This window comes from Pithys albifrons, chromosome 7 (genome assembly GCF_047495875.1).
Source record: "Pithys albifrons albifrons isolate INPA30051 chromosome 7, PitAlb_v1, whole genome shotgun sequence".
Taxonomy (NCBI): domain Eukaryota; kingdom Metazoa; phylum Chordata; class Aves; order Passeriformes; family Thamnophilidae; genus Pithys; species Pithys albifrons.
Window position 1 is genome coordinate 530094 of NC_092464.1, and position 211213 is coordinate 741306.

Here is a 211213-nt window from a genome sequence, read left to right on the forward strand (position 1 = left end):
TCCACCCTTCTCCAGGTGATGTTGGTAAGGGTGGGAGGAGGAGGATGAAGACAAGCAGGCGGACAACAGAGAGGAAGGAGTAGAGATCTCTGGGAGGTTTCTAAATGCCTCCCAGCTCTGGAATTCTCTGGGATGTGGCAGTGGGTGCTGGCGTGTGTGGGTGGGAGAAGCACCTCCCTGCACTCCCTGTCTCCCTTCTGTGCCCTGCCAGAATTCCTCGAGTGCATCCTGGCTGCCTTGAGAAGGGGTTTATTATAAAACAGCTTTTACAAGGGTTTTGTTGAAAGCTTTTGGAAAATCCGTCTGTTACAGCACCCAGCTCCACTCACCTCACACCCACTCACCTGCACACTCACTCACCTGCACTTTCCCTTGACCTGCACACTCACTGAGGCTTGCAAGGGTCTCTAATGGCTCTGTGAGTCACAGCTCTGCTCAGCAGGAGCCAGGCTGGCCCTTCCCTGATGGGTTCATGCCTATGTGGGCTCCGCAGAACCGTCCTGGCACAGCAGTGCCCAGCCATGCCCTGGCCTTTCTGCAGCCTGATTTTCATTTGGGTCTTTCTGTCCTTGCTCACAGCCTTTTTCTTGCTCTTCTGCCATTATCATCATCATCATCATCATCCCAGAATAGTTTTTGTGGGAAGCTCATCCCATTCCAAGCCCCTGCCATGGGCAGGGACACCTCCCACCAGCCCAGGCTGCTCCAAGTCCCGTCCAACCTGGCCTGGAACACTTCCAGGGAGGAGACAGCCACAGCTTCTCTGGGTGACCTGTGCCAGGGCCTTATCACGTCACATGGAAGAATTTCTCCCCAGTACCCCATCTAACCCTACCCTCTGTCAGTTTAACACATAAACATTTATAAATCACCTCCATCTCAACCCTTATGAATGTCTGGACACTCCACATGCTTGCAGCCCCCTCTGCACATCCTCCTCACAGAGAGATTCTGAGATTTCTTCCTGGGGAGAGATGGGACATTGTCCAGCAGAGACATGGAATGTCCCCCTGCAGTCCTGGCCTCTTGCCCCCTGTGTGGGTGTTCACAGACCACCCTGAGACTACACCTTGTGTCCCTTTGGGCCACCAGTGTCCCCCAGCACTGGGGGCCCTGCAGGATACAGGGCACAGGGATGGGATCAGGCAGAGCAGACACTAAGATAGAGCATCCCCTGGCCAAAGCCTGTGCAGGGGCTGAGGGGATCTTGTGGAACAGCATCCCCCAGTCAGCGCTGGGGCTGGCACTGAAGAATGAACTCAGAGAGGTCACAGAGGAGCAGAGCAAACAGGTGGAGCTGGGACTTAGCACAGGGATCAGAAAAAAGCAGGAAGGAACTTCAATGGAAAACCAGGAGAAAAGTTCAAAGGCGGGAGCAGGTGAGGACCAGCAGGGGCTATTGGGAGCAAACATTCCTTCAAGGATGGCCAGTCGGCCTCTCCCTGTGCACAGGGAACACGTGGAGTTGGAAACTGCTTTTTAGGGTGGATTTCATGTTCAGATCCTCAACTTTCTCAGTTCCATCTGCAGCACTTCCATCTGATGCTGCCATTCGTGAGTGCCTCAAACGGTGCCGCTGCCAAGAGGAGCGATGCCACCTCCTCCTCCTCCTCCTCCTCCTCCTCCTCCTCCTTCTCCCATTCCTCCTCCTCCTCCTCCTTCTCCCATTCCTCCTCCTCCTCCTCCTGCCGCGGCTCCCACCCCCAGACCAGCCGCTCCAGCACCTCTGGTGTCCCTGCCTGTGGCAGTGGGGTGGAATGGGATGGGCTTGAAGGTCCCTTCCCACCCAAACCATTCCGTGACCTCAGCCAGTGCCAGAGCCTGGGCGGGGCAACAGGAGGGTCCCACTGCAGACCCCCAGTGCCCACCCAGGGTGCAGGGCTGGGCAGCAGCACCCTCAGAACAGAGCCAAGGGGAGGCCAAGGCCCAGAACTGAGCTGCAGTGGGTGTCAGAGCCCCATGGGCAGAAAAGAAGTCCTGGAGGGCTCTCCAGGGTTTTAGAGCTGCTCGGTGCACTGGAGGCCTTGAGGTCTGTGATTACACTCACAGTAAGAACTGGGGCTTCATCTCTGTGAGTACATCTTTGTCAGGAGAGCTGAGACCTCCTCTGGGGGACTGCCCTGATGGACACTGCTGGGGGACATTCCTGGGGGACTGTCCTGATGGACATTGCTGATGGACACTGCTGGGGGACTGCCCTGATGGACACTGCTGGGGAACTGGTCTGATGGACACTGCTGGGGGACACTGTTTGGGGACACTGCTGGGGGACATTGCTGGGGGACTGTCCTGATGGACACTGCTGGGGGACACTGCTGGGGGACACTGTTTGGGGACACTGCTGGGGTACACTGCTCGTCTTCCTTCAATCAAGGGCAGTAGGAGTCCCATCCCTCCCGGGGGTGCCGGGGCTGCCCCTCGAGGCTCCCACACACCCCACGCAGCAGCAGCTCCTGTTCCCAAACCCGTTGGCCTCTGGCTGCATGGCAGCAGCAGCTCAGTGGGAAGGAGCTGTTTAATGTCACTCTCTGGTGACAGGGACCGTTCTCTCCAGCCAGAGAACAGCCAGGAACTTTCCCCAGAATAGCTGCAGCTCTTTAATCTCGCTGTGGAGTGTGGAGGTACCAGCTCCACTGTTAATCCCACCTGGATCCGCACCATACAGCTGTCAAGCGGCAAATCCAAAATCCATCCCCGGTCACATCATTCCTCTGTGTCCCTCCCCATGAGACTCTGGGCACTCTGCTGTGGAGCAGAGAGGAGCACACCCAGAGCTGCCCAGAGCTTCCCAGGCAGCCCCGGGTGCATCCCCTTGCTGTGCCAAGGGCACAAGGTGGCCACTGGACTGGTGAGGTGACCTCAGTTTGCAGGACTACAATTGTCTGTGTCCTTTGCTGTGACCCACTGCGACACCATCAGCTACCCCAGGCCACCCTGAGGCTCAGTGACAGCTGAGACATGTCCTGCCCCCATAGGTGTCCAGGTGCAGCACCCCTGGATCCTCTGCTGGGCTGGGCTGGGCTGGGCTGGGCTGGTTTCAGGAGCTGAGGGCAGGATCTCTCTGCAGCCCCTCTCTGGTCACAGGTCTCAGCTCACAGGACCCACACCATGCAGGCACACGGGCTGTGGGGAAAAGAAACTGAAAATGGAGCAAGGTGGATTAAACTTCCCTGGGCACCGTGGGGGGCCCAGCCAGGGCATAGGGCCAGTGAGCCTGGCAAGGCCAGCAGGGCAGGAAGGGGCTCAGTCTCCGTGTCTGCCTGCAGGGAGAAACACTGAGGAGAGGAGAACTGGGGAGTAAGAGGAAATGGAGGGAGGGGACCATGAGCTCTGACAGATTAAAGACAGAAACACAATGGGGCAGCCCTTCCACAATGAGGCAGCTTTTCTCATGAAAATGTTCTCCCAATATCCAACCTGAACGTCCCCTGCCACAACTAGAGGCTGTTTCCTCTCCTCCTGTCCCTTGTTCCATGGGAGTGGGGCCCAACCCCCCCCATCCTGGCAGGGATTGCAGAGCCAGAAGGTCCCCCCTGAGCCTCCTTTTCTCCAGCTGAGCCCCCCCAGCTCCCTCAGCCCCTCCTGCTGCTCCAGCCCCTTCCCAGCTCCGTTCCCTGCTCTGCACACACTCCAGCCCCTCAATGTCTTGTTGAGGGACCCCAAACCACCCCAGGACTCAAGGTGGGGCCTAAGCAGTGCCAGCACTAGGGACAGGCACTGCCCTGTGTCTGTGCCCACATTGTTTTCTGCTGTGTTGGAGAGGCCAGAGCCCCCTGGCTGATCTTCCCACAGCCCCAGTGAGAGCAGACCTGCAGGAAGGGGCTGGGGCACCTTTGGGTGCTGCTGTCCAGGGGTACCCAGGACCACCTCACTGCCACTCAGGGAGCCCGGGCAGGGCAGGGGGATTCCACCTGACAGAGAGCCTGGGCAGGGCAGGGCAGGGCAGGGCAGGGCAGGGCAGGGGGATTCCACCTGACAGAGAGCCTGGGCAGGGCAGGGCAGGGCAGGGCAGGGGGATTCCACCTGACGGAGAGCCTGGGCAGGGCAGGGCAGGGGGATTCCACCTGACAGAGAGCCTGGGCAGGGCAGGGCAGGGCAGGGCAGGGCAGGGCAGGGCAGGGCAGGGGGATTCCACCTGACAGAGAGCCTGGGCAGGGCAGGGCAGGGCAGGGGGATTCCACCTGACAGAGAGCCTGGGCAGGGCAGGGCAGGGCAGGGCAGGGCAGGGGGATTCCACCTGATGGAGAGCCTGGGCAGGGCAGGGCAGGGCAGGGCAGGGCAGGGCAGGGCAGGGCAGGGCAGGGCAGGGGGATTCCACTTCTGAAGCAGCAGCTCCAGAACTCGTCACTGCTTTATATCATCAATATTTTAGGAGAACATAAAAAAATCCAAGGGATCCAGAGCAGCCCCAGGCAGGACAAGTTGAGGGCTCCATGGTCCCTCAGCAGAGGATTTAAGGTGCAGGATTTGCTCAGCTTTCCTGGGAAATTGAGGGGTGACTGGATGTACTTGCATGGGAATATTAAATGGCTCCTTAATAAAGGCTGGGAGGATGGAAAAGTCTCAACCTTTGGGAGCTGAAGCCAGACAAATCCACAGTGACAACCAGACACTGGATTTATCAGGGAGGGAATGAACTGCTGGATAAACCCTCAAATCTGAGCAGCCACAACCCCTCTGATGGCATGTTTGGGCTCATTCTGACATCGGGAAGGGATAAATCCCAGCTCTCTGCCACACAGATCAGTCGTGGTTTAAATCTCCTGCTGCTGCTGCTGCTGCTGCTGCTGCTGTCACATCCATCACTCCGACAGCCCCAGGGCCCGCCAGCACCAGGAGAGGTGGGCTGTGCCTCACCTGGAGTGGGAACCCTCACCTGGAGTGGGGACCCTCACCTGGAGTGGGGACCCTCACCTGGAGTGGGGACCCTCACCTGGAGTGGGGATCCTCACCTGGAGTGGGGACCCTCACCTGGAGTGGGGACCCTCACCTGGAGTGGGGATCCTCACCTAGAATGGGAACCCTCACCTGGAGTGGGGACCCTCACCTGGAATGGGGACCCTCACCTGGAATGGGGACCCTCACCTGGAGCAGGGAATCCTTATCTGGAATGGGGACCCTCACCTGGAATGGGGATCCTCACCTGGAATGGGAATCCCCATCTGAAATGGGGACCCTCACCTGGAATGGGGACCCTCACCTGGAGTGGGAACCCTCATCTGGAATGGGGACCCTCACCTGGAATGGGGACCCTCACCTGGAGTGGGAACCCTCACCTGGAGCAGGGAATCCTTATCTGGAATGGGGATCCTCAGCCAGAGGCAGCTCCCACACAGGATCCCAGAAGGGAAATCATGAATTCCCTGTGGGAACCCCCTGAATTCCCCCTCAGGAAGGGGCTGCCCTTGCAGCTGCTGCCTCCTGGTTTTATCCTAGTTTGTGACTGGTTTCATCCTGGGAGTTACTGGAATAATACTGGGAGTATTTAGAATGGACTGAGATCATACTGGCAGTGACTGGTATAATACTGGGAGTGACAGGAGCCATATTGGGGGCAACTGGGAGCAACTGGGACCATGCTGGGGGCAACTGGAACCAGACTGGGGACAACTCGGATCATACTGAGAGCAGCTAGGCCCATGCTGGGGTAATACTGAGATCATACTGGGAGCAACCAGGATCATACTGGGAATTACCGAAGCAATACTGGGAATATCTAGGACAGACTGGGATCATACTTGGAGTGACTGGAAGTGATTGGGTTCATACTGGGAGTGACTGAAGCCCTACCGAGGGTGACCAGGAGTAACTGGGACCACGCTGGGAGCAGCAAACCTCTGACTGGAAGGGACCAGGATGAAGCCCTGGGAGGGCCGGAGCGCAGCGAAGGGGTTGAACTACAATTCCCGGCGTTCCTCGCGGGAGGGATCCACAACTCCCGGCGTGCCCCGCGCGGTGCCCCCGCCATGTCGCCCGCCGATAGGACTACAATTCCCGGCGTGCCCCGCGCCCGCACACCCCACATGGCGCGGGACTACAGGTCCCATCGGCCCCCGCGCCCGGCCGGAAGCGGCGCGATGGCGGCGCCAGCCCGGCCCGGTGCGGGCCCGGCCCCGGTTTCCCGCGGCCCCGCGGGCTGAGGCCGCGCCCGCCGGTCCCGCCGCCGCCATGGCGCTCATCGAGGGCGTCGGCGACGAGGTGACGGTGCTGTTCGCGCTGCTGCTGGCGGCTGCTGTGCTGGGGCTCGCTTGGGCCTCCACGCGCGCCCCCGAGCCCGCGGCGCCGCCTCCCGAGGCGGGTCCGAGCGCGGCCCCCGCCGAGCGCAAGGCCCCGGGCCCGGCCCCGGCCGAGGGAGCGGCGGCCCCCGAGGAGGCGGCGGGGCTGCGGCACCGGGACACGCCCGCGGCCGCCCCCGAGGGCCCCGCCGAGCCCACGCTGATGCTGCGGCTCAAGTTCCTGAACGACACGGAGCGCCTGGCGCGGGTGCGCCCCGGGGACACCGTCGGGGCGCTCAAGAGGTGAGGGGACAGGCGGCAGAGACTTGTCCCGGCCCGGGGGCGCCCGGGAGGGGACAGCGGTGCCCAGTGCAGGTGGCCTTTGCCCGGGTGCACAGCCCGTGCTGGTGGTGACTCCTGTCCTGGGCTGGGTGAGCGGGATGTGCGGGCACCGGTGTGCGGGGGTGAGCCCGCGGGCAGGGGGGCACGACGGGGACAGGGGGGAGTGCCCTGGCAGGTGGCGGCTGGGGGACACACAAGAGTGCAGGGCGGGGCGGAGGGTCATGGTGGGCACGTCCGTAGGAGCGGGACGGAGGGGACTGTCCTGGCAGGTGACACCTGGGGGGGTTTGGGGACACACGGGCTCGGGTGTGCGGGTGGGGCGGCAGGTCGGGGTGGGCACCTGTGCACGGGGGGCGGAGGGGCCTGTCCTGTCAGCGGTGTCACCCCTGTCCTCCCCAGGACCTACTTCCCCGGGCAGGAGCAGCAGGTGCGGCTCATCTACCAGGGGCAGCTGCTGCGCGACGATGCCCAGAGCCTGGCGGGGCTACACCTGGGCCACCTGAGCGTCCTGCACTGCCACCTGTCCCCGCCCAGCGCCGCCCCGGCCGCCGCCGGGCCCCCCGGCCCCCGCAGCCCCGGGCCCGCCGCGCTGGGCGTGGGCAGCCTGGCGCTGCCGCTCTTCGTGCTGCTGCTGGCCCTGCTCTGGTACCTGCAGCTGCAGCACCGACACGTCTTCACCGCCACCGCCACCACCTGCCTGGCCGGGCTCACCCTGCTCGTCACCTTCGTGGCCTTTGCCATGTACCGCAGATAGCGCGGCCCGGGCCGCTCCGGGCACGGCCCCGCCCCGCCCCGCAGGGACAGCGGGAGCTCCGGGTCAGCTCACCCGACACTGCTGAGCCAGCGGGGCCGTGTCCCCCGGGGTGCAGGCCCGGGGCTCCCGGTGGGTGCCGGCCCTGCCCTGCCCGCGTGCTGGGGCACCGCGGCCGGGGCTGTTACCGGAGCAGAGGCTCAGCTACCTCGGGGGGGTCTCGGTGCCTCGCGGCCCTGCATGGGGCGTCCCCCGGCCACTCCACGGGTGGCCATGCCCCCGGCGCTCCTCCCCGCGGGGGTACGGGCCGCCCCCTCCCCGGGGCTGCTCTTGCCGTCCCGGTGCCGGGAGGGACACGGTCCCTGCGGTGCTGGGGGTCCTGTGCCCGGTGGGGTGCGCTCCGGAGATCCCCAGGGTGCTGGTCCCAGCGGGAATGCGCTCCCGGCGTGCCAGGGTCCCTCTGCTTGGGCGAGGAACGCGCCCCCGGGGGGTCTCGGTGCCGGGCAGGATGCGCGCCTCGCTGTCCCGGTGCTCTGCGGGGGCATCCCGCCCCTCGCCGCCGTTATGATTAAAGCAAAGGACTGTGACCGGCCGCGGCGTCCCGGGTCTGCTGCGCCGCCGCGGAGCGGGGAGGGAACGAGCGGGAAGAGGGTGGCGGAGGGAACGGGGGCACCGGGAATGGGGGGAATGGGGGGAATGGGAGGACCGGGAACCGGGACCGGGGGGCGGAGCCTGCGCCCCAGCCGCGCGCCCCGCAATGCGCCTGCGCCGGCGCCCCCGCTCCGCCCCTTCCGTGAGGCGCTCCCTCATTGGCGGAGGCGCAGGGGCGATTTGCATACGGAGCGCGCCGGCCCCGCCCCGGAAGTGCCGCGCGCGGGGCGGGGCCGGGGAAGATGGCGGCGGGGCCGAGCTCCCGGTCCCTGCCCGCGTCCCGGCGGCGCTGAGCGGCGGCGGCGGGACCGAGCGGCCGTCAGCGCCATGTACGCCCGCGACGGGCCTGCAAGGGAACGGGGCATTCCGCCGGAGGGCCCAGGAGGGGCCGTTACCGGCCGGGGGTGTGCCCGGGAGAGGGGAGGGGACTGTGGGTTAGGGGACACCGGACGGGTCGGGGATTCCGGGACCACGGAGCTGGACGGGATGGGGACCCGGGCAGGGCGGCGGCCCCGGTGGCGGGGGGTCGTGCGGGCAGGGGGACCTGGAAGCGGGGCTGAGAGGGGCGGGGATCCCTGAGGGTGGGGGGGGTCTGTGTAGATGGGGGTCCGTGTAGATGGGGGTCCCTGGGGTTGGGGGGGTCCCTATGGATGGGGAGGTCCCTGTAGATTGAGGGCCCTGTGGATGGGGGTCCCCGTGGATGGGGGTCCCCGTGGATGGGGAAGTCCCCGTGGATGCGGGTCCCTGTGGACGGGGAGGTCCCTGGGGTTGGGGGGGTCCCTGTGGATGGGGGGGTCCCTGTAGATTGAGGGCCCTGTGGATGGGGGTCCCCGTGGATGGGGGTCCCTGTAGATGGGAGGGTCCCCGTGGATGGGGAGGTCCCTGGGGATGGGGGTCCCTGTGGATGGGGGTCCCTGTGGATGGGGAGGTCCCTGGGGATGGGGGGGTCCCTGTGGATGGGGGTCCCTGTAGATGGGAGGGTCCCCGTGGATGGGGGTCCCTGGGAATGGGGAGGTCCCCGGGGATGGGGGTCCCTGTAGATGGGAGGGTCCCCGTAGATGGGGGGTCCCTGTGGATTGGGATCGCCACGAGCTGGGGGGGCCTGACAGGTCGGGGGATCCCCTGGCCGGTCGGGCAGCCCCGAGTGCCCCCGGCCGTCCCGCAGCCCCGGTGTGTCCCGCAGGGTCCCCCGGAGCCGCGCAGCCCCCCGCGCCGCGCCGCCCCCGCCATGCTGTGCCCGCTGCTGTGCCCATGGCTGCGCGCTCTGACCCGGGCAGGCCCGCGGGGCCCGGCCGCCCGTGAGCGCCGCGGCGCCGCGATGTTCCCCGCCTGCTGCTGCGCCGGCAAGGCCAGGCCGCGGCTGCTGCTGCCGCTGGACCCGTACGGCCATGGGCTGCTGCCCCCCGTGCCCCCGGACGGCGGCCGGGGCCGGGCCCACGGCAAGAGGAAGAGCTGGAACTTCATCCACGAGAAGATGAGCTACGACACGTTCTTCACCATGAAGCGGCTGATCGAGCGCTCCCGCAGCGTGGGCGAGGTGCTGCGCTGGGTCACGCAGAACCCGGGCAAGGTGTCGGCCAGCCATTACCCCATCGCGCTGCACAAGCTGGGGCAGCTCCTGCAGCAGCAGCCGGGGCCGCCCGCGGGGGCCGGGGACGGGCGCGGGCCCGCGGGGCAGGTGCTGGAGCAGCCCGAGTTCCACGCGCTCTGCCAGGCCATCGTCAGCGGCTGCGCCAAGTTCGACAACTTCAGCATCGTCAACTGCCTGTACGCGGCGGCCGCGCTGGGTGAGCCGCCCCGGGGGCGGGACGGGGGAGGCTCCGCAGCGGGAACCGGGCCGGGCCGTGTGCGCTTGGGGCACATGGAGCTCTGCCCTTCGAGGGGCACAGGCTGCTCTGACAAACTCTGCTCTGAGAGTTCTGCTTGTGGGGCAGGAGGGCTGGGTCCCCACAGCTGCCCCAGGGGCTGGAGCCAATGGGAGCTGTGGCACTGGGCAGTGCTGTCACTGCTGCCTGCCCGGTGCAGATCAGCTGCCCCAGGAGCTGAGTCCAGGCCCTGAAAAGCAGGGAACACCTGAGCACTGACAGGGGGGACCGAGGCCTTGGCTGAGCCCTTGCAGGGCCCAAGCCCCACGTAACCACAGGGCAGAATCTCTGAGGTGTTTGGGTTCCTGTGGGCTGCCTCTGGACATCACAGAGCAGGGCCATGTCCCAGGGGCTCCCCCTTCACTGCACCCAGGAGACCCTGCAGAGTCTCCTGACACAAGGAGGGGACTGGGGTCTGCGTAAAAGAGGAGTGGGCAGCAGGGCAGGAGGTAGTTCTGCCCCACTGAGGTGAGGCCCTACCTGCAGAGCAGCTTCCAGCTCTGGGGGACAACAGCACAAGGACGTGGAGCTGCTGGAGAGCCCAGAGGAGGCCCCGATGATGCCCCAGGGCTGGAGCCCCTCTGGGCTGGAGCCAGGCTGGGAGAGCTGGGGGGGTCACCTGGAGAAGAGAAGGCTCCAGGGACACCTGAGAGCCCCTGGCAGGGCCTGAAGGGACTCCAGGAGAGCTGGAGAGGGACTGGGGACAAGGGAGGGAGGGACAGGATGCAGACACAGAGGGCAGGGATAGATGGATACTGGTAAGAAATTATTAACTGTGAGGGTGGGCAGGCCCTGGCACAGGTTGGGCAGAGCAGCTGTGGCTGCCCCATCCCTGGGAATGTCCAAGGCCAGGTTGGACGGGGCTTGGAGGAACCTGGGCTGGTGGGAGGTGTCCCTGCCCATGACGGAGGACGGAATAGGTTGAGCTTTAAGGGCCCTTCCAACCCACACGATTCCAGGATTCCATGCTCTGCCGGGTGCCTGCCCTCCCATCCGGGTTCCCGCAGCCCCTTCTCGTTCCGGCCCCGCCGCGGTTGCCGCAGTAACTCGAGCCCCTGCCGGGGGGCGGCGCCGGCTGTTTGTTGACGCTGAGCCGGGGCTGCCCTCGCCAGAGCCCCAGTGCTGGGCCCCGAGGGCTGCTGTGCCCCCCACTTCGTTCTGCCCCCTCGCCACTCATTAACACAAACCTCAACTGCCTTCTGAGGCCTTTCTACAGAACAAAGCGGCTGCTCTGACCAATTCTGCACGTCCCCCTCCTGCGCTGTGATTAACCAGAACCCACAGTGCCTGCCCTGTGCCAGCCCAGCCCCGGGGCCTCCAGGGCCCCCCAGCACTCCGTGCCTCTGCTGAGGAGATCCCTTCTGACAGCCGAGGGCTGGATAACACCTCCTGAGCTGCAGGGAAGTGTTTCCCTGGCAGCCAGGTTGGACAGGCTAAAGCTGAGCTGGGAAATGGGAGAAGGTCAGAAAAGCCAAAGGATTAGTCCCTGCCGGAACAAACAGGGTTTAATTTAGTCACGTGGGAAGTGTTTTTTTTCAACCACAACTTTTTCTAAAAACTTTCTGAGGTGAGTTTTTTGGTTGCCCAGAGCAGCTGTGGCTGCATCATCCCTGGAATTGTTCAAGGCTGTGTTGGACAGGGCTTGAAGCAACCTGGCCTTGTGGAAGGTGTCCTTGCCCATGGCAGGGGGTGGAACTGGATGGGATTTAAGTTCCAACCCAAACCAGTCTGAGATTCTATGACTTACTTGTCTTGAAGATGTTTGAGAGTTAGGAAATGAACCTTGCTTCTGCTTATGAGCTGCAGGGCTCCTGTTCTGGTGGAGTGGGTGGGAATGACCCCACAGCTCCACATGGCATTTCCCATGATGCAGATGGCACTGATATTCCGGCCAGGCTTTGCCTTCCTTCCCCTGCTCCTCGTCTGTTTGGGCACTGCCCCTGCAGTGGCCTCGTGCCTGAGCCCTGGAGACAGTTGTGCCGTGGGGCTGGGTGTGGACTGAGCCGTGTCTGTGGCGCTGAGCTGTGCCCGGGATCTGATCCGTGCCCGTGTCCCTGCAGGGCTGCCCGGGGAGTCTCCGCTCGTGCGGGTGCTGGAGGACGAGTCGCGCAGCCGCCTGGGCCGCTTCAACCAGAAGGACGTGTCGATGGTGTTCAGCAGCGTGATGCGGCTGCACCCCTCCAGCCCGCACCCCCTGGTGGAGTCCTGCCTCAGCAGCCTGGAGCGGCACCTGGAGAAGGAGCGGCACCCCCAGACCCTGTTTCTGCTCCTCTCCTACTACCGGCTGCGTGCGCAGGCGCTGCAGGGCCACGCGGCCTCCGACCAGCAGCTCATCAATAACCGCAAGATCCTGCGGCTGGTGCGGCACACGCTGGGCCAGGTGAGCGCCATGCGGGAGCACGAGCTGGCGCTGCTGGATGAGATGCTGGCCCTGTGTGCCCAGGAGGCCAACAACAAGGCCCTGGAGGCCATCTTCAGCTCCCAGCTCTTCTATGAGAACCGGCAGGAGCGCTTCATCCGCAGCATGGCAGGTGAGGGGTGCCCAGGTGGGCTCCCAGCATTGCTGTGTGCGCAGGGGGCGCGGGGCTCTGGCTGGGTGGGAGCATGGAGGGCTCTGGCTGGGCTTTGCAGCCACCTTCCCAGGCCCCCAGGATGTTGGAGTGGTGACAGCCCCAGTTGGGGCCCTGCTGAGCCCCAGAACAGAACTGTGTGTCATGGCCACCCTTTCAGCTGCTGCCCAACCAAGCCCTTCCAGGCACTGGGACCCCCAGTTCCTCCAGGGGCTGGTTTCCCACCATGCCTCCAGGCTGGGAACAGTGCAATTTCAGTGGGGTTTTACAGAAGGATCCCACCCTGTGCATTTTTCGGCCGTGCTCCAGCTGTGCTCTGGCTGTGTGTGACACGAGTCTGCCAGAGCCTGTCACCCAGCCCATACCTGAGGGGTTTGGGGAGCTGCCTGGGTTTTGGAAGGGCTGGTGCTGCTGTCAGGTCTTGTTCCCCTTGCCCGCCCTGAACCTGTGGTGGGGACAGAGCCAGCCCCGTGATGGTGCCCGCGCTGTGTTGCCTCTGCAGAGTGGCTGCCCCGGAAGGCAGAGAACCTCACCCCCTACACCATGGCCCTCATCGCCAAGTACGTGGCGCGGCACCGGCTGCGTGAGCCGCGTCTGCTCGACACCATCGCCAACTTCCTCCTGAAGCGTGGAGAGCAGCTGGACAGCAAGGTGAGCTCTGCACTGGGGGCACTCCTGGGCTGGGGGAGCCATGGCCCTGCTCTCCCAGCACAGTCAGGCGTTCCAGGGGATTGGGGGCTGTGCTCTGATCCTGTTGGGCTCTGAGCTCCTGTCTCAGCCCAGTGCTGGGTAGGTGGCCCTGACCTGTGCCCTGTCCCTGCTCTCTGTCCTGCTGCCACAGGTGATCCAGAAGCTGGTGTTCCCCTTCAGCCGGATGAACTACCGACCCTCCAACCATGGGGAGCTCTTCCCCAAGCTGGAGGCCATCCTGGAGCAGAAAGCTGGCAGCTCACCACTGGCCACCGTCAACATCCTCATGTCCATGTTCCAGCTCAGTCACTTCCCCCAGACCGTCCTGCACCAGGTCTTCTCCCCAGCCTTCATCACCAACGTCATGAGTATGTGGGGCCTTCTCTGGCGGCTCCCAGCCCGCAGAACCTGGGCTGGGCTGGGCTGGGGGGTGAGTGAGGCCTCCCATCCCGGTGGGCTCCATCCTGCTCCCCCCCAGGCAGCCCCTACGCGCTGATCGTGCGCCGGTACCTGTCGCTGCTGGACGCGGCGGTGGAGCTGGAGTTCCGCGAGTACAGTGGGCCCCGGCTCGACCCGCGCTACCGGGTCCTCATGTTCGAGCACGCCCTGACTGCTGATGAGGCCAACAGGAAGTACAGGTGACCAGGGAGGGGGGGAGGAGTGCCCTCCGCTGTCCCTCACGGGGGGCCTGGGCTCTGTCACCTGTCCTGGCAGGATCACGGGTGGTGCTGGGGTAAAGGACCCTGCAGCTGCTCTGCAGCCTGGGGGGAGCAGTGTAGAATCACAGTCATTTGGAATTGCAGAGTTGTTTGGGTTGGAAAAGGCATCTCAGAACCCTGAGCCCACCCATATGCCAGCACTGACCACGTCCCCAAGTGCAACATTCACACCGCTGTTACATTCCTCCAGAACTGGGACTCTCCCCTGCCCTGGGTAGTGGTGCCAGGGCTGGGCAGCTGTTTTGAGGGGCTGTTGGTGTCCTGATATCAGGAGGAGCTTTTTTGCTGAAACTGCCAGAGCCTGTCCCCTCTTGCCCTGCAAGAGCAGAGCCCAAAGCTCCTGCTCTTCTCTTCCCGCTCCTGGGGGTTCCCATCTCCACGTGGGTGTGCTCAGCAGGAAGATGTGCCGGCTGTGCTGGGGGACATGCCGGCCCCCACAGTGCCCCCTGACTGTCCCCTCTCCCCACAGCTACAAGGGGCTGGTGGCTGAGGCGCTGCGCCAGCTGGTGGGGGAGGAGTGCTACCGACAGGACGAGGTGCTGCCCCCGGGGTACTGCACAGGTAACCTGGGCCCTGGGGAGGGGGCTGCCAGCTCGGGGCTGGGGCTGTGGGAGGCGGGCCCGATCTGGGAGGTTATTCAGTGCAGAACATGTTCTGGCTTTTTTTATCACCCCCTTCCCTATATTGTTGCCTTCCCTGGTGCTTTGGGACAGAACTTCCTGAGCCCCTCTGGTGCAGGAAGGAGGGTTCTCCTGTGCCTGTCTGCTGGAACAGAGTCCCAGCTGGGCCACAGGAGCCCTGAGCCCGTGTCCCATTAGTCAGGAGGTCCTGAGGCCTTGCTGATCCCTGTTCCCTCTGCACAGATTTCCTGCTGTGGATCAACCGCTCCGGCACGGTGCTGCCCCTCTCCCGTGTTCCAGCAGCTTCCAAGGCTCCCCTGGCCACATCCCCAGCCCCCCTGTCCCTGCGCTCCAGCGTCCTGGCCCTCACGGCAGACTTGCAGGACTTTGCCCCGTTTGCTGCAGAGACGCCCAGCAGCCCCCCGGGCCCGCGGGAGAGCGGCCGGGCCGGGCGGTTCCTGCCCGCGCTGTGCCCAGCCCCAGGGGGGCCCTGCTTCCAGCCCCCCTCGGACTACTACTGCGGGCTGAGCAAGGAGCCGTCCCTGGGCAGCCCGGGCAGCTCCACGCTCAGCAGCCCCTCCGAGTGCCTCTCGGCGGTGCAGCCGGGCACCCCGGACTGCTCCCCCCGCGCCTCTGCTGCCTCCCTCTTCCAGTTCCCCATCGGCAAGATCCTGGAGGAGGAGGAGGAGGCTGCCGGCTGCCCTGGCCACGAGCACGGCTGCTTCCAGGGGGAGCAGGCCCCGGAGGAGCCCGAGGAGCGGAGCCCCCCCGGCAGCGACGACGCTGGCCCCCCGCCCTCCCCGTGCCGGCCCAGCCCCAAGCGGGGGCCAGGCGAGGGGCCACAGGGCACCGAGGACATCCAGAGGTACAGAGCAGGGCCCTGTCCCCGGTCCCTTCTGGCACTGCCCTTTGGCTCCTGCCTCTGCACCACTCGGGCTCAGCTCCCTCCTGCTCAGCGCTGTGGGGCACGCACAGCCTCCTGTCCGCACTGCCCCAGGGTGCTGGAAACAGCTGCCCCTGCCACCAGCGGGGTCTGGGTGTCTTGGAGTGCTGCCCTTCATCTGTCATGGTTCTGGGAAGACGGTCTGTGGGGTGGGGTGGCACTGGGGCATGGGGTGACACTGTGGTGTGGAGTGATGCTGTGGGGTGACAGTGCCATTCCTGCTGTCCCCCGTGCAGGGTGGTGCTGTCAGTCAATGACAAGTGGCACTACTGCCAGAACTCTGACATCCTGGTGGGCTCCCGGGCCATGAGGGACCGGCACCTGCGGCTGCTGGGGTACTGTCTGGTGCAGGTAAGTGCTGGGGCCAGGGGCTGAGAGCTCAGAGCTGGCATCTGATGGTCCCGGACCTGAGCGCTGGCGCCTTATGGAAGGAGGGGCCTGGAGCTGCCATCCCCATGGATGGCCTGGGTCAGAGCTGGCATCCCTACTGTAAACGCTCAGGTCCCTGTGAGGGGAAGCAGGGATGACTCATCCTCACGGCTCCTCGCCCTCCCCCACCCCACCCAGGACTTTTTCCATGGCTGGCTGGTGACACCAACCTGATGGAAAGCAGGGACACAGGACGGTCCGTCCTGGGAGGCGAGATCAGACCCAAGGGAGGAGAATGGGAAGGGGAAGGGAAGGGGGTTCTACCTGAGCCAGCAGATGCAGTGGCAGCTTTGGCTGCAGGGCCTCAAGGTGAAATCAGGTGGGAACATGGGTGTCTGTGCTGTGACCTGCGATCCATGTGCTGGGGAAGAGAAGGAGGTTGGGTGCTGCCCACCCTGGTGCCCTCCCTGGTTCCAGCCCCGGCTGCTCTGTGCAGAGCACTGGGTCTAGAGAAGCCCTCGGGCTCCAGTGCAGCCCTCACAGGTGTCTGCAGGTCCCTCAGGAAACTCCAGGTGTTGGTTTAGGGTCTACAGCTTCACACACACTTGTTTGTGGGTGGTTTTAGCCTGAGGATGGATCTTCCTGAGGAAAATGGCTCAGAAGTGAGCCCTCAGTCCTGTTCACTCCTGCACTGTAGAGGTGACTGGAATTACAGCTATTCCCAAAAGCTGTCCCACAGCCATTCCCAAAGCCCTTCACCCCGCACCGCTGCCAGGCCATGCCAACACCAGCTCCTCCTCATTCCACAGCCCAGAGCCCCTTGTTTGTGCAGAGCTCGAGTGCTGTGATTCCACTGAAGCATGGCCTGAGAGGGGAGCAGGGCCAGCTCTCCCCTGGTCCAGCATTTGGGCCTGGCTGGCCAGGGCTGGCCATGGCCCTGGAGCAGCAGTGGGGCCAAGCCCCTCTCACACCAAGAAGGATTCCCAGTGCCCGCTGTCGCCTCCAGCCAGTGCCACAGGCTCTCCAGGACACCCTTGGCTGTGGAAAGCACAGCAGGGACCCACTTTAAGGAACCTTAAAGCTCATCTCATTCAACCCCCTGCCATGGGCAGGGACACCTTCCACTAGCCCAGGTTCCTCCAAGCCCTGTCCAACTCGGCCTTGGACACTTCCAGGGATGAGGCACTCACAGCTGATCTGGGCAACCTGTGCCAGGGCCTGCCCACACCCTCACAGTGGAGAATTTCTTCCCAATACCCTATCTATCCCTCCCTTCTGGCAGTGGAAAGCCATTCCCCTTTGGCCTGTCTCTCCATCTCATGTCCCAAGTCCCTCTCCAGCTCTCCTGGAGCCCCTTTAGGCACTGGAAAGGGCTCTCAGGTCTCCCTGGAGCCTTCTCTTCTCCAGGTGAATACCCCTAGCTCTCATCTGTGGTTTGAAGGACTCCAGCCCTCCAAGCCTTCCTGATGCTGTGTCCCTATCCCTCCTCTGTGTTGCTGGTTGCTGGAGTGCAAGTCCCAGCACCCCTCATTCCTTCTCCATGAGCACTGGTGGTGCCCTCAGGGCTGTTGGGCCAGCAGAGCTTCCAATCCTCCCAATACACCATCACCCCTCATGGAGGCTGGAGACCGGATCTCAAGGGGGTGAGGCACCTCCCTGTGTGTGCCAGGCTTGTCCTGGCTGTGGAACTGAGGCTATGGGTACTCCCTGGGCCTCCCCCACCCTGCACCCTGTCCAGGGCTGAGCTGAGGCTGGACAAACTTGGAGCTGGGGCTTGTCCGTGCTTCCTGTGCCCTCCATGCCCTCGGCAGGAACAGCACTGGCCTCCTCCAGGGGGAGGGTCCTGCATCCTGGTTCTTTTCCTACCACCCCTGACAGCTGAAGTGGGCTGGGGGCTGGTGGTACTGCGGGTTCAGGTGGTGCTGGAGGTGGTGTCGCTGCTCTGACATTGTCCCTGTCCCCTCACAGCTGCCCTACACGGAGCTGGAGAAGGTGAGTGGCATCGAGGAGGCCAAGCACTACCTGCGGCAGAAGCTGAGGGAGCTGCGCTTCTGAGGGATGGACTGGGGGTGGGCTGTGGGGGGCCAGGTGGGTGCTGCCAGCCCTTTCCCTGGGGCAGGGGGATATGGAGCTGCCCCCCCTGTCCTGGGGGGCCAGGGGGATATGAAGCTGCCTCCCATCCTGGGGGGCCGGGCTGTGGGCCCAGGCCGTGGGCACCTGTTCCCACTGCGGGGCTGGGGGAGTGTGAGATTATTTATTGCTGTTATGGGGGGCCAGGGTGTGACTTGAGGGGTATGGGGATGGGGTTTGGTCTGGGGGTGGGGGGAAGGACCCATGTGACTCCCCTGCCCTGGCTCTGTACCCCAACCCTGCTTGCCACTTCGGGGCCAAGCTGGGGCTCCTCTTGATGCTGGGGGTGCCCTTGTGCCCCCACCAGGGCTGCTGGGAGGGGCTTTGGGCCTGACCCCTCGCTGGGGCGCTGAGGGGCTGCAGCAGAGTCCACGCAGGGCCAGGAGCGGGTGTGCACGGGGGGCTGTTCCCAGGGCCAGGGCCAGGAGGAGGGGGGTGCTTTGGGAATGGGGAACTTTCCAATAAAACTGGTGAAAAAATGTGCAAATTCCGGTCTCTTTATTAGTGGAAGGCAGCAGGGGGTCCCGGGCCCCCCAGGCTGGGGCCAACGCGGGGCAGCCACCTGGGCACCACCCAGAGCAGGACCCCGGTGGGGGGCACAGGGTCACCCCCCTCCAGCTCCGGCCTCAGCCCTGTGCTGGGGATAAAGCTGTTTATTGCCTTTGAATTTCTGTTCTGTAAGCCCTGAGGGGGCTCAGGAGTCACCTGGGTGTTGGGTGGGAGCTGGGGGGCTGTAGGGGAACCTGCAACACTGCTGGGGGGCCGGGGGCCTCTGCCCCATGGTGTGGGCAGGGGATGCCCAAGAGGGCTGTACCGCAAGAGGGGTCAGGGGCCCTGGCAGGGCAGGCCTGGGGCTGGTGTCTGGCAGGTGCCCCCCGAGTGCCCAGGGAGCGTGGGGGTTTGTCCCCCAGGGGCACAGCCGCTGGCCCCAGTCCCATGGCACGGGGGTCTGGCCAGGCCTGGTCCCCATCCTGGGCCGCTCACCGCTGGCAGCATCACACTGGCATCGGCATCTCGTTGTACTCATCCACACCTTCCCGCTCGTCCAGGATGGGCTCGGCCTCCGCCGCGTCCAGCTGTGGGACACAGCGGTTGAGGAGCAGCAGGGCCCCCCTGGCCCTACAATCCCAGGGGTCCAGCTCCCACTGCCCCCTGAGGAGCAGCAGGGCCCCCCTGGCCCTACAATCCCAGGGGTCCAGCTCCCACTGCCCCCTGAGGAGCAGCAGGGCCCCCCTGGCCCTACAATCCCAGGGGTCCAGCCCCCACTGCCCCCAGGGATGTGGCCACTTACACACTTCATCTCCCGGTCAGTGAAGATGCGGCTCAGCAGGCACATGCGGAGTGGCACGGTGAGGATGAGGATGAAGGGGAAGGCCAGGGAGGCCACGGTGGACATGACAGCCCAGAGCACGGCCAGGCAGGCCAGCTGCAGCCCGGTGAACAGGTGCATGCGCAGCGTACGCACCTGGGCACAGGCACAGACAGGTGTCAGTGCTGGCGGCACCAGCTGGGCCCCGCATCCCCCTCCCACTGCAGGAACAGCCTGCCCAGGGGTACCCACACCCCCCAACATGGCCCCCAAGCCCTGCTGGGGTCCGGCTGCCCCCCCAAGGAACTGCCCTGCCCCCCCCGCCCCCTAAGCAAGGCTCTGCCAGAGCCTGCCTTGCAGATGTCCAGTGCCCCCACCCAAGGGTGCCCCAGCCAAGGGTCTTGCCCCCAACAAGTCTCCTGAGGCCCTCTCCCCACCTTTTTGACATAGGTGACGTCAGGGTGGTGCTTGGGGGGCATCAGCAGCAGCTGCAGGCGCTCATAGAACTGGATGCCGTTGAGGGAGGTGACGCCCATGTAGAGGAAGATGCCGAAGAGCACGGCCAGAGGGATCTGCCGCAGCAGGTCCCCGATGACGATGGACAGCCCTGGGCCGGAGCAGGGTCAGCCTGGGGAGGGGGCTCAACACAGCCCCCCAGCCCCACTCCCCACTCCCTGCTCACCCCAATCACATGGAGAGGGTCCCACATTCCTGTGCCCACAGGGAACAGGATGGCCATGACCATTTTGCCGGGGCTCAGGGTGTCTTAGTTCCACTGCCCACACTGCCCTCACACCACCACAGCGCCCCAGCCCCCTGCCAGGGCCAGACCTACCAACGAGCACAGCCACCAGCAGCCCAGTGACCCGCTGCTCCTTCACCTCCTGGATCTTGGGCTTGTCCCCGGGTGCCACAGCCTTGCTCATGACGGTGAGGGCATTGGCGTGGGTCACTGAGCGCACGGTGGCTGCGGCGAGCCAGGGCAGCCCAAAGAGTGCAAAGAAGCCACCCATGGCCACGATGAGCAGGAGGTCGAGGTGGAACCCAGAGCCCTTCTGCAGCATCCGCTCCTTCTTGCTGATGATCAGCCTGGGCACAAGGGCAGACAGTTGGCACAGCCTCCCTGACCACACTGATGCCCTGCCTGGCCCCACTGCACTCACGTGGTGATCTGAGTCTCCATGAAGATGAGGATGAAGACAAGGACGGCAGGGAGGCCGCTCGCCACCATCATCCACACAGGGAAGTTACCGTTCTCCCCTAGGGGGTTGATCACCCAGCCCCGCTTGTCTGGGGCCGTGACTGAGAACCCGCTGGGCACACTCAGCTTCTGTGGGGTAGGGAGAGAGACGCTGGGTGGAGGTGCTGGCTGTGTCCCCCAAAGTGAGGGGGCCACAGGGTCACCACCCACAGCAGTTGTACTTGAAAAGAGAGGGCAGGCGAGACGCCGGGAGGTGGAGGCAACTCGAGTGGGTGCAGCCATGGTGACAGATAAAGCGACTGACGCACACTCAGGACAGTGGGAGAGAATACAGGGACCCTGAAGGAGGGTGGGAGGGAAGGGGTGGTCCTGTCTGAGGGGTGTGGGGGGGGTGCTGACCTGTGTGTAGGTGTCCTGGATGCTGTAGTCCACTAGCACCATCACCAGGATGGCGATGGGCACCCCGAAGTCCCCAATGAGTCGCCGGATCTAGGGAAGCAGCCCAGTCTCAGCCTCCTGCCTGGCTCCCCCCGGTTCTCCCCAATCCCCATGGCCACCTCACCAGCCCCACAGACACCCCAGCACCCCCACAGACACCCCAGCAGACCCATGGCCACCCCTCCAGCCCCACAGACACCCTCCCAGCTCCCCAGCCACCCCACCAGCCCCACAGACACCCCACCAGCCCCACAGACACCCCACCAGCTCCCCGGCCACACCCCACCAGCCCCACAGACACCCCACCAGCCCCACAGACACCCCACCAGCTCCCCGGCCACACCCCACCAGCCCCACAGACACCCCACCAGCCCCACAGACACCCCACCAGCTCCCCGGCCACACCCCCAGCCCCACAGACACCCCACCAGTCTCACACACCCGTCCCGGGAAGAAGCGGCTGTTCTTGAACTTGCGCAGGAAGAAGGCAATGAAGAAGGTGCCAGCCATGAGCACCAGAGAGAGCAGCGCCGTGTTGGGCTGCCCTGTGACCTTGGCAGCGCCGTAGGTGGCTGGGCCAGTGGCCGGGGCCGTGTGGGTGGCCAGAGCGGTGCCATTGGTGGTGGTTACGCTGCCATTGCCCCAGGCCTCGGCCGAGCCGTTGGTGGGCAGGCAGCCATGAAGTGGGTGCTCCTGGAAGATCTGCAGCAGAAAGATGGGATGGGACACTCAGCACCACATCCTGCCCAGCCCCCCGGACCCCCCCCAGCTCACCTTGGCCAGCTTGGAGAAGGTCTCATAGATGAAGATGAGGGAAATGAGGAAGGCAAAGATCTCCTGGGTGAAGCGGGAGACAAAGCGCACCAGGAAGCTGCCCTCGAAGGCCACCATGACCAGCACGATGAGGATGAGCCAGAATCCAATCCAGACACGCCCCACCAGGTACTCCAGCTCATTGGACGTGCAGAACTGCCCAGTCGTGGGGACAGACAGACGAACAGACAGGTGTCAGGATGGCCACGGGGCTGGGCAGAGCCCCAGCAGTGGGACTGGGTGGGATGTCTGCCACAGACAGTGGGGCCAGGGGCGATGCTCCCCCCTGGGCCCCGGGCAGCCCCTACAGCCCCTCACCGTGAAGAAAGCCTCCTCGAAGACAAGCAGCGGCCCCGAGAAGCCGATGACAAGAAGGGGCTGAGCACCCAGCAGGCAAAAGAGGACGCCCTGCAGCGATGTGGAGATGATCAGCTCTGACACACCGATCAGGTCCTTTGTCTTCTCCCCTGTGGCAGGACAGGCTCAGGCACACCGGCAGGACTGGCCCCTTGGCCCCGCCCCAGGGCCCCAACTGCTCCCTCCTGCAGCACACGCTGGGCAGCACTCAGCACCTCTGCAGCCCCCTGTGACTCCACCACCCCTCCCAGCCCGCCACAGACCCACCTCCACCAGCACCCCGCTGCACTCACCCAGCAGCCCCCCGAAGGTGATGGCTGGTGACAGTGCAGCGAAGTAGATGAAGATGACGGCGGCGATGCACTGGGGGTCCAGCGCGTCACGGAAGTCGCTCAGATAGTGGGGGTATCTCCGACGCACGTCCCGGATCAGCCCCCCGAAGGGACGCCCCGTGCGCCTGAGGGGGTCGTCGTCCTCTTCAGCCTCGTCCTCCACCACCTTCAGCTTCAGCAGCGCTGGGGGAGGACACACAGATGGGTGGACAGTGAGACCCCAAAAGCTGAGTCCCGCCACGCAAACCCTGCCCCAACCCTGCTCCCGGTACCTTTCTCCTCAGGGGACTTGGGCTCCAGCAGCAGCCTCCGCTCCTGCTCCATCCTCTTCTTCAGCATCTCTCGCTGGAAGTGGGCGACGCTGCGCAGCAGCTCCTCGCCCTGCACCTCGCTCGGCGGCAGCACCACGCTGCAGTCCAGGAACTCGTTGATGGCATTCAGCAGGTCGTGCCGGTCGTCGGCCAGGTACGCGGCCTCGTGGAATTGCTGGGGGACGATGGCTGCGTCAGGGCCCACCCCACAGCACTGCAGTGTCCCAAGACCCCTGGCCCAAGCCCACAGCCCCAGCATGGCCCTGATCACCCAACCCCAGAATAGCCTTGAGAATCCCAGCTGGCAGAGTCCCAAGCCCCCAGCCCTGGTCCAGCCCTGAATCCCCATTCTGGCACAGCCAGCACAGTCCCAAGCCCCTGGCCCTGGCATGGCCCTGAGTGCCCCCCACCAGCATATCCCTGAGACCCCCACTCTGACACAGCCCCAAGCTCTCATCCCAACAGGACACCCAGCCCCGAACCTGGAATGGTTCTGAAACCCTGGCCCTGGCACAATCTGAGCCCCCCAACCCATCCCATCCCTGTCCCGAGCCCCCACCCCAGTACAGTCATGAACCCCCGACCCCAACACTCCACGGACCTTGTCGGACATGAGGGTGGAGATGGAGCGTCCTATCTCGTGATAGTCCATGTGGGTGCTGCTGGGGCCCAGCAGCACGAAGAGGAACCGCACGGGCACGGGCACCTCCAGCACCGCGTCCAGCTCCACAGCCTCCTGTAGCCGCACAAAGGCCATGGTGGGCTGGTCCAGGAACTCCACACAGCCTGGGGGGGCACAGGGGGCATGGGGGTCAGCAGAAGGCCCTGCACACCGTCCCCACCCCCCTGCCCTGCCCACCCCTCCATACCCACAAGCACCACCGTGGCCTCTGCATTGTCTGGGATCTTCTCCAGGAGCTTCAGCTCATGCTTGGACTTGGAGCGAGTGATGCCAGCCGGGGGTGTGGGGGTGAGGACCTCCCTCTGCAGGGACAGAGCGAGGGGCTGGGGTCAGGCTCCTCTCGAGGGCACAGGCAGGCCTGGGGGGCCATGGCACCCACCTCTCGCTCCACATCGACACGTGTGTCTTGCTCGGCAGCATGGCCGGCAATGAGGGGCTCAGTGACAGCTGGCTCGGTGCCCTCAGCCACGTGGTTGGTGCTGTGGTGATGCACGAGCAGGGAGCCCAGGCTGCCCGCCGAGATGTTCCGTGGGAAGGAGAACTCCTTCTCATCGCTGGGGTGGCTGTGGGACAGAGCCAGGTGTGTCCGTGGTGGCCCGATGGTACAGCCATCACCAGGATCCTGGGGGCAGCGCTGGCCCTGGGGCCCGGGGGGCAGAGCCCAGGGGAGAGGGGCTGCGTTCCTGTGCCCTGTGCCCACCTGTGCTTGAGCAGCAGCGCCCGCAACACGTTGGCACGGTCCTCAGCCCGGATCTGGTCCGTGATGACCATCTGCTCCACCACCTGGTGAGCCACACCCGGCAGCGTCTTCTGGTCCAGATCCAGGAGCACGGCCCCTGGCAAGGGACGGGGAGCTGAGGCCAGCGGGGACGGGACCCCCCTGACTGCGGGCCCCACGGGGTGGTCTCTGCCTCCCTACCGTGGGCCAGGGTTTTGCGGAGCTCCAGGAGGCTGCGGAACGAGAGGGAGGCCACGTGCGGTTTGCCCCAGCGATCCGTCTCCTCCTCCACATCCTCCTCGAACTTGATCCAGCGTGCCGTCTCCTTCCACTGCAGCTCCTGGTTCTTGTCCACCACCAGCTCGTTCAGCTCCACGAACACCTGTGGCACAGCCGGGTCAGAACTAGGGCCCCCAGGCCCCCGTCCCTGCCTGCCCTTACCCCTGGGCCCCTCACCTCGTGGGGCTGCCGGTCCTGCTTGCGCTGCCGCGTGCTGGGCTCCTTGTGGTCCTTGCTGACATGGACCACCTGTGCCTTGGCGCTTTTCCGCACCAGGTGCCGGCGCACCCCCGGCACATCCTCAAAGCGGTGACCTGATGGGCGGGTCAGTGATGGTGGGGCATGGGCAACCTTTGGGGCTCACAGTCCTGCACCCCGAGCCCCAGAATGGGGCCATAGCTCCAGTATGCAGAGCACTGAGCCCTGGCATGCAGGGCACAGGGGGCCATGGAGCTGTTACATCCTGCCCACGACATCTCAGGGGAGAAGGACCATCCCAGTGGTGGAGGCAAGCGTTGCAGCACCGAGGGTGTCACCACTGCCAAGGCCTGTATGTGCCTGCTGGCACAGAGCTCTGCCATGGCCACACTACGCTGGGAGCTCCAAGGAAAAAGTGTCACCCGCCACCCTGGGAGCCCCTGAGCTCCAGATCCTGGGGGCTGGCAAGCACCCAAGGGAGCCACTGTCACTGCCACCACTGTCACTGGCTCCAGCCACCCTGGGCACAGCTCCTAGAAGTGCTCCACAGGAACCTGACCCAGCCCTGGTACCTGGGATGGGTCCCCTGTTGCTGTGCCCAGTGCTGGGAGTGGGGTCAGCACCTGTGCCCAGCCCAGCTTGGCTGCAGCCATGGGGCAACCTGACACTGCCAGACCCTGTGGCCCAGACCCACCATCTCAGAGGGCCTCATCCTGCACTGCAAGACCCACCATCCCAGATCCACCACCTCCAGCTGTGCTCCCACAGCACAGCCCGACCCACTGTCCCAGCCCCACTCACATAGCCCATGGTCACCCCCAGTGCAACCCTGGGCACAGGGAGTCCCCCACTCACTCTTCATGTAGTCCAGGTCAGCTGAGGCCAGTGTCTGTGCCTCCGACTCGTCTGTGGGCATCTTCTGGTACCGGTCCTGCTCGGCAGCTGTCATGCTGCCGATGCACCGCCGCTCATGCAGGTTGTAGCTCCGGTGCCCCGGCTGTGACTTGGCTGTGGGGCGACCCGGGGACCCGGCCTCGGTGGCCACAGCCTCTCCTGTAGCCCCCTGCTCCACATCAGGGCTGCAAGGCAGGAGCCCAGCTCAGCACTGAGCCCTGCTCTGCACCCCAGCCCTGCTGTGGGGGACTGGAGGGGGATGCTGCCCACCAGCTCTGCCATGAGTGGCCAGACGAGGTTGCCCACCCCCAGAGAGCCTCAGAGTCTCCCAACCCTGGCTCACCTGCCCGCCCGGGCATCCTTAGGGGTCGTGGCACCCCGAGGCTCCACTGGGGAGCTGGGCAGTGCTGAGGGGACCCCGGGTTCCTCTGCCTGGCGATCAGCCACCTCATCCTCCTGCAGGAAGAACTGGAGGGCAAAGGGTGAGCCAGCTGCTGGGGAGCCATGTCCCCTGGCTGTGGGCACCACTGACTCCAGCCCCGCTGTGCCCTGGCCATGTCCAGACATCCCGAGACACGGGGGCACAGCCCCACCCCAGCCCCACCCTCACCTGCACCGCCTCAGCCGGCCCAGGCTGCGGCAGCTCCTCCGCCAGCCGCTCTGCCTCAGTGTCACACACGTCATCCTCATCCTCTTCAGCCTCCTCAATGGTGGGGGTCTCTCCAGGGACAGAGGCACGCCGGGCCTTCTTCTTGCCCTTTTTTGGGACTGCCTTCTTCCGGCGGGCATCGGGGGGCAGGTGCGTGGAGAGCGGGTGGTGGATGTGGAGGGACGACTGGCGGTGATCTGGAGGAATGGGGAGGTTGGTGCCCTGTTCTCTGCCCGTTCCCCACTCCCTACTTGTCCCCTGCCCATTCCCTTCCCATTCCCTGCTCCGTGCCCGCTCTCGGCCCAGCTCACACTCGAAATCCTCCTCGCCGTAGCTGCGTCCGGCCTCCTCAGCATTTCGGGGGTGTGTGTCGCTCAGGATCTCCTCGAAGCGCTCCACACCCAGGGCCTTGTTCAGGTCCTTCTCCTCCTCCTCCTCCCCGAAGACAGGTGAGCCGGCGCCCAGCACCTCCTGCTCAGGCTGCAGGCCAGCACTGGGGCTGAGCAGGCACCGGCACTGCTGGCACTGCCACCGCCACACCACCAGCCCACAGCGCGCCCCAGGCACACAGCCCCATGCAGGATGGGCACCCAAAGGCACCCAGGGGCTGTCGGGGGTCCCCAAAGGCACCCAGGGGCTGTGCACCTCCTGGGCCCCTGGGCTGAGCACCCACTGCAGCATTCGCACCCCACACACCCCACACACTCTCATTAACACCCCCCACACCCCACACATCCCCTGCACATCCTCATTAACACTCCTCATTAACACCCCCCACACCCCACACATCCCCTGCACACCCCACACATCTCCTGCACACCCCATGCACCCTCATTAACACCCCACACACCCCACACATCCCCTGCACACCCCACACATCCCCTGCACACCCCACACACCCTCATTAACACCCCCCACACCCCACACATCCCCTGCACACCCCACACATCTCCTGCACACCCCATGCACCCTCATTAACACCCCACACACCCCACACATCCCCTGCACACCCCACACATCCCCTGCACACCCCACACACCCTCATTAACACTCCATACACCCCACACATCCCCTGCACGCCTCACACCCCCAGCCTCAGCACTACACTCCAGTGCTGCCTCCACCCCATGTGCCTCGGCACCGCCAGTGCCATGTCCCGGTGCCACGCACACCCCTGTGCGACCCCAGCACCTGCTTGCCTGTCAGCCAGAACTGGGCATCCCCAGGCTGTGCCTGCCCGTGCACTCCCTGCACCATGGCACAGTACTGTACCCCCGGGGTACCCCCGAAGGTGCACTCCCCCCACACACCCCAGCACCTCAGTGCCACGCCCCCCACTCACCTGGGACCCAGCAGCCCGTGTCGTGACCCCCCGCACCTCCAGTGCTGTGCCCTGGTGCTGTGCCCCTGTACTACCCCCTCAGCAGCCGGTGCTGTGCCCTGGTGCTGTGCCCCTGTACTACCCCCTCAGCAGCCGGTGCTGTGCCCTGGTGCTGTGCCCCTGTACTACCCCCTCAGCAGCCGGTGCTGTGCCCTGGTGCTGTACTCCCACAAACGCTACCAGTGCCGTACCACACCTGTCCCCCAGTCCCTGCACCTGCAGAGCCCCGGCCCTGTGTCCCCCCCAAGCCGTGGGTGCTGGGGGGCAAGGGGTGGGCTCGGGGGGGAGGGGCTGCGGGTGCAGGGGGGCGGGGCTGGGGGACAGGGCTGGGGGGATGCAGGGAGAAATGTGGGGGGGAATGCGGGGCTGGGGGGGATGTGGGGAAGTGCAGGACTGGGGGATGCGGGGGGGGCGGGTCACGGGGGTGCGAGGAGTGCGGGACTGGGGGGGGAAGGCATGCGGAGAGGTGCAGAGCTGGGGGGCGGGTACGGGGGCTGCGGGGCTGGGGGGGCTGCGGGGGGCGCGTCCCCGGCCGGTCCTACCTGAGTCATGGCGGAGACGCTCTCGCCGCAGCTCCCGCAGCGCTTTATCGGAGCGGCGGGACCGGCCGGGGATGGGGCCGGGCGGGGGGGAGCCGGGGAGGGAACCGGGGGGGCGGCGGCTCCGTCCCGGCCTCGCCAAATATTGACGGAGCCGCCCCGCGCCCGCCTCAAGGTGACGGCGAACGCAGAGGGCACCGGCGGCACCGCGGCACCGGCGGCGGCCCCGGAGCGACCGGCCCCCCCCGGTACACCGGCTCTCCCGGGATGCACCGACCCTCCGGGATGCTCCGGAACCCTCCGGGATACACTGGAACCCTCCGGGACGCACCGGGACCCCCGGGATGCATCGATCCCCCCGGGACGCACCAGCCCCCCCGCGAACTCCGACCCCTCGGGACGCGCCGACACTCCGGAACGCAGCAGCCCCCGCGTCGAGCCCCGGACCCCCGGAACAACCGGCCCCCCTTGCCCAGTTCAGATGCCCCCCCGAACGCAGCGACCCCCCCCGGCGGAGCTCCGACCCCCACTGATGCACGCCCGCCCCGCCCCGGTAAATCACCCCTCGCCCCGGTAAGGCGCCCCCCGCCACGGCCCCCCGGTGGCCCCGGGACGAGGCTTGTGTCGGATCCGGGGTGGGGGACGTGGGGATGGAGCGCTGGGATGGGGGAGGCAGCGGGTGGGGCCGGGAACGGGGATCTGCCCGCAGGGACACCCCCAGCAGCGGAGGGGGGGCCCCGGGGGCAACTGGTGTGGGCACATAAAGCACTTCCCCATCCGGGGCTGTGCCCCGAACCCCCCGCCCGACCCTCAGCACAGACGTCACGTTTGGACACAGCCATGGTGTCCCATCCGTGTCCCCCCAGAGCCCCCCGAGGGGGGTGACCCGGGGGTGACCCAGGCCGCCCCATCACACCCCCCACCCTGGCACACCGAGGCTGCCACGTGACAGCCGCGGTGGCGTCAAGACACACCCTGCACCTGTATCCCCCCCTGCTCCTCCCACGCCCCTTCCACCTTTCCCGTGACCCTTTTGATGCCCCACGGCCCCTCTGGCCATGACCCCGCGCCCCCGATCCCGCGGGGCTCCATCCCGCGCCCCGGCAGTGCCTGACACGCTCCCACGCCCGGCGACACCCTGGCCCAGATGGGGACGGTGCCCCGGGTGGGCACCGCGCAGGGGGGCCCTGCGGCCTCCTGAGGCCGCGGCTTACCGGGGAGCCCCGGAGGAACTCCATGAGGCCGGGGCCGGTCCCATCCCCGGTCACGTGCACGCGACAGGACTTGCCAACGGCACGGGCAGCCCCGACTCGACGCGGGGATCAATCATTAACTCAGCCTGGGACCCACGGCCGGGGCCGCGCTGGCACCACGGGCACCGAGGGCATTGCCACAGCGGCGGCACCGGTGGCACCGGCACTGTGCCCAGCCCAAGGGCACCCACCGCACCGGCACGGCTGGCCTGGACTGCCCTGGGAGGCTGCTGTCAGGCACAGCTCTGCCCTGTGGCCAAGCCAGACTCGGCTGAGCAATGGGGCAGGTGGCACAGGGCACAGCTGGCACCCGAAAACTGAGCAGCGGGACAGGTGCCACACAGCCCTGCCAGCACCCCACAGCCCTGTGCACACCTGAGCAATGGGGCAGGTGCCACGGGTCACTTCCAGCATCCAACAGCCCAGGGATGGGGCCGTGCCATGCCATTCCTCATCCCTCCAGGCAGCATTAGAGGGTGCAGCCCCCCCCCGACCCCCCCAGCCAAGGGGCTGTGCCCGCTGTTGTGGTGGCACTTACACTCTGGAAGGCCGTGGAGACGATGTGGTGGAGCTCGGAGGACACCTGGGAGTGGGTCATGGCGCCAGTGCGGCCCCCGGCACAGCCGGCTTAGCCCTTCTCCTTCTCGCGGGGGCTCAGGGGTCGCTGTCGGGGCAGCATAACCTGGAGGCACAGAGGGAGCTCAGGGGTGCCCTCAGGGCAGCGCCGCAGGCAGGGGCCGGGGCTGCCCCTCCTCGGGCTGTGCTGGCTCCAGCCTGGTTTGTCTTGGCCACTGGCTGGAATGGGAGAGCCGCGGCCAAGACAAACGCCGGGAGGGGAGAGGAGCCGGGGCAGCGGGACCCCGGGCAAGCACCCAACCCCGCGGGGTGCGGGCAGGGTGCCAGACCCAGGGGGGCCACAGCAGTGCCTGACCCCCCCAAAACCCCACAATTGCCCTGCCAAACCCAACTTCACCCTACACTTGCCTCCCGGCAGCTTCCTGGGCCCCGTGCTGACCCCTCCAGCACCGGCGTGCCCGGTTTATTGCCGCGGGAGGTGGCCCCACGTGACAGTGGGGACTGGGGAGGGTGGTGATGGATGACTGCGTCTCACATGGGTGGCATCACCGCCCTCGTCACCGTCACTGCTGGGATGCCAGCACGGTGGCCACGGTGAGGCTTGAGGAGTCGAGGCCTCAGCGTTTGCCACAGCTGCAGCTTCTCAAGCTTCACCATGCCCTTGGATCCCACCTTTTCCCAAAATACGGTGCTACCCTGCCCCGGCTGCTCCCTAATCCCTGCTCCCGTCCGGGGCCAGAGCCAGCACATCCACATTCCAGCGAGCAGATTATCCGCCCTGCCACGCCGCTCTCCCGGGGCGCCCGCCAAGCCGCCGCCAGCATTCAAAACCCCCTCCAAATTCAGGATGAGACCCTCCCACGGGGGGGACACGGTGCTGGGCCACAACTGCAGTGGGTGCCAGGGTGCTGGCACAGGATGGCATCACTGCTCCCAGTGCTAAGCAGCTTTTTGGGTTTAATCCTATGGGCAGCTCAGGATTAGTTTGGGAACACACTGGGATTGTTCTCAGGAACACCGTGCTCTCACCAAAATGCCCAAAAAGGGGGTCCTGCCCCCTGACTCCCAGGTGCCACCACAGACACCCAGCAGCACAGTGGCACAGGGGACATGCAGTGCCTGGGAGCCAGGGGCATGACCCCAAGTGGAAAGGGTGACAGCAGCCGGGGGGGCAGGGGGACACTTCTGCTTTCCGCAGGGGTGGCTGAGTCACAGGGAGGCAGCGGCCACGAACAGCTCAGCGCTCGCGCCACCCCTGCAGAGCGGGGCTGGGGCCAGCCCGGATCGAAACCCTGGCTGACCCTGTTCCCAGGGTGCTCCAACACCCTGGGATGGGGGCCAGGTCCAGTGGGGACACCCCAGGACGGTGGCGCTGTCACCACACGGCTGTTGTGCCATCCCCTTGCCCTGCTCTTGAGCAGGAGGGGCGGGGAGCGCGCCTGTGGCAGTGGCGGCGGCGAGACCGTGATGTTGGCAGGGCTGGCATCGCCACCAGCCCCGCCCCGCGCGCGGCCCCACAGCACAATGGCCCCTTGTGCGAGGACGGGCCGCCCCGATAAGCGGGGCAGGGCCGCGATCCCGGGAGCTGCCAGCGCCAGCCACGCCGGGAATGACCGGCCGCTGCCATGGGCGCCCAGGGCCGCTGCCACGGCCACTCCCGCGCCGCCGGAGTCGCATTCCTGGGACCAGTCCCAGCCTGCCTGAGCCGCTGAGGCGATTAGAGGGCTCGGCCCCAGCCCCATGCTGCCGTGGGGCTGCCCCACGGGGCACACGAGCTCCTGGACCCCTCCTGAGGCAGGACCCACCGCTGGCACCACCAGCACTGGGACGGCACGCTGAGAGTGGCGGGAAGTGGGACAACAGTGCCAAGCACCCACATTCCAGACAGCATATCCACAGTGGGACACCAAGTCCTGGGCAGCCTGTCCACACCAGGATGCCCATGTCCAGCCTAGGACAATCACATCCTGGGCAGCCCCTCCATATCAGGACAACCATGTCCACACCGGGACAGCCATTTACACAGCATGGACCCAAAATCCCATGAGGAGGGATGGGACTGGGAGTGGGGGAGCCCCAGGACTGCCAGTGCCCCCCTGCCCACTCCCCTGTGCCGGTGCCACAGGAACATCTCCACACTGTGACTCCTGCCACTGTGTGTCCTGCCACCACCAGGTCACCCAGCAGATCCCTGGCACGGGCTCAGGGCACACACACACACCACCCACGCTTGTGCCCACACTGGTGGCAAGGCTGACAGTGACCTCTGTGCCATGTTCCCCAGTGCTGGAGATGACACTGGGCTGCCTCTGTGGTGACAAGGAACATGACGTATCTCTTGCAGCCCCTCCACTGGCAGCCCCCCAGGCATGGCATGTCCCCACTTTCCAGGTGGGAGGGATGGCTGGGGCAAGCCCAGCATGGCCCAGGCCATGCCCAGGACCCAGGAGGACATGCCCAAGGAAGGGGGGAGCCAGGAGACCCCCAGTTCCCTGCACCCTGAAACAGAGGAGGCCTGGTGGGTGCCCCAGCACTCTGCCCACCCCTAAGAGCAGGAGTCCCCTGCAGCCTCTCACTTCCCAGCCCAGCTCACCTGGCTGCTCCAAGAGACACCTGGGAGATCTTGGCACCTCAAGTGCCCCCTAGATCCCACCTGGCAGAGGGGGTTTGGGTCCTGTACCCCTTCATCACTGTAGGGGACACTGTGGGATGGAGCTGGGCCGGACACCACCAGTTCCTGACCAGCAGAGCTTCACCCAATCAAACTTTGGAAACCAACACCAAAAACATCCAGCCCCATTTCCTGCACCCCCTGCACCCCTCAGCCCACAACCTTGAAACCACCAGATCTGGAGATGAATCACAGCTCTGCACCCACATGATGTCACTGCCACCATCACTGTCACCACCACTGTTACCAACACACCAGGACCCCCCGCCACCTCACTGCCACTTTGGAGAGACACCGGACCCTCGTGACTCTTGCCATCACCATCGGTGGTCCCCACCACTGTCCCCATCCAAGCCCCGGGAGGGGACAGGCAGAGCCATCCCCCACAATCCGGTGTACTGGCACTCACTCCTCGGTCCCTGGGAAGATGGAACCCCCATGGGGAGCTGGAGGGTCTGGCCTCAAGGACAGCCACAGCGTCACCCGCGGCAGCGCTGGGGGCCATCCGCCCTCCAACCCTCCCACCGGGGGAGGTGTCACCCCGGCTATGGCACCGCCCGGGCCCAGCACGGGCTCGGCCACGCTCACCCCATCGCCCGCCGACCCGGTGAGCCCACGGCTCCAGCGGCTCCCGGGGACCGGGTCCTGCCCCAGCGAGGACGACGTGGGACGGCGGGGCCCGTCTGGAGCGTGGCCGGAGCAGCCGCGCTGTGTCGGGAGTTGCCGAGCTCTGCCAGGAGTTTTATACCGGCTCAGGAGGAAAACAAACCGCGGGAGCAGCGGCAGGAGTGCGAGGTTTTGTTCGTGGAGCAGCCCCGGATTCAAACAGCGCGACCGTGCCAAGTCCCGACGGCTCCTCGGGCAGCCCCACCTCGCCGCGGCTCCCGTGGCGATCCCGCTCCTGCCCTGCACGTCTCTGGGGACACAGGGGACACAGCCCCCTCCATGAGCTCAGGGTCCCACCTCGGGCAAGGGCTGTGCCCACCCCCGTGGCCTCGCGCCCCTGGGATGCCCCAGTGCGCCGTCCTCGGGCAGCCAGCCCGGCCCCTGAGGCCACCACATCCCCTCTAATGACAGGCTGTGAATGTGGGGGCTGCGATGGGGACACCGCAGGGACACGGCTCCCACGGTCCCTCCCTTCCGCCGGCGGGGATGGCATCCGCGGGCAGGGGGGCACCTGGGTCACCCCCAGCCCTTCGCAGGGGGCGGGAGGTGGCAGGAGGGTTCCCCTAACCTGTCCTTTGGACCCTCCTGCCACCTTCTGTCTCCTGCAGCGTCGCTGCCCGCCCAGGACAGGTGACAAACAAGGTACAGCCCTACCTGGGCACGGGGCCAGCCCCGCTCCCGGCCCCCGAGCCCACGGGAGTGCGGGCGGAAGGGCTGTCGGCGGGGAGGTGCAGGCGCCCATGCCAGCGGATCGTTAGGACGATCAAATCCCGGGATTTTTGGCAGCCGCTTGAAGCGGTGCAGCGACCCCGAAAGGCTCGACAGCGGGGTCTCCACCGGAGGCCCCCTCGTGGAGGTACAGGAGGGGCACAGAGGCCTCCTCGCAGCACCGAGAGCTGCCAACATAATTCCACCGTGGAGCAATCCCAACTCCTGACACCGGATCGGAGGCCACGGGAGTCTTTACCGTCGCGGAAAGGGGGGCAGTCACAGGCGGCACGTCCCCCAAAACCTGCTCCTACCCCCATAAGCAACTGCCCCTCCCGGGGACACGCTCTGCAGCCGTGGGAGCCCACGCTCCGTGGGAGAGCCCCGGGCTGGAGCCGTGCCCGGCGTTGCTCAACCCCGGGTGGTTTCGCAAGGGGCAGAGCCACCCGGCACCCGGCACCGGCACATGGCGGCTCCCGGTGGGCGCCGTGCGGGCACCGACCCCCCGGGACCCTCGGGCCCCACTGGGGAGCAGGACGGTGGCAGCGGGCTGGGTGATCACAGTGCCCTCCAGAGTCCTGCGGACCTCTCAGACCCCTCTGCTCGGGGGAAGCTGCTGACTGGGGCGTGGCTCCGGCCAGGTGACCCCAGTCCCTTCCCTGACCCCCCCCCAGACCCTCTGCTTGGGGTGACCCCAGTCTCCTCCCTGGTCCCGTGGACCCCTCGGACCCTCCACTCTGAGGGAGCCAGTGGGTGCGGGACACCACTGTCACTGGCTTCAGCCCAATGACAGGGACACGCCCCTGGGCCCCTCACCAGCCCACGGACCCCTCGGCCCCCCGTGCTCAGGGGCACGCGGCTGCGGTTTGGTGACAGGGACACACACGGATCCCTCCCCGGCCCCGCGCCCCTCACCTGCCGAGGGCCGCCGGGCTCAGGCGCCGGGGGACAAGCGCATGGAGCGGCCTCGCTGCAAGAGAGAGGGTGATGAGGGGTGAAGGGTCCCGGTTCCCGCACTCCTGCGGGGTCCGGGGCCCACCGGCATCCCCAGAGCGGGGTCTGGGGTCATCTGAGACCACCCTGCACGTGGCTCCGGTGGTGGCGGGGGGGACCGAGATTCGGTGCCCCGGGTGGCATCGCCACTGGCTGGGAGGATGGGGGTCCCGGGGAGTCCTGGGGGAGCCGGGGGCTCCTGGGGTGTCCGGGAGCGGTCCGGAGGCGTCTCTCGGAATGGCCGGGACCGGGTGCTGCTCTCCCCCGGCCAAAGGAGACACAGAGCATGTCCTGGAGAATGTGGGGCGCCGGTGCCCCGGGACACGGCACAGCTCCGCCGACCCACCCACCACGGCTGGGGGTCCCAGGGGGGCAGCGGGGGAAGCGGAGCCGCGGCCGCGTCGGACTTGGGGCTGCCATGGCGGGGGCGCCGGGACCGGGAGCGGGGCTGCCACGGGCGGGCGGAGAGGGACGGGAAGGGAGGGGAGGGGAGCGCAGAGAGCGGAACGGCGGGGCCCGGGGAAAGCAGCGTGCGGGACGCACGGGGCAGGAGCGGGGACAACACCGGCGGGACGGGCGGCACTGGGCGGGTGGGGGCACCGGGACCGGACCGGGATCGGGACGGGACGGGACCGGACTGGCCGTGCCACGGCCCTCCAGCCCCGCCGCCTCCCTCGCGGTGCAGGTCCCGGTGCCGCCGCTTACCGGACAGTCCGGCCGCGCCGGGCGGGTCTGCGCGTCCCCGCGGGACGGAGGAGCGGGAGCGCGCCGGGGCGGGGCGGCACCCGGCGGGTCCGCACAGCTCCCGGGCCCGTCCCCGGCGGGCGCGGACACCGTGCCCGCAGGGGATCCTCGCAGGGAGCGCTCCGCAGCCGGTGTCACGGGAGGGCGGGCGGGGGACGCGGCAGCACCGGGCGGGCGGCGCCGGGGCTCGAACCCGGAACGCGTGGGCGGGACCGGGCGGGGCGGGGCGGGGCGGGGCGGGGCGCGGCGGGACCGGGGGCTGCCGGGAGGGGCGGGGCCGGGAGGGGCGGGGCCGGACCGGGACGCTGCCGGGAGGGGCGGGGCCACCGGGAGGGGCGGGGCCGGGGCGGCGCGCGGGGGCTGCCGGGACGGCGGCGGGGCCGGGACCGGGACCGGGGTCGGGGCCGGGCCGCGATCGCGGCGCGATGCAGAAATATGAGAAGCTGGAGAAGATCGGGGAAGGTGCGGCTGGGCCTGGCCGTGCCGTGCCGTGCCAGGGGGCTGTGGGGGCCGGTACCGGAGCCCACGCCGTGACGCCCTCCCCGCGCCCCGCAGGCACCTACGGGACCGTGTTCAAGGCCAAGAACCGGGAGACGCACGAGATCGTGGCGCTGAAGCGGGTGCGGCTGGACGACGACGATGAGGTGAGGCGGGGCCGGGCCCCCCCGGGCCCCCCGGGCGCCCCCGGCCCGCCCAACCCGCCGTGTCCCGCAGGGGGTGCCGAGCTCGGCGCTGCGCGAGATCTGCCTGCTCAAGGAGCTCAAGCACAAGAACATCGTCAGGTACCGGCGCGGCCGCTCCAGGACGGGCGGCGGGGCCGGGCTGCTCCCGGGCCGGGGGGGGCTGTGGCACCGGAGGGGGGGCTCAGGGACCCCTACCCGGGGGGTGGGGGGGGGCTCAGGAACTCCTGCTGGGGGGGGGGGGGGGCTCAGGGACTCCTGCCCGGGGGGGCTCAGGGACCCCTGCCCGGGGGGGCTCAGGGACTCCTGCCCGGGGGGGCTCAGGAACTCCTGCTAGGGGGGGGGGCTCAGGGACCCCTGCCCGGGGGGGCTCAGGAACTCCTGCTGGGGGGGGGGGGGGGGGCTCAGGGACCCCTGCCCGGGGGGGCTCAGGGACCCCTGCCCGGGGGGGCTCAGGGACCCCTGCCCGGCGCCACGGGCTGGGCAGGGCCCGGGGGGCTCAGGGACCACCCCCCACAGGCTCCACGACGTCCTGCACAGCGACAAGAAGCTGACCCTTGTCTTTGAGTTCTGTGACCAGGTGAGCGCCGGGGGCACGGGGGGTCCCTGGGGGTCCCCACTCCCAGCCCCCCTCAGTGCAGCCCCCTCTTGCTCCCCCCCCAGGACCTGAAGAAATACTTTGACAGCTGCAATGGGGACCTAGACCCTGAGATTGTCAAGGTGGGTCTGGGGGTCCCCAGGAGCTTGGCCCCACAGGGAGCTCTGGTGTCGAGCTGACAGACCTCCATGTGTCCCCCACAGTCCTTCATGTACCAGCTCCTGAAGGGCCTCGCGTTCTGCCACAGCCGCAACGTCCTGCACCGGGACCTGAAACCCCAGAACCTGCTCATCAACAGGGTGGGTACAGGGGGCACACCGAGGGGCACGGGGGGACCTGAAACCCCAGAACCTGCTCACCAACAGGGTGGGTACAGGGGGCACACCGAGGGGCACGGGGGGACCTGAAACCCCAGAACCTGCTCACCAACAGGGTGGGTACAGGGGGCACACCGAGGGGCACGGGGGGACCTGAAACCCCAGAACCTGCTCATCAACAGGGTGGGTACAGGGGGCACACCGAGGGGCACGGGGGGACCTGAAACCCCAGAACCTGCTCATCAACAGGGTGGGTACAGGGGGCACACCGAGGGGCACGGGGGGACCTGAAAGCCCAGAACCTGCTCATCACCGGGGAGGGCACAGAGGGGGCAGACCCGGGAGTGGGGTGCTGTGTTGGGTGAGTCACACCTGGGAGGTGGGGGCTGTCTGTCTGTCTGTCAGTTGTCACACCTGGGGGCTGTCAGTCTCTCTGGGGGGGGGGACCACATCTGGGAGCTGGGGGCTGTCTGTCTGTCGGTTGGTTGTCACACCTGGGGGCTGTCCATCTGACTGTCAGTTGTCACACCTGGGGGCTGTCTGTCTGTCTGTCTGTCTGTCTGTCAGTTGTCACACCTGGGGGCTGTCTGTCTGTCTGTCAGTTGTCACACCTGGGGGCTGGCTGTCTGTCTGTCTGTCAGTTGTCACACCTGGGGGCTGTCTGTCTGTCTGTCTGTTGGTTATCACACCTGGGGGCTGTCTGTCTGTCTGTCGGTTGGTTGTCACACCTGGGGGCTGTCCATCTGACTGTCAGTTGTCACACCTGGGGGCTGTCTGTCTGTCTGTCTGTCTGTCAGTTGTCACACCTGGGGGCTGTCTGTCTGTCTGTCTGTCGGTTGTCACACCTGGGGGCTGTCTGTCTGACTGTCAGTTGTCACACCTGGGGGCTGTCTGTCTGTCTGTCTGTCTGTCAGTTGTCACACCTGGGGGCTGTCTGTCTGTCTGTCTGTCGGTTGTCACACCTGGGGGCTGTCTGTCTGTCTGTCAGTTGTCACACCTGGGGGCTGTCTGTCTGTCTGTCTGTCAGTTGTCACACCTGGGGGCTGTCTGTCTGTCTGTCAGTTGTCACACCTGGGGGCTGTCTGTCTGTCTGTCTGTCGGTTGTCACACCTGGGGGCTGTCTGTCTGTCTGTCAGTTGTCACACCTGGGGGCTGTCTGTCTGTCTGTCTGTCAGTTGTCACACCTGGGGGCTGTCTGTCTGTCTGTCAGTTGTCACACCTGGGGGCTGTCTGTCTGTCTGTCTGTCAGTTGTCACACCTGGGGGCTGTCAGTCTCTCTGGGGGGGGACCACATCTGGGAGCTGGGGGCTGTCTGTCTGTTGGTTGTCACACCTGGGGGCTGTCTGTCTGTTTGTCATGTGGGGAGAACCACAGCTGGGAGCTGTCCATCTGTCCCTCTGGGGGTTCACATCTGGGGTCAGTCCAACTGTGACTGCAGCTCCATCTCTCCTGTGTTTCTGGTGATGGGAAAGACTGATGGGGCCGGAGCAGCGGCCACCGCCAGCCCCGGGGTGGGTGGGGTACCAGAACAACCCCCCCGGGGTATGGGGGCACAGGTGGGGCCCCCCACACTGACTGCACCTGTCCCCCCAGAATGGGGAGCTCAAACTGGCAGATTTTGGGCTGGCCCGGGCCTTCGGCATCCCCGTGCGCTGCTACTCGGCTGAGGTGAGGGGCTCGGGGTCCTGCCTGCCCTGTGCTCTGAGTGTCCCTGTCCCTGTCTGAGGGTCCTGTCCCTCCCAGGTGGTCACTCTCTGGTACCGGCCCCCCGACGTTCTCTTTGGTGCCAAACTCTACTCCACCTCCATCGACATGTGGTCAGCCGGGTGCATCTTTGCAGGTGCGCTGGGGGGCCGGGGCCGGGGGGGCCGGGGGGCTCCGGCACTCACCCCCTGTCTCCCCAGAGCTGGCCAATGCGGGGCGGCCCCTCTTCCCAGGGAATGACGTGGATGACCAGCTGAAGAGGATCTTCCGATATCCTTGGGAAAGGGAGAACAAGGAGGTCCAGCACAGGGGATCCCCTTGGAATAGGGAATCCTGCTTTGGAATGGGCGTCCCAATGGGGAATGGGGAACCTCCTGGGAATGTGGAGCCCTGCAGAACGGGGACTCATGGGAATAAGAAACCCAAGGAATGGGGACCCCTGGGAATGAGGAACCCCCAGGAACAGGGAGCCCCCCGGAATGTGGACCCCTGGGAATGGAGAACCTGGTGAATGGGAAGCCCTGTGGTAATGGAGACCCCTGGGCATGGGGACCCCCCTCGGCTGGGCAGGGGACTGGGGGAGTCGGGTGCCAGGTGCCCCCGTGGTGGCCCTTGACCATCCCCACGCTGCTGGGGACCCCCACGGAGGAGCAGTGGCCAGCTATGGCCAAGCTGCCGGACTACAAGGTGAGTGGGGGGCCGGGGGGGCTGGAGGAAGTGCTGGGGGGCCGTGGGTCACCTGTGTGTCCCCAGCCCTACCCCATGTACCCGGCTACCACCTCCCTGGTCAACGTGGTGCCCAAGCTGAACGCAACTGGCCGGGACCTGCTGCAGGTAAGACCCCACCCATGCCCCCCTCCAACCTGTGCACCCCCTGACCTGTGTCTCTCTCCTACCTGTCCACCTGCCCACGCCACAGGGGCTCTGGCTCCCAGGGATTGTTGCCCTCTTGCCTTGCAGCCCCCTGCCCGTTTGAGACAGGCAGTGGGATGGGAGGGCTGTGGGATGGGGAGGGGTCTGTGTTCTCCCCCCTCAACCCTCCTGTGCTCCCTCCAGAACCTGCTCAAGTGCAACCCGGTGCAGCGGATCTCGGCAGAGGAGGCCCTGCAGCACCCCTACTTCACCGACTTCTGTCCCCCCTAGGGCCCCCAACCTCCTGTGGGCCACCCCTAAGGGGGGGTAGCCCCCAGGCCCTCTCAGCCAGGTGCCAGCCTGTGCCAGCCCCCCAAACCACAGCCCTCCCCCCCGGTATTTATTAGGTCCTGCCCCAGCTGCGGGAGGCTGGCACAGTCCCCCTGGAACCCCTAGGCCTGGAGGGGGCTGAGGGGACTCAGACTCCCCTGCGTGTACAGGACCCGCCCTGGGGGCAAGGGACCCTTCCAGGGCATGAGACCCCCCAGGACATGGGGCCACAGTGCTGGTGGAGGGACAGAACCCTCTGGGACCAGGCATGGGGACCCTGGGGGGGTGGGACCCCCCACCCCCCTCTGTCCCTGCTCCACGCCAGCCCCTTCCCTGCCGAGGGGGAGTTCTGGGTGCAGCCCCCCTGTGGGGGGCAGGGGAGGACCCCATTTCTTTTCTAGGGCGCCGCTGTACATGAACGATGTGCATTTGGTACCCCATAAAGAGCTTCCCCCCCCGCCCTGTGCCGCCTTCTCCTTCCTGGGGTGTCAGGGACTCGCCCCCCACCACATGATAGACAAGCCCCACAGCACCCCCAGCCCACCCCCGTGAGCCCCCAGCGCTGCCCTGTCCTTGCTGGAGCAGCCGTGTCCCCCCAGCAGCCCGGAGCCGGGTCTGGGGCACCTCTTTATTCAGGGGTGCTGCGGGGTCGCATGTCCAGCGCGGGGGAGGCACAGGCAGTGCATGCAGGGTCAGGGGAGTGGGGCTGGGGGGGCCCCTCGCCCCCAGCCCCCCGATACCCCCTCAGGGGGCGGGGGGGGCCCGGAGGCTGCCCCGTGGGCCGGGGGTGCCCCCCACGCCCCCGGCCAGCGGGGGGGGTGGGCTGGGCCCCGCGGACGGGTGCGGGGGGCCCTAGAGCCGGGTGACGAGGTAGCAGGTTCGGGGCGACGCCGAGACGGGGCGTGGGGCCACGCAGGGGGGGCCGGGCGCTCTGCGAGAGGGTTGGGGTGTCAGGCAGAGTCGGGGGGTCGGCTCTCCCCACTGTCCCTCTCCCCCTGCGCCCCGCCGTGCTGGGGGACTCAGCCCAAGTGCCCCCCGGGAGTCCCCCAGCTTTGAGGGACCGCCGTGCAGCCGTTGTGGAGCCAGGCTGGCCCTCCGTCCCCAAGCAGTCCCCTTTTCTGCCCCACCCTGTCCCAGGAGGGAGGCTGGGGGATCCCAGCCTGGATGGGGGTGGTCCCGGGGCATGGGCGACTCCGGGACAGGGTGCTGGAGATCGTGAGGACGGGGCGGGATGCGGGGGCAGGGGGACTTCTGCAGGGAATGGGGGTTCTGCAGGGAATGGGGGTTCTGCAGGGAATGGGGGTTCTGCAGGGAATGGTCCCTCCCGACCAGTGCCAGCCCCGGGGGGCTCCGGCTGCCTCCCCGCGTGTACCTGGGTGGGCGCGGGGCCGCGGGGCTGCCCGGGACCGCCGGGTGCTCCTGGACGGGCACATGGAGGGACCAGAGAGCGGTGAGCGGGGTGGGCGGGGATGAGGTGGGACACCCCCGGGCGGGGTCTGGGGGCGAGGGGCGCGGGAGGGTTACCAGGGTGCCGCTGTCGCTCCGGGGGTTCCGCTTCTTCTCCTTGTACAGGCTCAGGAGTTTGTCCCGGAACACCTGGGGGGTGCAGGTCAGAGCCCCCCCTACCCCCGAGACCCCCGGGCGGGGGTGGGCGTTGGAGGGGCCAGCGGGGCCTCACCTCGTACAGGTAATCGAAGATCTCCAGAATGGTGAGGAGGCTGGCGCCGATGAAAAGCCCCATCTGCCCCCCGATGTCACCTGGATGGGGGGCGGTGTCAAAGAGGGCACACCCCTCAGAACTCACTGGCCCACTACGACCCCCCGGCACCCACCCAATCCCCTCCAGCCCCTCCCGGCCCTCACCCAGCAGCCCTGCCACCTCGTATGCCTTCTTCTGCTCGATCATCTCATAGTTCAGCGCCTCGAAGAAGATGTCCAGGACCAGCACATTGTCCCTGGGGGCACACGGGGGACACAGGAGATGAGGGGACAGCATCAGGCATGGGGGGCCGTGCCAGGCATAGGAGACCGTGCCAGGCAGGCTGGGCCATGCCATGGGCTACAGGGGGCTGGGCAGAGGGGTCTGCCTGGAGCTGGGGGAGACAAGGATGTGCTGGGCTGTACTCTGGGGTGCTGTGCCGTGCTGGCTGTGCCATCTGTGCCACGGTATGTTGGGCTGTGCCATGCAGGGCCACATCTTTTTCCCTTTTCTGGGGCAGATTTGTATAGGGGAGGCTGTGCTGTGCCAGTTCATGTGTGCTGGGGACATGTGGCTGCGTCTTGTCACACCATCAAACCACGCCAGTTCAGGGATCCTGGCAATGCCATGTGGCTGAGCCATGCTGTGTCCCCCCATCACACCATGCTGTGTCAGTTTACAGTGCTGGGAAGGCCATGTGGCTGTGCCATGTCACACCAGTGCATGTGTGCTGGGGGACACGGTGTGCTGTACCACACTGCCACATCGTGCTTTGCCACTTCGTGTGTGCTGGGGGACACCCTGTGGCTGTGCCAGTCCATGGCTGGTGAGGATGGTGTATTGCACCACCTGTGTCATGCTGTGCGGCCGTGCCGTGTCACACACCATGCCCTGTCACGTCACACCAGTTCACATGCTGGGGATGCCATGTGGCTGTGCCATGTCACACCAGTTCACACGCTGGGGATGCCATGTGGCTGTGCCATGTCACACTGTCAGGCCATGCCATGTCACACCAGTTCACATGCTGGGGATGCCATGTGGCTGTGCCGTGTCACACTGTCAGGCCATGCCATGTCACACCAGTTCACACGCTGGGGATGCCATGTGGCTGTGCCGTGTCACACATCATGCCCTGTCACATCACACCAGTTCACACGCTGGGGATGCCATGTGGCTGTGCCATGTCACACTGTCAGGCCATGCCATGTCACACCAGTTCACACGCTGGGGATGCCATGTGGCTGTGCTGTGCCATGTCACACCATCACGCTGTGCCATGCAGTGTGCTGGCAGGCAGAGGGTGACACCACAGTGGCAGGGGCAGCAGTGTCACTCACGCGATGTACTGCTCTGTCTTGTTGAACTTCTTGGCCAGGTACTTTGCCGAGGCCTTGCTGGGGATCTTCACCATGGAGAGCTCTTTGCCGTAGCGCACCATGGCACAGGGCGTGCGGCACGCACAGTACTCGCTGTCCTTCGTCACCAGGAAGTCTAGGGGGGCGCGGGTGGGATGGGGACCCCAAGGACCCCTGCCCATGAGGGGGATGCTCGGGGACAGAGCCAGGGCCACATGGGAGGAACCCAGCCTTGCTTTTCTGGGGACAGTGGTGACCCCCACCCTGGTGAGGGCACGGGGACATTGAAGCCATGGTTGCACTGAGGGGGGCACAGGGACACCAGAGCTGCACTCGCAGTAACAGGGACACGGAAGGCCCAGGGACACAAGAGCCATGCTCACTGCAATAGGAGCACAGTGGGGGTGAGGGGCCCCAGGGGTGCCTGGGGCCGTTGTGGGGCCGGGGGTACGTACCCAGCGCGGGGTCAGCACACTCCTTGTACTGCTCCGGGGTGCAGACGTTGGCGTTGCCTGCGGGGGAGGCGGCGGTCGCAGGGGTGGGGGGGGGTCCCGGCAGCCCCCGCAGCCCCCCGGCCGCCCCCCCGCTCACCCGGCATGTGCACCATGCGGCAGTTGCAGTTCTCGGCCAGGTAGCGCGTCTCGCAGTCCAGGCGGCACGCGGTCAGGCTGTAGTTGGTGAAGAAGTCGGACTCGATGGGGGTGGCCTTGCAGTCCCCCCACGGGGGGGGCAGGTACACCAGCTGCCAGGCGCCCGCTAAGGAAAACGCGGCATTCTGGGGTCCCCAGTGTCATTCCTGGTGTCATCCCTGGGCACGCTGCCACCTCCCAGCCCATCACAGGCAGAGTTCGTTCTGCACAGCCAGTGCCCACCACCCCAGAGCCCCTGTTCCACCCTGTCCCCTCCTTTCTGGACATGGGGACAGGTGTAGGCAGTGTCACATCTACCAGGTGCCACAGTGAGGGCTGCCATGTGCCACCTGGGAGCACACGGGAGGCAGACGTGCCAGGCGGGGGGTTGGTACAGACCCCCACGCTCCCCTCGGTGTGTGGTGCTGGCAGGGCGGGGCTCGTCCTGCGCAGCCAGTGCTGGGAGGGCTCCCAGTCCTGCACCCCCCGTGCCCTCATCCCACGCTGTCCCTCCCTGCTGGGCACAGGACAGGTGTTGCAGACAGTGTCACCTGCAGCAGATGCCACAGTGGGAGGGAAGGAGCCGGTGAGGGCTGGCACATGGCACCTGAGAGCACACGGGAGCCGGGTGTGCAGGGATCGTGCCTGGCGAGGGACCCAGCACCCCCACCCGTGGGTGCCAGGGCCACGCTCCTGCTGCTGCCGCGCTCCTGCCGCCTGCGCCACGCGCACTGGCACACGTGGTGACACCCACCCGAGGCACCTAAATTTAGGTGTCTGGCTGCGGGGGCCGGGTGCTGCCACCCCCCCGGCGGCTGTTCTGCAGGAGCCAGGGGGTCGCTGCCGGAGCTGGTGCCTGTGGAGAGGCCTCGTGGTTGTGGTGTGGGGCTGCCCCACACCATGTGCTGCTCCCAGCCAGCACAGTGGCACTGTGCCCATGGCACAGCTTGGCATGGGATGTCTCTGCAGGGATGGCTGTGGTACCCATGACAGGGTTTGCGATGCCCCTATGGCTTGGGATGTCCCAGTATGTTCACACCAGGCTGTCTCAAGCCCTTTGGAGGCACATCCCAATCTCTTTGGGGGTACATCCTGATTCCCTGGGGGTCCATGCCCAGCCCCAGGTGCCATGCCTGGATACCCGCTGCTGCTGGCAGGAGACAAAGGTCTGGAAGCCAGGGGCGACACCAAAGCCCAACTGGTCGATGAAGGGTGGCTCCTCCTGGCTGTGGATCTGCACTTTCACCCCCACCTCAAATGATGTCTCGTCTGCAGGGCAGGGGGGCAGGGGTCAGGAGCTGGGCAGGGGCACTCACCTGTGTTCCCAGACAGGCAGGGGGGCTCACCTGTGTCCCCAGACAGGCAGGGGTCTCACCTGTGTCCCCCCAGACAGGCAGATACTCCTCCTGCTGCACGTTGAGCATGAGCTCGAGGCCGTTGCCGGAGCCTCCCTGCAGCGTGGTCAGGACCTCACGCCCTGGCCCCCCAGGGTTGAATGTGTAGCACTTCCCCAGGCGTGTGAAGATCTGGGGGGACACGGGGGACACACAGGACATGGGGATGGGGCCCTCAGTGACACTGCAGGGACCCTGTGGGGACACAGGGTCACAGATGGGAGACACAGGAATGGGGATCTTAGTGCCCCTGGGGCAGCATCCCAGCACCCCACAGGACCCAGTGCAGGATCCCAGTGTCTTGGGGCACGATCCCAGAGCCCCCCTGTGCCCAGAACAAGGCCAGGACAGTGCCTGGGCTGCCGTGGCTCTGCAGGGATATTGGGTTTCAGCGAGGCTCCAGAGGACACGTGGGGACACTTGAGCAGGGAGGGCACATGCCAGAACAGTGATGGGGACTGGGACACCCTAGTCACAGTGGCAGAGGCCACCGTGTCCCCTCAAAACCTGAGAGCCTGGGGACCTGCATCGCCAGCCAGGGAGCCCAGGGTGACCTTGAGCCCCACCCACAGCGAGGGCTCCTGGGGTGACCCAGAGCCCCCAGGACTGGCCCTGTGGCCCCCTAGTCCTGCCATACAGTCCCATGGGGTCACAGCCCCATCTGCTATGGGTGCCCCCCTCGGGGGTGGTGTCCCATGGGGGGGGCGTTGCTGTGGCAACGAGCTGCTCCCAAAGTGGGGACCCGTTGCCATGGCAACACGGTGCCCAAGGAGGAAAGGGGGGGGCGGGTGTCATGGCAACGGCTGCCCAGCATGGGGATGCCTGGGTGGGGCATGGATGGGGACAGGGATGGGGACATGGCCACAGCACTGCCAGCCCTCCTGCTTCCCACAGCTGGGTCACCCAGGGTCCCCCAGCCCTGCACCCTGGGGACATGCTGTTCCCACTCTCTGCTCTTCCACCCCTGGACCCATGTGCCCACAGTGCTGTCCTGCCCCATCCCAACAGCCCTGGGGGAGGCAAGAAGTGGGCACAGCCTGCCCCAGTGGCCCTTGGGCCGTCACCACGTGCGCAGGTACCTCAGGGACCCTGATGACAGGGCTGGGACAATGTGTAAGGAGACAGTGCCAGAGCTCATTACTGCAGCCCAGGGCAGAGGATCCCAATCCAGAACTGAGCCCAGATGGACATGCAGAGACAGGGCCCTGTGGCTCAGCCATACAAGTGCCACCCCAAGTCCTGTTCTGGGGACCCTCAGCCCTCCCACCACACATCCTGGCCCTCGAGCCCAGGGGCCACTGCTGTAGCCTGGTCCTGCTGCAGGGACACCAGCAGAGCGGTTTGGGCAAGGGTATGGGGGCACAGGGTGCACAGTGAGCCACAGGGAGGGCACAAAGCTGCCAAAGGGCAGCTCATCACTGAGCTCCACAGAGAATTAATTAATGCTCTAAGAGCATTAAGGTGACAGTAATTGCTGGGGACAGAGACGAGGACTGGGCAGAGCTGGCACAGCAGGCACTGGCTGCTCAGCACCTGCAGCATACTCTTGCAGCATGAGGGATGTACTCATCCTGCCCATGCCACCATCACTGCCCGTCCTGTCTGTGCCACCATCCCTGCCTGTGCCAGCCATCCCTCTCTGTCATACACATGCCATGATCCCCGCTAGTACCACCGTCCCTGCTCTGTTCTGGGGGCAGTGGTGTGGCCAGGTGCCCACGGCCCAGGGGAGCCAGTGCTGGCATAGGGACCCACACACACACCAGATGTAGAGGAGCTGCCCCTGAGAACCTCTGTGCCAACAGTCAGGGCAACAGCGGCTGCTGACAATGCCCAGGTGGCACCTGGAGCTGGCACAGGGGAGTGGAGCTGGGGGCGGTACCTGTGGGCACCCTGTACAGGTGAGCAACCCACACCTGTGAGCACTCCAGAAACACAAGCACCCCATAAATGTGAGCATCCTGTACCCATGGGCACGCTGTACTCTTGAGCAGCCTGTACCTCTGAGCACCCCACACCTGTGAGCACCCCATACCTGTGGGCACTCCATACCAGTGCACATTTCGTGCCCACTGCCACCCCATCTGAGTGTCTGCATGCCAGCAGAGCCCCCAGCCCAGCATAGAGTCCCCAGCCCAGCATAGAGCCCTGCTCCAGCCTGGGCACAGTTCCCAGCCACCTGACACTCCTGTGGTGTGCAGGGCGGGGACACCTCTGGCTGGCAGCCGCTGTGCCCAGAGGGGTGGGCAGGGGCTGATGCTGCTGTGGGTGATGGGATGCACTGGTCAGCCAGAGAAGGGGCTTGCCCACAGATGCCCGACCTTGGCAGGACACGTAGGTCCCTCTGCAGTGTCCAGGAAGGCAGGCAAGGGCTCAGGGTACTGTGGGTGATGAGAGGCAGAAGTGGGATGGCAGAAGGGACTCACCTGCCAGTGCCCAACCCTGGCAGGACACCTGCATCCCTGCACAGCCCCAGGGACACACAGCGAGTCCCCTCCCGGTCCTCACCATGCCCATGGGCAGTAGGATGGGAGAAGAGGCTCACCCATGGGTGGCCGATCCTGGCAGGACACCTGTGTCCCTGCACAGCCCCGGGAGCACACGGGGGCCCCTCCCCGCCCTCTGGGTACTCACCACGGTGAAGTTGCGGGCAGTGCAGCCGGTGCCGCGGAAGGAGCACTGCAGCAGCATTTCGGCCAGGTCGTGGCCCGTGCGGTTGTAGAACTCGGCCATGCTGAAGGGTTTCGCCTTGAAGTTCTTGAAGTTGGCCTTGTCGCGCAGCGCGGCCAGGACGTGGGGCTCGGCCAGCTGCGGGTTGCTGATCTCGTAGCGCTCGTTGAGCAGCGCCAGCAGCTCGCCCACGTGGTACATGTCGTTGCGGGTGATTTTGGAGAAGCGGAACTCGTTGAGGTTGCAGATGGTGATGGCCGGGAAGGTGAGGTTGCGGGCGGCCACCTCGTCCAGCTTGGTGACGTGGGGGTAGGTGAGGAAGTAGGCGACGCGCTCGGCGCACACGAGCAGCAGCAGCCCCAGCGAGCCCAGGAAGAAGCCGCCCCAGAGCACGCGGCGCAGGGACACGGCCCCGTAGGCGAAGACGTGGCTGATGCCGTGCAGCGAGGAGCTGTGGGCGAAGGCCCGCAGGCTCGAGAGCCCCTCGCCCTCCCCGCTGCCCTCCGAGCCCCTCCTCATCCTGCCGCCGCCGGGCCCCTGCCGTGCCCGGCACCCTCAGCCCATCGCCGCGCCGGGCTCAGGGCGCTGCCGGCGGGGAGGGCACCGGGAAGGAGGAGGGTGGGCAGGGCAGAGGAAGGCAGGGAATGGGAGGGCAGGACCGGCCGCTCCGCTTCCCCGTGCTGCCGGTGCCGGTGCCGCCCGAGCGGTGCCGCGGAGCTGCCGGCAGCGCAGCCCCGGTCCCAGTCCCGATGCCGGTCCCAGCCCCAGCCTCAGCCTCAGCCTCAGCCCCGGTCCCGGTCTCAGCTCCGGTCTCGGATCCGATTCTGGTTCCAGCCACGATCCCGATCCCGGCCCTGGTCCCAGCCCCGGCCCCTGTCCCAGCTCCGCTCCCGCCGCGGCGCAGCCGCCGCCGCCGCCGCCGGTCCCGCCGCCCCCGCCCCTCCCGCTCGGCTCCACCCGCCGCCCCCGCCGGCGGCCACGGCGCTGGGGCAGGGGGTGGGCTGAGACCCCCCGGCAAGGAGGGGTCAGCAGCGCTCCTTCATCGGGCGGCCCGGGGGCACCCACCCCGCGGGTCACACAGGGGTCCCCTCCATCCCGGGGTCACGCAGAGGTTCCCGCACGCCGGGGGCGATCAAGGGGACGTCAAGGGGACCCCCTACTCCGGGGGTGACACAGGGGTCCCACATCCCAAGGCTGACACAGGACACACCCCCACCCCGGGAGGGTCACGCGGGGCTGATCCTACCCCAGAGGGTCACAGGTGTTCCCCGAGCCTGAGGGGTGACACAGGGGTCCCCCACCCTGAGGGGCGACACAGGGGATCCTGCAGCCCCTGGGCCACACAGGGGGATCCCCTATTCCAGGGGTCCCCAATCCCGGCGTCATGCAGGGGTTCCTTCACCAGGGTCTCCCACCCAAGGAACACGACACAGGGTCCCTCCACGCCAGGGATGGTACTGGGTCCTCCACTCTGGAGGGACACAGGTGACTGTCCCACCCCAGCGCGGGTCACACAGGGGTCTCCCCACCCCAGAGGTCACACAGGGGACCTTCACGCCGAAGGTGATACGTGGGACCCCCTAGCCCAGGGGGTGACACAGACGCTCCTCATCTCAGGGGTGACACAGGAGCTCCCCCACCGGAGGGGGGTGCCCTCACTCCGAGGGTGACAGAGGGGCCCCCCACTCCCCCCTACCCCGGGGGTCACGCAGGGGTCCCCCTATCCCAGGGGTGGTGCAGGGGGTCCCCCACTCCAGAAGGGCCACACAGGGGCCCCCCTATCTCGGTTGGAGGCTCACAGGAAGAAGGGGGTGACACAGGGGACCCCCCGGCCCCGTGAGCAGCGCGGCGGGGGGAAAGGGCAGTGCCACCAGGGCCAGCCGCGCCCACAAACCCAACGTCCCTCAGCACAGACCCCGCCCCTCCGATATCCCGTCCCCTCCCGGTGCCAAGGGCGCTCCCGAGCGGCCCGGAGGACCCTTCGCGGCGTCCCACCAGGGCAAGGGAGAGCAGAGCAGAGCCCCCCATCCGCCTTCCATCCCTGTTTATTGGGGAACAGCGGGGGGACTCCCTTAGGACTCCTCCTTGGTCTGCTGTCGGATGAGCTCGGCGTAGAGTCCCCCTCGTCGCAGCAGCTCCTCGTGGGTCCCTGCCTGCGGGGACAGCAGGGACGGCGTCACGCCCCGGTGCCCGCCCCGGTGCCCGCCCCGGTGCCCGCCCCGGTGCCCGCCCCGGTGCCCGCCCCGGTGCCCGCCCCGGCGCGGTCTCACCTCGGCCACGCGGCCGCGGGCCAGCACTGCGATGAGGTGCGCGGCGCGGATGGTGCTGAGGCGGTGGGCGATGAGCAGCACGGTGCGGCCCGAGGCCGCCCGGTCCAGCGCCTCTTGCACCGCCCGCTCCGCCTGAGCGTCCAGCGCGCTCGTGGCCTCGTCCAGGATGAGCACGGCGGGGTCCTTGAGCAGCGCCCGGGCTATCGCGATGCGCTGCTTCTGCCCCCCCGACAGCGCCGCGCCACGCTCGCCTGCGGGACACCGCGGGGATGGGGACACATGGGGACAACAGAGGCATGGGGCACACTGCGGGGACACCATGGGCACACCATGGGCATGGGGGGACACCGTGGGGACACTGCAGGATGGGGGAACAGCATGGGCATGAGGGGACAGTGCAGGATGGGGGGAAAACCATGGGGACACCTCGGGCGTGGGGGAGACAGCACGGGATGGGGGACAACTGTGGGGGTGGGGGGAGACACCCATGAGGACAGGGGACAGCTGCTGCTGCACCATGCTGGGAGAACCCCCAACCCAGAGCCAGGGAATGCTCAGGAATGCCAGTGTCACATCAGCCAGGGGAGCCCCTCCAACCCAGAGCCAGGGACCCTCTGCATCCAAATCCCATCCCGCCTGTCCAGAGCCCGGCTCCCTCTGGTACAGCTGAGCACCGGCAGTGACCAACCAGCAGACGGTGTCCCCACGGGACCGGGGTCACCCCTGCCAGCGTCCCACACTTGCCCATTCCCCTCCCACCCCAGCCATACCCACGACAGTGTCGTAGCCCTCGGGGAAGCTGCGGATGAAGCCGTCAGCATTGGCCAGCCGGGCTGCCTCGTACACCTCAGCGTCGGAGGCTCCCGGCTTCCCAAAACGGATGTTCTCCATGATAGTCGTTGCAAACAGCACGGGCTCCTGTGGCAGCATCCAGGCCCTCAGCGCTGAGCCTCAGGGATAGCCACCCCCTCATCTGTCCCTCCTGTCCCCACCTGACTGATGAAGCCAATGACCTGCCCCCGCAGCCAGGAGGGGTCCAGGCTGGCGATATCGTGCCCATCCAGGGTGATGGTTCCTGCTGTGGGCTCATAGAACCGCTCCAGCAGCGCCGCCACCGTCGACTTCCCTACAGAGGGAACTGCTCAGCCCCCACTGCAGCAGCAATGCAGGGGTCCCAGTCCCTGGCACACACTGGGCGCCCTGGGCAGGGGACTGGGGTGCAGGAGGACATGCCCAGGGAGAGGCAAAGGCCTGGGACACTAAGGTCCCACGGGGCTGTGACATGGGGGTCCAGAGAGTCCCAGGAGAGCTGGTACCTCCTCCAGAGGGTCCCACGATGGCCACAGTCTGGCAGGGGTGCAGAGTGAGGCTGAAATCCTGCAGAACAGGGTAGCCAGGCCGGGTGGGATAACTGCAGGGAGAGGAGAGGGGGGCTGTGGGGACACAGTGCCAGCCCTCTAGCCTGCGGGGTGGCCCAGGGGCCACAGAGGGCCGAGCAGGGGGTTGGGGGGGCTCACCTGAAGGAGACGTGGTGGAAGCAGATGCGGCCGCGCAGGGAGTGGGCAGGAATGGAGACCCCCCCCTGCAGAGGCACAAGGGGCTCCAGTGTCAGCAGCTCGAAGACACGGGCACCGGCACTCAGACCCCGCACCACCTGCAGGGGGACAGTGCCGCCACCCTCAGAACCCCCCCAGACTGAGACCCCCAGCTGTGGGGACAGCAGGAGCACCTCTGGACCCCAGACCTCCAGACTCTGCCTCACTGACACTCAGACCCTGTACCACCTGTAAGAAGGGTGGCAGGAGCACCCTCAGACCCTCGACCCTGGGAGCAGCAGGAGCAGCCTCAGACCCCCAGCTCTGGACCACCAGCCCCTGCTTGCACCAGCACTCAGACCTTGCACCACCTCTGGGGAGAGTGGTGGAAGCACCCCATGGACTCCCAGTGGGCAGTGGCACCCCCATCCCCAGACCCCCATCCCTGGGGGTGCCAGTTCCCTCTGCCCCACCTACCTGCCCCATCAGGATGGAGATGTTGGCCAAGGACCTGAGGTGCACAAGGGGAGAGGCCACACTCAGGGCTGTGCCAGGGCAGGCTGTGGGGAATGGGGAGTGTGGGGGGGATACTGAGGGTCCCAGGGGTAAAACCAGGCCCTGCCCTGACCTTTGTACTGTCTGGGAGGCCACCAGGAAGGACATGAGGTCACCTGGTGAGAGCTCATCCCCAGCCATCAGGGAGCCACCGACGAAGATGGTTCCCAACACAATGCCTGTGGGATGGGGGCAGAGGTGGTGTTTGGAAGGGGTTCTGCTCCACAGCCCCGTGGGGTCCCACCCCACAGACCGCACTCACCATTGAGTGCCAGGTTGGAAAGCCCCTGGAAGGCAGCGATGCCGAGCCCCAGCCGCTCACTCAGCTGGCCAGAGTGGTCCACCTCAGCACAGAACAGCCTGGGGCAGGGACAGGCTGGGGTCCCCACTGCCCCCACTGCCCCCCACCACTCCTGAGCCTCCCACCCTCACCCTTACCTCGCTTGTTGCTCCTCCATGGCAAAGGCGCGCACGGTCCTCACATTCCCCAGCGCCTCGTCGGCCACCACAGTGGCCTTGGCCACCTGCAGGGAGAGGGGGGACAGTGGGAACACCCCTGGGTGTGGCTCCGGGGGATGGCAGGGCTGAGGTGGCGGGGGCGGGTTACCTGCTCCTGTGCCTGGCGGGAGAGGCTGCGGAGGAAGGCGCCGATGAAGGCTCCAGCGCCCACCAGCGCCGGCAGCGCCACGAGCAGGAGCCCCGTGAGCTTGGGCGAGAGCAGGTACAGCGACACGAAGCAGCCGGCGGTCTGGGTGCCACTGCGCAGGCCCTGGGGTGGGGGGCACGGTGGGTGGGGTTGTTGTGGGCCAGGGGGGCCGCCAGGCTCACCCAGGACATGCCTGACCTCACCTGGGAGATGGCCAGCTTGAAGGAGGACTTGAACTCCTGGATGTCGGCTGTCAGCCGTGTCACCAGCTGCCCCGTGCGTGTGGCATCAAAGAAGGCCACGTCCTGCCTGCCGGGGCAGCAGTGCGTGGGGGTCCCTGCTGCCCCCGTTCCACCCGTGCCCCCGTCCCCCCGGGTTACCTGAGCAGGGTGGTGAAGAGCGCCTTGCGCATGTTGCCGGCCACCTGCTCACCGACACGCGCCAGCAGCGCAATGTACCCGAAGGTCAGCAGCCCCTGTTGGAGGGGGGGTCAGGAGGGGTGGGGGCACCCCAGGGACCCCCCGGCACCTGCCCTTTAGGGAGGTCAGCACCCACCTGCAGGCAGTAGACGGCAAGGAGGCGCAGGGCCGGGCGCCGCACCTCCCGCAGGTACGTGGGGATGTGGCCACGGGCACACTGGGCCACCACGTTCACCAGCTGCCCCAGCAGCACCGGAATGCGCACGTTGAGCAGGGCTGCACCCAGTGCCAGCTGTGGGGACGTGGATGGGGACAGTGGGTGTCAGGTCATGGCACTGGGACAGCAGGTATCACAGCATGGCACCAGGACAGAGGGTGCCACACCGTGGCATGGGGACACTGGGTGTCATGCCATGGCACTTGGGACAATGGCTGTTACACCATAGCACCAAGACAGTGGCTGTCACACCATGGCATGGGGACAGCAGGTGCAATGCCACTGCACAAGGACCATGGCCATCATGATGTGGCAGTGGGACAGTGACTGTCATGCCATGACACTGGGACAGCAGGTGTCACACCATGGCAATGGGACAATGGCCATCATGCCCCAGCACTAAGGCAGTGGCTGTTGTTCTGTGGCACTGGGAGAGCTCGTGTCGCCCCACAGAGCAGCTGTGACACGGGGACAGTGGGGATGAGGGTACTGTGGCCACCTGCCCGCCCCTGCTCACCACGATGGCAGCCGAGAGCGCCAGGAGCTGTGGGCGCAGGAAGGTCCAGAATAGTGGCCAGTTGAAGAGGGGCTCCAGCGGGGGCTCTGCAGCCTCGGGGACACCGGAGGGGACCGTGGGGACAGGGGGGACAGTGGCCTCCTGGCAGCATGCAGCCGTGCCCAGCAGCCCCAGCACCACACAGCCCGTGGCTGAGCCAGCCAGGAGCAGGCGCCGGGTGGCCACGGGGGCAGGGGCCACGGGGGGCAGCCGGGGGGGCTTGGCCAGATCCAGGCGCCCCCACCCATACCTGAAACTGGGGAGAGAAGTGAGCTCGAGGGGGAGCCCAGGGATCCCCAGTAGACCCCAGAGACCACCCAACTGCCCGGGGCTGTCTGGCACAGGGAAACCCCCACCCCTGTCCTGATGCTCCCCCTGTCCCCACTCCTGGTGTCCTGGGAGCCCCGACCTCCCCACAGCCCCCACAGACCACCAGAGACCCCCTGAGACACCAGTCCCAGCTCCGCCCATCTGCCAAGGGACCCAGGAGTCCAGGACTTCTTCAGGACCCTCTGGAACCCAAGCCCAGATGCCCTCCCACTACACCCCACCAAGAGCTGGGGTTCCCCCCTCAAGGGACGCAGGAGTCTGGGCCCCCACCGGGAGTCCCCCCAAGATCCCAGAGTCCCAATTCCTCCACCACACCCCCACCAACTGTTGGGGTCCCCTCGCTACTCCCATCACCCAAGGAACCTGAGTCTGGAAGCCCCAGGACACCCCAGGACTGCAGAGTCCGGGGTCCCCCACCACACCCCACCCCACCAAGGGTCCGGGACGTCTCCAGGGCTCCCCAGTACTGGCCTCTGTGTCGGCGCCCCCACCCCAAGCTCTGCCCCACTGCCCCGGGACACCCACCCACCCCTGAGCCCCCCGGGAGCCCTGACCACCCCGCAGCCCTTCTGCTCCCCCGGGACACCAACCCACCCCTGAGCCCCCCGGGAGCCCCGACCACCCCGCAGCCTTCCTGCTCCCCGGGACCTCAAAGTCCGGACGCCCCCCAGCAACAATCGGGGTTCCTCCCCCACCCAAGGGACCCAAGAGTCCGGGACCTCGAGCCCCCCCCAATCCCCCGGGACCACCCGGGATTCCCCGAGTCCCCCACACTCCCCTGGGACCCCGCAGTCCAGACTCCACCCCCCAGAGTTTGGGTTCTTTCCCCTCCCACTCAAGGGACGCGACAGTCCAGGACCCCCGCGGTCCCCCCGCACCGCCCCGGTACCTGCGCCCCGCGGCGGAGGGCGGGCGGAGCCGGGTCCAAGCGCCTGCCGCTCGCAGCAGCAGCACCGGCAGCGGCATGGCGGCGCCGGGGGCGGCACCGGGGGCGGCACCGGGGAGGGACCGGGGCGGGACCGGGGAGGGACCGGGGCGGGACCGGGGAGGGACCGGGGGCGGCACGGGGGGCGGCACCGGGGCCGGCACCCGGGAGGGACCGGGGCGGAACCGGGGGCGGCACCGGGGGCACCGGGGCGGCACCGAGAACGAACCGGGGAGAGACTGGGCGAGGGACGGGGAGGGACCGGGCGGGGGCCGGGACCGGGCAGGGACCGGGCAGGGACCGGGCGGCGAGTGTCACCGAACAGGAGGCGTCACCGGGGGCGGCACTGGGGAGGGACCGAGCGAAGGGGCAGCACCGGAGGGAGAGGTGGCACGGGGCAAGGGGGCTGTCCCGGGGGCGGTACAGAGAGGGACCGGGCAGGGACCGGGGCGGGAGGGGCGGCCCCGGGCGGGCGGAGCCCCAAACACCGCGGCCCGGCCCCCGACCCGCACCGGCCTCGCACCGGCGCCTCGGGCCCCTCCCCGGGCTCCTCACCCCGACCCCTCGAATCCCTGGTCCCCGCACTCCCGCCCTCCCCGGGGCCGCCTCCGGACCCCCCGCACCCGTACCGTGACCCCGCACCGGGAAGCCCCGCTGCCCCCCGGGCCCGCTGCCATGTCCGGCGGTGGGACCCGGGGCCCCGTGAGCGCCCGGCACCGGCGGGGACAGCGGCGGGGACTGAGCCAGCACTGAGCGGCCAGGTGAGCCGGGCTGGGGACACCTGGCCAGCGATGGGGGTGCCGGGGGTCGCACAGCTCCGCTGTCCCCGGTGCGGGGTCTCCCCCTCCTTCCCGGGGACCCCCAGCCCGACCGCTGCCCGGGACCCCCGCGCCGGGGGACACGGGGACACCGCAGCACACGCGTCCCCCGGCGGTCGTGGGGGGCCCGTGTCCTACGTGTGACGCCGGGGGGTCTGGGTCACTCCGGGGGGTCTGGGTGCGCCGCCCGTGTCCCCACGGGGCAGCCGCGTGTCACCACCGGGTCACGTGTCACCACCGGGGTGGCAGCGTGGGGCAGTGACCCTGCTGTGTCCCTACGCGGGGTCGCGGGGCTTCCCGTGTGACACAGGTGCCGCTGCGGGGACACACCCATGTCCTGGCAGGGTCATCGGGGCCATTGCCCGAGGCCGCTGTGTCCCGCGGGTCCCCTGGGCTCTGTCCCCTCGCCTCGGGAGGGTCCCAGCTGCCCGGCCCGGGGGTCCCCCCGGCCCCCCCGCTGTTTACTCTCTCGGGCTATTTTCGGGCCCCGCGAGTATTTTTGGCCGTCCCGTGCGGGGCACGTTGGGGGACGGGACGGGACGGGCCGTGCCGGTGTCACCCGCCGGGACACTCGATCCCGGGGGACGCGGCCGCTGTCCCCAACGGGGACTTGCACAAGTGGGGGTCGCGTTCCTCCTGCTGTCGCACCAGCCCCGCGGCCGCGCGCCGTGAGTCATCCCCGGACAGGAGGGGCCGGACGGTGTCACCTGCGGCCACCGGCCCTGCCGAACACCGGCTGTGGCCACCGCGGGGGACGCAGGTGTCGCGCAGGGCTGCGGGGGCACCGGCCGGCGGCGGTAAAAGGAGGAGCGGAGGCGCGGGGGGGCCTGTCGTGCTCTGGAGTTGAGGGTCCTGTCCTGCTTCAGGGGTGGGAGTCCCATCCTGTGCCGAGGGGAGGAGGTCCCATCCTGCCCCAGGGAGTGACGGTCCCGTCCGAGGGTTTGGGGTCCTATCCTCCCCTGGGAAGGTGGGGGTCCCCCTGCCCTGGGGAATGGTCCTGTCCTGAGGGTTTGGTGTCCTGCCCTGCCCCAGCGGCGTGTGTGTGTGTGTGTGTGTGTGTCTCGTCCTTCTCCAGGCAGGGGATCCCCCAGGGCACTGAGAGGCCACCGGGGCACAGAGCTGGTCCTGCTCCCGGCGGCGGTCCCTTCGCTCTGCGTGGGGGTTCTGTGGGGTGGGGGTTCTGTGGGTACAGGAGTCCATGGCAAGGGCATTTATGGAGCGGAGGGATGGGGGGGCTGTGGGTACGGGGCTCCATAGGGAGAGGAGTCCCCACACTCGGACCGGGGGGGAAGCACAGCTTGGCCCAGGGGAAGCTGGGGGGGTCAGTTGGGGTCCCTGGGGCCGGGCAGGAGGGTCTGTCCCGGGGAGCCCCGCAGGGTCACGGCGGGCGCTGGTGCTGGCCCAGCCGGTGGGACAGGATGGGCTGGTGGTACCTGCGGTGTCACCGTAGTGTCACCTGCCCGAGGCCGGGGCCAGCTCAGGCCACCCGAATTTGGGGCATGCAGGTGACGCTGCGGGATCTGAGCGGCATTTCCGGTGCCCCAAACCTGCCCGTCCCGCCCCACGGCCGCCCCGCCGCGGCAGCAGGTGCCGACAGGTGTCCCCGGCAGGTGATGGCAGAGCAGGGAGAGAAGGACCTGGAGTACCGGGAATACCAGGAATACCAGCGGCTGGAGGACTGCGAGGAGGACTCACCGCCCGGCGAGGATGAGGAGGAGCTGCTGCTGCACGTCACCGAGGGGCCGACGGGTACTGGGGTCTTACCTAGCAGGGGTACTGGGGGTCCCTGTGGGCCATCTGGGGGTCCCAGGTGGGAGAGTTAGAGTCCCAGGTGAGGGGGTTTGTGGTCCCAAGTGGGGGTTGTGGATCTCAGTGGAGCAGTCCCAGGTGGGGATTTGGAGTCCCAGCCGGGAGGGGAGTCCATACCTCATTCCCACCTGACCCCACCATGTGTTTCCCCCCAGATTCGTGGCACCACATCAAGGACCTGGACAGTTTCTTCACCAAGATATCCTAGCATGGCCCCTGGAGGCTCTGTGGGGGAACACAGGGGTACATGGGAGAACCCCGAGGATGGGGGGATGGCACAGGAGGGTCCATCACACTCTCACAAGTTCCTTAACCCTCCCGTACATCTACCACTTCCATCAGAGGAATGGCTTCGCCTGCGTTGTGCTCTCAGATGTCCTCGAGCTGGTGTAAGTGACACCACGTTGTCACCACACTGTGCCACGTGGATGTGACACGAGGATCGCACTGACCCCTCCTGCCCCCCAGGCAGTTCCTGTTCGTCGTCACCTTCAGCACGTTCCTGCTGTGCTGTGTTGACTATGATGTCCTGTTCGCCACCCGCCCCCTCAACCAGAGCCACGTCCCCGAGCACAGCAAGGTGACACTGCCCGATGCCGTGCTGCCCGCCCCGCAGTGTGCCCGCAGGTGTGCAGGGACACTGGGGTGGCTGCACAGGGTCCCAGTGCTGGGGGTGAGGTGTGGGCTCCCAGCACTCTGGGTGACACTTGTGCCCTCACGGGCTCAGTGCCCTCGGGTGGCTGCTGTCCCTTCTAGCATTGGTGGTGTGGCCACATGGGTGTCCCAGTGCCACCAGTGTGTGACCATGTGGGGGTTCCAGTGCCACTGGTGTGGCCACATACAGTTCTGGTGCTGTCCCCCACAGACTCCCTGGCAGCGGATGACTGTGGAGGAGTTGGTGACACTGGTGATACCTGTGTCCCTGCAGGCTCCATGGCAGCAGGTGGCCATAGGGGGTCCTAGTGGCACTGGTGACACCTGTGTTGCTGCAGGCTCCGTGGCAGCGGGTGGCTGCTGTTCCTGCTGGTGCTGGCGGGCATGGTGTGGCTGTGTCGCCTGGTCACGGCACTCCGGCGTCTCGTGGGCTACTGGGAGATCCGCAGGTTCTACATCCAAGCCCTCGGCATTCCTGCCGTGAGTGAGGGCTGAAGGGTCTGGGAAGGGCCAGGGAGGGCAGGGGCAGGGGTCTGGGGTCAGGGCTGTGCCATGTGGTGATGTGGTGCCATGCCATGCTGCATGGTGCTGGGCTGTGCAGTGCTGAGCCATCCCATGCTGAGCTGTGCCATGCCATGCTGCATGGTGCTGGGCTGTGCAGTGCTGAGCCATTCCATGCTGAGCTGTGCCATGCCATGCTGCATGGTGCTGGGCTATGCAGGGCTGAGCCATCCCATGCTGAGCTGTGCCATGCCATGCTGAGCTGTGCCATGCCATGCTGAGCTGTGCCATGCTATGCTGCATGGTGCTGGGCTGTGCAGTGCTGAGCCATTCCATGCTGAGCTGTGCCATGCCATGCTGCATGGTGCTGGGCTGTGCAGTGCTGAGCCATTCCATGCTGAGCTGTGCCATGCCATGCTGCATGGTGCTGGGCTATGCAGGGCTGAGCCATGCCATGCTGAGCTGTGCCATGCCATGCTGCATGGTGCTGGGCTGTGCAGTGCTGAGCCATTCCATGCTGAGCTGTGCCATGCCATGCTGCATGGTGCTGGGCTATGCAGGGCTGAGCCATGCCATGCTGAGCTGTGCCATGCCATGCTGAGCTGTGCCATGCCATGCTGCATGGTGCTGGGCTGTGCAGTGCTGAGCCATGCCATGCTGAGCTGTGCCATGCCATGCTGCATGGTGCTGGGCTGTGCAGTGCTGAGCCAAGCCGTACCATGCTGTGCTGTGCCATGCCATGCTGAGTGATGCCCTGTGGTGCTGAGCTGTGCCATTGACATATGGTCCTGGGACATGCCATTTCACTCTGACCCATGCCAGTGCTGTGAGGTGCTGAGCTGTGCCGTGCTGACTTGAGTCATGCAGTGCTGAGCTGTGCTGTGTAGAGCCGTGCCATGCTGTGCTGCACGGTGCTAACCAGTGCCATGGGGTGCTGTGCCGTGCTGAGCTCTGCTATGGGGTGCCAGTGCCAATCCCTGTGTCATTGTCAGTGGAGGAGCTGAACAACCGCAGCTGGCAGTCGGTGCTGAGCCGTGGCGTGCCATGCTGTACCATGCCATGCCAGTGTCAGTGTCCATGTCATTGTCGCAGGATGAGCTGTGTAACCACAGCTGGCAGTCGGTGCTGAGCCGTGGCGTGCCATGCTGTGCCATGCCATGCCAGTGTCAGTGTCCATGTCATTGTCGCAGGATGAGCTGTGTAACCACAGCTGGCAGTCGGTGCAGGCCCGGCTGCTGGCGCTGCAGCGGCGCCAGCCCCTGTGTGTGCCACGCCGGGAGCTGACGGAGCTCGACATCCACCACCGCATCCTGCGCTTCCGCAACTACACCGTGGCCATGGTCAACAAGTCCCTGCTGCCCGTGCGCTTCCACCTCCCGCTGCTCGGCCCCGTCGTCTTCCTCACGCGCGGCCTGCAGTTCAACCTGGAGCTGCTGCTGTTCCGGGGCCCGGCCGCGCTCTTCCAGAACACCTGGAGCCTGCGGCCGCAGGTGAAGCGCGCGGGCACGCGGCGGGCGCTGGCGCGGGGGCTGGCACGGGCCGCGGTGCTGCTGGGGGTGGCCAACCTGGCGCTGTGCCCCTGCGTGCTGGGCTGGCGCCTGCTGCTCGCCTTCTTCAGCTACGCCGAGGGGCTGAAGCGGGCTCCGGGCAGCCTGGGCGCCCGCCGCTGGTCACTCTACGCCCGCCACTACCTGCGCCACTTCAACGAGCTGGGCCACGAGCTGCAGGCGCGGCTGAGCCGCGGCCACGCGCCGGCCACCAAGTACATGGACTCGTTCAGCAGCCCGCTGCTGGCCGTGCTGGCCCGCCACGTCGGCTTCTTCGCCGGCTCCGTGCTGGCCGTGCTCATTGTCCTCACCGTGTACGACGAGGACGTGCTGACGGTGCAGCACATCCTGACGGCCATCACGCTGCTGGGGCTGGTGGTCACCGTGGCCAGGTGGGTGCCGGGGCTGGCAATCACAGTGGGTGTGCTGGGCTCTGTGTCACTGCAGGCTGTGCTGGGTGGGCGGGGGGGGACTCGGGTGGTACCGCTGCCTGTCCCCCCACCAGGTCCTTCATTCCCGACGAGCACTCGGTGTGGTGCCCCGAACAGCTGCTGCAGCGGGTCCTGGCGCACGTCCATTACCTGCCCGAGCACTGGCAGGGCCGTGCCGGCCGTGCCGAGACGCGTGCGGAGATGGCACAGCTCTTCCAGTACAAGGCGGTGGGTGTAGCCAGCCCCCTCTCCACAGAACCGCCCTCCTTCAAGACCCCCTTCCCTGGGACCCTCCTCCCCACTCCTGGGATCCTGCAGACTGGGAGCTACTTGTCCCAGGATCTCCCACCTGGGACCCTCCTGTCCCAAGAGTCCTGCACTCCGGGGGACTGCCCTGGCACTCCTTGCCACAATCCTCCACCCCGAGGACACCCACAGACTGGGAGCTTCCTTTCCAAGGATCCCCCACGCTGTGATCCCTTGTGGCAAGACTGCCCCCTGCCCCAAGACTCCCCATGCCTTGGAATCTCCCACTCTGGGACCCCTTCCTTTAGTCTAGGACCCCCCACCCAAGGACACACCATCTCCCACCCTGGGCCCCACTGCCATAAGATCCCCCCCCCCGAGCCCCCCTGCCTCTGCGCTCCCCTCCGCAGGACCCACCACCTTGGAATGCCCACCTTGGACCTCCCAACGCAGTACTTCTCATCCCGGCAACCCCGTGTCGGGACCCCCCTAAAGTCCCTGCCCCCCACTCAGGTTTTCATCCTGGAGGAGCTGCTGAGCCCCCTCGTGACCCCCCTAATCCTCATCTTCGCGTTCCCCCCCCGCGCCCTCGACATCGTCGATTTCTTCCGCAACTTCACGGTGGAGGTGGCGGGGGTGGGCGACATCTGCTCCTTCGCTCAGCTGGACGTGCGGCACCACGGCAACCCGCAGGTGCGGGGCTTGGGGGGCCCGGGACGGCCGAGGGAGGGATCGCGAGGCAGAGGGGTCCGTGTTGGGGTGTCCCATGTCCCTGTCTCTGCAGTGGGTGTCGGGTGGGGGGCACACAGAGGACCCCCGTAGTGGGGTTAGGGGTCCCGTGTCGGGGTGTCTCATGTCCCTGTCCCCGCAGTGGCTGTCGGGGGGGCACACGGATGCCCCCCCGGAGCGCCAAGCGGAGCACGGGAAGACGGAGCTGTCGCTGATGCGCTTCGCCCTGAGCAACCCGCGGTGGCGGCCCCCGCCGCCCGCCCGGCGCTTCCTCGGCCACCTGCACGCCCAGGTGACCCGCGACGCGGCCACCGCGCCCCCCTCCCGGGCCCTGCTGGCCGAGGGGCCCCTGCCTGCGTCCCTCCTGTCCGAGGACTCGGCCCTGGCGGTGAGTGCGGGCGGTTTGGAGGGCCTGCGGGGTGTCTTGGGGTCCCTTCCTGATGTGTGTCCCCGCAGCGCGAGGGGCTGGTGGCCAGTGTCCTGGTGGCCAGCGGGCTGGTGGCCCGGGATTCCCGCTTCGGGCAGCCCTGCAGCACGGCCAGCGCCACCGCCAGCCTGCTGGCGTCCCTGCGGACCCCCCTGGTGATACCCCCGGGGACTCCCCTGCCCGGACAGGGGCGCGGAGCCCCCGACAGCCCCGGAGAGCAGCTGAGCCCCGAGGAGAGGTGGGGACGGGGCAGGCGTGGGGAGGGGGCACGTGGTGGGGAGGGGACTCTGGGGAGGGGTATCACGGCAGGGGGAGGTGTGTCACAGGGGGTAGGGGATGTCATGGGGGGGACGAGTGTTGTGGTGAGGGGAGGGGCTGTCACGGTGGTGAGGGGCTGTCACGGTGGGGAGGGGGCGTCGCGGTGGCTCAGGGTGTCACAGCTGAGACGGGTGTCACGGCTCAGGGGTGTTGTGGGCAGGAGAGGGCATCATGGAGGGGGTTTCACGGCAGGGAGGGGTTTCACAGCGACTCGGGGGTGCCATGGTGGGGTGGAGGAGTCAAGGCAGGAAGGGGGTGGTGGGGAGGAATGTGGTGGGCGTGGATGTCGAGGCAGGGAAGGAGTGTCGTGGTGGGGAGGGGGTTGTCACGACGACTCAGGGGTGTTGCGGTGAGGAGGGGGTGTCGTGGTGCGGGTGTCACGCCGTCCCCCCCGTGTCGCCCCCCGCCCCCAGACCGGCGCTGAGCGAGTCGCGGCTGCGCAGCCTGAGCCGCTCGGCGCTGCTGGCCGAGGTGGCCTCGGCCGAGATGAGCCTCCACGCCATCTATCTGCACCAGGTGTGTCACCTGGGGTCCCTCGGCGTCCCCCTGCCCGCGGCACCCCCGGGATATGGGTCCTCTGGTGTCCCCCTACCTGGCCCTGACACCTTTCCCACATCCCCCATCCCATGTCCCCTGTCCCCCATCCCATGTCCCCTGTCCCCCAGCCCCATTCCAGGCTGCCCCCTCGCACTGCCCCACTGGGTGAACCCTGACCCCAAATAGCCGCTGCCAGATGGGGCACTGGGGACAAGGCCCTGTGGCCAGTGTCACCCGTGTGCCCCTTCTGCCCCCTCCTTCCGTGGCCAGGGGGTGTCCTGGGCTGGGGAACCTCCTCCCTGCTGCCCCATGGGGAGGCAGCTTGTCATGGGGGGCTCTGAACACCAATACAGGGCAGGCTCTGAGCACCAATATGGGGGGGCTGTGCTGTGGTGGGGGGGTCTAAGCAGCAAGGTGGGGGGCTCTGCCTCTGGAGGGGCTCTGAGCACTGATATGGGGGTCCCTGCTATGCCGGGGGGCTCTGATCCCTTCTCACCACCCCTGCAGCTCCACCAGCAGCAGCAGCAGCCACAGGGGCCTGGCCCTCAGCCCCCAGCAGGGTGGGTGACCACGGGGGCACCCAAACCCTTCTTCGTGACCACAGGTGAGCACTGGCCAGGTGGGGGGTCCCAGGGGGCTGGGGGGACATTTCTTACCCCCCACCCGCAGGGCTGAGCCCTGAGCTGGAGCCGTGGAGGCATCCTGGGGATCCTGACCTGCCCTGTGACCCCCAGGCTCGGCTGCCCGGGCCTCGCAGCTCCGTGAGATGCCGCTGGGCGGGTGGGCCGAGGAGGAGGAGGAGGAGGAAGAAGAGGAGATGATGACATAGCTGGACTCGGCTCTGGTGGGTGGGGGCATGAGGGGGTGGGGAGCCCCAGGCCTGGGGACAGGGAGACCCTGGGGTGGGGCATGGTGACCCCAGGGATGGGGACATGGGGGACCCCAGGACTGGGACATGAAAGATTCCTGGGGGTGGAAAATGGGGGATCCTGGTGCTGGGTATAGAGAGACCCCTGGCATTGGAACACAGAGACCTCCAGAACAGGGATACGGTGACCCCGGGGCTGGGGCACAGGGAATCCTGGGGCTGGGGTTCACTGGGGTCTGGCTGCCACGTGTGCTGGGGTCCCCACTGGGGGGTCTCCACTCTGGGGTCCCCGCTGATGTCCCATTCCCTCCACAGGGTCCTGGTTGTGCTGAGACACCCCAGAGGTGCCGGGGAAGCTGCTGTGGGCGTGGGGCAGGTGCAGTGGGGGGCTTGCCATGCCCACTGTGCTGCTGGGGGGGTCCTACCCATGGGAGCCCCCCACCTTGGGGTGTCCTTGGTGCCCCTGCTGTGGTGTGGGGCCAGGGGTGCTGCTGGGGCCCTTCCAGGTGCTGTGTATAGGGGGGTGCACAGGGCTGGTGCATCCCACAGTGTCCTGGGCACCAGCTGAAATAAAGGTGTACAGGGGAGCTGTGTCTGCTGGCTGCACTTGAGGGGGTGGGCTGGGGGAGCCCGGGGGGGGCGATGCCCTAGACAGGGACATGGCACTTTGGGGGTGACTCTGGGGTGCATGGGCAGATGGCAGGAGTGGTGCTGAGGTGGTGCCACTCACCTGCAGCTGCACAGGTGTGAGCCACAGGACCATGGCTATGTCCCCCCTCCCATCCTTTCCCACCCCTTGGAGCCATGGGATTTTAGCCTTTTCCCCTCGCACCTCACGGCCAGAGCATGGCTGTGTCCCCTCACCCCCCGTTTCCCACCCCTCATGTCCTGAGTGTGGCCAGGTGACCTTAGAGGTGCCACAGAATCCGGCCCCCACCCCCCAGTGCCACTGGTGCCACCACGGGAGCCAAAGCGCCGGGCCGGGGGTATCAAAACTAAAATCCTTTACTGGGGGTGGCGGGATGGGGGGCACAGCTGCAGGGCCCCCGTGCTGCCCACTCCCCCCGCTCAGGGCACCGGGCCGGGCGGGCGCCGCTCCTGCTGGGAGAAGGACTGGCTGCGGATGCGCAGGGCCACCTCCTGCGTGCGGAACGTGAGGCCAAAGATGTCCTCGTGGTAGCGATTCTTGTCCTGCGGGTCAGGTGTCAGGGTGGGGATGGGGACCCCTGTGGTGTCCCCCCCAGTGTGCCCCGTGGTGTCCTGTGTTCCAGCCCTTACCCTCAGCTCGCTGATGATGTCCCCCGCCTGCCCCAGCGTCATGTCGCCCTCCTGGGCCAGGATGTGCTGCACGGTCTGCAGCACCTCGGTGGCCATGGTGACGTCCCCACACACGTACATGTGGCCTCCGTGCTGGCACAGCACCTGGTGCACCTCAGCTGCCAGCTGCATCCGCAGCACATCCTGCACGTAGGTCTGGAGACACCGCAGAGCCGATGGCACCTGGCACCACCCAACCTGTCCCCAGGTCCTCACACCCACCCTGACACTGTGTGCTGTCTCTGTCCTTGTCCATGTCCCCCAGGCCCCCTCCCCACATTGCTTTGTGTCCCATCCTGTCCCTGTCCCTTGTTCCCAGTCCCTCGCCGCCATCCCTGACTTTGTGTCCCCCACCAAGCCCTGTCCCCTCCATTTCTGTCTTCACCTTGTCTCTATCCTTTGTTCCCATCACAGCCCCCTCATCAGCTCCATTCCTGTCTCCATTCTGTCCCTGTCCCACCTTGGGGGTCCCAGGCTGGTGGGAGAAGGCTGGGAGCACCTGACCAAGGGTCCTCTTCATTTCTGTCCCCATCCCTGTCCCCATCGCACCCCCTCCCCAGCTCCACCCTCACTCCCTTCTCTCCCCATGCCATCCCCGTCCCTGTCCCACCTTGGGTGTCCCGGGCTGACGGGAGAAGGCCGTGAGCACCTGGCTGAGGGCCCCCTGCTCCCGCGCCTGCTCCATCTCCTCCCGGTAGATGTGGTCCAGGGCGGACGAGCGGCACCCAAACACCAGCACCATGGGGCCCAGGGGCCCACCTGCAGGGACAGTGTCCCTGTGTCCCCACGCTCTGTCCCCGTGTTCCCACACACCGAGTTCCTGTGTCCCCACACCCTGCAGTGCTGCTCCTCCCATATCCCTGCATCCTCACATCACCCCATGCCCATGTCCTCAGTGCCCATCCCCTTCCCCATGTCCCCACATCCCCAACCCCATGGTCAGTGTCACCATGCCCTTTGTTCTGCATCCCAGTGCCACCATGTCCTTGTGTTCTGTGCCCCTGTCGCCATGTTCCCCTGTCCCCACATCCCTCCCATCTCCCCATGTCCCCCCATGCCCTCATCACCCATATCTCCATGCACCCCAACCCCAACACCTCCATCCACCTATGCCCGCCCTTGACCCCAGCCCCCGACATGTCCTTGTGTCCTCCTGTTCCTCCAGGCCCCTGTCGCCAGCCCCTGTCCCTCCCGTCCCCCTGTTCCCATGTCCCCAGTCCCCTGTCCCCACCCTCGGTGTGCAGCAGGTGCAGCCGGTGCTGCCAAAAGCTCCGGAAAGGAGCGACGCCGGTGCCAGGGCCCACCAGGATGCAGGGGGTGTCGGGGGTGGGCGGCAGACGGAACGAGGGGGCCCTGTGGGAGTGGGAGGTGTCACCGGGAGGGGACCGGCCCAGCGGGCGGCGGCGGGACCCGGGGCGGACCCGGGAACGGCCCCCGTCGGTGATGCCGGGAAATGTAGTCTGGGGTGACAGGTGGGAGGGGACGGGGGGGCAGACAGGGGACATGTATGGGGGCAGGTGGGGGGACAGGCAGGGGAGCAGAAAGAGGACAGGGAGGGCAGGCAGTGGGTAGCGGGGCGGGCAGTCAGGAGGACAAGGGGGACTGTCCCTTACCCCCGGATGAAGGCTGGCACTGTGTCCCCCGGCTGCAGCCTCGCCAGCCACGTGGAGCAGACGCCGTAGTGGAGCGGGCCCTGCCCGTCTGTGGGGACCGAGGGGGTCTGAGGGGGCTGCGGCAGCGGCACCCCAAAGGACAACCCTCCAGAGACCTCCCGCGCAGGGGCTGGGGACACTCCCTTCCCCGGGCAGGGCTGGGCGACAGAGGGGCTGAAGATGCTCTGGGGACACTGGGTATGTTCTGGGAACCCTGGAAGGGCCCTGAGGACCTGGAGATGCCTCGGAAGTACCCTGGAAGTGTCCTGGGGGCTGTGGAGGTACTCTGGATTCCTTGGAGGGACCCTGAAGGTGCTCTGGAGGTGCCCTGAGGACCCTGGAGGTGCCCCCACCGCCCCGTGCCCGTCCCTGCCCCTGTCCCCGCTCACTCTCGCTGTGGTAGGTGACAACGGCCACGGTGAGGTGGATCTCGCCCGGGTGGGCGCCGGGCGCGGAGCTGATGGAGTAGTAGCGGGGCTGGAGCAGCGGGAGCTGCGAGAGCAGCAGCGCGGCCGGCAGAGCCACGGACGGGAACTCGGCCAACACCTCCGGCAGCGTCGGGCAGCGGAACCACTTCCACTCCTCGTACAGCCGCGCGTCCTGCGGGCACAGGGCTGGAACGTCGGGGACCCGGCACCCGGCTGGGACCCCCACCCCGCACATGGCACTTGGCTGGGACCCCCACCCCGCACATGGCACCCAGCTGGGGACCCAACCCCCCACACTTGGGACACGGCTGGGACATCGGGGACCCGGCACCTGGCTGGGACCCCCACCCAGCATGTGGCACCCGGCTGGGGACCCAACACCCCACAGCTGGCACCTGGGTGGGACCCCCACCCCGCACATGGCACCTGGCTGGGGACCCAACACCCCACACCTGGGACACGGCTGGGACCCCCACCCCGCACCTAGACAAAGGGACCAGCAGTCAGCCTGGCAGGGTGACATCCCAGTATCCTTGCCGGGCTTGGGATCAGAATTCCACCACGCAGCCCGTGACAGGGACAGTATCCCAGTATCGAGCCAGGGACAGGATCAGCAACCCAGTACCCCAGTCCCCTGCCCTCCAACCCCCGTCCTCGGGGGTGACCCCCTTCACCTGTGCCAGGCGCTGGAGCCGCTCCTGCTCTGCAGGGTCCCGCGCCAGAGAGCCCAAGAGCTGCAGGAACTGGGGGGTCGGAGGAGCCGCCACGTCCAGGTAGAAGGTGAGAGCCTGGGCCAGGGTGCAGGGGGGCAGCCGCGGCTGCAGCACCCAGCGCGGCCCGCGGGGGGACCCGCCTGGGGGGTGAGGGGTAATTGGGGTTCTCAGTTCTATCCTGTCCCCTTCCCGACTTCCCCAGCCCCTTCCTCTTCCTGCTGTCCCTTACCAGCCCATTCTCTTTCTTTTTCCTCCCCAGCCCTGTCCTCAGCTCCTTCCCAGCCCCTTCCCCATCTCCTTCCTCTTCCTCTTTCTCCTCTTCCCCGGCCCCTTCTCGGCCTCCTCCCCAAGCCTCAGCCCCTTCCCGTCTCCCCCTGGTTCGTACCCGCGGGGTGCCCCCTGTCCCCCTCGTCTCGGTCCGTACTGCCGGTCCCACCATCTCCCGCCCCTCCTGTGTCCCCTTCCCGTACCTGCGGGGTCCCCGTCGCGGCTCTCCAGCCCCAGGGGCTGCTCGGGGGGCGGCGGGTCTTCCACGCGCTCCAGGACCCCCCTCACCAGCTCCTCGCGGTTGGCGGGAAACACGCCCAGGTGGTCCCCGGGCAGGTGCCGCAGTCCCTCCTGCTCCTCGCAGCCCACCCGCACCAGCAGCGTCTGCCGGCTGGGGGGCACAGGGGGCTCAGCGAGGCGGGGGAGAAACATGGAGGGCGAAGGTCCCAGGAATGGGGGGCTCTGGGGTTGGGGTGGTTCTGGAGATGGGGAATCTCGGGGTTGGGGCAGTTCCAGGATCGTGGAGTCACAGGGATGGGGATCCGGGGATGGAGGTTTCCCGGAATGGGGGTCCAGGGTTGGGGGAGTCCCAGGGTAGGGGGGGCCCAGGGGTGCGGGCGGGGCCCGAGGAGGGGGTCCCTGTGCGGGGAGGTCTCACCTGGACTCCTCACTTTGCAGGTTCTCCACAGACAGCACTGAGCAGGAGAACACTCGCCGCTTGTGCAGGTGGGACAGTCCTGAGGGGCACCGGGAGGGTCATAGGAAGGTGGGGGACATGGGGGCTGGGGATGCACGGCGGGGCACGGGAGGCTGGGAGGACACAGGGGGCTGGTGGACATACAGGGACTGGTTGGTCATGGGGAGACACAGTGGGCTATGGGGGCAAGGAGGGCATGGAGGGGCTGGGGACGCTTGGAGGGACATGATGGGACACAGGGAGACATGTGGGGCTGGGGGGCACGGAGGACTGAGGAGTCATAGGGGGACTGGAGGGTCACGGGGGGCTGGGAGTCTTGAGGTGACATGGGGGGATTCAGAGGGGCTGTAGGGTCATGAGTGGACATGAAGGCAGCTATGGAGTGACAGGAGGGCTGGGGGTGCCATGGGGTCCTGAGGAGGTCATGGAGGGGCTGGAGGGGTCCCTGGAGGGTGGCTGTGGGGTGATTCCCCAGAGGTGTTGTGTGTGAGGGGGTCCCACAGGGTTCTTGAGGGGTTCTGTGGGGTGCACTGGGACGGCCATGAGGCAGATGCTGGTGGGAGGTGGAGGGTGATGTAGAGGGTTGGGGGGTCCTTGGCCTGTCAGGGTGGTCCCACGGGGTCAGTACCAGCCAGGATCTCGGTGGTCTGGGGCTGTGGCACCAGCCGGTGCCTGTGGCGCTTCCAGCCTTGGGGTGGGGCAAACAGCTCCTCTGCCCCTCCCTCCCCGTCCCCCACGCAGAAGGTCTCACAGGCAGCCTGGGGGCACAGGGGAGGACAGTGGGCACCAGAGGAGTGGGACTGGTGAGGGGGTCTCTGAACCCCCATACCTGGAGGACCAGGTGTGCCCAGGTGCAGAAAGACTCCTTCTGGGCCCCCCCAGCTCCCCGACCCCTGTACCTGGAACACCTGGCGTGCCCAGGTGCGGAACGACTCCTCCTGGGCACACAGCTCGTCACCCTCACCCAGGGGCAGCACCCGCTCCCCGCCCAGCTCCTCCAGCCGCGTGTCCACAGCCCGCGCGAAGGCACAGAAATGGGGGTACGCTCGGGACCCCAACCCAAACACTGCGAACCTGGGGGGAGGGAGGGGGTCAGGGGCCCCCGGGCCACAGTTCAGGGAGCCAGGGACGGGGGTGGGATGCCCAGGGATGTCAGGAGGACCAGACGATGGTGGGGTGCCCAAGGATGGGAGGTACACCCAGAGATGGGGGAACGGGGGATGCTCAGAGCTGGGGGCAAGGGGCACCCAGGAATAGAGGTGGAGACATGCATGGATGGTGGGGGACCCAAGGAGGGGGTGGGATGCTCAGGGATGTGGGTAGGGTGCTCTGTCCCCATCCCTGTGGCTGTGCTGATCCTGTGCCCATCCCAGTGCCCATCCCCATGGCCCCAGTACTGCAGGGCTCCCAGCATGCCTGTGCCCATCCCCATGTCCATTCCCATGCCCATCCCGTGCCCATCCCATGCCCATCCCGTGCCCATCCTGTGCCCATCCTCATGCCCATCCCCATGCCCATCCTGTGCCCATCCCATGCCCATCCCCATGCCCATCCTGTGCCCATCCCGTGCCCATCCCCATGCCCATCCCCAGCCCATCCCCATGCCCATCCCCATGCCCATCCTGTGCCCATCCCGTGCCCATCCTGTGCCCATCCCCGTGCCCTTGGTACCGCAGGGCTCCCAGGGTCCCAGCACTGTCTGTGTTGCTCAGCTGCCGCCGCTTCTTCTTCCAGGAGGCCACAAGCTGGTCAGACTGGGTGACGCTGTTGAACCTCAGCTTGTAGCTCCTGGGGGGTGAGGGGAGTCAGGGGGGTAAAGGGGGCTTGGGGGCTCCTGCCCCAGCCCCAGCCCCAGCAGAGACCCCCCAAGCCCCCTGGGGTGCTCACATGGGTGGCTCAGACTGGGAGGTGCCAGTGTACGGTGACGTCATCTCCATCAGTGCCTTGGAGAAGCTCTGCAGGAGAGTGGAATGTCACCTCCAAGTACAGACCTCATCCCAGTCCCATCCTCACCCCATCGCCATCCCCATCCAATTTCAGCCCCATCCCATCTCAACCTCGGCACATTCCGGAGGGTCCCCATTCCCAAATGTGCTGGTGACAACCAGGACCAGGGTCTCGTGTTCCAAGGCCACCACGTCATACTCATCCATGCACAGCACCTTCACGGAATTCCAGGATTAGGATTCCTGATGGTGAGATCCCCTCACCCAGTGTCTCCCCTCACCCAAGCCCCGTTGGCCTTTGGCCACCAGGAGAGGGTTTGGGTGAGCAGAGACACTGCAATTTCCCCCTTTTCCCCCCAAACCTTGGGATCAAATGCCCGTCGGAAAAGCTGGCACAGATTCCAAGCATAAGTCCGGGATTTGCCGGTCTCAGTGGCATAGAGGATGGTGGCCTTGACCCGCCGTGCCATCACTTGTCCCATGAGCTTGGCCGAGATCTTGACGGCACTGTGGGATCCCCGGGACCACACCAGGATCACCATGGGACCCCAGAATTCCCGTGGGATCCCCAGGATCATGGGATTCACTTACTTGGCCACTTCCTTGAAGGTCTTTCTCCGGGTAATGGTGGTGCCTTTGGACACATAAACCTTCCAGGCATCTGGCTGTGGGCAGGAGAGGGGCGGTTGTGGGGCAGAGGGGCCATGGGGGGGGGGGGTCAGTTGTGGGGTGAAGGGGTTGGAGGGCTGTGGGATCATGAGGCAGAGAGTTTGGGGGGTGGGGGTCGGATGTGGGGAAGAGAGGTTGGGGGTCTGTAGGGCAAAGAGGTTGGAGGGCTGTAACAGAAAGTGGGCTGGGGATCATGAGGGGAACTGGGGGTCATGGGGCTGTGCAGGGGGTGAAGGGGACAGGGTGGGTTTAGGGTGTCATGAGGGGGCTGAGGGAGACCCTCAGCTGGGTGCTGGGGGCATCCCACAGAGTGCTCAGGGGATTACCGGGGTTGTCCCAAGGGGGCATGGGGCAGAGGCCAGTGGTGGGTGAAGGGTAATACAGAGGACTGGGGGTCCCACAGGGATCAGGAGTGCCCAGGAAGTCCCTGGGGGTGTCAGTACTGGCTGACCAAGGGTGTCAGTGGCCTGAGGCTGCAGAACCAGCCTGTGCCCTTGGTGCTTCCAGCCCTGGGAGGAGGGGCCAGAGGGGCTGGGGGGCCGTAGGGCAGGATCTGTGGGGCAGGGGGTCCCACCTGGTAGCGGAAGGTGGGGCAGGGCTGTGGGGAGGGTGTCCCACCTGGTAGTGGAAGGTGGGGCAGGGCTGTGAGGAGGGGGTCACACCTGGTAGCGGAAGGTGGGGCAGGGCTGTGGGGAGGGGGTCCCACCTGGTAGCGGAAGGTGGGGCAGGGCTGTGGGGAGGGGGTCCCACCTGGTAGCGGAAGGTGGGGCAGGGCTGTGGGGAGGGGGTCCCACCTGGTAGCGGAAGGTGGGGCAGGGCTGTGGGGAGGGGGTCCCACCTGGTAGCGGAAGGTGGGGCAGGGCTGTGGGGAGGGGGTCCCACCTGGTAGCGGAAGGTGGGCTGCAGCTGGTAGTTGACCATCTCCTGGTGGAAGACCGGTGTGAGGCTGCCCGAGAGGGGGGGCACGATCCAGGCCCAGTCCGCAGGACACCCCCCCCGTGCCCGCCCCTCCGCCGCCAGGTGCTTCATGAACGACTCAGTGGCTGCGTGGTGGTCCACGATGGTCACCTGGGCCACCTGCAGGGACAGGGGGGCAACGGGCACCTGTGCTGACTGCAGGGGCAGGGGCTGAGGGCACCGAAAGGGGACAATGTGCCCCGTGGCAGTGCAGTGGAGGGGAGCCCTGGGGGTGTCAGGGTTCCTGTGACATGGTGATGGGGGTCCCAGTGCTGTGGGAGTCCCCCTGGCATGACAGTGTGAGGGTCCCAGAGTTGTGGGGGTCTCAGCATCACGGCAGTGGGAGGGGAGGGGGGGTCCTCATGAAATGGTGTGGAGTGTCTCAGAGGTGTGGGGGTCCCTCTGGTGTGGCAGTGGGACAGTCCTGAGGGCAGTGGGGGGGGTCCTGGCAGTGGGGGCTCTCCTGACTCTCGGGGGGTCCTGGCAGGGGTCCCACCTGGAAGCTGTGTAGCACAGCCACGTTCACCTCCACGGCTGCCCGGTCCTTCCAGAGGGACGAGCTGGTCCCTGTGTCCAGCCCCATGCGCTGGGCCACCTCCTGTGGGGGGCAGTTGGGGGGGGTTAGCAGGAGGAATGGACATGGGGCTCAGCCGAGGGAATCAGCCAGGGGGTCCCAGCAGTCCTGGAATGGTCCCAGGGGGCTCTGGTGGAGGTCCTGGTTAGGTATCCTGGAGGGTCCGGGGATGGTTCTGGGGGATCCCGAGAGGTCCCCAATGGGTTCCCAGGGGAGTCCTTGGAGAGTCCCAGGGAGTCCCAGGAAGGGTCCTGGTCAGGTGCTGGGGGGAGCCAGGGCCAGTCCCAGTGGGGTCTTGCAGAATGCCAGGGAATCCTGGTTGGGTACGGGGCAATGCCAGGGAGGGTCCTGGGGAGGTCTCTATGGGGTCCCGTGGGTGCCAGGGGTCCCGGGAGTGCCAGGGGTCCCGAGGGTGCCAGGGGTCCCGAGGGTGCCAGGGGTCCCAGGGGTGCCGGGGGTCCCGAGGGTGCCAGGGGTGCCGGTGGTCCCGAGGGTGCCAGGGATCCCAGGAGTGCCAGGGGTCCCGGGGGTGCCGGGGGTCCCAGGAGTGCCAGGGGTCCCGGGGGTCCCGGGGGTGCCAAGGGTCCCGAGGGTGCCAGGGGTCCCGGGGGTGCCGGGGGTCCCGAGGGTGCCAGGGGTCCCGGGGGTGCCAGGGGTCCCGGGGGTGCCAGGGATCCTGGGAGTGCCAGGGGTCCCGGGGGTGCCGGGGGTCCCAGGAGTGCCAGGGGTCCCGGGGGTGCCAGGGGTCCCGGGGGTGCCGGGGGTCCCGAGGGTGCCAGGGGTCCCGGGGGTCCCGAGGGTGCCAGGGATCCCAGGAGTGCCAGGGGTCCCGGGGGTGCCGGGGGTCCCAGGAGTGCCAGGGGTCCCGGGGGTCCCGGGGGTGCCAAGGGTCCCGAGGGTGCCAGGGGTCCCGGGGGTGCCAGGGGTCCCGAGGGTGCCGGGTCTCACGGGCAGCACGTTGTAGCGGTGGCGGTCGCAGAGGTTGCGGGAGCCGATCTCGGTGCCCATGTACCACCCGTTGAACGGGGCCGCGGGGAACTCGAGCCCCCCGATCTCCAGCAGCAGGTTGGCCACGGCTGGCAGTGCGTGCCAGCGCAGCCCCAGCTCCGAGAACCACTCCAGCCTGGGGGGGCACGGGAGGGCTGTGTCCGGACTCCCACAGACCCACAGCCACCCCAACCTCCATCCCAGTATTCCAGTATCCAGCCACGGAGGGGCCCAGCAGACCAGCATTCCAGCCAGGGAGAGGATCAGCATCCTGGTATCCCATCCCAGCCCGGGAGGAGGTCAGCAACCAGAATCCCAGTAATCCCGCCCACGGAGGATGCATGGACCAGTATACCAGTGACAGTATATCCAGTATCCAAGTATTCCAGCCTGAGAGGGGACCAGCAAACCAGTATCCCAATCAGGGGTGAGATCACACCACGTCCCCAGCGGGGGTCCCAACTTCCATCCCCCATCCATTCCCTCTCATCTCCTCTACATTCCCTCCCTGGGAGTGACCGCGTGGGACCCCAGCCCTGGGGTGTCCCAGGGGGTCGCAGCCCCACTCACGTGGGGTGCTGGAGCGGCACCTCGAGGACCAGCTCTGGGGGGAGCAGGAAGAGCTCAGGGGGCTCCTCGGGGCCCTGCAGCAGCAGCGGCAGCACGTCGAAGCGGCCCCCGCCGGGGGTCCAGCCGTGCTGGATGCAGAGCTGAGGGGGGAACAGCACCGGGAGGGGTCGGGGCGTGCAGAGGCTGGGTGGAGATGGAGGGGGAGATGAGGGAGAACGGAAGTGGGATGAGGAGATGCGGAGTGGGGAAAGGACGGAGTGAAGATAAAGGGATGCGGGGGTGGAGGAAACATGGAGGGGGGAACAGAGAGGGGAAGGAGGGGAGATGGAGGGGGGATGGAGAGGTGATAGAGGGGACATGGAGAGGGGATGAGGCGAGTCTGGGGTCGCAGAGTCCCCCACCTCGGTGATGTCCACGTTAGCGGGGTCGCCCCGCACGGAGCCGTCGGGCTGCCGGTACCCGGCGTAGCGAATCAGTTGTGAGTTCCAGATACGGAAATCGCCCCGTCCCGGTGCCCGCGGTGGGAAGATGGTGATGGCGGACCTGGGGGGGTCGGAGCGGCCGTCATAGACCCCCTCCAGCCTCGGGGAGTCAGAGGACTGGGAGTGCACTCACCGGATGTTGCCGCGGTTGGTGGCGAACTGGATGTGTGAGCAGAGCAGGCTGAACATCTCCCCCACCCCCCTGCAGTCCCGGGCATCGAACACCTGTGCGGAGGACACGGTGGGCTAAGGGGGACCCCACAGGTGTGGGGCAGGGGTTCCCATGGGGAAGCTGGAGGGCAGGGAGTCCTGTGGTACAGGGGTCGCCATGGGATGAGGGTCTCCATGGGGGCGGGAGTTCCCTGTGGGACCAATGTCCCCATGGGACAGGGCTTCCCGTGGACTGCGGGTCCCCATGGATCAGGGGTCCTTGTGGCTGGGGGTCCCCATGGCACAGGCGCAGGGCAGGGGTCCCTGTGGGATGGGGATCCCTGAGGGACAGGGGTCCCTGTGAGACAGAGGTCACCGTTGTGCAGGGTCACCATGGTATGAGGGTCCCTGTAGGGTGGGGGTCACTACAGAATGTTGGTCCCTGTGGGTCCCCATGAGATGGGGTGGGGTCCTGTGGATTGGGTTCCACATGGCATGGGAGTTCCCATAGGCCCATCTCATTGGGCAGGGCTCCCTCCCAGTAGGACAGGGGTCCCCATGGCTGGGGTTTCCATGGGATGAGGTCCCTGTGGGTCTGAGTTCCTGCGAGGTGTGTTGGGCTCTGCATGGTTTACAATCCCTGACGAGGGTCCCAATGGGGCAGTGGACCCTCTGTGTTGGTTTCCCCTGGATTTGAAGTCTCTGTGCATTGGAGTCCCCATGAGTTTGGTGGATTGATGTCCCCATGAGTTTGTGGTCTCCGTGGTCCCCACAGGTTGTGTTGAGTGGCAGTGCCATGGGTGGAGTGGCACCTGGAGCTTGTTCCACTGGATGCGGCCGACACAACGTGCCGCGTTGCGCCAGGCCTGTTTGGCACCGAACGCCAGCTCGGGCTCCCGCAGCCGGTACGAGCCCGAGGCCTCGATCTCCGCAGCCACCTCCCGCAGCCGCTGCGTGTGCGCCGGGGAGTTCTCCCTGCAGGGGAGACCCTCAGCACCCCCAGAGACAGAGGAACCCCCCTCAGCACCTCCAGAGACAGGGACTCCCCCCTCAGCACCCCCAGAGGCACAGGAACCCCCCTCAGCACCCCCAGAGACAGGGACTCCCCCCTCAGCACCCCCAGAGGCACAGGAACCCCCCTTAACACCTCCAGAGACAGAGACCCCCCTCTCCTCAGTGCCCTCAGAGACACAGGAACCCCCCTTAACACCTCCAGAGACAGAGGCCACCCCGCTCAGCACCTCCAGAGACAGGGACTCCCCTCTCAGCACCTTCAGAGACACAAGAACCCCCCTCAGCACCTCCAGAGACAGGGACCCCCCTCCCCTCAGTGCCCCCAGAGAAAGGGACTCCCCTCTCAGCACCCCTGAACACTGGTACCCTGGGAGCTTGGAGGGACCTGGCAGGAACAGGGATGTGGGGTGCTTTGAGGCAGGGGTGGGGATATGGGGGTGTCCCAGGGCAGGGGGGGGATATGGGGGTGCTTTGGGGCAGGGGTGCGGATATGGGGGTGTCCCAGGGCAGGGGGGGGATATGGGGGTGCTTTGGGGCAGGGGTGCGGATATGGGGGTGTCCCAGGGCAGGGGTGGGGATATGGGGGTGCTTTGGGGCAGGGGTGGGGATATGGGGCACCCAAGGGCATGTCTTTAGCTATGGGGGTACCCTGGGGTGCAGAAGGTGGTGTGAATTACTCTGGGCAGAGATGAACTGCAGGTACTTTGGGACAGGGGTGGTTTTTTGGGGTGTCCTAGTAAAGGGATAGGGATATGGGGGTACTTTGGGGCAGAGGTGGGGGTTTGGGGTACTTCGGGGCAGGGATAGGGCTACGGGGTGCCCTGGGGATGTGGGGTGCCCCGGGGTAGGGCAGGTCTAGGCAGTGGGGTGCCCTAGGTTGGAGATGGAGCCATGGGGTGCCCCGGGCAGGGCTGGGGCTGGGCTGTGGGTGCCCCGGGGCCGTGGGGTGATCTGGGGCAGGACAGGTCCAGGCAATGGGGTGCTCTGGGGCCACGGGGTGCCCTGTGCCCTCTGTGGGGGTGCGCCGTGCCCGCAGTTGGGATCCCTTCACCGCTCACCGCCGCAGGGACAGATAGTACTGGGTGATGAAGTCCCGGGCCAGCTCCAGCAGCTCCTCGGGGGGTCGCGTCCCCTCGGGGGTCGGGGCGGGCAGCGGCCGCGGCAGCACCAGGGACCCCAGGCAGCGCTGACCCGAGCAGGACAGCTCCTGGGGGGAGGGTTTGTCTCAGGGGGGCTGCCCGGATCCTCGGGACAGAACCCCCATGCCAGCACCTCCGCCCACACCCCTCCGCCTGTGTCTGTCACCCCGGCACTCCCCAAACCCGCACCCCCGGGACAGATCTCCGTCCCGGAACCCCCGTGCACACCCCCCCGCCGGCCCTGCACCCCCCAAATCTGTACCCCCCAACCGTGCCACCTCACTTTGCCCCTCCAGTCTGTCCCCCCTCCCTGCTCCCCCACCCCTGCGCCCCCTTCCATCTTGGCACTCCCCCAGCCCCACATCCCAGCCCCATCGCCCCCCTTCCCGTGCATCGCAGCCCCCCTGCGCCCCCGCTCCCGCACCTGCCCCGCGCTGGCGCAGAGCGTGTCGTAGCTGATGCTTCCCGTCTCCCAGTTCTTCAGGCGGGCGAAGCGGGAGGGCTCTGCCGGGTGTGGAGGCGTCGGGCTAGGGGCAACATGGGAGACCCCTGAGCCCTGCCCGGGCACGGGGGAGGCCCAGCCGGGGTCCAAGGGGACCAGAGGGCTCTGGCGGTTCTAACACCGGGACCTCCCTGGGGTGTGGGGACCTGTCCGAGGGGGTCGCGACCCTCGGGGGCACGGGGGTGGATAGCCAGTGGAAGGGGGTTATGGGGAGTTCCCCCACCCCTGGTGCCGCTGGAGGGGTCCTGAGCCTCCAGGTGAGTTCCGTCGGGGTGGGGGGTAGGGGTTGGGGGGTCAGGGGCTGGGGAGTGTCAGCAGATGGGGGTGCTGAACTGAGGGGGCAGCGGTTGGGGAGTCAGGTTGGCGAGACTGAGCTGGGGGGGATCAGGGGGTGGGGGGAGAGGGGATGGGGGAACAGGAGATGGGGCTGAGCTGGAGGGGTCAGGAGTTGAGGAGGTCAGAGGATGGGGAGGGCGCGGGGCGTTCCTGGCCCTCCTGAGAGTGTGAACAATGGCCATGAGTCAGAGCGGGCTCCGGGCCACCGAGGGGGGGGGACACACACCCTGTCCTGTTCCCATCCAAGTCCTCTCTGGGCTGGGGGGTCCCCACACCTCCTGGGGGTCCCCACGCCTCTATCCGCACTCAACCTCATGCACTCCCCCCCGTATGTCCCCATCCGTCCCCCCAAATCCCACTCTCCCCAGTGCACCCCACTGGGTTCCACGGGCTGCCGGGGCCACGCCGTGGGACAGGGGACACTGTCGTGATGCCACGGGCAGTGTGCGCAGAGCTCTGCTGCCGGTGGGCACCGCGTCCTGCCCCGTGACCCAAGTGTGCCGCCCCACCGGGGTCCAGTCCGCGGTGGGGACACCTCAACAGCGGCGACACGTCTCCTGTGGGCTCCGGCCACGTGGGGACATCCCCGTGAGCCAGGAGCGAGGGCCGCGGGGGCCGCGGCAGAGTCGGTGTCGGTGCCGCGGGACCCCGTCTGTCCATCCCACCCCATCCCACCCTGTCCGTCCCACCTGGGCACCCACCCGGGGGGCTCGGTGACAGCAGCGGTGGCAGCGGTGACAGGAGGGTCCTCGGGCGTGGGGCCGCGGGGTCGCGAGCAGAGGCCGAGGCCAGGGCAGGCGCGGGAGGCCCCGGGCAGGACCCCCGGCAGGTTCCCCATCGCGGCCCCTCTGAGCCGGGAGCGGCCGCTTCCCGCTTCCTCCGGCCCGGGGAAGTGGTGACGGGGCCGCGACGCCCCCGCCCCGCGCACAATGGGCACCGCCACCGTCACCGCCACTGCCACCTCCCTCACCTCCACTGCCACCGCCACAGCCGTTGCCACCGCCACTGTCACCACTGTTATCATCAACGTCACCTCCACTGCCGCGACCGCAGCCACTGCCATCGGCGTGGGATACACCGGGATCCCGCCGGGGGGACCCAATCTAACCCCTGGCACCCGGGCATGTGGCAAGGGGGCAGCAGCCATGGCACCCAATTTGGGAGACACAGCACCCATGAGAGGGACATGGCACTGAGCGGGGCATGGGGGACATGCATTGCGGTGCAGGGGACACTGCACTGGGGCGATATGGCACCGAGTGGGATATGTGACACTTGGGGACACGCATGGCACGTGGGAGGGACACAGCACTGAGAGGGACGTGGCACTGGGGCAGATGTGGGGGACACACACTGCGCTCGCGGGGACATGGCACTGGGGAGGATAGATGGCACTTGGGGACACACATGACAGTGGGGATCATGGCACCTTAGGGACACAGTGATGATGCCCAGAGGAAGGGACATGGCACTGGAGGGGACACGCACAGCACTCGGGAGCCGCGGTGGTGGCAGGGACCCCCATTCTGCACGTGCGACATTGTGACCTCCCCTTTACGCGGACGTTTGGGTGCCCCGCGGGGGTCCCGTGGCCCCCCCAGCCCCCGCCACGGGGCGGATGTCCGGCGGGACCCCCCCATTTCCCGCCGTTTCCACCCAGTTCCGGCCATTGACGTGCCGGGCGCTGCCGGGGACCCCCGGATAAGCATCCCGGGGGGGGTTCTGCGCGGGGTGGGCACCTTCGGACCGTCACGGGGGGGACCCCGTGGGGAGCAGCGCGGGTGGGCGGCGGCACCGCAGACGTCGGCGGGGGAGCCCCGTGGTGACCCTGGAGTGGGGCGGGGGTCCCGGCGGGGGCGGGGACCCCGGGGCAGCGCTGCTGAGGGATGCGGGGGGTGCGAGGTCACCCGGGGCCCGGCGGGGAGGGGTCCCGCCGGAGGTTCGCGGGGGGGCTCAGCCCGCGGCTCCCGCAGCGACGGGAAACCGCGCCCGGTGCCGGCACAGCGGCGGTTCCTTCCTGCGGGGCGGGGGAGACCGGGGGGCGTGGGGGGCGCAGAAACACGGGGAGAGCGGCCCGGGGGGGGCACGGAGGGGGCGGCCCCGGCCCCGCGCGGGGAGTGGGGTTCGCTCACCCCGCTGGAAGGGTCTCGGGTTCCTTCCCCCGCCCCGGGCAGGCCGGTCCGTCACGGCAGAGCCATCCACGCCATGGGCTGCCCTACCCAGGGGCGGAGACTCGGCCATGGGGCAGGCGAGGGGCCGGTGGGGTTGAGGGCTTGTCCTCCCTCACAGTCCCCCCTCTGCCCACAGACCCCCCTGCTGCCCCACAGACTCCTCTCTTCCCCACAGCCCCCCTCTGCCCCACAGACCCCCCTCTGCCCCACAGCCCCCCTCCGTCCCACAGACATCCCTTCTGCCCCACAGCCCCTCATCCCTTACAGAACCCCCCTCTGCCCCACAGACCCCTCTCTGCCCCGCAGAACCCTGACCCTCAGACTCCTCTCCCTCACAAACCCCCCTCTGCCCTACGGTCCCCCCTTCTGCCCCACACATCCTCCCTTCTGCCCCACAGCTCCCCCTCTCCCCCACAGCTCCTCCTCTCCCCCACAGAACCCCCTCTGCCTCACAGAACCCCATCTGCCCCACAGACCCCCCCTCTGCCCCACAGCCCCCTCCCTCACAGACCTCCTCTCCTCCACAGCCCCTCCTCTGCCCCACAGACCCCTCTCACTCACAGCCCCCCCGTTCCCCACAGCCTCCTCCCGCCCGGCTCAGCCGAGCTCCCGTTGGTCCGCTCGGTCCATTCCGGGCCCGGTCGGTCCATTTGGGTCCGATCCGGTCAGGTCAGTGTGTTCAGATCCAGTCGGGGCCGTTCGGGTGCATTCAAAACAGGTCGGGGCCGGTCGATCCTGTCGGTCTGGTCGGGTCTGGTCGGGTCCGGTTGTTCCAGTCAGCCCAGTCAGTCCAGCTGGTTCGGTTGGTCCATTCGGGTCCAGTTGGTCCGGTCGGCTCCGGTTGGTCCCGGAGGTCGCGGCACAGCGGCAGAGCCGGGCTGGTGCAGCCACATTCAGCACCTGGGACAGAGCCCGGGAGCCGTGGGACTGGGAGGGGATGGAACTGGGACTGGGAGGGGACTGGGAGGAGATGGAACTGGGACTGAGACTGGACTCGGATGAAACGGCAATAGGACTGGACCGGGAGCGAACTGAGACTAGAACTGGGATTGAGATTAGAACTGAACTGGCATGGGGGCTTGGGCCTGGACTGGACTCAGACTAGGACTGAGATCACGACTGGAATGGCACTGGGACTGGAGCGAGACTGGACTGGGACCAGCACCATGACTGGGTTTGGGACTGGGCTGAACTGTGACAGCACTGGGACCCTGAGTGGGCTGGGACTGGAATTGACCTTTGATTGCAGCTGGGACCAGGATTGGACAACATATGGTCTTGTACTGGAATGGAATTTGGTTGGACTGGGAAGGGACAGGATTGGTCTGGGAGTGGACTAGGACTAGAACTGGAATTGAAACTGCGACTGGGATTTGGACTGAACTGAAACTGGGACTAGAGCGGGGTTGGGACTGGGACCAGACCTGAACTGGATAGAGAGTAGATGGGGACTGGGATTGGGACTGGACAGAACTAGGAGTGGGACCAGGACTAGGTTGGACTGGGATTAGAATTAGGATTGGATTGAGACTGGGATTAGACCAGGACTGGGACTGGGACAAGGGGTGGTACTGAGACTGGGAAGAGGACTGGGCTGGGCTGAGAAGGCAGGATTTGGCCTGGGAGGCTCCTGGCAGGACCTGGCTGGGGCTGTGTCTGAGGCTCTGCCGCTGCCCCACTGACCCCACGTCCCTGTGTCCCCACATTCCTGCGTCCTGGTGTCCCCATGTCCTGGTGTCCCAGTATCCCCACACCCCAGTGTCCCAGTGTTCTAGTGGCCCAGTGTCCCTGTAATCCTGGTGTCCCGGTGTCTTGGTGTCCCCATGTCCAGGTGTCCCGGTGTCCTCGTGTCCTGGTGGCCTCATATCCTGGTGTCCCCATGTCCTGGTGACCTGGTGTCCCCGTGTGGCCATGTTCCAGTGTCCCCATGTCCTGGTGTCCCAGTATCCCCACATCCCAGTGTCCCAGTGTTCTGGTGTCCCACTGTCCCTGTATCCTGATGTCCCGGTGTCTTGGTGTCCCCATGTCCAGATGTCCCGGTGTCCTCATGTCCCGGTGTTCCCATGTCCTGGTGACCCAGTGCCCCCGTGTCGCCACGTTCTTGTGTCCCCATGTCCCCGTGCCCCATGTCCTGATGTCCCACCTGTCCAGGTGTGTGGCCTCTCTCCAGAGGGGGTGGCCGCGCGGAGGTGTCGCCGGAGGTCGGGGTGTCTCCGGGGCTCGGGGTGTCCCCAGTGGTGTCGGGGTGTCCCCAGTGGTGTCGGGGTGTCTCCGGGGCTCGGGGTGTCCCCGCCTGTCGGGGGGATGAGGGGGCGTGGCCGGGGGCGTGGTCTGGGTGGGGGGCGTGGCCGCGGCCCCGCCGTGCGCCCCCGGGGCGGGGGGTCCCCGGGCCCCCCCCGGCCATTGGCTGCGGCCGCGCTGGCCCCGCCCCCGGGCCCGGCTGTCAACACGCAGCGCCCGCCGCGCCCCCGGGGCCGGGCCGGGCCGGGCCGAACCGAGCCGAGCCGAACCCGCCCGAGCGCAGCTGAACCGCACCGGGTCGAGCCGAGCCCAGGCCAACCCAGCCCAGCCCAAGCCCAGCCCAGCCCAACTCAGCCCAGCCCGCCCGAGCCGAGCCCAGTCCAGCCGAACCCGCCCGAGCGCAGCTGAACCGCACCGGGTCCAGCCGAGCCCAGGCCAACCCAGCCCAGACGAACCGCGCCGAAGCCGGCCGAGCCCGCCCGATCTCAGCCGAACCGGGCCGAGCTGGGCCAGGCCGGGCGGACCCCGCCGAGCCGAACCGGGCCGAACCCGGCCAAGCCGAGCCGAGTCGGGCCGAGCCGAGCCGTTCCGAACGGGGCCGGGCCGGGCCGGGCCGAGCCGCTCCGAGCGCGCGGGGCGGGGGCTCGGTCCCCCCCGGCCGCTCCGTGACTAAATAAGGCCGATGGCGCGGCGCGCACCGGGCGGGTAGCGGGGGGGGCTCGGCCCCGCCGCCCCCCGCGGCCCCCGCGGCCCCGGCCCCCCAGCTCCGCTCCGGCCGGGCGGGGCCGGGCCCGGCCGGGCCCCCCGCGCCCCCCGCGCCGCCGCGTCCTTGGCTCAAGGGCAGCGGGACCCCCCGCGGCGCGGCCCCCTCGCCCCGCCCGGCGCTGCCCATGGGCCCGGCGCGATGCCGGTGCGGCGGGGGCACGTCGCCCCCCAGAACACCTTCCTGGACACCATCATCCGCAAGTTCGAGGGGCAGAGTGAGTGGGGACCGGGGCGAGCCGGGGGTCGGCGGGGGAGACCCGGGAGGGGCGTGGCCGGGGGGACCCGCGGGGGGACGGGCGGTGCGGGAGCGACCGGGGAGTGTTGGGGGACACTGAAGGGACGGGCGGTGGGGAGGACCGGGGGGACGGTGGCCTCAGGTGGGTTTGAAGTGATGGGAACAAGCCCAACTGGGGGGGGCCTGCGTGGCCCAGGCCCCAGCAGACCGTGGCTCTGGGGTGCCAGAACTGGGGGTCCCCCAGTCCCTGAGGGGTGATGGAGACCCCAATACCAGCTCAGAGGCTGCTGCGGGACTGGGGGTCCGACCTGGCCCACAACCCCCCCCCCCCCCTCACTGCCCAGCAGCTGGTGCGGGGAGACCTGGGGGACTGGGCAGACTGGGGGTTCTGCGGGTCCCCAGCACCTCTCGGGGTCAGGCTCTGAGCATCCCCCCTGTGGACAGGGCAGTGACGTGGGGACAGGGCAGTGACGTGGGGACGATGCTGCCCCAGGTCAGGCTGGGGGTGTTACTGTGCTGGGGGACAGGGTGTGGTTGGGTGGTCTGGCCTAGCTGAGCCCCTCCCTGCAGGGTGATGGTCCCGGGGACCCCATGGTGGTGGAGTCCCTGGGGAGTCCCTGCAGTCGTGGGGTCCCAGGTCCCTGTGGAAGTCCTTGCAGCTCTGGGGTCCCCATGGTGATGATGCCACCAGCCTGGGGGGTCCCTGGGGAGAGAGGGGGCTACTCACAGGGTGTTTGATCCTGGGGAGCCCAGAGCCACAGATGGACGGACGGACGGACGGACGGACGGGGAGGCCCCTCCCCATGGGCCTCTAGACTGGGGGGGCTCCGACCTGACGTGCCCTGTGTCCCCTCTCCCCCCAGGCCGCAAGTTCATCATCGGGAATGCGCGAGTGGAGAACTGTGCCGTGATCTACTGCAACGAGGGGTTCTGCCGGCTCTGCGGGTACTCGCGGGCCGAGGTGATGCAGCAGCCCAGCACCTGCGACTTCCTGCACGGGCCCCGCACGCAGCGCCGCGCGGCCGCCCAGATCGCACAGGCCCTGCTGGGCGCCGAGGAGCGCAAGGTGGAGATCTGCTTCTACCGCAAGGACGGTACGGACCCCCCTGGGGACAGGGGACAGCTGGGGACAGGTGTGGCACGGGGTCTGTTCTGGGTATGGGAGCGCAAGGTGGAGATCTGTTTGTGCTGCAAGGATGGTACGGACGCCCCCGGCAGACAGGGGACAGCCATGGTGCAGCAGGTGCAGGAGCACAAGGTGCACACCCACTCCTACCACAAGGACTGCACAGACTCCCCCAGGGTGGGGCTGTGCTGGGGATGGTGGGACAGCGGGCATGGGGACAAACCTGAGCTGTGCCGTTCGACACCTGCCATGCCCTGAGTGGCACAAGGTGTTGGTGCAGGTGGGAACCTGGCACTGGTGGCTCCCGAGGGACTCCAGCATCCCCACAGTGCTCCCCAGTGCCACGATGGCTCCCAGCAGGGTGGGAGCCTGGCACTAGTGGCTCCAGGGGACACTGGCAGCTCTGAAGGGGCACTGGCACATCGGGGCTGTGCAGCCCCCCCCAGTGCCACAAAGGCTCCCAGGCAGGCAGTCGTGCCATGGCCACCGGCTGGGGTCCTGTGCAGCCATGTGCTGTGGGGCTGGGGTTGTGGGGTGGGAGCAGTGTGCAGTGATCCCCTGCACAGCAGTGACAGGCTGTGTGGGGACACTGTGTCACCTGGAGCAGGGACAAGGGCACAGGTGTGGGGGCGGCTGAGCTGCTGTTGGGGGTCACAGTTCCACCATCTCTGTGTGGTGTGTGTGGGGTGACGTCCTTGGGTCCCTGTGCCAGAGGGTGGGTGCTGTGACCCACAGAGTCCAGGCCAGGAATGGCACTCCACGTTAGCAGTGCTGGCACTGCCCCCACCGTGGCCTCGTGCCAGTGCCAGGTGTCCCGGCTGTCACCGCAGCTGTCCCAGCCCTGGGCACGTGGCCCTGGTTCTGGTGCTGGAGTAAACAAAGCTTGTGCCAGCTGCCAGCGTGGCTGTGGCACCACAGGAGCCACTGTGGCTCTGGGAGCCCCAGGGGGACTGGGCTGGAGCTGGGACCACTGCTCTTGGCCTTGAGATCCCCTCCTTGCCAGCATGGCACTGCCTGGCACACCCAGCACACCCCAGTGCCCTTTGGACTGTGCGGTGCCAAGGGCTGTGGGGCACAGGTGGCATGTGGGTGCTCGCCCACACTCTGTGCTGAGCCATTGTTAGGGTGACACTAATCACCCTGGCAGTGCCACTGGCCATGCCAGGTGTGGACTCATGCTCCTGCCTGTGGCTTACTTTGGAATCTCCAGGGGACCCCAACACCCCCAGCTGTGCCCCCTGAGTCATGTGGGGTCCCACTCCCTGCCAATCCCTGGATGCTGCCATTGGGCCCATGAGGAGGTGTGATGGGGATCCTGGGAATGCTCCATGACCCCCACCATCACTTCCCTCCGTAGGGACTGGCTGTCCTGTGGGACAGGGGGAGGGACCCCCTGGCAGGGTGTGACCCCAGGATCTGGGGTATTCAGCACCCACAGACAGACCTTGTGGCTGGGGACTGTTGCAGTGGGTCTTGGCCCTGGGGGCTGTGGTGATGCCACCATGGGTGTCCCCTCTCTGTGGCACAGTGTTGGTGCCACCTGCCACTGGAGGGCTGGCTGGAGGGAGCCCCATGGGGTCCCATTGCTGCCCTTCACTGCACCAGCCGCCCCCAGACACCATGAGGCAAGGATCCTATTGCTGATGGCTCCAGCCTTGTGGCTGGGCTGTGGCATTGCCAGCCCTCCTGGTGCTCCCAGTGCCACTGCACAGGTGCCCTTGGGTCATGCTGTGGTGTGACCTCCACAGCTCTGCCCCACATCACCCCATCCCGAGCCCCCAGTGTGTCCTGTTCCCCGTGCCATGGCGGAGCCCTGGGGGAGCCCTGGGGGAGCCCTGGGGGAGCCGTGATGGAGCTGTGATGGAGCTGTGATGGAGCCGTGGTGGAGCCCTGGGGGAGCCCTGGTGGAGCCGTGGGGGAGCCGTGGGGGAGCCCTGGGGGAGCCGTGGGGGAGCCCTGGGGGAGCCGTGGGGGAGCCGTGGGGGAGCCCTGGGGGAGCCCTGGGGGAGCCGTGATGGAGCCGTGGTGGAGCCGTGGGGGAGCCGTGATGGAGCCGTGGGGGAGCCGTGGGGGAGCCGTGGTGGAGCCGTGGGGGAGCCGTGGGGGAGCCGTGATGGAGCCGTGATGGAGCCGTGATGGAGCCGTGGGGGAGCCGTGGGGGAGCCCTGGGGGAGCCGTGGCAGGGCCGTGGGGGAGCCCTGGGGGAGCCGTGGCAGGGCCGTGGGGGAGCCGTGGTGGACCTGTGGCAAAGCCGCCGTGAAGCCGCCGTGGAGCTGCCGGCACTGCCGCAGCCATTTGTCTTCCCGACGTGTTGTTTATGGCGCCGGGGACGCTGGGAGGTCACAGCGCCCGCGGGGGACCCGTGGCCCCTATGGGGTCACCCGTGGGGCAGCCTTGGGCTCCCTGAACACTGTCCCAGGGCATGGGGAGGGGACACAGACCCCCAGTCGCTGCCTTGGCCTTTGGGGTCTCCCCATGTGTGGCCCTGGTGCCAGTGCAGGGTGGGAGCAGCCGAGAGTGCAGAGAGGCTGGATCGGAGCTGTGGCACCGTGGCATGGGGTGGCACCTCTGGGTGTGGCAGTCCCCCCTGTGCCAGCGGGGTGTCCCTGCCTGGCTGCAGGTCTGGGGGTGCAGGTTGCAATCCAGGCTGCATGTGTGGGGGCATATGGGGTGCAGTGTAGGGTGCAGGGATGGGGGTGCAGGTTGCGGTGGTACAGGGGCTTGGAGTGAATGGGGGTCTCCCCAGTTTGGGAGTCCCGGTGGTGCCCCCCAGCTGTCATTGGGGGGTTTCAGGGTGGGAGGCACGGAATGGTTTTGGGGTGCAGTTCTGGAGGTGGGAGTTGCCGTTGGGGTGCAGGGCACAGTGTGAGGTGCAGGGCGTCGGGGTGTAGAAAGAGGGGTCCCACTGCAGTGTGGTGTGTGGCCCTGCCCCGGGGTCCCCCATTGGTCCTGCCATCACCCCCACGAGGTCCTGCCCATGGCCCTCAGCCTGGGGCCACCCCCAGTGGGCAGTGGGCCAGGGGGGCCGGAATTCCTGGCTTAGGGGCTCAGGATTCCTGTGGAAGCGGACGAAGCCGGCGGCGGCAGCGGCCACGTGTTGGTGCCACTAATTCCCCCCGGCGGTGGCTCGGCCGGGACCCCGTGGTGGCCCCAGCCACCCTGTGCCACCCTGTGCTGGCCCGCAGCCCCACGTGCAGCAGGGAATCTCCCCGCCGCGGGCACAGGGACAGGGACAGTGCCAGCTGGCACCCGCCGTGCCAGCCTGCCGGGCCCTGCGCCAGCGAGGCGGGAGGGGGAAACCGGGGCGGGGGAACCACACCGGGGGGAGGGCGGTGACCCGGTGCCTTGGCATCACCCATGTGTCCCCCTGTCATCACCCTCGTGTGTCCCCCCGCGGTCCCCTTAGGGTGAGCGGAGCGGGAGGAGCAGGATACCCCCCATCCCCATCACACAGAGATTACCCCAGGCTGCCCTGACAACCCCAACCCCACCTCCAGCTGTGGCACCGGATTAACGCCGCAGCTGTTAACGAGTTCTGAGCGGCTTAACCCGGCCCGGCACCCCCAGAGCCCCCCCGGACCTCCTCGGCCCCACCACCCCCGCATGGCCCTGCCTGCAGCTTTTGCGGGGAGGGGCTGGGGGAGTGGGGGGGGGACCACCCCCATGCTCCCCCCCCTTCCCGTGCCTCCATTTCCAGCGTGGTGCAGCTGCAGGGGGGGCTGTGCTGGCTGAGTCAGGAAGAGGGGGCAGGAGGAGGTGCCCCCCGGGAGAGGATGTCCCCCAGGGTGGGGGCCAAGAGAGGGCACTCAGCAGGGTTGGGGTCGGCAGGGGGGTGTGCCCAGCAGGGACAGGGGGGCGCCCAGCAGAGGGGGGGGCAGGAGTGGGTGTCCAGGAGGGGCAGAGGAATGCCCCCCTGGATGCAGGGGGACAGGCAGGGGTGCCCTCCGGGGGGTGCTGTCCCCCTGTCACTGACCCCTGCTCCCCGCAGGCAGCTCCTTCCCATGCCTCGTGGATGTGGTGCCGGTGAAGAATGAGGATGGCGCCGTCATCATGTTCATCCTCAACTTTGAGGCCGTGAGGGAGCCCGAGCCGGGGGAAGCCCCAGCCCCCAGCACCAACCACTGGGTCACCCCAACCCCCTGGGGCCCTGCAGGTACGGGTGGACTGGGGTGCTGGGTCAGCCCCAGGTACAGAGGGACAAGGGTCACTGGGTCAGCCCCAGATATGGGGGACAGGGGCACTGGATCAGCCCCAGATATGGGGGACTGGGACGCTGAGTCAGCCCCAAGTATGGGGGACAGGGACTCTGGATCAGCCCCAGATATGGGGGACAGGGACATTGGGTCACCTCAGCACCCTGGGGCTCACAAAGTATGAGGGAACAGGGTTGCCAGTCCCTGGGTAAGCTCTTCCAGCTGGGTCCCCCAAAGTGGGGAAGGGGCTGGTGCCACTGTGCCCAGTGTCACCTCATGTCCTGCTGACCCCATGTCCCAGGTGCTGCTGTAGGGCACATGACAAGGACAGGGGATGCCCTGGTGCTGATGGGCAACGCCAGGGCAGGTTGAGGCCAAACCCTGACCCCAGCCCTGTCCTTTCCCCCCACGGCACAGCCGGTCGCTGCCGCTAAAGAGCACCACGGGAGGGGGGTTGGAGCTGGCCCTGACCCCAACCCTGACCCTAACCTGTCCTTTCCACCAGGGCGCAGCCGGTCCCTGCGGCTGAAGCTGCTGGCGCTCACGGGCAGCCGCCAGTCGCTGCCTCCGGAGCCTCCGGAGCCGCCGGACGTGGTGGTGGTGGACCCCGGGGTCGTGGACCCGCTGGTCATGGACCCGGCCCTGCCCAGCAGCGACTCAGGCCCTGAGGACGCCTCATCCTCGCTGGAGCCCGGGGCTGGGGATCGTCCCGAGGACGAGGCAGCACTGATGGGGGACCCCGAGCCACCGGTGACACAGCCATCCCCGCAGGCCGAGCGCCTGGCACTGGCCTTTGTCAACCACAGCCTGGCACGGAGCCGGTCCAGGGAGCGCCGGTCCCGGGAGAGCCTCCGCAGCCTGCGCCGGGCATCTTCTGTCGATGACATCGAGGCCATGAAGGGTGATGGGGACAAGCGATGCCACAGCCACCACACCAGCACCGGTGCCGGCCTGCACCGCGGCTCCAGCACTGGTACGGCCCCGCTGGCACAGGGGACTCTGAGCAGGGCTGGGGACATCAGGGCAGCCACAGCCAGAGACCCTGGTGACCTCCCATCCCAACTCCCCATGGACCCCATGACAGCACCCCAGGGCTGGCAAAGGGCTGACTTCCCCCATCACCCCCAGGACCTCCATCCTGCCTGCTGGGATGCCCCCCTATCACCACTGGGGATGCCCCCAGCCCATCCTGCAATGCCCCCCCATCCCCTCACTCACACTGAGCTTCAGGAATCACCATGGGAATCACCCCAGGAATCACCTTGTTGGCTCTAGAGCTCTTAAGCGCATTAAGACAAGGGACAATAATTATATTAATGGTAACTGAGAGCAGCTCTGCAGGTCCCGGGAGGGGCCTGTGGCACATGGCTGGGGGGGCCACCTTGCCCTGGGTCTCCCCACTCGCTTTCCTGCTGTGGGACCCCAACCCTGGGAGCTGTAGGGAGCTGTGGGACCACCCTCTGGAGCTGTGGGACCCCTGCCCCAGGAGCCTTGGGGAGCCATGGGGAGCTGTGGGACCCGCCCTGGGGATCCAGGGCTCATGTGCCCCTGGTGACAGTCCCCTGTGGGACAGTCCCTGCTGTGGGCCCCCCAGGGGTGTGTGTCTCCCTGGTGACAGTGTCCCCCCGCAGGCGCGGTGGCCGCCGTGCGCAGCGCGCTGCTCAACTCCACGTCGGACTCGGACCTGGCTCGGTTCCGGGCCATCGGCCGCATCCCCCAGATCACCCTCAACTTCGTGGACCTGCAGCCGGGGGGGCTCCTGGCCCCGCCCCCAGCCCCCCGCCCCATCATCGCCCCCACCAAGCTGCGCGACCGCACCCACAACGTCACGGAGAAGGTCACACAGGTGAGACCCCAGAGGGACGGGGGGGCCCAGAGCTTGGGCAGTGCCAAGGTGACCAGGTGATGCTGCGGTGGTCAGGTGGTGACAGAGGTGTCCAGATGATGCCAGAGGTGGCTGGTCAATGCCAGGGGGCCAGGTGGTGATGAGGTGGCCAGGAGGTGAAAAGAGATGATCAGGCTGTGACAGAAGCGACCAGGTGGTGCAGAGATGGCCGGGCTATGCTGAGGTTTCTGGGCAATGTTGGAGGTGGCTGGGCAGTGATGACATGGCCAAGCAGTGCCAAGGTGGCCAAGCAGTGACAAAGTGTCTGAGCAGTGACAAAGTGTCTGGGCAGTGCCAGAGGGAATGGACAGTGCTGGAGGTGGCCGGGCAGTGCCAAAGTGACCAGGTGGTGCCAGAAGTGACGACAGTGCCAGCCTGACCGAGTGCTGCAGGAGGTGGCAGGGCAATGCCAAGGTGTCTGAGTGGTGTGGGAGGCATGGCCAGAACCCAGAGGATGTTCAAGCAGGACCTGGAACTCACTGAGAGGTGCTGGAGCTCACTGGCAGGAGGTGCTGGGATCTGAGTGCACCCCATGGTGTCCCAGCCCATATGGGGCCACAGGGACCAGTGTGGCAGGGCTGAAGGCCACTGTACCTCCACTCTGGTATCAGGTCCCTCAGAGGGACTGGCCGATGGAGTGATGGCCACAGTGTCCTGGTGCCAGTGGGTGCATTGTGGCTGGGACAGACTTGACATGGCACATCGGTTCCTTGGAGGGCTCCCAGCAGGGGACAGACACCCCCTGACCAGGGTACTTCTCACCCCAGTGCCGTGCCTGCTGGGTGCCCCTCACCCCGGGTGCCCCTTGCCCCGGTGCGGGGATGCCCCTCACCCCGGGTGCCCCTCACCCCCGTGCTGGGACGCCCCTCACCCCCGGGTGCCCCTCACCCCCCGTGCCGGGTGCCCCTCACCCCGGGTGCCCCTCACCCCCGTGCCGGGATGCCCCTCACCCCGGGTGCCCCTCACCCCCGTGCCGGGATGCCCCTCACCCCGGGTGCCCCTCACCCCCGTGCCGGGATGCCCCTCACCCCGGGTGCCCCTCACCCCCCGTGCCGGGTGCCCCTCACCCCGGGTGCCCCTCGCCCCGGTGCGGGGATGCCCCTCACCCCGGGTGCCCCTCGCCCCGGTGCGGGGATGCCCCTCACCCCCGTGCCGTGCCTGCCGGTGCCGGGCGCTGGCGGCGGCCTCTAATCCGTGGCCCGTTGTGTAACCGCCATCTGCCGCGGGAGCAGGAGGCGCCGCTTAATTACACCCTGATTTCTCCCCCGCTAATGAGCTGGGGGAGGGCCGGGGGGCTCCGGGGACCCTCGGGGGGCTGCGCGGAGGGGGGACCCGCTGCTTGTATCCCTGAGTGCCCCACGCTGGGGCTGTCCCCAGGGTCCCCGGCAGCTGGCGGGGGCCGGCGCTGCCCCGGCGCATCTGCCCGCGCCCCCGGCCGGAGCCCCCCCGGCCCCGCACCTGCCCGCACACGTGAGGGGGCCCGTGGGGGACCCTGTTTCCACGGGGAGCTCCCGGCCCTGCTGCCGGGGCTCCGGTCCCTCCCCTCGCTGTTGCTGCAGCCGCCTCGGGACCCTCAGTGGGGTCGGGGGAGCCCCTGGGGCGGGGGCCCCCCTCGCTCCTCACCCCCCGGCCCCGTCTGTGCCTCACGGAGCCTCAGTTGCCTCGGCCATGATTAATTACGCCCCGGGAGCGATGCCACGGCCCCTCCTGTCTCCGCCGTCACCGCGAAGGGGCACGAGGGGACACAGTCGCGGTCAACGGGGCGGGCTTTGCCCCCGGCACTGGGGAGGGGGTGTCGGGGTGCCCACGCTGTGCTGGAGGGGAGCACTCAGCATCTCCCCGGAACGGGGTGGGGGTCGCCACCAGGACGGGATGTGGGTCTTCCCCGAGGCGGGCGGAGCTGGGGACACGGACGTGGCGCAGATGGGAGCGGGAGCATGGGGGTATCCCTGGCTCGGGCACGGCGACCCCCAGACCGGGGGCACTGGAGGACGGGGTGTCCCAGTAGCGGCACCGTGACTCACCAGCGGGGCTGGAGCCAAGAGCCCGTCAAGGTCACCACGCCCCGGGTGACAGTGATAGGGCCTGATGTGGCCATGGCATCCCCATGGCTCAGGGACCCCTGGGGATCCCCGGCCCGTTCTGGTGGGGATCCATGGAGGGGACAGGATGGGGCTGGGGTCCCCAGACCCACTCAGGGTGTGTGGGGGCCCCACGGTGCCACCAGCCGGGGGGTGGCACTGAGGCGTCACTGGCTGTCGATGGCGAGCTGGGGACAGCGGGGATCCCCTGGTGCCTCTGACACCCATCGGGTGGGTGAGGACGCTGCCCCCCAGATCCCCCTTCAGCCAGGCTGGGGGTGGCCAGGGGGCCGGGCGGGCGCAGCCGTGGGGCACTGCCAGGGCTGGGCAGTGGCCAGGGACACCGGCGACGTGGGTGCACCAGAGCCGTGAATCAGCCGGGGCTGCCAGGGACAGCTCAGCTCCATCGTCACTGTCCCTGTCCTCATCCCCGTCACTGTCCCCATCCCACCGCTGACGGGGCTGGGCGGGTCACGCATTGGGGCTGTCCCTTGGGCTGCAGACGGCACCTGGCAGCGGGGCAGCGGCTGGCAGGGGGTGACCGTGGGGCAGGCAGGGAGGACACCGGTTCCGGGGTACCCCCCACCCCGGCTGGCCCTGCTCTAATCTCCCTCGTGCCTCAGTTTCCTCGCGGGGCCGTTCTCGGGCGCTCCCGGTCCCTCCCCCGGGGAGTGGCGGCGGCGGGAGCAGGGGGGGCCCGGCGGGGGCGGGCGCGGGGAGGGCTCGGGGGGGTCCCGCCCCGTTCCATCTGCCGCGCGCGGGGCCAGGGGCGGCGGGGGCGCGGGGACCCCCGGAGCGCGGCCATGGCCCCGGCGCGGCGCGACAGCGGCGACCGCGGCGACCGCCCCGACGGGGAGCGGCGGGACCGGGTCCGCAGGGCCGTCCGGGTGTCCAGCCTGGTGGCACAGGAGGTACGGGTGGGCCGAGGGGGTTCAGAGGTCCAGCCTGGTGGCACTGGAGGCACGGGGGGGCCGAGGGGGGTCCGGGGTCCAGCCTGGTGGCACTGGAGGTACGAGGGGGGCCGAGGGGGGTCCGGGGTCCAGCCTGGTGGCACTGGAGGTACGGGGGGGGCCGAGGGGGGTCCGGGGTCCAGCCTGGTGGCACTGGAGGTACGAGGGGGGCCGAGGGGGGGTCCGGGGTCCAGCCTGGTGGCATGGGGTGGCCGAGGGGGTCCCTATGGGGGTGGTCCATCATGTTCGCACATGGCCTGGGTGGGTCCCAGGGGTGTCCCCGTGCCGGATTGCAGGGACAGAGCAGGGGGAGCATGGAGGGTTGCGGCGGGAGGCTCTGGGGGCGCCGGGCGGGTCCGGGGGCTCCTGGGGGGGTCTCCCTCACAGAGGAAACGGCTCCCACGATTTGTCTTGCTGCGCGTGGGCGCGGGGCCCCGGGGCTGTCCCCACCCCAGTAGGGGGGACACTGAGCAGGGAGTGGCACCGGGAGTCTCAGCAGGTGGCTCTGGAAGGCTGTGAGGGCATCTGGGGGGCCAGGGGTTCCCCGGGGTGTCCCAGCCTGCTTGAGAACGGGTGTCCCGTGGCTTGTCCTGCCGTGAGTTGATGTGGGATCCCAGGGGAGCTTCCACACTAGGGTGAGGACACAGAGTGAGGGAACACTGGGGTTGCAGTGGGAGGCTCTGGGGGTCCTGTGGGGTCCGGGGCCCCCCCACTGCCCTCCCAGGGTTGGGGGGGACATCACCCTCCCCTGGGCCCCCAGTGCCCATCCGATGCTGAGGCCTAGCCAGTGCCGTGTCCGGCTGTGCCATGGTGGCTGTGGTTGTGGCGTGGCGAGGCATGATGGCACGTGGCTGTTGTGGTCCCCACCGTGCCCCCAGGGGGTCCCTTCCATATCCCAGGGGGTCCCTTCCATATCCCAGGAGGTCCCTGCCATGTCCCAGGTGATCCTCACTGTGTACCCAGGTGGTCCCTACCGTGTCCCAGGTGGTCCCTGCCATGTGCCAGGTGATCCTTGCTGTGTTCCGAGGTGGTCCCCGCTGTGTCCCGGGTGGTCTCGTGGCTGTGCCTGGTCGTCATGGGGCAGGTGTGGGTCAGTGCCAGCGTCACTGGGTGGGGGTCGATTCTGAGGCATGTGCACCGCCCCCTGGGATGTCACCCCTCCCCTGGGGACGTCACCCTGTCACAGGGCTCATCCCCCACCCTGCCACGGGTGCCACCAGCAGTGGGTGCCACCATCGCTGAACATCCAGGGTGGCCGCGTGTCCCCCGTGCCCATGTCAGGGGGTCCCGAGGGCACCACAACACCACAGCTCAGCGATGTGAGTACCCCCTGTGCCACCCTTGAGGGGACAGTGAGGTGGGGAGTGGTCCCTACTCTTGGGGTGTTGGGATGTGCTCAGTGTCAAGGGGTCCCCACTCTTGGGATGTCTGTAGCATTAGGGTGTCTGTGCTATTGGGGTATCCTCTGTGTCAGGGTGTCTGCAGTGTTGGGGTGTCCCCTGTGTCAGGGTGTCCTCACCACGACCAGGTGTCACTGGAGCCAGGTGTTATCCAGCCAATGGTCAGTGCTGCCCTAGTGGTGACCTCGTTGAGTGACACCTGTGTGGTCACAGTGGTGTCATGGGGGATCGGTGTCTGACTGGCTGTGGGTGTCCCTGAGGGTCCCAGACCCCCGGAGTCAGTGATGAAGGTGGGAGTTGATGTCCAGGTGTGTGGGGCCCAGGGGATCTGGTAACCTGCTGGGATGAGTGTGTGGGTGGCAGGGCCTATGTTTGGGCAGGTGTGGGGTGCCTGGGCAGGTGTGGGGTACCTGCCAGAATGAATGTTGAGTGCCCATGTGGATGTTGGGGGTCTGTGAATATTTGGTGCCTGCTGGTGCAGGTGTTGAGGGTCTGTGGGGCAGCTGTGGGGTGGTTGTCAGGTACTGGTGTGGGTGTTGGGGGTCTGTGGCTGTCGGGCACCTGCTGGTGCTGGTGTGGGGGACCTGGGCGCATGGGGCCAGTGCATGTGTAGGTGTGGATGTTGGGGGTCTGTGGGGCAGGTGTCAGGCACTTGTACACGTGTTGGGGTCTGGTTTGGGGTCACCTGCTAGAGCAGGTGTTGGGGGTCCAGGAGGTCCTTGTTGGAGGCCAGGGAAGACACTGCATTCGAGCTGGGCAGTTCTGCCATGGGAGTGTCGTGGGAGTGTTGGGGTGCTCAGGGGTGCTGGGGGCTTGTCAGGGTGCCAGGGGGCTGTGGATGCCCTGGGGGGTGCCAGAGGGCAGTGTCAGTGCCCAAGGGGTACTGGGGGGTGTCGGTGTCCTGGAGGGTGCTGGGGGGTGTCGGTGTCCTGGAGGGTGCTGGGGGGGGTAAGTCAGGATGCCATGGGGTGTGTCAGTGCCCCGGGGTGGGTATTGGTGCCCCGGGGGGTGCCGCCCCCCCAGCCCGGCCCGGGGTATTTGGGGTGCGCCGTGGGCGCAGGTGTCTGGGTCGCGGCAGGTGCGGCGCCGGGTGTCCCGGGGGGGCGGGGGTGTCGGTGCCACCGCAGGTGTTGGGGACGCGTCACCGGGGCGGAACGTGTCACTGCGTGTCGCTGAACGTGTCACCGGCACCGCCGCCATCTGTGTCACCGTGACTGACGGGTGTTGGGGCGGGGGCAGCACCCGGCGGGGGGTCGGAACGTCTCCGCATATTGGCCCCATCGTGACACACTCACTGGGGGTCCCACTTGTGTTGGGGAGGTCCCTGCATGGCACGGGCCGGGAGCGGGTGCTGTCACCATGGCTGGGGGACATGGAGGAGCTGGGGCCTGTCCCCAGACTGGGAGGTGTCCCCACCGTTTGGTGGGCTGGGGGCCCCCCGACTGGGTGTCATGGGGGACCAGGATGGTCCCCCAGCCCCGGCTGTGCACCCCCCGGGGCTGGCATGGCACTGAACTGGGGGGCTTAACCAGCTGCTGGGGGTGGAGTTTTGGGATGGTTGACAGGTGTATCTGGGAGCTGATGAGGTGGGGGTGTATTCTGGGGGGCTGTAACTGAATGGGAGTTCTGGTCTCTCTCCCCTCACCATCCATTCCTTCACAGCTGCCGCAGAGCTGGGGGGTCCCCAAATGGGGGTCATGGGGGGCATCCAGGTGGGATGTGTGTGCCCCCCCCTCCTCCCCGGAGCGTCCGCATGTGTCGGGGAAGGGGCCGGTGGTGCCCAGCAGGGGGGTCCAGGGGGTCCGGGGTTTCCCCCTGTGCACCGTAGGACCCTCCCCACTCCCGAGAGCTTCTGCAGGCCCTGGGCCCCCCTACCCTTGCCCCCCGCACCGCCCTCCGCTTCGCCGCCGGCCGGGATTTGTCCCACTTTGCCGTGGCAGCTGCGATAAATTTAGCGGTAGGAGCGGCTGGTGGCAGGAGCCGCCCCCCGGCCCCCCCCCACCCTGCTGTCCCTCCTGTGCCCCTCCTTCCTCCGGTCCCCCCACCCTGCCGTCCCCCCTGTGCCCCTCCTTCTTTCGGCCCCCCCCTCCGCTGTCCCCTCTGTGCTCCCCCGGCCCCCCCACCCTGCTGTCCCCTCTGTGCCCCTCCTTCCTCCGGTCCCCCCACCCTGCTGTGCCCCCTGTGCCCCTCCCCGGCCCCCCCCACCCTGCTGTCCCCTCTGTGCCCCTCCTTCCTCCAGTCCCCCCACCCTGCTGTGCCCCCTGTGCCCCTCCCTGGCCCCCCCACCCTGCTGTCCCCTCTGTGCCCCTCCTTCCTCAGGTCCCCCCACCCTGCTGTGCCCCTCCCCGGCCCCCCCACCCTGCTGTGCCCCCTGTACCCCTCCCTGCCCCCCCCCACCCTGCTGTCCCCCCTGTTCCCCTCCTTCCTCCGGTCCCCCCACCCTGCTGTGCCCCCTGTGCCCCTCCCCGGCCCCCCCCACCCTGCTGTCCCCTCTGTGCCCCTCCTTCCTCCGGTCCCCCCACCCTGCTGTGCCCCCTGTGCCCCTCCCCGGCCCCCCCACCCTGCTGTCCCCTCTGTGCCCCTCCTTCCTCCGGTCCCCCCACCCTGCTGTGCCCCCTGTGCCCCTCCCTGCCCCCCCCCACCCTGCTCTCCCCCCTGTTCCCCTCCTTCCTCCGGTCCCCCCACCCTGCTGTGCCCCATGTGCCCTCCCCCCCCCCGGCCCCCCCACCCTGCTGTGCCACCCACATCACTCCCTGTCCCCAGTCACATCGCAGCCAAAGGGGCCACTGGGGGTTCCCCCCGTAGGACCCTCCCAGAGACTCCACAGTCCCCTCCAGGGACACCCCCCCCGCCCTCTGGGGCACTGGAGCTCTGTCGAACAGTACCTGTCACACCCCCTGTGTCCCCAGGGTCCCTATGACCTCAGATGACCCCGTGGCACCTGCCACTCGCCTGGGGGACACGTGGGGCATTTGACACACAGACCCCAGGAGGGACTGTGGGAACTGGGACCTCCCGCACATGGGCCACACGCGGCCTTGTCCCTCCACCACACGGCGTGTGGGGACACAGTGGCAGCGGGAATCCCCCACGTGGGGGTGGCAGCAGGTGACGCAGGAGCTGCTACGTGTCCCCAAGCTGTCACTGTGTGTCCCAGTGCTGTCATCGCATGTCACCACGTGTCACAGGCACTGCATATCCCAACACTGTCATCGTGTGTCCCAGTGCTGTCATCGTGTGTCCCAGCACCACCACTGTGTGTCCCGGGCACTGCGTGTCACCACATGTCCCAGCACCATCATCGCGTGTCACTGCATGTCCCGGTGCCACCACTGCGTGTCCCTGGCACTGTGTGTCACTGCGTGTCCTGGTGCCATCACTGCGTGTCCCTGGCACTGTGTGTCACTGCGTGTCCTGGTGCCACCACTGCGCGTCCCTGGCACTGTGTGTCACTGCGTGTCCTGGTGCCATCTCTGCGTGTCTGGTGCCATCGGTCTGTACCCCCGTGCTGTCACTGTGTGCCCCCAGCACCGCGTCCCAGTGCTGTCACCACATGGGACATCACGTGGCTGTTCTGCAGTGACATGGCTGTTCCCGCTGCTCCATGAGGCCATCGAGGCTGGTGGCTCCTGGGGATGGAAGTGACAGGGGCCCCATGTCCCCCAGGGACATCCCCTGGCCCTGTGACCCAGGGGAGGGTGGTGGCAGCGGGGGACCGTTTGGGCTGAGCTGGCAGGACAGAAACCATGTCCTGACCCATGGGCACCGTGCAGGTGGGGGATTTTTCTGGCGTGTCCTCACGTGTTCGTGGTGTGTTTGTGTCCCATGTCACCTGCTCCCCACCACAGGGCCGACTCTGTCCTCTCTGTGCCAGGCACAGGTGTGTGATGTTCCCACAACAACGTTCATGTGTTCCTGGTATGTTTGTGTTGTGTCTGTGCCCCTTGACGCCCGGCTCATTGCCCGGGGCTGGCCTCGTTCCCCACACCTGGCACAGGTGCCAGTGCCATTGGCTGCCTGGGTAGGCACAGGCGTGGCCAGTGGGGTGCCGGGGTCGTCGTGACATGTCACACCTGCTGCCACATCGCCCGCAGGCACCCACAGCCACACTGGTGTCCCCGCCGTGTCACTCACACACGCCAACCCCCCTGGTGTGTCACCGCATGTCGCCACGTGTCACCATGTGCCAGGGGGGCCTGGAGGGGGCTGGTGGGGGGGGGCGGGGGGGCAACCCTGGCCGTGGCGGCGGCAGCGGAGCAGCCTGGGAAAAATTTCCGCCCCAATAATTCCTGTCTGCTCCGGCAGAGCGTGGCCGGCGTGCGCCACACCGGGGGTCCCTCCACGCCGGGGGTCCCTCCACGCCGGGGGTCCCTCCACGCCGGGGGTCCCTCCACACCGGGGGTCCCTCCACGCCGGGGGGCCCTCCACGCCGGGGGGCCCTGCCATGCCGGGGTTCCCCCCCGCCACTGAGGGTCTTCCCAGCCGCTGAGGGTCCCCACTGCTGCCGGGGATCCCCGGGCACTGCGATGGGTGAAGGGCCAGGGCACAGGGGTCCCTGGTGCCCACCCGCCGGTGGGGGCTGACCCCGTGCCCCCCGGCCCGAGGATGCTGCCCGCGCTCCTGCAGCTGCTCCAGGAGTTCCCGGGCACCCCCCCTGCGCCCCCTCGGCCCGGGACCCGCCCCAGCCCCATGCCCGGGGTCTCCCTCTGTGGCACCTGCCTGGGGCTGCGCCGCGATGGCACCGGGCATGGACAGGAGGAGAAGGTACCGGTACTGCACCCCGGGGGTCCGGCGTGGGGGGGCGGTGGGTGGTGCTGCAGGGGAGGGGGCACCGTGCCCACCCGTGACCTGGCAGTGGCCGTAAAAGGCTCGGGCTGCGTCCCTGGCACTGGTTTGGAGGGGTTTGGGGGTTACAAGAAGTGTGAGCCCTGCATGACTGGGGATTCCACCCAGCCCCCATCCCGGGGACCACCCCAGCTCCCCAAGAGCTGCTCCCAGGGTTGGGGGGCCCATGGGTATGGGGTGATGGTGCCTGTGATGCCATGGTGGGTGGGAGCCCCCTGATGGGCATGGGTGGGGTGGGGGAGTCACAAGGGGAGGAGACCCCAGTGGGGAGCTGAGGGACAGTGACCCCCGTGTGGCACAGGGGCTGTGGATCACCTCCTGTCATCTCTTACCGGAGCTGTGGGGCTGCACATGGTGACAGTCCCTGTGGTGGCAGGGAGGGAAGGGAACCCTCTAGGACACCCCAAGGATGCCCAGGAACCCCTGGGGTCACACCCCCAGGCTGTGCTGGGTGTTCTTCGTGGGGAAGAGGAGGCACAGGGGGGTCTGTGCCTCCCTGATGGAGATGCCAGGGGTGGCCGGAGGGGGGTCCATGCCCTCCTGATACAGGTGCAGGGGGGTTGTCTGTGCCCCCCCACTGGATGGAGTTGCAGGGGATGGCTGAAGTGGCAGGACAGGACAGGGGCACAGGGTGAAGGGCACAGGGCAGCGTTATGTCTGTGGGTGTTTGGGGTGGGAAGTGCCCAGTGGCTTCTGCGGGGCAGGAGGCATTTGTGAGGTGACTCCACAGTGGTGGGAAATTCGTCCCAGTCATGCCTTTCAGCTGTTCCCTTGCACCCACATCACCCATGTCAGGGTCCCTGTGGCTCACACTGGGGTCTCTCTGCACTGGGGTTCTCCCACACCCCTCACTGCCCACCCTGGGGTCCCTCTGCACCTCAGAGAGTCACAAAACTGTTAATCTTAAGACCATTATGTCCACTGTTGACCCAACATGGCCAAGGCCACCCCTGGCCCCATGTCCTCAAGCACTAGCTCTGCCTGGGCTGGCGGTCTTAGCCCTGTGGGGTGTTGGGGTGCAACACTGAGCCCCCTGTACTGCCCTCTGTACCCCTTGTTATCCATGTTGGGGTCCTTGTGCACCCCTCATCACCCGCCCCAGGGTCTCTCTGTATTGGGGTCCCCCCACACCTCTGAACACCCATGTTGGGGTCCCACCTCACCCCCAGAGAGTCACAGAACTGTTGAGGTTGTAAAGGACTCATAAGACCTTGGGTTCAACATTGACCCAACCTGGTCAAGGCCCAATTGTAACCCAGTGTGGCAAAGGCCACTCCTGACCTATGTGTCCAAGTGCCACCTCTACCTGTGCAGGTGAGCTGAGTGCTGTGTGGTGTTGGGGTGCAGCACTGACCCCCCTGTGCCCTCCAGGTGCTGTCGCTGGGTGCTGATGTGCTCCCCGAGTACAAGCTGCAGGCGCCGCGCATCCACCGCTGGACCATCCTGCACTACAGCCCCTTCAAGGCGGTGTGGGACTGGCTGATCCTGCTGCTGGTCATCTACACAGCCATCTTCACACCCTACTCTGCTGCCTTCCTGCTCAGCGACTCGGAGGAGGCCCAGCGGCACCACTGCGGCTACTCCTGCAGCCCCCTCAACGTGGTCGACCTCATCGTGGACATCATGTTCATCATCGACATCCTCATCAACTTCCGCACCACCTACGTCAACTCCAACGAGGAGGTGGTCAGTCACCCCGCCAAGATTGCCATCCACTACTTCAAGGGCTGGTTCCTCATTGACATGGTGGCCGCCATCCCCTTCGACCTGCTCATCTTTGGCTCCGGCTCCGAGGAGGTGACACACTTGGGGACACGGAGATGTGGTGGCACTGGCTAGGCTGTGCCCTGGCTGGGCAGTGCTGTTTTGGTGCTGGGGTTTTTTCTTGAGGTCCCACCTGTGCCCCCAGGCCAAGGATGGGTGCCCACACTGCCATGGGGTGGTTCCTTAGGGTCCCACATGTGTCATGGTGGGCACCAGGGCAGGGGGTGCTGTTCCCTGGCTATTGAGTCCTCCCATGGGGTGATGCTCAGGGATCCCACATGTGTCCCCAGGCCTGGACACCCGCAATACCCTTGGTGACCACCATGTCCTCTTCAGACCACCTTTGCTCTGGGTGGGGGCACTGGGGGCACCTGGGGCTGATGTGGGCAGAGGGACAGAGGTCCTGGGTTGGGGCAGGAAGCCAGACCACCCTTTGCCCTTCCAGGGCTGCTGGTGTGGACGGGATGGCCAACCCTTCCAGGTCCCATGGAGTATTTCTTCCCCATTAACCCCTTTCCCCTCTTTGTCACCTCCAGATGATGGCACTGATCAGGCTGCTGATGTGGGGAGAGGGGATGGGGGGCTGGCGTTGCCTGAGTTGGGTCAGGAACCCCCTCACCCTTCCGTGGGTCCGTGGGGTGTCTCTACACCCAGTGACCCCCTTTCCTGCCCCCCCAGACGACGACGCTGATCGGGCTGCTGAAGACGGCGCGGCTGCTGCGGCTGGTGCGGGTGGCGCGGAAGCTGGACCGGTACTCGGAGTACGGCGCGGCCGTGCTGTTCCTGCTCATGTGCACCTTCGCCCTCATCGCCCACTGGCTCGCCTGCATCTGGTACGCCATCGGCAACGTGGAGGGGCAGCGCACGGGCTGGCTGCACGCCCTGGGCCAGCAGATCGGCAAGCCCCTCAACGGCAGCGACCCCCGCCGAGGGCCCTCCATCAAGGACAAGTACGTCACTGCCCTCTACTTCACCTTCAGCAGCCTCACCAGCGTCGGCTTCGGCAACGTGTCCCCCAACACCAACTCCGAGAAGATCTTCTCCATCTGTGTCATGTTGATTGGATGTGAGTGACCGGGGGGACACCTGTGACACCTGTGTGTGTGAGAGCACAGGTGTGAACGTCCAGGGGGGTGTGTGAGCACCTGAGTGTGTGAGAACCCTGGGGGGTTGCAGCAATATGTCCCCCAGCATCAACTCCAAGAAGATCTTCTCCATCTGCATCAAGTTGATCAGGTGTGAGTGACCGGGGAGACACCTGTGACACCTGTGTGTCTATGGGGGTACCTGTGCATGTGTGTGTATGTGACACCTTTGTGAGCATCCAGGTGTGTGTGAGAACCTTGGTGGGCTTCAGAAATCTGTCTTCCAACACCAGCTCCAAGATCTTCTCCATCTGTATCATGTTAAGAGGATGTGAGTGGTTGGGGGGGAGACCTCTATGTGTGTGTGTGTGACACCTCTGTGTGTGTGTGTGTCTGAGTGACGCCTGTGTGTGTGTGACACAAGTGTATGTGGGTGTAAGACCTGTGTGTGTGACACAGAGGGGCATGTATGTGACACCTGTGTGTGTGTGACACAGGTGTGTGTGTGTGTGACACAGGTGTATGTGTGTGTGACACAGGTGTATGTGTGACACCTGTGTGTGTGTGTGACACTGGTGTATGTGTGTGTGACACAGAGGGACGTGTATGTGACACCTGTGTGTGTGTGACACAGGTGTATGTGTGTGTGACACAGGTGTATGTGTGACACCTGTGTGTGTGTGACACAGGTGTGTGTGTGTGTGTGTGTGACACAGAGGTGCATGTGTGACACAGGTGTATGTGTGACACCTGTGTGTGTGTCACAGGTGTGTGTGTGTGTGACACAGAGGGACGTGTATGTGACACCTGTGTGTGTGTGACACAGGTGTATGTGTGTGTGACACAGGTGTATGTGTGACACCTGTGTGTGTGTGACACAGGTGTGTGTGTGTGTGTGTGTGTGTGTGTGTGTGACACAGAGGTGCATGTGTCACACAGGTGTATGTGTGACACCTGTGTGTGACAGAGATGCACGTGTGACACTTGTGTGTGTGTGACACCTTCACTGATGCTCCATCTGAGGGGACCCGCGGGCGCCTCGGCGTGTCCAGGGTGACACTCGTGGGCAGAGTGTGGCTCTGCTGGGGGCAGGAGGCTCCGCAGAGGAATTCAGGCAGGTGGAATCCATGGACTGGGGACACCTGCATGAGGGTCAGCAAATGCCAGGTCCTGTCCTGAGATCACGCCAGCCCCGTGCAATGCTGCAGGTATGGGGCAGAGCATCTGGAAAGGTGGAAAAGGCCCTGGGAATGCTGGTGCCAGTGTCTGGACTAGAGCCCAGGTATGCCCAGGTGGGCAAGAGGCCAATGGCACGTGGACTGTGTCACCATGGTGTGACTAGGGCAGTGACCATCTCCTGTACTGGAGATACCACTGAGGCCCCACCTGGAATCCTGGGGACAGTTATGGGACCCTCATGACAAGAAGGATATTAAGGGGCTGGAGCATGTGCAGGGCAGGGAACAGAGCTGGGCAGGGGCTGGAGCAGCAGGAGCAGCTGAGGGAGCTGGGGGGGCTCAGGTGGAGAAAAGGAGGCTCAAGGGGGACCTTCTGGCTCTGCAATCCCTGCCAGGAGGGGGAAGCCGGCGGGAATTCGGGCTCTGCACCAGGGAACAGGGACAGGATGAGAGGAAATGGCCTCAAGTTTGTGCCAGGGAGGTTCAGGTTGGGTACTGGGACAATTTCTCCTGGGAAGGGTTGTCCAATGCTGTCACAGCTGCCCAGGGCAGCGGTGAAGTCCCCATCCCTGGAGGTTTTAAAAGCCTGTGGATGTGGCATCTGGGAACATGGTCAGTGGTGGCCTTGGCAATGCTGGGGGCTGGGTGGGCCCAGGAGTCTGAGAAGTCCCTTGATGACCCCTGTGACTCTGAGCACCCCTCTGTGATGATGTGGCCCCCCATGATAATGTGGATCCCAGTGACAGTGGGGACCCCTGTGCTGATGGGGACCACTGTGGCAATGGGCGCTCACGGTGGTGATGGGTGCCCTGTGCTGATGGGGACCACCGAGACAAGGAGGACTTTGTGATGATGGGCACTCTCTGTGATTATGGGGACCTCCTGTGCCAGTGGAGGCCCCATGATGATGGGGACTCCTGTGACTTTGGGCACCCCCATCATGATGGGGACCCGCGTGACTTTGGGCACCCCCCATGATGATGGGAACCCTCATGACAATGGGCATCCCCTGGTGATAATGTGGATCCCGTGGTGATGGGAATGCTGTGACAATGGGCCTCCCCCGTGACAATGGGCACTGCTGGGATGATAAAGACCTCTGTGCCAACAGGTACCCCGAGTCTCAGCCCTGGTAGCAGTGGTGGGGGGCGGTTTGGAGGGGTTTGGAGGTGCAGAGGTTCCCCCCCCACCCAGACCTGCCCTCTCCCCAGGGCTGATGTGATCCCACATCTGTGGGAAGGTGTCTGCCATCATCCAGCGCCTGCACTGGGGGACATGGGGACGCCGGGGGTGGCGGTGGGGGGTGGGGGGTAGGTTGGGGTGCAGACTGCCCCTGACACGTGTCCCCCCCAGCCCTGATGTACGCCAGCATCTTCGGGAACGTGTCCGCCATCATCCAGCGGCTGTACTCGGGCACCGCGCGGTACCACACGCAGATGCTGCGGGTGCGCGAGTTCATCCGCTTCCACCAGATCCCCAACCCGCTGCGCCAGCGGCTCGAGGAGTACTTCCAGCACGCCTGGTCCTACACCAACGGCATCGACATGAACGCGGTGAGACCCCTGGGACCCCCAGAACCTGCCAAGGGGCCCTGTAACCCACCGCATCCCCCCGAAACCCCCCATGGCCCCCCAGAATCCCCACTCCTCGAGGATATTTCCAGCACTCCCGGTCCTGCACTAATGGCATTGATGTGAATGCAGTGAGATCCCCCCCAAACCCACCAAGGACCCCTAAAATCCCCTCAGGCCCCTGTTCCTCAGGGGGAGCTTCCAGGAGTCCTGGTCCTGCACCAGCAGCATTGACATGAATGCAGTGAGACCCCTTGGACCCCCAAAACCTGCCAGGGCCCTCCAGGACCTGCCACAGTCCCCTGGCTCCTCACGCCTCGAGTATGTCCAGCACACCTGGTCGTACAAAAATGGCACTGACGTGAATGCAGTGAACCCCCCCTGGACGGCTCTGGGGACTACCAGAGACCCCTTAAATCCCCCGTGATCTTCAGCCCCCTCTGCTCAGGAAGTGCTTCCAGCAGTGCTGGTCCTACACCAACAACATCGACATGAACATGGTGACACCCCCTACCCCCCAAAACCTGCCATGCTCCCTGACCCCTGTGACTCCCCCTAACCCCTGTTCCCTCCCAGGTAACCCCCTGTGCCCCACCAGGTGCTGAAGGGGTTCCCCGAGTGCCTGCAGGCCGACATCTGCCTGCACCTGAACCGCAGCCTGCTGCAGAACTGTGCCCCGTTCCGGGGGGCCACCAAGGGCTGCCTGCGGGCGCTGGCCATGAAGTTCAAGACCACCCACGCGCCCCCCGGGGACACGCTGGTGCACGCCGGGGACGTGCTCACCGCGCTCTACTTCATCTCCCGCGGCTCCATCGAGATCCTGCGTGGGGACGTCGTCGTCGCCATCCTGGGTGAGACCCTCAGCACGGCCTGACGATCCCTCAGTGTCCCCTGAGGGATCCACAGTGTCCTGGGTGCACTCCCAGGGTGACCCCCCACCGCCTGGGAATCTCACAGTGCCGCGTGGGGGACCCCCTTGTACCTTGGGGTCCCTCCAGTGCCCTGTGGGTGACCCTCCCACCTGGGGACTCCCCAGTGCCCCATGTGGCACGTCCCCAATTCTGGGGACTCCACAACGCCTCCAGGGGGCCCCTCCACCTCCTGGAGAAGCCCCAGTGCCCCCCGGGGTCCCCTCGACCTTCTGGGCTCTCATAGTGCCCCCTGGGTGACACTCCACCTCCCATGGACCCCCAGTGTCCCATGGGGAGACCCCCTGCCTCCCACACTCCCACTAGTGCTGGGCACACCTCCAGTGTTCTCCAGGGTCCCCCCAGATCTCGGTGCACCCAAGGGTAACAGCCCACCTCTTGGGGACCCCCTGCTGCCCACCGGGGGACCCCCTGTCTCCGGGGGCCTGCCCAGTCCTGTGCACAGCCTGAGGGTCCCCATGGTAACACCCTGGCTCCCAGGGACCCCCAGCACTGGGGGCATCCCAGGGTGACCTCCCACCTCCTGGGAGCCCCCCAGTACCCCTTAGATGATCCACCACCTCCTGGGAACCCCCAGTGCCAGGCACAACCCCAGTGCCCCCCAGGGTGACCACCCTCCCTCCCAGGGTCCCCAAAGTGCTGGGGGCAATCCACACTGACCCAGCTCATCCTGGGGGAGCCGCACTGTCCTGGGGTGACCCTCCCACCTCCCGGGGTGTCCCCGCTTTCAGGGACCCCCAGTGCCCCTCCTGCCCCTGCCCCAGGTAAGACCAACACCTTTGGGGAGCTGCTGCACCTGCACTTGCAGCCAGGGCAGTGCTGGGACCTGCTGAACCCCTGAGCCCCTGGGGTTCTCCCCCAGCCCCGGGTGCTCCCCAAGTGACCATCCATTCTTGGGGACCCCAGAGTGACCCCTGTCCTTCTCGAGGACCCAAGAGTGACCCCCTTGCTTTCTCAGGGGCCTCCCAGTGACACCACCCCCTCTTTCCAAGGGTGCTCCCCCAGCCCCGGGTGCTCCCTGAGTGACCATCCCTTCCCGGGGATGCCAGAGTGACCTTCCCCCTTCTTGGGGGCCTCCCAGTGACCCCCCCCTGTGTCCCGGGGTGCCCCCCCAGGCACAAACACCACCTTTGGGGACACACTGCACCCGCATGTGCGGCTGGGCAGATCGGAGCCCCCGGGACCCCCCAGCCCCAGGGACGCCCCCAGTGCCCCCCAACAACCCCCTGCCCCCAGGTAAGAACGACACCTTTGGGGAGCCGCTGCACCTCCACACGCGCCCCGGGAAGTCGCGGGCGGACGTGCGGGCGCTCACCTACTGCGACCTGCACAAGATCCTGCGCGAGGACCTGCTCGAGGTGCTCGACATGTACCCCGAGTTCTCCGACCGCTTCTGGGGCACCCTCGAGATCACCTTCAACCTGCGCGACGTGAGGGGGGACCGGGGGGAGCTGGGGGGGACCCCTGAGCAGGTTGTGGGGTCCTGAGCAAGTTAAGGGATCCTGAGCAAGCTGCAGTGTCCACGTTAACTGGGGGCTCCTGAGGAAGCTGGGGGAGTCAACAAAGAAGGGGGTTCCAAGCAGGCTGGGGGGTCCTGGGTGGGCTGGGGCAGGGAAGTCCTGAGCAAGTTGAGGGGTCCTAAGTAGCCTTGGAGGGTCCTGGGCAAGCTGGGGGAGTCCTGAGTAAGGTTGGGGCTCCTGGGCAGGTTGGGGAATTCTGAGCAACTGGGGGGGGATCCTGAGCCAGGTGAGGGGTTCAAAGCAAGTTGGAGGGTGCTGGGCGTGCTTGGTGGGGATCCTGAGTAAGTTGGTGGGCCCTGAGCAACAGGAAGGGTCCCGACTGAGCTAGGGTGGGTCCTGAGTGCTGGAAAGGGCTGAGCAAGTTGGGGGGCTCTGGGCAAGCTGGGAGTGTCCTGAAGAAAAGAGGGGGGTCCTGAACAAAGTGGAGGGTTCCAAGCAGGTTTGTGCGGGGGGAGGCCTGAACATGCCTGGGGGTCCTGGGGAAGGTGGGGTGTTCTGAGCAAGTTGTGGGTGGCTGAGCAATCTGGAGGGTCCCAAGTGATCTGGGGCATCCTGAGCAAGGCAGAGGAATCTCAGCAACTTGGGGGGTCCTGAGCAGTCTGAGGGGGTCCTGACATAGCGTGTGGGTCCCACAGCCCCCCAACTGTGCCCCCTGTCCCCGCAGACAAATATGATCCCCGGCTCCCCGGGCAGTGACGAGCTGGACGGCGGCTTCTCCCGGCTCCGGCGCCGCAAACTCTCCTTCCGCCGACGCCCCGAGAAAGGTGGGGGGCCGGCTGGGCTGGGGGGGCCGGGACCTCCGGGGGTGACCCCAGGGTCCCCGGGACCCCCGCCCTGACCTCGCCTGTCCCCTGCAGATGCCCCCAGCCCCGGGGAGTCCCGGGCGCTGCGAGGGGGCAATGGGGGGGGTCAGGCCCCCGGCGCCCCCAGAGGTCCGGCCGAATGGGACCCCCCCAGCCCCTCCAGCTGCGGCTCCAGCGATGAGGAGGAGCCCCCCGCGCCTCCCCCGGGGGCCACGGCCCTGTCCCCCTTCCACAGTGCCCCCCCGGTGCCCCCCGAGCCCGAGGAACGTGAGGGCAGCGACATGTGCAACCCCCTCTCAGGTGGGTCGGGGGGCTCGGGGTGGGAGGGGGACTTCATTCCTCTCCTTCTCCCTCAGGGCTCAGTAGACCCCCCAAAATCTCTAGTACCCCAATCTCCCCTCAGCCCCCTGGTCCCCCAGCATTGCCCCTGCACCCCTGTACCCCCCTCAGGTGGGTTTGTGGGGGATCAGGGGGAGGGTGGGGGTCCCCCATTCCTTCCTGCCCTGCTCTGGATCTTGCAGACCTCCCAAAAACCCTGGCACCCCCATTCCTCCTTCAGCCTCCAGAGCCCCAGCTCACATCCAGCACCTGTCCCTTAATCCCTGTACCCCCCTCAGGTGGGTTGGGGGGGTTGGGATGGGGTGGGGGGGTCCCACATTCCTCCCCTCCTCATCCAGGGTTTTACAGACTTCCTCCACAACCCCGAACCCCCCTCTCCACCCCTGCCCCAGCACTGGCCCCTGCACCCCCTCAGGAGGGCATGGCAGGGCTCAGGATGGGCGAGGGGACCCCAACCCTCCCCTCCCTGCCCTGTTTGACACCTTCCCCAAAGCCCCAACGCCCCCTCCCCATCCTTCCCCCACTCCCCCAAACTCCCCCCTAAACCTCCCCCACCAATTCAGCCCCCAAACTCACCCACCCCCTTTTCAGGGGCCTTCTCGGGGGTCTCCAACATCTTCAGTTTTTGGGGTGACACTCGGGGCCGACAGTACCAGGAGCTCCCGCGTTGTTCCCACGGGGCCCCCCCAAATCCCACCCCGACCCTGACCCGCCGCCAGCGCTCCGACCTGGAGTCCCGCTTGGATCTGCTCCAAAAACAGCTCAATAGGTAAATTTGAGGGGCTCAGGTGTAACCTGAGAGGTAACCTGACCACCCCAAAGGGGTCTGGGGAACTCTGAGTGGAAGGGGAGGAATGGGGGAGCCCCTGTCCAAGCCGGAGCCCCTGACCCACCTTAAGGGCTTATAGAGCTGCAGGGGAAGGTGCTGGGGGTCCTGGGGGGCTGGTGGAGGGCTGGGCTGGGAGTGCTGGGGTTTGGGGGGGGGGCTTTATAACCCTGAGTGAGGAGAGGGGGAATGGGGGATCCCACCCCATGCTGACCCACCTGAGGGGTGATAGGGGTGCAGGGGCAGGTTCTGGGCAGGTTTGGGGACCCTGGGGGGTTGCAGAAGGGGTGGGGATGGTGGTCCCACGTTTCATTCTGGCCCTTGATGCTCCACCGTGGACATTCCAGGCTGGAATCCCGGCTGAGCACGGACATCTCGTCCATCGTGCACCTGCTGCAGCGCCAGGTGTTGGTGCCCCCAGCCTACAGCACCGTGGCCTCCCCTCACCAGCCCCCCCCGGGGCCGTTGCAGCCTCCCCTGCCCATCACCCCCCTCCGGCCGCTCGCTCAGGTGAGGGACCCCCGGAGTCGGAGGGCACCTGCTTTGGGGGGCATCCACTGTCAGTGTCCCTGTGGATTGGGGTCACTCCTGAGTCCCCCAGATTTGGGGTACACCTCCCTCTGTGCCCATCGCCGTGTTCTCCAGCCCTTCTGTGGCTTGAGGTCACCCTCTGGGGGTCCTGGTGTGGGGTGTGGGGATGTCCTGAGCCCCCTGTGCCCCCTGACTCTGTCCCCCCTTGGCTCTGGCAGGTCCCGCACCCCCCGCATGCCCCGGACGCCCCCGACGTGGTGCTGCTGCTGGAGCCGCCCCCGCCGCGGCGCCGCTCCCTGCCCGGGGCGCTGCCGCCGCCCGCAGGGACCCCCCCGGGGACCCCCCCGCTCCAGAGACACTGCTCCGACCCCGGCAGCTAATGGGAGCGCCGGGGCGCGGCGGGACCCCCGGAGCCGCGGGACCCCCGACCCCGGAAATGGGACCCCCGGAGCCCTTGGACCCCAGGACCTGGGACCCCTGGAGTCCTCGAGCCCCGGCATGTGGGACCCGCAAAGCCCAGGATGTGAGACCCTGGAAACCATGGAAGCCCCAGACCCCAGAATGTGGGACCCCCAGCCCTGGCCCCCTTGGACACCATGGCCTGGGAGCCCCGGAGGCACAGGATCCCTGGCAGTGGAACGTGGGCCACCCGGAGCCCTGGAAGCCCTGGAGCCTTGGGACCCCCAGCCCTGGAACAGGGGATCCCCAGAGCCCTCGGACCCCCTCACCCTGGGACCTGGGACCCCTGGAACACCCGGACCCCAGCAGGTGGGACCCCCGGAGCCACAGGCCCCCTGACCCTAGCATGTGGGACCCCTGACACCCAGGACATGGGAGCTCTGGAGTCCCGGGACCCCCGACCTCAGAATGGGGGACCCCCCACACCCTGGGACATGGAACTCCCGGACCCCAGGATGTGGGGCCCCCAGAGCTGTGGAGACACAGGACTCCTGGCCCCGGTGATGTGGGACCCCCGGAGCCCCCACCCCCGGGCCATAACCTGCCAGGGGGCTCTGGCCACTGCCCCCCATGGACACTCCCCCCACTGCTGACAGGGGGCTCAGGACCCCCTGGGACCCCTCGTTATCCGACCTGCCCCGGGGTCCCCCTGCCCCGGACTGTCGGACTCTGCTGCTCTTCCTACTCCTCCTCCTCCTTCCCGAGCCCCTGAGCCCCCCGGGGCCCCTCTGAGCTCCCCGGGCCGGTGGAGGTGCACAGGTGTGTGTGTGCACAGGTGTGTGTGTGCACAGGTGTGTCCCCGTGTCCTGTCCCCAGGACGTCACGTGTGTGTTGGGGGGTCCCTCTGTGCCGGGACACGTGTGTTGCCCCCCCATCGATGTGTGTGTGTGTCCCTGCCATGTCCCCCCCACTGGGACCCCCGGCACATGTGTGAGCACCGGCGGGGTCTGGTGGGTCCGTGTGTGTCCCCCCTGCGTGTCCCTGTCCATGTCCCAGCTGGGGGTTTGGGGACACGTGTGTGCCCTCCCCGCTTGGCTGCCCCTGGGGCCCCCAAAGCCCCCTGAGCTCCCCGGGCGCTCCCCCTGCACAGCCGGGTGGCACATTGTGGTGTCACCCCACGCACAGGGAGGGGGACACGGGGTGGGGGGCAGCTGCCACCCCCAAAGCGTGTGCCGTGTTTGTCTCGTGTCACCCCTGCATGTCACCCCCACCGTAGGTGCCCCCAATAAACCAGACAGAGACCCCCTGGCTCTGTGTGTCACCGGAGGAGGGGACAGGACTCTGGGTGGGCGGGGAGGGACGATGGCCTCGAACATCGCTGTGATTAAACATTGTGAGAGCCCGGGGCAGGCAGGTCAGGGTAGTGGCAGAGACAGGACAGAGGAGGTGACATCGCCTTTACTGAGCAGGGCATGTGGCCCTGTGTGACATGTCCCATGCTGTCGTGTCGCAGTGGCAGTGTGTGACATGTCCCTCATGGTGGGGGAGGGGGTGACATCACCTTTACTGAGCACAACAGATGGCACATGGCACTGTGTGGCACTGTGTGACACATCCCATGCCATGGTGTCCTGGTGGCACGGGTGTCCCACACGGTGCCAGTGCCGGTACTGGGGTCAGATGAGGTGCCATCACCTTTACTGAGCCCAGCATGTCGCATGTGGCACCAAGTGACAGCTGTGTGACATGTTACTGTGGCGCCCTGTGAGGGGGTGACACATGGCACCGTGTGACATGGCGTGACACATCCCACACCCCAGTGTCCCGGTGGCACTGGTGTCCCCGTGGTGCCAGTGCTGGGCTCAGAGGTGGCATCAACTTTACTGAGCCTGGCATGAGCACGTGGCCCGTCCCACAGCTGGTGTCCCCGTGTCCCCGGGGTCACACCTGGCGGTAGGTGCCGTTGTAGGTGAAGGGCTCGGGGTGGACACAGGGGCCGGGGCTGGGGGGTGTCCAGCGCTGGATCTCCAGGCGGGAGCAGGTCGGGGGGTCCAGCGGGCGCACGATGACGGTGGCACGCGAGGCCACCGACGGGTCCTCGTCGAAGAAGTTGAAGGGGCGCAGGAAGAAGCCAACGGCATTGCCAGGGGTGGCCGTATTGGGGACATCCTCAGAGTGGGGGACGTGCAAGAAGCCCACGGTCACCCAGGCCACCAAGTCCTGGGGGATGCAGTGGTGTCAGCGTGGCCTGTGGCACCCCATGGATCCCCCTGTGGGAGCTGGGGAGACCCTGAAACTGGGGAGACCAGTGGGAAGTGGGGGGACACCCCAGAGCTGCAGAACCCCTTGGGAATGGGGAAAACCCTGGAGCTGGGGAGACCCTCTGGAGCTTGGGAAACCAATGGGAGCTTGGGAGACCTCCCAGAGCTGCAGAACCCCTTGGGATGGGGAAGACCCTGGAACCTGGGAAGCCCTTCAGGAGCTGGGGAACCCTGAGGGAGTGGGGAAAGCCCTGGAGCTGGGCAGCCCCTTGGAGCTGGGAAACCCCCCTGGACCTGGGGAGCCTCCAAAGCTGAGCCCCCGCCCTGTGCCCCTCAGCCACCCCCAGCCCTGTGTCCCCTGGTGTCCCTGTGTCACCTGGTCCTCGATGGTCTCGTTGTCACGGATGAAGCTCTCGAAGGTGACCGGGGGGTCCCAGGGGTTGTTCTGGGTGTAGATGCTGCTGCTGCTCGGCTCGTTCTCGTGGCGTCTCGTCACGGCCAGGTGGTACCTGGGACAGGTGAGGGGGCGGGGTCAGTCCGGGGGCCCTGCCCACCCATGTTGCAGGGGACGGGCCGGGGGGGTCCCTCTCCCACTCCTGCCTGGGGCTGTGCCACCCCCTGCCCATTCACAGTGGGGGTCCCTGGCTTTGGGTGCTTCCCTGCTCCTGGCGGGTTCCCCGGCTCCCAGGGTGGCCCCAACACCAGGAGGGCTCCCCAGGTCCTGGGGACTTCCCAGTTCTGGGGGTTCCCCAGCCCTGGGGGTCCATAGGTCGCCCCACTTCCAGGAGTTTTCCCAACTCCCCGGGACTCTTCAGCTCCCAGATGTTCCTCAGCTTCTGGTGGTCCCCATCTTCCAAGGAATCCCATCTCCAAGGGCACCCCGAGCTCTGTGGGGTTCTGGGGTCTCCCAAACTCCCATGTAGTTCTCCAGCTCCGTGTTGGCTTCCCAGCTCTCAGGGAGCTCCCCAACCTCGGGGTCTCCACAGCTCCAGGGGGTTTCTCAGCTCACAGGGGGTCTCCCCAGCTCCGGAGGTGTTCCCAGGTCTGGGGGTTCCTGGGGTCCCAAGGACTCAGGGGGCTCTCCAGCTCCAGGGGGGATGGGAAGGTGCCCCAGGGGACGGTGCCACCAGGGGGAAGGTGTCACCAAGGGCAAGTGCCACCAAGGAAAGGTGCCACCAGGGGATGGTGCCATCAAGGGCAGGTGACGCCAGGGGAAGGTGTCACCAAGGGGTAGGTGCCACTAAGGGTACGTGTCACCAAGCTGAAGTGCCACCAGAGGAAGGTATGACCAGGGGAAGGGCACCACGCCCACGGCTCTGGGTGACACCGGTGGCTCAGCTCAGAGCCGACAATGGCAGAGCCCACCAGGCAGCCACGTCCCCGCGCTGGGGCGTGCCCAGCCCACCTGGCCCAGGTGACGCCGCGCTCCTCGCGCCAGCCGCGGGGCAGCACGGGCCCGGCGTGGGAGCTGAGCTGCAGGCGGTAGGTGCGGCGGTGGCCCCAGCGGTTGCGCCGGCGCGGGTTGGTGAAGAGCAGGTACCGCGGCGGGGCCCGGCCCAGCGGCAGCGCCGCCTCGCGCTCCCGGCGCCGCGGCTCCCGGTGCAGCCACGGCTGCACCACACGGGCCCCCGCGCTCCAGGGGTTCGAGATGTTCTCAAAGCGAATGTCCATCGTCTCGAAGCTGTTCCCGGTGCCTGCGGGGAGGGGGGTGTCAGTGGGGGGGGCACAGCGGCGCAGACCCCCCGGTGTGGGGATGGGACCTCGTAGAGGTGTCACTGTGCAGGAGTGGGAGCCCACGGAGGTGCTACATGGAGGGGTGGGATGCGGTGGGGATATCACCATGGATATGAACTGGGACCCCATGGAGGTGCCACCATGGAGGGCTGAGATATCACCACCATGGAGGACTGGAACCCCGTGGAGATGCCTCCACCATGGAGGGGTAGGATCCAGTGGGGATGCCACTATGGAGCACTTGGAAACCAGGGAGATGCCACCACCATAGAGGGGGGCACCCTCCAGAGACTCCATCACCACGGAGGGTTGGGACTCCAGGAGATGCCACCACCATGGAAAACTGGGACACTGCAGAGACGTCACTACAGCGGGGTGGGACCCCACAGGGATGCCACCATTGAGAGGGTGTCATCACCAGAGCATCCAGGGGATGCCCAGGTGGTACCATCCCCCTCAGGGACAAGGCCCTCTGGCCCTGGAGACCAACATGGGTCCAGCCCCACCTCCCAGCACCCTCCCCATGGCCGGAGGGTGTTGGGAGCTGCCAGGACCCTTCACCTGCAACATCCAGGTCCACCTTGTAGTGCACCAGGTGGGTGTGGAGGTTGCCCAGGAGGTGGCTGTGCACTCGGCTGCCGTAGCGCCGGCCCTGCGGCGTGTAGAAGGTGGCGTGGATGTATCCGGTGGCGTGGACCTTGGCCTCCAGGACGCCGTTGGGATAGAGCAGGAAGTCCCAGATGTAGTCGTAGTTGTAGACGGTGGAGGTGGTCCTGAGCACCAGCGCCCGCCCCTCCAGCCCCGCGTAGAAGTTGAAGCCGCCCTGGAAGTCGTTGTCGAAGTGGCGGCGCAGGGGGACCCCCGTGGGCAGCTCGAAGACGCAGAGGGCGTGGGCGAAGCGCACGGGGCCGTCGGCGTCCAGGAGGTGGTGGGCGTCCAGGAAGGTGGCGGTCTCGGGGCAGTCCACGCCGCGCGCCAGCTCGTAGCTGGAGGCGCCCATGGCCCAGCCGGCGTCCATGTACTTGGTCTGCATGGCGGCGGGCGAGTGGCCGCCGTAGAAGGCGATGGCCTCCTGCACGCTCAGCTCGTAGGCCACGCGCTCGCCGCCGAAGCGCACGTCGAAGAGCTGGAGGCCGGCGGAGGAGCGGAGGCGGAAGGCCAGGCTCCAGCCGCCGTACTCCAGCCGGTTGCCGCGCAGGCGGTAGCGCCGGCCCTGCGGCTCGCACACCTTGGCGCCGTGCACCTCGCTGGGCGTGCCGGTGAAGAAGCGCCCGCGGGGCTCGTAGCTGGAGAAGAGGTGGCGGGCGGGGGGCTCGGGCAGGCGGGCCAGGGGCAGCGCCCCCCGCGCGTGCAGCTCGGCCAGCTCCCGCACGCTGCCGAAGTAGCGCCCGTTGTACCAGAGCTGCCGCACGGCCCAGCGCCGCGGGTCGGGGTCCCGGTGGTCCAGCAGCACCTCCAGCCCCACGGGGTGCAGGAAGTAGCCCTCGACGAAGCGCTGGATGACCAGCCAGGTGCGGCGCTCGCCGGGGCCCAGCCCGCGCGGGGCGATGTCGGAGAAGGTGAGGCAGCGCCCGGAGCAGTTCTGGAAGCCGAAGCCGGTGGCCTCGCGCAGCAGCGGCTCCAGCGGGGCCACCGCGCCCGCCAGCGCCTCGTACAGCAGCTTGTACTCCAGCTGGGTCATGGGCCGCGCCCAGAAGGGCACGGCACGGCCGCCCTTGCGCCCCAGCACCCGGTACGAGCTGGGCCGGGGCAGGGGCCCCACGGCCAGCTCGGTGATGTTGGGCTCTGCCTGCGCCCCGAAGAACACGATGGCTCGAGCCTCGCGCCGCGGGCGCCGCCCGCCGTGTGCCAGGAACCGCAGGGCCACGCGCTTCGGCGGCGGCAGCAGCTCCACCAGGAACAGCGAGTTCTTGGCCAGGGGCCCCCCCCGGCTCGGGGCCAGGCCCAGCTCCTGCCGCTCCATCAGGAAGGTCCGCACGGCCCGGAGCTCCGCCGGGGACAGGTCGGCGAAGATGGACGCCGGGTCCAGGGGGGGCGTCGAGGGGTCGGGGGCAGCCACGGTGACCAGCAGGGCCAGCGCCCAGGGGACCCCCAGCAGCCACATCCTGGGGGACACGGGGAGAGCGGGGTCAGCACTGGGGAGGGAATGGGGGACAGTCAAGCTTTCCCCCTGGCACAACTGAGGGAACCACGGGATGACCCCCAGGAAAATCAGGGGAACACGGTGTGACCACCAGGAAAACTGGGAACATCATGTGGTGACTACCAGGAAAACTGGGGACACCACAGGGTGACCCCCCTGCAAAACTGGGGACACCACAGGGTGACCCCCAGGAAAATCAGGGACACCTGAGGTGACCCCAATGAAACCAGGGGTACCATGGGATGTTCCCAGTGAAACTGGGGGGCACTGTGGGGTGACCCAAGACAAAATGGAGGCACCATGAGATGATCTCCAGGAAAACTGGGGCCACCATGGGGTGAGCCCTACTCCTCCTGAGCCCCCTGGGCCCCCCAAAACCCCCTCAGCCCGGGACTGGGGGGCTCTGCACCCCTCCCAGGGTGGCTGTTGAACATCAGCCGAGTGCTGAGCTCCCACTGGGGTGGGCAAGGTGAGACCCCCCCCAGTGTCTCCAAGGAGTCCCCCCAGCTCCCCCACTCACCTGCCCGGGCTCCGCCGACCCCTCAGTGCAGCGGCTGCCGGTCTGTGCCCGGTCCTGGGGGCAGTGACCCCCTCCCCGCCCCCCAGGGGCATTGACCCCCCCTCCCGCCCTCCCAAGCGGTCACCGCCCCCAGAATCCGCCCCCTCCCGCCCCCCAGCACGGGCCGCCCCTTCCCGAGCTCCCCTGGTTCAAGGCCCCCGGCAGGACCCCCATTTCCCACCCCGGGGGGCTGCGCCCCTCACACCCCCCCCGGTACCTGCGCTGTCTCCGCCGCATCCACGGGAGGGGCAGGGAGGGCCCCCCCCGGGACCCCCTCGAGTTAATGATCGCCGGGGGGTCACCGACGCTTCGCTACCGCCCGGTCGTTGCCCCCTCCCCGCGCTGCGGGGGCTCCGACGGATCAAATTCCAGGGATGAGGAGAGATAAGAGCCGGGAATATCCCGTGGGAGTCCGTGCGCTCCCGGACCTGCCGGGGGGGCCTTGAGGGGCGTTTGGCATCCCCCTCCAAAAACACCCGTGGAAAAGGGTCCTTGAGTCTCCCACCCCAGGGCTGCATCCCGTCTCCATGGAAACGCGTCCCTGACCCGCCCATTCCCATGGAAACGAGGCCCCGAGTCCCAAAATCCGCATGGAAAAGGGGCTTTGATACCGCCCCCTCCCCACGGCTGCATCCCGTCCCCATGGCAACGCACCCCGACCACGCCCCTCGCATGGCCACGCCCCTCGCGTGGCCACGCCCCCGCATGGCCACGCCCCTGCATGGCCACGCCCCTCGTGTGGTCACGCCCCTTGTATGACCACGCCCCCCGCATGACCACGCCCCTCGCATGGCCACGCCCCTCACCTGGCCATGCCCCCCGCATGACCACGCCCCTCGCACGACCACGCCCCTCGCATGGCCACGCCCCCGCCCCCCCGCACAAAACAGCTCTGAGTGGATTTAAAGGATAAAAAAAGGGACACTTTTCCCCAAAAGGCCCCAAAACGAGGTAAGGGGTTTGTAACAACCCAAAAATTCGAGATAAGTGGATTTAAAACTCCAGAAAGGGGAAAGTGTTTTAAAAGGCCAGAAACCCACTGGAAAAATCCCGTTAAAAGCCCCAAAAATGGGATACGATGTTTAAAAGTGGAATCAGAGGTTTTAAAAGCAAAAAAAACCCAAACCAGGATAAGTAATTTTAGTTGGATAAGTGGCTTTAAAAGCCCCTCCGAGGTTGTGATAAATAATTTTACATCCCATAAAAAAACCACTTCAGGAAAAGTAATTTTAAAAGTTAAAAAATGGGATAAGAGGTTTTAAAAGCCCTAAAAATGAGATGAGTGGTTTGAAAAGCCACAAAGAACAGGATCGGGTATAGAAGCTAAAAAATAAAATAAAATAAAATAAAATAAAATAAAATAAAATAAAATAAAATAAAATAAAATAAAATAAAATAAAATAAAATAAATAATAAATTAATAAAAAATATAAAATAATAAAATAAAATAAAATAGCATTAAAATAAAATAATAAAATAATTAAATTAAATTAAATTAAATTAATCAAAATAATAAAATAAAATAAGATAAAATAATATAAAATAATAAAATAAAATAATAAAATAAAATATAAAATAAAAAATAAAATAAAATATAAAATAAAATAAAATAAAGTAAAATAAAGTAAAATAAAATAAAATAAGATAAAATAAAATAAATAATAAAATAATAAAATAAAATAAAATAATAAAATAAAATAAAATAACATAAAAAATAAAATAATTAAAAATTAAATTAAATTAAATTAATCAAAATAATAAAAAAAGATAAAATAAAGTAAAATAATAAAATAAAATATAAAATAAAATAAAATATAAAATAAAATAAAATAAAGTAAAATAAAGTAAAATAAAATAAAATAAAATAAGATAAAATAATAAAATAAAATAAAATAATAAAATAATAAAATAAAATAAAATATAAAATAAAATATAAAATAATAAAATAAAATTAAAAATTAATAAAATAATTAAATTAAATTAAATTAATCAAAATAATAAAATAAAATAAATAATAAATAAATAATAAAATAAATAATAAATTAAGATAAAATAGTAAAATAAAATAATAAAATAATAAAATAAAATAAAATAAAATAAAATAAAATAAAATAAAATAAGTGAGGCTGCAAAGAAATGTTAAGAACAGTCTTAATAGTCCCCAAAATCAAGATAAGTGGCTTTAAAAGCCAAAAGAACAAAAAAAAAAAAAAAGAAGAAAAAGAAAAGGGGGATAAAAAATCCGGCATAAATTGTTTTAAAAAAAAAACTCCCAGGAAAAGTCATTTTAATGGCCAAAAACATTAAAAGCCTCAGAAATGGGGGTATGTGGTTTCAAAAGGCTTCTGAAAGCAAAACAAAAAAAGGATAAATCGTTTTAAAAGCAAAAAAACCCAAAACAAAACATTTTAAAGGGGGAAAAAAAATGGACGATTCATTTTAAAGCAAAAAAGAATTGAAAAAATGGAGCAAATTGTTTTAAGAGAAATAAAACCCAAATAAATAAATATAAACTGTGTAAAGAACAAAACAAACCAAGCAAAGGGACGGGTCATTTTAAAAGACAAAAAAGGGGGAGTGGGTTATTTGTAATCCCCCCAAAAATTGGATGGCCCATTTTAAAATAAAAAAAAGAGATTATCAGTTTTAAAAGCCATAAAAAAAAAAAGAAAAGAAAAGAAACAGGAAAAGTGGATTTAAAGGGGAAAAAATATAATTGGGTTTTAAAGCCCTAAAAATGTGACAAGGAATTTTAAAAGGAAAAAAAAAAACCCCAATATTTATAATTTTCAAATCCTCCCAAAAATGGGTTAATTTGGTTTAAAAGCAAAAAAGGCAAAGCAGAACAAAACACACAAAACCCCCAAAAAAACAAACAAAAAACCCCAAAAAGTCCCACCAGGATAATTCATTTTTAAAGCAAAAAAAAAAAAAACCCCCGGGATTGGTGGTTTTAAAAGAAAAAATAAAAGAAAAAAGAAAAAAGCAAATCAAAACTTTAAAATTAAAATAAAAGGGACAAGAGATTTTTAAAGAACAAAAAGAGATAAGTGGTTTTAGTAAAACCCAAAAAATCACCATAAGTGGTTTTAAAGCCAAACAAAATGGGATAAATAATTTGTAAGTCAAAAAGAAAAGGATTGTTGGTTTTGAAAGCCCCAAAAATGGGAGAAATGGTTTTAAAAGAAGAAAAAAGCAACACCTGGGCCAAGACATTTTAAAAACTCCCCAAATTTGGATGTGGTTTAAGAGGAAAAAAACAATAAATAAACAGAACAAAAAAAAAAAAAACAGAAAAAAACCAAATCTGAAAATAAAAAAAAAAAAATCAAAAAATCCCCAAAATAATAAAAAAAACCAAACAAAAAAAAACACAAAAAAAAACCAAAAAAAAACCAAAAAAACCAAACAAAAAAAAATCCCCAACAGTCAAAATTAAAAAAAAAAAAAGGAACAAAACCACAAAACCAAAAACAAGGTGGGGAGATAATTTGCTTTTAAGGCCAAAAAGAACAGGATAAATCATTTAAAAAGCCAAAAAATGGGTATTGGTGGGTTTGGTTCTGCTCTAAAATGTGATGAGCAGCTTTAAAAGCCCCAAAAATGGGACAAGTGCTTTGGGTTTTTTATAAAAAGGATAAATGGCCTTAAAAGTTCCGGAAATTGGGCTCAAAAAAAGGGATAAGGGGTTTCAAGAGTCTCCAAAAATGGAAATAAATGATTTTAAAAGCCAAAAAAACCCCCCCATGATGAGTCAGTTTTAAACTCCAAAATCAAAGGGATAAATAATTTTTAAAATTAAAAAAAATGGAATAAATGGTTTTAAAGCCACAAAAATGCAGATAAATTTAAAAAATAATTCCCCCAAATTGGGATAAGTTGTTTTAAAAGCAAAAAGGAAAAATAAAAATAAAAAAAAGAAAAAATGGTAAATTAATTTAAAAGCAAAAAAAAAAAAAGGGACAAGGGGTTTAAAAATCTCCCCAAAATGGGGCAAGTGATTTAAAGCAAAAAATTCCTGGGAATAAATCACTGTGAAATCCCAGGAAACAGCAGAAGTGGATTTGGGAGCCTCTAAATGGGATAAAGTGGGTTTGAAAGTTAAAAAAAATGGGACAAGGGAGATTTTAAATCAGAAAAAATAATCCCTGGAATAAGTTGCTTTAAAATCCCCCAAAACTGGGACATGAGCCAAGGAAAAAAAAAAAAAAGGAAAAAAGAAAAGGGAAAATTTGTTTTAAAGGCCAAAAAACCCAGAATGAGTCATTTTAAAAGCAAAAAAAATTAAAAGTCCCAAAAACAGGGAAAAGGGATTTTAAAGGGAAAAAAAGGGAAAAAGGGGCAGAAAAACAAAACAGAAAATAAACACAAAACAACAGGAAAAAAAAAAGGGATAAATGGTTTTAATGCCCTTCAAAATGGGATAATTGGCTGGAAAGGGCCCCAGGCCTGGACAAGAGGTTGGGAAAAAAAGGATAATGGTTCCAAATGTTCCAAAAATGGGATAAGTGGTTTTAAAAGACAAACAAACCTTCCCCTCCTTCCCCCGCCCCGAAAGAGACGAGTGGTTTAAAAAAATAAAACTCTCCAAGGATAAATAATTTTAAAAGCCTCAGAAATGGGAATAAGTGGCTTGGAAAGGCCCTCAAATTTGGGGTCATTGTTTTCCAAAGCCAACCAAAAATAAATAAAAGGGAAGAGTTGTTTTAAAAGCCAAAATTCCCCCCCAGGATAAATAACTTTGAAAGCCCCAAAGGAATGGGATAATTGTTGTGAAAGTTCCCAAATGGGACAAGTGGTTGGTTTTAAGAGTCCTGGAAAGTGGGATGGGCAGTTTTGGAGACCAAAAAAAGGACCAGGAGAAGTGGGTTGAAAAGAAAAAATAAAACAAAACAAAACAACAACAACAACAAAAAACAAACAAACGAAAAAAAAAAACAAAAACAAAAAAACAAACAAACAAAAAAACCCAAACCAAACAAAAAAAACCACAAAAAAACCCACAAAAAACCCTAAACCAAAAAAAAAAGACAAACCAGAAGCAGGGGATAAGTAATTTTAAAAGCCCAGGAAACAGGAGAGGTGATTTAAGAAGCCTCTAATTGGGATAAGTGGCTTTAAAAGTTTAAAAAAAAAAGGGGGAAAAGGAGGTTTATAGAGGGGGAAAAAAAAAAAAGCAAAAATAAAAAAGCCCTGGGAAATGTGACTTTAAAAGCCCCAAAATGGGATGAGCAGCTTTAACATTCCCCAGCCTGTTTTCCCGGGGCTCCAACGTGGCCTCTGCTGGATGTGCATCCCAAGGGCTGTGGTCCCTCCTCTGCCATCCCCGACATTCCCTCCATCCCTGGGCATCTCCCCGGGCCAGGGGAGGGACCCCCACTCGGCTCCCCCTCTGAGGCCCCAGAGCCCGGGAGGTTGTTTGGGAAATAAATTCCAAGGGCTGCTCCAGTTCCTCCTGGAGCTCCGTGACACCCCAGGGGCTGCAATTCCAGCCGGGGTGGGACACAGGGAATGTCTCCAGCCATCCCAGGGCGGTTCCCACCCTCAGGAACACCTTGGCTTTAGTCAGGGAGGGGTTGGGGGATTGTGGCACAGGAAATATCCCAGGAAATATCCCAGGGTTGGGGGATTGTGGCACAGGAAATATCCCAGGAAATATTCCAGGGTTGGGGAATTGTGGCACAGGAAATATCCCAGGAAATATCCCAGGGTTGGGGAATTGTGGCACAGGAAATATCCCAGGAAATATCCCAGGGTTGGGGAATTGTGGCACAGGAAATATCCCAGGAAATATTCCAGGGTTGGGGGATTGTGGCACAGGAAATATCCCAGGAAATATCCCAGGGTTGGGGAATTGTGGCACAGGAAATATCCCAGTAAATATTCCAGGGTTGGGGAATTGTGGCACAGGAAATATCCCAGTAAATATTCCAGGGCTGGGGGATTGGGGCACAGGAAATATCCCAGGGCTGGGGGATTGGGGCACAGGAAATATCCCAGGGCTGGGGGATTGGGGCACAGGAAATATTCCAGGCCTTCCCAGGTTTTCATTCACCCAGAGAGGTTTCAGCCCTTGGATTGTGGAATTCCAGCAGCATTTCCCACCCATTGGGGATCAGGGCAATGGTGTCCACGGTTCAGCCCCCCCCTCATGAGCCCACCCGTGTGTTCCTTCTCTTCCCTGATGTCCCAAGGGTTCTCGAGCCCCTGGAGCCAGGAATAATCCCCCTTTGTGGATTCCTGTCCAAGCCCATCCGATCCACTCCAGCCCCAGCTGATCCTGCTGGTTGTCCCGGCATTCCTCCCAGTCCCAGCTCCCAGTACAAGGGTCACCCCTCCGTGACCTCCACACCGGGGTCTCCTCCTGGGCAGTGACACCTTCCCCCCATGGGCCAGCCCAGGGGGCTTTATCCCTGTGCTCCCAGTTACTCCTGTGCTCCCAGTTATCCCTGTGCTCCCAGTAATCCCTGTGCTCCCAGTTATCCCTGTGCTCTCAGTTATCCCTCTGCTCCCAGTTATCCCTCTGCTCCCAGTTATCCCTCTGCTCCCAGTTATCCTTGTGCTCCCAGTTACTCCTGTGCTCTCAGTTACTCCTGTGCTCCCAGTTACTCCTGTGCTCCCAGTTATCCCTCTGCTCCCAGTTATCCCTGTGCTCCCAGTTATCCTTGTGCTCCCAGTTACTCCTGTGCTCCCAGTTATCCTTGTGCTCCCAGTTACTCCTGTGCCCCCAGTTACTCCTGTGCTCCCAGTTATCCCTGTGCTCTCAGTTACTCCTGTGCTCCCAGTTATCCCTGTGCTCCCAGTTATCCCTGTGCTCTCAGTTACTCCTGTGCTCCCAGTTATCCCTGTGCTCCCAGTTATCCCTGTGCTCTCAGTTACTCCTGTGCTCCCAGTTATCCCTGTGCTCCCAGTTATCCCTCTGCTCCCAGTTACTCCTGTGCTCCCAGTTATCCCTGTGCTCCCAGTTACTCCTGTGCTCCCAGTTATCCCTGTGCTCCCAGTTATCCCTGTGCTCCCAGTTATCCCTCTGCTCCCAGTTATCCCTGTGCTCCCAGTTACTCCTGTGCTCCCAGTTACTCCTGTGCTCCCAGTAATCCCTGTGCTCTCAGTTACTCCTGTGCTCCCAGTTATCCCTGTGCTCCCAGTTATCCCTGTGCTCTCAGTTACTCCTGTGCTCCCAGTTATCCCTGTGCTCCCAGTTATCCCTGTGCTCCCAGTTATCCCTCTGCTCCCAGTAATCCCTGTGCTCCCAGTTATCCCTGTGCTCCCAGTAATCCCTCTGCTCCCAGTAATCCCTGTTCTCCCAGTTATCCCTGTGCTCCCAGTTATCCCTGTGCTCCCAGTTATCCCTCTGCTGTGCCCACAGGGCACTCCCAGCATCCCTGAGTCAGTGCAGGGATCAAGTTCTGCCCATTTCTCTCCTTCAGGAATGTCCAAGGCCAGGTGAGCTCTTTCCCCTCTGCAAGGTGACTCCATTCACCTGCTCCTTCAGGAATTTCCATACTTGTCCTGGGGGCTCCATCCAGCTGCTTCCCATCTCCCATTCTTTCCCACCAGCCTCAGAATCCACCAGGAAATAAGGGATATTTCTTCTCCCTTCCTGATAATTTTTGCCATAGTGGAGCCTCTTCAGTACGTGTCACCTCCCCCAGTGACATTCCAAAATCTTGGCCTTCTGGCCATTCCATGAGCACTTCCATGATGACTGGGGTTTCCTCTCCAAGCTTGTGTGACCATGGAGACCCTCCCTCTGAACATCCAGCCCAGCAGGGATAACCAGGAGCAGCTGGGATTCAGTTCCAGCCACCTCCAAAGTGGCTCCAACCCCTGCACAGGCTGCCAGGATCTCTTTTCCAGTTGGAACAGGGGGATTTGGATCCTCTGTGTCCCTGATTCCCAAAGCCCAGGGGCCAGCACGGACTGTCCTGGTGCTTTGTGCCAGAGGAAGGGCCATTCCCCCAGCCTGGACTGGCCCGAGGGGACAGCATGGAAAATCTCAGGCTTGAATTCCCCAAAACTTGCTGAGCGTCCACTGGGAATTGCTCTTCCCAATCCCTGCATGGAAAGGGCAGACAAGCAGACTGGAATCTGGGATGTGCCTTCTCCCAAATCCCACAGCACCCCAAATCCTCGTGTTTCCTTGGCAGGTTGTGGGGAGGTCACTGCTATCCCATTATCCATTGGGATAACCACATCCATCCTGCCATTTCATTCCTAAAAACTGGATCTCCCCTGCAGGTCCCTGTACTTTATTTTATGGAAAAGCCCACGTTGAGCAGGATTTGGATCATTTTTTCCAGTTTCCCAAACCCTTCAGCTGTGCTGCCCTGCTCGATGACATCACCGATGTCCTGCAGGGATTCCAGGTCTGTCCCTGTTCCAGCAGAGTCTGGATCAATCCATGGGAGAGGGTCAGGCCCTTCCCACCCCTGGGATGGTTCCAGGATCGGGGGATCAGATCCCTCTGCTCCCAGAGCAGGGTTGTACAGGGGTCAGCAGGCCTGGGCCAGTGGAATTCTGGTATCCTGGGACGCCAGCGGGTCTGGGACCTGGATTTGCCTTGGGAAAGCTGCTGTGGGGGCAGAGGCACCGTGTGAGCCCTGAGGATGTGGGAAAATGGGAGGAAATATCCTTCACGGACTGGAATCCCATCACCTGGAGCAGCCCGAGGTTCCTCTGGGGGCCAAAAGATCCGCAGATCCCGGGATGAGCCTCACCCAACCCCCCCTCCTGCCAGAGCTCATTCCAGAGATGGAGAACTAAGGAGGTTTATTCCCATAAACTTGGATCCTTCAGGGTGTTGGAGGGGGAGGATGGACCCCTCAGCATCCCAACCCCCCTCCACACTCCCAGCCCTGCTCTGATTTCAGGAATTTAATTGGGAAAACGTCTCCTTGCCTCGTGATTTCACCCGAAAGGCAAAACTCAGAGTAAATATTGGGATTTTTCCTGGTTATTTGAGTTCTGGAGCACAAAGGATTTGTGGCCCAGCACCTCCCCCTCCATGTCCCGTCCTCCCGACCCGAATTCCGGAGGATTCTCCACGTGTGCTCCCGGCACGTTGAACTGGGACATCCCAAAAAAGCCACCGGGGCCGTGGCGTTGTCACACCCGGGGGTGGCAGGGAGGTGACAGGGTGACATTCCCAGCGCTGGGCTGGCAATGCTGGGAACAGCCTCAAGTGGCTTGGAGGGGAGGAACTGGGAGAGGGGGAGTGAGGTGGGTATTTGGGAATATTTTGGGAATATTCGTGCTGAAAAGGGCTGCCCAGCCCTGGGGGGTTTAACAGCTGTGGGGAGGGATGTGGCACTTGGGGACATGGGGCAGTGGTGGCCTCGGGGATGGGCAGGGGTCTCCAGGGGTTTTCCCACCTCAGCAGTTCCCTGATTTCATGGTGTCCCAGTTTCCCCAGCACATTCCCATCCTCCCTCCTGGCTCCATGGTCAGATGGATTGTGGGGGCTGGTCTGTCCCCATTCCTGTGGGAATGTCACCATCTGTCCCCCCGCCCAGTAACATCCACCTGGGGGGACATTCCCAGTGCTCCCAGTACCGGGCAGCCTCCAGCTTACTGGGAACAGAGGGAAACTCCAGTACCTGGAATGGCTGGGGGGCTGATCCGTGTGAACTGGGCCATACTGGGAGCAGCTGGGGCTGAGGGTGCCCCCAGGGATGTGGGTGCCCCCCCCGAGTGCCCCCCCCAGAGTCCCATTTGCATTTTTTACCCATTTCTACATTAACCCCCCAAATTTGGTGGCTTTATTTGGGGGGGGACACTGGGGGGACACGTGGTGGCTCCTGCTGTCCCAGGACACTGAGGGGCTCTGGCCGTGTCCCAGCACTGGTGTCCAGTGGGAGCTGGAATGAACAGGAGAGGAACTGGAATAAGGAGAAAAACAACTGTCATTATTTAAATAGAATTTAATAAATAGAAAAATAGAAAAGAATAAATAAATGACAGAATAACCAGAATAAATAATCTCCTGGCTCTCAATACAGACATGGGGCCAGGCTCTGGTGGGACTGGGAGGACTGGGAAGGGTCCTGGAAGGACATTCTGATGTCCAAAGGTATTTCAGTGCCCACAGGGAACATAGAGAAACATCCCAGAGGAATTTTCAAAAGTCTGGAAAAACTGGGAAGTGCCCTGCAGAGACATTGCAGGGTCCAAAGATACTTCAAGATCCAAAGGGAACATGGAGACACATCCCAGAGGGATTTTCCAAGGTATGAAAATACTTCAAGATCCAAAGGGAACATGGAGACACATCCCAGAGGGATTTTCCAAGGTATGAAAATACTTCAGGATCCAAAGGGAACATGGAGACACATCCCAGAGGGATTTTCCAAGGTATGAAAATACTTCAGGATCCAAAGGGAACATGGAGACACATCCCAGAGGGATTTTCCAAGGTATGAAAATACTTCAGGATCCAAAGGGAACACGGAGACACATCCCAGAGGGATTTCCTGAGGCCTGGAGGGACATGGAGAAGCCCCTCAGGTGGTTTCAGGGACCCCCCAGTGCTCACAGCTCTGGGGTGTCCAGGAGGGGGTGTGGCACCACTGAGGTCACATCTGTGGGAGCGCTGGGGTAACCCCATCCTGTGGCCACTGCTGGTCACCCACTGGGTCACCACTGGCCCTGAGGGTGTCCCTGCCCCTGAGGGTGTCCCCATCCTCGAGGGGGTCCCTGCCCCTGAGGGTGTCCCCATCCTCGAGGGGGTCCCTGCCCCTGAGGGTGTCCCCATCCTTGAGGGGGTCCCTGCCCCTGAGGGTGTTTCGGCCTCCGAGGGGGTCCCTGTCCCCGAGTGGGTCCCTGTCCTTAAAGGGGTGCCCATCAATAAGGAGGTCTCTGTCCCCAAGTGGGTCCCTGTCCCCGAGGGGGTCCCCATCCTCGAGGGGGTCCCTTTTCCTGTGGGTGTCCAGGTCCCTGAGGGGATGTCACTCCCCGAGGGTGTCCCCAACCCCGAGGGGGTCCCTCTCCCCACGGGGGTCCCTGTTCCCATTCCCACAGGTGTCCTGGTCCCCGAGAGGATGTCACTCCCCGAGGGTGTCCCTGTCCCCGAGTGGGTCCCCGTCCCCACGAGAATCCCCGTTCCCATCCCCGCGGGTGTCCAGGTCCCCGAGGGGATGTCAGTCCCCGGAGGTGTCCCCGTCCCCCCGGGGGTCCCCGTTCCGCAGCCCGGGGGGCTCCTCCTGCTGCGCGGGGGGGCGGCAGCGGCGGCGCAGCCTGCGGTGGGCGCAGAGGTTGGCGCGGGTGGCGAAGGCGCGGCCGCAGCGGGCGCAGGGGAAGGGCCGGTGCCCGGCGTGTGCCCGGCGGTGCAGCCGGAGGTGGCCGCGGTTGCGGAAGGCGCGGCCGCACTCGGGGCAGGGGTGGGGGCGCTCGGCGGGGTGGTGGTCCCGCACGTGCAGCTTCAGGCTCTCCCGCCACGCGAAGCCGCGCCCGCAGCGCTCGCACACGAACGGGGACTCCTCGCACGGCCCCGCCAGGTGCCGGCCCAGCCCCGCCGCGTCCGAGAAGCGCTGCTGGCACCGCGGGCACGGGAGGCCCCGCGCCGGCCCGCACTGGGCACGGCGGTGCCGCAGCAGGTCCCCGCGCACGCAGAAGGGGCGCCCGCACTCGTCGCAGCCGTGCCGGGCGCGGACCCCGCCCCGCAGCTTCTTGTGCGTGAGGAGGTTGCGGCGGTGCCGGAAGGATTTGCCGCAGGTGCCGCACACGAACGGCGGGCCCGGGGCCGGGGGCTCGAACCCCAGTTCCCCATCATCGGCCTCGCTGGCAGAACCGTCCAGGGCACCTGTTGGGAAAAGATGTCACTGCGGCCCCTCGCCCGCTCCTGGGACACCCGGGAGGCTGCAGGGAGACCCCCACCAGTCCGGGGGGGGTCAGACAGGGAGTCTGGTCGGGGCCAGCCCCTCGTGCCACAGGGACCCCCAGCCCTGCAGGGTGTCCCCGGTCACTCACCCGTGCTGGAGGCATCGGAAGCTCCGCTGTCGCCCCCAGCAGAGGGGACCTTCCCGGGTGGCTCCTCCTTCACGTGGAGGAACTTGGACTCCGACTCTGTGCAGAACAGAGACCCCTCAGTGCCTCCCAGAATGTCCAGCGGGCGTTACTGGGAGACTGTCACTGCCCCCAGGCCAGGGGGATGCACTGGGGACTGTGGGGGCTGTGGGGGCTGTGGGGCCAGTGGGGGCTGTGGGGCCAGTGGGATGGGGGGCAGCAGGGCCGGGGATCTGGTGCCTTTAATCCTCCCAGCTTGGGATGCACTTGGGGCCCTGCTCTGCACAGAGATGGTGGGTTGGGGTCTGCCAGGGGGCTCGGGCTGCGGACCCCAGCTCAGCCTCCACAATCCCAGCCAAGCCCCCGGACCCCTGGCCAAGGCCATGGACCCCCACCTGAGCCTCAGACCCCCACCTGAGCCTCTGATCCCCAGTTGGGCCTTTGGACCCCCACCTCAGCCTCCAGCCGTGCCCCCAGCCCAGTGCCACCCCCATCTCTGTGCTCCCCTCGGCTCCACGTCCCCCCCCTCCCCGTGATACCCCCACCCTGTGACACCCCAGCCCGGTGGCCCCCCAGCCCCTCACCCAGACTGGCCACCAGGTCGTAGTTGTCGGCCATGACCTCTCGGTACAGCGCCCGCTGCCAGGGCTGGAGCTCCGTCCACTCCTCGGGGGAGAAGTAAATGGCCACTTCCTCGAAGGACACCTCGGGGGACACCCCCTGGGGAGACAGCGGGGGGCTCAGGGGGACTGGTGGCACCGACCCCTCGCTGGCCACCCCGAGGGGGTCACCCCGGGGCTGCAGCACCCCCGGGTTCCAAAGGGTCCTGTCCTGGGGCTGCTCCTGCCCCCCCATCAGCACAGGGGGCTGGGGTGACCCCCAGGGCTGTGAGGTCTCCTGAGAAAAGCAGGGACCCCCAAGGCTGGGGGGCTCCCCGGGGCTGTGGGGACCCCCAGGAGTGCAGTAGTGAGGACCCCAGCGGCTCTGGGGACCCCTGGAGCTCTGGGGACCCCCGGGAGGAGCTTTGGAGACCCCTCGAGTTATGGGGACTCACAGGGCTCTGGGGGCCCCCGAGATGAGTGGGGACCCCCCGGGCCGTGGGGACCCTCGGGTGCCGCGCTCCGGGCTGTCCGTGCCCGCCCTCCCTGCCGGGATATCCCGACCGGAGGAGCCGGGACTGCCCCCCGCCATGTGCCCCCTCCGGGACCCCCGGGCCGCCCCCCCTCGTGAGCCCCCCCAGGGACCCCCGGACCGCTCCCTTCGCCAGGACAGCGGGGCCGCCGCACCTCGGGGGCCCCCTGGGGGCCCCCCGAGCTCTCCCGGAACCTCCCCGGTCTCACCCGCTGCATGGCCGGGCGGGGCTCGATGGCGGCGGCGGAAGAGGCTGGACTGGGGGGAGCGGCACCGGGAGGATGGGGGGCACCGGGAGGAGGGGGGCACTGGGGAATAGGGGGGTACCGGGGAATGCGGGGCACCGGGAGGAGGGGGGCCCTGGGGAATAGGGGGGCAGCGGCGGATAGGGGGGTACCAGGAGGTGGGGGGGGCACCGGGGAATGGGGGGGGGGGCACCGAGAGCAGGTGCAGGTACGCCCAGGGCTGGGGGCACTGCCGGGGCGATCGCCCACCCCGCTCCGTCGCCCACCCATCAACCGGGGCTGCTCGGGAACATCCCCCTTCCTCTCCAAGACCACCGACCACCTCCTACCCCTCAGAATCCCGAGGAACGAGCCTGGCGACTCCGGAGATCTCGCAGCCCCCACATCCGAATGTCCCGCACTGGAGGGAGCATCCCAGCCTGAGGGTCGCACACTGGAGGGTCCCATCACCAGACGGTCCCATCACCAGAGGGTCTCACACTGCAGGGTCCCACACCAGGTGTCCACCCCAGGACAGGACCAACTGAAGCCCCCCTGGGTCCTGCCCCTGCAGCCCCTGTACCCAAAGCTCCCAGAACCCATCGAGGGTGGCACTGAGTGCCCCCAGCCACGATGGGGGGTGTCCATGTCCCCACAGTGAGAGCCCTCGGTGTGAGACCCCCAGCCCATCCCCAGGAGCACTGGGTGGGGTTTGGTGCCACCCCAGTGAATGTGACAGTGACCCTGGAGTGGGCTCAGTGGCCGTGCTGGTCCTGAGCTCCCACTTGGTGTCCAGGTGAGGTTTGGTGGCCGCAGAGGGTGTTGGAGGGTCCCAGCACTGTCACTGTCCCGGTGGCTCCTTGGGCACAGCGATGGTCTGTGGCTGCAGCCAGCAGAACCTGAACCAGGGCTCAGGCTGGCACTGAGGCTCCAGGAGACTCCCACGTCCCCCTGGGTCTGGACAGAGGACCTGGAGTCGCTGGAGCCATCAGAAGCTTTTATTTTAAATAACCTCAAAAAATAGAATTGCAGAGAGCAGAGCGGGGTGGGGGGGGAAGGGGGCTGGGGTGGGACCCCCTGCCCTACTGGGGTTCCAGAGGTGGCCATCCTGGTGTCGGTCCCCTCGGAAGATCTGATTCCCTTTGGGATGAAGCAATGGCAGCTCCCGGTGCCCAAGGCCAAAGCTCTGCCCAAGGCTGTGCCTCCCTGGCCACTGGCTCTGTCACACCGGGGGTGGGACATGGAAATGCCAAGTAAAGCCCAACAAGCATCCCATGCCCCCTGTGCCCCTGGAAGCCCCCCCGCAGCCCCCACCACCAGCTCCCAGCATTGCCCATCCCGGAATATCGAGTCCCAAAGCGCAGTTATCCAGAGCAAGCAGAAGCACAAGCTGACCCCCCTCCCCCCCAGCACTGGAAGCATCTCTGGATCCCTTCTGGAAGCAGAGCTGAGCCCCTCCAGGCCATTTTCCCAGCTGTTTTCCCAGTGCTTTCCCAGCTCCTCCGTGTGGAGCTGGACTGGGGCTCTCAGGTCATCCAGCAGCAGAAACAGCCCCAGGACTCCTGCACTGGCAGGGCTTGCCACTCCCATCCCAACTGTGTCCTTGTGGAATGCCATCCACTCTGGAACAGGCTGGAGGGCTCTGGAAGCAGCCAGAGCCCTCGGAGGCCCCTGTCATCCCACGGCTGGCTCCAGTGGATGCAACTTCTAAGCCCACCGGATCCAGCTCTTCCCAGTCCATGTGGCCAGAGCCAAGATGGCAGATCCAGGTCCAGTGCCACTCCCTCCAGTCCTTTGGTGTCTTCCTGAGCCAGAAATGTGCCATGTCCAAGTCTGGCTCTGCTTTGCCCCATCCAATCCCTATGAGGCTTCTCCAAGTCCCAGTGCCATGTCTGGCCAGAAGTGTCACCCTGGCTGTGACCCCTCAGCTCTGACCCCTTGGCTCCAGGTGTGGGGTGGGTGAGCACAGGAGCCGAGGGTGGGTCCCTGTTGTTGGGGGTCCCAGTGCAGGGGGTCCCAGGCAGCCAGGGCAGGTCCCAGCGAGGGTCCCAGTGCGGGGGCAGGGGTGGGGGTCCTTGCAGGGGCCCCAGTGTGCATCCTGGTGCACATCCCAGTGCCGGTCCCGTGGGGGTTACAGACAGCCGGGACACGGAGCCGGTTTCTCCTCGCCACGCTCCTGCTCCGGCGCTCCCGGCACTCTCTTCTCCTCGAAGGCCCGGGCGCAGCCCCCGGCCTTGGCCCAGAGCTGCCCTCGGGGGAGCTCAGGGGGACGGGGGGCCAGGCAGGCGGCACAGCAGCACGGGGGGGGCAGCCCCGGCGCCCTGGGGCCCGGACTCCCCTCCGGGCACTTGCACGGGGGCACCGGGACGGCCCCGGGACCCGGGGGGGGCTCATCCTGCATGAGCTGCATGAGGATGTCGGCGGCGCCCGAGGGGCTGTCGGGGCGGGCCGGGGGGGCCCCGCGGGCACAGGGGGGCAGCAGCAGGGCCGGCGGCTCGGGGGCCTTGCCCAGGGGCTCCCCGGCAGAGCAGGCGGGCACGAGGCCGGTGCTGTGGGTGCGGCGGTGCCGCAGCAGATGAGCCTTCTGGCTGAAGCCTTTGCCGCAGTCGGTGCAGCGGAACGGCCTCTCCCCCGTGTGCGTGCGCAGGTGCACGGCCAGGTTCACCTTCTGCCGGAACCGCTTCCCGCACTCGGCGCACGTGTGCGGCCGCTCGGCGCAGCCGTGGGGGCACTCGGGGCACGGCTGGGGGGCCTCGGGGCACGGCTGGGGCTGCTCACAGGGGTGGGCATGGCCGGCGCAGGGGGGCGGCTGCTCGCAGGGGTGTGCCCGCCCGGCGCAGGGGGGCGGCTGCTCGCAGGGGTGAGGATGCTCGGCACAGGTGTGTGGGCACTCGCTGCAGGTGTGGGGCTGCTCCACGCAGGCGTGAGGATGCTCGGTGCAGGTGTGCTGCTGCTGCTGCTGCTGCTTGGTGCAGGCGTGGGGCTGCTCGATGCACACGTGGGGCTGCTGCTCGATGCAGGTGTGCAGCCGCTTGGCACAGGTGTGGGGCCCTTCGGCGCAGGCGTGGGGGCACTTGGCGCAGGTGTGCAGCTGCTCGGCGCAGGTGTGGCGCTGCTCCATGCAGGTGTGGTGATGCCCGGCACAGGTGTGGCGCGGCTCGGTGCAGGAGTGTGGCCGCCCACGCGGGTTCACCTGCGGCGCCCCGTGCCCCCCACAGGCCTCCTCGCAGAGCCCGCAGGGGAAGGGGTTCCCGGCGGGGTCTGCGGCGCCGGCGGCCGTGCCGGGGGGCCCCACATGCACCCGCTGGTGCACCCGCAGGGACAGTTTGCTCTTGAAGCGCTTGGGGCACTCGAGGCAGGTGAAGGGCTGGCGGCCCAGGTGGGTCTTCTGGTGGGCCAGGAGGTTGGGCTTCTGCGCGAAGCGCTTCCCGCACTGGGTGCAGGCGAAGGGCCGCTCGCCCGTGTGCACCCGGTAGTGCGTCACCAGGTTGCCCTTCTGGTTGAAGCGGCGGCCGCAGACGCCGCAGGTGAAGGGCCGCTCACCTGTGTGGATGCGCTGGTGGGTGGCCAGGTTGGTTTTGAGGCTGAAGCGCTTCCCGCAGGTGTCGCAACGGAAGGGGCCGTGCCCGCCGGCGCCGTGGCCGTGCCGCAGCAGCCGCTCGCACTGCGCCAGGCTGCGCCCGCACTCGGGGCACGGGCAGGGCCGGGCCTCTCCCACCCGCGCCAGGGGGGACCCGGGGGGCGGCTCCGCAGCGGGGCCGGGCTCGGGGGCGGCCCCGGGGCACGGCTTGTGCCCCGCGTGGCTCTTCTGGTGGGCGACAAGGGAGAGCCAGAGCCCGAAGCTGTTCCCGCACTGGTTGCAGATGAAGGGCTTCTCTGGGGACGCTGTGGCGTCCCCCAGCCCCGGCTGCGCCCCCGGGGGCCCCAGGAGGGGGGGGCTGGAGAAGGTTGGGGGCACCTCGGGGGGCCGCAGCAGGGGCACCTTGGGGCAGAAGCCGTCGCTGCAGTGGGCGCAGGGGAAGGGGGGCTCGCCCGGGGGCGGGGCGGGGAAGACTTTCTCTTCGCAGGGGAACAGCTCGGTGCCCTCGGGGGGCTTTGGGGCGGGCGGGAGCGGGGCGAAGGGGGGGTCCTGCGGGGCGGGCGCGGGGGGCAGCAGGGCGGGCGCGGCCCCGAAGGGCGCGGCGGGGGCCGGGCCGCGCGCCAGGCAGCGGCGCTGGCGGGGGACGTGCGTCTTCTGGTGGGCCTTGAGGGACACCTTGTCCTTGAAGCACTTGTGGCACTGGGCGCAGGGGAAGGGGCGCAGGTCGGTGTGGGTGCTCTGGTGGGTGACCAGGTTGGTTTTCTGGGTGAAGCGCTTGCCGCACTGGGCGCAGGCGAAGGGCCGCTCACCTGTGTGCACCCGGTAGTGCGTCACCAGGTTGGTTTTCTGGTTGAAGCTGCGGCCGCACAGGAAGCAGGAGAAGGGCCGCTCGCCCGTGTGGATGCGCCGGTGCGTGATGAGGTTGGGCTTCTGCCGGAAGCTCTTCCCGCACTCGGGGCACACGAACGGCGTGTCCTCGGGGCAGCCCCGCGCCGGCCGCACCCGCGCCTTGCCCTCGTCGGGGTGGGCGCCGTGGATGCGCTGGTGGGCCAGCAGGTTGGCCTTCTGCGAGAAGCTCTTGCCGCACTGGGCGCAGGGGAAGGGCCGCTCGCCCGTGTGCACCCGCCGGTGCGTGAGCAGGTTGGGCCGCTGGCTGAAGCTCTTCCCGCAGTCCCCGCACCGGAACGGCTTCTCCCCGGTGTGGATCCGCTCGTGCGTCACCAGGCTCTGCTTCTGCCGGAAGCCCTTCCCGCACTGGGCACAGTGGAAGGGGCCGGGGGCTCCCCCCTGGGTCCCCCAGCAGCCGGTGCGGGGGGCCGGGGGGTCCCGGGGGGGCTCGGGGCCGCGCTGCCCACCGGGGAACCAGCGGCTGGAGCTGCTGCCGGCAGCCGGGAACAGCTCCAGGGAGCCGGCGCCGATCCCAGGCTTCTCCTCGGGCTCCACCTTGCTCACCCGCCCAGGCTCCACTGCACCGGAGAGACCCCGGCATCAGCCCGGCTCCCAAGCAATTCCAGGCTGTCCCGAGAGAGCAGGACCTGGGTCCAGCCCCCCAGCTCCTTGTGGGACCCCCGGCACCGAATCACAGCAGTCTGTGGCCCTCAAACACCCGTGAACTCCCCCAGTTTGTGACACCCCAAAGTACCCCAAAATTCCCCTCGAAAATCCACTGCACTCCCCAGTTTGTGACACCCCCCCAAACCTCCTTGCACCCCTCACCTCCAACGGTGCTGTCCTGGTGCCAGGAAAAACCTGCCAGTAACTGGCCCAGAATGGCCAAAACTGACCCAAAATTACCATAAATTGGCTACAAAATGGCCCAGAATGGGGGCAGACTGGTTCAGGAATACAAGAACTGGCCCAAAACTGCCACAGACCAGCCCAGAATGGCCAAAACTGGTTGAGAACAGCCATAAATGGGTCCAAAATGGCCAAAACTGGTCCACAAAACTGGCCAAAACTGACTGGAATACCCATCAGTCAGGAATAAATGGCTGCAAACTGGCCCAGAATGGCTCTAAAATGGCTGAAAACTGGCTCAGAACGGCCCCCCACTGGCCTCAAAGTGTCCCAAAAGATCCCAAACTGGCCTCACATGTCCCCACACCATCCCAGCCTGTCCTTTCCCTGGAGCTTCCGATTCCCCCATTCCCACGGATCCGGACTCACCGGCACAGGGGCTGCCCAGAGCCTTGGAGTCCTCCGGGCCCGTCCGCACGGCTCCAAACGGCTCCTCCGGCGGCTTCATCCCGAACAAACCCCCCGGCTTGAAGAACCGGTACCCTGGGGGACACAGGGATTTGGGAATGGGGGACAGAGCTGTCACCCAGAGAGCCAGGACTGCGGATGCAGCTGCCACTGGGAGTACTGGGAAGGTGGGACTGAGCTGCTCTTGGGAGAACTGGGCTCTGGGAATGGGGGATGGAGCCACTCCTGAAGATCCAGGCTCCAGGGCAGGGGGGATGGAGCCACTCCTGAAGATCCAGGCTCCAGGGGAGGGGGGATGGAGCCACTCCTGAAGATCCAGGCTCCAGGGGAAGTGGGATGGAGCCACTCCTGAAGATCCAGGCTCCAGGGGAGGGGGGATGGAGCCACTCCTGAAGATCCAGGCTCCAGGGGAGGGGGGATGGAGCCACTCCTGAAGATCCAGGCTCCAGGGGAGGGGGGATGGAGCCACTCCTGAAGATCCAGGCTCCAGGGGAGGGGGGATGGAGCCACTCCTGAAGATCCAGGCCCCAGGAGAGGTGGGATGGAGCCACTCCTGAGTTCTGGTTTCTTTCCACAGCCTCTCCCACCCCTGGGAATCCCCTGGAACACTTTCATCATCCCAGTTCAAAGCTCCCACAAAAATGCACCAGCTCTGAGTGGAGAATTCCCCACCTCCCATCCCACAGTGTCCCCCAGCACTCACCTGTGCAGGGATCCGATGGGATCTCAGCACCGACGGCATCCAGCTGGGATCCAGCCCGCGGTGCCGGGCTCAGCCGGGAGTACGGGAGCAGATCCAGGGCATGGGCCGGCTGGGGAGGGGGCAGCAGCTCAGTGGCATTTCGGGACATTTCCCTGGGCAGGGATCATTCCCCCTGTTCCCACATCCTGCATTCCATGTCCAGGCCCCTCGCTCCAGGATGGAGCCCATGGCACTGGAGCATGTCCTGTCCAGGTGACAGGGATGTCCCCCCCCCTCCTGTGTCCTCTGGGGGAGGTCCCAGCTCCGGGTGGACTCATTCCCACAGGAAATCCCAGCACTGGGCACCACTGGAATCTCCCTCAGCACAGGGAAGCTGCAGCCCCTCCATGTCTCCGTTCCCCACTGGAGCCAGCAGTGCTTGGCAGAGCCCCAGGATCTGGGGATGAGTCCCCACCAATCCCCAGTCCCCCAAAACAGATCTCCCAATCCCTGCTCCTCCAAACGGGTCCCTTCTCCCCCCAAACAGAGTTTCCCCCCTACCTGCTCCTCCAAAACAGATCCCTGAGCCCCAAACCAGCTCCCTGCTTTCTCTCGGCTGGATCCCTGCTCCCCACACAGGATCCCTGCCCTCCCAAACCAGATCCCTGCTCCCCACACTGGATCCCTGCCCTCCCAAACCAGATCCCTTCTCCCCACACTGGATCCCTGCCCTCCCAAACCAGATCCCTGCTCCCCACACTGGATCCCTGCCCTCCCAAACCAGATCCCTGCTCCCCACACTGGATCCCTGCCCTCCCAAACCAGATCCCTGCTCCCCACACTGGATCCCTGCCCTCCCAAACCAGATCCCTGCTCCCCACACTGGATCCCTGCCCTCCCAAACCAGATCCCTGCTCCCCACACTGGATCCCTGCCCTCCCAAACCAGATCCCTGCTCCCCACACTGGATCCCTGCCCTCCCAAACCAGATCCCTGCTCCCCACACTGGATCCCTGCCCTCCCAAACCAGATCCCTGCTCCCCACACTGGATCCCTGCTCCCCACACTGGATCCCTGCCCTCCCAAACCAGATCCCTGCTCCCCACACTGGACCCCTGCTCCCCACACTGGATCCCTGCCCTCCCAAACCAGATCCCAGTCCCTGAGCTGGGGGCTGACACCCCCCTCGCTGCCCCCTCCATGAATCGTTCCCACCGAGGGAGGAACCTTTCCTGAGGAACCGATCCCGCTTTTCCAGGGACACTGAACCCCCAAACCCCCGATCTCCCCTCGTGTTCCCAACCCCGGAGGCAGCGCTGGAGGGGCCCCCGCGCTCCGGGACTTCCCAAAGCGCCGATTTCCCGGAAAAGCTCTCGGGGGCCTCCGGAGGTTGAGGGAGAATGTCCCGGAGGAGCCCCTGGCCGGGCGATCCCCCAGAATGTCCCCCTAAATGTGCGGGGGATCCCCCGGGAGTCCTCCCGTACCTGGGGCGCTCCCCCCGCCGACATCGCTCCCGGAATTCCAGCCCTTCCCGGGCTCTTCCTCAGCCTCTTCCCGGCCCCCTCCCGGGTCCTTCCCGGCCTCCTGCCCAGCTCTTTCCCAGGTCGTTCCCGTCGTTTTCCTGGGCTCCTTCCGCCACCGACTCCCTCAAATGGCCGCGGCGGGTTCCTGGGAGAGCGGGAATGTGAGTGGGATCGGCATCGGGATCGGGATCGGGATCCGGGCCGGGGGAGCGCGGCAGCCCCGGAGCGGCCTCGGCCTCCCCCGCCCTCCTCCTCCTCCTCCTCCTCCTCCTCCTCCTCCCCCCGGAATTTGGGGCGCGGGAGGCGCCGAGCGGGGCCGGATCCGGCGGAGAGAGCTGGGAGCGCTGGGAGTTGTAGTTTGGGATGGGATGGGATGGGATGGGATGGGATGGGATGGGATGGGAGACAGCGGGAGTGGAGCTGGGAATGGCCCCAGAGCTGGGAATTAGCCCGGGAGCCGGGAATGGCGCCGGGCGATGGGAATGGTCCCAGAGCCGGGAATGGCCTCGGGAGATGGGAATGGCCTCGGAAGCCGGGAATGGTCCCAGAGCCGGGAATGGCCTCGGGAGATGGGAATGGCCCCGGGAGATGGGAATGGCCCCGGGAGATGGGAACGGCCCCGGGAGATGGGAACGGCCCCGGGAGATGGGAACGGCCCCGGGAGATGGGAATGGCCCCGGGAGATGGGAATTGGCCCGGGAGCCGGGAATGGTCCCAGACCCGGGAATGGTCCCAGAGCCGGGAATAGCTCCGGGCGCTGGGAATGGCCCCGGGAGATGGGAATTGGCCCGGGAGATGGGAATGGCCCCGGGAGCCGGGAATGGTCCGAGCCGGGAACGGCCCCGGGCGCTGGGAACGGCCCCGGGCGCTGGGAATGGCCCCGGGCGCTGGGAATGGCCCCGGGCGCTGGGAATTGGCCCGACACAGCCCCGCCTGGGCAGTCCGGAATAGCGCTGGGAGCCAGGAATAGCCCCGGGACAGCCTGGCCTTGTCCAGCCGGGAACAGCCTCGTTTGGAATCACCTGGAGCGGGAGCGGCCCCAGCCCGGCCATCCCGGGCGGGCTCCGGGGGCTCGGGGGGTCCCGGCCGGGGGTTCGGGGTGACCCCCGCGGCCCCTCCGGCCCCGCCCCAGCAGCCCTCGGGGGGCCCCGGCCCCGCCGCCGCCACGTGTGTCCCTCTTGAGACCCCAAGAGCGCCGAGACCCCCAAACACCCCCCCCGGTACCCCTCGGAGACCCCGAGCCCCCCCGAGCCCCCGGGTCACGTGACCTCCCGAGCCCCCTCCCCGCCAAACTCACGGGCCGCCGCTGTCCCGAGGCGCGTGACGTCACGCGCTGGCGGTGACGTCAACACGCAAGTGACGTCATGTATAAAGACACGCCCGCTGCGTGACCGAGCCCAGTCGGGCGGGGCGGCGGCAGCGCCCCCTGTCGGCGGCGCGGGGAGCGCCCCAGTGACGTCATGGGAGGGGGCGGGGCAGGCCCCCCCCACGGGGGCCCCCCCGAGTTCCCCCAGTGTCCCCCAGGTACCTCCCAGTGGCCCCCAGTGCCACCCAGTGCTCCTCCAGTGCCCCCCAGCGCTCCTCCAGTGCCCCCCAGTACTCCCCAGTGCTCCCTCAGTGCCCCCCAGTACCTCCCTGTGTCCCTTCAGTGGCTCCCAGTAGCCCCCAGTGTTCCCCAGTGCTCTATTAGTGCCACTCCAGTGTCTCCCAGTGTTCCCCAGTGCTCCACCAGTGCCCCCGCAGTGCCCTCCAGAGCCCCCCGTGTCTCCCAGTACCTCCCAGTGCCTCCCAGTACCCACTCAGTGCCTCCCCAGTGACTCTCAGTGCCCCCCCAGTCCCTCCCCAGTGCCTTCCCAGTGCCTCCCCGTTGACTCCCAGGGCCTCCCCAGTGCCTCCCAGTGCTCCCCCGCCCCAGTGACAGGAACCTTTCCCAAGGCTGTTATGCCATTCCCGGGGGGCAGAACGTGCCTGGCATTCGGAGCCCGTTCCCGGGGGGGCAGGAGCTCCTTCCCAGGGCAGTGACACCATTCCCAGTGGGCAGGAGCCTCTGCCCGGTAGGAGTCTGTTCCTGGCGGCAGGATGTCACTTCCCAGTGGGACTCGATGACATTCCCGGGGGCAGGATGTCACTTCCCAGTGGGACTCGATGACATTCCCGGGGGCAGGAGGTAGTTCTCAGGGGCAGGAGCCCATTCCCAGTGGGCTGTAGCCCGTTCCTGGGGGACAGGAGCCATCCCCAGGGAATGATGTCATTCCCAGTGGGACATGGAGCTATTCCCAGGGGGCAGGAGCCCGTTCACAGGGGCTGGAGCCTATTCCCGGGGGCAGGAATTTGTTCCCGGGGCAGGATGTCATTCCCAGTGGGACATGAAGCCATTCCCGAGGGCAGGAGTTTGTTGTCAGGGGCGAGTTTGTTCCCGGGGCAGGATGTCATTCCCAGTGGGACATGACGCCATTCCCAGCGTCTGAAGTTTGTTCCCAGGGGACTGAAGTCCATTCCCAGGGGCGCAGGAGTTTGTTCCCGGGAGCAGGAGCCATTCCCGAGCGCAGGACGTGCCTCCCAGCGGGCCCCGCCGCCATTCCCGGGGTCTCTCCCCCCATCCCGCTCCAGCCCCTCCTCCCGGTCACTCGCGAGGCCGTGCCGGGGGCGGATTTGGGGGCAGATCCCAGGAAATCGGCTCATGCCAGCCCGACGCCAGCGGCCGGCGGCTCCGTGAGGCCATTCCCGGCGGGATGAGGCTCCCGGTGTCCCTGTGGCTGCCGCTGGCCCTGGCGGTGGCCGCGGTGGCCGCGGGACAGTCCCCGCTCCAGCGGCGCGTGGTCCGGGACGTGCTGGAATATTTCCACGGGCGCAGCAACGTGCACTTCCTCTTCAGGGAGCGGGAGCTGGACGGGGCCATCGAGAGGGTGAGGAACGGAGCGGGATTCGGAGCCGGGATCTGGGATGGCCACGGGAACGGAGAGGGGTCGGGGAGGAGGTTCGGGTGTCCCAGACGGAATGAGGAGGGGGACGGAGTGTCCAGGAGGGAGCAGGCAGTGGAAGGGGTCATCGAGCGGGTGAGCAGGGATTGGGATTGGGATTGGAATTGGGAGTTGGGGTTCAGAGTGGCCACGGGAACGGGAGGAGGTCGGGGAGGTGTTTGGGATGCCCTGGAAGGAATGGGAGGTGTTTGGGGTGTCCTGAAGGGAACAGTTGGTGGAGAGGGTCATAGAATGGGTGAATAATGGGATTCAGGATTTAGGATTTGGGATTCAAGGTTTGGGCTGGCCATGGGAACAGGGATGGGGTCAGGGAGGAGGTCAGGGAGTGGGTTGGAGTGCCCAGAGGGAATAGGGATGGGACCAGGGAGGGGGTTTGGTGTTCTGGGATGTCCTGAAGGGAGCAGAGGGTGGAGAGGATCATGGAGGAGGTGAGCAATGGGACTGGGGGCTCAGGATCTGGGATGGCCATGGGAACAGGGAGGGTGCCAGGGTGCTCCAGGGGGAATGGGAAGGGGATGGGGTGCCCCCAGGGGTGTGGGTAAGGGGAAGGAGGCATCAAGCAGGTGAGTACCAGGATTTGGGATTCAGGATTGGGATCCGGGGTGGCCACAGAGGAGGTTGGGATGGGGGAATGGGGTGTCCCAGAGGGAACAGGTGGGTGCCAGGTGTCCTGGGGTGCCCGGGATCGGCCCTGCTGGCCAGGCCTGGCTCAGCTCAGTTAATCGTTAACACATTCGGGTCCATTCCACTGCCCCCGGAGCCGGGTCCATCCCCGGGTGTCCCCAGAGCACTGCCCCGTGTCCAGAAAGGGCTGGGGGCTCTGGGCACCCCCTCTTTGGACCACTTGCCCACCTTGGAGCCACCCTGGGATCGTTCCTGGGGCTGGATTTAGCTGAGGGTCTACAGGATTTGGGGACACTCCCAGGGATTGGGATCCCTCTGGGAGCTGCATTTTCACAGGGGTCTGTGGGGTTTGGGGTCCATCCAGGAGAGTTGGGGTCCTGCCCAAGTGTTGGGGTCCCTCTGGGGGCTGGGATTTCTGCTGGGCTATCTGGGGCCCCTCCCATGCCCTCTCACGCGCTGTTCCCACAGGAGGATCCCTCAGGGACGTTCGTGCAGCTCCGGCTGGGCCTGGCACAGACGTCGTGTCGGAAGCGGGGGCCGCAGCGGCAGTGCCGCCTGGTGGAGAACCGGGTGAGGGGGACACCTGGGGACGTGTCCTGGAGGGTGTCCCCTCTCTCCAGGGCACATCCTGGGGTGTCCCCACCCCTTGGGCCCCATCCCTGAGTGTGTGCCCTCACCTGGGTCCCATCCTGGGTGTGACACGGTCCCTGGACCTCCTGTCCCCTCACTGTGCTCCTGCACATGCCATGGTGGGATGGAGGGGACAACAGTGGGTGCCAGGGGCTGGGACCCCCTGAGGGGGGTCACTGGGGGTCCCAGGGGGTGACATCCCATCATGTCCCCAGCGGAAGCCGACCTGCCTGGCTTGCTACAAGTTTGACACCAGCGATGTCCCCAAGGTGCTGGACAAGTACCACAACTGTGGCCCCGCCCACCACCTGGCGGCCAAGGTGAGGTGCCCTCCATCCCCCCAGTGTCCCCTCTGTGTCCCCCAGTGTCCCCACCCGATGCCAGCCTGTGCTGTGCCCGCAGGAGATCCGGCAGCGGGACGAGGCCGAGTGCCGGGCGGTGGAGGAGGCTGGGAAAGGAGGGGACACACCGTACCTGCCCGGAATGTTCGCCTTCTCCCGGGGGCTGCCAGCATAGGTGGGTAAGGGGACACCCCTGGGGACACCCCAGGACGGGGACATACCTGAGAACAGGGGACATACCCCTTGAGTGGGGACACTGGGACATGGGGGTACACCTGGAGAACGCGCTGGGATGGGAACACACGTGGGAAACCCCTCGGATGGGGGGACAGGGACACCCCCAGGACAGGGACATGGCGGGGAGAACGCCCTGGGATGGGAACACATGTGGGAACCCCCTGGGATGGGGACACAGGGACACCCCCAGGACAGGGACATGGTGGGGAGAACGCCCTGGGATGGGAACACACGTGGGAAACCCCTGGGATGGGGACACAGGGACACCCCCAGGACAGGGACATGGCAGGGAGAACCCCCTAAATGGGGACATGGGGACACAGCTGGGAAAACCCTCAGAACAGGGAGACATCTGCAGAAAGCCCTTGGAATGGGGACATGGGGACACAGCTGGGAAAACCCTCAGAACAGGGAGACACCTGCAGAAAGCCCTTGGAATGGGGACATGGGGACACAGCTGGAGAACCCCCCCAGCATGAGGACATGGCTGAGAGAACTTCCTCGGGTGGAGACACAGGGACACGCAGGTCCCACCTCAGCCCTCCCTCTGTGTCCCCTCTGCAGGTACCACAGCACCAACAGACGCTGCCCTGGGGGTCCCGGCCCCCCCTGCTTGTCACCCCCCAGCACTGTGTGATCAAGGAGAGTCCTGGACATGTCCCCCCCTCCCACCTGTCCCCACTTCCCAGTAAACCCAGCGCTGGCTCCGCTGTCCCGGCTCTTACTCCCACCAGGAACTGGGGGGTGGGCTCCACGTCACCACCACCTGTGTCACCAGGGATGGGTGGGGGCTCCCTGGGTCCAGGCTGAGCAGTGAGAACAAGGGAATCCCCCCATGGCCACAGGACAGAGGGACACCAGAGTGTGGGAAGTGTTTAATGCAGTGACACCGTGTCCCCTGGGGATGCCCCCCAGTCCCCACCATGTCCCACAGCCAAGGCCAGGCTCCTCCCCTCCTCCGTGTTCCTGGTGATCCTGTGCCAGGCTGTGGTGGCTCTGGGGGGTTCTCACCATGTCAGTATGGCCAGTGGTGACTCTGGGGGTCTCCCAGTCCCACCTTTGGGGCCCGTCAGCTCAGAATCTGAAGGTGCCAGGCTGGTGGCAGCTCTGGGTGGTCTACCAGTCCCAGTGTTGGCTGTGGTGGCTCTGAGTAGTCTCATGGTCCTGGTGTGGTCTGTGGAGGCTCTGGATGCCCCCCAGCCCTGTTTGGGACCCCTGGCTCACAATCTGAAGGTGCAGGGCTGTGGTGCTCTGGGTGGTCTCATGGCCCTGGTGTGGGCTGTGGTGGCTTTGGGGGGCTCCCAGTCCTGTTTTTGGAGTCCCATAGCTTAGAAGATGAAGGCTCTGGGCTGTGGGGTCTCATGACCCCACTGTGGTCTGTGGTGGCTTTGGGTGGTCTCATGGTCCCAGTATAAGCTGTGGCGGCTCTGGGTGACCCCAGCCCAGTTTGGGACTCCTCAGCCCCATTCAGAGCCCCCCAGCTCTATTTAGAACTCCCCCAGCTCCATTTGGAGTCCCCAGCTCCAACTGGAACTCTCCCAGCTCCATTCTGGGAGCCCCTCAGCCCCATTTGGAGCTCCCCCAGCCCCATCTGGAGTCCCCCAGCTCCATTTGGAGCCCCCCAGCCCCATTTGGAGTCCCCCAGCTCCAACTGTAACTCCCCAGCCCCATTTGGAGTCCCCCAGCCCCATCCTGAGAGTTCCCCAGCTCCATTTGGAGTCCCCCAGCTCCATTTGGAGTCCCCCAGCCCCATTTGGAGTCCCCCAGCTCCAACTGTAACTCCCCAGCCCCATTTGGAGTCCCCCAGCCCCATCCTGAGAGTCCCCCAGCCCCATTTGGAGTCCCCCCAGCCCCATTTGGAGTCCCCCGGCCCCATTTGGAGTTCCCCGGCTCCATTTGGAGTCCCCCAGCCCCATTTGGAGTTCCCCGGCTCCATTTGGAGTCCCCCAGCCCCATTTGGAGCCTCCCCAGCCTCATTTGGAGTCCCCCCAGCTCCATTTGGAGCCTCCCCAGCCTCATTTGGAGTCCCCCAGCTCCAACTGTAACTCCTCAGCCTCATTTGGAGTCCCCCAGCCCCATCCTGAGAGTCCCTCAGCCCCATTTGGAGTTCCCCGGCTCCATTTGGAGTCCCCCAGCCCCATTTGGAGTTCCCCGGCTCCATTTGGAGTCCCCCAGCCCCATTTGGAGTTCCCCGGCTCCATTTGGAGTCCCCCAGCCCCATTTGGAGCCCCCCAGCCCCATTTGGAGTCCCCCAGCCCCATTTTGGAGCCTCCCCAGCCTCATTTAGCCTGTCCCCCAGTTCAGAACTTGCCGTGGTGGCTCAGGGTGGTCTCACGGTGCCAGTATTGGCTGTGCTGTCTCTGGGTGCCCCCAGCCCCGCTTCTCCCCCAGCCCCATTTCTGCCGCCGGCCCGGTTGTGGCTCAGAAGCCGAAGTTGCCGCTGTGCCGGCGGCCGAGCGCTCGCTGTGCCTGCGCGATGGAGTCGTCGGCGCGCCGGCCGAGCTCGCGGCACTCGCGCAGGGCCTGGCCGAGCTGGCGCGTGGCCTCCTCCAGCACGGCGCTGCGTCGAGGCGCCCGCGGCTCCCAGAACCCGGCCTGCACCCAGGGCTGGGCGCTGCCGGGGGGCTCTGCCGGCGCCCCGGGGGCGTCCCCGGCGTCCAGCGCGGCGTCCAGCTCGTGGCACAGGCGGAAGAGCTCGCTGCCGCGCCCGGCCACGCGCTGCCCGTCGATGGCCTTGAGGCCGGGCAGCATGGCGGCCAGCGTGGCGCGGTAGGCGGGCGCGGCGCACAGCGGGTTGCCCAGGTGTGCCAGCGGGTCCCGCAGGCGCAGGCTCTCCAGGTGGCGCAGGCCCTGCAGGCAGCGCAGCTGGCGCAGGCTGCGCAGGCGGTTGCCGGCCAGGTTGAGCTGGCGGAGGCTGCGGCAGCCCCGCAGCGGCTCCACGCTCGCCACGCGGTTCCCGGCCAGGTTGAGCACGGCCAGGGCGCGCAGCGTGGCCAGCGGGGCCAGCCCCGCGATGGCGTTCCCGGACAGGTCCAGCCACTCCAGGTTGGAGCAGTCGGCCAGGCAGCCCAGGTGGGCGATGCCGCGGCCCCGCAGCCGCAGCAGCAGGATGGACTCCAGCGAGAACTCCCCCGTGCAGGCCTTCAGCAGGGCGGGGGTCACGCTCACCCCCGAGCCTTCCTCCTCTTCCTCCTCCTCCTCATCCTCCGACGGATCCGACACCTCTGGATCCGGCGCCGCTGCCTCTTCCTCGCGCCCCTCCATCCCTGCGGGGGAATCCTGGGGGGAAAAGGGTTGGGGGTGACACTGGGGAACTGCCTGGGGGGGACTGGGGGGTGTCCTGGGGATGTGGGGGGGCTTTGAGTGGGGCACATCTGGGGGACCACGGGGGCACAGGAACACCTGGGGAACATCTTGGGGGGTCCTGGTGCCTGTGGGGGTGTCCCGGGGTGTGGGGACACACATGGGGTGTGTGAGGGGGGCACAGGGACATATGTGGGGCACATCTGGGGGACTTCAGGACATGGGGGGACGGGGAGCCCGCATGAGAAGGTACGTGCAGCACATCTGGGGGTGTCACCTCCTCCTGCCCAAGCCCTGCCATCCCCACCGGGTGGTCCTGAGGGGGATAAGGGGTTTGGGATGGCACTTGGAAACCTCTCGGGGGCGTGGAGATATTTGTGGGGCACATCTGGGGGGACCTGGAGAGCAGGGACGGGTCCAGAGCCCATGAGGAGCCCCCAGCCCCTGACCTGACCCCACTCCGGAGCCCCCAGCCCCCCGGAACCCCACAGACCCCCCTGTTCCTCCCGCCGGTGCCCCCGTCACCCACCCCAACGCCCACCCACTCCCCTGGACCCCCCAGACCCCTCCTATTCCCTCCCCCGATGCCGCTCGATGCTCCAGACCCCTCTGTTGCCCCCTCCGTTGCCCTCGTTACCCCGCGCTGCAGCCCCCCGAGCCCTCCCATTCCCCCCGGCCCCCCCCAGGTGCCCCCTCCCGTCGGTGCCCCCAATCCCCCCAAACCTCCCCAACACCCCCCCCCGCTCCCCCCCACTCACCGCACGGCAGCTCCCGGCGGCCCCCGAGGCCCCGCCCCCCGTCGCCATGGAGACGAGACCCCGCCCACAGCCCAAGTCACGCCCCCGACTGCAATGGGTGCGGGCTTTGGCCCCGCCCATACAATGACGTCAGATCACGACGGTCCCGCCCCCTCCCTGACCCCGCCCCCATGTCCTGGGAATTTTCAATAAAAACGCATTTATTGGCAGTTTTAGTTCATTCCCACTGTCTCCAACCCCCGGCGGAGAAACCCCCCCTGCCCCCCCATTGGGTCGCCCCGTGCCCCCCACCGGCGCTCCGCCATTCCAGAGCCGCAGCGCTCCATCCATCCCTCCACCCATCCATCCATCCATCCCTCCACCCATCCATCCATCCATCCCTCTCTCCCTCCATCCATCACCCGCTCCCGCGCCACGTGCGGAAGGGCAGGCCGGCATCCTGACCCCGGTGCCCAGGATGTGGCACTGGCAGACTCCAGGTCCCCCAGGCACGTCCTGGCACCTCTTGGCACATCACAGTGCTCAGGACTCACCACTGGCAGCTGCTCCAGCCACTGGCACATCCCGGCACTTCCCTGCACATCCTGGGGCTCAGGATGCGGTGCTGGAAACCACAGAAGTCCCTGGCACCTCCTGACACCTCGCGGTGGAGGATGCCAAGGGTGCAGCATTGGCAGTCCCTGGGGAACCAGGGACATCTCAGCACATCCCAGAGCTCAAGATGCATCACTGGCAGGTGAAAATCCCAGACTATTCTGAGTTGGAAGGGACCCACAAGGATCATCGAGTCCAACTCTTAAGTCAGTGAGGACTCAAGAGGAGGATTGAACCCTTGATCTTGGCATTATTACAACCAAGTTTTAACCAACTGAGCTGATCTCAGGGTACCCGGTCCCCTGGCACATCCTCACACATTCTAGTGCCAAGGATTCACCCCTGGCACCTCCCAGCACATCCCAGTGCTCAGGATGTGACACTGGCAGCCACCAGGCCCGCTGGCACATCCCTGGCACCTCCCTACACTCAGGGGCAGAGAGTGGGGGGCTCTGGCCAGCCCAGCTGGTTCCCAGTAACGCTGGTGGCAGTGCCAGCAGTGGCCATGCCAGTCCCTGTGCCGGTCGCAGTGCCGGTCCCAGTGCCAGCAGTGCCCGTCCCGGTGCCGGTGCGGCTGTGGGTGCGCTCGTGGCGCTCCAGGTGAGTCTTGCGGGTGAAGCTGCGGCCGCAGCGGGCACAGCGGTGGGGGCGCAGCCCGGTGTGCACGGCCTCGTGCCGGTCCAGGTTGGTCTTGGAGGTGAAGCGGCGCCCGCAGCGGGCACAGGCGTGGGGACGAGTGCCCGTGTGCACCAACAGGTGCCGCGCCAGGTGCGCCTTGCGCCCGAAACCGCGCCCGCACTGCGGGCAGGAGAAGGGGCGCTGGGCAGGGGACACCTGCAGGGTGGGCTGGGGGTCCTGGGTGAAGGGGCCCTGGATGGGGGGCACCTGGGACAGGTGTTGGGAGTCCTGGGTGCACCCATGGCCAGACTTGGTGCTGGGCACCTGCAATAGGCGCTGGGAGTCCTTGGAAAAGGGGTGCTCAGTGTCAGGTACCTGTGGTGGGTGCTGGGGGTCCTGGGTGCACCCATGGCCAGACTTGGCACTGGGCACTTGCAACAGGTGCTGGGGGTCCTGGGCAAAGGGGCTCTGGGAGGGGGGCACCTGTGGCAGGTGCTGGGGGTCCTGGACACTGGGCACCTGTGGAGGCTGCAGGAGGTGCTGGGGGGCCTGGGCACTGGGCACCTGCGGTGGGTGCTGGGGGTCCTGGACGCAGCCATGGCTGTACTTGGCACTGGGCACCTGCGGTGGGTGCTGGGGGTCCTGGACGCAGCCATGGCTGTACTTGGCACTGGGCATCTGCGGTGGGTGCTGGGGGTCCTGGACGCAGCCATGGCCACAGTCGGTGCAGCTCAGAGTTCGGTTCTCCACGTGCTGCCAGAGGTGCAGTGTTGGGGTCTGTTTCCCAGCAAGGTTTGTCCTGCAGTGGGGGCAAGGGAGCAGCTTCTCCTCGGCAGGGACATCCCTGTCCCCGTGCCCATGCCCGTGTCCATCCAGGTGTCCGTTTCCGTGCCCTGGCACCGGTGCCGGCCCCGTGTGCAGCCGCAGGTGCGACGCCGGGTTCTGCTTCCAGGTGAGGCTCATCTCGCACCCCGAGCAGGGCAGCGGCTTCTCCTCGGGGGGGCTGTGCCCGCCCTGCTGCCCCTCGCCGGGCTCCCCGTGCAGGCGCAGGTGCCGCAGCAGGTGCTGGCGGTGTGCGAAGCGGCGGGTGCAGCGCGGGCAGGGGTGCGGCCGCTCCCCGGTGTGGGTGCGCAGGTGCCGGTCCAGGTGCGTTTTCTTGCGGAAGCGGCAGGCGCAGCGCGGGCAGGGGTAGGGCCGCTCCCCGGTGTGGGTGCGCAGGTGGGAGCGCAGGTGGATGCGCTGCCGGAAGCGGCGCCCGCAGTGCGGGCAGGGGAAGGGGCGCTCTCCCGTGTGCACCCGCAGGTGCCGCGTCAGGTGCGCCTTCTTCCCGAAGGCCTTCCCGCACTGGGCGCAGGAGAAGGGGCGCGGGGCGGGCTGGGAGCAGCGCCCGCACCCCCCGGGCACGGGGCCCATCCCCATCCCGGGGCCGAGCCCAGCGCCGGTGCCGTCCAGGCGCTGTCCCAGCCCCCAGGGCGGCAGCACCCCATACCCCAGCTCCTCCGGGCACGGCTCCTCAACTTTGCAGGTGCCAGCACACCCCGCTGTCCCGGCGGGACCGGGGGGGACGGCACCGGGAAGCGGCTGCGGAGCCAGCGGGGCCTCAGCTCCAGCTGCCCAGGCCTCGTCCTCGTCCTCCTCCTCCACCTTCACCTTCCGCACCAGCCAATGCCCTGCAGGGACACGGCAGGATGTCCTGGCACAGCCACCAACGCCAGGAAATGGCGACTGCCACCCCAGTGACCTGAAGTTGTCAGTGGCACCGGGACACAGTGACTGTCACCCAAGGATCTGGAGCTGCCACCAGCCCTGGGACACAGTGACCATCAAGGCCGATGGCACTGGGGACACAGTGACCATCACCCAAGGTCCTGGCACTGCCACCAGCCTCAGGACAGAGTGACAGTGACTGTGTGACCCTGGTGTTCCCGGGGGACCCTTGGCAGTGCCAGTGTCACTACTGGGTCCCCCACCTGAGCGTGTTCCTCACCTGAGCCGTGGAGCTCTGGGTCCCCCAGATTGTCGCCATCACCTTCAGGTGTCACCTCCACCTTGGGGACCACTAGCCATCCTGAGGGAAAAAAGGGGCACAGCCAGGTCCCCCCTGCTCCAGGGTGACCCCGAGTGCCCTGGGGGACCACCCTGGTCCTGACCTCAGACCACCCAGGACCACCTGGCACCCTGGTGCCCACCTGAGCCTCCCCAGGACCCCCCGGTTCCCACCTGAGCTGGCACATCCCGGCACCTCCATCTCCTCCATCTCCACCTTGGCCATAGAGGGACCTGCGAGGTGAGGGTTAGCACTGGGTGAGCCCCCCAGACCCGAACTGGGGACCCCCCTGCACCCCACCAGGGGCTGGGATCCCCGGGATGCCCAGGACCCCTGAGCACGTACCCAGGGCACAGTGGGGGTCAATGCTGTCCTGCATGGCAGGTCCAGGGGAGGTCCAGGGCAGTTCAAGGAGGGTCTGCAGGGGGCCTGGGGGGGTCTCGTGGCATCCAGTGAGGGTCTGAGGGGGGCCCACGAGGGTCCCGGGAGGGTCCTGAGGAGTGTGGGGCTGGGGGGGCAAGAGCCACGGCCTCGCGTGGGGGACAAGTGGCCCGGGGAGCCCCCCAGCAAAGAGACGGGGATCCGGGGGGTGCAGGGGGCCCTGACCCCTCCCCGTGAGGAGGGGGAGTCTCGAGCTCCCCCCGCCGACACGTCCCGGGGGTCCCCCTCGTGGGGGTGCCCCCGTGCTGGTCTCCCCAGCAGCTCAGACCTCCCCCCCCCCCGGCTCCGCTCCTCCTGCGCCCCCCGTAACCCCACCCAAGCCACCCCCGCCCCTTCCATCCCCCCCGCCACTGTCCCCCAACCCCCTCAGTCCTGTCTAAACCCTTTCTGTCCCCCCCACGCCCTTCCCGTCCCCGCCCTCCAATCCTGCCCCACCCCCGCCGCCCCCCGCCCTTCCTGCAGCCCCCCCGCCGCTCCCGGTCCTGATCCCGATCCGATCGCGATCCCGGTCCCGATCCCAGTCCCGATCCCGCCCGTACCCGTGGACTCGGGGCACCCCCGGCCCCACCGGCTCCGCCGCCGCCGCCAGCCCCGCCCCCCGCGGTGGCCGCCGGTCCCCCCGCCCCGGGACCGCCCCCGGGACCGCCCCGCCGGTCCCCCCGCCCCGGGACCGCCCCCGGGACCGCCCCGCCGGTCCCCCCGCCCAGGACCGCCCCCCGTGTCCGCATCCCCCGGGACCGCCCCCCGTGTCCGCATCCCCCGGGACCGATCCCCGGGATCGCCCCCCGGGACCGCCCCCCGTGTCCGCATCCCCCGGGACCGATCCCCGGGATCGCCCCCCGGGACCGCCCCCCGTGTCCGCACCCCCAGGGACCACCCCCCGTGTCCGCATTCCCCGGGGACCACCCCCGTGTCCTCATCCCACCGTGTCCCTCGAGTCCCCCGCGGCCCCGCCCCCGGTGTGTACCGGTGTCTCCCTGTGCCCCCCCGTGCCCCCCTGTGCCCCCCAGCCGGTGCTGTACCGGGCGTGACCCCTCCGGAGGGGACAGGGACACAAACACAGCTGGGGACAGGATGGGGAGGGCGTGGGGACACTGACAAGGACACGGGGACATGGGGGGGACACGGGACACAGGGGGGGCATGGGGACACACAGGGGTGACACAGAGGGGACAATGGGCAAGGGCAAGGACATGGGACAGGCACGGGGGAATGGGGGAGACACAGGACAGAGACCTGTGGACTTCTGGGACACTGAGGAGAACGTGGGGGGGACACAGGACAGGGAGATGGGGACACGGGACATGGAGGCACACAAGGAGACATCAGGGGACACAGGACAGGGACACAAGGACACGGGGGGACACAGAACAGGGAATGAAGATACACGGGGGACAGACTGCAAGGACATGGAGGGACACAAGACAGGGACATGGGGGACATAGGAGGACATGGGGGAGGACAGGGAACACGGGGCTGAGTGTGACCAGGATCTGCAGTCCTGCCACATCCGTGTCCCCCACCCTATGCCGGATCCCAGATGTCCCATGCCATGACCTTCTCCCAGGAAACAGGGAAATGTCACCCTGATGTCACCATGTCCCCCCCCACCTGCCAGCTGGGCCCAATCAGTGTCCCTGCATCTGGTGGCACTTCTGGGGACTTTCCATAAATGCTGGAGTCACTTGGCAGTGCCAGAGCCAGGACTGGTGAGTGACATCGGGATGGGTGACACTGGGAGAGTTCTTGTGGCCAGGGGATCTCAGCCACAGGGATAACCCTGGAATTGTGTCAGTGGAGTCACCCAGATCCTACTTTTCCAGGAAAACTGGGATCTGGCATGGCTGGAGCGACGTGGCAGAGCGTGGCCAGGGGGGTTGTGATTGTCACAGTGCTGTGGGTGACAGTGGTGGGGGCAGCCACAGGGTGAGGCACTGGGAATGGGAACTGGGAATGGGTGTGGGAGCTGGGATGGGAGCTGGCAATGGAGGGTGGGAAATGGGAATAGGAGATGGGAACTGGGAATGGAACTGGGAATGGGTGTGGGAGCTGGGATGGGAGCTGGCAATGGAGGGTGGGAAATGGGAATAGGAGATGGGAACTGGGAATGGAACTGGGAATGGGTGTGGGAGCTGGGATGGGAGCTGGCAATGGGAGGTGGGAACTGGAGTTGAGGGATGGGAACTGAGAATGGGGGTTGGGAGCTGGGAATGGGCAGTAGGAACTGGGAATGGGAACCGGGAATGGGGTGGTAGGAGCTGGGAATGGGGCAGTGGGAACTGGGAATGGGGGATGAGATGGATGCTGGGGTATGGGATGGATCCCAGGATAGGAGCTGGGAGCCAGGATGGATGCCAGGAGCTGGGATGGGAACTGGGATGGGAGCTGGGAGCCAGGGTGAATGTCAGGAGCTGGGATGGGTGCTGGATGGATCCCGGGATGGGTGCTTGGATGCAGGTTGTGAGCTGGGATGGGAGGCAGGAGTGGGGATGGGTGTGGTGGGTGCCAGATGGGTGCTGGGATAGATCTGGGGTGGGTGCTGGGATGGAAACTGGATCCCAGCTGGATCCCACATGGATCCCAGCTGAGTGCCGGCTGGATCCCACATGGATGCCCGGCAGGCGCTGGTGTGAGCGAACGGTGCAGGTGACGGAGCAGGAGGAGGTGAGGCCACGGCTCGAGGCCACAGTGCCGTGTCCCAGTTTGTACCAGTACAGCCTGGCTGGGTGGCAGCTGGACCGGAACCGCACACGCTGGGGACACGGGGACACCCCCGGGGACACCAATCCCCCTGGGGACACCGGCACTGACACCCCCTGGGGCATCGGGGACCCACCTGGGGACACTGGCACCGACCCCCCCCTCTGCTACATCTACCGGTAAGTCCAGGATGATAAGGCATGGGGTGGCCCTGGGTGACACTGAGGTGACACCAGGTGACACCGGAGTCCCCCTGCAGCCCCCCAGAGACACGGCCAGTGGTCCGGAGCCACACGGAGCGCAGCTGCTGTCCCGGCTGGAGCGGACCCCGCTGCTCTGAGGGTACAGGGACATGGTGGTGGCACACAGGGATGTCCCCAGGATGCCACCCCCACTGTGCCATTCCCACTGATGCTGGGATGGGTGTCAGGAGCTGGAGTGGGAGCTGGGATGGGTGTCATTCCCATGGTGTCATTTCCACTGGGACCTGGGATGGGTGCTGGGAGTGCTGGTAGGTGCCAGGATGGGAGCTGAGATGGGTAATGGGAGCAGAAATGGGATCCAGGGTGGGATCTAGGATGGGTTCCAAGTGTCAGGACTGGTGCTGGGATGGGTACTGGGAATTGGGATGGGTGTTGGGAATTGGAATGGGTGCTGGGATAGGGAGCCAGGATGGGAGCCAGGTTGGATGCTGGGTTGGGTGCCATCCCTCCAGTGCCACCCAGTGCCACTCGATGCCCCCCCATCCTGCAGGCCCGGGCTCTGTGGGCCGCTGTTTCAGCACATGGCAGTGCCAGGATGGCACCAGTGGCCACAACAGCAGCGTCATGAGCCGCTCCGAGTGCTGCCGGCAGCCCTGGGGGCACAGCTGGCGCCGTGGGGACACCCGGGACACAGGGGACACGGGGGCCTGCCTGCCCTGCACCCGCCTGCCCCTGGGTGGGGAGGGGGGCTCCCGACCCCACCGCAGCCCCCCGGCCACGTGCCAGGCCTGGGCCGGGACGCGGTTCCGCACCTTTGATGGGCGGCACTTCGGCTTCGCCGGGCCCTGCCAGTACAGCCTGGCCACAGCCACCGATGGCACCTGGGATGTCACCATCAGACTCGGCCATCCCCGGGTATGGGGGGCATGGGACAGGTCACTCAGGGTCACCCCTGAGGGGTGGGATGGGGGCTGGGAGTGGGAATGGGTTCTGGGAGATGGAATGGGAGGCAGGATGGGGTGTGGGAGGAGTGCTGGGAGGTGGAATGGGTGCTGGGATGGCACACCTGTGGGTCCTGTCCCCATCCCCACTATCCCTGGCACACCTGTGTGCCCTGGAGCCATCCCTGGTGACCTCAGCACACCTGTGTTTCCTGTCCCCTCCCCTGCTGTGCCTGGCACACCTGTGTGTCCTGTCCCCATCCCTGGTGACCTCAGCACACCTGTGTGTCCTGTCCCCATCCCCACTATCCCTGGCACACCTGTGTGTCCCAGTGCCATTCCTGGTGACCCGGTGCTGCCACAGGTGCTGCACATGACCTTTGGGACAGACACGGTGGTGGCCCAGGGACGGAATGTGTCGGTGAACGGGGCAGTGGTGCCAGAGGGCCACCCCTACCTACACAAAGGTGGGTCCCCAAGGCCCCCAGCCCTGGGGATGGTGGGGATGAGTCCTGGGTGATACTGGGTGGCACCAGAACACTTTGATGGATCAGGAGTGGCGACAAAGCTGCCACCAGGATCCCTGTCCCCATCCCGCAGGGCTCGGTGTAACCTGGCCAGGGGACTGGGTGGCCGTGGCCAGCAGCCTGGGCATGCGGGTGGCCTGGGACGGGCACCTGGCAGTGACAGTGACAGCAGAGCCCGAGCTGCGTGGGGGCACCTGGGGGCTCTGTGGCACCTACACTGACGACCCTGCGGGTAAGTGCCACCGGCCCGGTGCCACCCCCACGCCACCCGAGGGCTGGAGGACAACCTGCATCCCCTCACTCTCCCTGTTCCCCCAGACGACTTCCTGCGCCCTGACGGGGACATCGCTCCCTTCGCTGCCGCCTTCGGCAATGCCTGGAAGGTGCTGGTGGCCGGCACGGAGGTACCTGGGCAGTGCCACACACCTGGGGGTGCGGGTGACATCCCCGTGCAGATTAGGGAGTCCCCGGAGGTCACCCCACGCTGAGGGACCCCCGGCTCAGCCCCCATGTAGGGACGTGCCGGAGAGTGGCTCCAGGTGTGGCCCAGGTGAGGTGGCACCTGCGGTGGCCACGTGTGGACAGTTGCTGGCCCAGCCCTTCCAGCAGTGCCACAGCGAGGTCAGTGGCACCAGGGGAGGCTCAGGGGGTTTGGGAGTTCCCAAGGGTCCTGGTAGGTACTGAGGGGTCCTGGGAGGTCTTAGGAGGTCCTGGGAGGATCCGAGGGAGTCCTGAGGGGTTCTGGGGGTGTGTCGGGATATCCTGGATGGTCCTGGGGGGTACTGGAAGGTCACAGGAGTCTGAGGGGTCCAGGGGGTCCTGGGAGGTCCCGAGACGTCCAGGGGGTCTGGTTCTGAGTGTCCTGGAGACCCCTGGAGTGCTCCAGGGGTTTCTGAGGGTCATGGAGGGTTCTGGGTGGTCTGGGTGATCCCAGGTGGACCCGTGAGTCCTCACCGCCGCCCCCCTCCAGGTGGACCCCAGCGGGTTCTACGCAGCGTGTCTGGCGCTGCTGTGCGGGGACAGAGACCCCGGATCCGTGTCATCCCCCGGTCCCCTGTCGCCCCTTGACCCCCTGCCATCCCCCGACCCGCTGTCGCCCCCTGACTCCCTGCCCTCCCCCGGTCCCCTGCCACACCCCGACCCCCCGTCGCCGCCTGTCCCCCCGCCCCTCGCCGCCTGCGACACGTTCGCCGCCTACGTCCGGGAGTGCTCCCGCCGCCAGGTCGATGTCACCTGGCGCCGTCCCGGCTTCTGCGGTAGGAACTGGTGGGGGGGCACCCTCCCTGACCCCTCCCTGCGGTGCCACCGGTGCCAGCCCGGTGTCCCCTGCCCAGAGCGCCGCTGCGGCGCCGGGCAGCGCTTCTCCGACTGCGTGTCCCTGTGCCCGGTCACCTGTGTCACCGCGGGCAGCGCCGAGGAGGGAACGTGCCAGCGCCACTGCCACGGCGGCTGCGAGTGCGCCCCGGGGCTGGCCAGGGACAGGGACGCCTGTGTCCCCCCCGCCGCCTGCCCCTGCCACCACCGGCGACAGCGCTACGGGCCCGGCCAGAGCATCCGCCAGCGCTGCAACCGCTGGTGGGTGACAACACGGGGACAGCGGTGGCACCGGGGTGGCACCCCTCGGAGGGGGACCCGGCGGATGGGCAGCCCGAGGGTCCCCTGTGCATGGCCCCTCCATAGCCCGGGCTCCACTGCTGTGTCTCTGCGGTGTCCTTCCCACCTCAGGATCCCTCGTGACATGTCCCCCACGGCCCAGTGTCCCCTATGGCATGTGCCCCACCCTGGTGTCCCATTCAGAGTGTGCCCCCCAGCCTGGTGTCCCCTGTCGTGTCCCCCACTACCCCAGGGTTCCCTGTGACATGTCCCCCTCCATCCCAGCGTCCCGTGCAGTGTACCCCCTCCACTCTGGTGTGTCCCCCCCAGCATCCCCTCAGTGTCCCTCCCCGGTGTCCCCCCCGGTGACTGGTGTCCCTGGTGTCCCCCCCGGTGACTGGTGTCCCCGATGTCCCCCCCGGTGACTGGTGTCCCCGGTGTCCCCCCCGGTGACTGGTGTCCCTGGTGTCCCCCCCGGTGACTGGTGTCCCCGGTGTCCCCAGCACGTGCGAGGGTGGGCGCTGGCGCTGTGACCAGCAGCAGTGCCCGGCCGAGTGTGTGGTGCTGGGGGGGCGTCACTTTGTCACCTTCGACCGCCGCCGCTTCTCCCTGCCGGCCCCCTGTGCCCACACCCTGGTGGAGGTGAGGGGCTGGGGACATGGGGGGGACACAGGGGTGGGTGTGGGGGTGACCCTGGTGGTGGTAACAGTGGCTGGTGTGGTGGTGGCCATGGGGGTCTCATCGTGGTGACCACAATGGTGGGGTGGTGGTGGCTGTGGGATTGATGGGGTGGTGGCCATGGTGGTGGCAGTGGCAGGGCTCTGCCTGGGGGTGTCACTGTGTCTCTGCCCCCCAGGACTTTGTGGGGGGACAGCTGCTGATCACGGCTGAGCACGAGCCCTGTGATGGCCACGGGCCCCTCGGCTGTCCCCGCACCCTCACAGTCACCACCAACCGCACCACGGCCCATCTGCATGGCACAGGTGACACACCTGGGCAGGACCGGGACTGGGACCAGGACTGGGACTGTCCCCATGCCCTGGTGGGGTGGTAGCAGCTGTCCCAGTGCCCATCCCCAATGTACCCATGGCAGTAGGTCCTGTCCTCGATGTCCCCATGGCACTGGGTGCCATCCCAACACCCATCCCTGATCCACATGGTGGTGGGTGACAACCCAGTGCCTGTCCCTGATGTCCCCATGGCAGTGGGTCCTAATCCCAATGTCCCCACAGTGGTGGGTCCCATCGCAGTGCCCGTCTCCACACCCCCACAGCAATGGGTTAGGGTTAGGGTTAGGGTTAGGGCCCACCCCAGCGGTGCCGCCGCTGACCCCCTCAGGGGAGGTGACAGTGGCCGGGCGGGAGGTGACACTGCCCTTCTCCGGTGCCGAGCTGAGCATCCGCCGCGCGTCCTCGGCCTTCCTGCACCTGGAGGTGCCCAACGCCCACCTGCTCTGGGGGCTGGGCACCCCCACCACTTACATCACCCTCCAGCCCACCATGGCCGGCATGGTGAGTGGGACCCCGGGATCCACAGGGCGCTCCCAGTGGGATGGGGGGATCTGGTGGGATGGGGGTCTGGTGGGATGGGGGTCCAGTGGGATGGGGATCCGTTGGGATGAGGATCTGGTGGGATGGGGGTCTGGTGGGATGGGGGTCCGGTGGGATGAGGATCTGGTGGGATGGGGGTCCAGTGGGATGGGGCTCTGGTGGGATGAGGATCTGGTGGGATGGGGGTCCATTGGGATGGGGATCTGGTGGGATGGGGGTCTGGTGGGATGGGGATCTGGTGGGATGGGGGTCCAGTGGGATGGGCATCTGGTGTGCTTACCTTGACACACCTGTGCAGGTGCGGGGGCTCTGTGGGACCTTCAACGGGGACCAGCAGGATGAGTTCACAATGCCAGAGGGGGACGTGGAACTGGGAGTCGCCACCTTTGCCAACGCCTTCCGGGCGGCCGGATCCTGCCCGGCGCTGGGCCCCGGCATTCCCCATCCCTGCAGCTCCTTCCCCGGGAGCCGGGAGCGCGCCGAGGCCGCCTGCGCCGTGCTCGTGGGGCCGGCGTTCCAGGTGAGGGGCCCGGCACAGGGGGAGCGGGAACAGGTGACATGGCTGTGACAATGACCCCTTCGGCGCAGCCATGTCACCACGTGGTGGATCCAGAGCCGTTCCTGGAGCTGTGCCGATGGGACGTGTGTTCCTGCCGGGAGCAGGAGCTGGAGCGGTGCCTGTGCCCGGCACTGGGCACCTATGGCCGGGAATGTGCCCGGGAGGGGCTGGAGCTGGAGTGGAGGAACCGGAGCCTCTGCGGTGGGATGGGATTGGGAATGGGATGGGATTGGGAATGGGATGAGATGGGATGGGATGGGATGGGATGGGAGGGGATGGGATGGGATGGGATGGGATGGGATGGGATGGGATGGGATGGGATGGGATGGGATGGGACGGGATGGGATGAGATTGCAAATGGGACAGGATGGGGATGGGGGTGGAATTAGGCATGGGGTGGAATGGAATGGAGATAGGGATGGGATTTTGATGGAGATGGGGATGGGGATGGGGATGGGATAGGATGGGAATGGAGTGGGGGTAAGACAGGATGGGATGAGATGAAACATCTGCCCCCCCCAGTGACCCCCCTGTCTCTCCAGATGAACCTTGCCCTGGGGGGCAGCAGTTCCAGGACTGTGGGGGTCCCTGCGGCCGTTCCTGCTTGGAGCCCCCCCGAGCCAGACACTGTCCCCCTCCGGAAACCCTCTGTGTCCCTGGCTGTCGCTGCCCCCCGGGGCTGCTGCTGGCCCAGGGGGGTCAGTGTGTGCCCCCCGCAGCCTGCCCGTGCCCCCGTGGCACCCGCCTGTACCCCCCTGGCACCCGCCTGCACCGCGGCTGCCAGGCCTGGTGGGTCCTGGGGGGACTTGGGGGGCCTGTGGAGGTTTGGGGTGCTGGGCTATCACTCACAGGACAGGGATGTGTGACATGGTGGTGACAGTGACACCTGATGAAACCCCCTCCGGCCCGGTGTGACACCCCACGGGACAGGGGGGCTTTTGTCCTGTGTCCCACCACGGGGACAGCAACGGGGACCCGGCACCCCCGGGGGGGGAGAGGGGACCCCAGTGGGGGGGGCTCGGTGGGGTATGGGGGATGGGGCTGCAGGGACCCCATTGTGAGGGTCTCAGTGGGATTTGGGGTGCTGGGGGTGGGGATGAGGGCGGGGGCACTGCAGCATGGGGGGCTTGGTGGGATTTGGGGTGCAGGGACTGGGGGGACAGCTGCAGGTTGGGGGTGCTGAAGGGTGGGGGTGGGGAAAAGGGGACACCAGCATGAGGGTCTCAGCGGGATGTGGGGGCTGGGGGCTGGAGCGGGGGCTGGGGGGACTCTGCTCTGGGGGGCTCGGTCGGTTGGGGGGTGCAGGAGATGGGCACGTAGGACCGCGGAGTGGGGGCTCATGGGATTTGGGGGATGGGGCTGCAGGGACCGTGTCTCGGGGACCTCAGCGGGACAGGAGTCCCTCCCCGCTGCTCTCCCGCAGTGTGTGCACAGGGGGGGCGTGGCGCTGCGCCCCCGCCCCGTGTCCCCCCGCCCCGCGCTGCCCCTCGGGGCTGCTCCACTCGCCGGGGTCGTGCCTGCACCGCTGCGGCCCCGCCGAGCCCAGCGGTCCCTGCCCCGGCCCCGCCGACGGCTGCGTCTGCCCCCCCGGGACCCTCTTCCTGGTGGGTGACACCCCCGGGAGGGTGGGCGGGGATGGGCCCCCCCCGAGCCTCCCTCACCCCGGTCTGGCCGCAGGACGGGCGCTGTGTGTCCCCGGACGAGTGTCCCTGTCACCACGGCGGGCAGCTGTACCCCCCCAACGCCACCATCGCCCGGGACTGCAACACCTGGTGGGACCCCCGGACCCCCCCACACCCCTGTCAGCCCCCCTGTGACACCCCCAGGCCCCTGCCGAACCCCGGGAATACCTCCAGCCCCCTCCCGGTGACACCGCGGTGGCACCGAGTCCGTCCCGCAGCGTGTGCCGGCGACAGCGGTGGCACTGCGGGCACGAGGAGTGCGCGGGCACGTGCGTGGCCACCGGGGACCCCCACTATGTCACCTTCGATGGTCGCGCCTTCACCTTCGCGGGGGACTGCGAGTACCTGCTGGCCCGCGAGGCCACCGGGCTCTTCGCTGTCACCGCCGAGAATGTCCCCTGCGGGGCCACCGGTGTCACCTGCACCAAGTCCGTGGTTGTGGCCATGGGGAACACCGTGGTGCACATGCTGCGAGGTGAGGGGACACGGGGGGACATGGGGACAGAGTGAACACGGGGCGACATGGGGACACAGGGACACGGGGGGACATGGGGACACAGGGACACGGGGGGACATGGGGACACAGTGAACACAGGGGGACAGGGGGACACAGGGACATGGGGGGACATGGGGACACAGGGACACGGGGGGACATGGGGACACGGGGACATGGGGGGACATGGGGACACGGGGACACGGGGGACATGGGAGGGCACTGTGGTGCACATGCTGCGAGGTGAGGGGACACGGGGGGACATGGGGACACAGGGAACACGGGGGGACATGGGGAACACCGTGGTGCACATGCTGCGGCCGAAGGGGTCAGGAGGGGACGTGAGGAGGACATGAGGACACGTGTCATCACCCACGGTGACATTCTGGCTCGGTCGCGATAGAGCGGGGGCTGCAGAAGTACGGGGACATGGCGGGCCATGGGGGGCCACGGGGACGCGGCAGGGTGACCCCCAGTGCCATCCCAACCTTGTCACGGCAGAGTGGGGCATGTGGGGGGACACGAAGGAAAGTGGGGCCCACGGGTGACCCCTGGTGCCGGCCCGGCAGGGCGGGAGGTGACAGTGAACGGGGTGGCCGTGCGACCCCCCAAGGCGTTCGGGGGGTCGGGGCTGGCCCTGCAGCGCGCGGGGCTGTTCCTGCTGCTCCTCACGCGGCTCGGTGTGGCCGTGCTGTGGGACGGAGGTGAGACCCCAGGGGGGAACAAGGGGGGACATGGGGCTGTCCCTGGGGGTGGCCGTGCTGTGGGACGGAGGTGAGACCCCAGGGGGGAACAAGGGGGGACATGGGGCTGTCCCTGGGGGTGGCCGTGCTGTGGGACGGAGGTGAGACCCCCGGGGGGGCTATGAGGGGGGCATGGCGCTGTCCCTGGGGGTGGCCGTGCTTTGGGATGGAGGTGAGACCCCCGGGAGGGACACGGGGGAATACGGGGAGGCCACTGGGCTTGGGGGGCTCTGGGAGGGAAGTGAGACCCCCCTGGGGGCACAGGGTGGGCACCAGAGGGGAGGGACTCTGGAACAGGGGTGAGACCCGCGGGTGGTGCAGTGGAGTCCCCACTACTGGGCGGGTCGTGGGGGTCCCTGGTGCTGGTGGTGCTATGGCAGGGGTCATCATGGGGGGGTCGCTATGGTGGGTCTCCGGGGCCGTGCGGGATCCCTGGTGCCATGGGGAGGGTCCCTGGTGCCACGGGTGGGTAACACGAGGCCCCACGGTGCCCCCAGGGACCCGCGTGTACGTGCGGGTGTCCCCGCGGCTCCGCGGGCGCCTCGCCGGCCTCTGCGGGAACTTCGACGGTGACGCCGAGAACGATTTCGGGAGCCGGGACGGGGCCCTCGAGGCGACCCCCGAGATCTTCGGGGACTCCTGGCGCCTCAGCCCCCTCTGCCCCGAGGCCGACGGGCACCGCCCGCACCCCTGCGACGTAGGAGTGAACACGGGCACTGGATGGGGACACAGGGTGACATGGGGGAACAGAGGGGGACATGGCGGGGCACAGGGAGACATGGGGGAACATGGACTGGCGGGGAGACAGCGGGGGTGGACAGCGGGACACAGGACATGGCTGGGGTGACGGGGCATGTCCACCCCAGGACAACCCCCAGCCTTGGCCTGGGCTGTAGGGGGTGGCACCAGCACTGGATGGGGGACACCAGGGATGGTGGGGGTCCCGCGGGGCGACAAGGGGGGGTCTGAAGGGGTCTCACCCCCAGGAGAGCCCCCAGCGCGCAGCCTGGGCACGGGGGCGCTGCGGGGTCCTGCAGCACCAGCTCTTTGTCCCCTGCCACGACCTGGTGCCCCCTCAGCGCTTCTACGAGTGGTGCGTGTTCGACGCCTGCGGGTGAGTTTGGGGTAGTCGGGGTGTCCCCAGGCCCCAGGGGCGGGTCCTGGGCCCTGTCCCACGGCGTGTGCCCCAGGTGTGACAGCGGCGGGGACTGCGAGTGCCTGTGCACGGCGCTGGCCGCCTACGCCGAGGAGTGTGGCCGTCGGGGGAGGCCCCTGCGCTGGCGGAGCCAGGGGCTGTGCCGTGAGTGCCCAACCCGGGGGGCACGGGGGGGCACCGAGGCGGTCCGGGGCCCCGGGGGGTGTTGGGAGTCCAGGGGTCCGGGGGGTCCGGGGGGTCCCGGCCCCACCCTGCGCTGGCAGAGCCGCAGGTTGTCCCGAGGGTTCGGAGAGTCCCGGGGTGTACGAGGGGACACAGAGGGGGCTGGGCTGAGCCCCCTCACGGGATGTGCCAGCCCCGGGGGGCGGGCAGTGGGTCTGGGGTGCAGGAGCCCTCCACTGGGACATGGGGTGGGAGGAGGATCCAGGCTGTGAGTCAGAGGGGTCCCGGATGTGTGCCGGGGGTCCCAGCCTCCCCTAACCCCCTTTCCCCCCACTGTCTGCAGCGCTGCAGTGCGAGGGGGGGCAGGAGTACAGCCCCTGTGGCCCCCCCTGCCCCCCCACCTGCCGCGAGCTCGGCCGGGACCCCCCTGAGCTCTGCAGGGCCCTGGGGTGTCTCGAGGGGTGTTTCTGCCCCCCTGGGCGGGTCCTGCACGGTGAGGAGGGGGGACTGCGGGGGGGTGGGGGGCAGGGGGGCTTGTGGGGGGCTGATCGGGAATGGGAGGGGTCTGCGGGGCAAGGGGGCTGGGGAGGGGGCTGGAGTGGTGGCTGGGTGGGCCGGTGAGGGCTGGAGTGGGATATGGGGGCTGTGGCAGGGGGCACTGGGAGGGCTGGGAGGGTCACGGTGCCATCCTGTGTGCCCCCTGCCCCAGCAGACGGGGTGTGTGTGGAACCCTCATCCTGTCCCTGCTTCTGGGACGGCTTTGCCTTCCCAGCCGGAGCCAACGTGACCCAGAACTGCAGCAACTGGTGAGGCACGGGGGGATAACGGAGTGCAGGGGCCCCGGGTACTGGGATGGTGGGGCACTGGGATGGTGGGGTACTGGGGTGCTGGGGCACTGGGACCCCAGGACACTGGGACACTGGAAGACCAGACACGGGGACATGGAGACATGTGGACACTGGGATCTTGGAGTACTGGGACACTGGGACATAGAGACACTGGCATATGGGGATACTGGGACCCCCAGACACCAGGACACCAGGATAATGGGACACTGGGATACTGGGACACTGGGACACTGGGACATGGAGACACTGGGATACGGCAATACTGAGACACAGGGACCCCTCTGACACTGGGACACCAGGATGGCAGGACACTGGAATGGTGGGATACTGGAACACCAGGACATGGGGACACTGTGACTCTGGGACACTGGGCCCCGTGTCCCCCCGTGTGTCTGACCTGTCCCCCCCAGCACGTGCCTCGAGGGGCGCTGGCAGTGCCCCCCGACGCCGGCCCCGTGCCCCGCCGGCCCCGGCTGTGCCCCGTGGGAGTTCCGGTGTCGGGAGGGGGGTCTCTGCGTGCCGGGGGCCTGGCTCTGTGACAACGAGGACGACTGCGGCGACGGCTCGGACGAGATGTGCGACTCCCCCTGCGCTCCCCACCAGCCCCGCTGCCCCGGCGGGCGCTGCCTGCCCTGGGGGGCCCGCTGTGACGGTGTCACCCACTGCCCCGACGGCTGGGACGAGGCGGGGTGTCCCACCCAGCCCTGCGCCCCGCCCGAGTTCGCCTGTGCCGGGGGGCGCTGCCTCCCCCCCGCCCGGGTCTGCGACGGGCGGCTCGACTGCCCCCCTGGGGACCACTCGGACGAGGAGGGTGAGGGACTGCGGGGGGCTGGGGGGCCTGGGGGGCCTGGGGGGCCTGGGGGCAGAGGCAAATTTGGGATTCCGGGGAACCGAAGATGTCTCTGAGGCCCCCAGTCCTGGGGTCGCTGTCCCGCAGTGACATCCGGGGATCCTTGGATGGAGGTCCTTGGGCATCCGGGGGAACCAGAGAGGTGTCTGTGCTCCACAGAGGGTGGTCTGAGCCCCCAGCCCCGGGAGTCTGTGCCCCATAGTGGGGATCCCTGAGCCCCAGAACCCTGGGGTCCATGGACCACGGTGGGGGGGGGGGGGGGTCTGTGCCCCATCATGGGTCCTGGGGGTCTGTGTTGCACTGCGGGGGTCCCTGAGGCGCCACCCCTGTGGGTCTGTGCCCCACTCTGGGGGTGTCCGTGCCCCACATGGGGATCCCCTCCCGGCAGGCTGTGCCCCCCGGTGCGGGCTGGGGCAGTTCAGGTGCGCGGGGGGCCGGTGTGTCCCCTACCCCCAGCGCTGCGACGGCCGCGACGACTGCGGGGACGGGAGCGACGAGCGCGGCTGCTCCTGCCCCGAGGGGCACCTGCCGTGCCCCGGGGGCGGCTGCCACCCCCCCGCCGCGCTCTGCGACGGCCGCCGCCACTGCCCCGACGGCGCCGACGAGGCGAATTGTCCTGGTGAGCGCCGCGGGGGGACCCCCACCCTGGAAACCCTGTCTGGGACCCCCAACCTGAGAACCGTGACCCGGGGGCTGCCTGGGAACACCCACCCTGGGACCCCACCCTGGGACCGCTCCATCCTGGGACCATCACCCAGGACCCCCTGCCGCACCATCACCTCCGCAGCCTTCTCTTTGGGGACCCCCCGCCCTGGGAGTTCCTATCCCTGGATCCCCCCTTTGACCCCGGGACTCCTCTTTGAGGACCCCCGTTTGGGGACCCGTCCCGCACCCCCTGCCTGGGGACCCCCGACCCCGGGATGCCCCCCTGGGACCCTCTCTTCGTAGACCACCTCCCACGGCGAAGGTGTCACCGCTGTCCCCCTGTCCCCAGCGCGGGCCACCTGCGCCCCGGGCACCGTCCCGTGCCCCGACGGCTCGTGCGTGGCCGAGGTCGCGGTGTGCGACGGCGCTCGCGACTGTCGCGACGGCTGGGACGAGAGTCCGGCGGGGTGTGCTGTGGCGCTGCCCCCCGCGCCGCTGGCAGCTGGAACCGCTGGAACCGCCACTGGCACCGCCACTGTCACCGCTGGCACTGTCACCGCGGCCACCAGCGCCAGCGCCACCAGCGCTGTTACCGCCACTGTCGCTGACACTATCGCTGTCACCGACACAGTCACGGGCACAGCCAACGCCTCGGCAGGTGAGAAGGGGTTGGGGACACCTGTGGGTGGCCAGGGACCCCGGTGTGGTGGGGAACCTGGGACAGGCGGCTCCAAGGGACAGGTGGGCTCCAGGGCTGGGTGGGTTCCTGGCTGGACTCCTGGACGGGTGGGCTGGATGGGGTGGGCGGGGTCTGTGGGGGGGCCGGTTCCGTGGGATCGGTGGGTCGCAGTGGGACAGGTGGGCTCATGGACAGGTGGGCTCTGCTGTAGGTGAGCTCTGGGAGGTGGGTGGTCTCCCCAGGGTCGGGCACTCGCTGGAGCGGGTGGTCCCCGCAGGTTGGTGGTCCCGCCGCTCTGGGGGTGCGCTGTGCCCCCCAGTGAGGGCACGGGGGTGGGGGGTCTCCATGGGTGGGTGTTCCCGGCGCTGTGTCCGCCCTGACCCTGCCTCCCCCTCCCCAGCGTCCTGTCCCCCCCGGTCCCTGCCCTGCCACAGCGGCGGGTGCGTCCCGCGGAGGTGGCGCTGCGACGGCGACAGCGACTGTCCCGATGGCAGCGATGAGGGCGGCTGCGACCCCCCCTGCGCTCCCGGCCATCTGCCCTGCGACCCCCCCTGCGACCCTGGGCACGCCCCCTGTGCCCCCACCTGCGTCCCCCCCCGCCACCTCTGCGACGGCGTCCCCCACTGTCGCGACGGCGCCGACGAGAGCCCCCAGCTGTGCGGTGAGACCCCTGGGACCCCCGGGTCGCTTCTGGGGACACTTGGGGGGGATGGAGGTCTGGGGGTCCCCCCAGATTCCCTCCCGGAGACCCCCGGGGACCCTGGGGAGGGGGGCTCAGCAGTGAAAGGACCCACTGTAGGGGGCTTGACCGGGGATACCCTTCCCAGCACAGCCCCCCCGTCCCCCGGAGACCCCTCAGAGTCCCCCGTGTCCCCCTCAGGGCCCCGCGGCCCCGGGACAAGCCCGGGGGGTCCCTGCACCGAGTTCGACTGCGGGGATGGGGAATGTGTCACCTTCCAGCAGGTAACGAGGGGCCAAGGGGGAACACCCCACGGGGTCTCAGCGTCCGCCCGACTGTCTTCTAGTGCCACCTCGGTGTCCCCTCGACGCTACCCGTGGTGTCCCCCGACCCCCTCCCAGTACCACCCTCGTATACCCTGAACACTCCCGATGTCCCCCCGACCCACTCACCAGAGTCCCCGACGCCCCCAACCCTCTTTTGGTGCCCCCCCCGGTGTCACCCCAATGTCCCGGCATCCTCTCGACTCCTTTCCAGTGCCACCTTGGTGTCCCCTGACTCCCTGTGTCATCTCTGTGTCCCCGACTCCCCCGCTGTCCTCCCGCTGTCCCCCTGCTGTCCCCGCAGGTGTGTGACGAGGTGCAGGATTGTGGCTCGGGGCGGGACGAGCAGGGATGCGGCCTCTGGGGGCCTTGGGGTCCCTGGGGGTCCTGCAGCCGCCCCTGCGGGCCCGGGGGGCAGCGCCGCGCCCGGGGGTGCCACCAGGGCCACCCTGGGCTGCTGCGGGGGTGCCGCGGGCCGCGCGAGCAGGAGAGACCCTGCTTCCACCGGGCCTGCCCAGGTGAGCCGGGGGCACCCCGCGGGCTGGGGGGCCCAGGAGGCCCCCTGAGGTTCAGGGGGGCTGGGAGGGGACGGGAGGTTTGCTGTCCCAGGGGAAATTGGGGTCCCGGGGTTGGCAGGGGCAGTGGGGCAGGAGCGACCCTCATTCCACTGAGCCCATCCAGGTGAGTGGGGGGGATCTGGGGGGCACTCCGGGGTTTGGGGGTTTTGGGGGGATCAGGAATCCCATGGGATGTCTGAGGGATTTGAGGGTCCCTTTGGTTCAGTCTGCCCAGGGAGTTTGGGGGGTCCCACGGCCCGGGGGATCCAAGGGGCCCCCAAGGCCCAGGGGGGCTGGAGGGTCTCATGGGATGCCTGAGGGGTTTGGGGCCCCCCCGAGGTTCCAGCTGCACAGGGAGCCTGGGGGTCCCACAGCCCGGGGGGTTCGGGGGCTCCGGGCCCCTCTGACTCCCCACCCTGCCAGTGGACGGCGAGTGGGGCCCGTGGGGTCCCTGGTCCGACTGCCCGGGGGGCTGCGGGGGGGTCCGGCTGCGCAGGAGGGACTGTCGGCCCCCCCAAAACGGCGGCCGTGCCTGTGAAGAGCTGCCCGGGGGGACCCCCGGAGCCCTGGAGATGGGTGGGTCCGAGGGGAGATATGGGGCGGGGGAGGGCTCGGGGGGCTCTGGGGGCGGGAGGCCCAGTGGGGTGGGGGGTCCCGGTGGGACAGGTGGGTTTCATAGCGAGGGGACTCTGTGAGTGGGGGTCTTCACAGCGTGGGGGGGCTCTGTGGGTGCTGCTGGGACAGGAGGGCTCATGGGGGGTCCTGGTGGGGTGGGGGGGCTCCATGGAGAGGGGCGGCTCTGTGCGTGGGGGATTCTATGGGACAGGTGGGTTCCATGGAGATGGGGGGCTCCGTGGGGCAGGTGGGCTCCGTGGCTGACCCCCCCTCTCCTCCCAGCCCCTTGCCCCCCGGGGGGCTGCCCCAACGCCTCGGAGTGCGCGGAGGGGCTTCGTGCCCTGCCCTGCGCCCCCTGCCCCGCCTCCTGCGCCGACCTGGCTGCCGCTGCCGCGTGCCCGCGACCCCCGCCCTGCCGCCCAGGTGAGGGGGGCCCTGGGGGGGCACCCCACGGTGAGGGGCACCCCCTGAGCCCCCGCCCCTCCCCAGGGTGCTGGTGCCCGGCGGGGCAGGTGCTGGACGCCCCCGAGCCCGGGGCAGGGCCCGCCCGGTGCGTGTCGCCGCGCGAGTGCCCGTGCCGGGCCGGGGGGCTCACGTACCCCCCGGGGGGCTCGGTGCCCCTCGGCTGCCGCCTCTGCACCTGCCTCGAGGGACATCTGCGACACTGCCGCCCCCACCCCGGCTGCTCAGGTGGGTCCCGGCGCGGGGCCGTGTGCCACGGGGACACCCGGTTGCCACCAGGGGTGCCAGGAGGACACCCAGGTGTTCCCACGGTGGTACCCGGGGGCCTCCAAGCGCCCAGATGTCACCTCAGTGGTGCCAGATGTCACCGGTGACCCTGTGCCCCCCACAGTGGACTGCGGGTGGTCGTCGTGGTCGCCGTGGGGCTCCTGCGCGGGCACCTGCGGGACCCCCGGCGTGCAATGGTCCTTCCGCAGCCCCTCGAACCCCGCCCGGCGCGGGGGGGGGCCGGCACTGCCGCGGCATCTACCGCAAGGCCCGACGGTCAGCGGGGTTCGGGGGGGGCGCAGGGGGCTGGGGGGGTCCCCCAGGTGTGTGACGCGCCCCCCGCAGATGCCACACGGGGCCGTGCCGGCGGTGCCAGGAGCGGGGCCGATGGCGCGTCCCCGGCGAGCGCTGGCGCGGGGGGCCCTGCCAGGTGTGCCAGTGCCAGCCCGGCGGGGAGGTCCGCTGTGTCCCCTACTGTCCCCTCCGCGACACCGGCTGTCCCCAGGTGAGGGGGGGGCGCGGGGGACGGGGGGAAGCCGCAGCTGGCGGTGACAGTGACGCTGCCGGTGGTGTCCCCAGGGCCACGTGCTGCGGGAAGGTGACGGCGGGTCCTGCTGCACCTGCGGCCCCGCAGGGGGTGAGTGGGGGGGCCCAGGCGGGCCGGGAGGGAGCGGGAGTGACCGCGGGGTCCCGAGGGGGCGAGGGTGACCATCACCGCGGTGTCGGTCCCCGCTGCAGGTGACAACGCCACGGCCACAGCCACCCCCCCCGCGATGACGACAGTGATGCCCCTCCCTCCGCCGGCCGAGCCCCCGGGCACCCCCAGGTACAGGGGAGGGCTCAGAACTTGGGGGTCCTCGGAGCTGGGGATCCCCAAGACCGGGGGGCACTGGGAGGGCCCCATCCTGACCCACCGTCCCCCACTGTGGCCCCCTCAGCCCCACGGCTGCTCTCGGGGGGCGGCCATCGGGGTCCTCAAAAAGCGCCGAGACCCCCTCAGAGCCCCCCAGCGCAGCCGGGGGAACCCCCAGAACCGTGACCATCCCCGAGGACACCCCGAGACCCTCCAGGGGCGTCATGACCACCCCCGAGGCCCCCCAGCTCCGGGCACTGCCCTCGCCGGCTCCCACGGGGGTCCCCGCCGGGACCCTCCCAGGTGAGGAGACCCCACGCTGGGGGGATGGACGGACCCCTCGAAACAGCCCCCCAAGGATGGGGGTTCCCAGGGAGGGGGGCGGCAGCCGGATCAAGGCGGGGGGATGGGAGGTCTGGGGTGGTCCAAGGTTGGGGGCACCGGGACTGGGAGGCATCGGGATCAGGGACTGCAGGGGTGGGTGCGCCCCAAAACACGGGGGTCACACTGCCCGTTCCCTCCCTCCAGGCTGCGCCCCCCCGCCCTGGGGAGGGTGGGGGTCCTGCAGCCGCTCCTGCGGGGTGGGGGTCGCCCTGCGGCGCCGGGAAGGGCCCCCGGCCGGGGAGGGCTGCGCCCACCCCCCAAACATCGACACCCGCGTCTGCTTCCTGCGAGCCTGCCCAGGTATGTCCAACCCCCCGGGACCCCCGGGACGAGCTGAGACCCCCGTTATGGTGTGGGATCCCAGGGGGTTGGAACCTCAAAATGGGCTGGGACCCGCAGGGATCAGGGCCCTCCATGGGGTGGGACCAACCCCCATTTCCGGAGTGGGACCCCCAAAGCTCGGGACCCCGACAGTGGGCTGGGCCCCTCCACCCCTGGCTTTGGGGGGTCCCTGAGGCTGGGCAGGTCTCGGGAACTGGGTGTGCCAGGAGAGTCCCTAAGGGTGGGGGGCTCGGGGTTAGGGGGTGTCGGGGGTCACCCCCCGGGGCAGGGGTGATGCCACCTCCCCCTGACCCCCTCGTGCCCCCCCAGTTGCGGGCGGGTGGGCGCCCTGGGGGTCCTGGAGCGCCTGTGACGCCCCGTGCGGGGGGGGCCAGCGGAGCCGCCGCCGCAGCTGCAGCGACCCCCCCCCCCAAAAACGGGGGTCGGCCCTGCGAGGGGGGAGCCCTGCAGAGCCGGCCCTGCAACCTGCGGCCCTGCGGGGACGCCCCAGGTACGGGGGGCTGCGGGGGGGGTACAGGGGGCTGGGGAGACCCCCCAACTCTGCTCTCCCCCTCCCTAAGCCCGCCCACTCCCTATCCCACTCCTCCACTTCCCCCCCGTTTCCCCCCAGCCTGCCCCCCCCAGATGCTGCTGGTGCCCTCGAGGGGGTGCGAGGATTTGGGGGTCCCCCCCTGCCCCCCCACCTGCGCGGACCCGAGTGGGAACAGCTCGTGTCCAGGGAGCTGTGAGGAAGGTCGGGGGGCATTGAGGGGAGCGGACGAGAGATTGGGGGGCACGAGGGGTCCTGGGGGGTCTCGGTGGGGGACGACATGGGAAGGGTGAGCAGTGGGGTCTGGGGGATTTGGTGCCACTTGGGAATTTGGGGGGGCACGGGCGTCTTGAGGGGGCTTGTGGGGACCTTTGGGTTTGGGGACACAAAGAATTCAGAGAGAGCTTGGAGACTTGGGAGGGGGCACGGGGTGGCTCTGGGGGGCACTGGAGTAGGACTGGGTGGGGGTGGGAGACCCTGGGGGGCTCGGGGTCTCAGGGTGTGGGAAGGTCTTGGGGGCCTGGGGGAGGCTTGTGGGGGGCACGGGAGAGCCTGGAGGGACTTTGGGGGCTCCGGAAGAACTGGGGGAGCTGAGGAGTTCTTGAGGGGCTAGAAGAGATTTTGGGGGGTTGGGGGGAATTCAGGAGGAACCGAAGCCTTCCCAAACTCCCCCCACCCCTCCCAGGCTGTCGGTGCCCACCTGGGCTGGTCCTGCGGGGACACGACTGCGTCGAGCTCAGGTACCCCGAGACCCCCCCGACACCCCAACTCTGCCTGTGCCCCAAACCCGGCACCACAAAACTGGCCCTGGGTCTTGTGGGGTCTCGGGGCTGTTGGGGACCCCCAGGATTTGGGGTGACCCCCCCCGGTTTCCCCCAGCGCGTGTGGAGGACCCGCGGGGGTTTTGGGGCTCCCCGGGAATCGGGGCCCCCCCGAGCCCTGCGGGTGGTCGCGCTGGACCCCCTGGACCCGCTGCGACTGCGACACCGGGACCCGGCAGCGCTTCAGGTGAGGGGAGCCTGCCCCACAGCGGGGAGAGCCTGCCCCACAGCGGGGACAGCCTGACCCACAGCGGGGGGACCCTGCCCCACAGCGGGGGGAGCCTGACCCACAGCGGGGGGAGCCTGACCCACAGCGAGGGGAGTCTGACCCACAGGATAGGGAGCCTGACACACAGGGGAGGGAGCCTGCCCCACAGCGGGGACAGCCTGACCCACAGCGGGGGGAGTCTGACCCACAGTGGGGAGAGCCTGACCCACAGCGAGGGGAGCCTGACACACAGTGGGGAGAGCCTGACCCACAGCGAGGGGAGCCTGACCCACGTCAGGGGGAGCCTGACCCACAGCGGGGACAGCCTGACCCACAGCGAGGGGGACCCTGACCCACAGGGAGGGGAGCCTGACCCACAGCAAGGGGAGCCTGACCCACAGCGGAGGGAGCCTGACCCACAGCGGGGACAGCCTGACCCACAGCGAGGGGACCCTGACCCACAGGAAGGGGAGCCTGACCCATATCGGGGGGGAGCCTGACCCATAAGTGAAGGAGTCGCCGCACAGGGTGTGGGGTTCCACCCCATATCGGGGGAATCCCGCCCCAGGCAAAGGGGTTTCCCCCACGGGGATGGAGGGTTCCTGCCCCACACCGACGGGGGCGTATCTGCCCCACGGCGATGGGGCCCTGCCCACATCCCCCTCCCCACAGGTCTCCCACCAACCCCGCGGCCGCGCCCGGCGGTGCCCCCTGCGCCGGGACCCCTCGAGAGGTTCAGGGCTGTCCCCAGCCCTGTGGCCCCGGTACGTGCCCCGCATCCCTCGGACCCCCCGGACCCCCCCGGCGGCACCCAAGGCCCCGGGCTGGGACCCCCAAGTGCCACCGCGCCCCCCCCCAGCGTCCTGTGTCCGTCTGTCCCCAGAGCCCGGGAGCGCGGGGACACCGCGGGGCCACGAGGCGCCGTGGGGCACGGAGGGGACGTGGGGCACAGAGGGGACGTGGGGCACGGAGTCCCCGGGGGCTACGTGGGTCCCGGAGCCGACGTGGGTCTCAGAGTCCCTGTGGGGCCCCGGGTCCCTGGGTCCGCTGGGGGTCCCGGAGTCCCCGGGGGTCCCGAGGTCGCCGTGGGGCTCAGAGTCCCCCTGGGTCCCGGAGTCCTCGGAGCTGCCGCGGGTTCTGGACTCGCCGGGGGTCCCGGAGTCCCTGGGGGTCCTGGAGCCCTCGGAATTCCCAAAGCCCACGGACTCCCCGCGTGGTCGGTGGTCGCCGTGGGGCCCCTGGAGCGGCTGCAGCGCCCGGTGCGGGGGGGGCGAACGCTGGCGCCGCCGGGGCTGTGACAGCCCCCCGTGCCCGGGGCCGCCACTGCAGAGCCAGAGCTGCCACAGCCACGTGTGTCGCGGTGAGTGGGGGGCCCGCGACCCCCGGGCCGGGAGCCCCGCCCAGAGATCTGAGCCAGAGACACCCCTCCATAGAGACCCCGACCCACAATCTAACCCAGAGAGCCTCCCAACCCAGAGATACGAGGCAGAGACCACCCCCACCCAGAGACCCCTCACCCAGAGACCCCCACTCAGAGATCCCCACCCAGAGACCCCTCACCCAAAGACCCCCACTCAGAGACCCCCACCCAGAGACCCCTCACCCAGAGACCCCCACTCAGAGACCCCCACCCAGAGACCCCTCACCCAGAGACCCCCACTCAGAGACCCCCACTCAGAAAACCCCGACCCGAGAGTCCTACACAGAGGTCTGAGCCAGAGACCCCCCACTCAGAGACCCCCACTCAGAGACCTGGGCCCACAGCCTGACCCAGAGGTCCCGGCCCACAGATCGTACCTGTCCCATAGCGCTTCCCCATAGACTCCCACAGAGCCCCCCAGTGCCGCCCCCCGCCCCCTCCCCACACACCTGCCCTCCCCACGGGGCACTGAGCGGGTGTTTTTGAGGGGGACAGAAGGGAGGTGCAGCCCCCGGGGTGCTCGGGGGCGTCTTGAGGAGGGGCAGGGCCCGGGAGCCCCCAGGCACTGATGGGGGATCTGTGTTTTTGGGGGGCAGAGGCCGGATGCCCCCCTGGCCGGACATTCCGCGAGTGCGGGGGGGCCTCGGGGTGCCCTCGGAGCTGCGCCCACCTTGGGGGGGCCGTGGGGTGCGCGGAGGGGTGTCAGGAGGGGTGTCACTGCCCCCCCGGCACCTTCCTGCACCGCCACACCTGCCTACAGGTGAGACCCCCCGGGTGGGGATGGCGGGGGGGACCCCTGAGCGTGAGGACAAAGTGCACAGTCCAGGAGTGCCCCCCAGGGAGGGTGGGAGTCCCTGGGGTGGGGGATCCGCAGGTCTGTGGGGTTCCCCTCGGGCGGGGCCTTTAGGGGGGCTCCGTGGGGGCTCTTATGGGTGTCCCTCAAGGTGATGGGGGGTCTGTGGGTCGGGGGGTCCCTGGTGAGTGGGGTGGACTCATTGGGGTGATCACGGGGGTGGGTAATTCATGGGTGCCCCCCAGGGTAGTGACGGGGCCCCGGGGTGGGGGAGTCTCCAAGTCTGTAAGTGCCCCCCGGGGTAGTGGCGGGTCCCCGGAGTGTTTGGGGCTCACTGGGGGTTCTGTGGGGCCGGGGGTGCCCCCCGGGATGGTTAGGGGTCCCTGGGTCCGTGGGTGCCCCATGGGGGGGTCCCTGGGTCTGTGGGTGCCCCATGGGGGATCCCTGGGTCTGTGGGTGCTCCCCAGGATGGTTAGGGGTCCCTGGGTCCGTGGGTGCCCCATGGGGGGTCCCTGGGTCTGTGGGTGCCCCCCGGCCGCCACCCACCCCTGGGCTCAGCCCCAGCAGTGCCCCTGCTCGGTGCCGGCTGCGCTGCTGCGGGGAGAGGATCACGAGACCCCCGCCGGGACCCCCGCCGGGACCCCCCCCGGGCCGGAGCCCTCCGGGCCACCTCCCGGAGCCCCCCCGATCCTGGAGCTGCCGCCGGGTGGGACCGTGAGCGTGGGCTGTGCCCGCTGGTGAGGGGGGGACACCCGAGTGTGCCCCACCGCCCCCTGGTCCTTCCCCCCACTTCCATGAACCTCCTGCCTTTCTCTGTCCCCCATCCCCTCCCGCCCTTCCCCAACCTCCAGGTCCCCCTGATCATTCCCTGATCCTTCCCCACCACCCCCAGACCCTCCCCACGACCCCCCCTCTGGTTCCCCCTGCCCTTCCGCACCCCCTGACGCCCCCTTTGCCCCCCAGCACGTGTCTGTGGGGCCGCCTGCGCTGTGCCCCCCACGGGAGCTCCCCCTGCTACGGGACCCCCACGGAGAGACCGACCTGCCGGAGCCCCCCCTGCGCCGGTGGGTCACGGCCCCTCCCAACGCCCCCGCCCCACGGTCCGGTGGGTCCCAGCCCCACTGCCGAGGGTCCCAGCCCCGCTTTCCCCCCAGCCTGGGGTCCCACGGCCCCCGCACGGCTGGGAAGGGCCGGGGGTGGCACCGGGTTGGTTCTCCCCCCACAGCAGAGCCCGGCCCCACGGATCTCAGCCCCACATCGGATCTCAGCCCCACATCGGATCTCAGCCCCACGGATCTCAGCCCCACATCGAATCTCAGCCCCACGTGGGATCTCAGCCCCACATCAGATCTCGGACCCACATCAGATCTCAGCCCCACATCGGATCTCGGACCCACAACCCCAGGTGAGAGTCCCACTGTGTGGGACGGGGAGTCCTCACCCCGTGCCCCCCATCTCGGGGTCCTCTCCCCCTCTTGTTCCGCTGACAGACCCTTCCCGCAGGGGCCGAGGGCGAGGGGGAGTCCGGGGGGCCGCCGGTGGTCCCGGAGGTGCAGTGGGGGCTGTGGGGGCCGTGGGGGCCGTGGGGGCCCTGCAGCCACACCTGCACCCGCCCCGAGACCCCCGCGAGCCGGAGCCGCCGCCGGGGCTGCCGGGAGGGGCAATGTGGGGAGGGGGGCAGCACCCAGAGGAGACCCTGCAACCTGCCCCACTGTGATGGTGAGGGGGGGCATGGGGGGCTGGGGGGACATGGGGGTCCCGGGGGGTATCTGCAACCTGCCCCACTGTGATGGTGAGGGGGGCATGGGGGGCTGGGGGGACATGGGGGTCCCGGGGGGTATCTGAGGTCCCCACTGTGATGGAGAGGGGTGATCTGGAAGGGCAGGGGCGATTATGGGGTCCTTGCAACCTGCCCCACTGCAAAGGTGAGGGGGTGCCATGGGGGGCTGGAGGGGGCTGTGGGGTCTCTGCAACCTGCCCCACTGGGATGGTTGGGGGGCTGTGGGGGTCTGGGGGTCCTGGGGGCTCGGGGGGAGCTGTGGAAGTCCTGGGGGGTTATGAAGGTCCCTGTCCTCTTGTGAGGGTGGGAGGGGGGGGTCTGTTGGGGGGCATGGAGGGTCTCCACCCCCCCGCGGAGGTTTCGGGGGGTTGTGGGGGTCCCACTGACGGTGGGGTCCCCCTGCAGCCCCCCCTTGTGTGAAACCCCCCTGCCCGTGCCAGTGGACCCCCTGGGGGCCGTGGGGGTCCTGCTCGCGCTCCTGCGGGGGGGGGCGGCAGCAGCGGCTCCGGGCCTTCACCCCCCCCAGCCCGGGGGGCTCCTGGTGCCCCCAGATCCGGGGGGGGCACCAAGAGCAGCGGCCGTGTGGGGTGACGGCGTGTCGGGGTGCGAGGGGAGTGTGTGAGCCATGGGGGGCACGGGGGGGGCATGGGGGGCACGAGGGGCATGGGGGGGCCATGGAGGGCACGGGAGGCACGGGGGGGGGGGCTTGGGGGACACGGGGGACGCATGGGGGGCTTGAGGGGATGGGTTGTGGTGACCAGGGGGGATTGGGGAGCTCTGGGAGCTCTGGATGATGGGGGGCTGGGGGGGATATAGGAGGGTATGGGGGGATTGGGGGTCTGGGGGCTCTGGGTGTTGTGGAGGGTGCGGGGCTAAGGGGGGCCATGGGGTGGGGGTCTATGGGAACACTGGGGGTGGGGGCTGGGGGGCTATGGGGGCCCGGGACTGTTGCAGGGGGTCTGGGCCTGGGGGTCCCGTGGGGGCAGGTTGGGTAGTTCAGGAGTTGGGGGTCTCGGGGGGGATGGGGGGTCACCCCCCTGTGTGTCCCCCCCAGTGAACGGCGCGTGGTCCCCGTGGGGTCCCTGGTCGCGCTGTGACGTCACGTGCGGGGGGGGTCGCTCCGTCCGCAGCCGCTCCTGCTCCCGCCCCCCCCCCCAAAAACGGGGGCAGCCCCTGCCCCGGGGGGGGGCACGAACTGCGGGGCTGCAACTCCCGGCCCTGCGGTACGGGGGGACTGGGGGTCCACTGGGAGGGACTGGGTGGGCACTGGGGGTCACTGCAGGGGGCCGGGAGGCTCGAGGGGCAATAGGAGTCACTGGGGGGCACCCCGGGAGGTCCCGGGGGGGTCTCTGGGTGCTGAGGGTGCCCCCGCAGGCCCGCTGTGCCCCCCGGGGCACCTGTGCCACCCTCTGTGGGGGCATCGGGAAGTGTCACAGGGGGCTGCGGGGGTGCTGATGGGGGTCCTGTGCCCCCCAGGCCCGCGGTGCCCCCCCGGGCAGACCCTGTCCCCCTGTGCCACCCTGTGCCCGCGGAGCTGCCGGGACCTGCAGGAGGGGGTGTCCTGCGGGGCGGGGGGTCCCTGCCAGCCCGGCTGCCGCTGCCCCCCCGGTGAGTCCCCCGGGACCCCCCTGTGTCCCCCCCCCGGTCAGTGACCCCTCCCAGACCCCCCTGTGCCCACTCGTGCCCCATCCCGACTCCTCGCTCAGCCCCTCCAACCCTTCCCGACCTGCCCAGCCCCCCGGACCCCCCTAACCGCCGGTGCCCCCCCAGGGACCCTGGAGCAGGACGGGGGGTGCGTCCCCCCCGCGCTGTGCGAGTGTCTGGACGCGGAGGGGCACGTGTGGGTACCGGGGGGTGGGGGGCACCCCCGGGGGTGCCAGAACTGCACCTGCGCGGGGGGGGCGACTGCGCTGCACCCCCGGGGGGTGTCCCACCCCCACCCCTGGAACCCCCCCCGGAACCCCCCCCTGCACCTGGAGCCGCTGGAGCCAGTGGGGACCCTGCAGTGTCACCTGCGGGGGGGGGCGGCAGGAGCGGCACCGGTGAGGGGGACACGGGAGGGGATAAGGGGGACGGGGGGAGCACAGGGGGGGACACGGGGCTGGAGGGGGCACGGGGGGGGTCACACGGGGGTGGGGGCCGTGGCACCCTGGGGGCACATCCAACATCCGTGAGGGGGACACAGAACTGGGGGGGGGACACGGCGTCTGTTGGGGGGATCCTGAGACTGGGGGGGAACACATGTCACCTGTGCGGGGCCATGTCACCTTGGGGACACACCTGGCACTGGGGGAGACATGACATTGGGTGGGCACACACATGGCACTTTGGGGACACAAAGGGTGCTGGAGGGGACACAGCGCTGGGGGGGACACGGGACTGGGGGGGACACAGAACGGGAGAGGACACGAGACGGGAGAGGACACGAGACGGGGGGGACACGAGACGGGGGGGACACGGGACTGGAGAGGACACGGGACGGGGGAGACACGGGACGGGGGGGTACACGGGACTGGAGGGGACACGGGACGGGGGGTACACGGGACTGGTGGGGACACGGGACGGGGGGGGACACGGGACTGGAGGGGACACGGGACGGGGGGTACACGGGACTGGAGGGGACACGGGACGGGGGGGGACACGGGACTGGTGGGGACACGGGACGGGGGGGACATGGGGAGGGTGTGAGACTCGGGGGAACACGAGATTGGAGGAGTAACATGAGCCTGAGGGGACATGAAGGTGGGGGGAACTCCCGTGCTCTGTGTGCCCTCCTGACCCCCAGGACCCCCATCCCCCCCGAGGGTGGGGGGTCGCCCTGCGGGGCCATCCAGGAGCAGAGTCGGGGGTGCGAGGAGACCCCCTGCCCACCCCTGTGCCCTTGGGCGGGGGGCGAGCGGGCGCTGGGCGAGCACTGGACACCCGGCCCCTGCCAGGAGTGGTGAGTTGGGGGTGCTGGGTGGGCCGGGGGTGTCTCTGGGGACCCCCACTCACCGTGTGCCCCCCTCGCCCGCAGCACCTGCACCCCCGAGGGACCCCAGTGCTGGGACACCCCGTGTGCGGCTGGTACGGAGGGGCGAGGGGGGTCGGGCATTTCCTGGGGGTCCTGGGAGGGGCAGGAGGGTCACAAAGGGCATTGGGAGGGGGTCCTGGGGGGAGACAAGGGGGTCCTGGGGGAATCTTGGGGGGTCCAGGGATTTGTGGGGGGTCTTGGGACGTCCTGTTTTTCTGGGGAGTTCTGAGGATCGTGGGGGCTCGTGAGGGTCATGGGAATCCGGGAGGGGTCCGGGGGGTCCTGGGTGTCCCGGTGACTCTGGTGCCCCCTCGTGCCCCCCAGAGCCCTGTGACTGGAGTCCCTGGGGGCCCTGGGGACCCTGCGGAGACCCCTGTGTGGGGGGGTCCCGCCTGCGCCACCGGCACCCCCTGAACCCCGAGCCCGCCGGGAGGGCGTGTGGAGGGGTCCGGACACAGAGCGAGAGCTGCTACACCAACACCAACACCTCTGCCTGTGCCGGTAACCCCGGGGACCCCCACCGTGGGCACTGCCCTCCCTGGGACCCCTCACCTCAGGGAAGCCCCCACCCAGCCCCCTGGGGACCCCCCGCCCTGCTGCCCATCCCCAGAGATCTCCCACCCTGCAACCTGTAACACCACACCCCTCCCAGGGACCCCCCCCCCATGTTCTGGGGACCCCCAGTAATCCCTCTCTAGGCGACACCCCCCCAGCACCTACGGACCCCCCCCAGCAACCCCGCCCTAGGGACCCCCACCCTGTGGACCCTCCGCCCTGGTAACCCCCTCTGGGGACTCCCACTTTGGGACCCCCCACAGGGCCCCCCACCCCGGTGTTCCCCTCCGGGGCCCCCCGCCCTGATAACCCCCACCCTGCACCCTCGGGACCCCCCGGGGGCACTGAGGGGGTGCTGTGCCCCCCAGCGCCGGGGTGCGGGGCGGGCCGGACCCGCAGTGCCTGTGCCGGGCGGTGCCCCCGGAGCTGCGCGGACACCTGGGCGCAGGTGCTGTGTCTGCAGGGCCCCTGCGAGCCAGGTACGGCCCCACCGCGGGGGGGCTGTCCCAGCCCCGGGGGTGCCCCCCATGTCACCCCTGCCCACCCGCGCATTCCGGTGCCCCCAGTGCCCACCTGTGCCCCCCAGGGTGCCGGTGCCCCCCCGGGCAGCTGCTGCAGGACGGTCACTGTGTCCCCCTGGGCCGGTGTCGCTGCGGGACCCCCGAGGGGACCAACGGGAGCCGCGAGGTGCCCCCGGGGGAGGTGACCCAGATCGGGTGCCACAACTGGTGGGTGACACGGCGGGGGGACACGGTGGGGAGGGATACAGGAGGGTGACACGGCTGGGGGGCACTGTGGGACAGGTACAGTGATGGCACAGGCACGGTGGGCGGGACACGGGGCGGGACATGGGGGGACACAGGGGGTGGGCACCGTAACACGGGGGTGGGGACACGGGGGGAGTGACCCAGATGGACATGGTGGCACTGGGTTGGACATGATGGCACTGGGTTGGACATGGTGGCAGTGGGACGGACTGGGGGGGACACGGAGAGAGAGGGACGGGGACAGTGGGACAGACACGGTGGGACACGGCGGAACGGACACGGGACAGGCACGGGTACAGGGGAACAAACAGCGGGGACACGGGGGGCTGGGGACAGCGGCGGTGGGACAGGGACAGCGGCCGTACCACGCAGCGGAGTCCCCGGTAAGGTGACAATGACACCCGCGTGTCCCCCGGTGCAGCACCTGCGGGAACGGGACCTTGACGTGTCCGGAGCTGGCGTGTCCCTCCTCGGAGCCAACGACCCCCGTGTCCTCCGTGTCCCCCGCGGCCCTTGTGACCCCCATGTCCCCCCGATCCCCCATGTCCGCTCTGTCCCCCACGACTTCCATGTCCCCCTTTCCCCCCTCCGTGTCCCCCTCACCTCCCGTGTCCCCCGCCGTGTCCCCCGTGTCGCCACTGTCCCCTCGGTCCCCCGCCGTGTCCCCCGTGTCGCCCCTGGCCCCGCTGTCCCCTGCCATGTCCCCCGCGTCGCCCCTGGCCCCGCTGTCCCCCGCCGTGTCCCCCTGGTCCCCCTGGTCGCGCTGCTCCCGGAGCTGTGGCGGTGGCACCCGGACACGACACCGGCAGTGCCGGGAGGGCCCCGAGGGGGGGGCCCCGTGCGGGAAGACCCCCGGGGAGGAAACGGCGGCGTGTAACCCGCACCCCTGTCCCGGTGAGCAGCGGGGGACGGGGGAGCGGAGAGAGGGACGGAGGGGGGCATGGATGGAAAGGGGATGGAGGGGAGGGAGGATGAGGAAGGGAAAGATGGAGGGAGGGATGGAGCGAGGGGGGATGGAGGGATGGAGGGATGGAGGGATGGAGGGATGGAGGGATGGAGGGATGGAGGGATGGAGGGAGCGCTGAGGGGGTTGGAGGGTTGGAGGGGGCTGGAAGGATGTTGGGGCAGAGTGTGGGAAGGGGGATGGAGGGATGGAAGGGAGGGAGAATAGAAGAAGGGAAGGACGGAGGGAGAGAGGAAGAGAAGGAGGGAGAGAGGGATGAAGGGACGAGGAAAGGGTTGGAGGGAGGCACAGGGGGACAGAAGGATGGAGGGACGGAGGGTGGTGGGGACGGACAGAGGGAGGGAGACTGAAGGGTCAGAGGGAAGGGAGAGAGGGATAGAAGGAGAGATGGAGGAGAGGGAAAGAGAGAGGAAGGAGAGGGGAGTGAAGGGAGAGAGGGACGGGAGGGTTGGAGGGGACGGGGGAGTGGAAGGAGGGAGGGCCGAGGAGGGAAGGACGGAGGGACAGAGAGTGAGAGGGAGGGAGAGAGGGCCCTGCCGGTGCCGCTCACGGTGCCGGTGCCGCTCACGGTGCCATTCCCGGTGCCCCAAGGCTGCCCGCAGGGAGAGGTCTGGCTGAACCCCGGCCCCGCCTGCGAGCGGAGCTGCCGGGACCTGGCGGAGCCCCCCGGGACCTGCGGCGCGACCCCCGACACCCCCGGCACCCCTGGAATTTCTGGGAGCCCTGAAACCCTCCCGACCTCCGGTCCCCCTGGAACCCCCGGGACCCCCCCGGCCCCCGCCCCGCGCTGCTCCTGCGCCCCCGGGCGGTACCGGAACGGCTCCGGGCACTGCGTGAGCGCGGGGGAGTGCGGGTGCCGGCACCGCGGGGGGCTGCGAGCGGTGAGCGGGCCGGGGGGCTCGGGGGGCGCTCCCTGTGCTTGGGGGGACAGCCCGTGGTTGGGTGTCCCTGACCCGTGTTTGGTTTTCTCTTTCCTGAGGTTGTGTCTGGGGGTGGGGGGGTGTCCCTGACCTGTGTTTGGGCGGTCCTTGACCTGTGTTTAGGGGGTTCCTGACCCATGTTGGGGGGTTCCTGACCCATGTTGGGGGGTTGCCGCCTCGTGTTCGGAGGCGAACCCCATTTTCAAGGGGGTGTCTTGGGGGGTCTCTGATCCGTTTTGGGGGATCTCTCTTGTTTCGGGGTCCCTGTCCCCGCGTTGGGGTTCCCTGACTCGTGTTCGCGGCGGGTTCGCCCATGGTGGGGGGTCCCGGCCCGTGTTTGGGGGACCCCGCCCCGTGCCCGGGGCCATCCCGTGCTGGCTGTGGGGACCCCTCGGGTTTGGGAAGGTACCGCGTGTTTTGGGGGTGTCCCTGACCCCTGTTTGGGGGTCCCTCCCCCCCCAGGCCGACAGCGAGTGGCAGGAGCAGTGCGGGACCTGTCGCTGCGCCGAGGGACGTGTCACCTGCGCCACCACCTGCCCCGCGCTCACCTGCCCGGAGGTGGGGGGCGGTCCCGGAAGGGTCTGGGGGGCGCGGGGGGGTCCCCGCGGGCCGGCGCTGAGCACGAGGGTCCCCGCAGGGCACGGAGCCGGTGCGGGAGCCCGGGAGCTGCTGCCCCGTGTGCCGGGACGAGTGGCCAGGTGAGACCCCGCAGGTGGGGGGTCCGTGGGGGCGGGGGCGGCCCCGGCAGCCCCCTCCGCTCACCCCGCGCCCCCTCCCCGCAGAGGAGCCCCCCGGGCCGTGCCGGCTCCTCACGGCGCTCCGGACCATCGCCAAGGGCGCGTGTGTCCTGCGTGGGGTCCGTGTCACCTACTGCGCGGGGGCGTGTCGGTCCCGCACCGCCGTCAGCGCCCAGGTGAGGGGGGGGCACGGGCGGGACCCCCCGGGCGGGGGGGAGAGCGAGGGCACCGGCGGGTGCGGGGGGTGAGACCCCTGGGGGAGGGTGGTGACACCCCTAAGTGTGCGGGGGGTGAGACCCCCGGGTGTGGGGGCTGAGATCCCAAAGTGTGGGGGGTGAGACCCCAAAGTGTGGGGGGTGAGACCCCCGAGGGGGGAAGGGGTGGTGACACCCCCAAGTGTGTGGGGGGTGAGACCCCCGGGTGTGGGGGGTTAGACCCCCGAGGGGGGAAGGGGTGGTGACACCCCCAAGTGTGTGGGGGGTGAGACCTCCGCGTGTGGGGGGTGAGACCCCCAAGTGTGGGGGGTGAGACCCCCGGGTGTGGGGATGAGACCCCCAAGTGTGGGGATGAGACCCCCAAGTGTGGGGGGGTGAGACCCCCAAGTGTGGGGATGAGACCCCCAAGTGTGGGGGGGTGAGACCCCCGGGTGTGGGGGTACTGCTCCTTTAGCACCGTCAGCAGGTCCCCCCGACCCCCGAGCCCCCCACTCCGTGCCCCCGAGCAGGAGCCATACGTGCGGTCCGTGTGTGGGGCGGGGGTCTCTGGGGACAGGGGGATGCCCAGGGGGGTCCCCCCGGTCCCTGAGCCCCCCACTCCGTGCCCCCCAACAGGAGCCGTACGTGCGGGCGCTGTGCGAGTGCTGCAGTTACCGCCTGGACCCCGCCCGGCCCGTGCGCCCCCTCCTCCTGCCCTGCCCCCGGGGCCGCCCCCGGCCCGCGCTGCTGCCCCGCATCGCCCAGTGCCACTGCCAGCCCTGCCGGGGTGCGGGGGGGAGTCCTGGGGGGCACGGGGGGGGGTCCTGGATGGGCACACACAGCCCCGCATGGCCCAGTGCCACTGCCAGCCCTGCCGGGGTGCGGGGGGGGGTCCTGGGGGGCACGAGGGGGTCCTGGGGGGTCCTGGGGGGGTCCTGGGGGGGCACACACGGCCCCGCATCGCCCAGTGCCACTGCCAGCCCTGCCGGGGTGCGGGGGGGAGTCCTGGGGGGTCCTGGGGGGGTCCTGGGGGATCCTGGGGAGGCACACACAGCCCCGCATCGCCCAGTGCCACTGCCAGCCCTGCCGGGGTGCGGGGGGGAGTCCTGGGGGGTCCTGGGGGGGTCCTGGGGGATCCTGGGGAGGCACACACAGCCCCGCATCGCCCAGTGCCACTGCCAGCCCTGCCGGGGTGCGGGGGGGGGGTCCTGGGGGGGTACACACGGCCCCGCATCGCCCAGTGCCACTGCCAGCCCTGCCGGGGTGCGGGGGGGGGGTCCTGGGGGGCACGAGGGGGTCCTGGGGGGTCCTGGGGGGGTCCTGGGGGGGCACACACGGCCCCGCATCGCCCAGTGCCACTGCCAGCCCTGCCGGGGTGCGGGGGGGGGCGGTCCTGGGGGGCACGAGGGGCACGGGGGGGGTCCTGGAGGGTCCTGAGGTGGATCCTGAGGGATCCCGGAGGGTCCCGGGGGGACTCAGCCCCCCCATCACCCAGAGCCGCTGCGAGCCCTGCAGGGATGGGAGGGGTCCCGGGGTGGTTCGGGGAGTCCCGAGGGGGTGGTCCTGGTGGTCCCGGAGGGGTCCTGGGGGGCACGAGGGGTCCTGGGGGTCCCGGGGTGGTCCGGGGTGGTCCGGGGATCCTGGGGATCCGGGGGTCGGGGCGGGACTCAGCCCCGCGCTGCTGCCCCGCATCGCCCCGTGCCCGCAGGGGTGGGGGAGCCTGGGAGGGGCTGGGGGGGCCCGGGGGGTCCCTGGGTGGCCAAGGGGGCTGGGGGGTATGGGGGGGTCCCTGGGTGACCAGGAGGGGCTGGGGGGATTGGGGGGGTCCCTGGGTGGGCAGTGGGGGCTGGGGGGATTGGGGGGGGTCCCTGGGTGTGCAGGGGGGGCTGGGGGGTATGGGGGAGTCCCTGGGTGGCCAAGGGGGCTGGGGAGCTTCGGGGGGGTCTCTGGGTGGGCAGGGTGAGTTGGGGGGATTGGGGGGGGTCCCTGGGTGGGCAGTGGGGGCTGGGGGATATGGGGGAGTCTCTGGGTGGGCAGGAGGGGCTGGGGGAATTGGGGGGGTCCCTGGGTGGGCAGTGGGGGCTGGGGGAATTGGGGGGGTCCCTGGGTGGGCAGGGGGGGCTGGGGGGTATGGGAGAGTCCCTGGGTGGGCAGGGTGAGTTGGGGGAATTGGGGGGGGTCCCTGGGTGGGCAGTGGGGGCTGGGGGGGATTGGGGGGTCCCCGAGGCGCCCCCGGCCCCGTCTGAACCTCCCGTCCCGCAGGCGGGGACTTCGCCCGGCGCTGAGGAGCCCCCCGAGCTGGGACCCCCTGGGAGCCCCCCGGACCCCCCACACCCCCCGGACCCTCCGGACCCCCCCTCGGCCCCCGCCCGTGTCGGCACCGGGGGGGTCTCACCGATACCAATAAACGATCCGTATCCAAAGGGATCGATCACCGACCAGGAACAGAGCCCGCCTGGGGGGCACTGGGGGGCACTGGGGGGCACTGAGGGGGCACTGGGGGACACTGGGGGGGCACTGGGGGGCACTGGGGGGGCACTGGGGGGCACTGGTGGCACTGAGGGGCACTGGGGGGGCACTGGTGGCACTGGGGGGGCACTGGGGGCACTGGGGGGGCACTGGGGGACACTAGGGGCACTGGGGGCACTGGGGGGGCACTGGTGGCACTGGGGGGGCACTGGGGGGCACTGGGGGGCACTGGGGGCACTGGGGGACACTGGGGGGCACTGGGGGGCACTGGGGGCACTGAGGGGGCACTGGGGGACACTGGGGGGCACTGGGGGCACTGGGGGGGCACTGGGGGACACTGGGGGGCACTGGTGGCACTGGGGGACACTGGGGGGCACTGGTGGCACTGGTGGGGCACTGGGGGGCACTGGGGGACACTGGTGGCACTGGTGGGGCACTGGGGGGGGCACTGGTGGCACTGAGGGGCACTGGGGGGGCACTGGGATGAACTGGGGGGACACTGGGGGGGCACTGGTGACACTAGTGGCACTGGGGGGGCACTGGTGGGCACTGGGGGGGCACTGGTGGCACTGGGGGGCACTGGGGGCACTGGGGGGGCACTGGTGGGCACTGGGGGCACTGGTGGCACTGGGGGGCACTGGTGGCACTGAGGGGCATTGGGGGGGGCACTGGCGGCACTGGGGGGCACTGGGGGACACTGGGGGCACTGGGGGGCACTGGTGGCACTGGGGGGCATTGGGGGGGGCACTGGCGGCACTGGGGGGGGCACTGGTGGCACTGGGGGGCACTGGGGGGGGGCACTGGTGGCACTGGGGTCGCTGTGGGGACACTCCGAGGGCCCCTCCCATTCCCGCCCCTCCCGGACGTGGCGCCACCGGCGCCTGGTGATGACGCAATGGAGCGGACGTGTGAGCAGGCGCGGGGCGGTGACGTCATCACCGCGCGCCTCGGCGGCGGCCCGTGCGAGGGGCCGGGGCGGGAGAGGTCAGAGAGGGACGGGGGGTCGGGATCGGGATCGGGATCGGGAATGGGGATGGGATCGGGGACGGGGACGGGAACGGGAATGAGATCGGGAATGGGATCGGGATTGGGATCGGGGACGGGATCCGGAATGAGAATGGGATCGGGGACGGGAACGGAAGTGGGGACGGGACTGGGACTGGGATTGGGATTGGGATCTGGAATGGGGATGGGATCGGGGACGGGAACGGGAATGGGGACGGGATTGGGATCGGGGACGGGATCGGGAATGGGGACGGGATTGGGATCGGGATCGGGATTGGGATCGGGGACGGGAATGGGGACGGGATAGGGATCGGGATCGGGGACGGGATCGGGATCCGGGGGTTGGGGAGCCCGGGAAGGGCCGGCCCGGGGCTGGGAGGGACGGGCGGGATGCCCTGCGGTGGTGGGGGCTCTGGGAGGTTACTGGGGGCACTGGGAATGTGGGGCCGCACCCCCGGTGAGGGGCTGGGAACGCTCCGGGTTCTGGGGGGCACTGGGGGGGCACCGGGGGCGCTCGGCCGCTCCGGGCGGGGCCGGGGCCGGGGCCGGGGCCGGGGCCGGGGCCGGGGCCGGGGCCGGGGCCGGGGCCGTTCCCCCCGGGCTGTGCCCCACGTTCCCTTCCCCGCAGCCCCCCGCATGTGGCTGTGACCCCCCGCCGCCCCCATGGCCGCGCACCTCGTCCGCCGCTGCTGCCGCCTCCTGCTGCTCCCGGGCCCGCCCGGCCGCCCCCCCGGGCCCCTGCCCGGGCCCCCCGCCCTGCCCCGGGCCCTGCACGGCGGCCCCCCCCGCCCCGCAGAGACCCCCCAGGCGCAGCCCCGGCCCCGCGAGGAGGGCGCGGGGGCCGAGCAGCAGCTGCGGGAGCTGATCCAGGGGGCCGCGGACCCCCAGGAGCTGCTGCGGGTGTGCGGGGGGCGCGGGCTGAGCAGCAACATGGCGGGCATGGCCCTCGCCCGCCTCGCCCGCCTCGCCAGCGAGAGGGGCCTCGACCCCCGGGCCCTGCACGGGGACCCCCGGCTGCTGCAGCTGCTCAGCACCCTGGACGGGCAGGTGGGCTGGGGGCACCCCGGCAGGGGCAGGGGGCGTTGGGAAGGGCATGGCGTGCCCAGGGCTGCCCCAGGGTGGGCTCTGCGTGACTGTGAGGTGGCACTGGGGCACAGGGGGCTGTCCCCACACCTGGGCACAGCTGTGGCAGTACCTGGGTCACTCTGATCCACATGGGACTGTTCAGGGCACACCTGGCAGGGGGCACAGGGGGATTGGCAGCCCCAACCCCTCACCTGCTGATCCCTGTCCCACACCTGTCCCACACTTGTCCCTGCGTTCCCCAGACGTCCCAGGTGTTCCCCACTGCTCTAGTGCCCTTGTCCCACCCATGTCCCTGTCCCCAGATCTTGCAGCTGTGGAACACGACCCTGTCCCCCTGTCCCTGTCCCCAGGTCTCCCATCTGTGACACTCACCCCTGTCCCCAGATCTCCCAGCTGTGTCACTCACCTTGTCCCTGTCCCCAGATCTCCCAGCTGTGTCACTCACCCTGTCCCTGTCCCTGTCCCCAGATCTCGCAGGTGTGGAACACAACCCTGTCCCAACCTTGTCCCCCTGTGCCTGTCCCCTGATCTGTCAGCTGTGGCACTCATCCCTGTCCCCCCCGTCCCTGTCCCCACATCTCACAGGTGTGGCACAGGACCCTGTCCCACCTCTGTCCCTGTGCCCAGATCTCCCAGCTGTGCCACTCACCCTGTCCCTGTCCCTGGGCCCAGAGCTGCCATCTGTGCCACTCACCCTGTCCTTGTCCCTGTGCCCAGATCTCCCAGCTGTGCCCCTCACCCTGTCCCTGTCCCTGTGCCCAGAGCTGCCATCTGTGCCACTCACCCCGTCCCTGTCCCTGTCCCTGTGCCCAGAGCTGCCATCTGTGCCCCTCACCCTGTCCCTGTCCCTGTACCCAGAGCTCCATCTGTGCCACTCACCCCGTCCCTGTCCCTGTCCCTGTGCCCAAAGCTCCATCTGTGCCACTCACCCCGTCCCTGTCCCTGTGCCCAGATCTCCCAGCTGTGCCACTCACCCCGTCCCTGTCCCTGTGCCCAGATCTCCCAGCTGTGCCACTCACCCCGTCCCTGTCCCTGTCCCTGTGCCCAAAGCTCCATCTGTGCCACTCACCCCATCCCTGTCCCTGTGCCCAGATCTCCCAGCTGTGCCACTCACCCCGTCCCTGTCCCTGTCCCTGTGCCCAGAGCTGCCATCTGTGCCACTCACCCAGTCCCTGTCCCTGTCCCTGTGCCCAGATCTCCCATCTGTGCCACTCACCCTGTCCCTGTGCCCAGATCTCCCAGGTGTGCCACTCACCCCATCCCTGTCCCTGTCCCTGTGCCCAGATCTCCCATCTGTGCCACTCACCCTGTCCCTGTGCCCAGATCTCCCATCTGTGCCACTCACCCCATCCCTGTCCCTGTCCCTGTGCCCAGATCTCCCATCTGTGCCACTCACCCCGTCCCTGTCCCTGTGCCCAGATCTCCCAGGTGTGCCACTCACCCCGTCCCTGTCCCTGTGCCCAGAGCTCCATCTGTGCCACTCACCCCGTCCCTGTCCCTGTGCCCAGATCTCCCAGGTGTGGAACACGACGCTGGTGCAGGTGCTGCGGGCGCTGCCCGTGCTGGGCGTGCCCCGTGCCGGGCGCCAGGTGCGCTCCGTGGAGCAGGAGGTGCTGTGGCGGCTCCGGCGGCTGCCCCTGCGCCAGCTGGTGCTCCTGGCAGAGCACCTGGCAGGGCACAGGGACAGCCCCCTCCTGCCAGAGGTGCTGCGCAAGCTGGAGCTGCGCTGGACGGAGCTGGAGGGGACACGCACCGTGGTGACACTGATGGCCAAGGTGGGACACCTGGCACCCACCCTCATGGAGCGCCTGGAGGACAAGGTGGGGCCTGGGCACACCTGGGCACTGTGGGGGGGTCAGGGGACACCTGGGCACTGTGGGGGGTCAGGGGACACCTGGGCACTATGAGGGACACCTGGGCACTGCAGGGGGGGTCAGGGGACACCTGGGCACTGTGGAGGGTCAGGGGACACCTGGGCACTGCAGTGGGGGGGCAGGGGACACCTGGGCACTGCAGGGGGGGCAGGGGACACCTGGGCACTGTGGGGGGGGGCAGGGGACACCTGGGCACTGTGGGAGGTCACGGGACACCTGGGCACTGCAGCGGGGGTCAGGGGACACCTGGGCATGTGGGGGGGTCAGGGGACACCTGGGCACTATGAGGGGACACCTGGGCACTGTGGGGGGTCAGGGGACATCTGGACACTGCAGGGGGGTCAGGGGACACCTGGGCATGTGGGGGGGTCAGGGGACACCTGGGCACTATGAGGGGACACCTGGGCACTGTGGGGGGTCAGGGGACATCTGGACACTGCAGGGGGGTCAGGGGACACCTGGGCATGTGGGGGGGTCAGGGGACACCTGGGCACTATGAGGGGACACCTGGGCACTGTGGGGGGTCAGGGGACATCTGGACACTGCAGGGGGGTCAGGGGACACCTGGGCATGTGGGGAGGTCAGGGGACACCTGGGCACTGTGGGGGACACCTGGGCACTGTGAGGGGTCAGGGGACACCTGGGCACTGTGGGGGACACCTGGGCACTGTGAGGGGTCAGGGGACACCTGGGCACTGTGGGGGACACCTGGGCACTGTGAGGGGTCAGGGGACACCTGGGCACTGTGGGGGACACCTGGGCCCTGTGGGGGGGCAGGGGACACCCGGGCACTGCAGGGAACACCTGGGCACTGCTCCCCCTTCCACTGTGCCCCCGTCTCAGGCTCTGGAGCTGGTGGAGCACTTTGATCCCAACGGGATCTCCCCTGAACTGTTCCCCCTCACCTGTCCCACTTTTCCCAGGCCCTGGCAGGGCAGTGCCATGCCGAGGGTGGCCCTCAGCTGCCCCTCTCAGCTGCCCTGTGCCCCCTGTGCCCCGGCAGGCGCTGGAGCTGGCGGAGCAGCTGGATGTGGAGGAGATGCGGCGCGTGGTGCTGGCGCTGGCCCTGCAGCAGCGCCGCTGTGTGCCCCTGCTGCGCGCCCTGTCCTACCACCTGCTGCAGAAACCCCCCGAGCTGGGGCTGCCCGTGCTCACAGACCTGCTCTTCGCCTACAGTGAGTGCGGGGGGCACCGGGGCGGTGGCAGCTGGGGCAGCCAGGGCACCTCTGGGGTCCCACACCTGCCTGTGGGCTGCTCTCCAGCCAGGAGGGAAGCCAGGGGAGCCCAAGGAGCTCATCCCCAGTGGGTTATCCCGATCCGGGGTTGGAACAGGTGGGAGGGGCGTTGTAGGTTACCTGTGTGCTCCCAGCACAGACACCAGCACACCTGGGAGCTCAGTGTGAGCCCATTCCAGGGGTGTCCTGTCACTCTGGGTGTCCCAGTCCCTCCCCAGCACACCTGGGAGCTCAGTGTGAGCCCATTCCAGGAGTGTCCTGTCACTCTGGCTGTCCCAGTCCCTCCCCAGCACACCTGGGAGCTCAGTGTGAGCCCATTCCAGGGGTGTCGTGTCACTCTGGGTGTCCCAGTCCCTCCCCAGCACACCAGGGAGCTCAGTGTGAGCCCGTGCCAGGGGTGTCGTGTCACTCTGGGTGTCCCAGTCCCTCCCCAGCACACCTGGGAGCTCAGTGTGAGCCCGTGCCAGGGGTGTCCTGTCACTCTGGGTGTCCCAGTCCCTCCCCAGCACACCAGGGAGCTCAGTGTGAGCCCATTCCAGGGGTGTCCTGTCACTCCAGGTGTCCCAGTCCCTCCCCAGCACACCTGGGAGCTCAGTGTGAGCCCATTCCAGGGGTGTCCTGTCACTCCAGGTGTCCCAGTCCCTCCCCAGCACACCTGGGAGCTCAGTGTGAGTCCATTCCAAGGGTGTCCTGTCACTCCAGGTGTCCCAGTCCCTCCCCAGCACACCTGGGAGCTCAGTGTGAGCCCGTGCCAGGGGTGTCCTGTCACTCTGGGTGTCCCAGTCCCTCCCCAGCACACCAGGGAGCTCAGTGTGAGCCCGTGCCAGGGGTGTCGTGTCACTCTGGGTGTCCCAGTCCCTCCCCAGCACACCTGGGAGCTCAGTGTGAGCCCATTCCAGGGGTGTCCTGTCACTCTGGGTGTCCCAGTCCCTCCCCAGCACACCTGGGAGCTCAGTGTGAGCCCATTCCAGGAGTGTCCTGTCACTCTGGGTGTCCCAGTCCCTCCCCAGCACACCTGGGAGCTCAGTGTGAGCCCATTCCAGGGGTGTCCTGTCACTCTGGGTGTCCCAGTCCCTCCCCAGCACACCTGGGAGCTCAGTGTGAGCCCATTCCAGGGGTGTCCTGTCACTCTGGGTGTCCCAGTCCCTCCCCAGCACACCTGGAGCCCCTTTAGACACCAGGGCTGCTTCGGGCCACTCGTCCCTCCCAGTGGCACCATTTGCACCCAGGGCCACCAGTTCCCCCCAGTGACCCCAGTTCAGGTGTCCCAGGATGTGTTTCCAGCTGAGGCACTGGGTACTTGGGGGGGATCTTTCACCCCCAGCCCTTTTCCAGTCCATACTGGTCTGTACTGGTGCTGGGCGTGCTCTGTGTGGAAGGCCCTCCTAGCGCCTTCCCCTCTCCAGGTGACCATTCCCAGCTCTCACCTGTGGTGGCACGCCCAGGTGTGGTGGGGGCACTGGGGGACAGGTGCCTCCATGGCCTCAGCTGTGCCTCCCCTGCCAGGTAAGCTGAACTTCCAGCAGCCACAGGTGCTGCACCGCCTGGCCCTGGAGCTGCAGCCACACCTGGGGGCCCTCACACCTGCACAGGTGTCACGCTGTGCCCGCTCCTTCGCTGCCCTGCGCTGGCTCAGCCGCCCCCTGGCCGAGGGCATCGCACAGGTGAGGGGGCACAGGGGGCACTCACCTGTCTGGGGCTGGTTCCTCTCACCTCTCTGGGGTGGTGTCACTGGTTCCCAGCAGGAACTAGGGGGGCACACCTGGGGGGAGGTTCCACTCACCTGTCTGGGGGGAGTAGATGGGGAGGCAGTAGAGGGGGAGCCCCTCACCCATCCAAGGGGGAGAGGGAGCCCCTCACCTGTCCAGGGAGGAGCAGGGGCCCCTCACCTGTCCAGGGGGGAGCACGGGCCCCTCACCTGTCTGGGTTGTCAGCACTTCCCAGTGGAAATCTCGTTGCACTGAATTCGGCTTGATCTGGAGCCTCCAGCCCCAGGTGCTGGTGCTGCTCCTCTCCCGGTTCCTCCCAGTTCCTTCCCAGTTTGTCTCCCTGCACTTCCCCATCCATACTGGAATATTCCAGAGCTTCCCATTATACCTGGATAAAATCCCAGGGAAGCACCAAATGATGTTTCACTCCTGTTTTCCCACCTTGGGGTGTGTCCTTGGCTGATGTTTTTTCAACTTTGTCCTTACTGCTCCTCTCCCAGTTTTCTCCCATTTCATCCTCCTGCTTTTCCCCCATCCATACTGGGATATTCCAGAGCTTCCCCTCGAACCTGGATAAAATCCCAGGGCTCCCTCGCTCCGCTTTCCCCACCTTGGGGGTGTCCCTGGCTGATGTTCCCACCATTCCCTCCCATCCCTGTTGTGGACAGCCCCAAATTCCCGGTTTTCCTGCAGTATTCCCTGGATAACTCCCGGGACATGTCCCTCACCCACCTGTGCGGGATCGTCGTGTCCTTCGCCCGCCTCAACTTCCAGCCCAGCTGCAGTGAGGAATTCTTCACCATGGTGACATCTCTGGGAATCCCGGAATTCCAGGGGGCTCTGGGCGGGGAGGGACCTCAGAGAACCCACCAACCCCCTTTAGGCACTGGGAGGGGCCCTGGAGCCTCCTCCAGGTGCCCCCCCAGCTCTCACAGGGGTTCTCCTGGCACGTTCCCATGGGAGGAGAGGGGTTGGATGGCTGGATCCATGGAGTGAGGGGACAGTGGGGACACCCCTGGGCGGGGTCGAGCTTCCTGGGGGGACAGTGGGGACACCCCTGGGCGGGGTCGAGCTTCCTGGGGGGACAGTGGGGACACCCGTGGGTATGTCTGGGCTTCCCAGGGGGACAGTGGGACACCTGGGGACACCCGTGGGTATGTCTGAGCTTCCTGGGGGGACAGTGGGACACCTGGGGACACCCCTGGGCGCAGCTGACCTTCCTGGGGGGACAGTGGGGACACCCCTGGGCGTGGCTGAGCTCCCTGGGGGGACAGTGGGGACACCTGGGGCCACCCCTGGGCGTGGCTGAGCTCCCTGGGGGGACAGTGGGGACACCCGGGGCCACCCCTGGGCGCGGCTGAGCTCCCTGGGGGGACAGTGGGGACACCCGGGGCCACCCCTGGGCGCGGCTGAGCGTCCCCCCGGGTGTCCCCTGTCCCATGTCCAGCTGCACGAGCGGCTGCGGGGGCAGGAGGCGCAGCTGGAGCCGGCGCTGCTGACGGACGTGGTGTGGTCGCTGTGTGTGCTGCAGCAGGCCCGGCCATACCTGCGCCAGGTGCTCTCGCCCGAGTTCCACACCCGCCTGCGAGGTGAGGGCCCCGGGACACACGGGCTGTGCCCCGGGGGGGTTCAGGGCTTGGCCGGGGAGGGGTTACCTGTCCCGCAGGTGGGGCTGGGCAGGTGCAGCCCAGTCAAATTCGGTCCCTGCCCCACCCATGGCCGGGACCGGCCATCGGCTGCCACAGCGACCTCCGTGCCCACAAGCCCTGGGTCCCCTCCCGTGGGGCCTGGGGGGTGGATCCCACTGGAGACACGGAATCAGGGAATGCCTGGGGCTGGGAAGGCCTTCCCAGGTGCTGGAGTTCACCTGTCCCCACACCTGGGGACACAACCATATCCCAGGTGCCACATCCACATTGCTGTTTTACCCACCCATGGCCGGACAGCCTTTCCAGGAGGAATATTCCTAAAGTCCCCCCTGAACATTCCCTGCTGCCACCTGAGGCCATCCCTGCTGTGCTCTGGGTGTCACTGAGCTGTCCCCACTGTCCCCACAGGTGACACGTCCCTGCGGGCGCCGAGCTCGTGGCTGAAGCTCATCCACATCAACGCCACGGCCCGGCTGGAGGCCCCGGGGTACCAGGGGCCCTTCCTGCCCGCTGAGCTGCTGGGGGGCGATGGGGACAAGGACAAGGACAAGGCCAAGGCCACCCCCCTGCAGCGGGGGCTGTGGGAGGCGCTGCCGGGGGCCCTGGGGGGCCGCGACCTCGGGCGCCACAACGTGCGCACGGTGTTTGGGTGGGACATCGGTGAGTGTCCCCTGTGCCACCCTGGCACCTGCCCTGGGCACCCCCAGCCCTGGCACCTGCCCTGGGCACCTTCCCCTGTCACCCCCAGCCCTGGCACCTGCCCTGGGCACCTTCCCCTCTCACCCCCAGCCCTGGCACCTGCCCTGGGCACCTTCCCCTCTCACCCCCAGCCCTGGCACCTGCCCTGGGCACCTTCCCCTCTCACCCCCAGCCCTGGCACCTGCCCTGGGTACCTCTCAGGTTCTACCAGGTGCCCCCAGCCTGTCGCCTTCACCTGGGCAACTACAGTCCTGCCACCTTCTCCTGTCACCCTCCAGCCCTGGCACCTGCCCTGGGCATCCCTGGGTACCCCTGGCCCTGTCACCTTCCCCTGTCACTGTTACGGGTTCCCCTGTTGCTCCCCAGCCCTGGCACCTCCTGTTACCCCCCTTGTCACCCCCTGTCACCCCCCGCAGCCCAGTCAAATTCGGTCCCTGTCCCCCCGTGTCGGGGACCGGCCACCGGCTGCCACAGTGACCCCCGTGGTCCATGTGCCCCGTGTCCCCTCCCATGGGACAGGGCGACGGATCCCTCACGGACACACCTCCTGCCCGGGGTGGGGTCAGGGAGAGCCCCCAGGTGGCTGTGAGTCCCCATGTCCCCTCTGTCCCCACAGACGCCGAGGTGGTGCTGGACAGTGACAACAAACCGCTGCCTGTGAGGGACTTCAGTGCCCCCCACCTGTCCCACTCCGAGGGGACAAAGCCACTGCCCCCAGGGGCCAAGAGGTGGGCAGGGGACAGAGGGGGCAGGAGGGGACAAAGGCACTGCCACTGGGGATCAGGAGGTGGGCAAGGGATGGGGGACGAGGGGACAAAGGCACTGCCACTGGGTCAGGAGGTGGGCAGGGGACAGGGGAGGACAGGAGGTGACAAAGCCACTGCCACTGGGGACCAAGAGGTGGTCTGGGGATGGGGGACACAGGAGGGGACAGAGCCACTGCCACTGGGGGTCAGGAGGTGGGGAGGGGACAGGAGGGACAAAGCCACTGTCCCCAGTGGCCAGGAAGTGGGGAGGGGACAGTGGGGGGACAAGGGTTGGGACAGGAGGAACAAGAGGGGACAAAGGCACTGCCCCTGGGGGTGCAGAGGTGGAGAGGGGACAGGGTGGGACAAAGATGGAGAGGGTTGGGGGGTCACCCGAGGTGGGGACCAGGGGGGGAACAGTAGCAGGAACAGGAGGGGGACAGGAGTGGCCCAGGAAGGGACAGTGGCGGAAAAGAGGTGACTGTAGGGAGACAAGGAGAGGAAGAGAAGGGAGGAAGGAAGGTGACAAGGGGGACAAGGGGAGGGGACGAGAAGAGGGGGACAGGAGGTGAGAGGAGAGGGACAGCTCTGGCATGGCAGGGCTGGGGGGTGTGTGGGCTGTGGCTGTTCCCCATGATCAGCCTCATGTCCCTGTGTCCCCTGCTGTCCCCGTGTCCCCAGGGTGGCCTTCCTGTGCTGGGAGTTCCCGCAGTTCAGCTCCCGGGGCCGGGATCTCCTGGGCAGGGGGGCCCTGGCACGGCGGCACCTGGGCAGGGCCGGCTTCCTCCTGGTGGAGGTGAGTGGGGTGGGAGTGCTGGGATTGGGAATGCTGGGCTGGGAAACCCCCCAGGGACCCCTGAGCCACCTGTGTGTCCCCACACTGCCAGGGGCACCACTGACCTGTGGTGCTTAACCCCCCCCAGCCCTTCCCAGAAGGGCCCCAGATTATCCCAAAATATCCCCCAAATGCTCCCAAACCCCACCTGAACCTCCCCAGGTGCCATCTGAGCATCTTGGGAGCAGTACCCTGTGAGGTGCCCCCAGGACTCAGATGTGGCCTCACCTGTGCCCAGACCAGGGGACCATCCCTGTGGCCACAGCTTGGTGACACCAGCGAGGTGCTGTCACCCACCTGGCACACCTGGGCACACCTGGCACACCTGGTTCCATAGGGATGGAGGCACAGACACCTTCTGGGGGGCTGCCAGCTGCCCCCTTGCCCCAGGGCTCAGCAGGGATGAGCCACTGTGATCCCCCAGGGCCACCTGCCAGGTGATGGGAGGGGGGACAGGGGAGGTGACAAGGAGGTGACACAGACAAGCTCTTAGGGCTGATCCCATGGGGTCATCCAGGATTAAACCCTGGGGGTAATTATAGCCCTGGGCGGGGGAGTGGCAGCCACGTGTCACCCCTGACAGTGTCACCCGTGACAGTGTCACTGTCAGCCCCTGGTGTCACTGTCACCCCCAAGCTGTCACTGTCTCCCCTGGGTTGGCAGTGGGACCCCTCAGGTGGGCACTGGGAATACATTCCCCAGTTGGTTCTGGGACCCCCAGGTGGGTGTTGAGACCCTCCCAGGTCATTGCTGGGACCCCCCTTGGGTGGGACACCCTTTGGGTGGGAGCCCTGGGTGGGCACTGGGACCCCAGGGACCAGGACAGGCTGGGGACCCCTCTGTCCCCCTGAGGGTTCCTGCCACGTCCCCCTCCCGCTGCAGGTGCCCCACTACGAGTTCCTGGAGCTGAAGCTGGAGCGGCAGCGCGTGTCCTACCTGAGGGACAAGGTGGCCAAGGCCCTGGCCACCGACATGGCCACCGACACGGCCACCGACACGGCCACCGACACGGCCACCTAGCCCTGCCCAGGGGCCGTGTCACTGTGCCAAGGTGACCGGGTCACCACACCGAGGTCACCGGGTCACCACGCCGAGGTGGCCAAGTCGCCGTGCCCAGGTGGCCACGTCACCAGGTCACTGTGCCTGGGTGGGGCCAGGTGACCACATCAAGGGCACTGTCCCCAGGTGGCTCCGGGTCACAAACGGCTCAAATAAACCCCAGATGTACAGGGATGGTGGCTGGGGCATGGTGGCCTTGGGGAGGGGTGACACTGGGGACAGGTGGCATTGGAGCTGGGTGATATTGGGGACAGGTGGCATTGGAGATGGGTGGCATTGGGGAGAGATGGCATTGGGGATGGGTGGTCTTGGAGATGGGTGATGTTGGGGCCAGGTGACATCAGTGCCAGCTGGCATCAGGGTCAAATGGCATGGGTGAAGTGACATTGGGGATGGGTGACATCAGTGCCAGGTGACATTGGGGGATGGGTCACAGTGGGGTCAGGTGACATCATTCTGGGTGACATCAGGGTCAAGTGACATCAGTGCCAGGTGACATCGATGTTGGTGGCACGTGGCTGTGCCCGTTCCCGGGGGGGACCCGCCCTCCGTGTCCCCCTTCCATGTGCCACCCCCTCCCCCACGGCCCGCCAGTCTGAGCCAGGATCGGGATCAGGAGCCACCCGGCCTTTATTCCCGATTATCCCGGGATTGTCCCCCCGGGAGATGGGCACAGGGACAGGGACAGGGACAGGGCTGGTCTGGCACTGGGGGTGGGGAGGGGGCACCGGGGGAACCCGAGATTTGGGGTGGGGGGTCTCTCTCCGGCCCGGAGCCTCCACAGTGTCCCCATGTCCCTCGGGCCACGTGTCCCCGCACGGAGGAGGGGACAAGGTGGCTCAGGACAACCTCGGGGGTGACGCCTCGGGGGCCGGGAAGGGCTTTAGGGACAGATTAGCGACCACCTGGCCCGGGGCCCCTCCGGCCCCGGCCACCCCCGCGGGGACACACAGGGTGACAGGGGGGACCCTGCGGGGCCGGAGCTGCTGAGTCACCGCCGGGGCTGGGGCTGTGCCTGGCACCGGCAGCGCGGGCACGGCGTCGGTGCCAGCCCGGGGGGGGGGAGTGCCAGGGGGGGTGACAGACAGTGCCGGCGGGGGTGACAGACAGTGCCGGGGGGGTGACAGACAGTGCCGGGGGGGTGACAGTCAGTGCCGGGGGGGGTGACAGTCAGTGCCCGGGGGGGTGACAGTCAGTGCCCGGGGGGGGGTGACAGTCAGTGCCCGGGGGGGTGACAGTCAGTGCCCGGGTGGGGGTGACAGTCAGTGCCCGGGGGGGTGACAGACAGTGCCGGGGGGGTGACAGTCAGTGCCCGGGGGGGTGACAGACAGTGCCGGGGGGGGTGACAGTCAGTGCCCGGGGGGGGGGGTGACACACAGTGCCCGGGGCGGCCCTGGCAGCCCTCCACGTGCCCGTTGTCTCATCAGCTCCTCGTAGTGTTTTTGGGGGGTCCGGGCCGCGGGGTGACACGTCCCCAGCCCGGACAGGACCTGGGGGTGTCCGGTGCCCCCTGGGCATCACCCCCCTCCCACCCGTCTGTTCCCACCCCCCCTCCAGGGACCCCTTCTCATCCTCCTCCCTCCTCATCTCCAGGGAGACCGGGGGGGGCGTTTCCATGGCAACGCACAGCCCTCCCCCCCCCCACCCCCGGGGGTAGGGGGGGCTCTGGGGACACGGGGGGCTCTGGGCACGCGCGGGGCCGTGTCCCACCCCACCCGCGGTGTCACCACACGCGCAGACTCTCTTGGGGGGCTCCGCCCTGCGTGTCCCCCCCAGGACCCCTCGGGAGGCTCAGCCCCCCTTTTTAAGGACAAATCCCAAGGCTGGGCCCCCCCCGACCCTCCATCCTGGGGTGATGGACACGCGTGTCCCCCCACTCTGGTGTCACCACGCGCGTGCAGGGGGCACCCCCCGTTGTGTCCCCCAGGACCCCGCGAGAGGCTCATCCCCCTTTTTTAAGGGACAAAACCCCTCTCCGGGAGGGGACACTGAGGCTGGGCCCCCCTCCGACCCCCCATCTCCCCCCACTCCGGTGTCACCACACACGCGCAGACGCTTTTCGGGGGGCCCCGCCCTGTGTGTCCCCCCCGGGAGCCGCGGGAGGCTCAGCCCCCTCTTTGAAGGGACAAAGTGGGGACACCGAGCCCGGCGCCGCCCCCCGCCCCCCCCGCGGCTGATGCAAGCGCTGGGTGGGCCCTGAGCCCCCCCGACCCCTCCCCGCCGCAGCGCCCTCCGGCACAATCGCTGTATCGCGACAGAGCGGGGCCGGGCGGGCCGCGATTCCCGCTGACATCAGCGGGGGGACGGGGCCGAGCCCCCCCGCGCCCCCCCCGCCCCCGCCCCGCTGATGCTCCGGCGCTGCCGCCGCAGCCGCGTCCGCCCGAGCGGGGGGGGCCGGGCCGGGCCGGGGGGGCCGCGGGCAGCGCCGACACCGGAGCAGCGCTGAGAGCCCGGGGGGGCCATCGGACACCCTGAGCGGGATGCCGGAGGGAGCGCAGGCAGGTGAGGCCGGGGGGGCGCGGGCAGGAGGGGGGAGCGGGAGGATGAGGAGGGAGCGGGAGGATGAGGAAGGAGAGGGAGGATGAGGAGGGAGACGGAGGATGTGGAGGGAGCGGGGGGATGAGGAGGGAGAGCGAGGATGAGGAGGGAACGCGAGGATGAGGAGGGAGGGGGGGATGAGGAGGGAGCGCGAGGATGAGGAGGGAGCGGGAGGATGAGGAGGGAGCGCGAGGATGAGGAGGGAGGGGGGGATGAGGAGGGAGCGGGAGGATGAGGAGGGAGCGCGAGGATGAGGAGGGAGCGGGAGGATGAAGAGGGAGCGGGAGGATGAGGAGGGAGCGGGGGGATGAGGAGGGAGAGCGAGGATGAGGAGGGAGAGCGAGGATGAGGAGGGAGCGGGGGGATGAGGAGGGAGAGCGAGGATGAGGAGGGAGCGGGAGGATGAAGAGGGAGCGGGAAGAATGGGAGCCGAGGGATGTGGGTGCGGATGGAGGGATGAAGGACGGGGAGGGAGGGAAGGATGGAGAGGGGAGCGGGGCGATGGAGCCAGAGGATGAGGATGGATCGGGGGATGAAGGACGGAGCCGGAAGGATGAAGGACGGAACGGAAAAGACGGAGCGGGAGGATGAGGATGGAGCTGGTGGGATGAAGGGCGGGGAAGGGAGGATGGAGACGGAGTCATGAGGATGGAACTGGGGGGATGAAGGACAGAGCGGGCGGGTGGAGGGGTGCGGGATGGGGCGATGAGGATGGATCGGGGGGATGAAGGACGGAGCGGGAGGGAGGGATGCAGGATGGAAGGGTGAAGATGGAGCAGAGGGATGAAGGGCAGAGCCGGAGGATGAGGATAGAGCGGGGGAATGAGGGACAGGGTGGAAATGATGGAGCCGGAGGATGAGGATGGAGCGGGAGCCATGGAGGGCAGAGCAGAAGAAGGGATGAGGATGGAGCTGGGGGATGAAGGACGGGCTGGAATGACGGAGCCGGAGGATGAGGATGGAGCGGGAGCTGCAGGATGCGGGGCCGGGGCTGCGGGCCCGGCACAGTCGGGGGGCTCCGTCCCGGCCGGGGGGACTTTGGGGACCCCACCTGGGGGCCGCCCCTCCCTCCCTCACCCCCCAGGAGCCCCCGCGGGGTCCGCAGCGGTTTGTCCCACACCCCACCCTGTACTGGGCGGTCCGGGGGCCGACTCGGATCCCCCCGGGGACCACCGCGTGGGCAAACCCGGGCACGGCCCAAGGTCACCCCGGCCCGGTGTCACCTGCCGGGGGGAGGGACACACCCCAGTGTCACCTCCCCCTGTGCCTCAGGGCCGAGTCTGGGGGGACCCAGAACGGGATGAGAGCCCGGTTCGTGCGGGAGGGGGGCAGGGCATCCCCTCCGGGGGTACCGGGGGAACCGCGTGCCAGGTGGGAGTGGAGGGACCCCAAAACACCCCCCAGAGTGTGGGGGTGCCCCGGCCAGGCAGGGGTGGGGGAGGGCTGCGCTAGGGGGGTCCCAGCAGCACCCCCACGTTTTAGGGCACAATCGTCCCCCCAAATGGTGGGGGGTGGGAGGGGGGCACAGGACCCCCTTGATGGGGTGACACCCCCCACAATGGACCTTTCGGGGGTCCCCCCCAGCACGTGCGGGGGGGTTGGACTGAACCATCTCAGACTGGGGGGGGAGGGGGGGCGGCACCTGCCCCGTAATTACCCGAGGCCCCGCCCCCTCCCGGCACGCCCCGCGCTGGCCCCGCCCCCCCCTCCCCTTTAAACCCCCCGGGCGGGGGGGCCGCGCTCCAGGTTGGGGGTCTCGACAGTCCCGCCACATGGACCCACCCCCGGGGGGCTCAGGTAACCGGGGAGGGGGCCCAAGGGGTGCGGGGGGGGGGGGGGGCGGGTAACGGGGCAGGTGTCGCAGGTAACGGGAGAGGGTCCGGGTAACGTGGGGGGGGTCCCACAAGGATTTGGGGTGTTTGCGGGGGAGAAGGGGCCGCTCCCACCCCCGGGGGAGTGGGTAGAGTGGGGGTCTGAGCACCCCCCAGTTGGGGGTCTGGGTTGGAGCCCCCCCCGGTTCAGCTGCAGCTTTTTGCGCCCCCGCAGGGAGGGGTTTGAGGAGGGGGAGCTGCCCGTGCCCCCCCACCCCCGCAGGTGCTCTGGGTGGGGGTCACCCCGTTCTCCCACCCCTGGATGGGCGGGGGTGACACCAACACCCCCAGTGTGCCCCCTGGGTGTCCCCTCCCTGTGGCGCCCTCCCCAGTCCTGCGGTGACCCCGGGGGTCCGTGGCACTGACAGAGGGGCTGCTCCCCCCTCTCCGTGGCGACCCCGGGGGTCCGTGGCACTGACAGAGGGGCTGCTCTCCCCTCTCCCTGGTGACCCTGGGGGTCCGTGGCACTGACAGAGGGGCTGCTCCCCCCGGTGACCCCGGGGGTCCGTGACACTGACAGAGGGGCTGCTCCCCCCTCTCCCTGGTGACCCCGGGGGTCCGTGGCACTGACAGAGGGGCTGCTTCCCCCTCTCCCTGGTGACCCCGGGGGTCCGTGGCACTGACAGAGGGGCTGCTCCCCCCTCTCCCTGGTGACCCCGGGGGTCCGTGGCACTGACAGAGGGGCTGCTCCCCCCTCTCCCTGGTGACCCCGGGGGTCCGTGGCACTGACAGAGGGGCTGCTCCCCCCTCTCCCTGGTGACCCCGGGGGTCCGTGGCACTGACAGAGGGGCTGCTCCCCCCTCTCCCTGGTGACCCCGGGGGTCCGTGGCACTGACAGAGGGGCTGCTCCCCCCTCTCCGTGGTGACCCTGGGGGTCCGTGGCACGGAGAAAGCGGAGTCTCTTCTCTCCCTGGTGACCGTGGGGTCTGCGGCACTCAGGGCTGTCCCCTCTCTCCGCAGCCCCCCCGCCGATGCCGGCCAAGGAGGAGGCCCGTCCCCCCCCCGAGGGGGCGAGCTGCGACCCCGGCCCCGCCGCCGCCGCCCCCCCCGGCTCCCCGTGCCGGCCCCCGCCGCCCGCAGCCCCCCTGGACACGCGCATCGTCATGGGGGAGGAGACCCACTGCGCGCCCCCCGAGCCCCGCGGCGGCCCCGCCGGGCCCTGCCCCTTCCCCGCGCCCCCCAAGGAGCCGCCCCCGGGCCGCCCCCCCGCGCTCGACCCCGAGCTCTTCTTCACGGCGCCCTCGACGCCGGTGCGGGCCGGGGGGGCGCGGCCGCCCCCCGAGGAGCCCACGGACGGCGACAGTGAGGGGCTGTGCTCGCCCCCCACCTCCCCGTCGGGGTCCTACATGACGGCTGAGGGGGGCAGCTGGGGGTCCTCGGGCACCGCCAGCACCTCCCCGTCCTGCTCCCCCAACCTGGCAGCCGAGGCCGAAGGTCTGGGGGACTCCGAGGGGGACCCCGAGGGGCTGGGAGGGGTCCTGGCACTGCCCCTCGGCCTGGGGGACCCCCCGGCCTTCCCCCCGCTGTCCCCTGAGGAGGAGGAGGATGAAGAGGATGAGGACGGTTCCTTTGCCCCGCCGGGCTGCGAGGAGGAGGAGGAGGAAGATGAGGACGGGCAGACGCCGGAGGAGGAGGAAGATGAGGATGAGGACGAGGAGTCGGGGCTGATCCCGGCGGCGCTGCTCCCGTTCCGGGGCAGCCTCCTGTTCCAGGCCGAGGCCGTGGAGATCTCCCCCCGGGCCGGCCCCGCCGACGGCGAGGAGGAGGAGGAGGAGGACGAAGGCAGCACCTCGGCCTCCTTCCTGCGCTCGCTGTCCGAGAGCTCCATCCCCGAGGGCGGGGACGAGGCTTTCGCCTTCCGCGACGACACCGACGCCTCGTCCGACTCGGCCGCCTACGACGGGGACGAGGACGAGCGGCTGTTCGGCACCGAGCGCCACGCGGGGGGCGCGCCCACCCCCCCGGGCACCCCCCCGGTGCCCACGGCCACCCCCGGCGTGGAGCTGCTCCTGCACTCCGGGCCCCCGGGCCACCCCCCGGCAGAGGGACCCGACCCCGGACCCACAGGGACCCCCCCGGCCACCCCTGGAGGGGACGCAGAGCTGGACGGTGACACCTCTGTCCCCAGGGCAGGGGGGTGGTCTCCTCCAGGGCTCCCCGAGGAGGTGGCAGTGACAGAAGGTTCTGGAGTGGTGGCACTGGGACAGGGACCTCACACAGAGCCACCAGTGACTGATGATGTCCCTCAGCCCCCCACACTCTGCGCCAGGGACCCCCAGAGTCACCAGCTTGGGGGGGCCAATAGGGAGCCACAGCATGGCCCTGGAGGTGACAATGATGGTGATGGTGACAATGATGGTGACAGTGACACTGAGCTCAGCACAGGGAGAGCAGAAAGCCCTGGTGGCCACGGTGAGCTGGACGCTGCGGCCACCAGCCTGGGGACATCGGTGACACCGACCCCCACAGATGGGATGGACACTGAGACCACCGAGGGGACACCCAGCCTGGTGGACACTGCAGACCCTGGCCTGGAGACATCAGTGCCACCTGCTCTGAGCACTGACCTGGGGACAGTGGTGACCCCCAGCCTGATGGACACTGTGGACGCTGACCTGGTGACACCTGTGGCACCAACCCCCCTGGAGGAGATGGACACTGTGGCCTCCAGCCCAGTGCCACCCAGCCCACCTGGTGAGACAGACACTGTGGCCACTGACACGGTGACAGCAGTGCCACCAACTCCACTGGATGAGCCGGATGCTGATGTGGTGACACCGACCCTGATGGACAGCACAGCCACCAGCCCACCAGACCCTGCAGACACAGATCTGGTGACACTGGTGACACCCAGCACCTTGGATGAGCTGGACACTCTGGCCAGTGATGTGGTGACACCGACCCCGCTGGCTGAGCCGATTGCAGGGGCCACCAACCTGGTGACACCAACCCCACCGGACACTGAGGCCACCGACACGGTGACACCGGTGACACCAAGCCCTCCCGATGAGATGGACACCACAGCCCCTGACCTGGTGACACCGGTGACCCCCAGCCCGCTGGACAAGATGGACACTGTGGACAGTGACCTGGTGACACCCCCCCTGAAGGATGCTGTGCTCGCTGGTGTGGGGACATTGGTGACACCCCCCCTGAAGGATGCTGTGCTCGCTGATGTGGGGACATTGGTGACACCCCCCCTGAAGGATGCTGTGCTCGCTGGTGTGGGGACAACAGTGACACCCCCCCTGAAGGATGCTGTGCTCGCTGATGTGGGGACATCGGTGACACCCCCCCTGAAGGATGCTGTGCTCGCTGATGTGGGGACATCGGTGACACCCCCCCTGAAGGATGCTGTGCTCGCTGATGTGGGGACATCGGTGACACCCCCCCTGAAGGATGCTGTGCTCGCTGATGTGGGGACATCGGTGACACCCCCCCTGAAGGATGCTGTGCTCGCTGGTGTGGGGACAACAGTGACACCCCCCCTGAAGGATGCTGTGCTCGCTGGTGTGGGGACAACAGTGACACCCCCCCTGAAGGATGCTGTGCTCGCTGATGTGGGGACATCGGTGACACCCCCCCTGAAGGATGCTGTGCTCGCTGATGTGGGGACATCGGTGACACCCCCCCTGAAGGATGCTGTGCTCGCTGATGTGGGGACATCGGTGACACCCCCCCTGAAGGACTCCATGGCCACCAACCTGGTGACATCGGTGACACCAACCCCACTGGACGAGATGGACTCTGTGGACACTGACCCAGTGACCCCCAACCCAAGGGACACCACGGAGACCAACCTGGTGACACCAACCCCCCTGGATGACAAGGCCACTGCGGCCACCAGCCTGGTGACTCCGGTGCCCCCCGGCCTGATGGACACCACGGCCACTGACCTGGTGGCCGCGGTGACCCCGAGCCCCCCCCTCCAGGCGGTGTCCCCCGTGGCACTGGCAGCTGGGGTGGCCCCGTCCCACGAGTCCCCGCCGTGTCCCCTGGAGCGGGGGACGCTGTCCCAGCCCCCTGGGGACGCCCCGGAGCCTCCTGAGGATTGGGGGGATGCGGCCACTGCCTCGTCCGAGGACTCGTGGCCGGAGCCGCTGGACACGTCGCGCTCCCGGACCGACTCCAGCTTCTTCACGGCGCCCGAGGACAGCGCGGGGGAGGCGGCTCCGCTGCCCGCGCCCCCCGGCCCGCCCCGCGCCCCCGGCCGGGACCAGGAGCAGGAGCAGGAGGAGGAGGGTCCCGCAGCCCCCCCGCCGCTGTTCACGGCCTCGGAGCGGGAGGTGTTTGTGGGGACCCCCCCGGCGCCTCCCGAACTGCTCCCCCCACCCGGTGCCTTCTCGGGGCTCGGGACCGGCCCGGGGGTCGCTGCCCTGCCCCGGGGGGCCCTCGGGGACCCGCCCCCGCCGCTGCAGGAGCCCCCCAGCCCCCGGCCGGGCCCTGAGCCCCCCGGCCCCATTGAGGGGGGCACCCAAGCCAAAGTCTCGGGGGAGGGCAGCCCCCCACGCCCCCCCAGCCCCCAAAGATCCCCCCCAGCTCCCCCAGAGCAGCAGGAGCAGCAGGAGGTGATGCGGGGGGTCTCCTGCAGCCCCCTGCCCGCTGTGGGGGCTCAGCCAGGGCCCCCCCCAGAGCTGACCCCTCCTGAGCCCCCCCGCCCTGTGCCCCCCAAACTCAGCCAAGTGCCTCCTCCCGCCGCCGTGTCCCTGCCGACCCCCGCCCCTCCCCAGCCTGTCCCGGGCCAGGACAGCCCCTCAGGGCCACCCCCCTCCAGGAAGCACCTCGAAGGTAAGAGACCCCCGACCCACTGTGGCTGTGGGACTGGGGTGGGCATTGCCTGGGGGGGCTGGAGGGGTCCCTGGTGGGTTCAACCCTATGGGGGGGCTTTGAGAGCCCTCCCAGCTCCATCTCCCCTCCCACGGCCATGGGGGCATTGCCTGGGACCAGGGTGGGCACCCGGGGGGGCCGGGAGTGCTTTGGGGGTGGGGCAACGCCGGGTGGGTGATGGGAGTGAGGGGGGGGTTCACCCCCATAGGTGGTTTTGGGGAGCCCCCCAGCTCAGCCCCCCATGGGGTATTTCTTGGCACCAGGGTGGGCACCTGGGGGGCTGGAGGTGCCTTTGGGGGGGTCCTAGGGTGGGTGATGGGGGTGAGCAGTGGAGCTTTGGGACTCCCCCAGCTCAGCCCCCCGTGCCCCTGCAGCCCCCCAGCCCTCCCCACAGAAGGAGCCGGAGTCCCGGGGCCGGGCGGGGGCACTGGGGGCTGGGGGGGCCCGGGGCCCCCCCCGGGGGTCTCTGCAGTCAGAGTCCAGCTCGTCTAGTGAGGCTGAGACCCCCCGGGCCGAGCCGGCCCTCCCGGCCCCCCAGCGCTGCCAGCCCAACCACCGAGGTGAGGGGAGACCCTGGGGGACCCCTCCTGGGACTGGGGGGTCTGGGGCACCCCTCTCACCACCCCCTTCATCCCCAGGGTCCGGGAACGAGTCCGAGAGCAACGACGAGTCCATCCCGGAGCTGGAGGAGCCCGAGGGCTCGGAGCCGGCCCCTGCCCAGCCCCAGGTGGGGGTTTGGGGGGTCAGGGGTGGGGGGGACCCCCTGGGGGTGCTGGGGGCCCCCCTGACTGCCCCTCTCTGCAGGTGCCCCTTGGCCACGCACTCGGCCCTGGCGAGGAGCCCCTGAGCAAGGCCAAGCAGAGCCGCAGCGAGAAGAAGGCCCGGAAGGTGAGGGGTCCCTGTGGGGGCTGGGGGTCCCTATGGGGGCTGGGGGTCCCAGGAGATCCCTGTGGGGTGGGGGGTCACCCATGGAGTTCAGCTCACTGTAGGGCTGGGGTCTCCACCACATCCCAGGGTTTGGGGGGAACAAGTTTTGGGGTGTTGGGGGTCAGGTCCCCACTTGGGGGTCCCTGGGCCACACTGGGGTGGGGTTGGTGGCACCCATTGGGCTCGGGGTCCTTATCCCACCTCAGATTTCGAGGGGGATCATGTCTGGGGCATTGGGGTTCAACAGTCCCCACTCTGGGGGTCTCCAGGCCACACTGGGGTGGGTCTGGGTGTCCTCACTGTGGGTTGGGTGGCCCATCCTGGCCATGACAGGGGGCAACAATGCCCATCCCCAGTTTCCCCATTACCCCAGGGATTTGGGGGGTCACGGGGTTGCAGCCCCCCCAGGCTGGGGTGCAGGGGGTCACCCTGTGCCCCGCGGTGCCCCCAGGCCATGTCCAAGCTGGGGCTGCGGCAGATCCACGGCGTCACCCGCATCACCATCCGCAAGTCCAAGAACATCCTGTTCGTCATCTCCAAGCCCGACGTGTTCAAGAGCCCGGCCTCCGACATCTACATCGTCTTTGGGGAGGCCAAGGTGGGTTTGGGGGGCGTGGGGGGAGCCTGGGCCATGGGGGGCCTGGTGCTGACCCCTGCCCCCTGCCCTGACCCCTGCCCTGTCCCCCAGATCGAGGACCTGTCCCAGCAAGTGCACAAAGCGGCGGCTGAGAAGTTCAAGGTGCCCCTGGAACACTCGGCCCTGGTCACCGACGCGGCCCCTGCGCTCGCCATCAAGGAGGAGAGTGAGGAGGAGGAGGAGGTGGGTGCTGGGGGGCTCAGGGACCCCCAGGGCTGTTATGGGGGGCTAATGGAGCTGTCCCTCCCCTGGGGGATGAGCTGGGGGTGGCTTGGGTTGAGTCTTGTGCTCTGTGGGATGTGCAGAGGGGGGTCCCTGTGGTGTGCTGAGGGACCCCCAGGGTGAGATCACAGACTATTCTGAGCTGGAAGGGACCCCCAAGGATCATCGAGTCCAACTCTTAAGTCAATGGCCCACACAGGGGATTGAACCCATGACCTTGGCATTATACAACCAAGTTTTAACCAACTGAGCTAATCCCAGATGTGGATGCTGAGGGACCCCCAGGCTCCCAGGGTGGATGCTGAGGGACCCCCAAAGTCCTGGGGAAGTCTTGGTGGGGGCAAGTGGTGCCAACCCCCTCTCAGGTAGACAAGACATGGCTGGAGGTGCAGGACACAGAGCTGGGGATGGCTCAGGCCAAGGTCCTGTGTTCTGGTAGGGGGCATGCAGGGACCCCCAGGGTGAGTGCTGAGGGACCCCCGGGGTCCTGGGTGGGTGCCATGGGGGTGTGACAGCCCTGTGCCCCCCACAGGTGGATGAGACCGGGCTGGAGGTGCGGGACATCGAGCTGGTGATGGCCCAGGCCAACGTGTCACGCCCCAAAGCCGTGCGGGCACTGCGGCACAACAACAACGACATCGTCAATGCCATCATGGTGAGTGGGGGGCTGTGGGGGGACCCCCCCCTTCCCCGGGGGCTGGGACCCCCCCCTTCCCCGGGAGCCGGGGCTGGGACCCCTCCCCTTCCCCGGGGGCTGCGGGGGGACCCCTCCCCTTCCCCGGGGGCGGCAGGGGCACCCCCCCCTTCCCCGGGAGCCGGGGCTGGGACCCCTCCCCAGCAGCGTGGGGGTCCCTGACTCTGTGTCTCTCCCACAGGAACTGACCATGTAGCGGCTGGGGCTGTCCCGGCCCCCCTGTATAGATGCACAGAGCCCCCCCTCCTCCTCCTCCTGCCCCCCATCCTCCTCCTCCTCTCCTGGACCGCTCAATAAAGGCCTCATGCACCCCTTGGATTGCACCTGGCCTTCCCTGTGATGATTTGGGGGTTCCAGGGAGCCCCTTTTCCAGCAGTGGGATTGGGAGGGCAGTGCCCAGGGTTGTAACTGGGATGGGAGAAGTGGAGAGACACTGGGGTGGGCAAGATGTGGGGGGCTCCTGGTGCTGGGGGGAGGTGTGTGACAGTGCCCCAGGGTGTTCCCAACAACCCCCCACATTTAGGGGGGTGGTGGGGAGGTGGCAGAGACCTGCCAGGACACTGCAGCTCTGGGTTATTCCCAGAATTAAATCCCATTTCCCAAGGAAATATAAAACCA

At 67.0% G+C, this 211213-nt stretch overlaps 17 protein-coding genes and 2 non-coding genes across 36 annotated transcripts; 11 read left to right on the forward strand and 8 right to left on the reverse strand.

Annotated features, from left to right (window-relative positions):
* Positions 1-6054: 6054 nt before the first annotated feature.
* Positions 6055-7900, forward strand: TMUB1 (transmembrane and ubiquitin like domain containing 1). The gene is made up of 2 exons (XM_071559586.1): positions 6055-6518; positions 6957-7900. Exons 1-2 carry the CDS (start codon positions 6169-6171, stop codon positions 7309-7311), a joined length of 705 nt encoding a protein of 234 aa, XP_071415687.1. The 5' UTR covers positions 6055-6168; the 3' UTR covers positions 7312-7900.
* A 249-nt stretch (positions 7901-8149) lies between these two features.
* On the forward strand, positions 8150-18344 carry FASTK (Fas activated serine/threonine kinase). The gene is made up of 10 exons (XM_071560910.1): positions 8150-8288; positions 9143-9746; positions 11885-12355; positions 12897-13045; positions 13236-13452; positions 13563-13722; positions 14273-14364; positions 14667-15288; positions 15603-15717; positions 17704-18344. Exons 2-10 carry the CDS (start codon positions 9188-9190, stop codon positions 17788-17790), a joined length of 2472 nt encoding a protein of 823 aa, XP_071417011.1. The 5' UTR covers positions 8150-8288; positions 9143-9187; the 3' UTR covers positions 17791-18344.
* Positions 18342-35738, reverse strand: SLC4A2 (solute carrier family 4 member 2). 3 transcript variants are annotated; one of them, XM_071560908.1, is made up of 24 exons: positions 35539-35738; positions 34756-34810; positions 29758-29901; positions 26358-26526; positions 26008-26243; positions 25741-25865; positions 25359-25582; positions 24483-24619; positions 24228-24408; positions 24009-24144; positions 23688-23871; positions 23496-23610; positions 23228-23412; positions 22588-22801; positions 22277-22498; positions 21945-22093; positions 21588-21782; positions 21255-21515; positions 20775-20864; positions 20338-20504; positions 20010-20263; positions 19612-19781; positions 19157-19330; positions 18342-18941 (listed from the first exon to the last, which is right to left on the reverse strand). In XM_071560908.1, exons 3-24 carry the CDS (start codon positions 29815-29817, stop codon positions 18861-18863), a joined length of 3729 nt encoding a protein of 1242 aa, XP_071417009.1. In that variant the 5' UTR covers positions 29818-29901; positions 34756-34810; positions 35539-35738; the 3' UTR covers positions 18342-18860. The 3 variants fall into 3 exon arrangements, with proteins under 3 accessions (XP_071417009.1, XP_071417010.1, XP_071417008.1); XM_071560909.1 differs by lacking the exons at positions 29758-29901; positions 34756-34810; positions 35539-35738 and adding an exon at positions 29181-29716; XM_071560907.1 differs by lacking the exons at positions 29758-29901; positions 34756-34810; positions 35539-35738 and adding an exon at positions 29181-29716 and having other exon boundaries at positions 26358-26545.
* Positions 35739-35920: 182 nt separating this feature from the next.
* Positions 35921-40516, forward strand: CDK5 (cyclin dependent kinase 5). 2 transcript variants are annotated; one of them, XM_071560867.1, is made up of 12 exons: positions 35921-36039; positions 36133-36221; positions 36292-36359; positions 36777-36837; positions 36921-36977; positions 37059-37154; positions 38766-38840; positions 38916-39012; positions 39077-39146; positions 39503-39563; positions 39630-39710; positions 39933-40516. In XM_071560867.1, the coding sequence occupies exons 1-12, from the start codon at positions 36003-36005 to the stop codon at positions 40017-40019; spliced, it is 879 nt and encodes a 292-aa protein (XP_071416968.1). In that variant the 5' UTR covers positions 35921-36002; the 3' UTR covers positions 40020-40516. The 2 variants fall into 2 exon arrangements, with proteins under 2 accessions (XP_071416968.1, XP_071416969.1); XM_071560868.1 differs by lacking the exon at positions 38766-38840.
* Positions 40517-40672: 156 nt separating this feature from the next.
* Positions 40673-48734, reverse strand: ASIC3 (acid sensing ion channel subunit 3). Its single transcript, XM_071560865.1, is given in 11 exon segments — positions 40673-40899; positions 40901-40989; positions 41583-41654; positions 41737-41816; positions 41922-42013; positions 43098-43251; positions 43571-43627; positions 43707-43857; positions 44886-45013; positions 45120-45270; positions 47773-48734. Coding segments are annotated over 11 exon segments (1626 nt in total). The 5' UTR covers positions 48328-48734; the 3' UTR covers positions 40673-40802.
* ATG9B (autophagy related 9B) lies at positions 48026-64726 on the forward strand. Of its 8 annotated transcripts, none has more exons than XM_071560860.1 (15): positions 48026-48073; positions 57667-57828; positions 58044-58087; positions 58213-58277; positions 58357-58515; positions 58881-59022; positions 60234-60982; positions 61096-61249; positions 61781-61960; positions 62139-62384; positions 62453-62661; positions 63155-63257; positions 63786-63882; positions 64013-64122; positions 64462-64726. In XM_071560860.1, exons 2-14 carry the CDS (start codon positions 57693-57695, stop codon positions 64105-64107), a joined length of 2379 nt encoding a protein of 792 aa, XP_071416961.1. In that variant the 5' UTR covers positions 48026-48073; positions 57667-57692; the 3' UTR covers positions 64108-64122; positions 64462-64726. The 8 variants fall into 8 exon arrangements, with proteins under 8 accessions (XP_071416961.1, XP_071416957.1, XP_071416963.1 ...); XM_071560856.1 differs by having other exon boundaries at positions 48029-48073; positions 57690-57828; XM_071560862.1 differs by having other exon boundaries at positions 48029-48073; positions 57690-57828; positions 58361-58468.
* On the reverse strand, positions 49838-55321 carry ABCB8 (ATP binding cassette subfamily B member 8). Its single transcript, XM_071560864.1, has 16 exons — positions 55226-55321; positions 53968-54262; positions 53370-53525; positions 53195-53289; positions 53018-53123; positions 52776-52937; positions 52607-52692; positions 52431-52528; positions 52242-52347; positions 52091-52124; positions 51596-51732; positions 51395-51489; positions 51071-51204; positions 50849-50996; positions 50079-50329; positions 49838-49961 (listed from the first exon to the last, which is right to left on the reverse strand). Exons 1-16 carry the CDS (start codon positions 55300-55302, stop codon positions 49881-49883), a joined length of 2061 nt encoding a protein of 686 aa, XP_071416965.1. The 5' UTR covers positions 55303-55321; the 3' UTR covers positions 49838-49880.
* Positions 64727-65139: 413 nt separating the features above from the next.
* NOS3 (nitric oxide synthase 3) lies at positions 65140-79417 on the reverse strand. Of its 2 annotated transcripts, none has more exons than XM_071560332.1 (26): positions 79286-79417; positions 78133-78264; positions 77628-77776; positions 76368-76530; positions 75539-75630; positions 75325-75466; positions 74924-75063; positions 74315-74489; positions 73289-73390; positions 72718-72912; positions 71758-71831; positions 71529-71673; positions 71278-71382; positions 71108-71175; positions 70892-71008; positions 70120-70294; positions 69849-69978; positions 69182-69260; positions 68727-68914; positions 68218-68396; positions 67505-67715; positions 67077-67164; positions 66695-66816; positions 66074-66222; positions 65425-65619; positions 65140-65337 (listed from the first exon to the last, which is right to left on the reverse strand). In XM_071560332.1, the coding sequence occupies exons 1-26, from the start codon at positions 79382-79384 to the stop codon at positions 65215-65217; spliced, it is 3537 nt and encodes a 1178-aa protein (XP_071416433.1). In that variant the 5' UTR covers positions 79385-79417; the 3' UTR covers positions 65140-65214. The 2 variants fall into 2 exon arrangements, with proteins under 2 accessions (XP_071416433.1, XP_071416432.1); XM_071560331.1 differs by having other exon boundaries at positions 78133-78235; positions 79248-79417.
* Positions 79418-83813: 4396 nt separating this feature from the next.
* On the forward strand, positions 83814-112675 carry KCNH2 (potassium voltage-gated channel subfamily H member 2). 2 transcript variants are annotated; one of them, XM_071560330.1, is made up of 15 exons: positions 83814-83938; positions 84822-85052; positions 89073-89237; positions 89783-90250; positions 90909-91123; positions 101810-102235; positions 102881-103035; positions 103183-103268; positions 105819-106018; positions 106635-106887; positions 108202-108395; positions 109150-109249; positions 109343-109588; positions 110219-110396; positions 111203-112675. In XM_071560330.1, exons 1-15 carry the CDS (start codon positions 83863-83865, stop codon positions 111780-111782), a joined length of 3573 nt encoding a protein of 1190 aa, XP_071416431.1. In that variant the 5' UTR covers positions 83814-83862; the 3' UTR covers positions 111783-112675. The 2 variants fall into 2 exon arrangements, with proteins under 2 accessions (XP_071416431.1, XP_071416430.1); XM_071560329.1 differs by having other exon boundaries at positions 102881-103268.
* A 148-nt stretch (positions 112676-112823) lies between these two features.
* Positions 112824-118565, reverse strand: AOC1 (amine oxidase copper containing 1). Of its 4 annotated transcripts, none has more exons than XM_071560339.1 (5): positions 118298-118565; positions 115940-117483; positions 115050-115338; positions 114021-114153; positions 112824-113603 (listed from the first exon to the last, which is right to left on the reverse strand). In XM_071560339.1, exons 1-5 carry the CDS (start codon positions 118315-118317, stop codon positions 113325-113327), a joined length of 2265 nt encoding a protein of 754 aa, XP_071416440.1. In that variant the 5' UTR covers positions 118318-118565; the 3' UTR covers positions 112824-113324. The 4 variants fall into 4 exon arrangements, with proteins under 4 accessions (XP_071416440.1, XP_071416439.1, XP_071416441.1 ...); XM_071560338.1 differs by having other exon boundaries at positions 115940-117513; XM_071560340.1 differs by lacking the exon at positions 118298-118565 and adding an exon at positions 118042-118110.
* Positions 118566-127991: 9426 nt separating this feature from the next.
* Positions 127992-131442, reverse strand: LOC139674195 (zinc finger protein 764-like). Of its 2 annotated transcripts, XM_071560380.1 has the most exons (4): positions 131421-131442; positions 130665-130800; positions 130045-130140; positions 127992-129877 (listed from the first exon to the last, which is right to left on the reverse strand). In XM_071560380.1, exons 1-4 carry the CDS (start codon positions 131427-131429, stop codon positions 129216-129218), a joined length of 903 nt encoding a protein of 300 aa, XP_071416481.1. In that variant the 5' UTR covers positions 131430-131442; the 3' UTR covers positions 127992-129215. The 2 variants fall into 2 exon arrangements, with proteins under 2 accessions (XP_071416481.1, XP_071416480.1); XM_071560379.1 differs by lacking the exon at positions 131421-131442 and having other exon boundaries at positions 130665-131252.
* Positions 131443-132418: 976 nt separating this feature from the next.
* LOC139674353 (zinc finger protein Xfin-like) lies at positions 132419-152596 on the reverse strand. The gene is made up of 12 exons (XM_071560576.1): positions 152539-152596; positions 151904-152066; positions 151732-151791; positions 151499-151579; positions 149328-151181; positions 144135-144222; positions 143497-143585; positions 142119-142363; positions 139387-139845; positions 137924-138032; positions 137182-137295; positions 132419-136481 (listed from the first exon to the last, which is right to left on the reverse strand). Exons 2-12 carry the CDS (start codon positions 151935-151937, stop codon positions 133567-133569), a joined length of 6048 nt encoding a protein of 2015 aa, XP_071416677.1. The 5' UTR covers positions 151938-152066; positions 152539-152596; the 3' UTR covers positions 132419-133566.
* Positions 141913-144948, forward strand: RARRES2 (retinoic acid receptor responder 2). Its single transcript, XM_071560386.1, has 5 exons — positions 141913-142331; positions 143499-143600; positions 143876-143980; positions 144063-144176; positions 144803-144948. Exons 1-4 carry the CDS (start codon positions 142158-142160, stop codon positions 144174-144176), a joined length of 495 nt encoding a protein of 164 aa, XP_071416487.1. The 5' UTR covers positions 141913-142157; the 3' UTR covers positions 144803-144948.
* On the reverse strand, positions 146620-148347 carry LRRC61 (leucine rich repeat containing 61). The gene is made up of 2 exons (XM_071560381.1): positions 148300-148347; positions 146620-147517 (listed from the first exon to the last, which is right to left on the reverse strand). Exons 1-2 carry the CDS (start codon positions 148345-148347, stop codon positions 146660-146662), a joined length of 906 nt encoding a protein of 301 aa, XP_071416482.1. The 3' UTR covers positions 146620-146659.
* Positions 152597-154543: 1947 nt separating the features above from the next.
* On the forward strand, positions 154544-186835 carry LOC139674354 (SCO-spondin-like). Its single transcript, XM_071560577.1, is given in 67 exon segments — positions 154544-154878; positions 154959-155041; positions 155453-155817; positions 156208-156310; positions 156444-156602; positions 156689-156774; positions 157341-157626; positions 157705-157945; positions 158467-158605; positions 158820-158946; positions 159302-159474; positions 159812-160033; positions 160102-160273; positions 160615-160861; positions 161496-161676; positions 161750-161844; positions 161973-162229; positions 162817-162951; positions 163488-163687; positions 163977-164104; positions 164181-164290; positions 164652-164801; positions 165021-165114; positions 165567-165967; positions 166395-166625; positions 167001-167309; positions 167731-167991; positions 168211-168293; positions 168637-168850; positions 169313-169465; positions 169787-169927; positions 169994-170194; positions 170358-170464; positions 170466-170509; positions 170579-170738; positions 170813-170870; positions 170972-171059; positions 171172-171389; positions 171615-171770; positions 172122-172213; positions 172215-172302; positions 172437-172536; positions 173221-173349; positions 173435-173663; positions 174043-174730; positions 175387-175550; positions 176142-176297; positions 176547-176688; positions 177087-177302; positions 177769-177966; positions 178418-178509; positions 178511-178586; positions 178840-178971; positions 179134-179405; positions 179705-180012; positions 180149-180304; positions 180380-180429; positions 180701-180877; positions 181195-181410; positions 181518-181659; positions 182120-182592; positions 183254-183543; positions 184045-184140; positions 184220-184280; positions 184365-184495; positions 185150-185300; positions 186776-186835. Coding segments are annotated over 67 exon segments (11961 nt in total). The 3' UTR covers positions 186799-186835.
* Positions 186836-187894: 1059 nt separating this feature from the next.
* Positions 187895-199053, forward strand: TBRG4 (transforming growth factor beta regulator 4). Its single transcript, XM_071560361.1, has 11 exons — positions 187895-187966; positions 188616-189034; positions 190582-190893; positions 191951-192122; positions 193689-193846; positions 194585-194695; positions 195339-195480; positions 195949-196200; positions 196856-196967; positions 197667-197781; positions 198703-199053. The coding sequence occupies exons 2-11, from the start codon at positions 188651-188653 to the stop codon at positions 198838-198840; spliced, it is 1896 nt and encodes a 631-aa protein (XP_071416462.1). The 5' UTR covers positions 187895-187966; positions 188616-188650; the 3' UTR covers positions 198841-199053.
* Positions 195573-195707, forward strand: LOC139674799 (small nucleolar RNA SNORA5). Its single transcript, XR_011698358.1, has one exon. It is a non-coding gene; the product is annotated as a small nucleolar RNA SNORA5 (small nucleolar RNA).
* Positions 196651-196783, forward strand: LOC139674800 (small nucleolar RNA SNORA5). Its single transcript, XR_011698359.1, has one exon. It is a non-coding gene; the product is annotated as a small nucleolar RNA SNORA5 (small nucleolar RNA).
* A 2054-nt stretch (positions 199054-201107) lies between the features above and the next one.
* On the forward strand, positions 201108-210901 carry NACAD (NAC alpha domain containing). 2 transcript variants are annotated; one of them, XM_071560322.1, is made up of 9 exons: positions 201108-201381; positions 204249-208076; positions 208490-208675; positions 208754-208842; positions 208920-209003; positions 209494-209640; positions 209731-209862; positions 210434-210556; positions 210777-210901. In XM_071560322.1, exons 1-9 carry the CDS (start codon positions 201360-201362, stop codon positions 210789-210791), a joined length of 4626 nt encoding a protein of 1541 aa, XP_071416423.1. In that variant the 5' UTR covers positions 201108-201359; the 3' UTR covers positions 210792-210901. The 2 variants fall into 2 exon arrangements, with proteins under 2 accessions (XP_071416423.1, XP_071416424.1); XM_071560323.1 differs by lacking the exon at positions 208490-208675.
* Positions 210902-211213: the final 312 nt, after the last annotated feature.

Coding starts and splice junctions, on each gene's coding strand:
- LRRC61 (XM_071560381.1), bottom strand. CDS start 148,347: ATGGCGACGGGGGGCGGGGCCTCGGGGGCCGCCGGGAGCTGCCGTGCG. Junction 147,518..148,299: donor CCGCCGGGAGCTGCCGTGCG/GTGAGTGGGGGG, acceptor TTTTCCCCCCAG/GATTCCCCCGCAGGGATGGA.
- LOC139674353 (XM_071560576.1), bottom strand. CDS start 151,937: ATGCAGGACAGCATTGACCCCCACTGTGCCCTGG. Junction 139,846..142,118: donor CGGAGCCGCCGGCCGCTGGC/GTCGGGCTGGCA, acceptor GGCCATTCCCAG/CTCCACTCCCGCTGTCTCCC. Junction 138,033..139,386: donor CGGCGGGGGGAGCGCCCCAG/GTACGGGAGGAC, acceptor CCCCCTCCCCAG/CCGGCCCATGCCCTGGATCT.
- ABCB8 (XM_071560864.1), bottom strand. CDS start 55,302: ATGCCGCTGCCGGTGCTGCTGCTGCGAGCGGCAGGCGCTTGGACCCGG. Junction 53,526..53,967: donor CGCTCTCGGCTGCCATCGTG/GTGAGCAGGGGC, acceptor ACGTCCCCACAG/CTGGCACTGGGTGCAGCCCT. Junction 49,962..50,078: donor CCCGCGGCCGCGTGGCCGAG/GTGAGACCGCGC, acceptor CTGTCCCCGCAG/GCAGGGACCCACGAGGAGCT.
- ATG9B (XM_071560856.1), top strand. Junction 58,278..58,356: donor TCAGATGTCCTCGAGCTGGT/GTAAGTGACACC, acceptor CCTGCCCCCCAG/GCAGTTCCTGTTCGTCGTCA. Junction 61,250..61,780: donor AGCTCTTCCAGTACAAGGCG/GTGGGTGTAGCC, acceptor CCCCCCACTCAG/GTTTTCATCCTGGAGGAGCT.
- KCNH2 (XM_071560329.1), top strand. CDS start 83,863: ATGCCGGTGCGGCGGGGGCACGTCGCCCCCCAGAACACCTTCCTGGAC. Junction 85,053..89,072: donor CTGCTTCTACCGCAAGGACG/GTACGGACCCCC, acceptor TGCTCCCCGCAG/GCAGCTCCTTCCCATGCCTC. Junction 108,396..109,149: donor TCACCTTCAACCTGCGCGAC/GTGAGGGGGGAC, acceptor CTGTCCCCGCAG/ACAAATATGATCCCCGGCTC.
- TMUB1 (XM_071559586.1), top strand. CDS start 6,169: ATGGCGCTCATCGAGGGCGTCGGCGACGAGGTGACGGTGCTGTTCGCG. Junction 6,519..6,956: donor ACCGTCGGGGCGCTCAAGAG/GTGAGGGGACAG, acceptor TGTCCTCCCCAG/GACCTACTTCCCCGGGCAGG.
- SLC4A2 (XM_071560907.1), bottom strand. CDS start 29,224: ATGGGACCGGCCCCGGCCTCATGGAGTTCCTCCGGGGCTCCCCG. Junction 24,620..25,358: donor TGACCTGGACTACATGAAGA/GTGAGTGGGGGA, acceptor CCCGCCCATCAG/GTCACCGCTTTGAGGATGTG. Junction 22,499..22,587: donor CAAGTCCCCTGAGGAGAAAG/GTACCGGGAGCA, acceptor GTCCTCCCCCAG/CGCTGCTGAAGCTGAAGGTG.
- CDK5 (XM_071560867.1), top strand. CDS start 36,003: ATGCAGAAATATGAGAAGCTGGAGAAGATCGGGGAAG. Junction 36,360..36,776: donor AAGCACAAGAACATCGTCAG/GTACCGGCGCGG, acceptor CACCCCCCACAG/GCTCCACGACGTCCTGCACA. Junction 36,838..36,920: donor TCTTTGAGTTCTGTGACCAG/GTGAGCGCCGGG, acceptor CTCCCCCCCCAG/GACCTGAAGAAATACTTTGA.
- LOC139674195 (XM_071560379.1), bottom strand. CDS start 130,935: ATGGGGGGGCAGGAGCAGCCCCAGGACAGGACCCTTTGGAACCCGGGG. Junction 130,141..130,664: donor CGACCTGGTGGCCAGTCTGG/GTGAGGGGCTGG, acceptor TGTTCTGCACAG/AGTCGGAGTCCAAGTTCCTC. Junction 129,878..130,044: donor TTCCGATGCCTCCAGCACGG/GTGAGTGACCGG, acceptor TTTTCCCAACAG/GTGCCCTGGACGGTTCTGCC.
- FASTK (XM_071560910.1), top strand. CDS start 9,188: ATGCTGTGCCCGCTGCTGTGCCCATGGCTGCGCGCTCTGACCCGGGCA. Junction 13,723..14,272: donor GAGGCCAACAGGAAGTACAG/GTGACCAGGGAG, acceptor CTCTCCCCACAG/CTACAAGGGGCTGGTGGCTG. Junction 14,365..14,666: donor GCCCCCGGGGTACTGCACAG/GTAACCTGGGCC, acceptor CCCTCTGCACAG/ATTTCCTGCTGTGGATCAAC.
- AOC1 (XM_071560338.1), bottom strand. CDS start 118,317: ATGCGGCGGAGACAGCGCAG. Junction 115,339..115,939: donor GGTGGACCTGGATGTTGCAG/GTGAAGGGTCCT, acceptor CCCTCCCCGCAG/GCACCGGGAACAGCTTCGAG. Junction 113,604..114,020: donor ACGAGACCATCGAGGACCAG/GTGACACAGGGA, acceptor TGCATCCCCCAG/GACTTGGTGGCCTGGGTGAC.
- RARRES2 (XM_071560386.1), top strand. CDS start 142,158: ATGAGGCTCCCGGTGTCCCTGTGGCTGCCGCTGGCCCTGGCGGTGGCC. Junction 142,332..143,498: donor TGGACGGGGCCATCGAGAGG/GTGAGGAACGGA, acceptor CTGTTCCCACAG/GAGGATCCCTCAGGGACGTT. Junction 143,601..143,875: donor GCCGCCTGGTGGAGAACCGG/GTGAGGGGGACA, acceptor TCATGTCCCCAG/CGGAAGCCGACCTGCCTGGC.
- TBRG4 (XM_071560361.1), top strand. CDS start 188,651: ATGGCCGCGCACCTCGTCCGCCGCTGCTGCCGCCTCCTGCTGCTCCCG. Junction 193,847..194,584: donor TGGCCGAGGGCATCGCACAG/GTGAGGGGGCAC, acceptor GTTTTCCTGCAG/TATTCCCTGGATAACTCCCG. Junction 194,696..195,338: donor GTGAGGAATTCTTCACCATG/GTGACATCTCTG, acceptor TCCCATGTCCAG/CTGCACGAGCGGCTGCGGGG.
- NACAD (XM_071560322.1), top strand. CDS start 201,360: ATGCCGGAGGGAGCGCAGGCAG. Junction 209,641..209,730: donor TCGTCTTTGGGGAGGCCAAG/GTGGGTTTGGGG, acceptor CCTGTCCCCCAG/ATCGAGGACCTGTCCCAGCA. Junction 209,863..210,433: donor AGAGTGAGGAGGAGGAGGAG/GTGGGTGCTGGG, acceptor TGCCCCCCACAG/GTGGATGAGACCGGGCTGGA.
- NOS3 (XM_071560331.1), bottom strand. CDS start 79,384: ATGGGGAACCTGCCGGGGGTCCTGCCCGGGGCCTCCCGCGCCTGCCCT. Junction 77,777..78,132: donor TCTGCGCCAGCGCGGGGCAG/GTGCGGGAGCGG, acceptor CCCTCCCCCCAG/GAGCTGTCCTGCTCGGGTCA. Junction 75,467..75,538: donor ACCAACCGCGGCAACATCCG/GTGAGTGCACTC, acceptor CGACCCCCCCAG/GTCCGCCATCACCATCTTCC.